We start from the raw sequence: 241,676 nt of genomic DNA on the forward strand, positions 1-241,676 counted from the left end.
TATACTATGTGAAAACTATGAAATAAAAACATTTTTAATGCAGATAATCTGATGTTTTCTCATATGTGATCATACTCTAATACTTGTTATTACTCACTTTATGGAGATAATATACCAAAAAAAAAGAACCTTTTTGATTAGGAAAACTGTTAATTACAGTCTAATAACAATTAGCAGTTAATTTGCACTCAAACGTGTTTCTGCAGATCAGGTTTATCAAGAACATAAAGTTACAGTAACAGTATGAATGTCAGTGTATTATGGGATGGTACATAAGCGTGCACTATGTTGGGTGATATGGAACTAAAAAAAAAAACCCATGAATATACAAGAGAACAGCTGGATAATAACTGTCCACTGGAGTGACCAGTATGAATGAAAGGGTTAAACACATTTTTCAATCTCAGGTATGTAGATTATTTTACTGATGCACATACTGAGAAGCTATTCCAGCCAACAATCCAAATAAAACAAAAACGATCCAAAAATCAGTCTGATGTCATGAAATTTTTAACAGCATGGTAGAAATAGGGCTTTGAAACTGATCCATGAGCGTTACCTGGGTACATATGTAACCCATATAACATATGTACAGTCACAAAGAGTGTGCATAGTCTACAAGAGGTTAACGTTTTGTCATTATTTACATCTGACACAAAGGCTAATCATAAATTTCCTGTTACATTTCCCCATGGTGGGATCAATAAAGTCTTATCTGATCTTATCTTATAAGCATTCTGAATTTAATGAGATTGAGAAATATTTGTAAAACTGAGATTTTGCATCAAAATTATTTTTTTTCTAAATGTAGTCATATTTTTTTTCCTTCATGCCCACTGCCATCAGAGTCTACAACACCTCAGTACAATGAGTCATTCCATCATTTTATTTTATTGAGTTGATCATGAAACTGGTTTTCCCCTGGGCCCCGGGGATCAATAAAGTTAATCTATATCTGTATCTGCACATACAGTTTAATATTTCAATAGATATTTACCTGTGCCAAATCTCTATGAAATCTTTACTGATAAATCACAAAATATATGCTAAACTTAGACCATGGGCCACTTGTCATTAGAAAAAAAGTGATGCCAAAAAAAAGGAAATTGTTGACATTTCATGATTAAAAAATAAAAGTAAAGGACTTTATATTTCTGTACAATATGTGGGTCCAACCTTTAAAAAAAAAAAAGTTGAAATTAAATAATTGTGGTGGAAACGATCTTGGCTTTGCTGACTGAAAATCCCAAACACAGTTCCCTCTAATATGGATTAAAATGTAATTAAAGCCAAGCTCTTGGGTTATTTTGGAGTGAAAATAACACTTACACATAATAGACAATATAGGAAGAAATACAGTTTGTCCTTTGTCGACCACTGTAAGATGGTAGAAATAACATGAATCTTTATTTTACTGACTGAAAATCCCATCTTAATTTCAGTTTAATGTGGATGGCACTTTCAGTCAAGCCAACTTTACTTTTGGGTTATTTGATGAGTTGAATGAAAGGAATACTGACACACTGTGGAAAATATAGGAACTAAAAAAGTCAAACTAAACACCCAAACACACATGTGACATGACTTATGGACATGTAGCTGTTACTGTGTAGTTTTCAGCATCATTCATGAACACCAGTGATGATACTGGAAACCTTAAACAGAGTTCTGGAGATATTTATTTGATGTCATATTTTTTTCTTCTGACAGTAGTTCCCATAACTGACCAGCAGATGGAAGCAAATGCCCTTACAAAGCTGTGAACTGAACACTGTTATTAACAGAACAGTAACTGATCACACATAAGCCTCTATGTAAATAAGATCACTATTAAACATCCAAATAATGATCCCTGGTTTGTGTTTAGTTGTTAACATGAGCTGTATACTCTCAAAATATGCTCTTTGATTGGAAGTTCAATCAAACAACAGCTGCTAAATATAAATGCCTGCAAGTTTGTTTTTTACAAGTTATGATCTACTGTAAACACTGCTATTATTACATAATGCAAACAATCACACGGACAACCACGTGAAGAACGTTTCACAGTGCAATGATGCATGCCTGTAGCAATAAAAGGCTTTTTATAGGCACAAAATCAATTCTACCAACTATGAAACATCGCTAATAGATAGTGCACTATATGTGATCAAAATTAAAACTGCGATTAAAAAAATGAGATGAGAAATCAACCCATAAAGACCCAAACATCCACCATCAATCAAAATCATCTACTGATGTAAAATGTTTAATACCTGTTGATCCGTGAATTCTATCAATTCATATAAATAATTGGTGTGAAATGCAGTTTGTCATTTTTTCATGGTCATCAGATATGACCCATTTGGACATTCAGAGGCTCCATAGCAAACATGGAAACACCATCATCTTCTACAGCATTGATTCACCAGTAAAACCCATGGAGTTTGATAATGACAGTGGATGGAGACACTTAGTTCATGTTCAGTTTTTCATATCTTTGCAGAAAAAGTCACTGTTTCTTCAGTTTTCTTTGTTTCTGTAATAATAACCTTCAACTTTAATCTGAGCTTTTATGAAGATCTACATGATCATTAAATTAAATATCGGACAATACATTATTTTTACTGAAAAAACACAAAGTAAAGAGGATAATATTACAATAGTGGTGATAAATCACTCAAGAAAAGTTAAATATAGAGAAAAATTCATTTGGGAGCAACCACAAAAGTAGTACTGGGTCTTTATGGATTAAAGAGGTTGAGCACGCTGCTTTTTTAATGTGGATAATTACTTTTAAAAGGAGATGTGTTTCAAGCTTCTTCTGAATACTGTGGAAAGTTTAAGAAACACTTAATACTATCTGTGTAGTATACAGAAAGTTAGAGGTTAAGGGAAAGTTAAGAGAACTTTGGAGAAAACTGTCCATACAAGTGTTAAAACATTTTAATTCCAGCTTTAGGTTGTATGAGGATAATGCTGAGTACATGAATAATCACTGAGCATTCAATAAGTTCATAACCTGCTTTGTTTAACTTATAGGGCAGAAGTATATAGTTACCAGAAATTTGTACCTGTAGTACTTAATGGTAACACCTGTAGTAGCAGTGATTAGAGAAGCTCTGAACTGTTCATCTGCCTTTTCCTGCTCAAGTTTGAAGTGTGAATCTTATGTCAGCTGATGGCAGTTCCAATCACCATTCAGGATGTGGAGAGAATTCAAATAAAATGTGCTGTCAGACCATGAGTAGGCAAAATTCTGTCTGGTTGGTTTACATACTTCTCATACTTCTTTCAACTGTCCTCTCTGTGTTAAAGCTCAAACCTTGGAAAAAATAACAAGTGACAGGGCTCGAAAGTGTGAGACGATCCGACATTCAAAATGAGCCTATGAGCAAGTAACACATTCTGCAATTATCTGCTTTTATGCTGTTTTTTTTTTTTTTTTTTTTTTTTGTCTCTTAGTCATTGTTGGGCTCTTAAATAGGCTGAGGCTAGCCTATTTTGGTGGCTACTGACTTGTCACATCCGATTAAAAAAACAAAAACAAAAGAAATGTAAATGTAAAGGACTTCCAGTGGAGTTGAAGTGGTCATTTAAAGGTACAGTTTCTGGGTGTGTAACACTGTAAGCCTGCATAAATTGAATTTGCTTAAAAAAAATTGAGAAGAGTGGCTGCCTTAAAAAATTAAGTAATGATTAATGAATTTTTAAGTACACTGAACTTACATTTAACTAGGATTTTAAGTTAAATGTACTTAAAAAGTTGGGTGGTTGACAATTTACGTGGTCAAAAGAAAAAGAGGTGTGGTCATAACTAAAACTTGATTTAAATGCATTTAACTTAAATTTACTCACACATTCAACTGTCTACAAATGAATTGACTATACTTAATATTTTCTAGTAATGTCATCAAACTTATATTTTTAAGTGCATTGTAATTCATTTTTATTTACCCTTTCATGCAAAGTGGTCACTACAGTAGACAGCTATCCTACAACAGTTCTCTTATCGTATTTTCAAGGATTTTATTATTTAGTTCCATATCAACCAACACAGTGGACTCTTAAGCATCATCCCATACAATGCAATTCATGCCATTACTGTAACTTTGCTGTTCTTGATAAACCTGATCTGCACTACCATGTTTGAGTGTAAATCAGGTGCTTGTTATTGTTGTTAGACTGTCATTAACATTATTATTATTATTATTATCATTATTATTTTTTTTTTTTTTTGGCATTTAATCCCCATAAAGTGAGTATGTTAAAATATGGCAAAACATCAGATTAACAACAGTTTTAAAAATTATTTCATAGTTTTCACACAGTGTATTGGTAAAAACATGTTTCTTTGCTTCAAAAATTAAACACATGGTGTCCAGCTGAGTAGACATTTTTGCAACTCCATGAAAAATAGGTTCATAAAAAACTATTTTAATCGCATAATTTTTTTCATATCTAAAGAGGAATAAAAACAGTCAGGGAAAAAAAAATCCCAATTAAGGTTCTCACAATTCATGCATGAAAGGGTTAAGTATATTTGACATCCAGGCTTACAGTGTTTCTGTAAAAACTCAGAATCTCCTAAAGCATCATTTTCACCAAGCCTATGTGAGACTATGGTTCTTGTGCTTCATTCATAGTCATCAACTCTCAAGTAAACTTTTTCTAAAGAACTGAACGAGCTGAAACCTGCTGCAAAAACCCTCAGGAGATACCTCAGTGATCTCTGGACAAAAATAAACTATTTACTTGAGGAGATATAAACTGCACGAGAAATACATACAGATGGAAGAGGAGAAGTAAGACAGACATGTGTTGACAGTGAATTATTGCAGAACCACATTCTTGACTAAGGTAGTTCACACTCTGCCACCGTGGCATTTTTCAAACCAAAGTCATCTCTGGGAGAATCTGAGTATGTGCTGCAAGAAAATTAATAAGCTGTTAGTGAAATTTACAATGAATTTGACAGAGGTCTTGTATCATCCACAAACCCTAGTTCTTGTTGGATATTTTTGTATTATTTACTGAGTTTCATTCTAACATGGATTGAGCTGAACCCACCATCATATTAACCATCATATTCATCTGGTGCATGGCATGTTTTGTTTTTGTTGCTGTTCTGCAAAAAGTCACTAAACCTGATGTTAATGATGCTTTGTTGATTTTCAGGTATCACTTCTCCCCCAACAATTTATATCCTCCTGAGATCCAGTAAATAGATTTTATTTTTGCTTTTTACTTTAAATAATTGGAACTGATTGGAAACAGCACGGTGAAACATATTCAGATATATTTTCATGGAATGCTCTTTGCACTGATTTTTTTTTTTTTTTTTTTTTTTTTTTTTAAGTAAAGCTGTGAAACTCTGGTCCACTGAACAAACATTACTAGGTTTCAGAGGGAAACAGCCATCCTTTTTGTTTCAGACATTCAAAGTCTCAGAACAGTTCAGAAAACAAAAGCACAGGTTGTTGCACATCACTTTTGATCTCCTACTTTTATTCCAATAAGGGCAAAGAATAAGCCCACTTGCTTTTGAACACCCGAGCTCTTTCGCAAAGAAATAAACTCTTGGCCCTTGTCACAAACACATTTGCATGATAAAATCCTCGTCGAAACTACCCTCTCCCCGTCCGTGCCGCTCCAGCTCCGTGCGCGGCACACCTGTCCTATTTGGACACTGACGCGTAAAGGTGAGGCCACGCCCCCTTAAAGTTTCAGTCAGACTCGTTTTTTTTGCACCATGTCAAAACTCAGTCGCTGCTGTCTTCACTTCATTCCACGGAGACTGGAAGTAAGAACACACACATCATCATCATCATCAACAACAACAACAACAGGAAACATGCCCAGACGCACGGCGCAGGAGTGGATCAGGTTATCCTTACGCACTCCGGGGATCCTGATCTTCGGGTTGGTCATGGCTCCCTGCGGGTGGGTCCTGGATCTGACCGCCACTGTGGCCCCCAACTGGAGAACTATTTCCAGCGTCCAAGGCCGCCCAGAAAATGAGATCGTGCAGCAGGGTATCTTCGATATCTGCATCGCCTCCTCCACCGACACCAGGAGCACATGCAGCCAGGAGGACGCCACCTACTTCGGCAACGACATCATCCCCATCGCCCAGGGTCTGATGGTGGCCTCCCTGGTCATCACTTTAATCGGGCTGGCTGTGGCCATTCCGGGTGTCCGCTGCTGGAGAGACAGGCCCAACTGGGTGGTGGCAGGTCTGGGGGGACTGCTGATCTTCTGCTCAGGGGTCCTGACCATCATCCCCATCGCCTGGTACACGCACATCCTCTCCAACGTCACCACGGTCACCCCGCTGACGTCCCCCTCCGTCCTGCAGGTCGGGTACTGCATCGTCCTGGGCTACATCGGCGGCATATTTGAGGTCCTGGGGGGCTTCGTCATGTTCATCGGTATCTGTCGCTGCTGCGGTGGCAAAAACCGAGGAGAGGTTCGTGTGGATGAAGTCACCGCCGGCAGACAGTTCAGGCACCAGAAACCTCCGCCAAGACGCGTGGACGTGCCGACCCTGAGCCGACCCCGGAGCGCAGCCAGCAGCGTCCCCTACTCCAAAGATTCTATGGATGAGGATGTGTCCTTTCCACGGGCCAAGAGTCCCGCACGGTCCGTGAACACCTCATACAGCGCACAACCCTATGATGCAGACCTGTGAACCAGAACCAGAACCAGAACCAGAACCACATCTGGAGCATCAAAGAAAGAAGGACACAAAGTGCAGAGGAGAAGTGAGTGATGTGAATATGTAAAGAAGAGACTGAGAGCAATGACCTCAGAATTAACCACACATCTAGTTTAGTTCCGTTGGAAACTACCTGGAACACAACATCCAAATCCTCTATTCTATTCTATTCTATTCTATTCTATTCTATTCTATTCTATTCTATTCTATTCTATTCTATTCTACTCTATTCTATTCTATTCTATTCTATTCTGAAGTCATCATACAGTCCCTGTAGACTGATGTACCCTACTGTATGAAGCCTACTATTGTGCCACCATTCTGATATATTTTAGTGATGCCAATGTATTAAATGTAATCAGAAATGCCTTTTGAAGTATTGTAATGCTTCCTCTTCATGCAGTAAACCCATAAAGACCCAGGGCTACTTTTGGGGCAGTTCCCATATGATTTTTTCCTTTATATCTACCCCTTCTAAAGTGATTTATCACATTTATTGTAATACTATCCTATGTGTTTTGCATCATGTATTTTCCTATATTTAATTTGCTGAACATGTAGATGTTCATAAAAGCTCAGATTGAAGTTGAGGATTATTGTATCAAAAACAAGGAAATGTAAGAAAAAAGTAACTTTTTCAACAAAATCTATCATTAACTGAAAAAAAAGAAGCATCTCTGTCCACTGTCATTGATCAAATTCCATGGGTTTTACTGGTGAATCAATGTTGTAGAAGATGACGGTGTTTCCGTGTACACTATGGAGCCTCTGAACGTCCAAATGGGTCATATCTGATAACCATGGAAAAATGACAAAGTGCATTTTACACCAGTTATTTACATGTATTGATAGGATTAGTGGATCAACAGATATTAAACAGTTCAGATCAGTAGAAGAGTTTGGACGCTGGTGGATGTTTGGGTCTTTATGGGTTAAGCTCCTCATCCTTAAAAGGTTCATGGGTTAAATGTTTGGATGACAGAGCAGTGGCTGCAGTTTAGAGGTTACAGATCAAACTCAACTCAACCTGAGGTAAATGTGTTCACTTCAATCAATGCAAATATTGATAGTAAGCAATATATTCATGTTATAATGCAGAAAAAGAAGGAAAGTGTTATGAAGGAGGTCTGGAAAATGAAGAATTCTGTAATTTATTGATGCTGAAACACAGTTTGGATAGAAATGCTGTAGGTTAAATTTAGCTCTGAGTACATTCTATATGATTCAAATGATGTAAATAATTATGTTGAAGGAAACTTTAAGCTTTTCTTTGTACACTGGCTTAAACAAAAACTGCTTGTATGTAAATACTGTATTATGCACTTTACATTCTCGTTGTACAACACCTGTTGAGAAGCGTCCTGAGGTGATCCTCTTTATTGCTCTGTGACACAAGTGCTGTTTATTAAATGTGCAATGACTTCATTTTGTTGTGTTTGTGGTGGCCATTTTCAGGGTGGTGCTTTTTGCTGCACAATTTCTTTCAGATAAGTGTGATATGAAAGAGAAGAGTTTATGGATATGTCTTTTCGTTTAGTCTAGGCTATAATCTAAAGCAGAGAGGTTTGGGAAGTTTAAGAAAATATCTTCAGGTGAACAGGGAAGCAAAAGGTGTGACTCCTCTGGAGGGGACATCAGTCACATATATCATATCCCAACACTTGCGCAATAACTGAGTCGCTGGTTTAAATGCTTGTTTTTTTTTTTTTAAATGTGTTTTTATTAGTGAGAGTTAACAGGACATTGTGGACAGAAAAACAACAACACATAAACAAAGGGAAAAGCAAACAAATAAATAAACCAAAAACAACAACGACAGAATATTGACAAACCACAACAACGTCATATTACAATGAAAAAGATCATAAATGTAAAGAGCAACTAAACAATATGGCTTGGTTAGGAGTGATAGGGAAAAGGGGAAGAGGGGAGTGTGAATGAAAGTGAGAAAGAGAGGGGGCAGTGAGGGGGAAAATAAGAATTGTTGTAATAATACAAAAATATAATAACAATAATAATAATAATAATAATAATACCAATAGCCTAATTTACTAGTATTATTGTAGGGGCGGAGGAGGCCACAATATAACTGTGAATTTAATATTTGTAATAATGTATTTGTATCAGTTACTTTCTGTTTTGAGTTTATATGGATTCATTTAAATAAATATGGCTATAGAGGGGCAGCACACAGAGCCTGAGGAGGGGTGGACACCATCAACCCCCTACACAACCTCCAACAGCACAGCCACAGCCCAAGGACCAGACCAGCCATGACCAGCCAAAGGGTGTTCCTCCTACCCCCTTTTCTTTTCTTTTCTTTTTTTTTTTTTTTTTTTTTAAATATAGACCAAGTCCACTCCACAGTTTAAATGCTTGTTCTCATAAGGTAAAGTATTAAAATGTGGTTAGTGTCGCTGGTCGGATTAGGGTTGCAGTGCTGCATATCACTGCTGCATTGGGACATTTTAACTTTGGGAGCTGTTGTTTCAGATAATACAATTAATCCGCTATGGAGTTTCAATAACACCGAATAAACTATTTTAAGACATAACTCAACCTATAAAAAAAAAAAAAAAAAAGGAGAATTGAAAAGCCCACATCAGGCAAAAGCATCAAAAACATTGCATTTTTTGAGAGGAAACATGACAGTGTATGATCTGTCATGAATGCTGACAGACTGTTAGAGGAAACACAGACCAGCTGCATTTTACAGACACGTGCCTTGAACTCACACAATGTAGTTTGACCGGTCTGAGGGGTTGGTTTCTTTACACACCTTGTAACTCGTCTGACAAGATTACCTGCTGTTTTTTTCTGTTCTTACAAATGATCTATTTAATGGACTTAAAACAAAACTGAAATGGAGAACAGTGGTATATTCAGAGGCTGTTCTATTTATGTAAAAGTACATAGAAAAAAAAAACAAAAAAACAAAAAAACAAATGAGCAGAATTATTGGATTGATCATACATAGACTTGACAAAACTAACTGTAAATATTTGTTTTCCATCATGTGTAGTAGGAGAAATACAGGATAGAAGTGTGTGGTAGCGAATAAATTATAGATGAATGAAATTATAAATGCAGCTGATAAGGGACAGATCTTCACAGTAATATACAATTTCAGGAAACATTTGATTTCAGACAGTTCATGGCTGATGGGGATCTGTTTTGCTTTTCATTGACCCGTGTAGTATTTCACCTTTTCTACACTTTACTGACAGTAAATCAAACAACATAAAAAGACCCATTTATGTGACTAGTATGTTCACATCATACCATTAGAATATATAGAAGAAGTAGTTGTAAAAGTTGTATTTGTCACTTATCTTTTCTGTAGTAAAATGTGTCTACACAGAAAATGTGCTCAGAGGTTTCTGTGGTTAAATTTCCACATTTTTAGGGACAAGAGGTTTTTTTTTTTAATTTTGCATTTTTTGATATACATTTTGTAATTATAGAAAACCTCGCATGCTCTTGAGCTGTGAGGTCCTGTATGTCCATTTCTTTTCATTCATTCAATACAATGACTGTAAAAGACATGTCCATTTATCCTTTTATTCAGGTGCAGAGTAAGGGTTGTTAGTTTTCATAGTCTGAAAATGTGGTATATTTCACTTGAGATAAAAAGGACTAATATTGCATGAATTAAAAGGAACATGGACTCAACCTTACCTGGGAGGTGTTAACCAAATGGATAATAAGCATAACAGATTGTCCCCATTCCTGTAACAGATACATATTTTCTCATGTAACAGCCAGTGAGTCTAGTAAACAATGAAGCTGATACTATTGAGTCACTGTATCCGGAAGAAAGAAAAACAAAAAAGATACTCATGTTTTGGTGTAAACAGCACACACCAACACTACACATTTAACAACTAACACTGGTGAAGCTAAAATTAAAATGATAAGTTACATACTGTGATGGAACTTGGATGTGTAACTTTCATTCAATAACCTGCAAAAACTTTCCTGAGGAAAAAGAAAGCAAGCAAAAAAACGACTCATGTCATTAAATGGATTTATTTAAATATTAATAGTGGTGTTCATACAGGTATTATACATGAAGCATTGCATTTTAGTAGCTTCATTTTATATAGAAACCAATAAACATATAAGAATGTGTAGGTATTGTCGTGGTATTTTACATTAACTACTTGTTTTAGAAATGATGATTCTCAGAAATTGTTTATATGTTCTTCGTAGAAAATTATAGACAGAAAAATCAGCCTTTTGCCCCAGATTTAGCTTCCACATTTGCAAACTATGCATCAGGTAACCACAGCAACAAAAAGGCAGAAGTATAAGAAACTTGCCTTAATATTATTTTAAGGTAAACAGAGCCATCACTAACAACAAAACCAATACAAATAAACTGTACAAGGTATTTATAACTTTTAACAACCATGTCAAGCGAGTCAGCTGTGCTGTGCCAAATACTTACGACAGGATGTAAAATGTAAAAATGAAGCAGAACAGGATGGGCAAAGGTGTGCATGTACATGTTAGCTTTGAGTCACACATTCTTCGAGAGACAAATGTATAATTTCAACAAAAATGACAATAACTTTTTGTTTCAGTGACAATTTTGGTCATCACTCGGTGCTGTTACGGTCCCATGTAATCAGAAATCCATTCGTACAAAAAAAACCCCAAAAAACCAAAACAAAACCAAAACATATATTTCATAAAGGCAGTTCTATTTTTAATGTGTCTGCACATGACTGTATGTAAAAACACAAGCAGCCAAAATTCAGTCCACAGCCATTCAGAGTTTAGGCGTTACATGGATGCTTCATACGTCAACACATTAAATGACCCCCACCTTAAGGCCCGCCTCAAAGCTGAATCTGTCCAATCCTATGTTAGCAACCGTAACTAAGAACAGGTCTGTCTAGCTTTGAGACCAAGTGAAGGAATGGTGCTCAGTTACACATTTATAGATCTAGCCATATAATGTACTGCAAATAATTGATATTAACATTAACTACTGATAAATACAGTAATGTAAAATCATAATTTAGTAGCATGTTAGCTGCCAAAAGTGCCCATAAAGATACACTGACAGTCATTTACTGGTTTACATTTTTATAAAGTATGCATGTTTATATTTTCTGTTTCCTTAAAAAAAAAACAAAAAAAAAAAACTCACAACTGAATGTTACCATTCACGTTGGTTATTGCAAACAAACTGAGAATTTAGGAAGTTCATTACAGACAATGGACACGACAACTAAAAATAATATGATGTATACATTTTACTTGAGAATGCTTGAGAATGTGATTTTTCCCCCTACCATTTTAGGATATAATAGTAAATAAATGATCCATTATATATAGATAACATGTTGTCAAGGAACAACTGTAATTTAGCTGATTCTACATTATTTTAAAGGCGATATCAAGCCAACATGTAAATATTTTCATACAAGACTGAAAAGAAACAGGTTTATAATTGCAATATATGAAATTAGCATCATTAGCAAGACAGCATTAGCTTAGAAATACAAGGTAATAAGTGTTTAACTATCATTAAAGTACTCATGTTAGTGTTTGTTGACATTAAAGCCCACCAAGGCCCATCCATGCTATTTTTTTTAAATTTTTTTTTTATTCCTGAACAGTCCCTATTCATAGCTCATAAAATCTCGCAGATAATGTAACCAACTCAACTAAACTAACTTTGGGGTTTTATTTTGGATTTCAGATCTACTTTCAGAATCTAATTTTAATGAGGATTAATAAAACTCAGGTTGCTGTAAGTCAAGACCAGGCCCGGACTGGCTAATCGGGAGGACCGGGACAATTCCCGGTGGGCCGGTATAATATTTGGGCCGCGAGGGCCGGAGTTCACTTTAAATATGTATTTAATATTTTATTTATTTATTTTTTGGGGCCGGTGTTCAGTCATAGCACTGAGTTGACCACGTAATCTGCAGCTGCTGTTCCTGGGCCCCACCCCCTCTACTAGTAAACTGTTTGTTTTCTTCCTGTTTTTTTTTTTTGCAGACACACCGTGACCTGGCGTAACTCTGTACTCTGTAGCTCTGTACTGTAGCTGTGGAGCTTTTACGATCTGTGCTCTGTAGGCTATGTCGATGGTCAGCTGTGTTTGCCGTTTGAAACATGGAGAATAGAAAGAGCAAGGGTGGTGTGGAGAAGGCAAGAATTAAAAAGAGGAAAGCTCTGGAAGCAAACGCAGCCAAATGTGACAAAATCTGCAACTTTTTTACAAAAACGACCTCCCGGTTGGAAACAACTAATAAGGACGATGAACCGGGTAAACCACCTTTCAAGTTAGTTAATTATCGAGTCAGTGAATTGTGTGGCATTGTGACGTGGAACATAACGTTATGTCATTTAAATAATAGTATGATGCGACGCCACGAAAGTGAGAAACTTTGTCTTGTAGCTTCTCAGATTCAGAAACCAGATCCAGCACCAGCCATGAGCCCACAAGTCCAGAGTGGGCAGGTAGGACTGCTCAGAGAGGGAAGAGGATTAGAAGAAATAGGCTCCAACGAAGAGTATGGTGTAGGCCTGTTCAATATGAAAGAGGCTCTGAGATGATTCAGCACTACATGAATGAAACTGACACCAAGGCTTTGAAAGTAGAAGATTTGTGCTGAGAATTATGAGCATTTTTAAACTGTGCTTTAGTGTCAGAAGCAGAGCCAGGAGCCAGTAGTGATGAAGGGATTGTTCCTGTCAGGATGGAAGGAAAAGGTGAGCTGTTGGAACAGACTGTGTGAACAAGCATTAGTTCCCGTAAAACCACTTTCTATACCCAAACCATAGTCCTGACCTATTTTAATTTTTATTATTAAAAGTGAGACAGTAAATACACAAAGCCCACAACTGAAAGGCAATAGTATAAAGTCATATTAAATAAGCCTGCATATTTAGCCAGTGTAAAGATCTGAACTGGTTCAGTAAGACAAAATGTCTGTAGATATTTTTTATTGTGACCCAGGTGCAGGCGAGTCTAGAGAAACTGGAGGAAGAGTGAAAGGGAGAGCAGAGTCTGCTGATGACAGAGGAGCAGCTCAGCAGCACAGCCCTGAACCACTAGGCACAAATGACACAGATGAAGAGGAGTCTGTTGTTAGCTTTGATTGCTTTGCTCACCCTCAGTCACAGGATACACATATTTTTTTCTTATCATCCTCATCAAACCCCTAATATCACTGTACCAAAAGTTTTCAAAAGCATCGATGGAACAAACCGCAAGTAAGTTGTGATGGAAATCTTTTGTTGCAGAGGATACCAAAATAATAGTTATTAGAAAGTGCAGCAAGCTTAATTTATTTATTTTTTAAATTTTTTAATATTTTTATACTTTAATTTCATTTCAAACATTTTAAAGGTTTGAAAAATGTTAACACTTATAAGAAAAAAAATATAGATTTTGTTATTGTTGTGTTGTGAGGAATAATAATGTTGGAGATGTCAATGTGCACTCACTGTTGAAATAAATCCACATTGTGAAGCAACCTTTACTTCCGCTGAATTGGAAATATTTTAAAAAATATACTGAATTAGAAGGCTTTGCAGAACAGTGTGTAGACCTAACATGTAAGGTTAGAATTGCATGATTTTAATAATAATCGGTCGTGATCTAAAGTGGGCCGGTCTGAGGTATGAAACTCCAGGGCTGAAAATGAGTCTCAGTCCGGCCCTGGTCAAGACATTAGCTAACATTAGCTAGTTCAGCACAGTTATTCACAAACAGTTCAAAATGCATCTGAAACAGCCCATTGTTTTGTTTTGTTGTTTTTTTTGTAATTGTATTCAGCCCCAAATGATGAACTATCACAAAGTTATGAAAGACTTATAGTGCTTGAGTGTCTGTTTGCTGCCAATTATGAGCCAAATTAGCTAAATTAGCATCTTCCCTTTGACTTTTTCGTGATAAAGTTATTATATCGTGAAGTTAGTTCCTCTGGTCCTTAGTGTGAACCTCTCTGCTGCTTCATACCTGCCATCACTGAAATTTCCATTTATGTCCTTGGACCGTCGTGGCCCCTGCCCTGGAATATTTCTGACAACACTGAAAACTAGGGCTGAGGTATCAATCTAATATCAATAGTATTGATACCAAGGTGAGTATTAGTATTGGATCGATACTAGCGAGATGAGATCGATACTTTTGTTGCAGTTTCTCTTCTAATCATCCAGCAAATTACTCAAATTACCTCGGAGTTCTGTGCAAACAGCACACCTGTCTCTCTGGCAACCTTGCCCCCCCACCCCCCCGCTCTGCCAGTGAGCAGAGAGCAGCTCATGATGGAGACAGAAGCGCAGTGTGGAGCTTACCCACTGCAGCTGACAGGGAAACTGCCACATGGGATGTGTGCAATAAAGTCATTAGCCACTGTGGTAACACCCCACATTTAAAAAGGGAATTATTTTATTATTTTTATACTGTTAAATTGTTTTATAATGTAATTACATAATAAAAAACATGTTTACCTAAAATCTTTGTCCTGTGTTTCATCATAATTATAATAAAGTAACTAAGGGTAAAATCACAAAATTATTCACTGATCATGACATTTCAAGTAAAAAGTATCGTAGATACTAGCTCTGCATTTACTTGGTATCGTCCACCCTTGCTGAAAACGCCACAGAGAGACATGTGAGTGCCAAAGCTTGACAGGTGTAGCAACAGTAACTAAGGGGGGTGTGGCCTAGAGGAGGGTTAATTGGATAAGAAAAGAGAAAGACAACATCAAAAAATATGGTGCTCATTTATAGTTGTGGCTGAATATTACAAAAAGACACATATCAGTCAAACGTGTACAAAAGAACATTAGACAACAATACAATAGTCTGCAAAAGATCTAAGACCTGTTTAACCAGTATTTTTCAGTTGTGGCATATTCAAAATCAGATTATTTTTAACTGAGAGAACCAGATAGTTCATAAAATACAAAATCTAGAACTGTCGTTAAGCAGATATCAGCTCGGTGAATGCCATGATATATCAGTGATTACAAAGTGCAGTAAACAGGTCAACATCGAACATCTGACAATCACTGGATAAAACAGATTTTTGGTTAAAGTGCGTCTGTGTGATTGAAGCATCATAAAATCATTTCAACAAATGAAACCTGTTCATTAAATCCTGACAAATATTCACTATTAGTACTACTGCAGCTAACACCACTGTTTTTGGTGTAGGAGAAGTTACTCTGTGACTGGACTGAGAGCATTTGAATCATTTTACTAAATGCAGACAGTACTAAAGGACACATTCAGCTTTTCTGTTTTTGAGGAAGTACACGTATGTATGCATGTGTATTTACAAAAAAGGTGGTGAGTGTTACAAATACAGTCATTGTTCATTTGTAATAATTGTTCATTTGTAACTAATATCTACTGTCTAACTTATTGAAATGCATTAAAAAATTCTAGCATCAGACCATAACAAAAACTCAAAAATTTGTATCGTATGGAAATAAAATGAAATATCTGAATAATGCACTGAAGCAAGAATCCTACAGCTGTTCAACCATATTCCCAAAACAGATCTTACTTCCATATCACTTGTATGTAAAACAGATTACATTAATGTTTTCTCCCCAAATATACAGGATTTTAGAGTTTGATGAAGAGGCTTATGCTCATTCTGATGGAAGCTCAACTGTGTTACTGGGTCTAATGTCATGGTCGACCTGGAAGAAAATGAAAGAGGATTTATTGTCAATAAAAATGAAACTCTGGAGAGGTTAAAAACAGTTTCACTGGGAACACTGAGCTATATAGCAGTCTAAGTAAACTGACATACTGCAGAGGGGCAGATATTTTCCTCTAAAAATCCCGTTTAAACTAACCCTGCATGACATTTTCAACACTTTCTAGAGTGGAAACCATTTTGGAAAACATTTCCAGTATCTTACCTGTAACATAACAGATGTGCCCGTGTTACACTGATATGTTGTAGCCATGCCTTGCTGCCAGTTGTCTCCTGTCAAACAAAAACATAGAATTAATCTCCAAAGATTGCATTATTTTAATGAAATAGAGACAGCACTAAATTCAAGGTGCATTTCAAATCGCCTGAATGCCTAAACAGCTGCTCTTATGCCAATTTAAAAAACTATTTGAATAAATGCATTTGTTGCTGTTTATTACCATTATAAGTAAGGATGGGAACTGATAAGAATTTAACGATTCCATTATTGATTTTGCTTACTGATTCTCTCATTGGGTGAGGGAATAAAAGAGTACAAACGGGTTTGTTTGCATTAACTGTCTTTTCGATTTCCATCTCTGTACAGAAAATATTACATATAGAGTATGCACAAATAATAACATCAGATGACGCCGGGCCCAGTTCAGGGTGTGTGTGTGTTTGTATCACAACATGCGACCGTACAACATGAAAATGAAACTTAAGACACTTTACTAATTCCTCTATGTCTCCTGCTGTTGTGCACCTCATTTTCCTTTTCTCTACCTTTGGAAAATTTTATTTGAGGGGGCAGAACCTTTGTTACTCCCCCTAGAACTGGGCCTGGATGACACCCTGGTGTTTGCTCTGCTGCTAAGTAGCATATCAAACATGTGACATTCCTGCAAATGAATTGCATGCTGTGTGGACAAATGTTTGAGCATACTGGAGGGATTTCCCTCCTTTGAAGAAATGGAAGCTTTGCAAGTGTTACAAGTGGCCCTGGTGTCATCTTATCGCATGAAACACAGCCATACTTAGGAGCGTTTCTGCCTTGAGGCCATGTTGGCTACGTTCTAAACCAAAACAATGCAGTGTACATGTGACGCCATCACGCATGTGCAACGAAGGTGGAATCAATAAGCAGAATCGTTAAGTAGGCAGGCAACTGGTTCCCAAAAAGAACCAGTTCTCGTAAGTGTGAAAAGTTCTCAAAAGGCTATTAGACAACTTTCCTGTGTCTTTATTTTAGTGTCTATTACAGAAAAACAGACATACAAAGCCATCTCCTTCTTTGCCAAGTATCTGGTGGAGTATAGTTGTTTTTTATTGTTTGTTTTTTTTCAGAGTGTGAGATGAGTAGATTAAAATTATTCGTGTGTCTGTAATGAGTTCAAAACTGGAGTCATATTACTCAAATGTAGTCAGGACTTTCCCACTGCTAAGTCAAGAGCCAACGCAACCTGTAGAGCTTACAATGTGAGTATATATACAGCACATACAGCCATTTGGATGTTTTTGTTGAGGTAGAAGATGAAATCATTCTTGGTTATAGTACACAGGTCACTTAAATGGGTCCAGGCTCACTGATAATGAACCTGACTAGAGCTGCCGCTATCCATTATTTTTGTAAACGATTAATTTACAAACAACCAAGTGACAAATGACATCCACAAACATGTAAGGCACTGCAGCCTTCAACATTTGTATACAACTTACTAACTTAAGATGCGTCTAACACAACTTTGTGGTGGTCATGTGCGTCACAATAAGCGTCAGTGTGAAAAGCAAAGGAAACAAAGCTTCAATTCAGGAAAATTGTCATCGAATACTTTTTTTTTTTTTTTAAATTGACTCGAGTTGATTAATCAATTAATCATTTCAGCTCTAAACCTGACATCTCATTTTGAGGATGAAATGGCAAAAAACTACACACATTTATTGTGCTGACCTGCAAAAAAAGAGTTGAGCAAATCTACAAAAACACTTAAGACTCAAAGGTCTGTGAAGAAGAAGTGCAAGTGACTGCTATAAAGTCAGCCAATAATTCTCCAGTGTTTGAACGATGGAAATTTTGCAACACAAAAAAATGCACCTACAATCACATTTTAAGCTGTTATAACATAACTCAGACATAATTTCAATGCTCTTGTGTGTAAAAAAGAAGAAGATTCCATTATTAAAATAAAATGATGATGAGCCATTTTCCCAGACATGGATTAATCTTATTCCGACAAATATTCAGTGAGGATTTCCATTGAAAATACTTTTTAGTCTTGGATAACACTTAATCCATGTCTGTGAAACTGAGCCAAAATGTTAATGTCATATATTCTGCTGACAGGAAGCTAAAGGATAGACTGTTGTGTGGAGAAGGGGTGGGATTAAATAAGTTCTACTTCCTCCCACTCCTTTTTGAATGAGCAAATGAAGTCATGTATATGTATAAGTTTTGGTTTTTTGTTTTATTCCATGACTTCTTACTACCAGTTTTATCTCTAAGGACTAAGTAAGATTACTTTCTCTTGTTGCATATTCGAAATAAACTTTAAAAAAAAAAACAGGCCAAAAGATGAGATAAGGGTGACTGAACAGTGGCCTCATGGGACAGCTCTGTACCTGCGATTCTTTTTCTGCCTTTGCCGCAATTTGGCCGCGATGAACGCCAAGATCAACAGGCCGATGATTACAGCCAACACGCTGACGGTCAGAGGGACGCTCAGCGCTCCGTTCACCGTGTCCTCGCAGGACTCGCCCCTGTAGCCCAACGTGCACTCACAAACAAAACCGGCGCCACCACCAGGAGGAATCACACATTTGCCATGGCTGTTGCACTGAGTGTCTCCACAGGTGGGCAGGTCGAAGTTGATGCCTCTGGCTTTGGGATCGGGGGAAAGGGTGGACATTATGGCGGAGGGAGGAAATGAAGGATGGAGAAACTGGAATAGGACTGTGTAAGCAGATGAGGAACTGAAAAGAAAGACAAGAGAAATGTTACTAATGACCCTGCTTTTCCAGTGGACTAGTTGAAATATTCAGTCAAACGTGCCTTCAAAGTGTTGGGTTAGCTGTTCCACTTGAAGCCAGTTTACACAAGAATGGGACTGACAGAGCAAACAGAAGTCCCATCTATCATATACCAGATATGATCTTAACCAGGTGAAACATTAGAAGAGCTCATTACTGGTGCAACTTGCTTCCACTTTATCACTTTTGTTTGTATAGGTATCAAAAGTGAACATAATGGCATCACCTGTGAACATTAGTAACATATAAATGACCTCTGCAAAGACACTGATACTTGATTAATGCAAAAACCTTTCACATATAAGCAAACTAATAATTTATGACATGTTAATCAGCAAGATATTATTCTTTAAGGTGCTATGGTGGTGCCAGAACAGTACAGTTTATGAACAAATGTTTTAATATTAAGGCATTGGTGTTTCAGGGCAATGAAAGGTTATGTGAAATACTTTGATTCCTAAGGTAATCTCAGACCAGATCCGAAAGACTGAAATTAACTCATGCAATGTTTTACAAATTAACTCATATAGGCCCTTAAAATTCAGATTCCAAATGAATTTTCCTCTTTTAACCTTTAAGTGATTTAATATAATTTATTATACCATTATCCTCTGTATATTGCATTTTTCACTATAAATCATGTATTTTCCAATATTTAATTTCCTATACTTAATTTAGATACCTATAAAAAGTCAGTAAATTCAAAGGTTATTATATCACAACAGAGAAAACTGAAGAAAAACTGACTTTTTCAGCAAATTTATCAATAACTGATCATAAAACAAGTGTCTCCATGCACTATCATTTGTCAAATTCCATGGGTTTTACTGGTGAATCAATGCTGTAGAAGATGACGGTGTTTCCACATTCACTATGGAGCCTCTGAACCTCCAAATGGGTCATATCTGATGACCATGAAAAGATGACACTGTATTTTACACCAGTTATTTACATGTATCAATAGGATTAATGGAAGAACAGGTATTAAACAGTTTAGATCAGTAGATGGTTTTGATTGCCAGCAGATATTTGGGCCTTAATGGGTTAAACTGCATCTAATGGATCCAGACAGATCATCAAATATCACAGTGTAGTGGTAAAACAGCACATTTTAGACACAAAAACAACACACAGCTTTGGTGTTGGGAACTTTCACATTCATGTTGCATTGCCTTAATGCGGAACTATGAGCTGCTTTTCTGATCCAGCTCTTCACGGAAACATTTTACTTTTAAATGCTCAAATACAAATGATATACAGGGCTCATATGTCCAAGTGGAGGTATCAGGAAGAGACGAAACAGACGAGAAAAATGTAGCCACTGGCTGATCCTGATGTGAAGCTTCTAAGGCTGCACCTTTAGGTGAACTGAGATTGTATCTGTGGATTTCAGTGAGGGGCTCTTGTCGTAAATGGGATCTACATAAACAACTTGTCTAAATTACCCAAAATATATTTATAATCATAAATATATCAAATATGAAAGATGATTTCAGCTGAATCTACTGCCAAACATTCACTTAAACACTGCATATCACTAACTTTTCACTGTAAATTATTTTAATCTATATGATTTTTGTGTTTCTGTGTCTCGAGTTAAAATGCCACTGAGACAGCTGAGGACTACCGACCAAACAAACTGTAAAGACGATCAAAAGATAGACACATACATACATACATCTGGGCTCAGATTTAAAGTATGGTATGCCAACTGATAAAAAAAGGGCTGAAGTGCTTCTCAAACATCTTGCCATTCAGGTTTTAGCAACAATGGTTTCAGGGCGGGTATATACTACATACCACAGAAAGGGGGTTCAAAAGCGTAACAAAAACACAATTCTACTCACAGAAGTCAGCTTTGGCGTCCTAAATGCTGCTAGAATTGGTCCAAGTGTTCAGTTGTAGGTTCCACCTGTATCTTTGTATGTTCTCCGGGTCCTGGGACTTTGAAACAGTATTTCAAGTTCCTCTTTCAGTGAGGGAATCTGCGACAAAAGGAAGGAGAGAAGAGGAAGAAAGCCGAGACCTGTGAATACCTGCCTGTTTTTTTTTCCATAAACACACACCTACTCGCCTCCTCCCTTCAGTTTAATCTTTACATGAGCTCAGTGACAAACATGCTCTACTGTGACCAAATATTCCTGACAGTGATGAGGCAACTTCACATTTCTAGAGAAGAGAGTAAAGTAATCTGACTCACAAAACTGTAAACTCAAGGATCCGTGGGAAAAATAAGCTCCATTTGGACAACACATTTTAGAAGTGTATTTTCTACCAAAAGTGTAACAACCAAAAAGAATTAAAAAAGCAAGCCCAAAGTTACTACATTTCACAAACAGCACTGCCAACAGACACACACCCTTACTTAAGTGGTATTATATAGTGGGAATAAATAGGTGTGTTTGCCAGACAAGTGGGGGATGGAAAGAAGAAAAGGCAAGTTGGAACAACACTCAGCTCAAACACTGGACAAGGCTGTGTCTGTCCCACTAAGTGTATTTAGCATGGACTGGTTATCCTTAAAAAGGGACAAACCTTATTCTTTACAAATACACTGTATTGAGGTGGTTTATGTATTGTGTGTGATGCTTGTGGGTATATTCTTACCTTTGTCCACAGGAAAGGATTTCTTTTCCCCAGACATGTGTCCAAAAATACATGAATGACTTATCTTCTGTCACTCTTTCACTTTTGTTTAGTAGAATCTGATGTTATCACAAGGTAAACATACTTGTACATTTCCTTGGTATTTTGATTGACAGTGGCTGATAAACTGTTGAAAGTATGTCAGCATATGTATGGGAATAAAACGAACCGAAGGAACCAGGAAGACAACTCAAACCTGATATCGGATTACTAAAAGGGATCTGCGACATGTTTTTGTATGACATGACCCAAAAAAAACATGTCAGTTAGAATTTTTCCTCATCAAAAACTCCAACCCGAAGAGTTATGGGGTAAAAATAAATAAAAGAGCAGTTACTGTTATGAAAGACACTACGATTAGCAGACAACATTATGACAACAGTGACACAGTTGGCTCAAGAGCATTAGTGAAATATGCGATAAATACACAAATATAGATGTTGAAAACACAAAGTAGTATCAGAGGATCCAAACAATGACAGGCATGTTTAGAGGTTAAGACTGTGCACTTCGGCCTCCTTTGTAATAACTATTTCTGTAATAAGGTGTTGCTTTGCATTGCAAATTTTGCAAAATAAGTGCCAAGAATTGCATAAGATGTCTAAAGTAAATAAAAAGCCACTAAAAGCAGACCATTAGCCTCAGTCAGTGTAAAGTCTGACAACCAGGAAACTGTAGGCCTGGTTTAGTCTAAATTGGATAAACTCCAGATACTAGTAACTTCATCCTTCATTTCATCTCACATATGAACTGAATTTGTACAAAAATTATTGAGCCGCAAGAAGCTTGTGTGTTTTCTTCCCGCAGGTTGTAACTGCAGTTTTGATCTTACTGTGAAATGTCAAAAATATTTGCAAAGCTACTAATTTATTGTGTTTAAATGCTTAAAGCGACAATTAGCCATTGAAAAAACTGACAATTAGTGACCAGTTTCTTTGCTGAGCAACTTCAAGAGTTATCTGCTCTGTTATAAAGACAAAAAAAAAAAAAAACATTCATTTTTAGCCCATTTAGTCCCATTTATTCAAAGAAACATGATTTATATCCAAAGGCTGGCAAGTAGAGAAATGTATTGTGAGATGTTACTTGAGTATTTTGAAATTTTTGGAGTTACAGGGACACCAACTGGACGGTCCATATCTGTTATTAAATCCAGACCGCTCAGTCTACTTGAGGCTCGGTGACTCTGAACCCAGTTGAGGATTCTTCACATCGATGGGGGACTCCACCTCCTGGGGAAAGAACAGAAGTAAAGGTTGTTACAGTACATTCATGTCATTAGAATAGATGCAAATATTTAAAACATTCAAAATTCAGCTACATTTATTTCACCCAAAGATCAGCCACAAACCACTCAAACCCTCTATAGTTGAACCAGCAAGTAAACCATTTACTATAAATAAAAAAAAATAAAACTTTCCACCCTAAACCAAAGCAGAATAAAGTTTTACCTCAGACTCTGAATCAAACAGTTCAGGCGGCAGGATGATGTTTCCCACCAGAGATTCTTTATCCTTTGATTTATTAAACATTAACATCACAGATCTCCTGAAACAAGACATAAGTTAATACAGTAAGTCACTGTTGAATTTTGCTCTTCAGGGCTCATTTGACCTTTTATTCTCATGATAAATCATATTCCACTCAGTCAGTATTTGTGAGGTTACTTCTACATGATCATCATCTACATCTACATGATCTGTAAATTAAATGTAGGAAAACACCTGATCGCTTAGGAAAGGTGAAATGTGGAGAAAAATTAATGCGGATGTCACCACAAAAATATTCTTAGTCTTTGAGGGTTAAGGTATGTAACTACAATAGATTACATTTTGATTACTTTTCTAACAAATACATTCTACTGAGCAGTAAAGACAAAATGGAACCGTGGCTTTGTTGTTCTAATGTTCTTCTGAAATATGACAAAAGCTCAGCAAAAAGAAGCAAATCAGAATGAATACACAAGCTTTACATTGAAAGTATATTCAGATGTAACTCCTGTGTGATCATTTTGATCCACAACCAGTGTCTGTAGCCGATTACATTTCTATATTAATTCAATTACGCAGCACCAATATATATTCACCCAGTTACTTCAGGTCTGATCAAGCGGTAACACATGGACACATTTTATGTTCAACAGTCTCTGTCATGTAAGTAGGGTAACTTATATGCATGTATTATACATATTTGAGTAGGTATTTATGTATAACAAAATTTAGGGAGATAAAATTTTAATGTGAAAAATGTCAAATTACTGCTGGAAACACATGGACTTACATTTATTAAGCTTTATGCAAACATTCAAAACATGCGTCTTGACAGAAATTGATATCAAGTAGGACAAAACCTTTTAGATATTATGTCCAAGTATACTGAAAATAAATTTTGGAGTAAAATATTGAAAAGTCTGTTTTATTAACATGAGAATAAATTAACATGTGAACAGGTTGCCACAGTAACACGTGACCAACTCTTTACCATTGAATGCATCACCCAAAATCTATTAAAAGATCATTACTTTCTGAAAGTTTCATTCAAGTATCTGAATTATAAGTGACTTGAAAATTTAAAAATTGCTCTTTTGTGGTAACACGTTGACGGGGCCTTTTAAAGCAACTCAAATGTTCAAACTCATAAATATCGATAACATTTACAAAATAATGACCATCTTATACTTGAATCTTAATCCTCTATATAATCAACAGATTGAATATATTTTCAAATTTTTTAGATATGATTTTTAGCATCAAATTCGAGCTATGGCTATGGTGTAAAAAGTACAGTCAAAATCAGTTGAAACTTTTTTTTTTAAAAAAGGATAACAGTTCCATAAAATAGAGATCTTTAGCTAAAAATGCACCCACTGGATAAATGATGTGTGTAAATGTACTTTTTCATGTTGATGTTCACTTTGGCTTGATCAAACCCTTCAGTGTCAAAGCTCCTCACTGTGTTTGTACCTTTTTCCATAAAAGACAGCAGCAGCCAACAAAATGAAGATGAGGCAGAAGAGACCCAGGCCGACACCTGCATGGCCTTTTCCTTTTTCAGCCTCTTGACAGAACTCCCCGGTGTAACCAACCTCACACCGGCACCGAGAGGCTGTCCCTTCTGTGATGCAGGTGCCGTGACCGTTGCAGTGGAGGTCACATGACTTTGAGGCTTTATTGGCTAAACCTGCAAAAACGTTTTTGGCATCAATGCCACTACTGGAAGGAGAAGACTGGGGAGGAGGAGTTTCGATCCCAGATGAGGCGGGGATTTTGTTTGGACCTGAAAAGCAAAGTAATGTGAATGTAGCCTGCATGACTCTACAGACAAGCCATTTACAGTGAGTCTAACATGATCTTATTGTCCTTCTTAGCAGCAAATTCATCAACTTTCTCTTCTTATGGACTGAAAATTTACAAATCCTAAGTGACTGTAGCTCATTTATTTCCCTTATTACACCTATACTGAAGTATGATAATCTCCTCCTATTAAAGCCCACAGACAAAAAGCCATGAATGAATCTCCTGATTCCAGATTTTAATTTCATATCCTGCGGCAGGCCACATGTGACTGGTATAACGAGATACTAGAGCAGTGTTTTTCAACCATGGGGTCGCCTGGAATTCAAATGAGGTCACCTGAAACTTCTAGTATTTGATTAAAAGAAAAATATATATACAGTAATAAAAAATATTTTTAATGATTCTATATTTCATTCTGATTAAAACACCACACACTTTTCTTAATAAAAATCAAGTTCAAATAAAATGCAGGATATAATATCTGAGAGGGCATATCTTGATTGACCCGATCATGTGACCATGTACATTACTACACTTCAACCTGCTCAGACAGTCGCAGTCAGAAAACTAGACCGAACAGAGTATATGTATGAACAATATATATTATATAGCTTAAATGTTGTCTAAAATCAACACTTATTTGCAATATAGTATTGCAAACTATTACATGATCAAAAATAAATTAATTTTAGCAAAAAAAATGTCTCCGTTTTGAATGTCTGGGGTCACCAGAAATTTGTGATGTTAAAATGGGGTCACAAGCCAAAAAAGGCTGGGAACCACTGTACAAGGGACTAAAAACACAAAATGTCATAACAAGATACATTTGTTATTTGTATTTTATCTAGGAGTAAGACTAAAAAAAAACAAAAAAAACAATCATGACACCTTCATTTTGTAGTCAGTTAAATGTTTTGTCTCATATTCCAGTGGCTTGAAAACAAAAAAAAAAACAGCCTAATTTGCTTTTAATGGATTTGTCAGAGCCTATTCATGTAAAAATAAATCTAGTCTTTACACTAAAATGGCAAAACTTCCATGTTTTCTCCAAGTCATTTACTTTCATGAACAAATAAAAATTATTTCCTTTCACTTAGAATTCTTTGTTTAGCATCTATTCTGCTGGATAATAGTTACAAATAATGTTTAATAATATAATAATGTAATGTATTAATGTGATGCATTTTATTTTAATTGATCCAGTTCAGTTTGATCAAGTCAAAATTGATCATTTTAATGTTTCAGAATATATTTAAAACCACGAGTATGTTTTTTCTATGCATGTCTGTGATTGAGGAAGGTGCGAGCTCCTTTCATACCACCTACATCAGAGATCATTCATGTTTCTTTTCTGCTTTGAACTGGATGTAAACTCACAGTCCTGCTCATCAGACTCGTCCTCACAGTCCAAGCGTCCGTCACAGAACTTCCTGCTGCTGATGCATTTGCTGCCATCGGAGCAGGATATCTCCTGGGCGGGGCAGATGGGGAGGGGCGAACAGGAAGTCACATTAACTGTGTAGAAGCCCCGCCCACAGGTACATGTCCGGCCTCCAGGATACGGCAGACACAGCTGGACACATCCACCGTTGTTGTTGGAGCACATGTTTGTTCCTGAAGGAAATGGATGAAAAAACAAAACATTTTAGAGTCACAGAACCTAAAGCGTGTGTATTTACTTTGAATGTGGGACTTTACCACTACAAGGAAACTAGTGGAGACTGAAAACCAGCAAAATACAAAAAACAGCAGGTCAGTCTTCCTTCTGTTAAAGATCCTCAGATCTGGAATACAATGCCAACTGAATTAAAAACATCAACTAATGTAAAAGTTTCCAACCAAAAGGCAAAACAGTGACAAACAACAACAAATCTGTGAACACTGAATCTCATCCAGTATTGATCTGATCTGTTATTAAGCTCTTGTTGTTTTACTTAATTCTGTTTTAACTTGTGGTGTTTGACTGTTTCTAGACCTGTGTTAACATGCATCTTATCAAATGTTTAGTCATTGATTTTACTGTTTTGTTTGCTAGTGTTTCTTAAAAGCAAATCAACAAGTGCAAGTCCTACATACATTGCATTGTTGCATATTTTAACCCTGTCATGCATAAATTATGAGAATGTTAAAGATTTTTTTATTGAGAGTTTTATTCCTCCTTAGGCATGAAAAAAAAAATTACGATCCAGTTTTTTTTTCCCCTCAGTGGAGTTACAAAAATATCCACACATCTAATTTTTGAAGTATAGAAACGTGTTTAAAACCCAATATCAGAAACTGAGATGAAAACAATGAAATAAAAACATTTTAATGCTGCTAATCTGACGTTTTCTCATATTTTAACATATTCTAATGCTAGTTATTACTCACATCATGGAGACAATATGCAAAAAAAAAAAAAATTGTCTAACAAATAACTGATTTACACTAAAACATATTACTCCAGATCAGGTTTATCAAGAACAGCAAAATTACAGTATTGGTATGAACTGCAGTGTATGGGATGATGCATAAGTGTCCACTGTGTTGGCTGATATGGAACTAAAACTACGAAACCCATGAATATACAAGAGAACAGCTGTAGAATAACAGCCCACTGTAGTGGCCAGTATGCATGAAGGGGTTAAAATGTAACAATGGTTAAACATACTGTTCCTGTCAAATAATTAAACAGGAATCTGTGTTTCCTCTATTGTGAGACAAGTAAAATCAATAACTTGTGACAAAGGAAATGAAGAAGCAGGCAGAACTAACTGACAGACTTCAGACATGTTCTTAGATGCTGTACAGAAGAATAAATAAAACCAAAATAAAAGAATAAAATACAAGGAACATGAATTGACCAGTAAAGTGAGAGCTTTCAGGTCAACTCCATCTTCACTGGAACAGAATCCACATCACTGCTGCAAAAATGTTCACAAATAACCCAAATAAAATTCTGACATTAATATCAGATTTTGTGAACGTTTTTGCAGCAGTGATGTGGATTCTGTTCCAGTGAAGATGGAGTTGACCTGAAAGCTCTCACTTTACTGGTCAATTCATGTTCCTTGTATTTTATTCTTTTATTTTGGTTTTATTTATTCTTCTGTACAGCACTATAGTTGTTTAAAAGTGCTTTACAAATAAAGGAAAGAGAGAGCTTAATTATTACTTTGCCCCTTTGGATAAAAGCCTCTGCCAAATGCATAAAAGTAAATGCTCCTATCCTCACTTATGGTCACAACCAGTGGGCAGTGACTGAAAGACAATATCATGTATACAAGTGGCACAAATCAGTTTCCTGTTCAGGGGGTTCATTCATCAGCTCAGACTGTCTCCTGGTGAGGTGGTTTTGGGCCTGTTTAACTGAAGGGGGACTTGAGGGCAGACCCAGGACATGCTGGAGGGAGCTTTATCTGTCAGTTGGACTGTAAATGGCTCATTGTTACCCCTAGAGGAGCTTGGTGAGGTGGATGAGGGCAGGGAAGTCTGGGCTTCTTTGTTTAGGGTGCTGCCTATATAACCCAGACAGGCAGCATAAAAAGAGAAATGTTTTCCTCTTAAAAAAATTAAATTCAATTTGCCCATTTATTAAGGTGTGATAAATGTGAAATCAGAAGCATCTTCCAACTAAAAAGAAAATTCATTGGGGCTCTTCTTAAACATACTATACACAGAAGATAATCATAGCCCTTAATAGGTTAATATTTCTGTTTAGTGTTTATAATCCATATAAAATTTACATTAAGCCAACAAAACTAAATGTTGTAAATGCCTCCAAACCATTACATACCAAAGAAACTATATGATTTAAATCCAAATGAATAATAAAATTTAGTGATTGATCCATTTATCCAACAACTAGGTTTAAACAGGCATTAGTTGGAGATTCTGCTAATGTGTAAAAACAACTGTTCTAGTACGACTACAGACAGGTGGAGTCAAAGGCTTTGCTGGTTTGTGTGCAGACGGTAGGAAAAAGGGCCATCAGCATTTAACAACACAGTGGTGAAAGAACATAATTAGATACTGAAAATGCACAGAATATGCTGTGGATTATAGTCACTTTGACAGTCATATACCAGACCTCTGCTGGCTTTACTAGTGGCATTATTTGACTCAATAAAATAATTTAGAATATTTACAATGAAAAATGTGACAAAAAGATGTATTTACTAATAAAACAGCACTTCCTTGTGAATATCTCAGTCAGCTTAGATCTGTCTTAACCTCATGTTTTTTGCCCATTTCCACAATTATGAAAAGTGCACAATTTAATAATGTCCTTATTTACAGGATGATGCATTTGTTCAGGCTAGTGTTTAGTGAATTGGTTATGGAGCATGTCATGCATTAAAAGGGACATTACACTTCTCAGTTTTTCACATGTTGTAGTTGATGATCCTGTAGACTTTATGCAAAATAAATCTGATATTAAACCTCTGTACACAACATTATTCTGCATGTCGTGACTGTCCATTGTCTTGTCTTCAAACTCCACCCACTGTGGATCTTAGCAGTTATAAAAAAGAAAGAAAGAAAGAGGGAGTGGTGTGTGAATGTGTGTGTGTGTGTGTTAGATCTTCATTCATCACCACTCCTTCCCACTGCAGCGCAGTAACAGATTGGACTCTGTCTGCCTGCTGAGCCCCATCCCTGTGCAGGTATCACATCACTGCCCTCTATTCAACTCCATCTGAGAGCGAGTCTTTTCACTCTGCCCACAGTGTCCGATAACAGTGTCTACTACCAACACTCAGACACACAATTAGAAATAATGGAAAAATTTAAAAGTGTGGAGATGGTACCATTCCTGATTTATGACTAATTAACTGGTTTGGCATGATTGTGTTTTCTAAATTAAGCTGAAAGCATGTGACAAGCCTGTTGGGTTGCATTACAACCTTGGGCTGGAATTAGGACATTATGTACCATGGATTTCTCCATTTACAAACCACTTTCATATTTTGCAAATAATACATGATCTAAGTGGCTACGAAGTTATGACCTATATCTTTTACAATATTACTGACAATTGGATGTGTCCTTGTGATTATGTTGTTCATCCTTCCTGTGAAAAAAAATTGGGTCAGAGTGTCAAACATTCTGAATGAGACTTTTTCGAACGAGATTTTATCAGAACTACAATTCTATCTGATCCAGTGTAAGAATTGCTCTATTTACCTGTGACTGCGTAGTGTACTGCACATATACTTATTTTTACCTTTACGCAACTTTTAATACCAGACTCTAGGCTAAATGGCCTAAATGCAGAAATGATGCTGCTGTAGTAGAATAGCAGTGACAGTTGTATTTGTTATACATGCATTTACATCATTTATGTTATTGCAACTCTGTATTAAGCAAATCTACATTATGTAGCCACATGTTGGTAAAACACATTTCATTTCAGTCAGTTAATTGAGCATCTTTACCAATTAACCCTCAGTTTTAAGATTAAGTGTTAACCACATTATGGCATCTTGTTTTATGCTGATGTCACTGAAATGAGGTGAACTGCAAATGAACCTGAACTGAAAACATAAGCAAAGGCTTCTGTTAATTCAACAGTCAGCTGTACTGTTACATGATAATTAAAGACAGGCATGGACATAGTTATCCCTGGTCATGTATTTGTTCTCATTGCCCTTCTTCGTGCTGCCTCATATGCATTTTACAGTTTCTTTACTGGTGTCATTGCTTCATCTGTGCCTGACTGATACTTGGTCACATTCCCTTTGTGTTGTGTCAAAGATGTTTCTGTTCCCCAGACCCATCATGTCTCATCGACCCCCCCTAATGGCTGTCACTTAACTTCCCCTCAGTGGTTTTCTCTCATTTGTCTCCAAGGCTGCTCCAGATAACACTTTAAACATATACTGCAGATATGTGGCAGCTTTTAGTACAATTTGTCCCATAGTGTGCTCTCCATCGCCTTTGTTTTCCAGTCTTCCTGACTTTGGCTTGATGGAATACCTGCTCAAAACCTGTAATTTCCTCAGCAACATGCATTTGATTATAGTTGTTTGCTGGACTGTTGCTGACAATTTGCCAGTCCTTTGTGTCACGCTGGAATTTTGGAAGAGTAGAATACTAAAATGTATAATGTTTTGGTGAGGTCAGGTTGCTTTTTCCTCTTTCCATTGAAGGTATGAATGTAAAGAGGCTTTTATATTGGTTGTTTATATTATTTTCTTTACATTTTTTTGTATTATTGTTGCTTATGCTGTAAATGTTGAAAAGCCCATCCAGGGACAGGAGTTTCACACTAGCTCAATACTATAAACTCCTTATGCAGAACATCAGATGTTCTGTATGCCCTCTATGTCTCACTGGATTGTCCCTGACAAATAAATGAATCAATTAAACTGAAAAAACAAATATAGAGACAATTACTCAATTTATATACCTTAACCTGAAATATACAAGTATATACCTTAACCTGAAATATACAAGTAGGTCATACTGTCTTACTGCATGCACATCATACCATTAGCCCTGAAATAGTTATGAATCCACGCTTCCCCCCCCCGTTTTCTACACACACCCCCACATCCAGACACCTACCAGACTGGCTGTTGTTGCTGTAGGCTTTGACTTCTATCAAGCTGGTCTTTGTTTCAAACCACAGCTGTTTGGGCTGAAGGCCATCACTGTACCACAGTTTGGTCACATCTACACAGATTAGAGAGAAAAAAAGATCAAACAAAACTCCACTTCAGCTCTCGACATATACATGCAGGATTAACAAACCATTCAACAGGATATTTAATTGTGTGTCACTACTTAGAGTGAATAACATTACATAAAATAGGCCTATGTGAGTGAGTAATAAAGAACGCGACAAATGCCTTTTAAAAGGTAAAATAAGTCTGTGATGCCACCTGCTGCATGTAATAGAAAATAACAGGAGAAACATGGTGAGGCCATAAACTGTGTAAGATACAACTAAATCAACACCGTCAGCCTGTGTACAGGGTGGGGAAGCAAAATTTACAATATTTTGACGCAGGGATTGAAAGACAGTGTTTGACCAATTAGTTTATCGAAAGTCATGAGAATTTATTTGCCACAAGAAAATTGACATAATAGAAAATGTTTTTATTCTATGTGTCCTCCTTTCTCAATAACTGCCTTCACACGCTTCCTGAAACTTGCGCAAGTGTTCCTCAAATATTCGGGTGACAACTTCTCCCATTCTTCTTTAATAGTATCTTCCAGACTTTCTCGTAATAGTTTTGCTCATAGTCATTCTCTTCTTTACATTATAAACAGTCTTTATGGACACTCCAACTATTTTTGAAATCTCCTTTGGTGTGACGAGTGCATTCAGCAAATCACACACTCTTTGACGTTTGCTTTCCTAATTACTCATATGGGCAAAAGTTTCTGAAAAGGTATGGATAATAGTGTTAGGTATGATTATGACATCAATATATGTTTGGTTTCAAAACAATTGACGTAGTGCCTGCTGAGAAAAAACAACTAAATGTTCATTGTAAATTTTGCTTTCCCACCCTGTATAGTCATGATTTACACAAATATACTCTATTATATCCATTTTCAATATGGCTTAAATCTAGTTTAATAACATGACAGTAAGTGTAAAGACTTCCTCATTTCTTGAACCAAACTACCAATACCAAACCTTGAAAATGGATCACTTCAAATAAAAGCACTTAAAACCTTCCCTTACCTGATGCATGTATATATTTTAAAATGACAAGTGACTTTAATAATTATTCTTCCTAAAATATAAAGAGGAAAATCTTGCCTTAAAAAAAAAAAAGTTACATTATTTTCCAATAAGGTGGTAAGAAGTATTCGAGTCAGAAGACAAAAAACCACAGTCTATATTATACAGTAATCTATCCATACATGCTACACTCAAGAACAGTATAAATTGATTTTCTCACCGCAAGAACATTTAACCTTTTCATGCACGAATTATGAGAACCTTAATCAAAATTTTTTCCTGAGTGTTCTTATTCTTCTTCAGGCCTGAAAAAAACAATGTGATTGAAAATTTTCTTCTGAAAAATTAAAAAATAAATAAATAAAAAAAAATTTAAAAAATACATAAAAAGATAATGATGAAAAAAAAAATTCCTATGAACCTATTTTTCATGAAGTTGCAAAAATATCCACTCAACTGGACACCACACGTTTAATTTTTGACACACAGAAACATGTATTTACTGATAAATTGTGTGAAAACTATGGGGAGGGCTTTGTGATTCTAGGGGTTTATGCTCAGGAGAGATCTACAAAATGTTACCAATTCATGTCAGAAAAGATATGTAGTGTCTTAAAACTTTAAGATGTGTAAAAAAAAACCAAAACAACAAAAACAAAATCCATGAATACAGAACAGAAAAGCTGTAGAATAGCTGTCCACTGTAGTGACTAGTATGCATGAAAGGGTTAATCAAAATGATATTTTCCAGCTCATTCAGTTCTTTTTGTCTGTTAAGAATTATCCCTCAACCAATGCATTGATCTAAACCATTTTCCAATTAGTTTTTGTGTGCGTGTTCTTGTTTTTTAGTTTATTCACTCCCCCCCCCCCCCCCAGTCTGTTTCGGTTTAATGCACAAATCAGTTACTATAGTACAAGAACACCAAATTAATACTTCATCCCACCTTCTTCAGATAAACCTTTTCTTAGTTTTCCATCAGACTCTGGGGACTTCTATGTAGGCACAGTTTACCCAGTCATATTAGAAACTGGCTAAAAACCGTCTGAAACTCATTCAAGAAGCTAACCACAGATTTATCTCCAGCCAGTTAAGTAATACAACATAACTGCTCGCTCCAATGATTATAGACAATTCTATTTGTTTGTCTGTAAATGTAATGTTTTACATTAGGAGGTTCACTTACAAATCTCTTATGGGATGTCTTTGGCTCTTTCCACACATTTCTTTCTTGACTTATTTGTTTTACTTAATTTTTATGTACTGCCTTTATCGCATTTCCTGCAGATTTGGGTGTATTTTATGTTTTTTTTTTCTTTCACTGTCAAGTAAAAACTTAAATGGAAGAGTAAATATTTGATTAAAATGTAACACAGGTAAGAAAAGTAAAAGGTAGTCATTGTGTGGGCTGTGTCACCATTATGTGAAGTCTCCGGATTAATATAACAGCTGCATTTATATGTATATTACAATATCCTTAAGTACATGTGCTTGAGCAACACGTTTTCCAGCTGATCCAGTGGTTTTTAAACTATTTAGATTAAGGTGGAGGAGAATCGTCATTATTTTATCACAACTCTGGACATGTTGCTTTTTTTTTTTTTAAATACCATCTTACCCTTATCCAATGTGACCCAGATCAGGATGTTCTCAACATATGTGAGGGAGGTGAGAAGACCTGGGCCTGTTTTGTATTGTCTAAACCCAGATCCATCCAGTCCGATGCAACTGATGATCCCTTCAGCTGGAGAAAAGTAATCGGACATTTAACACCTCGACAGGCCGGAGTAAGTCAGCAAAAATGTCAAAAGTGTCCTAAATTAAATCCAACAAATGTTTCTACTCTCACCTGCGTCAGCCCAGTAGATTACAGTCCCGTCATTGGAAAAGACCAGAGAGGTGGGAATGGTGGATTTTTTCCACAGCAATGCCTTTTTACGGCCATCCATCCAGGCACAGTTCACCTCTGACTGGCTCTTTGTACCTGCTGTCCCTACTGCTGAGTAGCACAGTTTACTGGACGGGGGGTGAAGTGCAATTGATGTAGTTTCCTGAAATGGAAAAAAAAAAGAGCTGTAGACCAGGAGAGGAAAATAATAGTTTAGACTAAAATTAAACATAACCATAGTTTTGTTAGTGTGCATTTCTCCTCACGGTTGTGTAAGGCTGCACAAACCAAAGTAAGCAAGGAAGGTATCACTGTCTTCACAATTAGCAGGTAAGGACAGAGGACATTCTATACCACAGGTGTCAAACATGCAGCCCGCAAAACCGGCCCGCCAAAGTTTCTAATCCGGCCCACGGGATGAATTTACCAAGTACAAGTTAAGGCATCAAACTCAAAAATAATATAAAAACCTACAAATAATGACAACACCAATTTTTTCTCTTTGATTCAGTGCAAAAAACACCAATTATGAAAATATTTACATTAAGAAACTATTCTTTTAACAATAAAATGTGAATAGCCTGAACAAATATGAACAACCTGAAATGTCTATAGAAAATTAAGTGCAATTTTAACAATATTTTGCCTATTACTAAATGTTTTGTGCCTTTGTAAATCTGATCTGTAATGCACATGTATAAATGATAAGTTGAGGCATAATATTGATAAAATTGTACTTACATTTCTTAACAAATGTAATTTTTCAGGTTATTCACATCCTTTTTTTTTGGATAGTTTGTAAATGTAAATATTGGCATAATTGAATGTTATTTTTTGCACTAAAACAATTTGGAGTTTTTTATTGCCTATCATGCTATTATTTTACTGGTGTGGCCTACTTCAGATTAAATTGGGCTGAATGTGGCCCCCAGAAGAAAATTAGTTTGACACCCCTGTTCTATACAGATCAATCCATCTGTTTGCCAGATAATGCAGAGTGTTTGTCACATTTGATATAGTTACAGTCTGCATGTATATCATACAAATCAGCCAGAGTTACTTCGGACACCGTGGCCACCTTCTGTGGTTAACTTTCGATCATAAATCCTATCCATATGCTTTAAAAAGTAAGGCAAAGAGGAGTTTTTCTGTTTCCAGTGCTTCCATATGCGTCTTATTCAGTCCTGCAGAGGTTCAGTAGTGAATGTGTTTAAGCATAAACTCTTCAAGGCCCAGAGCAGAGTTCCAGACATCTGATTGTCTCCAATTTATTCTCATTTTCTATCTGCCAGTATCAGGTGTCTCTGCGTTTGAAGAACCCAAAGTTTTATACAGTTCTTGTAGAGTCCCGATATGACATTTTGTTTATCTGAGAATGTATGATTTTATTGAAATTATTACTAAGAATGTACAACTGTGACCACTGAAGAAAGTCACTGTTTTCAGCTTCTGGATTTTTTTTTCTCTTTCCTCTCTACATCTAATCTTTACTAAGGCCCTTCATTTTAATATTGTTGTGGGCGTTTGAGGATATTCATTTATATGATTAAGTGATCATGTACATGTATCTGAAAAGAATCCTATTATCAGCCAATCTAATTCAGACAGTCAAACATATCTGTGTGCATAAATGGAGCCTCTGAATGTCCAAAGGGAAAAAAAACAGAGAAACTCCACATTGATATTATGAGAGGTTCAGTAGTTATTCAACGGTGATAGATGTGATCGATTTATTATAATTTCATCATTTAAGTTAATAAATGTAAGATTATAAAGGTTAGATGTAAATTGAAAATATGTGGAAGTCAAAAAACATCTACAGTCAACAAAAAAGCTTTTTCAAAGCATTTTTTCCTTAATTTCACATAGATTCATTGATTCTCAGACAATGCAAATGAAAAACTGTGACCTGAAATGAACCAGATGATGATTTACTCCTGACGCTAAATGTTAGAAAAACTAAATGAACTCTTACATGTCATTTGCCACAAAAGGTGTTCTAGAAGTGAGAATAAAGAAAACTACTGCAGCAGCCTAATAACTGCCAAAAATAAAATATCATCTGGGATTACACCAGTGTTATTTCACTCACTTAAACCAGACATACTAGAAGATATCATGGATTTTCTTTAAAATCCATAAGTCCTATGAGCTTAACAGAGGTTCTTATGTGATTTTTTATTTTTTAAAAAGAAAACCCATGACATGAACATGATGTGGTTTATGAAGCGAAAAGCTAAAAATGTCCAAGGTAAAGAAAAGCACAAGCTGAGCCCTGGACCACCTGCTTCACCTTCATTGATGCTGTCAACACTAATGTGGTGTAGTTGTTATTACGAGCAGTCACATGGAGATCACGCCTCTGGGTGCTGCTCCAGTAGAGGTTGGAGGTCACCCAATCAACTGCCAGTGCTGTGACGACATCATCCTAGTGTACACACAAAATTGAGGTGCAGTTCTCATGAATATTTTAAAACTACGGGAGGAAAAATATTCCAGCTCTCGACAGAATTATTATACTTAGGTTCTTACCGTCAGCTTTAGAATGTGTCCAGCGGGTGTCAGTCCCTGCCTAGACCTGGAGCTGCTCATTTTCATCACATCCACAAAGCCTTGACTCGCATCAGCCACATACAGGGACAGCCCAGGTATGGAGGTGTCCAGAGCAGAGGCCTCAGTCAGTCCAGGAAGGGATAAAACACGACTATTTGGCATTTTCTTGAGGTTGACACCATCACGATGCATAGACTGTAAAGGAATCTACAAGGCAAGAAACAAGTTTTATCTGTATAACACATTTTTACTCCAACTGCTTTAGAAAGTAAAACATTAGATAACTGTAGTAAGTTAGAGCTGGTGGAACAGAGGACTTATGCTGTTGGCCAGAGTCACTGAGCCTGTTTATATACACACTAACACACTGATCATTATCTGATTTCTGAAGTTATCTGATTATTCAAGTGATCATGTAAAAAGGATACTCTGATATGATTTATCAAATAAAAGCACTTATACGATTATGAGAAATCAGATTAATACACTGCTTCCTCCCCAATATTCCAATGTGTTTATGGATGTATACAGGTTAAAGCTGTGGGAGACTTTTGTCACCCAGTTTTCATCAAATCTGTAAAACCCAAGTCAAAGCTTAAGTATCACGAATCTGTAAGTCTTTCCATGATTACACACCTGAATCTCTTCCCTCATGGTGAACAATTTCGAAATGTACTCCACCATTAACAGTCCATGTGTTTACAAACGGAGCTGGTAGGTCACTCAGGCATTTTCAGAAATTTGTCGCGACATGCACTGTGGGAAGTGGAGCTCCACGCAGTGAAGTAGCAACAACAAACATGTTGATCAAGCGAAAGTGGGTACGTGGAACTCTGCTTCCCACAAAGCATGTCACAAACTAATTTCTGAAAATGCCTGAGTGACCTACCAGCTCTGTTTGTAAAAACAGTGTTTATGGTGGAGTACATTTTAAAATTGTTCCCTCTGAGGGAAGAGATTCAGGTGCGTAGTCACAAAGACTTGTGGATTCGTGATTCTTAGGCTATGACTGGAGTTTTACAGATTTGATGAAAAATTAGCGATGAAAGTCATACGCAGCTTTAATCTGATTTATTTTGTTCATTTACATCTGCATGTGTAAAAAATGAAATTATATAAAACGTAAGTGATATAGTCAAACATGAGTGGAAGACAAGAAGAAGAATTCTGAGTCTACTGTGATTAAATATGTACATACTCTGAAAGAAATCCTATAATGGGCTAAAACATCCAAACCAGGGCATTTTGATTATTGTATATTTTGAGTGCATGTAAATGCATCAAATCTGATTGGGAGTAATCAGATCATTGTGACAGTCATCACATTTTCATCTGGGTTTGTTTTTTCTGTTAGCAAGATAACTGAAAAAGTTAAGGATGGATTTTCATGAAATTTTCAGGAAATGTTGATTGGGGGGGCTGATCTGCCTTGGCAGAAGTCTGTGCTCTCCAAGTGCTTTTCTAGTTGTGGTCATGTAAACGGGCTCAGTGTGGTATCTAGATGTTACTATAAATGAGATGGAAGGATCGAGCAACAGATAAAGACCAATTCACCTGACCAGTCACAAACCTTATGTCAATAGATTAAATCACAAGTCTAAGTGTTCGGACTAAAAGCCTGTCGAACTCGTCCTTGAAACAATAAGGAGACAGTTTTCTACTTTACTTGATAAACTTTTCTCCGGGACAGGAGCAGGATGAATGACAACTCTGCAGGTAGAGAGCAGGTGATCCTGTCTTTAGACAACAGCAGCCCCTTTGGACATCTGCAGACAGCCGTGGGTCGTCCTATTCGCCCCCTCCCTGCTGGAGTCAACAGGCACAGATGGGAACACTGCATCTGGTCACAGGGGCTGGAGATGGACGGCTGGGAAAAGGCGTGCATCAGCTGGATAGAAAAGACGCACAATAAGTATGAAAGGCTCGAAACTACACGGACTTTCATATAAAGCAAGGCATTTCAGTCAGAACATACTTTTAGTCCAAAAGGCTGCCCTGGTCTCTTAAGGAGAATCTTCTGATCTTTTCCAGTGTTCTTGTCAGCTGAGCGAATAGTTCTTCTCTTTGTGTCCGACCAGAAGATTCGATCGTTGAAAACGGCAACTGAGAAAGGACTTGGGGTTTCAGCTAACTGGAGAATCTAGTTCAACAACAGGACAATCACCGCCAGTTAGTAAACAATAAGAACAATACTACACTGGTAGTAAGAGCACATCACAGAAAAGTACTAAAAGTACTACACATACCGTTTTATTGCATTGTACATACTGTGTTTTTTTCATACTTCTTTCTGTATATGATGTACATAATCTTGATATAAAAACACTCAAGAATATGTACATTTTTAATCTAGCTGAGAACCACCTGTAGGCAAAATTTTGTTATGTGCACATAATGACAATTACCACTCTTAAATCTTGAAAAATAACTTTACAAAATATGACATTTTGACTTCATCATGTCTGTGAAATGGCTTATAAAGAGTCTGGTCTAGACCAGCTCTAATTGTAAAGTGTCATGAAATAACTTTTCTTATCATTTGCCACAATATAAGTCAAATCTGACTGACTGACTGACATACTTTATTCAGTGAGTGATAGTCTGTGGATACATAGTGTAGATTCACTGGTGGTTTTGGTATTTCTAAGTTTGTTCTGTATGGTTTTCCCTCTGCTGTCTACATAGAACTCCCTTACATAGGTAATATTCAAGTGTCTCCAGGCTGCCTAACGTTGACATCTTAAGTATCTCAGATGCCTGTACACTTGTGAACCTAGTGTTTTCAGATGCATCATCATAAGATCATGTTCACCTTGACATTATCTCCATCCAGAGAGGCTGAGCCAATGCAGTGCAGCTTCTCATCTACCCAGTATATCCTGCTGTCCAAGAGGTCAAAGGTCAAACTGACGGGCCATATCAAGCCTCGGCTCACCACCACTTTCCTCCTTGAACCGTCCATCCCAGATCGCTCAATCTGAGGAGTGCTGCCAATCTCAGACCACAACATCAACCTAATAAAAAAAACAAAACAAAAAAAAAAAACATTGCACAACACAAGATTATCCATCCATCCCTGGTTGGATCAGAAGTCCGTATTACTTACAGGTAAAACTGCATCTTACCCTCTGTGTGACAACAGGACCAATGAGCTTGGCTGCTCCAGATCTTCACCCAAGACCACAGTGTAGTTCTGAGACCTCAAAGTGACATCACTGAGCTTCACCGCCAGAATCTGACCCACCAGGCCATCAACCCAGTATAGGTTCTTACCCACCCAGTCCACGGCGATGAAATCTGACTTCACTCCTGCAACAACATTACAATGATGGCACAGTTTTGTGAAAGGCCTTATTCAGTTGTTAGTGGGTTTTTTTTTCTATATCATGACCGCCATCTACCAAGTATTAATGACATTTAATGAAAAAACAGCAAGTGTCTTTAGATTTCATCTTTGTTGAGTAATTTCACACATAATCCTAGAATCACAGGTAGGTTGGGTAATGAGAAAGATCTAAGTTTCAGCTTGTAACCAAAAACATTCAATTATGTATTTTTTGCTCTCTGTTAATATCTTTTGTTGTTGGTTTTTATTAGTCTCCTGGGTATTTTTTTTTTTAATGCGGAGAATATTTGCTTGGATTGAAAGTTAATTCTTCTCCTCATCCTTGTTTCATTTATTCCTTAACACTTTCAGTGCCATGGGCCGATTAAATCGGCTTTACGAAAACAACCTGTAAAGTGCCACGGGCCGATCAGATCGGCTTTGGAGAACACGCCACATTTGTGTACAAACAAACCATCCACCCCATTTCTTTCTCACATTTCGATGACGTTCTTTCTGTATCCCCCTTTTGAGACCAAGCAGACGGGAATTTGAGGTCACGCGACCGAATAATATTTTTATATCTTTTTAATGTTTCTTATTCTCCGGTGTTTCATCAGAGGGAGCCCTCCATGCCGGGGGGCGGCTGTGGACTCCGGGGGCTGTGGCGCCTTCTCTCACTGGGGTCCGCTCCTTTCTGGTGGGTGGGGGTCCCAGTTGGCCCTCTCCCACTAGTTGGGATGCGGGGCTGTGTTGCTGGTGCCTGGTCGCCAGGGTCGGCGGCTGCATCCTGGTGCAGATGGCTCTCTGAGACAGCGCCTCCTAAATGGATGTTTTACTTTTACTTGAATATTTTTGTTCTGGTCTACCCGTGCTCAGTCAGTCTTCCTAAGTATGTGTGAGCTTGTGGGTTTGCATGTATATATGTGTGTGTGTGTGTGTGTGTGTGTGTGTGCGTGTGCGTGTGCGTGTGCGTGCGTGGGTGTACTGATTTTTAAACTGATATGTAAAGCACTTTGTGCTACAGTTTTTAATGTATGAAAAGTGCTATATAAATAAAGATTATTATTATTATTATTATTATTATTATTATTATTATTATAAATTATGCAAATTACGATCAATAATGAATCGGCTGCGTCCGGTGCGTTTTGAATCTAATTAGCAATCGGTCGGATGTTACCGAGCGGTTTCCTGCAGGATTCTTCAAATATTATAAAAAGGACGCGAAATACTGAAAAACGGCCAAATTCTGTGGCACTTTTAAGGCTTATTAGCCCCTTAACTGTCTGGCACTTAAAGAGTTAACGCTGATTTTGATTATTTAGATTTGCTCCGAACAAGTAGTTTTTCCATAAATTACATATTAAAAATAAAAAACTAAAACTTTTTTAAAAAAAGTGAATCGAAACCCACACTACAAGCTCAAATCTTAACATGATTACTGTAACCTTGATCTGCACAGGCCCCCGATAAGGGAGGTGGAGGTCCTGGGATGGTCCTACCTTTAATCAGGGTGCCTTTGCTGTTGGGGTTGTTCATGTCTGTCCATCGGATGCTCTCGTAGTTCGAGCTGAGCCAATAAACTCTCTGTTGAGCCCAGTCGTAATCCAATGAGAAAACTGGACGATTCCGAGCAGAAAGCAGACGCAAGGTGGCGCTATGAACCCCCAGAAGTAACATCTCAGACTGCACAGACGCCAGGAGCACAGGCTCATCTACAGATGGAAACCACACAGCAGTCACAGTATGGATCGCGATCTTTGTTCCTGTAGGAAAAAAAACAAACTGTGTGGTTCAGTAGTACCTTCAGTTTTGCAGCTTTTGTTGTCTGGCTCCAGGTAGAAACCAGGGTGGCAGTGACAGACGTAGGACCCACGGGTGTTCAGACAGATGTGTTTGCAAACGGTGTGCGGCGCTGCGTTGCACTCGTCAATATCAACACAAGACAAACCAGAGGAATGGAGTTTGAAACCTGCAGCGCAGTAACACCTCTGCAAAGAGGATGAGATAGAAATGTGTTTTACATGAATACATTCATGAGTTGGCTCTGAGATCAGTGTCTTCTTCTGCAACACACTTTTATAGCAAAACAGAATTTCCCTCCTGTGGCTTCTAGTCTCCAACTTTCAACATGTTAAATATAGAACATTTCAAGAAGCTTTTAAGACAAAATGCTAAAGACCCATTTCTGGTCTTGAAGGAGAACCTGCAATTACCCATACAGCATTACATTAAATGAGCATTAACAAGAAGCATGTTAATTGATTCTTGATTCTTTTGGATGGTTTTTGTTCTTGAAAATGTTTCATCGTCCATCCAAGAGACTTCATCAGTTCTGCATGTTCTAAAACTTATTCAAGACCAAACGTAACATGCCTGTACTTGAAAACCCTCAGCTTTCAGTCCACGTCAAAGTTTTTGCACATACGGACAGCAAACTGATGATAATGGCCTGCGGCAAGGGCCGAGGGTAAAAACCTGTCAAGTTGAACTTCAAAAACTAAAGATGAACGAGGATCTGGACAAATGAGAACATCCAGAGAAATCTTAGCTGATTACTTATTGAAGTATAGCCTTTTGTTTTCATCATCTTAGGCCATGTTAGTTCACACGTCACAACACACTTGAGGTTTAATAAACTGTACAATTGTGTAAAAAAGTGTTTATGTAGTCTATGTATTTAATCCAAATGTTCTCCCAAAACACACTAAGGCCATGACTTTAATGTTAATGACAGAAGTGGACCCCCGTGAAAATGAAATGGTAGATCTCAATGCTTTATCCAAATAGATACATTTTCTAACAATATATAAGTTAGTCTAATCAGTTTTACAGTCAAAAGCTATGCTGTTGGAACTCTGGGCCCCTTCAGCTTTTTATTCAGCAGAGGAACACTCATTTTTTTAAGGCTGTGACAGAGCGGTACCGACAGCCTCAGGTCATGTCGAACTGACAGCCTCATCTTGGACTAACCGGTCCGTTTGGTGTGCTGACACAGTGGTGGTCACACCGGGGAGCAGATGGACTGGAGCAGTTACGCTGAACACATCCCACTCCTTCCTCTGATCTGTCAGCACAATTTCTGATGCCATTACACACCAGCCTGGGCTCCACACACTCACCGCTGCTGCACTGATACAGGTGAGTGGGACATTTTCTCTGGCTACCTGTGAAAGCAAATGCATCATTTAAGTTCATTTTTCCACACAGACTTGAACTGATACCTGATTATCCATGAAAATGCATTATTACACTCAGACTATAATAATGCCATTGGAGAAGGTTAATGTGATAATTATCATAAGCCATTTAAATACAAAAATTCATACATTTGTCCTCGTCCTTGCCATTTCGACAGTCTGTCGTCCCGTCACACCTCCAGGACAGAGGGATGCACTGACTGCTGTCCCCACAATGCCACTGGTATTCCCTGCATTCTACTGGTGGAGTCTCACAGTTCTGGAAACAATTTAGAAGTAGCAAAGTTTCAGTCACATCAGTCAAACATTTGATCCCACATGGGGGAACTCAAGGTAAGTCAGTACATCAGAAACATCTTCAATGATCACTACATAACAGTAAATAGGTGCCAATTAATAGACTAAAATCAAAAAAATTCAGATTTATATATACACACCAATACACTGAGAGGTCAGACAGCTTTCCATACATCTTTAGCATATTTTATTAATTTGATTACCTCTGGATGAAGCAAGGTCTTATACAATTTGTTTTACAAACTACAGGTTTATGTTACACCCCTGATGGCATAGTCAAACTCAAGTATGAGGTTATAAATCCGAGCATGTTCCATTGATCTGCTTGTTTTTTGTTAATGTTTCTGAAACAGGGATGGAGGCAAATACGAGTCAATTTAATAAAAACGGGTCAAATAAATCCTCATTTTCATCCAACAGCTGCAGAGTTTGCCCAGTCGTACAACCTCTGATGTAACACTAACAGAATCTGTGCTTTCAGTAAAGCCTCATGTTCCGATTGAACACAGATCACAAATATTATATAAAGTTTTTACAAGGTCAGTGAGTTTACTATGAATGGTCTGTCATAGAAGGGGCTTTGTAGAAATCTTCTTTGGTCTTCAATATGTTGAGGTTTAGAAGTTTCCTGTTGCAGTCAACATATTCCTGAAATGTCAGATTCAGAGAGACCATCAATTCCACCTAAAAAAACCTCCTTCCTTACCTTCTCATCTGACCCGTCGTTGCAGTCTTCCTCCCCATCACAGATCCACTCTTTCTGCAGACACTCATGGCTGTGTGGACACTGGAGTTCTGTTGGGCAGCGTGGTGGTCTGGAGCAGCCCTTCTCGTCTGAATGATCTCTGCAGTCGGCGTAACCGTCACATCTCAGGGCCTCGTCAACGCACTGACCGCTAGTGCACCGGTACTCATGTGGGGCACAGGGCACCAAACCTAAAAGGAAAACCACAGATATGTCATGATCTCTAGTCATTCAGGTTTGGATCATTTCATTCAAATATGACTGCTTTGATCAAAATTAAATCACATACCACACTTTTGCTCATCTGACCCGTCGGTGCAGTCTCTCTCGCCGTCACACAGGAAGGTCTCTGGGATGCAGCGAGTTTTGTTATCGCAGAACAAATGGCAGCCCTCACTTAGACGTGTACAGTTCAGTTCATCAGATCGATCCTGACAGCCGCTGTGACCGTCACACACCTGCTGCTGTGGGATGCACTTCTTGCCATGAGAACACTGGAACTGCCCTAGGGTAGAGACAAACACCGCCATTCACTAATAATACAAGCAACATCAACATAAAACATGTCTAAAAACTTTTAGATTAGATTACATAGAAGTTACCTTCCCTTTGAGGGCTCTGCCAAAGGGATCAATACAGTTCCAGTAGCAACTAGGGCTGGGTATCATGGACAATTTCCTTAATCGATTCAATTTATAAGGTTCTGAATCAACTGATCATGACTCAATTTGATCTGATCTTGATTTGATTCAGTATTAATTGATTGATTCAGATTCATTTAGTGATACCAAAGTACAATTTTGAGCTGTAACCTGATTATTTGACTACCGCAGCAATAAGGTATCAATATTAAATTGGGGGGGGTGTCCATGATTGTCAGAACGGTGCAAAGTGAAAGTGAAACTGAAGACTCTTTACTATTCCTCCAACTCTCCGGGCCCACTCCACTGCTGTATGGGACCCCTGGGAATGCTGGGCCCCATAAATTTGTCACGTTATCCCTCTATGTGACCCAAACATGACTTTTTAACCAGTTGGACACTCAAACCTTCTTTGCATTTGGTAGCACAGTCCTCTTCATCTGATCCATCCTTGCAGTCAGGTTCTCCATCACACACGTGGCTGTAGAGAACACACTCCAGACCGTCTTTACATGACCTGAAGCCAATGCGACACCTCAGAGGGGTCGGCCTGGTGCTGACAGACGCTGAACGAAAAACATCAAGAGACAGGCCATTTAAGTAGAGAATGATATTATAAAGACAGGCTGACATGGGCATTACTGAATGATTAGTGAAGTGTTACTGAAGGGCACGGTGCAAGTGTTGCTCTGTGTCAAACATTAAAAATGTTTCAAATAATAAAGAAATTTCAACAGTGAGCGGAGTTGAGAGATAACATGCACTGTGTAAATGTAAACAAGTAAAGTAAGCAGAGGTTACTAATACCCCCGCCTGGTCACACAATACTTTGCCCCTCTTGCTCACTAACACCCTCCCTACCCAGGGATTGAGTCTCAACTTTCAATCTTTTTAAAAACTTTTCAAAAATTGACAGAATAACACATGTAAAGAACATGTGTGTGAAACTTGAAAAGAACTGGGTGAATAATGTCTGAGAAATTGGTTGAAAAATGTATTTAAAAAAATCCCAAAACTGAAATTCAGCCATCACACTGTGCACTGCACCTCTCCTACTGGTAAAGAATGTATGTGAAATTTGAAAAGAATAGTGTCCGAGAAATAGGATGGACAAAAATCTCAGATGAACAGACAGAAGGACATCCTGTGGGGCAGGCAAGGACATAAAAACAATGTAAACAAAATTAATCCTGATGAAGTTAACATTTCAACTGCAAAATAAAGTAACAGGTTCTTGCCTTGTATAGTCGGACTTGGAGTTGTGGGCGTAGATTTACACTCCTTCTCATCCGATCCATCAGAGCAGTGGTTGCGATTGTCGCAAACATATCTTTTAGGGATGCACTTGCTCCGGTCACTGCACAAGAAATCAGCTGATATGCAGAGAGAAAAAGTCAGTGTGTGGGATCAAAGCTGAGGAAATTCAACTCCAGTAGTGTTGGATATTGAACTAAACAGAGCAAAGATTTCCCTCAATATTATCATTTCACAACAGTTTCCTTGATAAGCAGCAACATTTGCATGAACTTACCTGGATTTTTACATTCGTACATACAGTTCTCCTCATCGAAGCCATCAGGACAGTCTTTTTGTCCATTACAGATCTGATTCTGAGAGATACACACTGATGAACCTGGACAAAGAGCTGAAGGACTGATACAACGAGACGTAGTCCTGAGGGTAGGAGGTACCGTCACTCTACCATGAAGGGCATCTGAAAAGGAGGATAGAAAAGAGTGTAGCCTCTTAAGCCTGGTTACCCCGGTACTGAAGGGAGTCCCAGTAATGTCTGGGTTGACATGGTGATGCTTGTAGCAATATAAACATTCTATACAACCAGAAGAATGTCAGTTAAAACCAATTGTTGGACAACAGAACATAAGCCAAGCAACAAGCACCAAAGGGGGAAATCTAGAAAACAAGGTAACCATCCAAGACCAGCATATGTCATGAATATTTATGAGTAATTTCATAAAACAACAGAATAATGTAAAACTTTGCACCACTAAACAGACCCAACAGTACATGTATTATTTCTGTACCGCTAAACTCAAAAATAAAAGTGATGATTATGAATGTTGTCTTGCCTTTTTCCTAATCATAACTTGATTTTATATGAACGAAACTTGGGCTGTCAGCCATTCCATGTTGGACTAGAATGATTCTGAATGGAAACAAATGGCCCAGGGCTTAAGAGTTTAACCCTTCAGAGACACTTGACAGCTAAGTTTAATCACATATAAGAATGCGTTTTTGCTGAATAAATAGTTTCACTTCTGGTTCTGAGTGAATGATGGCTATAGAAACTACACTGCAAAAAAGGGCTGTCTAAAAACAAGATAAAAAAAACTAAATCTGAGGAAAAAGGTACTCAAAACAAGTAAAATAACTGTCCATGCAGCAAGATAATTTCACTTGACAAGAGTTCTTGAATTAAGATGTATGAACACATAAAATAATAAATTTACTCTTAAGACAAGACAAATTATCTAACATTTCTAAATTTAAGTTTTTTTAAAATCCTGGTTAGAACCAAATTATTTGCAGTGTACATCTGCTGACTCACCACAGCCGACCTCATCTGTGCCATCTGGACAGTCTTTGTCTCCGTCACACAGGAACTTCCGTGGGATGCAGCGTTTGCTGTCAGCACAGTGGAACTCACAGCTCTTAGTTTGTTTCCAACAGTTGACTTCGTCAGAATGGTCCAGACACTGGGCCCTCCCATCACACACCTGAGCAGCAGGGATGCACTTCTTCCCATGGGCGCACTGGAACTCACCTGAAGTCGACACCAGCAAAAGACAATTTATTACATTATGGACATTTCTGATGCTTCAACATGTGTTTTCCATTGTCTTTATTACCTCTGAGGCCATGCTTCCACCAGCCTCTATTCAAGATTGTGGACACCAGAGTGGTGACAGACAACCAAACAGTTCTGATTTTTTTTTTCCATGTCAAAGTCAAGGTCAGGAAAATTCCAGAAAAACTTACATTTGTTAATATAATGTTAAATTTAAATCCCATCCATGTCAAAACTCATCTGATTTGATTCTAGTTTATCACATACCTGTATAGTGTTAAGATCTAGTGGCACAACAAGTTTGATCATGAGAGATTATAGAAGATTCATTTCTATAAGTTATTATTTTGGGAATTCTTTGACCACTTTACATTGGGAATGCCCAACAAGATCAGGATGCTCTGACCCAGTGATTTGGCCCCACTCTTGCCCATTTTGTTATTTGCAACACATCAGCTTCAAGGGTTAAATGTTCACTGGTTGCCTAATACACCCCCCCACTGACAGGTCCCACTGGAATGACAGTCAACATCAACACCACTTTGCCCGTCAACAAGCCCATTTACATTCACATTAAAACGGCAATCATTATGTGATTTCTAGAGTTAACAGATAATTCCAGTGACCATGCAAACAGGATAATCTGATATGTTATGGGGTGTCCAACTCCAGTCCCAGAGGCCCGGTATCCTGCATGTTTTAGATATTTCCCTCTTCCAGCACACCTGGTTCAATTAATGATCAGCTCATCAAGCTCTGCAGAAGTCTGATAACAATGTAATGCCTGGATCCCCCCCCCCCCCCCCCCGTACTCCGTCTTCCTGTATAAAGGTTAATCTGATGGATTTTGTTCTTCTACATCTGTGCATGTGTAAACACAATTAAGATAGTAGAGAATGGAAGTTATGTACGTAGTGATGGTAAAATTAAACTTGTCAAAACCTGTTGTGTTCTGCTCACATTTGACAATGCATGTACTCTGAAAGAAAACTCATAATGGACTGGAGTGTCTAAACCAAGGTTTTTCAGTTATCACAGTTATTAAAGCTGCGTATAACTTTCATCACCAATTTTTCATCAAATCCTACCTAACAAACAGTTTGTTTATGGTGGAGTACACTTCGAAATGGTTCACTGTGAGGGAAGAGATTCAGGTGCGTAATCACAAAAAGACTTGTGGATTCGTGACACTTGGGCTATGACTCGGGTTTTACAGATTTGATGAAAAATTGGTGATGAAAGTCATACGCAGCTTTAAGTGCATGTAAATGCTTTAGATCTGATGATTACAATTACCTGATTAGTCCCGGTTATCTGACTTTTATTATCATGTAAATGGACTCAATGGAGTTTAGGTTGGCTGTTACTTGTGCAAAGGGGTTAATATTTAACCACAGGTTCCTTTGGACCACTGTCTTCCCAAAGTCCGAGTAAAATCTTGAGCCTGTTAGGAACGGTATGTGGTTTGATTTCTAGCTAAGACGAGATTTAAAAATGTGTAAACTCCTCAGTCAACACTATATTGTTATTGCACTTTGTATTTTGTCAAATAAAAAAATGTATGCATTTGATAATTCAAAGTCTAATAGAAGATATCTGAAACATATCTTTAAAGATATTTACATACTGAACATTACTTTACTATTTCATATCTTTAAAAATGTAAACATAAGTGACTCAACCAGGTTTGCAGGTTTGTGGGCATCCCTGTTCATCTGATCCGTCCAAACAGTCGTTCTCTCCGTCACACATGTGGCTGTATAAAACACACGCTGACCCATCTTTACAGGGTTTTGCACCTCTGCGACACTTTAACACATCTGGTGGAGCTGCAGATGAAACGGCGCTCACACAGTTAAGCTCATCCGATCCGTCGTTGCAATGTGAGCGACCGTCACAAACCAGACTCATTGAAACGCAGCTCAGGTTATCGCTGCAGAGGAAATCATCTGTGGAGAAAGAACTGTCATTTTTTTGCACTAAAAATGAATGAATATATAAAACTGACTCATTCACAGTACCCTTTGACCATCCCCACTGGTGATCAGAAAGGCTGAGCTGCCCATTGCACTTGTTTTTTATTTGAGTACTCACTTGGGTTTGGACATCTTGTTAGACACTTTTCATCTGACCCATCAGGACAGTCTTTCTTCCCATCGCAAAACTGTGTTTGAAGGATGCATACGGTTAAATCTGGACACAGAACTGATGGACTGGTGCAAGATGGCTTCACTGAAACATCTGCAGAGGAGGTGCTAGCAGTCTCTGTTATATCTACAGAAATGCACAGGGATGTATGGTCAGTGGGATTGTCTTTTCTTACAGTCTAGTATTTGTTGAAATAATAATGCACTGCAAAGAGTCGACCTTGAATGTTCTGTGAGTTCACACAGAACAAAATCTGTATTCAGACATCACATTGTCATATTTTAGCGCTCTGATCAATTTAGGCTTCAATACGTCTGATGAAACTTGAACAGGTTGCACTTCTTTTTCCTCCATCAAAAAACAGAATTCACAAAGAACCTCACCACATTCGTCTTCGTCCGATCCGTCCCGACAGTCTGTCTCTCCATCACAAACGTGACTGTAGAGGACACACTGAGTCTGATCTCGACACAATCTGGAGTTCCTTCGACACTTCAGGATGTTTGATCGAGTTGTCTGAGGAGCTGAAGTGGGACAGTTGACCTCATCTGACCCGTCAAAACAATGAGCGCGGCCATCACAAACCAGATTCATTGAGACGCAGCTGCGACGGTCTTTACAGCGGAAGTCAGCTACAAAGTAAAAAAGAGGAGACATAAGGACATTGAAACCCTTCATTATATACAGCATATGACACTGCTTTCTCAATAATCTCTCTGAATACTTACTCTTATAGGGACATGTGTTGACACAGTTCTCATCAGAGCCATCCTGACAGTCGTCCTTTCCATCACAGTACTGGGTTTGGAGGATGCATGCAGAAGAATCTGGACACAAGGCTGAAGGACTTATACAAGACAGTTTGGGTGGAGACATTTCAACCAGGGGGGATTCCTTTAAGGGAGGGTTTCCTGCAAGAACTGTGGTGGTAGGGTCCACAGCTTCTGGAAATGGAAAATTAAAACCTAAGTAAACTCACAGCAGTTTTAACAGCAGACAAAACCTATAATCCATTTTACTGAATTAATGTGTTACTATTGATTGTGTTAGAAGTGATTATTTTTGGTAATTTCTACATATATTCAAGACCGTGACAGCAACAGTTCCAGTGAGGACAGTGAGTCAACAATCTCAGGTCCAATGTGGTCTACAGGGTCTGTAAGGTCCACCTCTGCATGAACAGTGAGTGTACCTGCTTTGTTAGGTACCATGAAGTAATGGTACTAATGTAAGGAATGATGTTCAAAGGGATAATGTGGATGTGGACAGGTGTCTGAATCAGCACTTATGTTGGTCTAATGTTCTAAAATGCATGTTCCTTTCACATTACATGTGTTTTTCTTGTACTTTTTTATATATATTTCTTGGATTTATTTATTTGCCACATATGGGTAAGGAACCAAATACGCTAACTTCATTAATTTTTATTTTTTACACAATAAAAAATTCTGAAAAATCTCACAAAAGTAAAGTCTTGTTATGGCCTCTAATAACAGACTAAGGTTGAAATTTTGAATTTCAGAGTATTTCCATGAGTGCCCTATAAAGAATTTAGGGCTTTAGTAGAAAAATTTAACCAGGAGTAGATTGGAGCTGTATGCAAGAAAATCATGGGTAAGTCAAAAATATGAAAACTGACTAACATGTTCCTTTTACACATTAACCCACCACATTCGTCTTCGTCCGATCCGTCCCGACAGTCTATCTCTCCATCACAGACATGACTGTAGAGGACACACTGAGTCTGATCTCGACACATTCTGGAGTTCCTGCGACATGTCAGGACTTTAGCTGGAGTCGTTTGAGGAGTGAAACTCGGACAGTTGACCTCATCTGAACCGTCAAAGCAGTGGGAGCGGCCGTCACACACCAGTTTCATTGGGATGCAGCTCAGACGGTCTTTGCAGCGGAATTCATCTGTAGTGACAGTGTTGACATAAATTAAGCTCAATCAGACACTTTTCACTGTTTTACTGGAGGTCCAGATTTGTTGCGCCTGATCATGATAACTGGAAGCAGAGGAACACACACTCTGGACTTGAGTCTTACTTTTCGAGCGACATTTTCTGATGCAGTTCTTTTCATCAAAACCATCAGGACAGTCTTTGATTCCATTGCAAATGTGGCTCGGAGAAATGCAGAGGTAAGTCTGAGGACAGAGCATAGACGGGCTGTAGCACAGCGGCAAAGTCGAGACAGGAGGAGGTGTAGTAGTGGTAGTTTTGGTGGTTGGTTTGGTTGTTTGGGTGGACGTCTGCGTCAGTGGAGTCCCAGTCTCTCCTGTGGCATCTAACAAACATTCAAACAGCACAGCTTTAACTGACCATTTGTTAGGACTTGACCAGATTTAATGTTTTATAAAATTCTACTGCACTACATCTATCAGGCAACTGTACTTTTCCCTCCACTAAATGTGTTTGACAACTTCATGTTACTTTTAAGAATACCATTTTTCCTCCTCCTACCACTTGAATTAGCTGGAAAGTTCATCAGCATAAAACTAAAAACCTTGCACTGCTGTCCTGTGAGAATCTCTTTAGTCAAATTATGTGACAAACATAAAATCAGAATCTGATTCATTGCAGTAGAGTAAGGTTGGGCAATATGGTCAAGGCTGGGTTTTGGGTCTAAGTGAAGAGGAAGTTGTTTTTTTTAATTATCCTCTGTGGTCAGAACAGCACGAACACTCAGTACAGGTAGAACATTAAAAACAATAGTAAAATTATTTTTCCACATGTTTCAGTAAAACATCAAAACATGAACACTGAAGTGGAAGTTGCTGGTCGTTTGTATTTTTTACCCCCTCTGCCTGCCAAAGGGGGTATTGTTGTCAGCATGTCTCTGACACATCTGGTAAACACTTACTCTGGGGAAATAAAAAACAAAACAGCTAAAACCTAAACATTTTTTCCATATACATCATGTAAAGAGCTTGGACAAGTTCTAAAATGGGTGACCTAGACCTATTTTGTGATCCACTTTTCCAAGGTCAAATGTCTGAAAACCCCATAACTTCTGTTATGCCCCCGCCTGTACAGAAAAACTGGCTCTCCAAAAAGAGATGGAATTCCCATCACTAATGCTTTTATGTCAACGAGAAGTACTGTACAACTGTGACACTCAGAGAAAGAATGTGCACTGCCATTTTAACATATTTCAGGCCGAGGGGGTCTGGCTATGCTCTGGTTAACTATTCTCTATGGTCAGAACAGCACTAACACTCTGAACAGATAGAATGTTGAAAACAATTATAATAAAATCTTTTTTCTGCATCATGTTTGACTAAAACATCAAAATATGAAAACATTTGAGTTTGTTAAAGTAAACCATAAGAAAGAAAATGCATGTATTTATTGCTCTATAAAATTAGTGTGGTATTCTTTTATTGTCAGGCCTAAATGTGATATTAAACTTCCAACAGTATATAAAATAGTTCAAAAATAATATCTGCAGCATTAAAATTCAACATACAGATTAATGTTGCAAGAAAATGAACACAAACAGGTCATATATAATAAAACATGATTTGAATTTCTGAACAATTACTTAAGAGTTTTTTTTACACTTTAACTATATTTTGCTTTTACGTAAGTTAGACTTTGAATGCGTCACTTGTGGTAAAGTTTTTTTTCGGTGACCAGACAAGTGAATATTTGTTCTAAGTCAGAAACACTCAAGTCTTATAAGCTGTTCATTTGTACAACAGTAAACCTGACACTCACCATATCCCTCTTCATCTGATCCATCCCTACAGTCCACCTCTCCATCACACACACGTGTGTATGAAAACTGACTAACATGTTCCTTTTACACATTAACTCACCGCATTCGTCTTCGTCCGATCCATCCCGACAGTCCATCTCCCCATCACAGACATGACTGTAGAGGACACACTGAGTCTGATCTCGACACATTCTGGAGTTCCTGCGACATGTCAGGACTTTAGCTGGAGTCGTTTGAGGAGTGAAACTCGGACAGTTGACCTCATCTGAACCGTCAAAGCAGTGGGAGCGGCCGTCACACACCAGTTTCATTGGGATGCAGCTCAGACGGTCTTTGCAGCGGAATTCATCTGTAGTGACAGTGTTGACATAAATTAAGCTCAATCAGACACTTTTCACTGTTTTACTGGAGGTCCAGATTTGTTGCGCCTGATCATGATAACTGGAAGCAGAGGAACACACACTCTGGACTTGAGTCTTACTTTTCGAGCGACATTTTCTGATGCAGTTCTTTTCATCAAAACCATCAGGACAGTCTTTGACTCCATTGCAAATGTGGCTCGGAGAAATGCAGAGATAAGTCTGAGGACAGAGCATAGACGGGCTGTAGCACGGCGGCAAAGTCGAGACCGGAGGAGGTGTAGCAGTGGTAGTTTTGGTGGTTGTTTGGGTGGACGTCTGCGTCAGTGGAGTCCCAGTCTCTCCCGTGGCATCTAACAAACATTCAAACAGCACAGCTTTAACTGACCATTTGTTAGGACTTGACCAGATTTAATGTTTTATAATTCTACAGCACTACATCTGTGAGGCAACTGTACTTTTCCCTCCACCAAATGTGTTTGACTACTTCATGTTACTTTCAAGAATACCATTTTTCCTCCTCCTACCACTTGAATTAGCTGGAAAGTTCATCAGCATAAAACTAAAACCTTGCACTACTGTCCTGTGAGAATCTCTTTAGTCAAATTATGTGACAAACATAAAATCAGAATCTGATTCATTGCAGTAGAGTAAGGTTGGGCAATATGGTCAAGGCTGGGTTTTGGGTCTAAGTGAAGAGGAAGTTGCTAATTGTTTATGGTATTTTAATTATTCTATGGTCAGAACAGCACAATCCCTCAGAACAGTTAGAACATTGAAAACAACAGTAAAATTATTTTTCCAGTTTCAGCAAAACATGAAAACATTTGAGTTTAGTTGACAATGTTAATAAAATATCTCAAAACAAAGGAAACTACATTTATTTATTGCTCTATAAAACTATAGCATGGTATTATCATGCCTGACTTATTTTACACTACCAACAGTATATAAAGCAATTCAAACATCTACTGCAGTAAAATGCAACATACAAATGAACACAAACGGATCATATATTAGGGCATTTACTGAAAAGTCGGTTTGTCGACACGTTGACGTCTGTGGCACAAGTTGACGTGACTTTGGAGGAGTCGACTAGTAGTGCGTTATTCTCTCTCTCCCATCACCCGACAGCGTGCGAGCCTTCATTCAGCACATGTCAATATGCTCATCTTTATACATGAAAACATGGAGCACAGTGAGCGGTAGTGATGCATAGATCAGCAGACCCGGGTTGGGCTGGTGCGGGTCCAAAAAATGTCACTTTATTTGTGGGGCGGGTTAAAAAAAAAAAAGAAAAGAAAAAAAAAACAAAAAAACACCTACACATCACTAGCACAAGGCCAAGACTGAAGGAAGAAGATGACTCAGAGTAGGATTACTAAATTGATTAAACTCTGGTCTCCGTAATGTTCTGTGAACCATGCAAGCACCACCAATATTGAATAATCATTTGAACAGCCAGTGTGTTTGGATTATTCTGTTCATTTATTTCATGAAGACAATGCTCTTTTCTCCAACATGCTGCGCGTCTTTTCTGCCGCTGTCTAAACCTTCTCACAGTTCATATTCACTTAAAACTAAAACAAAATTCCAGGTTTTAACCTCTGTTCAGTGTGGTTAATGTCTGAGAAGGACTGTTGATGCTAGTGTCTTAGTTTTTATTCTGCTCTTTACTGTACATTGTTAATGTTCCAGTGAACATTAGTACAAGTTGCTCATTGTTGAACAGCTGTGTGTCTGTTGTTCCTCTGCTGTCAATGTGATGACGCCATCATAAGACAAGTCAACTGAACTTCAACTTTATTGACAAATAAGTCGATCTGAAAAAATCTGGAGTCACTAATGTCCTACTATATAATAAAATACTAATGAACAGTTTCTCATGAATGACTTTTGATATCTATTAAGTGGTGTCTCAAGACACCATTATTCTGTTGCTTTTATGGGTATTCTGTGATTTTATTGGGTATTTTACAATTTCTTATTTTTGCACTTTGTATTTTTTGTGTTACTGTCTTATGTCTTAAATCTGTAAAGCCCTTTGTGAGGTTATCTCTGTGATAAGTGCTATATAAATAAATTTTACTTTACTATCAGTATTATTTGATACTTTGTACTTTGCTGATAGTACTTTTACTTAAGCTAGACTTTGAATGCTTGACTTAGAGTAAAGTACCTTTTTTGGTAACCAGACAAGTGAATATCTGTTCTAAATGAGAAACACTCAAGTCTTATAAGCTGTTCATTTGTACAACAGTAAACCTGACACTCACCACATCCCTCTTCATCTGATCCATCCTTACAGTCCACCTCTCCATCACACACATGTGTGTATGACACACAGGAAGTCCCGTCTCTACAGGCCATTGAACCCTTACGACACCTCAGAACTTTAGCCTGAGTTGTATGAGGAGCTAATGTTGGACAGTTAACTTCATCTGAACCGTCGTGGCAATGGGAATGGCCGTCGCAGACATATTTGTTGGGTACACAGCCGCTGCGGTCATTGCACCTGAAATCCCCTGGAATTAGCAAATAAATGAGAATAGATTAAACATCTGCAGCTGCTAAAAACACTCTGTTCACTTGGCAACAAAACAAATCTGTTCATCAAAATACATTTTGCATGTAATTTTATATCTAAACAAAAAATGCACTCGGAGAGCACAGACTTCCGCAAAGACAGATCTGCCCCCCCCCCTCCAATCACCACCAAAATTTCATCATTTCTTCCTTGTGCAAATATAAACATTTCCTGAAAATTTCATGAAAATCTGTCCATAACTTTTTGAGTTATCTTCCTAACAAACACGCACACAAACACACAAAGCAAAGTGATAACAATACTTCCTGGCGGAGGCAACTTTGCATTTACTTTGATGTTCTACCCTCCTGAGACCCAAGAAAGTAAAAGTTATGGCTTCTTTTACAATCTTGATTGGAAACAGCATGTTTTTCCAACAGTTTTTGCAGATGCACTTGAAATTTTATAAAGGAATGTCCTTTGCAGTGGACAGCGATTAGATTTTTGTTTTGTTTTTTCTTTAAGTAAAGGTGTGAAACTTATCTCCTACAGAGGGCAAAAATACTTTGCTGGGTCTCAGGAGGATACTGAGATCTCACCTCTAGATGGACAGGTAGTAACACAAAACCTCTCATCATCTCCAGTGGGACAGTGAATTTTCCCATCACACAGCTGGTCTTGTGAAAGGCAGACTGATGTGTTTGGGCACAAGAATGATGGTTTCTTGCAGGGTTGAATTGTGGGAACTATAAAAAGTGATAATGGGAATTACTTAAGTTAAAGTAGTCCATCATATGTATCAGTGTAAAGTAAATGCTTTCTGTCCGACTCTTACTAGTGTTTCCAAATGAGATATTCACTCTGAAAACCCAATAAATAAAAAAGTCTACTGATCCTTACAAATTTTGTAAAAGAAAAGTTCAGTGTTTGTTTTCCAGTGACTAATACACTTGTCTGACCTGGACTGACTTCTTCAAGTGCAGGAATCACACCGAATGCGTTCCTTTTCACGGGTGCAGCATTAATTTGGCTCCCGTCGCGTCGGTTCCAAAGGGTGAGGACGTTTTCAGACAGAGTCAACAGTAACGGCTCCAACGCCACAGCCACCGACCCTGAAATATTCCATCTTTTACCTGCTATGTGGCTCCTCTCCTGTAACAAACTCATTGTTATTAAACCTGTAAAAAGAGAGAAGCAAAATGTTCAGATGCATTAGTAAGTCTTTATACCTGAATGGATATAATTTTCAGTGTTCTGGTTCATAGACATTTATTTTCAGTGTCATTCTACACCATCTCATCTCCATGTTCATGTCATTGATTTTCACTGGAAGAAATTCCAGTGAAAACATTATGTAAACATTCGTGAGAACCTACAAAATACTAAACCTCCGAGTCCAAGGGAGTTCACTCATTTTAGTTCAGGGGTCACATACAGCCCAGTATGATCCAAATGGGCCAAACAAGTAAAATTACATGACAATGTTTACATCTACAAAGTATCCTTAAGAAATTTCAAGTTGTTTATGGTTGTTAATCTTATTCACATTTTTAGAGAGCAAGTGTGATTTTGACAGTATTATGACTCAATTTAGACATAAAATATTCAGTAATAGGCATAATATTGTTGAATTCTACATATGTCTCTTAGGACATTTCATGTTGTTCATATTTGTTCAGGTTATTCGCATCTTTTGTGAAAGGATTCTTTGTAAGTGTAAATATTTTCATGTAATTTTAGTGATGTCATTATTTATAAGCTATTATGATAGTACTTTTCCAACCCACTTAAGGTTGAATTGGGTTGTATGTGGCCCCTGAACTAAAATGATTTCAACACCCTTGACTGTTAATATCTTCAGCGTCATTTTTGCATTTCACAAATTCATCCCACAGGCCAGATGGGCTCCTTTGGTGGACCCGTTCTGGCCCAAGGGCCTTTTGTTTGACACTCCTGCTCTAGTCCATACACCATTTTAATTATGGATTTTTACTTTTGTCCCTCAGAGCTGAACTGTATCAATAGTATGTATATACTAAATATTTTTAAAATAAAAGGAGCAATTGAAGTTTAAAGTAAATGCAAAAAATCCAATGAAAAATAGTGAAATTGGGTTTTCCAGGTCAAAATCTGTTACTATTGTAACATCAACAGCTTATGTATAGATTTCTTATAAATTTTTTCAGATTTCTGTCTGACCCTTTACAAGTCACATTAGGGACAAATGCTGACTTTTCATGTCTTTGTCACAGCGGTCCAATTATCATCACCGCAACACCATTAAAACTACACAAACAAAATTTTGTTGCATAAGTGAAATGTCATGGATTCTAATAAATTCATGTAAAAAATTTGGTTGGGCTCACTGGGCCTTGCAAAAATCCCATTTCATTTACTCCTTTTTCTTTCTTTATACAGTTTGACCCTTTGTGCCATTTTCATCATTAGTATGTGTACTCACTACTTATTTTCACTGCATTTGTTTGAAATTGTAACTGAACATCCAGCGAATTAGTAAGGATAATTTAACATCTATATATTTAAAAAGCTGATGCTCAAAATATAGAAAAACAATAATTCATTGCTTCAATCTCTAAAAGAAATTCCAAACAAATAATTTTGTTTTAATAATATAAAATCTTTTCCAGAACAGTTAACCTTGTATGACTGACCTGCAGATTTGGAGATCCAGAGCAGACTGTTGGCCCTGAGGTCAAAGGCGATGCTGCCTGTGACGCGTTCCCTCAAACGCAGAAGCTGTCTGGTGGCACCTCCGGTCTTCCTCATGCTGAAGATTCGATCTCCTTCCAGCCAGAGGAGCTCATCAGCCAGCCAGTTGAGATAAAGGTCCTGAATCTGCGCTGTTGTTTCATACAATTTCTGTGGGAAACGACCGTCAGACCCGACGGTGCCAATGACCATCTGGTCACATGACACCCAGTAAAGGTTTCCACTCCTTTGATCGACTTTTATCAAACACACTAAAGAGGAAAAACAAGAGTCAGTACAAATGTGTCAACATCTGAAATGTGATGTCAGTTAATCTATGGTTTTATAAAAGCCTGGAAAATTTTAAAATGCCAAAAATAATTCCATAGAAGTGATAGGTTTACTGCTTTTGTCTGAACAGCAGTCGAGTAACTTGCACTGTCAGTTACTGATATCATGAAATTCAATCATTGAATTATTTCAGCAATTCAGCCAAATGGTATCATATGTCTATATTGCAGATTATACACAGACATAAAGCTCCAAAAGAGGGAACATTATGAGTGTTACTTTAAGCTCTGGGCCATTTGTTTCTAGTCTGAATCATTTTAAATGTAACACAAAACAATGGATTAGCCGATAGAAACTTCATTCATATAAAACCAAATTCTGATGAGAAAACAGCAATGATAAGGCAAAATTTATAATAATCATAGTGTCATAATGCGACCTTTATTTTTGCTCTTCTTTGTCTTCAGTGATTTTTAGAGGTAGAGAAATAATACTTGTACTGTTGGATCTGTTTAGCGTTAGCTTAGCGCTGTAAAGTGTGTCTCATTGGTCTGTTTAATTAAATTACTCATGACATAGACTGGTGTCAGACTGTTTGTTAGTTTAGATATTTGCCCATTCAAGTGCTTCTTGTTTGAGTCATGTTCTGTTTTCTGACAATTGGTATTGCTGAGTTTTTAGCTGATGTTCTTCTGGATATGTGGATGTATAGAAGTGTTACATAACACTACCATGACAACACAGATGGAACTGTGGCTGCCAGGGTAACTGGGTTTGAGGGGTTATGTATTAGTATGCCTGTACAAACTGACAGAATTAACCTGGTATAGGTGTTGGGACATCTTCAGTCTTGACCTGGATCAGACTGGTGCGTCGGACCCGCCCCCTCTTGTTGGCCCAGTACAGCCAGTGTCTGTACCAGGCAATATCAAATGACAGGATGCTGTCGTCTGTGCTGAACAGTTGGACTTCAGAGGACTCTCTGCTCCTGAACTCCAGCAGGTTGATGGTCTGGGATGTCGCATAGACAAACCTTGGGTCTGGGGGGACATGAAATATTCATACATTTAAGAGAAATGCACATTCTGGGTGACCACAGGAGACTCTTTGGACCAGAAACACCACAAAGTCATTAAGAAAAAGCTATTTGGTATGATGTCAGAATCCAAAACCCACATAGGTAGTCTTTCAATAGTTTTTTCATGACCTAGATAGTATTTACTGGCAATATTAGTGGGTACAAAAATAAAATATGTCACTTTAAAAAACTAAATTAAACCGTTAAACCCAGGGCCACTTACTTCTAGTGGGAATCCTTTCAGTGTAACACAAAACAATGGATTAGCTGATAGCAGAAGCTTCATTCATATAAAACCATGTTATGACCAGAAAACAACAAAGGTAAGACTGGTTCATCGACATTTTCGGCATCATTCTACTTAATCTCATCTCCGTGTTCATGTCATCAACTTCATTAAAAGAAATTTCTGTGAAAACATCTACAAAGTTCAGGAGAATCTGGAAAATACTGAACTGCTAGTCATTTTGTAATTGATTTTTAATTTTGGACCTCAGAGCTGAATTTCATTATTAATATATGTATTCTAAGCCTTATCATTTTCCCATTAAAATATTTAAAGCAAATGAAAATAATCCTTTAGAAAATAGTCTAAGCTGGTGTTAGACTGTTAGTTTAATTTACATATTTGTCCATTTAAATAATCGAGTTGTGTTCCGTTTTCCGACAATTGTTTTTGTTGAGTTTTTAGCTGGTATTTGTTTATTTTTGGTCATGAAACAACAGTCAGTACAGTACAGGGTTCATTGATGCAACACCAATGCAATAGCAAAACAGAAGTAAACATAATATAAAATACCCCTGAAAAAAAAAAAAACATTGATCTTGGTGTTGCGACCAAAAAAGTAATAGGCTGAAGCTAAAACCTTATTTGGCATACCCTTTGAATATTCTTCCAGTTACACGGACATGTAGCATGTGTATATTTCTACCAGCATTGCGTAGCATTACCATGGCAACACAGATGGAATTGTGGCTACCAGGGGCAACTGGGTTTAAGAGATCATGTAGAATTTCTGATTCTCTACTGTACAAAAAGAATGAAATGAATCAAATTTCTTCACATTTCTTAAAAAGAAATGTGATAAAAACCTTGTGACTCTAGTAAACTGAAATGATGCAAACCTACATTCACATTTCCCATCAGGCAGGAGTATTTTGGAGTTTGGACAAGTGCAGGTGACTCCCATGGGGCTGCTTTTGTGAGCAGACAGAGGTCACAGGAAGCCGCTGCACAAGCTGATGGACCTGATGGAGGAAACGCAACAAAGTATTACTGGATTCTTTTAGAAATTCAAATTCAGAAAAATGAATCAGGCTGCACATTAGTATAAAGTCAAACACCTTGAGGTTGCTGTAACTCGTGGTAAACGTTTATCAGAGGCAGTATGCCTTTCCAGAGGAATTTCTTCTGGTTTGGTTGGTTCTGTGGAACCTGCCAGAGACCTTTCTCATCCACCCAGTAGAATGAACTCTCAAACACAGCGAGGCTCAGAGCAGCTCCTCGACTAAACAGACCTATGAAGGAGTAACGGCCAGTCCCGTCCACCTTCACCGTCTCTATGGACTGAATGAAAGAATCTTCAGTTGATGGAGAACAATGAAACAGCTTCAGACGACTCAAAGAGTGGTTCAGGGACTTAGAGACATGATTTTCACACATGGATAAGGACATGCACCTCCAGACCTGAACCCCACTGAGAATATCTGGGATGTGATGGAGAAGACATTACACAGTGGTCTGACACTACCATCATCCATATAAGATCTGGGTGAAAAATAAATGCAAGTATGGACAGAAATAAATGTTGTATGCCTGTGATATTATGGAAAATGTGTCCTGTAATCATAGCTTAAGGCAGTCCAATTAAATATTGTGTGGCCAGGCAGTGAACAAACAAACTAAAATACCAGGAACAAATATGAGATTTAGATAAATAGTAAAACTAATAAAATGTCTATGTTCTACTAGATTAATTAAAGCAACAATAATACATTTAAGTCAAGTACAGACTAAAGTTAGACTGAATTTAGTTTCACTGATAGGTTAAAGAACACATTCTTGTTAATGGTTGGGGCTGTTCAATGAAATTGTATTTCATGTAATTCATTCTACATCCAAAAAGAAGAATTATGCATTTAACCCACAAAGACCCGAACATCTACAGCTGTAAAATGTTTAATACCTTCTGAACCACTAATCCTATCAATGCATGTAAATAATTCAGGTAAAATGCAGTTTGTCATCTTTTCATGGTCATTAGATACGACCCATCTGGATGTTCAGAGGCTCCATAGTGAACATGGAAACACTCATCTTCTACAGCATTGATTCACCAGTAAAACACATGTCGTCTGATAAATGACAGTGGATGTGGAGACTTATTATGATCAGTTAATGATATAATTTGGAGAAAACAACTTTTTGAGTTTACTCTATATCATGAGTAAATAGAGAAAAATACCTGATTTTCACTGAAAAATCTTAAATGTAGAGGATAATATTACACCAGATGGTGATGAATCACTTGGAAAAGACACAAAATTATTATTTGGAAGTTGTGACAAAAAACAGTTGCAAGTATTTATGAGTTAAAAGGTGCTATATTATGATGTGTTTAATTTCAGTCCTTCCATATCCTTGTGTTACTTTTATAAGTTTTATGTCGGTACATACAACACCTACTGGACTGTGTCTGTCCTGTGGCTCCACCTGAGGTTTCTACGTCACAATTTGTGGTACTGGTATGTATAAATACATTTCATTCATTTGGAAACTCCTGATGTTCTCTTTGCAAAACCTTCTGCTTCTCCTTTTTCTCTGACCTTTTTGAAGTCGCTGATCCAGTACAACCTCCTGGCGGCAACGTCAGTGGTCAGGCCATGTGCAGCCTGAGCAGTGAGCACCAGCAGAGAGCGTCTTTCTGATCCGTCCATCCATGACTTCTCTATTGTTTCCGTGTCACCCGGACCCACATTGATCCAGAACATAGAGCTGTGAGGCAGACACCAGAGAATATAAATGAGTAAAACCCTGCTTTAAGTAATGGCTTTAATTTCATCTGCAGAGGGCGAGTGAAATACATCCAGTGTGTTAACTGAATCTGTTCATATCTGATGGAACAGACAGAGCGTACCTCTCCACAGGCAGAAGCACCAACTCTGATGGCCTGATGTGTTTGCTCAACACAGTGATGTGATTTTTCCAATCAGCTGTCAGCATATAGATCGACTCCGTCTCCTGATTGGTCCAGTAGAGTTGTCCATTCAGCCAATCACAAGCCAAACTTTTGATTCCACGTTCTCCTGTTTGGAATTTCAAGGAAGTCATTTAGAAAGAGCAAAAGTTTAAAAGAAAGACAAATGAAAATGAAACAAAAGAAAATATAAAACAAGCTGAGAATCTTTAAAGCAAATAAAGTCTAAAAGTTGTGGCTGAACTAACCAGTGTAGATCGACAGGCTCTGCTGTCCATCACTTGTGTGAATGCTGCCGTGGCCGTCTGCCCAGTAGTACAAGCCTCTGGAAAGGTCAAAGGTCAAAGCCACCGCCTCAAACACTGCAGTCTGGACAACTTCAAACTGCCGAGTCTTCACAGTCAGGAGTCCTATAGATGTCATCTGCACAGTCACTATTCTAGTGGCATTACCTGGACACATGTAGAGACCATAAGACTGCAGTTAATGTGAATGGAAGTAAATAAAATACAAACATGCTTCAGGAACCATGTCTCATAAGATAAACTAAGCTAAGCTTTATTTGTCCCACAATGAGGAAATTGCAGCGTTACAACAGCAGAGTACAAGACCAGCAGTGGAAAAGAATTCCAGGATAAAAAAATATTTAAGATGAGTAAAAAAAATGAAATATACAAACATACACAGAGTGAACATCTACCTATCTCAAACATGACAACAAAAACTAGAACTAGAAAAGCACTCAGAGCGCAGACCTTCACCAAGGCAGATTAGTCCCCCCACACACACACACACACACAACACCACGAAAAATTTAATCATTTGTTCCTTGTGCCAGTATCAACATTTTCTGAAAATCTCATCAAAATCCTTCCATGACTGACTTATCTTGCTAACAGAAAGACAAACAAACCCCGATGAAACATAACCTCCCCCATTCCTTGGTGGAGGTAATAATAATCTCATGAGTCATCAGACTGTACAGAAGAACTGAATGTAGTTGATATTATCGCACTGTCGGTATGGAGAGTCCACAGTTTAGAAGACACTGTCATCTGTGTTTGTGAGCCACAGATAACCAGTAAAACATTCATCCAATGTATAACTACACTAATTATACTGAACTAAATTGTACAATCTTAAATTATCTACAGTAGCCAAGTTACACTAACAGGCTGGTACTGAATTAACAGCAAAATGAGTTAGAATTAAAATTAATTATTATTGGAGAACCTATTTGTAAATGAAAGAGCAGCTCAACTACTGGAGGGTTTAGATAAGTCAATGTCTGGCTGCAGTTGCTAACAAATGATTGGACAGTGGACATTGGTGGGAGGGGCTTAGTGAAGGGTCAGCTGACTCTCATGGCGTCCCCATTATCCCATACACAGTCTATCTGTATCCTGAGTGTACTTCATAAGTGTTTTTCTTTTTACCTGTTGCTTCACACATGGAGTTTTGACTCAGTGTGAATCCTTCTTTGCAGTGACAATAGTAGGATCCATCTGTGTTAGTACAGTCCTGCATACAGGGGGCGAACGGAGGGGAACACTCATCCACATCTGACGAGGGGAAATTTTACAAAATGAGAGTTGTATCAAGAAGGCATCCCTCAAACAGAATGAAAGTTCAGGCTTTGTACCTTTGCAGTCTACTCCGTTGTAGGAGAGCTCGTATCCATCAGGACAGTCGCACTGAGCTCCCCACGGTTCATCCACACACATGTGGCTGCAGCCGCCGTTGTTTCTGGAACAAACACGACCTGCAGGAGAGCAAGCATTTCACAACAGTCCAGCCTGATCAGACGTGATGGTGAGAGACACGATCCGTTTTGAAGCTCAGTGAGAGTTTGAGTCACGCTTCTGCTCTGAAATGTCAGAATGATCCAGTGTTTCACAGTCTGGAAGGGTTTGTCGTTCTCACCACAGGTTATGGGCTCATCGCTTCCATCCGAGCAGTTGATTTGTCCATCACACCTCTTCTCAGCGGGCAGACACGACCCCTCAGGACACTGGATGTTACCATCACCACACAGATCTGGAAGATGACAGACCAGCAGCACTTACATCTGTTTTTACTTAGGTTCACTTGTTTTTTTATTTTCATACAGTTTTGTGCATGACATATTTTAGGAATATATGCAAACAACAACTTTTGCTTTTTGGAAAAATAATACATTTGACTCATTTCTCTAAGATTCTGGGATTTTAGTGTTAATTATGGGAGATGAGTATTTTGAGCTTTGCTAAAAAAAAAAAACAACACAGCAGTAATGCAAAGACAATTCACCTAAATATTCACCCAGTCTTCATGCAGCTCTGCAGACAGTTGGCTAGATTTGTGATATTTAGTATTCTGTTTTCTGTCCTGAATGTGCACTTATCAAGAACATTTATTCTTTATATTGTCACCTTCCTGAAATAATTTGACTTTTTTCCCCTCCTAAATCCTTAATTTCTGATTAAGTTCTTTGTGTTTCCTGAAAAAATCTGGAAAAATGACTTTGGCAGGTATTTTAGGAAAGTGACAATATGACAATATTGTGAAACTGAAGAGTTTAATGTAAAGGATGAGCCATGTGGACATTCAGAATTATCCGTTTTTCCAAATAAAAAATCTCCTGATGAAGATGTGGGATTTTCTGATATTACTCATGTACTTATGGGTTCTTTGGATATGCATCCAGTAGATTAAGAAACAATAATCTAATTTGTGGGTTTACTGCATGTTGTGACCATCTGCCTCAATTTAAAGTCAGCTGGAAGAGAAACAAAGATCCTCTCTGGTTGAGATGGATGAAGCCAAAGTAAAGCCCACAGTTCTGGTCAAAATGGGAAACACTGTTAAACATTGTGACATAAAATGCCAAAAAAAAAAAGATGTTTTCCGAAGGTGTTTGAAGGAACAAAAGATGGAGGCTGAATTCACAAAGTGGAATATCAGCCGGAGGAGAAAAACAATTTTAATAGGCTATGCACAGCTAACAGAATTATTGGAGGAATATTCATTTTCATTAGTCATGTAATCAGCTTATTAGGACCTTTGGTCTTTTTCAGAAATAAAAAAACCCACAATATCATGTGGATGTCAATGTATGCATTGACAGTCTTATGTGGTATATAGCATTTAATCTTGTCTTGTCATGTCTGTGGATTTTTATGTTCTGTTAGTGGCAGAGTGGTGGCTGAGGTGGATCCAAATGAACAATAAACACATTCAAGGCCACTCATTTGGTTCCTTATAAGACTTATTTGGTAAAGCAATTTACTTCAAACCCTATTTTGTTGAGGACAAGTTTGTCTGAACCACATAACGGCTAAAAAACAGCAACACTAATTCATGGCATTCATGCTTGTTTCTTGTTTTTTAAGACTTTACACTGTTTTGATCCTAAATTAACAGGGATAGGTAATTTTACACTTATTTATCCATATATATTTGTAAATATTCCTATAGGTGAGGTTTTCTTTTAGTGTATGGCCTTTTGACCTGCAGTGGCACCATCTGCTGGCCATTTACATGTGGACACCCTCTGCAGGACATTATCTTTATGTCCATTTGGCAAGTTCCTGTTGGTCAGGTCCTACTATATAGGAACCTACAGTTTTCCAGGCTCCTGTTTGACTTCTTGATGAAGGCTTGAAGCCGAAACGCGTAAAAGCGTTTTTTAAGGTCTAGATATGACCATGCCATGGCAATAAAGGCATTTTAATATTTAAAGAGAGTGCTTTGGAGTTTTCTTCCAGTTTGTTATCTACTAATTCATGGCATGTTTTTGTTTCTTCCCTTTGAGAACACATTTTACCCTTTAGCTCCATAGCTCAGTGACATTTCCTCCCCTGTGATGACGTGTTCAATCTGTTCATGTCCTCACCACAGTCCTCTTCATCCGAGTTATCCAGGCAGTCGTTCTGTCCATTGCAGCGCAGCTCTTTGGGGATACAGATGTTGTTTCTGCAGGTCCAGTCTGACTCCAAACAGCCTGATGTGAATGCACAGTTCTCCTCGTCGAAGCCGGTGGGACACTGTTTTTTCCCATCACAGCGAGCCGATGAATCTACACAGTCCACAGAGTCCACACAGGAGAACTGGCCCGGTGGACAGTCAGAGGAGCCTGGAAGAGAAGACAATCAAACAACTTTAGTTTCCTTCCCATTCCTGTTATGGATTATACAGGGTGGGTAAAAAGTAACTAGGCATTAAAAATTGGTAATAAAATCCATACTATTCCAAATTTATTGAAATTAATGATACATGTTCTTTATTACAAAATCTTCATATTTCAACATAAGCCCCTGTGGCATCAACCAGTTTCCTCAAACGGCCAGGGATGGAATGAACAACCTTCTGAAGGAGGTCGTCTGTGATATCATCAACATAAAAATTAAATAAATAAGAAAATAAGAAATCCCCATTAGTACATACCTTAAGTATGCATGTGTGTATATTATAATTAGACACTTCTGTGTGGATATTTATGGTGTATGTATATATTATATACATGGATACTCAAAGTTGACGTGTGCGGGATATAAAGCCATTATATAGATATGAAGACCCCTTCTGGTTATGGATGGGTAATTTACCAATGCTCTAATGTTAGTGTTTGATGTGTGATGAGATATGCCTGGAAAATGGAAATAAAAAACACAAGTCACAAAAATAAGAAATCCCCATCAGTGTTGTCTGTTTAAAAATGTTTTCATCATGACTTCAGTGATAAAAAAAATTCTATAGGTATAATTTCTAATGCTTAGTTACTTTTCACCCACCCTGTATATGCACAATTTTTTCTTGTTGGACACCGAAAAAATACAGGATATTCAGTATTTATACTATTAGTAACAAACACTGATGTTATCAGATGTAAGACGTTGGGAACATTAAGTAAATATCCAAACAGGGATTTGGAGTCTGACTGAGGTGACCTGAGGCTCCACAGGACACCGTATGTTACATAGAAAATACAATTTTAAAAAAAAGAAAAATATCAAACAGAACACAGTTTTTGTCTCCACATCTGATCCAACTTTGCACCATCTGGTTGGCAATTGTTGTGACTGCGATGTTTTCAAGTCTTTCTTTCTTTATTAGTTTTACTGGTAGGTATAATGCACATTAATGAATATCTGTTTTGAACAACATTAGATGTAAATACACTACAAACAAAAAGTTAAGGATATTTCTTTTTTGTCATTTTTGCCATTTGTAAATAAAACTACATCTGGTTATTGAAAAAATGTGTTTCAATTCAATTCATACACAAAAAAAGTAAAAAAAACACTGTGCGAGAATCCCAACTGAAAAACTAGCTCAAAAATTAAAAACATCCTTAACTTTTTATTTGCAGTGCATGTCAGATCATAGCTAAAACGCTCATTTGCATCTGTAGTCCCTAGGCAGGTTACAGAAAACATCTCAATTAAAACTTACAAATAGAACAAAAAAAGACCACAATAAAAGTTAAACTGACCACAGGACTGGTTTGCTTTTAGCCACTGTTCGAGCTGAATTTTGAAGGCGGGATATGTGGTGCATTCTCTTATTGAAAGTTCACTTAGTTGAAAGAAACAAAATTGAATAAAACCTCAGTTTCCAAATGGACCCACCGTTACAGTCCATTTCATCGGACCGATCCAGACAGTCTCCATCACCGTCACATCTCCAGATATCAGGGATGCAGCTGCTGTCGTCACACTGCCACTGGCCTGGAGGACAGACCACAGACTGGCCTACAGAGGACGAAGACAGCAGGTTAAAGGCACAAACCACTAAACAAGGCTTTAAAGAACAAGGGTGGACACAAAACAGTTGTGGACCTGCAGAAGGTCACAGTTTGATAGGATTAGCTCATAGTGTTGGATCATTCAGACTTAGGTGTAATAGAAGTAATATTTAGGAACAATCTAACAAGGTCAGCGCATAGAAACTACACCTTCAGATGTTTTAGTGACATCCAGTAGTTCCCAGACTTTTCAGCTTAAAACTAAGAAATGTGGTGTTTCCTTAGGACACAAACTTACAAAATATGCCATGAAATGAATTTTTACAATCTCTGAAAGTCTGTTTTATGCCATATTTTTTTTCCTTTTATAACTTTAAATCATTTAAATCATGTTAAGCCTTTCACTGTATGATAATACTGTACTTTTAATACATATTGTTCTGCTAAAATTTGCTTAGAGGTCTTATTGATGTCTTTGTGCATAACAAATCAATAGAAGTGAATCCCCAAAGGAACTTTGTGTTGGTAAATGCAAGTTATGCAAATTTACAGGATTTCAGTTCTGTTGCAACATGTTGATGGTCATATGAACTATGTTTTCAGGTCAAAAATGTCCAATTTCATCACAATTAATGCTATATTTTCATGTCACAAATGGCCAAGTTATATTTTAACTGAATTTACCTGAAAAACAAATATTCTATTCTTTTAGATTCCCCAATTTTTCTTACAAGATTATATACTACATATCACAAGTTTTATTTTTACAGGTTGCAATATGGAGTATGGTGCTGATCCATCCTGCTTATGTTACGCCAATACATACATTAACAATGTCACACGTCACTTTTTAAATCAACAGTTTTCTAATAATGAGGATTTTTATAACAAAATAATTCCATATTGTTATTTACTCTTTAGTATGATGATAAACTATACAATAAATAATTCTGATCCTAGTTTTTGCACAGGGATCATTTGTGGAAACAGTGACATGGCTGCCGAGCATCAGTATGATGGGATCCATAACAACCATGTCACATCCGTCCACTGCCACATTTTGTGTTTTTGTGTAAGGTGTTATTGTTTTAGATCCACAATACTAACATTTATGAATAAGAGGATAATTAACAATAGTAAGTCTATAAGTTTATTACTAATAAAGTACTGGTACTGACCAGATCATCATGGGTAATGTCACGTCCATCCACCAGCAAGTTTTCACATACATGTGCTATTCAAAATCCAATATTTCTGAAAATACAGCTTCCACTGTCAAATAATATCAGTAGTCTGTGCACAAATGTATTAGCATTATTTCAACACAGTCCTATGCATTTCTTACAACTTTTTTTTTGACAAAAATGGCCACTCATTTGACCCCCTAAGTAAATTTTAGCCGTATTAAAATTCAAATGAGGGCTCTCCTCTGCAAAGTAAAATGGAGAAGAGAAAGTAAACTCTTTGAATCCATTTAACTGGAAACATTATTTCATATATCATACTAATGCTACAGAATTTCCCCTGACAGTTGTTGACGCCATAAAAGCAGCTCCATGACACTTGGGCACTGACAGTCTGGACCACAAAAACACACGTTTGAGTGAGCCAAGTGCAGTGTAGCCTCAGTGTGGACACATTTCCGTACACTAGGCCTCAACACGCACACTGTGACCGTGGACATGTGTGGGCTCATCCATCCGCCCTGCAGGACCACGAGCCTTCATCAACTTACAAACTCCTCACCACACACTAGCACCAGAAATACTCCAAACCAAAGTGTAGTTACCTTCGACAGGTCTCAGACTAGTCACAAACACAAACCAACCAAACAGCGGAGGTCCATGTCGACCTGCGCCTCATCGGGAAAAACAGCTGCACCTGAGTGGACACCTTTAAATCAGCCGCGGCGGCTGCAGGTGCGCTGCGCCTGCGCACAAGCATACCTCACGTGATTTAATTTTATTTAATTTAATTTAATTTTAATTTTTATTTTATTCTATTTTGTTTCTGTCTTCTATTTGCTTACTCGTTTTGTTTGTGTGGTACGCATTGTTTTGTCAAAAAGGAAGATGTTTTTATCGTCTCCATAAACGTTAGTGTTTGGACCGGATTGTCTTTGTGTTTCTCTAAATGTTTGTACTTTTATTTTGATTAAATTATTGTTTGGTTTCAGTGGAGAGTCAAGCATACTTATACACTTTTTTTTCTTTGTCAATATTTTTAATATTTATGCTTTACGCAGCCTTTTACATGTGGACTGGTCTGCAAAGGTAGTTGTCCTTTAAAATGTTATGCAATACCACTTTATTAAATTACCATTACTTTAATTGCTTTAACTCATAGAGACCCAAATCGCCACCAGTGACACAAACCATCTACAGATCTAAACTGTTTAATACCTGTTGATCCACTAATCCCACACTGTAACAAATTACTGTAAAAAAAAAAAAACAGTAAATTTTGTACAGCATCATGCTGTTATTTGAAAATACAGTATAATGCTGTAAATAATGAGGTCTTTAAGGTGCAAATTTAAAGCAGTAAGCTACTGCAAAATGTAACAGTAGTCTCCAGTATTGTCTTCAGTTCCTCCACTGCTGTCCGCCCAGAATTGGAATGAACAAAATCATCTGGCATCAAATCCCACCTGCTCATTTAGAAAAGATTCAATCCAACGAATGTTAACTATAGACTTGCTGCATCAAAGGTAAGTGGTTCTTTTTCGAAGCAGAAGAAAAAAATAAAATGAGAAAATAACTGAGGATGGCTATTTTCAGCTGGACTTAACCCCATACAGCACTGGGTCAGAGGTCACCTGATGCTTCTGCCAACAGTGACACAACTCCATCCTGCTCCAGTTGTTCATTTATAAAGGTAATTGTGATTTTATCAACGTAACTGTGGCATTTTGGGTTCATTAAACATTAAATTGCCTCCATAAACTGCATTCACACTGGATGTAACTTGCACGGTATAACATGTGTGATAATACTGCTTCATATTTCAGGGTGTTAGCCTTATGTAGCTAACATGCAGCTAATTTAAGTTGAAGCATACTAGCTAGCTGCGAGGTGGACACAGTTAAACCAAACAGTGTGTGGCAATTTGTGCGGTTATATGTTATAATGTCATCTCTTGTTTGAGCTTTTTCTAGCAATGTTCATGATTTTGTATTTTAAAATGTAATTTGAAATATTAAAATCCTAGCTTTTCGCTGTGTTATACTGTAAATATTACATTAAATACATTTGACAGTAATATATTGTTTCTTGGAATACGGTAGTTCCTGTAAAATGCAGCTACTGTGGCTAAGAGTATTTTACTGTAAAAGGAACATTATATACAGCCCAGTACCGTACTTTTTACAGTAAGAAACTGTAGTTGTAGATTACAGCAGAGATACTGTAGAATAACAGTAACATGCTGGCAACTCTAGCTGCCAGTATTTTACTGTTATTTAACGGTCAAATTTGTTACAGTGTATGAATCCATGTAAATAATTGGTGTAAAATACAGTTTGTCATCTTTTCATGGTCATCAGATATGACCCATTTGGATGTTCAGAGGCTCCATAATGAACATGGAAACACCGTCATCTTCTACAGCATTGATTCACCAGTAAAACCCATGGAGTTGGATCAATGACAGTAGATGGACACACTTATTTTTACATTCACTTAGCAATATCTTTGCTGAAAAAGTAACTTTTACTTCATTTTTCTCTATTTTGATATAATTAACTTTGATTTCAAATCAAATAAACTCAGAGTTTTCATGAACATCTACATGATTTGCGAATTAAATATAGGATTTGCACCAAAAAATACAAAATACAGAGGATAATATTATAATTAAAAAAATAAAAAAAAAACTGGTGAAAAATCAGTTAAGAAAGGGAGAAATAGAGCAAAAATCATTTGGGAACTGCCACAAAAGTAGCACTGGGTCTTTATGGGTTAATAGAGAATGTTATTGTATTATGAACATGAAATACAGCAGAAGGAATATGATGAGCAACACATTAAAACATCTCGGAGTACTGCAAAGTGCACCCCTTAATTGCACTTAAACCTCTGACAATAAAAACCTAAAAACAGATATAGCATATGAATGAAATGTCCCATTGTGTCTTTGTGTGTGTTGATCATCAGTCCCCAAACCAAATGAGATAAAAGAGTGTTTGATGTCACATTAAAAAGTAATGGGTCCATTCTATAAGGCTTTGTGAGTTCAATCTGTCATTTCACCCACATCAGAAACAGTACAGTCTTTATAGTTCACTGTCAGAGCTTAGTTTAGTCTTCTAAGGTCAAGTGTGCAGTTTGTCTTATTAATGGCCAACAATCAGGAGGAGGCCATCCCATCACTGATGTGTGTTTAATGTTTATGGCAGACTGTTGTCTTCACAGGCTTCAGAGTTAACTGGAGCAAATGCTTTTATTCCACATGGTTGTACTCTTCATTATTCTAATATACATCATCTTAAAGTTCTTTCCATTTATTTCATTTATTGCACCTTTTATTCAACCAGAAGACACTGGTACACACAAAATAAAGAACTCAAAGATTACAGAAATGAATAGAATATAACACAGATGAAACAACAGGTAAAAGCAAAGATGAGAAAACAGAGGGAAAGGTACATGAGGTGAAATCCAGCTGGGAATAACAATTACACAGACTAAAAGATTTTGGTGTAGAAAATTCTGACAGTTATTCCAAGAAAAGAGAGTAAAATAAGATACTACTGTTTTACCAGGTTTTACATAAATCCTAAAACCTTTATATAGGTTCCTTTTAGAGGAGCAAAAGTTTTGAAATATCTAAATAAACACTATTCTTAATGATTAAAAACTATATTTTTGCAAGAAAGGAGAAACAAAGGAATACAATTTCAATATTGATGTAACAGTGTATAAAATGTCATCTGTTTATCACTTAATCTTTAGTTACTTATTAATATTATGAGATGATTAGATCAACATTTGCTTACATGCATGAGCCAAATATACAAATTAATTCCGCTGAAATATGTACATGTTTATTATTATGTTCATTATTTATGATTAATATTTAATTCATATGTTTTTATTTGGAAGCATCATAGACAAGTATAATAACTTTTTACTTTCTCTTCCAATATGAAAACAATTCCTGAAACTGGGTTTTATGCCATTTTCTCCCTTTTTTAACTTCCACATTGTTTTAATCTTGGTGAGCCTTCTACATTATTTTAATACTGTTGCGCATTATTCATTAGATGCCTCTTCTCTCCAATATTTCCCCTGACACCTTATAAACAACTCCATGACCCATTTTTGGCACTGAATCCAAGTTTGGGCCACATTAATAAATATGTTTGAGTGTGACAAGGAGAGATGTGTAACCTCAGTAAAGATGAAGAAGCTTTCCATAAGAGCAAAAGCTATTTTGAAAAGTAACAGAAATATCTCTGTAAATATGTTTCTCAGCAATTTTGCAAGAAAGAAGTATCAATGTATGTATTTTATTATCAAATGGGTTTTGTTGTTTTGGTTGTTGTTTTGGACGTTTATGCACATCTCATACACTGCAATTCATACCATTACTGTAACTTTACTGTTCTTGATAAATCTGATCTGCAGTAACATGTTTTAAATCAACTGTTAATTGTCATTAGACTGTAATTAACAGTTTTCTTAAACAAAAAGTTTAATTTTTTATTATCTCCATGAAGTGAGTGATAAAATGTGAGGAAACATCAGATTAGGTGCATTAAAAGGTTTTTATATCATAGTTTTCACACAGTATATCACTTTGTGATATTGCTTTTTGACCCTTTGGTGCATGAATTATGAAAACCTTAGTCAAGATTTTTTCCTCAGTGTTTTTATTCCTCTTTAGGCATGAAAAAACAATGTGACTGACATTTTTTTTAATGATAATTTTTTACAGAGTTATAAAAAAATGTCCACTCAGCTGGACACCATACATTTAATATTTGAAACAAAGAAACATGTATTTAAAATGCAATATCATAAAGTGATATACTGTGTGAAAACTATATTTTAAAAAAATTATGCCGATAATCTGATGTTTTCTCAAATTTTATTGAACTCTAATACTGGTTATTATTCACTTCATGGAGGTAATAGGCAAAAAAAAAATTAAGAAAACTGTTAATTACAGTCTGATAACTAGCCACTGATTTACACTCAAACATGTTACTGCAGATCAGGTTTATCAAGAACAGCAAAGTTACAGTAATGGTATGAATGTCAGTGTATGGGATGATGCATAAGTGTCCACTGTGTTGGCTGATATGGAACTGAAATAACAAAACCCATGAATGTACAAGAGAACAGCTGTAGAATAACCAGTATGCATGAAAGGGTTAAATACATGTTTCTTTGCTTGAAAAATTAAACACATGGTGTCCAGCTGAGTGGACATTTTTGTAACTCCATGAAAAATAGGTTAATTAAAAAAAACAAAAAACAAATCACATTGTTCTTTTCATGCCTAAAAAGGAATGAAAACACTCAGGAAAAAATCTTGACTATAGTTCTCATAATTCATGCATGAAAGGGTTCATTTAGCTGCAGATCTAGTATTTATGTAGATTTCATGCAAATAACAAAGTAAAATTGGAAAAAGCAAGATGTAAGGTGGTAAAACCTGAAGATGTGATATGTGACATTCTACTCATAAATCAGAGGTGTGTGTTGTTGGATGTGGACCGTGGATTTGCGCTGATTTGTACCCGGTCATGGCCCTCAGAGTGGGTTCTGATTAACTCCTGTGTTGAGTTCCCATTAATCGCAGTGCATTTGTGCAGCTCATAATCTCCTTAACTTCCACTATTGTCACGGACTCTTGTCAGCCAATCTCCAAAGAACATCCAGAGTAACGGGGCCGTTTGAGGTTTTTCACACCTGTCCACTTCAAAGACTAACTGGTTTCAGTACATAAGGGCCCTGTCCCACTGGGGCCTTTGTGCGCCCCTGTGGATCACACACACCCTTTGCACTCATCTGAGGTTTGACAGGTCCCTTTAAAGGCCAGGTCCGGGTGGATGAGGACCACTGGGACTATAAACCCCACTTCCAGCATCCCGCCAAGCAGCATTAGGGATCTACCTGCGCATGCGCCAACACCACCTAGGGTTATGAATTATTATCTGTCCTTTGCGCTTTTTTCTCTCCTTGTGGATTTGGTTGTGGTTCTTGGGTCCAAACAGCAGCTGCAGAATCCGCCCTTTCTGCATCCTAACATAGTGTTCCGTGGGAGGACCCGGACCCGGACCCGGAGGCTGCCCCTGTACATGATGCAGCTCTACAGGACCATGTTGACCCAGTACCGGATCAGGGCCAGGGATACCAGACCTGGATATAACCCGGGTTTGCACAACTCTGACTCTGTGACCAGCCTTGTCGCCAAAAGTAAGTATCCACATCTAATCTGGACCTCTTACTGCATAAAAGTATTGACACTTATAGAAAAAGTGGAGATTGTTCATTTGAATATAGCACCAACAAGAACTACACTGTAAAAAAAAATCTGTAATTTAACAGAATTTTCACTGTTCATTTTACAGATTTTTCCTGTATTTTTAAGATACAGGAAAATATCAATGAAATTACAAAAATAGAGGGTAATTTTACATGTCAAATGTAAAATAACACGAAAAAACTGTAACTGTGAATAACCATAAAATTTCCATTTTTTAAAAGAAGTTTTTTCTTTTTTCACAGAAAAATACAGTTAAAATACATTTGCAGATGTATCGTAATTTCACAAATATTTCTTTTCTATTCGTGAGATTAAACTGTTAATTTAAAGTTTACTACTCAAAAAAAAATTAAACAAGATAAAATTACTGACAATTAACCATAAAAGAAGTATTTGTTCTGTAAGCTTAACAAGACTTGTTTGTTAATTGATGAATATCTTGTGTAATTACAACAAAAATGTTGAATAAATGTGTTTTTGTGAATGTATAACATGTATAAGCACTGATAAACTGTCAAAATACAGTTTTTATCAGTGGATTGTACAACTTAGTCTGATTGAAAATTTTATATATATATATATATATATATATATATATATATATATATATATATATATATATATATATATATGTAATTTGACTGTTTTAATACATGTAAATATTCTTTATTAAACATTAAAAACTCAAAAATTATGCAAAATCTCATGTAAAGTTAGGGCAAAAAGCTGTATTTTAATTATGGAAAATTACCATATATTTATGAGATGGTTATTTTCCATTATTTTCCAATATTTTTTCGGCACCCCTGCTGCTGGAATATTACTTTTTTTATGTTTTTTTTTTTTTTTTTTTTTTTTTTTTTTTTACAGTGTATGGTGCAAATTAGAGACATTAGGCATAATAGTCATAAGAGGAATTAAACATATTTACCAATCTCAGGTTTTTTCAAATTTTATTGAGGCTACTATTGATCAGTTCCTCCAGTCAACAATACAAAATAAATAGATCATTCAGTCAATCAATCAATCAATCAATCCAGGAAACAGTAGAATGTCATGAAAATTAATAACACTCTTACAAAACAGGGTGTTGAAACTGATTCATGATGATTACCGCGTAACCTATAAGTTTTTAGTTAACTTGGTTAAGAAAAAAACAAAATTAAATAGTAGTGATAGATATAATAATAATAAATATAGTAACAATTATAGTTTCCAAAAGGTTGGAAACTTTAATGTTAAACTGTTAATGTTGGGATAAACTGTGAATTTCACAGAATAATAAATAATAATAAAAAAAAAAAAAGGATTTAGTGAGAATTTAGTGTGTGTGTTTTACTTCATGGTTTTACAGTTGAATGGGTGTGGCTTGATTTGCTTCATGCACCTTTAATTTAATCATCTGAAACTTTGCAAATATCATTAAAGGTGTAAAAAAAAAAGTAATTTTTAGAGCAATATCTGTTGCCTTTAATAACTATCTTGCGTTTCCTGAATTCAGTTCATGTGTGTATATCCTCCTGAGACCCAATAAAGTACAAATTTCTGCTTTTTTACAGTAAATAACTGCCTTAATGTGTGAAATAAGGACAGCTAAAATGCGGTACAAAGATAAAATAGAGGAACAGTATGACAGATTTACTGGTCAATCTACATTTGTACTCTCACCTATAATCATGAGCTCTGGGTCACGACCAAAAGGACAAGATCCAAGCGGTCAAAATGAGTTCCCTCTGTTGGGTGGCAGCACACTTAGATACCAACCATATGGAAAACATCTACAGTCATGCCTGTTCCAAAATGTAAAAAACCCAAGAGATCTAACTGACTTCAGATCAGTAGCTCTTATATCACTTATGATGAAAAGTCTTGAGAAAATCTTTACAAATCACATTCTATCCCTAATTCAGGGCAAACTAGATCCCTTGCAGTTTGCATATCAGTCCTGTAAGGGTGTTGATGATGCAAGCTTTTTATTTTAGATAAAGCATACCAGCACCTTGAAAAACCCAAATCGTATGTCAGACTTTTATTTGCTGATTTTTCCTCTGCTTTTAATAAGATGCATCCTCATATTTTATGTGAGATATTAGCTTCTTATTTTATTTTACTGGATCAGTATTTATTGTTGCTTTTAAATGTTTTAACCAGTAGAGTTCAGCGGGTTTTTATAAATGGTTTTATGTCTGATCTTATCGCTTCAAACACTGGTGTTCCTCAGGGCTGTGTACTTTCACCCCTCCTTTTTATAATGTACACAGATAGCTGTAGGTCGGTCCAACAGTTACCTGGTGAATACTCCCCTGCTATCACTTCCTCAGGGTTCACAGAGAAGTCACGGCCCTGCTCTGACATCATGCAGTGGAGTGACGAGAACCTCCTTGACCTGAACGTGACGAAGACCAAGGAGCTAAATATTGATTTTATGAAGGAGAAGTCTGAGTCTGAACCTAGTAGAATTCATTGAAGAACATCCAAATTACAGACTTGTACAAATAACTTGGTACTTTGTTGGATTCTCAGCTCAGATTCAACTAAAACATAGAGTCACTGGTTAAGAGAGGTCAACAAAGAATCCGCCTGCTATCTATCTATCTATCTATCTATCTATCTATCTATCTATCTATCTATCTATCTATCTATCTATCTATCTATCTATCTATCTATCTATCTATCTATCTATCTATCTATCTATCTATCATGCAGCAATTTTTTCAGATATTGTACATTTTTTTATGGAATGTCCTTTGCAGTGGAGAGTGTTTTTGTAATTTTTTTAAAAGTAAAGCTGTGAAACTCTTGCCCCTCATGAATGACAAAAATTAATTGCTGGGTCTCAGGAGGATATTACAGTTTTTCTTGGAAGACATTGTTCTTTGTGAATATTTCTGGTCAGTTTTCGTCTTTTTTCTCTTTCAGGTTGTCAGCAGATTAACAATAGATGGTCAGTCACCTTTGACCTGTCCTCCATGTCCTCAAATGACAATATCCAACTAGCTGAACTCCGCATCCATCTGCCTGCCTTCACAGAGTGCACTCAAGCTTCTGTGAATGTTTTCCACTCCCACTGCCCCGGTATCAAGCCCTGTCCACAGAACCGGCAGTTCCTGGGCTGTCTGAGGGCCCGACCCAGCTCTATGGTGTCCCCATCCTCCTGGAAGGTCTTCAACGTGACAGAGATGCTCCGTCGCTGGCTGCAGGAGGATCAGTCCACACTGAGGATGGAGGAGGAGGAGCAGCATCGGCACCAGGAGGGAGTCCAGCATCCTACAGTAGACCGGGTCATGATGTTGGTCTTCTCCTGGCAGAACCCCGACAGCCAGAGAACACCAACGCTCATCCGCACAGCAGAACACTCCAAGTACGTCCACCTAGACAGAGAGCGAGGGGGTTCTAGGAGCCGCAGAACCAAAAGGCACCAGCACAGGAACCACAAGCAGAACCACCAGAGACAGGCCCCTCCCAGCAGCAGGTCCACAGAGGAGGAGAGGGCCCTGCTCTGCAGGAAGGTGGACATGTGGGTGGACTTCAAGAAGCTGGACTGGAGCAAGTGGATCGTCTATCCTAAACGGTACAACGCCTTCCGCTGTGAAGGGTCCTGCCCTACACCTGTAGACGAGACCTTCACCCCCACCAACCATGCATTTTTGCAGGTAAGAGGAAACTCAGCCTCTCAGCTGGAGTTAACCCTTTCAGGTACCAATTGTTTATAAACTACTGGTATTTTTCACATAAAACATATCCAAGTGGATTTCTTAGCATAATACACACACAGCTATTCAATGTAAATTCAATGCATCAGCAGAGTTTAATAGAAATGGTGTTAATTGGTAGCAGCATAAACGCATCTATAAACTCTTTCCACAGAGAGAGCACATCACTGATTCAATAAAACAGATCACTTCAAATGATCATTAAAATGTAACTGTCCACTGTAGTGAATGTCATGAATCAGTGATTATATTCTGGGAAACTAGGACAAAACCATGAAGGGATTAAACTGTGAATAACCTGTTCCCTAAACTTAAACTTAAAGCTTTTTAGAGAATTTGTTTGTATTCACATTTCTGGGATTCTTCAAACAATACATCAGGAGAAGATAAGACTTTATTTATCCCACAGTGGGAAATTCAAGTGTCACAGCAGCATTTACAGTCAAGCATTGGAGTAATTACTGTAAATAATGCAGCTTTAATTAAAGTCTGAAGAACTGTCACTGCAGTTATGTTATGCATGAAAGGGTTAAATATCCACATCTTCAGCTGCATTATGATGTTGCCCTTTTGTAGAGTTGTTTGAACCTGTCATTTCTTCTCTTCTTCTCTCCAGAGCCTGTTCAAACTTCACCATCCAGATAAGGTGCCGTCTGTGAGCTGTGTGCCGACACGCCTCGCACCGCTGTCCATGCTCTACTACGAGTACGGGAAGATGGTGATGAAGCACCATGAGAACATGGCCGTGGAGGAGTGTGGCTGCCACTGACACACTTAGAAGAGGAGTCCACAGTCACTGAACAGATGGAGACAAAGTGTGGATGGGACGTCCACAGGCACTTGACAGAAATGTCCACACTAAGGAAAAGATTCTGTTGTGCAACCATACAGACCTGTTTCCTATATGGTTGTCTTGGTATTTTTCAGGCCATGATGGTCACTCCTGTGAGTGGTACTTGGATGCTAGCTTTTGTGTGTGTATGTGTATGTGTGTGTGTGTATGTGGGGGGGGGGGGGGGGGGGGGTTGACTGCATGCGTTATTTCTAAATAGCGTTTTTTATGGTAAAGGCAGTTAAATCTGAACTAAAGTCTAATAATCATGAAGAGACAACAGCTGTCTCCTCATGATTATTAGACTTCATAATAGATATATATAATTTATATAATATATGTAGAATATAATTTAAATAGACAGTTGCTGTCTATTCAAGCAGCATTTGGGTCTGCACGCCAGGAAAACAAACGGAGAGCCACAGAAGGTATTTAATGTATTATTATACACTAGGAACTACAGAACTGCATGGCATTTGCTACAAAACACAGCCAGTGATTGAGTGAATCACACAAAGTTGTCAAAGAGGCCTATATTTAACTGGTGTGTATAGATAAATTTAACTGCATTTACTGGCTGTGGGACGTGTGTCAGCATCTTGTGAATTGTTAGTGTTTTGCAAGAAAGATCGTCAAGTATTGGACGTACACACACACACACACACACACACACACACACACACACACATTTTCCTGTATGAACTACAAGTAGGCCAACTACCAAGTAGAAAAAGCCACAGGGTTAGTTAAGATTCAAGTGTATATTGTGTTGTGAAATATGACCGTAATGCATAGTATGTTCTGTAAACAAAACAAGCAGTCCTGATGAACAGGAATATGACAATTTGGAGGATATCACATATAGATGTACACTATCTTGCCAAAGGTATTTGCTCACCTGCCTTGACTCCCATACCCTTTGCAGCTATAACTGAATGCAAAGGGTGGACCGGTGTCATATTAAACCTTATGGATTAAGAATGGGATGTCACTGAAGTTCATATGCGAGTTAAGGCAGGTTAGCGAATACTTTTGGCAATATAGTGTATATATAGCACCCCCCTTCATTTTTTCTGGATCAGATACATTTTCCTGGATTTGATAAATTTTCTCTCCAAAAATACAATAGCCAAAAAAAGGGAGGTTTATTCATTTTAGTCTATTATAATAATAATTATTATTATATTATCATTATAACTATTGACTTCATCTCACATTTGACTGCATCACTTTGATTTTCTATTTCTTTTTTCCACATGTGCAGATGTAAGAGAATAAAATAAACAAAGTTATATTAACAGGTATAAAGACACCAGAGTACTGAAAAATCCTGATGTGTTAATCTGATTTGTCATAATCAGATTACTGCTGGTATCTCATAAATCATACCATATTATGCTATTTATATGATCACTTGAATAATCTGATAACTCCACAAATCAGATAATGATCAGAGTATTAATGTGGATGTAAACAGGGTCAGTGTTGATCCTGCAGAAGGGGTGATGCTGTCCTCAGGTTCAGACTTTGACGCATGCATATTTTTATTTTATAGCCCTCGTAAGTATTGGCGAAATAGAAAACAGTCGGTTACTCTGGTGGCAACGGCAACTCACAGCCACAATATGCGTCTGTTTTTTCTCTTTACAGAAAGACTGTGGAAGTGAACTTAAAGGTAGCCAACAGTTAATACAAAAAAATGCCATATACTGTTTATGCAGGACACTGTGGGACACCACTCTGTAAATTTTCCATTGTTACTTTTTATGGAATAGTTGGCTTGACCTTATACCTAAATTTAAGAGGATTGGCCATAATCTAATGATGGAGCGTAAAGTAAAAAAAAAATAGACTATGTTACAGGTTTCATCTGGTCTAGATGGTCACGGACTGAAACACTAGAAGAGTAACATGACTTTTTATTATAAATCCATGTGAAATTGTAAACAGTTATGGTACAAGCCCATTAACTTTGCTGAGATATTTGGGTCACATTGATCCACTTTTACGTTTGCTATAAATTAATACAATAAATTATTTCTAATCTTGGACCAAGGACTGTGTTTTTGTCCTGTCACGGTGTGTGAACGGTGTTGAAGTGGTAAAAAACACACTTACAAGATAGTGTTTTTATTCAAGTTGCAAACAGTAAAGTCCAGTAAGTCAGAAAGGAAACATATCCACTAAAAGTAGAAGTTAATTGTGGTTATAATTAGTCCTTACAAAACTGTTGCACAAGTTAAAACAGATTATTGCTAAATTATTGCTTTACATCATCAAACAAACCAACACAAAACCATCCCACCAAAGATAGGCAAGTAAAGACGGACAAAAAAAACACCCTCTAATGACACAAAACAGTCCAAAATACTGTTATTTCTTTGTGTTTAAAACTATAAATATCACAGTATTTATATTTTATTTGAGTAAAAATAAGAAATTATTTAAAAAATAATAATGGCTTGGTTTGATGAAGACTTGCTGAACATGTCCACATGTCCATCCAAGGGAAGACAAATTATGCATCAATTAGTGCTGCATTTTAACTAAGATTTGACAGTATTAAAAAATACTGTTTTTCACATCTCTGAACAGTTACAGTTTAGTACGACTACGTAAACAACCAGCAGTGAAAATGTGAGGAGTTCTTTTCATCCCTAGCGGCAGTTCTTCAGATGTCCATCTCAAACTGGGCATCGTCTCCTAAGAAGAAGGAACATTTATTGTCATTAGTTTAACCCTTTCATGCATAGTGGTCACTACAGTGGACAGCTATTCAAAGATGTTCTCTTATATCCTCCTGAGACCCAGCAATGCATCTTTGTCTTCTGTAGTGGACAAGAGTTGCACATCTTTCCTTAAAAATAAATAAATGTTCACTGAAAAGGACATTATATATATATATAAAAAAAATGTATCTGAAAAAACTGTTGCATCATGCTGTTTCCAATTAAGGCAATTATTTAATGTAAAATGGTGAAAATGTTTACTTACTGGGTCTCAGGGGGATATATTTTGTTGTTTTAGTTCCATATCCGCCAACACAGTGGACGCTTATGCATCATCTCATACACTGTAATTCATACCATTACTGTAACTTTGCTGTTCTTAATAAATCTGATCTGCACTAACATGTTTGAGTGTAAATCAATTGTTTGTTATTGTTATTAGACTGTCATTAACAAAAGTTTTTTTTTTTTTTTTTTGCATATTATCTCCATGAAATGAGTAATAACTAGTATTATAGTATGTTAAAATGTGAGAAAACAACAGATTAGCAGCATTAGAAATGTTTTAATTCATAGTTTTCACACAATATATCAGTAAATACATTTTTCTTTGCTTCAAATATAAAACACGTGGGGTCCAGCTGAGTGGACATTTTTGCAACTCCATGAAAAATAGGTTCATAAGAAAATTTTCAGTCACATTGTTATTTTCATAACTAAAGAGGAATAAAAACTGGGCAACAAAATCCTAATTAAGGTTCTCATAATTCATGCATGAGAGGGTAAATCAAAGCCAGATGAACTGAAGCCTGTCTCCAACAGTTGTTACCTGTGCTCTCCTCTTCATGAGGGCTGTGGTTGGTGGTGGCGGTGGCAGTGTTGTTGTTGCCGGGCATCTCTTCACGCTGGTTTGCATCCGGTTTGAGCGGCCTGGTGACTCCTGGGATGTCGGGCAGGTTCGGGGGAGTCCGGGTCAGAGGAGACGTCCGGCACTGGAGCAGGAACTTCCTGTCATAGATGATCCTGGTTCCTGCAGAGCACACCAACAAACAAAGAATACGTGATTGTCAGAGTGGAGGGGGGGGGGGGGGTGGAGAAAAGAGCACCTGTAAGAGTTAAAGGAAAGGTGTAGAGGACGGTGGGGAGACGAGCGATGTTGGATGGTTGAGAGACAACAGGAGGAAGAGAGGAAGATGTTGAGGTTGTCTTTGGGAGATGAGGACAGCTGAGGTTGGACGTTTGGATATGAGATGACTGAGACCAGACTAAGATGATCCAGACATGTGATAGTAGTAGGAGTAATAGTAGTAACAGTAGTGGTGGTAGTAGTAATAATAGTAGTCGTAGCAGTAGTAGTAGTAGTGATGGTAGTAGTGGTAATAGTGGTAGTAACAGTAATAGTAGTGGTAGTAGTAGTAGTAATAGTAGAAACAGTAGCAACAGTAGTGGTGGTAGTAATAATAATAGTAGTAGTAGTAGTAGTAGTAGTAGTAGTAGTAGTGATGGTAGTAGTGGTAATAGTGGTAGTAACAGTAATAGCAGTAGTAGTAGTAGTAGTAGTAATAGTAGAAACAGTAGTAGTAGTAGTAATAGTAGTGGTGGTAGTAGTAGTAGTAGTAGTAGTAATAGTGTTAGTAATAGTAGTAGTAGTAATAATAGTAGTAGTAATAGTAGTAACAGTAGTAGTAATAGTAGTAGTAGTAATAGTAATAGTAGTGGTGGTAGTAGTAATAATAGTAGTAGTAGTAGTGGTGGTAGTAGTAGTAGTAGTAGTAGTAATTAATAGTAGTAACAGTAGTGGTGGTAACAGTAATAATAGTAGTAGTAGTAGTAGTGGTGGTGGTAGCAGTAGTAGTAGCAATAGTAGTTACAGTAGTAGTAGTATAGTAATAGTAGTAATAGTAGTGGTGGTAGTAGTAATAATAATAGTAGTAGTAGTAGTAATAATAGTAGTAGTGGTAGTGGTGGTAGTACTAATAGTAGTAGTAGTAGTAGTAGTAATAGTAGTGGTGGTAGTAGTAATAATAGTAGTAGTAGTAGTAGTAGTAGTAGTAATAGTAGTGGTGTTAGTAGTAATGATAGTAGTAGTAGAAGTAGTAGTAGTAGTAATAGTAGTAATAGTAGTAGTAGTAGTGGTGGTAATAGTAATAATAGTAGTAGTAGTAGTGGTGGTGGTAGCAGTAGTAGTAGCAATAGTAGTAACAGTAGTAGTAGTAGTAATAGTAGTAGTAGTAGTACTAGTAGTAAACTGCAGTTAAATGAGTGCTATATTTTCATATTTCCGTCCCTAGTTTTTAATGTGTTCATTTACTTCTGTTCATTTATTTCTCCTCAAACAGAATTTGTTCAGTTATTTTTAAGTGACTGGAAAATAATCTTCATTTTGATCTGCTCTGTATGTATGTATGTATGTATGTATGTATGTATGTATGTATGTATGTATGTATTGGCACTATATCAAATGTATTTGATCGATCAAGGTTTCACTTCCTGAAAATGATGAAAACTGGCACAAACTTGTTCCAGTTTGTGAAGTGTCTGTTGGTAAATGTGCACCGTCTGTCAAATGCAGGAATAAATACTAATACAAATGGACTGATTTATACGAAGGACTCTCACCATGCAGTAATGTGTAAACTTCTACTATTTGACATATTATTCTACAGTTCGCTCTTAAACATGCTAACTTCTCATCCAGGCTCCTTTAGTAGAAAACAGTTCAGCCAAAACACCAACAGAAATCCAACCCAAACACTAAAGTCCATGTGTATGCCATGGAGCTCCCACAGCAGACTGTGTCCTGTTCTTCCTCAGATTAAATCTAAAGAGGCTAAAGGTCACGTTCCTGAATAAACTCCACACATTATGTTTTGGTTCTGTACCGAGGCTAAACTACACAGAACACTGATTGTGAAATCTTTATTTCATGTATAAACAGGCAATTCTGCTCCTGAGGATCCCAGAGAAAAACCAGGATTTCAGCTCCTCAGATGTAAACATGTCTGTGCACGTCTGCATGTTCGTCTTCCTCGGCCCCTTTGGGTTTAGGGTTATTCTGCTGATTTACAGGGCGTTGTCTGTCTTTTCCAGATTTCTTTTTTTGTTTTTGTTTTTTATTACAGTTATATTTTGTTTCCTTGTTCTGTATAATCTGTGACGCATTCTTACCGTATGAGGACCTCAGTTAAATGTTTGTCTGTATAATGGATAAAAACACCTGAAAATCTTACCAATTTCAATGATTGAGGCAAAAACCTTGGAAATTTTTACAAAACTTTAAAAACTATTTAATTTGGAAACTAGGGATTTCCACAGGGATTAAACTACAACTAAAACATTTTCAAAATAGTGAAGTAGATAATAATAGTAATAGTAACAGAAGGCACTCACTGTAATTTGAAATAAAATGTAAATAATGCAGATTAACGATGATAGAAATGGACGTCATTTAAGGACATTTGAGGGAAGAAAACATTTAACAAGTGTAACTCTTACAGAACCCCCATTTTTACTGCTTTTGTTTGAATGTACAGTTCTGTGCAGAAGTCAAGGGTCAACACTAGGTTAGAGCAGTGTTTTTTAACCTTGGGGTCGTAATCCCACATGGGGTCTCCTGGAATTCATAATTCATGGAATTCAAATAAAAAAAATTACTAATATAAAATATTTTTAATGACTCAATATACAGTATGTTTCATTATAATTCAAACACCACACACTTTCCCTAATAAAATTCAAGTTCAAATATAATGCAGGGTATAATATCTGAGAGGGCATATCTTCATTGACCCGATCATGTGACCGCATATGTTACTACGCTTCAACCTGTCTGGACACAGTCGCAGTCAGAAAACTGGACCAAACAGAAAATAGGAAGATTTCTTCACCCACCTGGTCCCACTAAAACATCACAAAGAGAAAGTGCAGGTACGAGATACCAAAAAGGTGCATTCTATACATTATATAGCTTAAATGTCATCTAAAATTAATGTTTATTTGCAACATAGTAGAGCATACTATTACATGATCAAAACCAAATTAATTTTAGCAAAAAATGTCTCCGGTTTGAATGTCTGGGGTCACCAGATATTTGTGGTGTTAAAATGGGGTCACAAGCCAAAAAAGGTTGGGAACCACTGGGTTAGATGGTTCAGTAAAGGAAAAACAAATGTTGTGTGTCTTTAACCCTTTAGTTCAAACACTATGAGGTTTACTGTATTCATTTCCGGAATGTTTTATACCAGGTTTCATTCAACACATGTCAGATGATTCTGTTTTTGTGCTGCTTCTTGTCATGGGGTCAGGGGTCACATCAAATAATGATTTCAACCTTCAGAACCCTTTTAGTTCTGTTTCTGTGAGTCTTTTAAAGCTGTGCACATATTTTCTGTATTTTCTTGTATCGAAAGAAAATAGAATGAGAAATAAATATATATGTTCATTTCAACTCTGCAAAAACAACATTCAATTTGTAAAAAGTATATTTAGCTGATAATTACCCTGCCCCCTGAAGGAGAGGTAAGGGGTATTGTTTTTGGTTCAGTTTATTTGTTAACACTCTAGCACAGTGGTTCCCAACCTTTTTTTAATTTGTGACCCCATTTTAACTTCACAAATTTCTGGCGACCCTAGAATGGAGACTTTTTTTTTTGCTCAAATTAATTTGTTTTTGATCATGTAATAGTTTGCTATACTATGTTGCATATAAACATTAATTTTAGACAACATTTAGTCTATATAATGTATATTATTATGGACGGAGGCAGTAAAGCCAGGTGTAGATTACTGCACAAAGGGAGGATTTTATTTTCCTTGGTCAGGATATGTACAGTCAGTCCAGCTTGTGTTTACAAGGCTGACAATTAATACTGAACAAACAAGAACTCAAACTATGAATTATGAAAGAACTGCAGCATCTGAAACCGACCACAATGAACATTTGAAAGATAAACAGTACCACAGTGCTTCAGTTTCAGCTTCACAGTTTGTCATGTCTGTTATGGATTGTGATTTTCTCCGTCAACTCACCATATATTTTTTTATTAGTGAGTTTTTCTTCATTTTTTATCAATTAGTAGAAATTTCAGGCGACCCCACATGGGGTCCCGACCCCAAGGTTGAAAAACACTGGACCAGCAGCAAAACTGTTGGTTGAATTCATACTAAATTGGGTTTATGAGTGACCTAGAATAGATGTGATTACATTTTGGGAAAAGTAGGTCAAAGTTCAAATTTTTTTGCACTTTTAAAAATGTTTTTTTTTCTAATTTACTTATAATGGACAAAATTTCAAATGTCAATAAAACATCAATTTTGTTTTAATTTACCTCATACCTGGCACATATACAGTATAGAGGCCATTGATATGCTGACATCAGCACATGCATAGACATGATGACATCAGCTGGATCCATGCCACAATAAGCTACAATACATGTGAAGGGTGGGGTTTGTTGTGCCTGGAACCACTTGTTCTTGATGCTTTTTGATTCATTTAGCACCACTGTATAAATGAGATAACAGAAAAATGTGTCATTTTATTTCATTATTCATAAGATCAAAAATATTCACCACAGAAAGCGAAAATACTTGGAGAACATAAGCACATAACTCCAGTAAATGTTAATGGTTAACTTAGTCTGAGAAAAACTAATGGAAAATATTGAATTTTTCACATAAATGTAGAATGTAGTTAATATTTCTACTTTTATAAAGGATCTGAATTCTTCTTCTCACATGCTATTTCTATCATTTTATTCCTGCAAACTCATCATAAAGTAAATAGTGGCACAAAAATATTTGTCCAGTTAGAAAAAAAGCAGAAATACTTGAAAAAAAGAGCACATAACTTGAGTAAATGTTCATGGATAATTTACTCTATTAATTCTGAGAAACTAAAGGAAAATACTAGAATCTGTAGTTATTTCAACCCTGCAAAAACAATCAAGACTTTTGCACAATACTGTTCTGTTTCGACGTGTAATATTTACTTTAAAAACCGTTTAAATAAAAAGTTTCCAACTAAATAAAAGCTTACCCATTACTACTGACCTATTTTTGCCCCCACATGTGACCCAGTGTTATTGACGCACCTTTAACGTCCCAGATCAGCGTTATCTGTGTCAGTGCATACAGAACAGAGTATCAGCTCGGACCAGCACATGCCATCAGCGTCAGCTTTCCCACCACATTCTTAACTTCTGCCAGAAACCTTCAACGGTCTCATTAAACACCCAGCAAATCCATGGCTGGTCAGGCTAACATTCAGAATCTGGATGTGTGTATTCCCAAATCTAAACTGTGTACCTTTTATATTCTGAATACTTACACAGAAGCACAAAAACATATCTCCTGCTTAAGCTGGAATATTTAAAGCTCCTCTTTTCCTCCTGGGTACATCCAGTTTTTCTTGTGTCTTGTAAACATGTTAGTGCAGCTCAACAACAGCCTGCAGTAATAACAGAAAAGCGCCTATAAATAGGACATGACTGAGCCCAGGCCTATGTTTGACCACACACACAATAACTGACACAAACATCCACATCAGGGGGCTCGCTCTTTATCCGAATAAAAATTCCAGATGTCTTCAAAACTGCTACTTTTTCCCCCTAGACCTTGGCTTTATGTACTTTTACACTTGTGTGCCTACTTTTTTAGTTGAGATTGTACCTGTTGTGTGTAGTAGAAAATCTATAAAGACCCAGTGGCAGCTCTCAAATGAATCTTTTTCACTATATTTTTTTGATTGATCACCATTTCTTATGATATTTTCCTTTGTATTTTGCATTTTTCAGTGAAAATCAGCTACTTTCTTGTATTCAGTTCACTGTAGATGTAGATGTCCATTAAAGCTCACATTAAAATTGATTGTTATTGTATCAAAACCAGAGAAAACTGAAAAAAGGTGACTTTTGGTTGAGATTGTACCTGTTGCATGTAGTAGAAAAAAGTTCACTTTAATAAATATATAAATGAATAAAGGCATATATTTTTTTATGTTTTGTTGCAATCTGGACTAAAGCAGGATTACTTAGTTTTGTTACATATTTGAAATAGACTGAAACTAATATGCTTTCCTCATGCATTTTTATTTATCTTACAAGATTGTGTCTCTGAGCATATTCTAAAATTCAACTATGAGAGAAACTTTTTTCCATACTTTATAAAGACTTTCACACAAAATTCCAGAATTTTCAAGGCCTGGAAAACAGTGTTTCTAACATTCTATACTTTTTAAGACTTTCAAGACCTGCACAAGCCCCCTGTAATCTGACACTAGGGGTGTGTATTGGCAAGAATCTGACGATACGATACATATCACAATACTAGAATCACGATACGATATATCACAATATATCATGATACTGTAAAAAAGCCAATTTTTTTTTTGTTTCTTTTTTTTATGATTCTTTCCTTGAATAATTGAATTACACTAGAAATCTGCACAAATACTAATCACATTTTTATTTGATCGGAACAGGATCTAATGCTATATCACAAAATGTTCCTGTGTTCAAACTGAAATTATGTTTTACAGACATTACAGTTTAAGATCCTGTTCAAATGTTCATATTCTATTAGTTCAGAACTAACATCATAACATTATTTTTGTGCAGTCCCAACAAAGGAACTAACATTATTTAATAAGAGTGTTAAATATTAATAAATAAAATATAAAACAAAACAAAACGAACCTCCACAATATCTGCATTTGAATAAATACCTAAAAATATACAGTACTTTTTAATATTGATACAGCATTATGAAATGAAATATCGCGATATATTGCAGAACCAATATTTTCTTACACCCCTATCTGACACTAATTCATTTACCACACATTTATCATTACTTACGTAAAGAAATCACCAGCAAGTATATTTATATTCAGACAGCTTTATAATTACTGTCCAGAGGGTTTAAATTGCCTTATTTTGCTCAGAAAAATAAAGTAAAGTACTGTGAGGTGGTTTGTGTATATGTTTGTGTACTACAGGGTCTAGTCCAGAGGCTAGATCTCTGGACCTCTTTTAACCTCATTATTTATAGGTGGTCGACAGACGTCAAACCTGCACCAGCTCTGTCAAACATCAACTGGAGAAAACAACACAACAACAGGACGAGCAGCTGACGGAAGCAGACCCGTTTACTCATGTCAGAACGTACAGGAACTAAAAACACTAATTTATATGAAGAATAGATTAAGACTGAGAAAGAGCATTAGACTGAGTTAACCCTTAAAGACCTGAACAGCCTTCAAAAAGCATCTACTGATCTAAAATTTTTAATACCTGCTGAACCTGTACAACTAATCCTATCAATACATGGAAATAAATAAAACACAGTTTGTCACCATTTCATTGTCATCAGATTTAACCTGTTTGGACGTTCAGAGGTTCTGTGGTGAACATGAAAACACCGTCATCTTCTACAACACAGATTCACCAGTAAAACCCATGTAGTTTGATAAATGACAGTGAATGTAGATGTTTGGCTTTATGTTCAGTTACTGATATTTGCAGAAAAAGTCACTTTTTCTACTGTTTTCTCTGTTTTGATAAAGTAACCTTTGAATTTACTCTGAGCTTTTATGAACATCTACATGATCAGTGACTTAAATGCCACAAAATAGATGATTTTCAATTTAAAATGCAAAATGCAGAGGATAAAACTATAGTAAATGGTGATAAATCACTTTAGAATGTGTAAATGTGATGAGAAATATGCACAACAATAGTTCTGACCCCATGGAAATCTGACCCCGGGTCACTTTTCTACATAGAATTGTGACTCGCAGGTCTATTTTTCCCCATTAGATTTTAAACCTCTTATATGAATTTGTACTGGATGTTAAAAAAAAAGGTCTAATACATTTCTATATCATAAAAAGCTTAAATATATGTGTAGAATTTGACATTTTTAGCAGAAACTACTAAATCAATTCATTCATAAAGCCACTGAAGTAAATAATCTGCGTTCAGTGTAGAGTTGCTGGACATCATGAAATCCACCCTAAATTATGAAAAAATTTTGAAAAAAATAGGCTTTATGTATTTATTTTCAAATATATATATATATATATATATATATATATATATATATATACACACATATATATATATATATGTATATATATATATATATATATATATATATACATACACACACATATATATATATACATACATACATACATACATATATATATATATATATATATATATATATATATATATATATATATATATATATATACATAAATTTAGTAATATTTGTAACAAAAACGGTAACACTGAATGGGTGAAAACAGACTGCAGTAAAGGTTATGGGATTTGAATCAATAACAGTTATTTTTTTAAGTAAATAACATCATGTGCTCGTACGTTTGTGCATGATTGTTAATACATATTTGTGCTTTTCATAACATGTTATGTCATTATATACACCTGAAATAAAGTTAAAGTTTCTTTCCTTCTTTCTTTTTATAAATTTGGTGATTTATTAGGGGTGGGTCATTTTTTCATGGGGGGGTGGGGGGTGGGGTAGAAAACTTTTCACTTTTCCATAGGGGTCACTTTTCTATCTGACACCAGGTGAATCTTTAAACCTTGAGCTACTTAGAAAATAAATGTATTAATTTAGAAGCAGCATTTATTATTTTGTGACATGTTCTTGCAAGTAAAAAACTAATGTAGGAAATAATAATCCATAGATAAATTAAAAATAACCCAAATCTTTAAGTACAAATGCATTCGTTTACCATAAGCCCCTGGTGTCATGTCCGTCACCTAGGACATTATAATCACATATATTCATCCTCTGGTGTTTTTAATATGAGATAAACAAATACCAACATGTGCTTCAGTTCCCCATATACACTGGTTTGTTTTGTTTTCATATATAGTGTGTAAATGGGGTTTTCTCTACATTATATTACATATGTGGAGATCATTAAAAATAACTATGCCTTACTCAGACCTCATGGTTACTGCTGGTCCACTGTTGATTTTCAGTTTTTTTGTTTGTTCTTTGCTATTTTTTTAATATTTCCTCAAACTTTAACATTTTTCCACACAGACACCTTAATAACATTGGTCTAAAATGAAGTGAATTTTTTTTTTTTTTAACTGAAACCTTTGTTTTTAGGTGGTAGAAGATGACAACAGCACGTTTCCTACAGCTGATGGAATAATAAATGAACACTAAAGGCTATGACACTCACTTCACAAACCTGTGCAATATTCTTTCTTTTCCTTCTGTAGTTATTAATACTCTACAGTTCTGCGTACAATTATGCAATCAATACATTCAATCATTTTTCAACTGAGCAATATGTCATGTAAATTTACTGCTGCTAAAAGTACATTTTTATACACTATATATATTTCTTTATATTGTTCATTTATGAGCAATCTTTTTTAAATGTTTGTAAATAGTTTTTTTCCTGGTTTCTTTGCACTGTGTGGGATTGCTCTGAATTTGACTGTATCTTGTATATAATGAAAATAAAGATTCTGATTTGGATATTATTGCTCCATCCATGCGCATACGTACAACCATGTAGCAGAAATGCACCTAAAACCATATTTCACACATTAAAATTCAGAACGTGATTCTTATTCCACTGTGACAAAGTGAACAATTAACATTTGTCATAATTGTGATTTGTGTAATAACTGGGGATTACTTTTGAGAGTTTAACACACACAATATGTTTACTTTAGAAAACAAAAACACTATTTCTCAGTAAGATTAGAAGGAGTATGGAGGAAGTATACACATTTACACCTGTCCCTACTACCTTTTGGATGTGCAGTATTGTGGTTATGGATATTTGTTTAATCATATCTGGAGAATGTGTTGTTTAACCCATAAAGACCCAAACAGCCAAAAGCATCTACTGATCTAAACTGTTTAATACCTGTTGATCCACTAATCCTATCAATACATGTTAATAACTGGTGTAAAATACAGTTTGTCATCTTTTCATGGTCATCAGATATGTGACCCATCTGGACGTTCAGAGGCTCTGTAGTGAATGTGCAAACACCGTCATCTTCTACAGCATTGATTCACCAGTAAAACTCATGGAGTTGGATCAATGACAGTGAATGGAGACACTGGGTTTATGTTCAGTTAGTTTTTCTTCAGTTTTCCATGTTTCTGATATAGTAAAACATAACTTTACTCTGAGCTTTTATGAACATCTAAATCAGGGGTGTCAAACTCATTTTAGTTCAGGGGCCACATTCAGCTAAATTTGATTTGCAGTGAGCCGAACCAGTAAAATAATAACATAATAATATAGAAATAATATCAACTCCAAAATTTTCTCTATGTTTTAGAGCAGGGGTGTCAAACTCATTTTAGTTCAGGGGTCACATTAAGCCCAAATTGGTCTCCAGTGGGTCAACAAATAAATACATAATAACCTGTAAATAATGACGACTCCAAATTTTTCTCTTTGTTTGGTGCAATCAAAATTAAATTATGAAAATATGTCCATTTACAAACTATCAAAACAAAAATGATGTGAATAACCTAAAAAAACTGAAATTTCTTGAAAAAAATAAGTGCAATTTTAACAATATTACACCTTAACTTACCACTTATACATACATATTACAGATTGGATCTACAAAGGCAAAAAATATTTAAAAACAGGAAGAATAACGCTAAAATTTAACTTTTCAGGTTTCAGTTTTTCACATTCAGGACAAGTTTGTAAATGTTAATATTTTCATAATTTAATGTAAGTTTTTACACTAAAACAAAGAGAAAAAAATTGGCGTCATTATTTAGAGGTGTAATGTAATATTATATTTTTCACATTAAACTAAGAAAATTTGGAGTCATTATTTATAGGTTATTATGCTATTATTTTAGTTGAGATCACATTGTTCTGTATGCGGAACCTGAACTACAACGAGTTCGACATCCTTGATTGTGAATATCTTAAGTTTAATTTTTGCGCTTTGCAAATTCATCCCGGGGGCCGGACTGGAACCTTTGGCGGGCCGGTTTTGGCCCCTGGGCCGCATGTTTGACACCCCTGTTTTAGAGTGAAAAAAGTCAAATTAAACAATGAAAATGTTTACATCTACAAACTATCCTCTCAAACAATGTGAATAACATGAACAAACTGAAAAAATAAGTGTAATTTTAACAATATTCTGCCTCAGTTTATCATTTACACATGTACATTAGAACTTACAGATCACAGTAGATCTACAAACACAGAACATTTAGTAACAGGCAGAATACTGTTAAAATTGTACTTACTTCTCTTAAGACATTTCAGGTTGTTCATATTTGTTCAGGTTATTCACATTTTTGGTGAAATTATACTTTGTTTTAGTGTAAATACATGAAAATATTTACATTTACAAAGAGAAAAAAATTGGAGTTGTCATTATTTCTATGTTATTATGATAGAATTTTACTGGTCTGACCAACTGGAGATTGAATTGGTCTGAATGTGGAACCTGAACTAAAAAGATTGTTAATATCTTCAGTGTAATTTTTACATTTCACAAATTCATCCCAGGGGCCGGACTGGACCCTTTGGGAAGGCCGGATTTGGCCCCTGGGCCGCATGTTTGACACCTGTGATCTACATGATCAGAAAAATAAAAAATGATGTTACTGTAGTAATATTTTACACTGAAAAAACACATAATACAGAGAATAATATCATAATAAATGGTGATAAATCAGTTAAGAATGATTAAATACATAGAAAAAAATTCATTAGGGAACAACCAGAGAAGAAGCATTGGGTCCTTATGGGTTCACTATTGATTATATGTCTGAAATATATGCACAGAAATTCAACAAATCAAAGGTAATGTGTTTGAGCTGTGATATTGAAAGTCAGTGGTGATCTAATAAATAAATACCGGCTAAAATTTACTTAGGGGGTCAAATGAGTGGCCATTTTGGTCAAAAAAAAAAAGTTGTAAGAAATGCATAGAACTGTGTTGGAATAATGCTAATACATTTGTGCACAGACTACTGATATTATTTGACAGTGGAAGCTCTATTTTCAGAAATATTGGATTTTGAATAGCACGTGTATGTCAAAACTTTTGCTGGTGGACGGACGTGACATTACCCATGATGCTCTGGTCAGTACCAGTACTTTATTAGTAATAAACTTATAGACTTACTATTGCTAATTCTTCTCTTATTCATAAATGTTAGTATTGTGGATCTAAAACAATAACAGCTGACACAAAAACACAAAATGTGGCAGTGGACGGATGTGACATGGTTGTTACAGATCCCATCATACTGATGCTCGGCAGCCATGTCACCATTTACACTAATGATCCCTGTGAAAAAACTAGGATCATAATTATTTATTGTATAGTTTATCATCATACTAAAGAGTAAAGAACAATATAGAACTGTTATTTCTTTATAAAAATGCTTATTATTAGAAAACTGTTGATTTAAAAAGTGACGTGTGACATTGTTAATGTATGTATTGGCGTAACATAAGCAGGATGGATCAGCACCATACTCCATACTGCAACCTGTACAAATAAAACATGTGATATGTAGTATATAATCTTGTAAGAAAAATTGGGGAATCTAAAAGAATAGAATATTTGTTTTTGAGGTAAATTCAGTTAAAATATAACTTGGCCATTTGTGACATGAAAATATAGCATTAATTGTGATGAAATTGGACATTTTTGACCTGAAAACATAGTTCATATGACCATCAACATGTTGCAACAGAACTGAAATCCTGTAAATTTGCATAATTTGCATTTACCAACACAAAATTCTGTTGGGGAATCACTTCTATTGATTTGTTATGCACAAAGACATCAATAAGACCTCTAAGCAAATTTTAGCCGTCATAATAAATGGTGCACATAGGAAAATACATAATTTACACTGAAAAAACTCATAACACAGAGAGTAATATTATAATAAATGGTAATAAATCAGTTACGAATGATTAGACACATAGAAAAAAAATCATTCGGGAACAACCACAGAAGAAGCACTGGGTCCTCATGGGTTCATTATTGATTATATGTCTGAAATATATGCACAGAAATTCAACAAATCAAAGGTGACGTGTTTCAGCTGTTATATTGAAAGTCAGTGGTGATCTCCTAAATAACCACAGGTAAATATGCTCCATAAATAACCACAGGTAAATATGCTCCATAAATAACCACAGGTAAATATGCTCCATAAATAACCACAGGTAAATATGCTACATAAATAACCACAGGTAAATATGCTCCATAAATAACCACAGGTAAATATGCTCCATAAATAACCACAGGTAAATATGCTCCATAAATAACCACAGGTAAATATGCTACATAAATAACCACAGGTAAATATGCTCCATAAATAACCACAGGTAAATATGCTACATAAGTAAACCCAGGTAAATATGCTACATAAATAACCACAGGTAAATATGCTCCATAAATAACCACAGGTAAATATGCTCCATAAATAACCACAGGTAAATATGCTCCATAAATAACCACAGGTAAATATGCTCCATAAATAACCACAGGTAAATATGCTACATAAATAACCACAGGTAAATATGCTCCATAAATAACCACAGGTAAATATGCTACATAAGTAAACCCAGGTAAATATGCTACATAAATAACCACAGGTAAATATGCTCCATAAATAACCACAGGTAAATATGCTCCATAAATAACCACAGGTAAATATGCTCCATAAATAACCACAGGTAAATATGCTCCATAAATAACCACAGGTAAATATGCTCCATAAATAACCACAGGTAAATATGCTCCATAAATAACCACAGGTAAATATGCTCCATAAATAACCACAGGTAAATATGCTCCATAAATAACCACAGGTAAATATGCTCCATAAATAACCACAGGTAAATATGCTACATAAGTAAACAGGTGTGTCTCCAGCTGTGGAACATGCTCCAGGTCAGTCCTCTGGGCTCACTTCCACTCTGCAGCCCCTCCTGCTGACCTCAGATCACATTTATGGGACTATTTCCTCTATTCCTGTGAGTGGGACGTGTTACCTCCTGGCGTGGTGCTGAACAGGGTCCCCCCGGGGGTCGTGGAGTAGTCCTGGGGCATGTGAGCTGCATCGTGGATGGCCACGCGCCTGACAGCCGGGATGTCGCGGCTCCTCGTGGTCTGACTTCCGGCTGACATGTCGAACGGATCCACGGACGAACACGAGAGGACTGTTCACTGAGTGTCACCGAAACTGGACTCAAACTGTGGACATATGTGGACCCACTATCTCCACGTGGTGTGAGCAAAATCCAAAACAACTCACGGATGACTTCCTCCACGGCAGCACGTGGAGCGGAGCGCCGTGATTGGCTGGAGCCGGGGGCGTCAGAGTGTGACGTCACAGAGGGGCTTGTAGTTTTTCCGGATCAGAGTGTCAGACAAATAAACTAAAACCCCCACATTTGAAAATCTGCCTATTGGAATTTGAAAATTATATTAAATCTTTACAATGTATCCATAATAATAATAAAAAAAAAAAGCTGTAACACCCTGGCTATTTATAAACAATTATTTAATATTGACTGAACTGTGTTGTATTTATTTATTTATATTTGTTAGATCTGTTATTTTTATTTATTTATTTACTTTTTTTTATACTATTATTTGTATATTATGCTTTGTATCTTTCATTATTTTCTTAAACTTATATGTTCAAATGCTTTTTCCCTTTTGACATCTTGTTTGTTCAAATTTTTGTACTGTATACTTAAATGTTTTCAATAAAGTCGAAAAAAAAAAAAGATCAGAATGTCAGACTCAAAGCTAAAAAATCTACTAATATCCTCCTGAGACGTAGGAAAGTACAAGTTTTGGCTTTTTTTTTTTTTTTTACTTTAAATAATTGCTTTTATTAGAAACAACACAATGCAACAGTTTTTTTTAGATGCATTTTTAATTATTTTTTTTTGTCCTTTGTAGTGGACGTTTATTTGTTTTCTTTACTGAATAAAGCTGTAAAACTCTTGTCCCCTGCAGAGGACAAAAATGCATTGCTGGGTTTCAGGAGGATATTAACAATAAAGAGGTTTTACATGAATATTTAATACAGTTTGAATGTGTACAATGACCAGACACAGTATATTTATGTAAGTAAACTATGAATGTGTTCAAACAGAAATAATGATAGTAGTAATAATAATCATAATCACAGTAATGAATTACAAGATGTAATAGTTTCCTTTAGTTTCTCTGTACAAATAGAGTAAACATTAACATTTACTCTTACTTACTTGAAAGTATTTGTGCTTTTTGTGACTTGGCACAAATATTTTGGTGCCACTATTTACTTAATAATGATGATGCAGAAATAAAATGACACATTCTGCTATCATCTGATTCATACAGTGATACTTAATATTTCATCCAAGTATTATCACCTAAATATTTTTTATTAAATATACAGTACTGTGAAAACGTCTTAGCTCACCTTTTGTTTTGTTGTGTTTGCAGGGTTTAATTGAACATGCGTATTTATTTCTTATTGTCTTTTCTTCAGATATAATACATAATACAAGGTATATGTGCACAACCTTAAAAGACCCCCCCCACACACACACACACACACACACACACACACACAGTAAAAAGTAAAGGTTACTATTTGTTGTGGCCCCTGACCCCATGATAAGAAGCAGCACAAACAGATACATCTGACATGTGTTGAATGAAACCTGGCATAAAGCATCAGAAAATTAACACAATAAATCTCCTATTCTCTAAACTAAAGGGTTAAAGACATGTTAAGCACAAAGGGAGGTCGCACTATATACACTTTGGTTCATAGACACCATTTTCTCCTGAAATTTTACATACATACATATTTCCCACATATTCAGATTGTATCTTAATACAGAAAATTACAAATGCATATATGTGGTCATTATATAACTTTGCTAAACTAACAAACCTAATGTTGGCCTGGACCTTTGCACAGAACTGTATCTATTTTTTAAATTTATGTTATTGTAACATTAATGTGTTTTTTTTTTTTGGGATGTAGATATTCCAGATTTCACTCATTTCATACAATTCTTATACTGTTGGTAAATTAATTTAATCTACAATCAATGCATAATTTTGTATAAGATCATCATATGTTTGGTGTCACTGTCCTGTGCCAACCATGTGTCTCTTAAAAGCCACCTGTCACGATCTTAGACAAAACATTCATCTTCTCAGATTAGTGGCAATGCATTTTCCAGAAAATTCATGATTTTTAAAATCCTCGAAAGAAGAGAATCATCTATTATCATTTTATCATGAACTTTTGTAACACTTTCCCACTGGGCAGGAAGACGAGGAAACACCATCATCTTAATAGTAACTAAAGCTGTCAAGTGTAATGAAAAGTCAAATATTTACCACTGAGATGTAGTGTGACAGAAGCGCAGAGTTCCAGAAAATTGTAATACTGAAGTACAAGAATGTAAGATTTTGGATTTTTAGTATTAGTACAGTAAAATACTTCAAGCTACATTCTGCTACTTGTCATGTATATATGATTTTTTCACTTTTTGTTAGTCTATAAAATGAACATGTGACTCCATTTGTGTTAAAGCAGTCTGTAAAATAAACAAAACATATATACACTAAATCAAACATTGCCATCATAACCACACACAATGAATAAGACAAAGAAAAGCCTAAGTTAAAGGACAAAAGCACCAGAGCATGTATGTCACATCTTTGTTTATTAACTTCTGTAAATGGTTTGAGCTGGTGTACAGGGTAAGATGATCTATACATATCTTCATGTCAGAATGACTCTGATTGAAAGGCTTGTATACATATTCACCGTTGTTTATCCTCTCTCCAGGACAATACAAAAGAAAAGAAAACAAGTGGTCATAGCTACAAAGCCTCTACATTCCCCATGATGTGGGCGTTTGCCTAGTCTAGATAATGCTTAAAGAACATCCATAACAACTATATGAGGGTGCATAGCATTCTAATTAAATATATTTTGTCATATATTTATACATATATTTTCATAAAAACATCTTTTTTTTGTGCATGTGCGCAGTTGCATTCCTTAGGATAGAGTAATATGATATTGCGTTTACATTGTCATGTATCCATTCTAAAGGAGTATAGGTGATCTCTATTCTTTGCACAATTAAAATTACAATACTCTTTTTCAAATACATCATTAAGTTACACGTCCTCTCAAGTCACATGCCAGGGAATGACTTCGCTCATTTTCCCCCCAAGTCCAATGAAACAAGCACATACACACACACACACACACACACGCACACACACGCGCACACACACACACACACACACACACGCACACACACGCACAATGCAAATGTGGTGGAGACGAATTAGTCATAGTGCAGACGCTCACCATGATTTTTTTAAGAGACTGATTGTAAATTAATTTCTATATACCCACCACAGGTTTCTATAAAGTAAAACTATGCTACACATGTGACATTAAATGCTTTTAACCGCATCTGGTGATTGAAAACTCCAAAGAGGCTCACAAACAGACTTTGAGTTGAGGTCATTTTGTCATTTGACATTTCCAGCGTCGAGAATACATTTCAATGCTTCAACATCCACATTTAGCAAATACATCCTGATTTTATTTTTACTATGACTGAACACTACACAACAAAATAGTCTCTTAATTTAAGCTCAAATCAGTCTGGTTGATGTGGCAGTGAATAGTGCAAATGGGAAGTACATTTTCCAAACATAGTCCGATGGACTAGTTTTTGTTGATAAATGACAAATTTCACCTTTAGCCTAAATCAGGATTGTAGAAATACTGAGCGCATGAGTCTAAACCTTGTCTAAGACTCGTGAAGATGAACTTTCCTGTGGTGTGCACAACCGACAGACGTCAGCTGTTATTATTCCCCCTCCTGTAATGAGAAAAGAGGGGAGTTCTTCACAAGCACTTGCATATGCAGGGCAGAGAACTGCATGGCTACTGACCAAAATGCTCCAAACCCTATCATTTTTGGTTTTATCTAAATGAAAGAGCTTTCAAACCACACACACACACACACACACACACACACATACACACTTTGGCGTCATGCATCCCCTAAAACATCTGTACATCCCCGTCCCACCCTTACAGCCCCCAAAACACAGAAAAGTTGTTTTTTTTTCCCCAGAAACACTCTGTTTAGGTCCCGTGCTTGTCTTTGAGAGGAGGACATACAACTAGAAAAAAAAAAATAAAAAATTCTGACTGAGCAGAACTGAAAACCTGAGTGGAAACAGTGGAAAACGTGTGATATGTAACATACGTGCTATATCCCATGAGGGTTTCGTGTGCACGTTCCGGGCATGGAGAGTATGTGCATGTGAAGCAAATGTATTCACCCATTCAGAGTCTCAGTCATTCAGGCTACAGTAGCATTTACAGTACGTATGGGATACATATTGTGATATCAAGGAAGTGTGTGTGCTACTATGATATGACCCCCTTTATGGTGCTGCCGTTTAGGAGAAATCAGATTTCTGCATAAAGTGTTGAAGAGAAACATAGTCGAGATGATTACATGGATGTGAGTGGATTGTTGAAATGTTACGTGATGAAAAAAATAAAATAAAAAATTGAAAATATCATCAGTGGTTTCCACCTCACGGCAGCAGCGACTCCTTTACAGTTATGAGTGTATTCAGTTAACATATCCTGGTTTATAATTTGCTACGTTAAGTGCTGAAAAACAAAAATCCCTCAGTCCAGACTCCTACAGATGAGTCATATGTTCTAGTAAATGCCGTCTGTTCACATGGACTTTCTGTCTTCACTTTTTTCTTTTTACACATTCCAGATTCAGTTCTGTAAGTATTACCCAGAATGCACCCCTGCTCTGTTCTTGTAAGTTTTTATTGCTGTGACAAATTCTCTAACACTCTGACCAGGCAATATTTTGTTTATTATTCCGTCGTGTTTGCGTCTCTGGATATGTGTGGGTTTGCTTTACGTGTATTTGTTTGCGTATGTGCTTTGTGTTCGTGTGTTTTCACAGTTCACGAGTCTGGGGTCAGTGTTAATAAGACAATCACAGTGCTACCTGTCTGTCCTCGTTGCACGGTTCCTATGTCACAATCACGGTGCAATGCTAAATCACGCCATCTCCGTCCTCACGATCACTGTATCCTCGCGTGAATAAGATCCTCCGTCCACTTTTGCTTCAAACGAATGAACCAAAATGTGCCAGTGAGGCGCTACAGCCATTGCAAACAGATAAGAAGGGAGCACGAAAAAGTTTGAAACACTGGATGAAGGAGCTAAAAGTCCTGTGGTTTTACTGCATATTGACTGAGGCTACCGTTTAAGACTGTGGAGCAGGATGGCATGCGCTACATGAGGGATGATAGAAGAAGGTAGAAAAGGTTAACGACCCCTGCCACCAAAGGACAAAAAGTCTGTCTTTGTGTTACAGAGCTGCTGCACAATGCAATCCAGCAAACCAACAACTTTGCAAAAATAAAACATTCCGGTTGTCTGAAAAACTCTTTTCTCTTTGCAAACACCAGATGAGAACAGATCCAGTCCACTGTTGAAAAGTCAAACAAAGCTCAGAATCAAGGTGGACAGGCTCCAAAGAAAGAAACGCAAGAAGCGAGCGTCGTCCACAAAGGAAAAGACGTCAGCGCACGCAGAAGACAGGATATACTCACGACGAGCGGGGAAGCGCAGCGGCTTTCTCATTCCAGCACTGAGCACGCCGTGACATCACAGGGGCCACAAGCCAATCATGAGGCGGAGCTCAGCGCCAAGCCGGAAGCAAGAAACACATGCGGTAAGTTGGAAGGTAGAGAAGAATACACACACGCACACACACACATACGCACACTGACACATGTCCACGTAGCATAGGGTGCATGTATCACATTGAGAATAAGGGGAAGGTTGTGAGAAGCGTAGGGAGGCTCAGCTGTTCCACAACCATCCACAGGGACAAAGGACTTTTTTTGGCTGTAGTGTTATTGGACTCGAACTTGCTGACACAAACCATTCCAGTTGAGGGGGGGGGGGTAAGGTCCCTAAAAAGGTCCGTAGCCCAAGTGTGGGTCTGCCCCGTACCTTGTACCCCTTCAGTTAGATAATGACAGTTCAAAAGGTCAAAGGGCATGCACCAGCAGTCATCATGCGATTACAGTTCACAGGAAGCACTTTTTGTTGCTTTTTCTCTCAGTTGTTTTACTGACGTTTGCATTTTTTTTTTTTTTTTTTGTAAAAAAGAATCATGCCTTAGATTAGTTGATATTTTTCTTTACAAATGTTATAAAACTACAAGTTGAACTCCTCTTTTTTCATGTCTTCTTTTGTGGTGCTCCATGGTCACACGTTGAGGATGTTTGTATGTTTGTCATTTTTTGTAGTTTGCTTGTCTTAGTCTTTGTCTTTGCTCCTCTCTGCTCATTTTCCTCTGCGCTCTGGATGTGTTTTTGTGGAGGATGATTTGGCAGTGGCTTTCCGGTCCTACAAAACACACAAGTAAACAACATAATTAATCTGACCGTTGAAAAATCAAGCAAAATCTTTTATTCTGTTATTAGAGGGTTTCTGCAAGTCAAATGTCAGACTTTTAAAGACTTTATCTTATGTCATAAACCAGAAAAAACAGGTCCTTAATTTTTAACATAGAGTTTTAATGAAATAAGTCAAACCTACAGTTGAAGGTTATAGAAATGACAGAATCTGGGAGCATAGCTTGTTGCTGAGTGATGTTATTGATGTTTTTATATGACTGATGTTTAGCTACTGTGTAGTCCAGAACTGCTCCACTTTTAAATAGTACCTCCACCCTCCACTGAGCAGGGTGAGGATGTGTTAAGTGGGAGTTATTCAGGGAATCTTACCACCCACAAAAGTCCACCTGCAGAAAATCAAAATCAATGCAAAACTTTGTTAGCTCAGAATGAGATGCTCCCTTTCATGGAGTCAGCCATGTTACAATCTTATCTTTTTTACAGTAGATTTCTGTTTTTTTTATTTTATTTTATAGTGGGTGGCATCCAATGTTATGGGTTGTTATGTCTGAGTCCACACCACAGTTTATATCACTTTAAGTTAAAAGCTGAACGGACAAAACAAGTCATGGACTTCCCCAAGGGATGCCCATGTTTTTTTGTCTTCAGTTGGATTATTCAGTTGGTTGTAATGTGTAACTTCAACACTAGATGTCACTAAATACAATACACTAAACCTACAAGTTTATGCCATGTGTAGAATGTTTTCCCTTATTGCTCTTGGGGTCACACTGTCCTTTTCCATAGGCATCTCAAGCCTTGAAAGTGCCACACAGTTCTGGTTTGAGGGTATTCACACTGATATTTCACACAAATGTGATAATGTAGAGTGATCCTTAATGGTGGACTCTATCAGCTTCAGTGTTGGAGGGCTCCTAAGGATTTAAAAACAGGAAGTGGCCTGTTGAGCCATTTTCAACAATAAAATGCAAATTTGAATACATTTTCCAATTGTTTTAAATATTAACACCAACATTGGATGCCTTTCACCACAGAGGAGTCATTCAACAACATATTTTAGTGTTCAAGACATCTTTAATGATGAACAAGACCTGTCAATATTGGATTTAAGATATTTCAGGGTCTAAAATTCAGATTATTTGGAATTTTTAAGACAATTTAAACCAAGCAGAAACCCTGTATTAATAGGTTCTAGTATCAAAAGTTTGTGTTTAGAGCATAAAGCAAAAGAAAATGTATGTGAGAGTGGGGAAGCTACACAGTATTATACACCGAGAGTTCAACATGTTGTTTGCAGTAACATGTTTCTGATGAAGTGCAGATTTCAGATGCAGGGCAGGAGGTGAAAAGCAGAATGTAAAAGATGGAGGGAGGTCTGTACTGAGTTTAGATAATATTGGCATATACAGAAAACTCTAGCATATGTTGGACATAATTATTTTGTTGTGAAGACCAGTGATTTTTTTCACTGATTGGGAAGACTTGTGGAAAAATGAGGTGAGGTGGTAGATACTGACCAACTAAAAACTCCACTACAACTTTTTGGTTGTATGGTCTGTGGCCTTGGTATCATGATTCTCCTGTTGTTTAGTTTTTGTTGGGCTGAAGTCTTTCATTGTTCTGAGAAAATCCACGCTGTCCTCTAGCAGCTCTATCTTAAGACTGGATGTACAGATAGGTGACACAGTGGCATCATCTGGAATGTTTAAATCCACATATCAGGGTAGGTGAGTGGCCATGTTGGTTCTGTGTCGAGCCACAGAGGTTTGACAGCAACTGCTCATTACAGCTGTCAATCACACTGATTTAAGTGTTAGTGGTGTGGCTTGTAGATACTGTTTTAGATATAAAATCAGAGCACACCTATAAATGAAATGGACACAAAACACTGGATTTGAAGGTTTTAACCCATAAAGACCCAGTGCTACTGTTGTGTCAGTTCCCAAATGAATTTTTCTCTCTATTTAACCTTTCTCAAGTGATTTATCACCATTTACTATAATATTATCCTCTGTATTGTGAAAGTTTCACTGTAAATCATGTATTTTCGATATTAAATTTTCTATATTTGATTTAGATATTAATGAAAACTCAGAGTTAATTCAAAGGTTATTATATCAAAAAGAGAGAAAAACTGAAGAAAACAGACCTTTTCAGCAAACTCTATCATTAACTGAACATGAACCCAGTGTGTCCATCCACTGTCATTTATCAAACTCTGTGGGTTTTACTGGTGAATCAGTGTTGTAGAAGATGACAGTGTTTCCATGTTCTGAATGCCCAAATGGGTCCAAACGTATTGATAGGATTAGTGGATCAAAAAGTATTAAACAGTTTAGATCAATAGACGGTTGGGGTCGACGGTGGATGGTCTGTCTTTATGGGTTAAAATAATTTTTCCCAGCTTTTTGTGGTCAATTTCTTAAATTCTCCGTTTATGAACAACTTTTCCCAGTAAAGGATCCCTGTGGTATCCCTCTTAAACCAGAAGCATTTTTGAGAAATCACTTCCTGCCCTCCATCTTCAGTTTGTGCCACAGCCACAGTACTGATGTGACGTCATATGCAAACAGTGACAAGTCACCATAGGTTCCTCTTTCCTTGCAAGCACTGGGATGCACTAGTGCTTGTGGTGGGTCCCATACCTTGAGGACTGGGCAGTATGTGCATTTCAGTGTTTAACTCTTCGTAGACTGGTGCGCTGCACTGACTGAGCACCCTTTCTCACATCCACCCCCACCTGGAGCAAGGAGGGAGGGAGGAGAGAAGGAGACAACACTCGGACCAGTTAACTGCAGTAACCTCTGCACGTAACCAGAGCGGGAAACTAACATATGCATCCACTGGTCAACCACTACAGCCTCGAAAAGTACCTGTTTACAGAGTGAGTGTGTGTGTGTGTGTGTGTAATTTATGTAAAATGCTGTTGGTGTCATTTTTGTTCTACAAGTCATTATGTGCAGACGTGAAACAGTGACTGTCATTTGTTCTAAAATAAAAAAAAAACCATCAGTCATAATTTTGTTGTCACCTTCACTGACAGACACGAGAAATATTTAACCAATATTTATCTGGTGGCTGCTGTTAATTTCCCACCCTTTGTGCCAGGCTATGAGTCATAGTAAAATGCTATCTGTTTGTATTTTCAGTGTTTGTGTAGGAATATATGATTCAGTGCACTTAGTGAAAACAAAAATATGACAGGTCACCTTTCTAGCGAGCACATTTCCACGATCCTCAACAAACTGCGCTTCAGAGGCAAATTCTTCTTTCTCTTCCCTCTGTAAAACATCACACAATTAATATTATTAATAGATATTTGTAATATTTATATTTGTAGAGTAATAAACTGCTTATAATCTTAAATGTAAAACAGAACTAAAAAATTGTATGAATCTCTAACTCCATGTGTTGTAACATACAACACATTTTTCTCGTCTTCATCAAAGCCATCAGTTTTGATGATTGTTGTGCTGCTGAGTGAGAAAAAACTTTGTTGATGGTTGTGGGCATAAACTCAAATTGTCATCTGATAATACAAAAAAGAGATGTCAGGATGGACAGGATGTTCCCCCTCGGGCACACGGAGCCGCGGGTGGTCGGCGTGGAAACCTGACCTGGCCCCGCCTCTGCTCCTGTTCCCATACTCGCTGCCCAGCCTCCTGGTGAGAGAAGCCCAGCCCCTTCTCAAATGGCTGTGTGCCTTGTAGGAGGCGGCCACGTAGCACATGAGAATAACCCGTGTCACACACCGGAGTCAGCAGAGCCTCCTGGGCCACACGCAAGCCTGGCATGCTGCTGTCGCGTCCCGATGATACCGAGCCCACCCAGCCCTGAAGGGAGTCCTTCTCTGGTAGGTAGGGTTGGAACGCTCCACCTCCCACAACCCTGAGAACCACATACAAACCAAAGGGACAAAGAAAGACGAGATGTAAAGAAACACGCAATACAGAATATGTCAATATCAATGAAAGGTCAATGCTATGAACCAGTGTTGAGGAGTCACAAAAATCCAAATGGTGGTGGTTTGAATATACAGCCTTTTGGGGTAAAAGTCTTATTTGTGGAATACTGGAACATTCATTTTGTTGTTATACATCTTTTTAGTGTGTGAGAATGACTTGTTTTTGTCTGTGAAAGCCTTTATATTTGGCAGAATATGCAAAGTTTGAGTGTCGTTATGCTGTTTAATCCCAATCAAATCAATGGACATTACTCTCAGTAACCCGGTGTGCCATGCCTGATGCCAATAACCGACCACGCCAAGGTGAGAAGTTAAGCCAATGCGTCTTTCAGTCCTGAAAATACCTTCCCAACACTGGTGGGAACATTTCTGCATTAAAGCCCAGTTTAAAAACAGTTACAGCTGACGTACCGGTTGTCTTCACTGTACTCAGGTGCCCGACTCAGTCCTGTCATCTCACATCGCTGGGCGTACACCTGCTGGCCTGCAACAACAGAAATCCCTTCTACTGAACCCAGCCCTACACCTCCTCCTCTCGTGCCTCCAACGGCCCCGAAGGCCTCCCCTCTCCTCCCATCCGACCTCTGACCTCCAAGCTGGCCGTTCTGGCTGACCTTGGGAACGGCGCCACTGGCTCTCACCCTGTCTCTTTCAGCCAGAGCAGTTGCTGGCTCATGTGGCGCCTCCTCCTCCTCAACCTCTCCTTCCTCCTCATCCTCCTCCTCCTCCTCCAGCTCCATGATGGAGCCACTGGCTCCACTGGCACCGCTGCTTGGGCGACCCAAGCTGCAGGGAAGGGACAGCGTCGCCCCCTCTGAGTCATCAGCACGACTACTGCCTTCCAGTGACGAGTCCTCTACGGTGACCAGAGAGGGGCTCACCCCCGCCGGCCACACCTGAACGTCCGACATCTCCATTAACGTATCTTCCTCTGTGGTGGCGATGGGGGCACACTCGAGGCTGGACACTTCCTGCCAGTAGGGCTCCACGCCGAGCGGAGAGGGCAGGCTGTACTGCATAGAGGCCGGGGACAGCAGCTCCTCCTGCACCAGCCCATAACCTGCAGGGACGACAAGGGCGAGACAAAAGAAAGACTAACACCACGCAGGCACAGCGAGGGGTGGAAGAGGCAGGTGGAGGCTTGACTGTTTCTCCAACCTAACAGGGAAACAGTGGGGCTCAGCCCTGTCCCAACATGAGAGGAATCAGTCCTGATTGAGGTTTGACCATTCATTTAGGATTTGAATATTCCTAAATCAGATACTCAGTGGGATACGGCTGGAATCCAGTTGCCAGAATAAATGTTGTACTGTATGATTCTATAAATCATAGATACATATGACCAAGTAACTGATGCCTCTGCTACTGTTTCTGTACATCCCTACTTTTTCAATTATCCTGAATAGACAGGAAGTGGTTGAGACAGATGTAAGATTCAGAACTTTGAGATTCTGACCCTTAAGTTTTTAAATGTAGACAACAATGGCGCTTTGCTTAGATTTAGAAATAGACTGTAGTTTAATTTAAAACATAAAACATGTAATATCTGTTCTATTTCCACTCAAGTGCGTCATAGTCTACACTTCCGTTGCCTATACCCACGATAACAGCCTGCAGACTCATTTCCAAGCAGAGGAATTGGGTCGGACTTTCCATGAAAATCCAAAGACGTTTCCCACTCCTGAGTGCCTCAGACCTTTTCTTCTCCACCTCTACAGTCTCTGGAGTACAACACAAGCTATAGTTAGCTCAGAAACTGTGCCTGTCTACATCCTCAAATGAGCGTCTCCCGACACCAGTGCATATTGAACCTTTAAATACAGTAAATTGTGGGTCATTTGTTATTTCCTGCATTAAAACAAAGACCTGGTATTGTTTCCTAATCACATGAAACACTGACAGTATATGTATCCATTTGTTTTCATTCATGTACAATTCCAACATTTCACTCTGGCAAATGGGCTAATGACTGACATGTTGAACAAATAAATAAATAAAATAAATGCCAGCTACTGTGTTTTAATTTCAGTCAAAGGGGAGAACAAAAACTTTAGGTTTACTGTCATTGGGACACGGCGAGGTGAGGTGAGGGATAGAACAGAAATCGTGCCTCATCCATTGTGAAGTGACAGGTGCAAGGCTCCTGTTTGTCAACATGTAAAAGTGTGACACTGCAGATCATTTTCAGTGTTGCTTGACAAGAGAGAAGAGGTGAATCTACAGTTAAATGTTGTTGGTCGGGTTGGCACGATATTCTTTCTTTCTTTCATATTCTCTCAGCCAAAAGTGTTGTACACTGATCAGAAGTTCAATGAAAACACCTTGACTATAAATATTTATGCCCATGCCATTCCCAGACATAGAAAGGTTCATTATTGTCTATTTGATGGTTAATTATAATACTGGTATTTAAAGAGTAATTGTTTATCTCTGACCAGTGAACTGAAGCAGAGGCTGTTCGCTGTCGCTGTCATTCAGATAAGTGGCAGTTCATTTTACACAATTCACAGCAGCTGTGATAGAAAGTACAAAGCTGGATAAAAATGTCTTTACTATCGTTCCAACCCTTGTGTAACAGGTTCCTGGGTGGGAGTCAACAGCATCTTGCACCTTCTGCAGGAAATGCAAATTACTGTTGCTCTATATTGTCATTGAATTTGTACAAAACCATGCACTGTTCTTTGTTCATCCATGTCTCAAACACTCGAACACAGCTCACTCCACACACATAAATACAAACATTAGACCAGACTATTATATTTTAATATCTGTTATAGTTGACTTAAGCTTATAATACTAAGTTATCTTCTGCGCCATGTAAAGATTCAGTTTTGTCAAGTCATGTAAACTTTTTAGTCATTAATTCAGAATGACTCTTGACTATAGTAAGTAGAAATCTTTAAATGAGAAACCTGTTATTAGATACCTATTAAACACTTATGGATGCATTTTTATGTCTCTGTCGCTGAGAAATACTTTGCTGGAGGTACAAAATACACAAGGACACACTTACTGTATGCACACAATCACATACACAGATACACATATTGCTCAGTGTTAATCTTTTGAAGCTACTTTTAGAAATAATAATTTCAAACTAGGAGAAATGTTAGATACATTTATAGTGTGGTTCATGCTTATATCAAAAGACGAATTTGCACCAGTTTTAAACATTATGGGAAAAAACATCCTTGTTTTTCTTTACACTCACTTTTTTGTGTTTCTTTAACATGTAAATATTTATTCTACAGCATAACCCCAATGACTGGAGTAATAACACTTAAATACTGACTTACATTTTTGATTGTCTTTTCTTTCTCTGTAAATTTGAACATCTCAGACGTAGCACTTCTAGTTTTGCTGCACTGCTCCTACAATGACAATGAAGGTACCGTATTGTATTGTGTTCTAAGAATACTGAATGAAATGTTTCATTATTTACAATGCACTAACAAATTTTAATTGGAAATGTTATGTGAAATAAGCCCCAGGTTATGTTTGGTAGTCTGAGGACAGAGGTGCTATTTGAGACAGGTTTGGACACAATATTGTTAATCAATAAACAGGAAAGAGAACTTCAGCTAACCTATTATCATTCTAATAGATAATACTACTGTAACAACAACATTCTACTAAAAGACTAAAAGTCTTGTTAGTAAGGATGAATATTTCCCTATTAATAATAAATGTTAAAGTATTCCTGATAACACTACTAGTAATAGAAATAACAGTAAAGCACTTTTCAAAAACAAGTGCATAAACTGTTTCACATGCATAAAAACAGAGGGAAAAAAAAGCAAATTACACTCAAGTTAGTCCGCAGCCGAGCTCTATACTAGCTTTCCTGACAAGAAAAATAACCGTGAACAAACATCTTTAGGAATCAGCTCCTGCCCTGTTTTACTGTAATCTGATATGGTAAACTTAAAGCTACTTTTCACAATCACATTCAGCTGATAAGTAAGAAGTCTAGTTGAAAAAATGGACTACATTTGAGAGCTAAAACAGAAAACAGTTTCTTTGGGGGCTAAATAACTGGCATTTGTGTTCACTTTAAGCAGATCTGTGGATGTTTTAAAGAATAAAAATAGTCTGAGTGTGAGTGAATAAACGTGCCAACAAGGTCGCTTTTTAATACTAACTGGAGATGCTTCAGATGAGTTGGGCCAATGTAACAATGAACATAAAATATAAGATGTGGATGTGACTGAAAGATAAACATTCATCGCTATAAATATAGAATTGCATTAACATCTAAAATCTAAGGAGCTGGTCTGATTAGGTTCATTTATTTGTATTGATGATTTTGATGAAAACCTGCTCGTTATATTTGGTCTTTCATGTGTCTTTAACTTATTTAATAATAATGCCATTTATGTGATACTTGTATAAGCACTAAACTCAAATGACATATATTAATGGATAAAATACTTCCTTATTGCATTAATATACTGTTGCATATGTTATATAACTGATCCCCAGGTTTTTTATGTGTGAGTAAGCACGTGTGTGTGTTTCTGGGATGGTATAGGGCCAGGATGATGAGAGGTGGCTTCAGAATGAGGTGAACAGGGAGGAATGAGAGTTAGAATGAGTTAGATGAATCTGGGTTAGCCTTTCCCTTCACTCCTGCTATTTTAACACAAACACACACATACAGGTGTCAAAGGCACAGGATGTGGTGAAGCACAAATACCACACAGATTGTCATGGAACAAGGAATAAAAGACAACACAACACACAAAACGCACAACACAGCACACGACTCATCACTGCACATACACACGCTCACGTACAAAAACACACAATATTCACTTAAGTTGAAATACAGATGATGGCACACTTTTGGCCAACAGGTGAGGCTTGAATAATATCTGCACACGCGCAAAAACATACACAAACACACCTCACATTGTTATCTCTGCTGGCAGATAACGTTTAGACAATGTTAACAGTGACAGTGTCATCAGACTTGGGCAAAACATCTTTAATTCATTCATCAGTTTGGGAAATTGATTGGATTTTAATCTTTATTTTTACATATAATAAAAATTATTCCAGAACGTAATATCAAAACAGCATATTTTTGCTTAAAATATGTAGGAGGTCTTTTGTTTCGTAAAACCAAAGTGCCGCTGATGTTATCACTGAGTAGAAATCATTTATTCTTGTTGCCCATGAATGAAAGACATCTCGTCACAACAACATTGCACCTTAAACATTATGTGCTATGCAGCTGACCATGTGTTACAGTGTAGCTTTAAAACACACCATTTATTTTACATGAAAAGAAAAGAAACATTTGCTTGTTAATATAGCATTAAAAACAAGACTGAAATACGTCCATTGAACAGAGAAAACATTTTACACTGTGAAGAAAAAATTCATACATTGAAAGCATGCCATGCACATAAAGATGTCATAAACAGCAAACAGCAAACTTTATTTCATTCACAACTAATCAACACAGACTCACACACATCCCTGTATCTATACAGACAAAATTCATCATAGGAAGACCCATGTTGGAGTGTTTTTAAAGAATTAACTTGAGGTTTAACTGGGAAGCTTTGGCATATCTTACTTTCATAAAAAGATTTTAAAAAAAATGTATAGTGATACATATATTCATTAAAAATTAGACTTCCTTCCAGTCATTTTAGAATACATTGTAAAAGATGCATCTACTCTTTACTGTAGCCCAGGTGTGAAACACATTCACACACATTCACACACAGAAAAAGATACAGTAACAGCACAACATGCAGCATGCACATGCACAAACTGTAGTACACACACAGAGCTGGACTGAGAGGAGGAGAGGGTCCCCGCTCGACTGAACGAGGGAGGAGCGCAGGAAAATAAGATGACAAGAGAAGAGGAGGCCCAGAGGTCAACATGAGGTCATATGAGGTCAGAGGTCGGACAGGAAGAGCTGTGAGGAAGAAGAGCAGGAGAGGGGAGGAGGAAGAGGAGCAGGGCGGCTGGGCAGCAGATATGACATGTCATAGGTTTAGAGGTAAAGACTGAAAGTAGGACAGACAGAGACACTCGCCTGAGGAAAAGACAAGATATTACACAAACTATAAATTAGGAAGCTACATTTTTGAAGCCAATTGCCCAATATCTAACCAATGTTGTTGATCACAAATCTTATTTATTCAACAGTTGTTGACAATACTGTATGTAAGTATTAATATTAAGGTATGGTAGAGAATCAGGACTTGACAAGTGTTTATTTATTGGCTACAAGTGCAACACAAAGACATAATATATATCTATGCACATTTATTGGAAACTGCCATTTCACCTGATTCATTTCCAATTATGTTTTCTACAGGTCATCCACTAAACTATTAATTACAACTACCTACGATAAGTCTAAGTATTTCACAACTCAGCAAAATAAGCCTGATAAAACTTTGTCTTTTTCTGAGGCAGAAAGAAAGAGAGGACAGAAAGAAAGGAAGAAAGAAAGAAAGGCAGAGGAATAGATACAAGGTATGAAGGCCCAGAGCACACTATCGTCTGTGTACTAGCACCACTTTTGATTAGTGTATCCATCCCAGACACACACACGTATGCACACTCAGTCTGTGCACACACCAGCGCTCTGCTATGCATTCAAACACATGTATTCTTAACAAGCATCCACTGGCAAAAATCCAGAATTACCGTTGGATTAGGTGTCAGTTGGGCATTAAAATGTCTTAAAATGCTGTCAGTAAGCATGAGAGCATGTTATCCTCATTTCTCATATTAAGTAAGAGAAGTAAAAACCATCATGTTCAGGGCTTAAGTATGAGGCGTGAAAAACTATAACAGAAAAAATGACTTGTGCCCCAGTGAGGAATGTACAAAGGCGGTGTTAGTGCATGCTGCAAAAGGCCAGTTTCAATGTGGGAGAATGACACCATTCTTCAGACCTCAAAAACATCACTTGAGACTTCACTACCAGCACCATCATCATCATCATCATCATCATCATCCTCATCCTCATTATGTACATGAGCAGCAAACCACCATGCAGCCCGAGTTCCCTTCAACTTACCCCTTCTGAAAAACGGGGGTCTAATAACTCGTGGCTTGTGCACAAGGCGTGATGGCCTTGTGTCCGTGATCTCTTGTGGAGCAACAGAGACAAGGTAAAATATCTGTTACCCATACTCATGGGAGGCAGGGAGGTTTATCAGAGGTGGAAAGTAAATAAGAAACAAAACTAACCTTAGTGAGTTGATGAATTTTCTTCAAATTGTGCACACTATAGTTACACTCTACATTCTATGTGTCTGAGCTATATGTACTGATCTGCTGAAATTCTTCTGAACTTTTCCTCCAAATTATGCTTAACCATAGAAATCCTGTAAACTTTCAATTTCTGATGTTTACATTTAACCAAAAGCAATGAATAAAATATAATTTCCATCAATTTGTTTTCACTTTAAAATTGCTGAAAACCAACCTTGATGAGAGATTAATTAACATCTTTAAGGTGGAATCATCATTTCCTATTATGCAGTACTTATATGAACATGTATTGCATTAGTTTGACTCCTGTCTTACCATTAATAACACTCGGGGACAATAAAGTAGAGTCACGGTCTCCAAGCCGACACGCTCCCTCCTCTGAAGACCCAGGTGCTGCTGGCTGTGCAGCTGGACCCTCCAGGGAGCTCACAATGTCTGCACGGTCAATGTTCTTCAGAGCCACATACAAACTCTCCACTGAGAGAGCCGTAAGGGGGGGGGGGGCAGAAGAGCATCAAAGACAGAAAAGAAGGACAAAAAGTAGACAAGGACCATCCATACAAAGACACAAAAAAGAAATAAAGGAAAGAAGAACTGTCAGAGAGGTCAGGAAAAACTATGACAGTGTACTAGGGTCAGGGTCAGTGTATGTAAAAGAAAAACATCACAGAGCCAGAAAACAGAAGGTGACACTCAAAGAAAAATTATTTGTAAAGAAAATACTCAAGACTGATCAGCAAAAACTTCACCATTTTGAGAGATTCATATATTTGCAAGAAGAAATACTAATAACTTTGCTGGAGAAAGCCTAAATATATCTTGTGTTGTATAATTTAACTCATACTTATTCATCTACTTTAGTATCCAGCACTAACAGTGAAGAGATGGATTTGCATTTTCCGTTGTGAATCTAAGCACAGGACTTATCATTCTCAGCAGATGACATGAAAACATAACAACATCAATATCTGTACATTTGATAGACTGCATGTGTCATGGCTACACATGATCTCTGGAGTACTCGCTCTGTTTATTTATATGATGCATTATAATAACATAAATAATGCCATAATCAATAATGTTGTATATTATTATGGAATTACTTGGTGTTTAACAGCTTTGTGTTAAAGAAAATTTCCCTCTGTCTAATATCTGTGATTTATCTTAAAAATGTTTGCAGTAAATGTATGACTTTTGTCTTGAAAAGCTTTTTCTTAGAATATTACTCCCTTCCCCTGGCTCTTTTTTTGCAGAAAAAATGTCCGTAAATCATGCCACATTTCTTCAAATAAAAACTGTCAATTATAAGCCAGGTTTCTGATAACAGCTGGGAGAGAGATAAAAGCTGATTTACAATTACAGGTAACGTGCTGCCAGTTAAACACAATGTTCTCTTCAACAAGATTAATATAACACCCTCGACAACATTATCAGGATATTTTTAACAGTTTGTTGTTTACTCACATGAAGTGCTATCCCCCGGTGTCAGTCACTGCAGGTGTGTGTCTTACTTTTATTTGTCGGAACCTATAATCTCCGCTCAATCCTATGGCTACCCATTAAAAGCACTGTTGAATAATGATGATAAACTACCCACTGATATGCTAGAGGGCTTTTATTTTGAAATGGTTAAAGAAGGGTTGCATTGTTTGTATAAAATAGTATTGCACGTTACACTTTACACTGCGCTAACTACCACTATTCCGATGTATTAAATTGAAAAATTTGAAGTAAAGGCCTGCCTCTAATACAAGGTTCCTTATAATAAACACCTGGTACCTCCTACAACTGAGATAAATAAAGGCCCAAACCAGTACTTTTGGAAATACGGCACATTTGTAACCGGGAACTGGTTAAAAATGGGATTTTTACACCTGCATATGTAAGATGTATTGAAAAATTTAAATGTAATAAAAAATGAGTATTCACATTGCTAATGTGCAATTTCTAAGGTATATACAGTAGTGTTGGACTCACTTTTAGCCCTTTTGCCTTCTCTGCTGGCCCACAGGTTGAGCAGGGCAGAGCTCTGGTCAAGCAGCGAGTTGGGATTTTCCACACGAATCCTGTTGATATCATCAACACCAAACTGCAGCTCTCGAGCCAACTCTGCCAGGTGGACAATGAGTAACATAAATAGACTCATCTGGAAGCAGACAGAGAGGTAAAGGATCTCAAGCTGCAGCAAATAACCAACCTGCCCAGCTCAAACCCAGCTGTTCAGATATGATGTTGATTTTGATCTCAGTCCTCTCCATGGCATTCACTGTGGCTAAATGTGAGAAGAAAAACCAAGAGGTTAGAAGAAATGCAAGATGCATGAAACCAAATCTATTACAAATATCAATTATATGTATTATAAAATGAACGATGAAATTTTTGTTGTTAAACCTTTTAATTGTGATACTGTTTATCACAGCTTGGACAGTCCAAAGCTGATATGAATTCTGGGTCAGCTGTGAAAATTCTGGTCATTTTAACATTACATCACAGCTGTCAGCTGCCAAACATATGACAACTGTATGTTAGTTTTTGATTTTTATAAAATAAAAAGTATGGCTTAAATGAATAAATGATTCTCTAAAATGATAATATTCATTTATGCTGCACTGCTTATAGCAGTGATATCTCTAAGATGAACTGCAAACATGTTATGTTTTCAGTGTGACAGGCCCATGGTCATATGAGTCTGCCTTACTTTAGACTTTGTCTTAAGAAAACAAATTAGAAAATTTGATGTAATGGAACTTCCTGCTTTAACATATTTGATCAAGTGTATGATCCAGTATATTATAAAAGGTCTGATCAGAGGTGATTTTAAATATTGATGGATCTCCTTTACAATGACACACCCTCTGTTGATAGTTAGATTGTTAAACTCATTTAAATTATCTAGAATAATGTGATTGTGCTGCTTTTATATCCCAGAGCTTAAATTTGATTTAAGGGGAAAATATCAGTCCTGGACTGCCCAAATGTTTTGAGTTATTACTTAAATTATTCTATGTTATTATGGAAATATTAGAGTTTTTCTATATGATTTCAGTAAAACATACCAGAATTAACTGACTGACGGTTCTAGTATATGCAGGTTGTACTGATACTTACCTTAGAATATAGCATTGCTCGGTTGAAGAGAATACCCATAACACTGTTTTTGTCAAAATATTCCTCAGTTAGAACACCATATGGGCAAGGGGGTTAGAATTTAGGGTTCATTCAAGTGCTAGTCCCACCAACCAAAGTAGCATTCAGTAATCATTACAGAGGGACTGAAGTGCAATGTAGCAGCGCTGGGTATTTGTAGACAGAAAAAGCCTTGCTGTTATTAATCTAACCCACCATCAGTACTGTCGTGACTCCGTATACATATGTCAGGCCAGCTCCTCTGTCTAGCTCCACTGCGAGCTCCTGCCCATTCCCAGTGCTAAGCAACAGTGATGATGCTAACGGTAACTGCTGCCATGCCGTTGGAAGTCGCAGTGGAGACACCCGCACCATGCAAAACCAATCACAGAAGTCATTCATCTGTTTTCATAGCTACCAGGACACTCAGGAGAGAAAAAGCTAATTTGCCGTGTGCCATGGAGCCATTTAGGGGTGTGTTGAGGACTGCTGCTGAAGTTTTGGTGCACATTCAATCATTTTCTCTAACTGCACTGCAAAGGATTCTGGGGCATACTGTAGAGCAGTGTATTGCATCCAAGGCTCAGTCTTTGTGCCATGCGTGCACGCAAGACAGATAGGGGAAAATATAGAGGGCAGAGTTGGAAGCAAAGGGTTGTGGGTAAAGGGGCAGTGCAACATTCAGTGCCCATCTCCGCTGTGTATATATGAGGAGAGGGCTGAAGGTCAGGCAGAGAAGGACTCACCCACACCGGGCTCGTTCAGTGCGCTGTAGCGTTCCCTCAGGGCGAGAGGGGTCAAAGTTCGCCTTCGCTCTTCACTGCCCACAACCTAAACAAGACAGAAACAGCAAAGACCATGATATCTTACAAGTACATTTTATTGTATGTACAATATAATTTGAGTATAGACTGATTAGACTTTATTTCCTGGTATGACCATTTTCAAACAGAATATCATGTTGTAGCAAAAGGCAAAAAAGTATGCAGAAACCAAAGTTTCAAACATTTGCAAAAAGGCAAATTTTACATTTCAAGAATTCAAACATTCCTTCAATTCCTAATGATCCATTTGATTAGTTAAAAACTGTGATTTAAAGATTAAAACAAGATAAGCTTGTTAACATATTTATTTTTTAGAGGTACTAGAATGATGTGCTTGTCTCTTAAAAAGGAAATTGAATGTAACTGTAATTGTAATTTATTGTATAGATGTTTGTTTAAAAAAATCATGTTATTTTTGTCTTAAAGTATTATTCATTTCTTAAAATAAATAGTATTTTAAGAATGTTCAGCCCATAATATAACTTCAAACACTGAACAAACCACACTTTACCAAAAAAACTGAGACTGAACTGACTTTAAACGCAGAATGCCACATGGTCAAACATCTGTCTCATGAAGCGCTTGGACATCTGGGAAAATTCAAGAACAAACATTTCTAAATGCCTCTTTGGAAGAGTGAGTTTACAAACTATTTCTTACCTTGACACAAGGTGGCATGGTTATGTTAAGGTTACACAGTACATGCTGTGCGTCTTCATATTTGGTGCACTTCCGCAGAAACGACAAGAACCCAGTAGCATCTTTGTTACTATCTCTGACCTAAAAGAGGATGAATGAAGAAAGAAAGAAAGAAAGAAACAAACAAACAAAAAAACAGAAAGAAAGTAAGAAAGAAAGAAAGAAAAACAGAAAGAATGCAAGAAAGAAAGCAAGAAAGAAAGAAAGAAAGAAAGAATATGTAGAGGGACAGTAAATTAAAGAGATGAAAGAAACAGAAAAAGAGTGTAGGAATAGGAATAGAAAAAGTGATGAACAAAATAAATATGTCAAGAAAAAAATGTCCAGAAGGGGAATGGTAAAAAGAAGTATAGACAAGAGAAAGGACATTTGAGAAAAGACAGAAATGTAAGAGAGCAGGGAGGAGGGAAAAAAGAGAGATGAAAACAGATATTAGACACCTCCACAAAGTCACGAGCATGTGGCGCAGTAACATGGGACGAGGAGCAAGGGGGAAACAGGGATGGAAGCAGTCCACAGGCAGGCGAGAGGGAGAGATTTACCTGCACATTTTACCTGGACGTCTGTCAGACCAGACAGTTACAGAGTGACCGTGAGAGAGAGAAAGAGAGACAGTGAGACAGACACATACAGACAGGCAAGGCCGCAAGATAGGAAGGCAGGCAAAGAAAGTGAGGGAGTCACAGGACATGCAAACAGTTACCCAACAGATGTCACATGTACATAGATAAGTTGTTTGTGCTGCTACATAATAGTGAAATGCTTTTAATAGAGTATTGAGCTGGCTGAGGTTGAGTTGTGTACATCACATTGACAGAGACATAGACAGGAGACTACCAAATAAAACAAAAATGACACAAGTATGTTTACAAGACAGACATGAAAGGGAACATGAAGTAAAACATATTAACTAGTTCTCTGGAAAAAAAAAGTGCATAGGGAGACCGACACATGTAGAATTTGTTTAAACAAAGGATATTAAATGGATACAAACAGTTTACATTTTATTTCATGTATGAATAAACAACATCTAACCTTTGTATAGAAGTAATGAAGACCAATCAATTAGGGATAAAATGTGCATTTAAAGGGGAGATATGTAGTATTTCTACTTTCAAATATTAAAAAAAATATCTTTAAGATATCATTAAAGAATTGAGAATACAGCTGTAAAATAATGCAAAAGATTCCAATGTACTGGTTTGTAGAGATGTGAACTGAATATATCCACTGCACATATATGGCTTGTTGGTCTAGGGGTATGATTCTTGCTTTGGGTGTGAGAGGTCCTGGGTTCAAATCCCAGACAAGCTCTGGCCTTTCAGGGCAGGCATGTGTGGGCAATTCTTAGGCAGAGGTTCAAGGGTTCAATTCTTAACACCTGTCATGGCAGCCCACCGCCCTTAAGGCTCGCTTTAAGTACATAAAGAGATTTGTCCGTTTCTAACATTGTCATGCATCACTGACTTCATACTTAAATGCGCCCTGTACATTGGAATGAGTGTTTCTCAATCAATCCACCAGAGGGCGCTGCTCTTACTGGCCAAATACCATGAAGAAGAGTAGTTTTTTGCGAAGAAGAAGAAAATCAATAATAACAAGCATGGCAACGACAGAGGAGGTTTTACTAATCTGGATACTAATGTTAATATTCAGAAGGGTAGTTGTCATAAATATGTCAGTAGTTTTTCACTAACTCACACAGTCACTCTTTGAAAGCCATTATTTATGGGAATTATTCTGTTCAAATCTCAGCACTGCCTCCACTGTTCCCGGCGGTACTGCTCTGTTTCGTCTGTCCGGGTATGCATCCACAAGCTCCCGGAAAACGGACCGAATTACGCACAAGGGATGTACACAAGGGATGGACAGAACGCTCCGTCCGTATCCGTCTTTAACATAGAGCATGAATGAGCCCTTAGTCTGAAGTGTGTCTTGTGTCTTCATGTTCAGCTAGTGATGGGTAAAATGTAGACCGGTTCAGTGAGTGTGATTGTTGATCCACAGTTCAGACTAAACTGTTGACAGTTCTGACCTTGGTTGGATGATTCCAAACAGATCTTTAGCGCAGATATTGACAACACAAACCATACAGAAAACAGAGGTGATTTGTGGTTTTACTGTGTCTGTTTTCTGTCTAAAAACACAACCAGCTGATGCAGAACTTGAAGATTATAAGAAACAGTGTTATTTTTACAGACTGTGAAGTGACCAATGATGGGTTTTTCTCTGAAGAAAACTTGATACCATAATACACACATGTGTAACAATGAGCTTTATACTTTACCCATAACTGATAAAGTCTGCGGATACATAGTGTTGATTTGTTGGTGTTTTTGGTAGTTAAGTGTGTTCTGTTACACGACTTCCCTCTACTCTTGAGAGGTTAGAGCATCAATACTACATATAACCCCTTCAACTTCTCTTATTTAAAGATTGATTTTTTTTTTTTTTTTTGCCAAGGAATATACCACAAGGAGGAACAGACAAACAGATAGACAACATCTAATGAAATGCCAATAACAGATGAGCATATTCAATATGTATCTACTGCATTTAAATGAGGTTGTGTAACATGTAATTGGTGCCTAATTACTCTGTATATCTTATCTTGTATTTAAAGTGTCTATATGTGGACAATATGATCACAGAGCTGCAATGTTGTCTAAAGTTTTCATGCTGACATATACTGTATGCAAGTGAAAAGCCACAAAAGACACAAAATATATCATCAGCAGGTGAACAGAAGGGACTATCTGGTGAGAGGATCCTTGACACACCAACCCCAATAATGGCACAAAGAAAACCACTATATGAATATGTAGCGTCTGATAAAACCACAGGCATGTAGACAGTAAGAGTGAGACAGACCTTGACAGAGACAGGCAGTCTGTTATCTCTGAAGGCCTGGAAGCTGAAGCTACGAGGCTGCTGGGTTGCCTTCCTGATGGGCACCAGGTTCCCAGAACACTCTAGATGCAGTGGCATGCCCTCCATTAGCTGTGGAAAGCATTGTAAAATATGAAGGGTGACAGGGTGAATCATGACCGAGCAGAGTACATGTGAAGGATTGGACCCTTATAACACAGCCAGAGTGTGGATCGATTTCACATCATCCCCGAGAAACTCATTAACTCCTACTCCTCTGCACATTTTCAGTTTCAGGGTCACGGCCATTTCAACAGGGACTGAATTTAGCTGCATTTTTAAAGAAGTAAGCAATCACTGAGTACTATTAAGTATAGTTTTTAAACTGTATGTAATGTTATGTACAGTTAGTGTCACATAAACTATGTTGCAGGTACAAGCTGTTTCTACAGATAGTCAGCATGCACCTGCAACCTGGAACAGCATGACAAAAATGTTAAGCTTGCTTCATTTTTCCCCTTCATTTCACTATGTTTTAATTATAGCTGTTCTTGTTTTCGACGCTTCTACTGTGGTACATTTTAATGGCCTAAATTATCCTTGATGTTTCTAGGTATTCTATTCTATTGTATTATTCTACTGAATTATCCTGATTCCATGAATTATTCTTTGGTCTTATTTTTAATGAACTGATGGTTCTTATCACCTTTATTTTCTTGGCTATATTACAATCTGTTCCACTAAATAGAGGTTAAATCAATTACTTCTAAGTGATCCTGAGCACTTTTATAACATACCGACTGTAAAAATTTCATCATCGATTGCAATATATATCTATATTTGAGGCATAAACTGGCTAAAGGAGGTTGATTTGGCCACAGAGTCATTGTCCACTGTGGTGTCTGATTACATCTGTTTGACTCTAAGACTCAAGTTTGGCATTTTGACCACTAGAATACTGGTTTTGGGGTCATGTGATGATATTAGTGGAACCTTTGTGAAATAATAATACCAAAAAATTATTCAATTCCCAAGCAGCGATATCATTTAGGAAATATTCAGAGCAATATCAGCTACTTGCTAAATGTTAACACATACAGCTGATAACATGCTTATTAGCAAGCTAGTTTTGGGACAACACAACACCAAATTAATGCTAACATTAGCTGCTAAGTAAAAATAAACTTTCTAAAATATTAGTGTTACAAAATCCAGTGACCATCTTGTTAGTGAAACTTCTTAAACACAACTACAGATGAACTCTCTTATTTAGTAAGCACATGCTCTGAAACACTAATTCAGCTATCCCTGCAGACTCTACAGTCATTTCCCAGATGGCAGACATCAAGGCTTTCTAATTAGCCTTAAATCATAATAACAGAGGAATCATTTACACAAGGACAACCAATACATGGTCCAAATAAAGGGACTGTTGTCATAATATCACCTGGCTGATTTCTAGACAGGTGTTAATACTTTTTAAATAGGAATCAAAAGGATTCCTCTAGTGCAGTGGTTCTCAACCAGGGGGAGACACGACAGGGGGTGGGTGGGGGGTCGGGTGAGACATCGCCGTGCGCACCTGTGGGTGCGTTAGTGACTATTGTTGCACATTGCAACATTATAAATCACTCGGCACACACTCTACCCTACTCACGGATTGAGGTCCATGAGTGAGGGTGGGGGGGTGAGGTTCATATCATCTGGAACGTCCACATCCCACTCAGCCTCCCGGTCCCAAATTCGTTTTCGGGGGGCAACAGGTAGTCAGTGATAATGTGATTGGAGCTATATAGTGTTTCCTCCTGGAAGATTCCGTTGGGTTTCTGTAAATTGGCTTAGAGTCTGGTTTTGACCAACTCTATATGTAAAGTGTCATGAGATAACTTTTGTTATGATTTGGCACTATATAAATTAAATTTGATTTGATATACAACCCACCACGTGCTCATATAAGTCCGTCGAGTTACTTTTAGAATTATGTACCACCCCCCAACCCCACATACTTTTTCGGGGATGGGGGGGAGCTCATGATGTTGTTAGTGGAGCGTGGTTCAAAAAAGGTTGAGAAACCCTGCTCTACTGGCTGTCAGAAGTTGTTGCACCTGAGTCTGACGATAGCATAACCTTGACTCCATAAAACTGTCTCTTTAGGTTACTTTTTATAACTTCTGTCTATGTGCTGACCTCAATGTCTCGACTGCGGGCTACTTCGGTGAAGTTCTCATGCAGTTCCAACGTTTTGTCCATCTTATCATCTGTCATGCAGTAACAACGTAAGCGCCCCTCTCGTGCTTCGTTCATCTTGGCAAATATAACAAACTTGGCCATGTAGGGAACAGCCATCAGCTCCCGGTACAGCAGGTTAGCAAAGGTCACTGCCTCTGCTGTGCGTGGACAATCTGCCAGCCAGAATCTGAGGAAAGAAAGTGAAAAGACAAGCCCTGGTTCATATGAAGAAGCAGAACAAAAATGTGGCTGGTTTTACAGTAATTCATCTTGATTCATGAAAAGACAGTCACCTTGCAGAAACATTGGTGGTAAAGTTGGCACAGTTATTAGCATACATCAGCTTGGTGGTTCCGGTGATGTCCTCCCACTGAGCTGGTGCTGTCCCACCTGAGACACAACAACACCCACACTGAGTCCTTGTCCTGATAGCATAGGTAACAGCTGTTTTATCCTTAAAGAGTCACACATAGCCACACCTATCTCCACACTTTGTAGCAGTGTGCCAGCACTGGAGATGGGTCTGGCTCAATTCATTATCCTTCTGGAATAGTGAAATAAATCTCTGGGTTGTTTTTATTTGCTTATATTTCTTTAAATGAATCACACTCATCTTCGGTGGTGCAGAGCATAGGACGCAACAACCACACCTTTCCATAGTGTCTGGGGAGAAGGTGTTTTGGTGGAACATTTAAGTAGAAGTGTGGAACAGTGAGCCTTGGTGTTAACCCTTTAGGTACCGGAGTTTTTTTTTTTTTTTTTAATATTCAATTTTGACACCAAGATTTCAAAAAGCTGTGTGTTTCATTCAGTAATATTGCTTGTTGTGACTTTGGCACTTAAAGGGTTAAGATAACAAAATTTGATGTAAAAACACATATGTCTCTTTCAAAACTTGCCATTTTGAGTGTGCAGTTGCAGCTAAGAGACAGTAGTATTTCACTTTAGAAAACAGTTACATGCAGGAAGAAGAATGGAGGAGAAAGCTGACTGAAACAGTTGTCCTGTGACATGATTATTCCAACAAAGCATATCCCGTGACCAAAAACACTAATAGAATACATTCACAGTGACTGACATGTCTTAAAACTTCACACCTATCCAACGATCTAAGCACAAAAAAAAACAACTATGAAATGAAAAAAAAATGATCAACTGTATCTGAATCCTACCAATGACACTGCACAAGAGACGCAAGCTGGTAGTGTCACCCTCCCCAGCATCCCGAGGACTCTCCCTCCAGGATGGGGGCAATGGGATTCGCAATCCGATTGGACGGTGAAATTTGCGTCGTCGTGGTTCGATGGTAACCACTGGGCTGAAGGTTGCCTGGTTACCAAGCTGCCGAGTCAGCAGCTCATCAGGGATCGGCTGTGCCTAAAATGGAAGAGGTGAGGGAAAAGGTCAGTGAAATGCAAAACAGCAGGGGAGACAGAAAAAAAGGATAGAGAGTTAAACAGAGAGATACGTGTGAAAAATAAACTCAAGCACAAACACGAGTCCTACCTATAAGTACAGGAGGTAAAAATTGGAATAAAGGAAGGATACAAAAGAGAAAACAGAGCAACATGTGAACATCAAACCCACAGCCAAAACCCACACATGCAATCAATGTGGATTTCACACCTCACCCAACTCAGATCAGTGCATCAGCTTGGTCAGTGTGGCTCACAACTTAAATCAGGCAACTGAGGAGTGATGAATGGCTAGATAAAGGAAAACATAAACAGAGTCGCATAAGGCAAAGCAAAACAAAATTCAGATACATGCATTTGTTTTTTTTTGTTTTTTTTTCAGAATAGCAACAGTGCAGTGACAGACAGTGGAAATAATATATGTGACATAGTGATAAAAAAAGAAGCAAAAGAAAACAAAAAACATTGATCTCATAATCTGTTATACTCTTTAATGGAAAACAAGCCAAGCGGAGGTGCAAAAACAAATTGTCAGCATTCATGTTTGCCAACTTCCCATATGTGTGTCTGTAGAGGTCTGGGTGAGTGACAGCCAACCACACTCTTGCCAAAACTGCCTGTTTTGCAGGACAGGCACCATAACAAACACTAATTTAGAAATACAGACTGAGATCATCCTCTCAGGTAAAGTCCCAACTTTTTAGTGTATGTAGAATGGCACACTATGCTGTAAAACTGTAAAATACTAAAATGTGTAAAATAAGTTGGATAGAGGTTATTATTTTATAAGATGAATGGAACATAAAATTAAAGTCTAAGATTAAAGTATACTGTAGCGATTTAATATGAGGAAGTTAATTAAACGGAGAGCAAAATATATCGAAGAATAAAAATGTAGACGTGCTGTAAAAATGCTATCATGCTTTAAAATATGGAGTTATTTCATAGTGGCCTTGGTCTCTTTCATACATGCAACAACTCATTCAATAATTCATGAGTTTCCTTCAATCATCAGAGGTTACAGTGATAAGAGAGTAAATGAACTGTCTGCAGTCAGCAATGCAGCACACACATCAAGCCTTCATGATTGATAGCAAAAGTCTAACATTCTTCAAGCTCATTTGTCAGACAGACAAGCCATCGCTTTCAGGATGAGACTTGTGTCAAATCTCAACTCAATGAATGCAGCACAAACAGAAGCACAGGTAAACACGCTGGTGTCCACCACTGAGTCACAAACTGAGCATCAGCTGTTTTAAGATGAAAACATCTGCTGCCACTCATTTCTGAAAAGCAGCAGATTGTTTGTGTTGATCAAGCAAAAATAACAAACATCCATGCAGTACTCAAAGAATCTGTTCTTGTTCAGAATTACTTTCCTCTTTATTCTCATCATTCCCTCATGCTTTGCTGTGGTTTTACTCTGTCTCACCTGCAGCCCCAGTCTAACTCTCTTGGTGACGGCTGTCTCTGGGAAGATGGCCTCGACGTGGGGAACCAGTTTACTGGTCAGTCGGCCGCCCTCTGGACCAATAAGATCACTCTCCTGCTGAATGCGGGAGACAACGGCAAAGTAAAGTGGGAAGTCGGTGGAGATTATCCGTCGGATTCTTTTCTTCTCCAACTCATCTTGACTCTCTAAATCTAAAGTGAGGAAGAAATAGAGAGAAAAAAAATGAAAGAGAGAAAGGGGGAAGGAAAAAGATTATAACAAAAGCATAAAAATCCAAATTTAATAATAAATAACATGCATCTACAGTTGCAGAAAAAATTACTGGACCATCAAAAGTCATCAAAAACAACAGTTATGCAATCAAGTACTAACTCCTTTGTGTATCGTGACTAAAACAGACAGAAAAGAAAACATGGAACTGTTTTTGGCAGTTCAATGCCATAGATATTGATGTAAGAACTGAAGTGATTTTGGTTATTATCACGAAAACATGGAAAATGGATAGATGTCAGCTCTGAAATTTAACTCTTATGAGCTATTTGTATTGTTATCATTAAATTTGTCCAAACAAATGTACCTTTAGTTGTACCAGGCATTAAAATGAACAAGAAATTGAAAAAAACAAGGGTGGTCTGATAATTTTTTTCCGCGACTGTAGGTGGGCATGCAGTTTTATGTTTAGCTAAAACCACTTGCATCCTTTGTGTCCTTGTTCTGTATGGTCCAGGGTCATGTATCAAGATTAAATCAGACTTATCTACAACTGTACAAGGTCTCACAGACAGAAACATCCATTTGAGACACACTGACCTTCATCCATGCCGTTCAGAATGGTTTCCAGTACTTCGTCCCCATAGCGATTGCGATGCTCCTTCCACACAGAGCCATTTTCACTGCGGAGGACCACAAGCTCCCGGTCTCCTCGGCCCAGGGAGGCAAAATGAGGGATTTCCACTATTACTGGTCTGTGAAAGACACAAACATATATTGGAGGACACTCACATTTATGGAAAGGAAACAATGGAAGGTCTTATTCAAAACACAATTTAATGTTCACAATACAATGTTCTGCAGTTTCATTTACACTCTATCATTAATTCATATCCCCTTTTGTATTCCTATTTTCATAACCTATATTTAGATTTATTTGCAAACAAGGTCTTAGTTCTTAGATATATACAGACTTATTATTTCACTTTAATTATAAAAGGGATGACAATAACCAGAATATGATAAATGTAAACCACTGCTAAGAGAATCCATGCATTAAAGCTATACCGTATGATGTGGCATTTTTACATTTTTCTTTTGTCATCTGAAAATGCTCCTAATAAGTGTGTGTCAAACTAAAATGGAAAAGAAATCCACCAGGTATTGAAACTCAAAAATGTTTAATTCTCATATATTTCTAATAAAAGTCTGACCAATCATTTTAGTCGGTCCGAATAAAATAATTGGCCGAACCTGGCTGAGCCTCCTGTCAATCATCTATTACGGCCGTCCAGCATCCGATCCATTATCGCCGTCTCACATCTGATAAGTGTCCCTCTGAATCTGACGCTTCACTGGCGCTGCTTCTCCTGTCACTGACCACAGTCTACTGTCTAGGATGTGTTTGGATAGAACTGACATGCACATGTGGAAGTGAAAAAACGGATTTATGAACAGAAACGACAACTGAGGGGCACAAACGGGAGTCTGATGAATGAAGGATGGGGATAAAAGTCCAGAAGTCAGCTGTACTGGACTGAACAGGTCTGCATAAAGCTCAGCTTTTATGACGGTGGGACTCATACAGGTACATGTACATGGTGTCACACAATGTAAGATGATGTAGGATGATAATTGTATGGACTATGAAACTTCAAATGTCCACGGAAAATTCGCGGAGGCCGCGCGTTCACAGTGCGCGCGCCCATCCCCTGGGCACTGCAGTGAAGACACTGGCCCAGTGCTGCACAGACCAGGTCTACTGATGGAACAGGAGCCGCGAGCCCGCGGCAGGTGGATGATGCATCTGATTACTGAGGGAGGGGTCCACGGACACGCCAAAACGGACCAGACCTCCACCTCTGCTTCCTCCTCTGTTTTCATCGCGCATCAGATTAGAGGAGGAGGAGCCTCAGAGCTCAGGCAGAGGGAAGAGGGCGGGGCTTTGGAGGGAGGCGGGTTGTTCATGTTCAAACTTTTACTAAGTACTGTGAGAAATGCCACATCGGTAGGTATAGCTTTAATACATCTTGAAGTTCTATTTTGGACCTACTGCACTGCAGTTTTTGTTGACTAAGAATGCTAAGTACAAGTAATAGTTCATTACTGATAAAACTGAGTTTTTGGAATTTCAATGAGATAAAATAATAAGCCTTGAAAATGACCTTTACTACCTAAAGGGACCAGATAGAACTAATTTAAGCATCTCTCAATGTGTTTGGTCTGAAAAAGAAATTGATCACCTTAGAGAAAGAAGAATGACTGCACGTGAGGAAAAGTGAAATACTATATGGTTTTCTTGCAAGTCGAGACGAATATCAAGTTTCAAGTGCTGTATCTTGCCTAAGGTAAACATATCTCCGCCTTAAATAATAAATAAGCATCATAGGAATTTAACTTACCCAAGGAACTGCATACTGGATGGACCTAGAGAGATAATGCGGCTCGCAAGCCCTTCGCCCTCCACAAGTGGAGGAGGCGTTGTCAGTTTCTGGGGTTTGACCAGACGGCAGGTGATGCGTGTTGGTGCAGCGCAGGTACGAGGAGGGATGATCACTCGCAGCCCGTGGTGTCTGCTGCCTCGCATGGAGCCTCCTCGAGCATCAACCATGAAACTCACAAGGAAGCTTTAGATGGAAGAATGAATCAGATTAATAGAAGTTGACATGAAAAATGTGTTACTACTAGAGCTGCAAAGAAGATTCTATTATAGAACAAAAGACAAGATTAAACTGTCTGTTGGTTATTTTAATGATCAATGTATTGACCTGGGTATTTTTTAAATTTATGGATAAAGTCAAAATGTTTTGATTTCAGCTGAGTATTTTCTGCTTTCTTTACTGCTCCAAGACAGTAAACTATATATCTCTGGGACATTTGAGGACATCATCTTAGATTTAATCAATGTCGTAATTGTCGCCATCATCATCATCATCATCACCATTTTTCAACATTCTCTATCACTTCATAGACGAACTAATCAACTTATTATAAAGCTAAACAGAATAAGAAAATAATTCTGAATTGCAGCCAAAGTCATTATGATCAAAATGTTTTTAGTAGCACAGTAACATAGCACACAAACATAAAATTTGACAACACTGAGAAGATTCTCCCTATTCAGTAAAATGATGTGGTTTATTTTGCAAGGTCTTAAATGACTGCTTTCTGTTCTGCTTCATGTGGAGTAATTCATAAAGTTGACATCATAGTGGGTGTCCTTTTTGTCTGACTGTCTAAATATGGCAGATGATTGAACATCTGAAGTAGCCAGTGAGTGCAGCAATAATGACTGAGAGACTGAAGGAGAGGCCCCAGTGCTGTTTGATCCTCATTTCCACTGGCAGCATCCTAGTTGTGTGTAGGTGTGTGTTTGTTTCACAGCTCATCTCTTCTCATTTCTCCTGACTACCCTTTCCTCACCTTCTGCTTTTCGAATGCTGACTCACTGTGCTACGCATTAATTATGTCTCAGCAAATCTGCTCTCTATGAACATTTAAAGAGAATGTTGAAGCAAAATACAGGTGCACATCATATGTTACTGTATAAGCAAAAGTCCAAGTACTTTATCATCTAAAATGTTACATGTAGCTTTACTACTCTAAGAACCACTGGCAAGCTATCTGTGAGCCATTACTTATCATCACTGATGTTTTGATGTCAGTGATGTCAAAACATCAGGCATCATAAAAGATGATGGATGACGGTAGCATTTACTGTCAAGATGCACTTTCTATTGTACGTCTTATGGACATGACTTTCTTCTCCAGATAGCTGCAGTGTTACTTTGTACAAGCAATATTAACATGGGATGTACTCCATAAGATCAAAACATGCCTTTATGGTACTGCTTATAGCTCCAATGACAACCAGTAATTAAATATCCCTGCAATGTTCAGAATTGGATGTCATGGAGTGAAAAAAAAATGACTAGGCTGCATTAAAATGTTTTATTAGCTCACCCAGTGTGAATAGGACTGGCCACAGGGCTGACATTGTCTGAAGTCTCTGTTGCTGGGCTGCTCGGGATGAGAGAGTCTTCGTCATACTCCTTTGGCAGAGGGACAGGGGTATGCTGAGGTCAAAGAGGGAGAAAAAGGAAAGTCAGTGAAAAACTGAGCAACAGTAAATGAAAAAGGGAGAGACACTTTGTCAGTGTAGAAAAGACTGGGAAAAAAATATGGGAGGGTGATAAAAAATATACAATATGATGAAAACAATTCAGAGGAAGAAAATCTGTAGAAAGTCGTGCAAAGTGAAAAAATGAGACAAACAAAAGACAACGAAAAAACGGATAGTGCATGCTTAAAAAGTAATGTATCCTTGAAACACTGTAATGTCAGTATACCTGATCCAGTAGAACAGTCTCTGGAGACACACAAGGGATTCTGGGAATAGCAGGAGAGTACGGCCTATGAAACAAGATATGAGAATAATATTATACAAGAGACAAAACTTTGTTGTATAATCAATAATGATCACTAAAATAGCATAAAGACTAAGACTAAGGGACTAACACACCTATCTTATTTGGTCTGGACCAGGTGTGCCCAATCCTGGTCCTCGAGAGCTACTATCCTGCATGTTTTAGATGTTTCCCTCTTCCAACACACCTGACAATCATTATCAGGCTTCTACAGAGCTTGATGATAGGCTTATCATTTCAATCAGGTGTGTTGGAAGAGGGATACATCTAAAACATGCAGGATAGTAGATCTCGAGGACCAGGATTGGGCACCCCTGGTCTGGACTATTGGACAGAGTTGGATCTAAACCAAAATTGCAGGTGAACAAAAAAAGATGGGCTTTGGTCAGAAAAAAAGGTGCTCATGGCCCGAATCAACCTGGTTCATTTTTAGTGTGAAAACACTTTGTATATGTCAGACATTTGCCCAAATTACAGGAAGGTATTGCAGGCTATCATCAGCCCTTAAACCACAGAAGAATAACTGAAAGTAGGGAAAATGAGCTGCAGGGTAGAGGAGGAAACAGTTTTTAATAGTGGTTAGATGAGATCATAAATAAAAGTAGTAAAAGTCAACTTGAAAGAACACATAAAAAACCTTTTATGTATTTTCTGATATTACGAGCAAGAGGTTATGTCAGGACAGGAGAGCAATGGTAGCCCTAGTAATAATGCCATAATGGCAATTATATAATAGAGGCCAAACAAATTTACCTCCTCGTTCATTTAAATGGAGAAGGCAAACCACTGAAATGACAATTGACAAACCAATCAATAACTATTTCCATAAAAATGTCAAGTGATTTTTTTACACCTTTAAAAAGTCTCAAATATGACACTGAAATATCTTCGTTGCCAGAAACTGTCGTGGACAAATAATTCAGGCTGCATTGTGTCGCCAGCAGGTGGGGAAGGCTATGTTAAAAAACTCTCCAATAAAAAGAGCAGAAGACATCGGCATTGTGTAAGTTGTTCACATGCCATCAGAATTATCTGGGAAACTGCAGCAAATGAACAATATTTGCACTTAAATGATCGCTACACCAGAATTTATTTGAAGATTTTCCTTTTCCTCCATACTCATCCACTCTGTTGTGAAAAAAGGCAAAATCAAACTCAAGAAAGTGTCAAAACTTTCTCCCTGATTATTTTTTTTTTAACTTTGCCTTCTTTCCATGAACATTTTTCATAGTGAAATTTCAAATACATACATGTAACAAAAAACCTTGTGTGAAAAGACCCTTATTGACTTTTACAACTTCATTATAATAATATACCAGGGTAAATGAAGGTTTGAGGAACCAAATTTATTACTTTTAAAGACATTTTCCAAGGCATCTTTGGTCAAATTCAAGACCTCACATTCACAAATATAACAGTACATTGGGCCCCATATTTATTTTCTTGAACCAGTCTTAACCATGTTCAATCAAGCTAACATAACATTTCCATTCAACCGTGACTGATGTTTCTATAACTGACGGTCAAGCTGCTGAAGCTCATACTTGAACTCTTTCACCCATGAATGATTACTGGTGGCTCCACTCTTTCAAATCTCCATTATGCTAAATGCCAAACCCAAATTAGATATTTGGTGAATTTCATTTATTTAATTTTTTTTTTTTACAAACATTACAAAAGCAAATAGACTGTTACCATTTATTGTATCTGTGGAATTTTTAAGACCTTTGACTTTCAGATTTAAAACTGTGGGAGACTTTCGTTACCAGTTTTTCATCAAATCTGTAAAACCCCAGTCATAGCATAACTATCATGAATCCATTAGTCTTTCCGTGATCACTCACCTGAATCTCTTCCCTCACAGTAAACAATTTCGAAGTGCCATCCACCTTAAACAAACCATGTGTTTACAAACAGACCTGGGAGGTAACTTGGACATCTTCGGAATTTTGTTGCGACGTGCATTGTGGGAAGTGGAGATTTGTGCAGCCGCCTGGCAGCGGCAGTGGCACCATATGATATTACATGGACGAAACAAACATGGCGCGGAAACAGCTGAAACGCGGAAACGGCTGGAGGGAAGCAGAGCTCCAGCTGTTTCCATGTTGTGTTTGTTGCAGCTGCCGCTGCCAGGTGGAGTTCTGCTTGCTCCGCTTCCACGTTTCAGCCATTTCCGTGTCGGGTTTGTTTCATCCATATAATATCATATAGTTACACTGCCACTGCTATTGCCAGGTGGCTGCGCAAACCTCCGCTTCTCACAATGCATGTCACGAAAAAATTCCGAAGATGCCCGAGTTACCTCCTGGCTCTGTTTGTAAACAAATGGTTTGTTTATAGTGGATGGCACTTCGAAACTGTTCACTATGAGGGAAGAGATTCAGGTGAGTAATCACAGAAAGACTTACGGATTCATGATACTTAGGCTATGACTGGGGTCTTACAGATTTGATGAAAAATTGGTGATGAAAGTCTACTGCACCTTTAAGGATTAATGATCAATTTCAAGGATAATTAAGGTCTTAATTTTGGCCAATCAAATATAAGACTTTTTAAGGATCTGTGGACACCCTGTATTCTCTGACTCCTCAACTTACGTGGTTCCCATGCCACCTTCAAAGTCTCTGAGAGTCTTCTTAGGAGACAGGAAGTCGTCATCCTGATCCTTGAAGTCATCAAGTTTCAAGTAGCGTGCTCCGTCCATTCCAAGCAATTCATCTCCTTTCGGAAGAAGAGAAATGTCAGGCAAATTGTAAAACAAAAAGGAAAGAAAGACTGGAAAAAACAGACTGGAAGGAGCACATAAAGAATTAAGAGAGAAAAGGACGAGACCAGGGAAAAGCAGGGCACAAATATGCTGATTGAATGGTCGAGTTCTTCCACTCAGTCTTTAAGTAGTTTCTTTTAGCATTCAAATGATCAATGACATTGGAATTTTTTTTGCACATTTTGCTTGTTTTGATATTTGTGAGTTACAGTATCTTGAATCAAAATTAAGTCAATTGACAGAATTATTCCTTGGTGGAAGTAGTGTAGTAGCTATCCCTTCCATCCCTTCACCTTCATGAAACCACAGAAAAAATGGTCACAAAGCAATTTCAGATAGTTTAGTCCAAGCAATGGTGTCAAACCAACAACATCCAGAGCCAATGAAAACCGAGGAGTGAAAGAAGAGGATTGGTAAGACAGTGAGTATTAACACAGTTGAGACACTGCATGGACGGCAAACTGCAAGGCACCTGGTGACAGCTTTTTTAGTGAGCATGCCCATTAAAGATGAAATCACATGTGGTGATGGTTGTTTCTGTGTAGGAGAAAATATCTCAATTATTAAGAAGGAATGATACTGAAATAATGGTCACAACAACAACACTTGACAAAAACAGAGCTGTTCACAGATAATTAAACACAATACAAGCTGTATACACATAAATAGGAGTTGTTCAGGTAAACAAAAAATGTTATAAAGGAGGAAAGAATCAGTGGAAACAACAAAATAAATGAACAAATTAGGTTAAATAGTATGTAAATTGTTATATGTCTAGCTACTTTGTTTAATTCTGGGGTTATTTAAATCACAAAAACAACAGTGTTGTTTGCAGGGTGGCTTCACAGCTGGGGCACAGCATGTGTGAAATAAACATATTAATCAATTAGGCTGTTAAGGGCTGCATTAAGAGGGAGATGTTTGCACTTTAAAGTTCAAAAATACTGTCGATTTGTCAGTAATGAGTCCACGAACAGATGTGCATTGAATGCTGAGAAAAGGAAAATGTTGTGGCTACATGCTGATGAAAAACAGAACATTTTTAAATTAATCTTTGAGCAAGTGAGAGAGGAAGACAGAGGCAAGATAGAGGAGATAAAGTCAGAGTAATGAGGAGAAGAGCAAATTGGACTGGAGTTGAAAGCGGTCACAGGAACTGATTAGAAAGACAATTAGTGACGCACAGAGAAAATGAGAAAAGTGCAATCGCAATGAAGGCACAAGTTCATGAGCCACCGGACCGGACAAAGCAGAGATATACACACAATCCTACCTAACGTTAGCTGGGCAACCCCTACAAAACAAACGGAAAAGTGTGTTATAAACAGTCATGTACATACTTGAATTCATGGTGGTATTTTGATGTGTCAGACTACCTCCTATAATGTCATCTTTTAACACAGCAGAAGGTCAGAGCTGAAAATAAATTGTTACAACTTAACACTGAATATATTATACAAAATAAAATAAAATTTTACCTTCATCCTCAGACACATCCAAAATCTCATCTACTGTCTCTGGAAAACTCATCCGATGCTTCTCTGTGGTGATCTATGTTTGAGGAAATGAAAAACAAGAAAGAGAATACAAACAAATCAAATGAAGATATGAGCAGGTGAGTAAGCTGATCTTCCCGAAGAAACTGCTTTCACTGAAAATCTCAGTCATGGTGTGTGTCATCTCTACATCTTTGTGTATGGGTGTAACCTTGTGGAGAGCACATCATGTGTTACTCACCATGGAGACAGACTCCTCGGTAACCAGTTTCAGCACATCAATGACTGAGATGTAACCCAGCCGCTTCGCAATGCCAAGTGGAGAAGTCCCATTCTGCTCAGTAAAGATCAGAAATGCTGCTCAGAACAGCTCTAAAGACATTCTGTCACTCATACCCACACTTTGCACTGTCAGATGTTATTGCTGCCACTTTACTATATCATTAACAACGCACCGTATGCTTGATCATAGACATATAAGATAAATACATTAAATACATCTGCATTCAAATGCAGAGATAGTAACAACGACAAAGAATAGAATAGAATAGAATAGAACAGAACAGAACAGAACAGAATAGAATAGAATAGAATAGGGTTTATTGTCACTGTAAAACACATGTAGTACAGTGCAACAAAAAAAACAAAACTGTTTATAGCTCTGTAAAGTTCCTGATATAAAAACAACTAAACAACATACAAATCTAAACAGAAGGGAAATAAGAGTAATAAGTATGGCTAGACAGTATGGATAGAAATATGAATTACAAATATGACTATAAATATGAATAAGTACAAACATATGGCTGTGCATTGCAGTGCAAATAGATTCCAGTATAAATAGGTTATATAAATAGCAACGAGGGTGACAATATGTTATATACATAACAGCGTGGTGACAAATGATGTACATCACAAAAACATTACCCTGGTGGTAATTCGTTTTGAGGAGGTAAAACTGATGTTCTATGAATAATTACAATCAGATATACATATACATTTGAGCACTTTTTCTTTCAGTTTCTAAACTTGTCTGAAATATCACCAGCACAAAGGGATATTTTACAATTGGTACTACATAGGCATGGGACATTTGGACTTCAGGCACAATCCTTTCCAAAATAACCATATCAGTTAAGTGACATATCAGGTAAGCTATTACATCACCACATTGTTATCGCATTATTGTCTCAGATGCAAAGACAAATCTTTAAGGTGGTGACACATATTTTTCCAAGACAACATAGTTTGACAAATCAATCTCACCGAAGTAATTTCATTGGGCTGGGCTCCGTGTTTCAACAGCAGTGTGACGATATCAGTATGGCCTTGTTGAGCCGCTTGATGCAGAGGGGTGTAGCCCATCTGAAAAACACATGAAGAATACAGGACAGAGAATTTGTTTTAACCCATAAAGAACCAGAGTGACATTTGTGGTAGATTCCACATTAAATTTTCTCTCTATTTAACCTTTCTTAAGTAATTTATCACCAGTTATTGTCATAAATGGTATTTTGTATTTTGTGAATTTTCAGTGAATGTCAAGTATTTTCTTAAATTTAATTTACAGATCATTTAGATGTTCATAAAAGCTCAGATTAAAGTTCAGGGTTATTATATCCAAAACAGGGAAAACTGAAAGAAAAACTGACTTTTTCAGCAAATCTCTCATTAACTGAACATAAACCCAGTGCGTCCATCCACTGTCATTGATCCAACTCCATGGGTTTTACTGGTGAATCAATGTTGTAGAAGATGACAGTGTTTCCACGGTAACTACGAGCCTCTGAACGTCCAAATGGGTCATATCTGATGACCATGAAAAGATGACAAACTGCATTTTACACCAATTATTTACATGGATTGATAGGATTAGTGGCTCAACAGGGATTAAACAGTTACATCAGTAGATATTTTTGGTCGATAGTGGATGTTTGGGTCTTTATGGGTTAAAAAGAATTTTGCAGTTGTTGAACTATAGTAGATAATCTATGGTGGTAAACAGCCATCACACAATAGCAGTTTGCTAATGTTTTATAATTATAACAATAAGGCAAGAAAAAGTAAAGTAAAGAATATCTACAATGAATGAAGACAGAACAGTTTACCCTTGTCTTGCTGTTCACGTGAGCCTGTTGCTGAAGAAGGAACTTCACCATTTTTATGTTGCCATAGTGACAGGCAACATGAAGAGGTGTGTAGCCCATCTGAGAAAAGGGACAAATCAGTTGTTCATTAATGCATGTTTATATAGAGCAGCCTTGTGGACACGATGTGTGAAACAAGAAATAAAAATAGAAAAGTTTCGCCCAGTTACTGCAAATCTACTGGATCAGTTACATACTCATAGAGCATCCTCACAATGAGAAACTTGGAACATTTTAATATCGAATAAAAATGGATTACATAGAGCCTCAAAGCATAAAAGTATAAATTACATATCCACAGACTCAACAATGCATTAAGTTTAGAAATCAGATTTTATCAACTGAACTCTATTTCATTCCCAGCCGGACACCAAACTCCTTTGAGGCTGCTCTTTTTTAAAATACAAACCTTTATGGAGCTCAAGAACCAAATATCTATTTCGACACATCTAACTAATTTAATATAATTTAATCTAAATATAATATGTCTAGATGAGGCAGTGCATCTTACCCGGGAAGCAGCGTAAACAGATGCCCCCTGTTTGACTAAAGTGTCAGCAATTCCCACGTGACCCTCCTGAGCTACGAGATGCAGAGGAGTCAGTCCATTCTGAAAACACAGGAAACAGAACACGGAAGATGAACAATCTGTCTATTGTCTGTACCAAATATATATGAAGTTGACAAAATGTATGTTTTTATAAAAAAAATATCAAATGATAGATCTGATGAGGCTTGATCTATTTTACTGTAAATACCTTGTTTCCCAGATTTACATTGGCCTGTTTGGAGATAAGCAGAGCCACCATGTCTGGCCGTCCCTCCTGTGAAGCCAGGTGTAGGGGCGTGATGCCTTGGAGGGACTCGGCGTTCGGCGATGCCCCATTCTGCAGCAGACAACTGGCCACCTCCATCTGGTTCTGCTTGGCTGCTATGTGCAGAGGAGTGTAGCCGTTCTGTAGCGAGAAACGAAGGCACAGAAACAGATAAGACTCAGCACGGTTTTCTTCATGAGGCGTCACATGTGTTGTCAAAGACATCATCACACTTTATGTATGGATGCTGCACAGAGATTGATATGTTACTGTACCATATATTTAGGCATCACATACTCTTTTGAAGTTGTTTTGGTTATATGTGTCAGCAGCATTTGACATGCTGTGTTGGTCTGCGTGTGAGTATGTGCACACCCAAATGTGACCATCTTACTCGGGCAGTGCTGTGTGCAGATCCTCCCTTGCTGACCAGGAGTTTAACAACATCCAGGTTGTTGTGATGGACGGCCACATGAAGGGGTGTCAAACCATTCTGTTAAACACACACACAGACACATGTACACATATATAAAACCAAATCCACAGACACACACGTACATAAAAAAACATAGAAAAACACATACATATGAAACATTTACTACCAGGGCTAAATATCAATCAGCTGATAGCTCAAAATCCTCCCCATGGGGATGCTTTTCTGGTTGAATCTCCCCTCACAACTGTGGAAAAAGTGCTTCAGCACAATTGCATTCCTCAGGGACCTGATTACTGGGCCTACAGGGGGAACTGATCATCTCACCTTTCCAGATGCATTAGGGTTGGCTCCTCTTTCTAGAAGGAGCTCAGCCACATCCACCTTCCCATATTTTGAGGCTACATGGAGGGGAGTGAAGCCTTTCTGTTGAGAAAAAAAGTGATACAATATATATTTAAGCTCATTATTGTATATCATATTGACACTGTAAAAATATCAACTCTCACACAGAAACTGTTCTTTTTGTAAAACCCTATGGTACTCTATAGTTGTTTTCAGGCCGACACAAAACTGTGCCGGTGCCAGTTCCCGCACCTAATCTCAAACTAGCCGATGTGTTCACACCGAAAATCGGAGCATTTGGGAACCGAAAATTTGGTTGCATCTCTAGATTCGGTATCCCTGCCTTCTTCTCCACAACAGATGTAGCAGCATGGCTTGGTGCAGGTAAAAAATGATCTGTATTAAGAGTACAAATGCTCGCAGGTAGTCAATGATGCGATCCATAGCACTGTCATTATTTTCTCTGCCGTGAGCACATCCGCTTTCGTATGGCCCTTTTTTTTGGTGGAAAAGCAATGCCCTGTCAGTGATGCGCCATGGGCTCACATAATGGTATGAACACAGGCTGTTCATTGGCAAGCACTTTGGTTCCCAGTGTAACTGGTGCAGGAACCAGCTCCAACACTGGGCTGGCCGGTCTGAAAACAGCTTATGAGTAGCTGTTCTGGGGCAGGTAATTAGAGAGCAAAATATTGTTGCATAAAGTAAGTGTTCTCAAAATGTTAAATTCCCAAAACATAGTTTCTTTTTACCTTTGTCATCTTTGTCTGCTGTGCCCCAGCATCCAACAAAATTCGAATAGTGTGGACATGTCCTTCACGAGCAGCGATATGTAAAGGCGTGTGGCCTGCAGTTGTTGCTGAGTCAGGACTGGCCTTGTGCTCAAGGAGCAGTTTGACAAGCTCCTTATGGCCCATACGGGCAGCACAGTGTAAAGGTGTCTGGTCATCCTGGACACAAACAACAAACAGAACAAGTTCATTCATTGCACCAGACCATTAATAGGATATTCTTGAACAAGAAATAAAACCATACCACTGGCCAGCCTAACCAACCATTAACCATGTTAGATTTATACTTAAGGTGGTGAACATCTGAGTCATTTTTCTTATTGTTTAAAAACTAATGGGGACTTTCTCAGCACCAAATCAATAGTAACTACTGAGAGAGATATGCAAGCATAACATCATGGTGACTAAAAGGAAGGAAAAACAACTCATACCTTCGCCTTTGCATCCACTTGTGCTGCATTCTGCAACAGAAACTGAGCAACTTCACAGTGTCCTGCTCTGGAGGCCATGTGGAGAGGTGTCTCCACTTTCTACAATGAATGAAGACAGGAAAACCAATTGTATAATAGCGCATCACTTTCAATTATGTAAGAAAGACTTCATTATCCACTGATGACTGTTTTGACTAACACTGAAAAGCTCTCTTTATAATTTTGCAAGTAGTTTTCAGATACTTGATCCATTAAGAAACTTAAACCAAGTGCGTAACTTAAAAAAGAGACCAAAAATCAAACGTCCTTTTGTCACAGTGTAATGTACAATAAATGGAGTGAGAGTCTGAATTTCTTACCACATTGGAAGCATTAGGTGAAGCCCCTCTCTGGAGCAGGTTTTTCACTATGTTCAAATGGCCCATGAAAGCTGCTACATGAAGAGGAGTGAGACCAGACTGCAGGCAGACAAACAAAAATAGAAGGAAAGGGTGTTAATAAAAATGTAGCGCACTCCTTGCAATTTTAAAGTCCTGTACAACTTGGTAAATGTTCAACCCCCGCTTAAAACATAGTGTACTGCCTGTAAAAACACAAAACACAGGTTAGTGCTTTACTTTCGGTCTCTTTCCCTTGTGTTCTAATCATCTCACCTCTGTGACAGCTTCTAAGGAAGCAGAATGCTTAAGCAGCAAGTCCATGGACCGCATGTGGTTCTTCTTGCACGCAATATGTAGAGGTGTGAAACCGTTCTGAAAATAGAGAAAAAACAGTTCATGACTCCAGAAAATGTGTATAGTTCTGAAGATTAACTATATAAACATTGTTCTAGTAAAGGTTAGACACCAAACACCAAAGCAAACATAAAAAAAAATACAAACTCACCAGAGCACGTGCGTTGGCTTTGGCTCCCTTGTCGAGCAGGACTTTGGCCATGCGATGGTGGCCACAATGGGCTGCTACATGAAGAGGAGTTAAATGGTCCAATGTGATATCATCAATCTCAGCATTGTATTGGAGTAGCTGCCTGACACACTCCATGTGGTCCCCCTGAGCTGCCATGTGGATGGGGGATAGACCATTCTGTACAGGAGAGGTTTGGACACCGGAGAAAAAACAGGATTAGTGAATGAGATAGAGACAGAAAGAGGGCAAGTGAGGAGAGCCAAACAGAAAGGAAAATTCCCTGGAACTAAATGTTTACAACACAGAACTTCAACCCTTGTGTAATGTTGATCCTTTGGATTTGATCCCACAGAGGATGAAGAACTGTAGCAAAATTCAGATTTCTGCCATATATGCACACAGACTAAGATTTAAGATGCAGATTTGTGTGACATTGTAATACAATTCTGAAGTGGATCAATGTTGGTTTAAATGTGATGGCCTTGGGAACATCATCTGTTAAACAAGTAAAATAAACTCAACATTCTGAAGTCCAAATGAATCTGTCAGTGCTGATCACAAGATGGGACTGATTACAACAGAGCCTGAGCAGTTGTTGTATTTGATTAAATTCATCTACCTTGGTTTTAGCTTGGATAGGAGCACCATGTTCCAGCAGGATCTCAATGATGCGAAAATGACCATTTCTGGCTGCACAGTGGAGAGGAGTCAGCTCATCCTATAATGAACAGAAATCAGAATCAGAAAAGCATTTGATAAGCTGTTAAACTACATGACAGACTGTGATGAGAAAATCAGCATGGGAGGACAGCAGAACTGTGACATTGACTTTAGACTGAACACCCAGAAGTAAATTAAAAAACAAAACAAAACACACAAGACAGCAGTGGAAAGGATAACGTGCACAGTACCCTACCTTAGTTTTGGCATCAATCTGTGCCCCTCTGTCCAGCAGGAGTCTGACCATCATCATATTGCCCCTCCTGGAGGCTATATGAAGAGGTGTGATGCCATTCTTTTGATGAAAATGGAAAAAAAACAAGTTAGTTTACCATTCATGATCATTGTTGAATTTAGTCTCCAGAGCTACAATTACTTCAAATTCCAACACTGGTCTAGCAAAACAGACATTCCTTATAAATGCAGCAATCGTTACTTAATATTTTTTATACTCTTTAAGTTAATCTTTCTTTGTCATTATAAATTTTAACTGTGGTAAACAGCGCCATAAATAAACTGACCTTGGGGGTGAAGTTTACATTGGCTCCTCTGTTAAGCAGCAGCTGGGCAACACTCATATTCTCATAGTGAGCTGCAATATGGAGAGGTGTGAAACCAGTCTACAAAGAAAGATATACAGTAGGATGGTGTTATGATAAGAATGTAAATGAGAATAACTGCAACCTATTTATAAAACAATTAAAGAACACAGTTACGGAACAGGCATCAGCATGCAGTATTTTATAATAGAGCATTATGTTTTCTGCGGATTTTGATTGAATATCTTTAAATGTTTTTCTTCTGTTACTTGGAAATTAAAAGGTATCTTTTAATTCATATACAGATTACTATTGTTACTGTGAAATTTTATTACTTCTGCAACTTTTTTGTCTATCTGACTGACTGCAGTGTCAGAATAAAACAAATAAACCAATAACTGTATCTGCTGGTGTCACCGGTGCTTCAGAGTTTACAGTACCTTGCTGAGAACATCAGGGTTGGGGTCATTTTGGAGAAGAACTGCAGCAGTGCGTGTGTCGTCATTTCGTGCAGCGATATGCAGAGCAGGGAGTCGGACCTTGCCTTTGGTGCCATAGTTGATAAGCAGCGCCACAACGTTTTCATGACCCTGCTGAAGGGCCACAGCCAAGGGTGTGAAGCCATCCTGTAGGACACAGCAGAAGACAATATGATTAAAACAAACGTAAAGGCAGAATAAGGTTAAGGAGAAGGGTGTGTAAAAAAAAAACAGGGAAGTAAATAAGGCTGAAATTTTAATTGATGCTTAACTGTCAAACAAATAGTTGGCATGAACATTATCACTGTGTTAATATTATTCTGTTAATGTTACACCATCACAGTTCATATGTTTAATAATAGTTTAATTATGCACATACACCCTGAAGAAGGAGAACAGCTATTTACTGACATACCATTTTGAAATACACATAATGAATTCTCTTTCTATTTGCAGCGCTTGTTCTCCATTGACTGAGCTACAGGAGAAATGTGGGGCATAATGAGATGATGGGGAGGAAATGATTGTTTCACCAAGCTGATTTTAAAGAGGTGAATGGACAAGATTATCAAAATTATGTAAAATAACCCCGATTACTTACAATATGACATTTATGCTATAATCATGCCAGGTATATAAATGAGAGACACAAAGTCCATGTATTTTTGAATACATACAATGACAACTATCCAGTTTGGTGAATTTATAACACTGAGTGAAATGTCTCATAATTTATTACATACATAACATGGAAAATCCTATCAAATGGCATAGTTTAGTTAGTTTATTTCAGAAAATCACTTATAGTTTATCACGGCAGCATACATGTCATGGATAAATTTCATACAAATATCCTTGTTGTGTGAGGTGATAATTACTAAGCAGCAGGCCTGTAATGACAACTTCACACAAACTCTAATTAAACAACATGTGAGCAGACACATACCTCTGTCGGGAGACTTTGATTGGCACCATTCTCAAGCAGGAATTTGACCACCTCTAAGTGGTTCTCCTGTGCTGCCATGTAGAGCGGACTGAAGCCTTTCTGTTGGGGTACAGTCACACAATTTATAATTATACACACATGAAAACACAAGCATGGGCACTTGATAATTAAATAATATCAGAAAGCGATTTCAGGTAAGAAAACATCTTCATACGTGAGTAGAAATGAAAATCAGAAAACCAGTTAAAACAATTAGGAGATGTATGTCTTTACAAGGACATAGAGAGTTACTGTATACAATGTATGTAAATATAGAGAGAAGCCAGAACTCCTTAGTAGCTGTGTCACATATAAATACAAGCACAGAAAGACCCAAGTGAATGCACAGAGACTTGGCACACTTGATCACACACTCCTCTGTTGCTCACAGCTTGTGGTGACTCACATGTGACTGGGCATTAACGTTGGCACCGTAGTTGACAAGCTCAGCCACCACTTTCTCCTGCCCTGCCAGCGCTGCGATATGGAGAGCTGTGTTTCCTTTCTGGAGGTCACACACATGGCCGCACAAAAGAAGAGAAAGGCAAATGAGAGGGAATTAATGAAAAATGAGTCCCACCTATTGGCCAAGATCTTAATACTAAAAACGTAACTGAAGACTTTCAGTATACTTGGGCTGTATTTAATGTAGTGTTTCTCAAACTGTTGGGCAAGCCCCCCAGGGAGGGCACAAAGGCTTGCTGGGGGGGCATGGGATCTCTCCTGGGTGTTTTTTTTTTTTTTTCTTCAGGTTAGAACATGCAGCAAGTGGAACTAATGTTTTAGTGTTGGAGCACCCTGGACTCATTTTAGGGACATACAACAAACCAATCTACTACCGTGGTGATCTGTCACTAGGCTAGACACAGAGTTTAGGTTTGAAGAATGGACAGCGATTGGACTGGAAAAGAAAAATGTGCAATGTTTCTGTTTTTACACAGCTTCTACAGTTTGCACTATAATGTTCTGAGATGGGCAATGTAAACGGGCTCATTGGAGCCACTGATATTGTTAAAATGTTCATCTTTGTTATGAACATTTGTTTGTTGTTCTACAAAAAGTAACTTTATTGTCATATTTGTAAGATAATTGTGCATTTCATATTTTTATTTATAAAAATACTGTCTCAGGGAGCAGTCTTGCTGAGTTTATTCGTATTGTTCAATCAAAAATCTAAGTTATTTTTAATTTGCACAACAAATTATTCAAGGAAAAGCAAAAAGTATTATTATGATATTGATGTTTCGTTCAATGAAAGTTACAATTGCACCACTGTTACAATGTTGTTGGGGTTGAGGGGGGGCTGGAGATTTTTCGTCCTCCAAAGGGGGGCTCGACAGAAAAAGATTGAGAACCACTGGTTAAAGGTAAGAAACTATGACGTAAAAACAGTACCCATTTTGTAATTTTTATATTGATGGAATTTAGCTATAGTTTTCAACAACAAAACTGACCACCTAAAATTAAAACAAGAACAATTATTACAGCAAAATGCCCTGAATCTGAGTGAATGGGGAAGTTGTGATGAGTAACTACATTAATTTCCATTTTAAATAGTGATTTCGAAGTTTAAGAAGAGCAGACAGACCTTGGTGGTGGCTTCAAGCTCAATGCCAGCATGTAAAAGCTCCAGGACCATCTTGACGTGACCTTCTTTAGAGGCCAGATGTAATCCGTTGAGACCATTCTAAGAGAGAAATCAGACACACTTAGTCAAGTAGGAACAGCCATAAAGGATAAAATATACCCTAAAACAGTGTTAAACAAGCACATTCTTTCACGTTTCAAGACCAAAATTGATAAAATACTCTTTAGGGCAATAATGGGGTTAAAAACTCTACTTAGTTAACATAATAACACACACACTGCAAGCAACACATTCCACATTATATAACAAAAACAAAAATCCATCTGGGCATATTTGGCCTTGTCCTTAACTTTGCCTTGTCATTGTGTCAAAAACTATTAGTATGAATGTATCCCATGACCTCCAAGAATTGCCAAAATTTGCTGTTAGTACAATGACCTTAGAAGCTAAAGTGTTATGTTTGACCTCTGCTGCTAAACATCATTGAACTGCCAAGTTAATGTTCCATCATTTTAACTGGAACCTCTTACTGATACAAGCTGAACAAGAAGGACATGTCAGGAGTGGAGACCTCAGCCAAGGCCAACAATCCACTCTTCCTCTTGTTCCACAGTATTGGCGAACCACAGAAAAACTATAAATGATGATTATATTTTCCCCCTTTTGTCAGTTGGTGCCACAGGTCAGTTCATTAATTGAGATAAGCAGTTATGTTCTACATTTGCCTGAAACTCTCTTGTTTAAGAAAGTGAAAAACAATTCCAAGCGCTGTTACTTTTTATGGATCTGTTTCAGTATGTAAGGGGTTTGTCCTTAACCTGTGCCCTACCCTTTCTCTAACTTTTATAATAACTGGTGGTGTAGTTTTCATCTACTCCAGAAAAACAAACAAATGGACGGACAGACAAACAAGGGAGGAGATAAAACTGAGGAAATGAAAAACAAGCTTGCAACATGTGACATATTTTCTCTAGCTGTGCAGAACATCAGTTGTCTCATTACTGTTATCTCTAAAAATAACTGAGAAAATTAACTGATACACCCACAGAAACAACAAGAGGACACTAGTGTGATGAAATGGACATCAGAGTCGTGTAGGGAGAAGTGATAGTCTCAAGTTTACAGTAAGAAGGTTGTGACTGGAATCACAGACTGAACTGACATCGCCTGGTGATGACTGAGTGCAAGAAGCTGCAAGAGCTCAAAATAGTATTAATAGGAACTGGAGGGCACTTTGCAGCATATCACGTGATGTTACCTTGACAATGCAAAAACACCAGTTTCAGACTCTTTATTGCACATTTTTTGCTTCCTTCACAGCCACGGCACTGAAGGATGAGAGGTAATCAGTTTATTTCTTTTTGTCAAAACAGCATAATAAAGCAAAAATAACCTGGTGGTAAATCAAATGATATGTATAATATAGCATATGTGTGCAGTCCTGTGACTTCATATGTTTTAATGTATCTTATTAAAACCTTATAATGTAATGATTCTTTGTTAATTTATCAGTGGACTCAAAGGTTGTTTGGTCACTATGATTCCCTTAAAAGGGTCATATTTTGCTAAACCCACTTTTATTAGTCTTTGGTACATTTATTTGTGTATTTGGACACAAACAGTTCATAAAGTTTGAATTTAAACCCTCCAGGTGCCGCAAAGCTATCTTTATATTAGTTTTGGCAAAAATCAAGTGGATTTCTACAACCCCTTTTAATTCCTGTTTAATATGTTACGACTATAACTAGTTACGTCATGACATTTGCCTATATAAGGTCAAGACTTCCGATGAAAACTTCTCCGAGAACACCATAATTGTTTGTCCGCAGCAGTGGTTGTAGTCCATACTGAAAATACGCCCAAACTTCGAGCTGATTACCCAAAATGTTCAGTTGTTGGCTGAACGGGACAGAGCAGCACAGCCAACAACCTGGAGGGGGTGTGTGTGAAGTGGCTCATTTGCATTTAAAGGGCCAGCACTTAACACGACCTTCCTGGTGTCATTACTCAGAAATAGGGTTGAAGATGGACCTGTGAAGTTTAATTAATGAAGAATTCAGACCCAAGCGTAGCATTTACAGTTTATGTAGACCACAGGGAAACGTTTTAAAATGTATAATTCCTTAAAAAAAAGCAAAATATCACTCCTTTAACAGTTCAGGATTTCCCATGGTAAACCTGCAATGAACTGTGGGTAACTCTCTCAGGAAAAGTCTTGAAAAAGGCAAACTTAGTCAAAGTGTGCATATGTCTTACACATTTGATAGTGGGACAGCCCTCAGCCCCCACAGACTTAACAGGAACAAGCCCCACAGTCTGTGAGTGTGGACACTGGGCCTCAGGCCAGTCCTTGACAGCCAGGTTTAACAATGCCTCTACCACTAAGGTACTCTTCAAACCCGATCCCCTGACATTTCCGTGACAATATGTGGTTATGCCTCTCAGAAAAAGAAAACATATAGTGAAGCTTACCTGCTTGATAAAAATGAGTAAAAAGCTGAACTGAAAAGAAATGCACAACTGTTTTTCTTAGCATTGTGGTTTTGTCTGATGGTCTGTTGAGGGTTGACTCTGTGGAACCTGCCTGCTATACACAATGTGGCCACCAGGAGGCTCAGTTACCCATGGCGCTCTCAGGCCTGCCATCATACCGCAGTGTCACTCAATTCAAATGGATAACACGTTCCCTCAGCGAGCATGCGCAGAATGATGGGAAACACATTGTACATCACCAGGGAAGACAAGCACTAAAAAATGTTTTATGGTGTGTCAACATCTATAGCACACACTGGACAAACTTAACAAGGCTTTTAACACAAAAGAACAAAGAAACCCCACCAATTAACACTTCATCAATATATCTGCATATGCACAATATCTTTCTACATGTATATATCGCTACATGAATATTTCACAGCATATAAGTAATTACACTGTATCTTTAAAAATGTAAGTACAACAAGGGAGGAAAGGGAAGGTGTAGAGGGACTGTGCCAAAAAGGAGTATGCAGGGTTGTACATATAGCAAGGACAGGTTACTGCTGCAGAATCCCATAAATCATATAAAAATACCAAGTGTGCCCTTGCCTCAGTCCAAAGTAAAACGACATCGATACAATGGCAAACAGAAAAATAGAAGAAACAAAAAGAAACAACTATTTAGGAAAAAAGAATTAGAAATAAATTAAAATGAAAGGAAATTAATTACTAATACACAGGGTTCCATATTAATATTTTAATATTGATGAATATTTTTACTTTCCTCTATGCAAATAATTTATTTGCAACTTACAACAAGAAGTAAACTTAATTGTCATGTTTAACAGAGGTAAAAGCAAGATAGCCAGATGTGCGCGTTACTTGCAACAGGTAGTCAGGTGACCCTTATGATTTAACAATCCTTTCATTCACAAAGCATCATTCTTACTTCAAATCCACACATTTTTGATATTACTGTATAAGTCCAAAACAGTTACATGTGCATTCAGGTCAAATATTGAATTGTGGGTATTTGTTGCGCTTCAATCATGATGCAATGAGGTGCAAGAAAGTAGACAGTAAGAGTAAGATTGAGGGAATTATAATCTAATATACTTAATTATTTATGTGCACCACTTTACACAGACAGGGAACGATGAGGGCTAGACCTCCTGAATTTTTTATTTTCTTTTTGGTCTCTTATTTTACATCCTTTGCTGATGCTGCAGAATGGTGTTCCCCTGAGAGTACAGTGGCATGGTTCGCTGTCTTTGAATATTCTACCTAAGATGGTGAAGCCCAAATTTTGTACAGTTTGTACTTTCCACAGAATACATGTAATTCCATAGTACCATTCTGTATTTCACCTGTTTCATAATCATGACCTTCTTATGGAGGAAAGAGCCTTTTCTTCTCCACAGTGGGATGAGAAAGGGGTCTGAGCTGTTTACAGATATGTTCTGAAAGAGGTGACCTCCACACATCAGAAGGTCTCAAAATTCTTTAGAGACTTTATATGCTTATTTAGAATCCCAAAATAGGGTGTCATACATCAACACTTAGGACTTCGTAAGAAATTAATTAGATAATGAATATCTTATAAGTAAACCCAAATATACAAAGCACTATTTAAAAAGACAGTTTAAGAATATTACTGCTAGACTTAGCTTAGAAACATTCAGCACCACTCCATAGGATGCAATAATTCTGTCTAAATACTGTATATTCACAGAATATACAGAGTACATTAGGGACCTTTTTATCATAAAGAATGTGGAATCCTTTCTGTTTTCCCATAGTTAGAGAACAATGAAGGTTTTTAGATACTAGAAATACTTCATGCTTTTGCATATTTATGCTTTTCATGTTCTGAGTAAAAGATGTTACTTACTTCTGCTTACTATCAGTAGGCAGTATGGCTATTTGTTATCCCAAATGCATACAAGGTGTACAATTTTATGCTTAGAACAAAGTAAGTCCCAAAGGCACCAAATAAAGGGACCAGACAAAGGCCTTTAGATTGTTTTTCTGTCCCTGGACATGAATAAAAAAACAAACAAACAAAAAAAACTATAATGGTGGTTTCAAGGAAAATAACTTGAAGTGTAATGAACTTTCATGCTCCTGCAGTATATAAAAAATATCACCCAGACATGCACCATTGGAAATTTCTCACGAGAAACATTAACATTTTCCGCAATAAAGGTCTGCATCTACACTGTGCATGGAGTCAGCGGTACTCCTTTCTTATTAACTCTATAGTGACAACTTGATAACTCATATGATGATCGTAGATTAAGGCAAATGTGGAACCATTACGTTTCAAATAGTATGAGTTGATGTACTTTTATTGTAATAGTATTCAAGCTTAGTTTCCACGAACATTTAAGGTTATATTATGATCATATTGAAGCTGTGGTTTTATTACCATTTCTAACCTCACTGACGGGCATGTGGACTTGTTGAATCCTTTTCATTATTTTCACATTGTCATATTGTAACTGATAGAACTAATACAAACATGGATAATGACTTAAAGGAAAAATGAACATCTAGTATCTTAGGAAAGTGGTCCTTTATGTGCTACCCAGAACAGCTTCACTTTTCTTTGCCATCGATTCTACAAATCTGTGAGCTCTACTGGAGGGATACATACTTGTTTTTGGAGAGTCCTAAATCTCTCAGTAGGTGCACTGATATCAGGTGACGACAAATGATTACCTCCGCCAAGGAGGTTATGTTTTTGCCAGGGTTTGTTTGTTTGTTTGTCTGTCCGTTAGTGTGCAACATAACTCAAAAAGTTATGGACAGATTTGGATGAAATTTTCAGGGTTTGTTGGAAATGGGATAAGGAAGAAATGATTAAATTTTGGTGGTGATCGGGGGTGGGGGGGCCCACGGGGGGGGGCCACTGATCAGCCTTGGCGGAGGTCTGCGCTCTCCGAGTGCTTCTAGTTCACAATGTTTTTACTTGTGTCCTACAGATGAGGCATTCCCATCCTAGAGGAGACCACTCCCTTCTAGCTTTTCATTGAATTTGTTATGCATCGATACATGTAACAGTAGAAAACTGCCAATAGTATCAGTTAAAACCAATGAAAGCAAGCTAGTCAGAGCCCAGAATTAGTGATTTTCTTACTTAATCCGTGCAAAAAGAAGAGTAATTGTTAGAATACTGAATTATCTTACAGCCTGTTGTATTACACATGGTGAATTCTACCTTGATGCTTTCATTGATTTTAATAGGAACCTAGATTTAAAATAGCATTAGGTTTATGAGATACACACACACACACACACACACACACACCAACAAACACGCACAAATACAATTTTAAACCATCTTACTTGATTAGCCGTGTTGATGTCGATCCCATTCTTGATGTGATCCAGAGCTTTGTCCAAGTTCCCTGATCGAGCTGCCCGCAGAAAGCTGGTGGCTGCATCGGCCTGTAACAAATAACAAGAAGCCTATAAATCAACACGGATTAGGATTATTATTTATAGAAGTCTGAAAATATACAGAGATGCTGTTGAGGGCCAAAACAAAGTAATTCCTTGACCCCCACCAAATGTTTCAAGCTAGGGAAAAAACAAGACACACAATGCCAATATAAATAGGTCTTAATTATGCACAAATGGTAAAAATATACACAGATCATCTGTTCCACCAAGCTCTCCAAATAGCACCAGTTCACTAGAACTAAAAGCCCCAGTTAGGTTACATAATTTGTCATGATATAACAATCACAGTCAGGAGAGACACAAGGTACAATACTACAGTACTACGGTGTTACATACTACATTCACCTTCTCTCCTGTTGTCTGAAAAAGGCTAAAAATGTCAGACTTCTTAGTGTCGTGCTTCGCCCACACTGTTAGTTTGGCAGGCATTCATAGCTGAATGCACTCCAGCCACGAGCTCCGCTGTCTGCCTGTCTGATCTCAGAGGAAAGCTCCTGTGGTTTGTGTCTTTGTGTGTGTCAGTGTTTGTACGCCCACCTCTGAATTCATTCATCAGCCAATAGTGTAATATGACTGACCCGCAGGATAAAATGCCTTCACTGCCCTGAAGGAAAACACTGCGTAACGTACTGTACTCCTGACCCTTCCTCTCCACTCCTGTCTCCAGCAAAATTATGTATCTGTTATAAATGTTATCCTCAAGTGGTTGAATTAAACTGAATTGCTGAAAAATGCCAGCTCAGTTTGAATGACTGACAGGATTTTTTTTTTTTTTTTTTTACCTTTCCTTGCATCACTTATCTGTGCAGATACATGAAAAGATAACATTCTCGATTCGATTTAATCCCATAAACAACTGATTTTTTTTACCTCTCATTCCTAGCCACTTACTCTTTTTACTTCAATGTTTTTCTTCTTTCCATTATTTTTTTCTCTTTGTTTTCGCATCTCTTCTATGGCTGCTGGGCTTCTTTGACATACTGCTAAATAAAATTTTTGCATAAAAAACACAATATATTCTAATTCTTCTACATTTCTCTGACATATAAAATCCTCTAAGTCATTTTTTTCCTTTTTTCCTTCTCTCTTCTACATTTCTTTTTTTTTTTTTTTTTTTACAGCCCATTAGTTTTTGAGCAGCAATCTGATCGACAAGTCATCTTCTCATCTATGTTTTGAACATCAGAGGCTGGACATTTTTCTGCTCTGGTCCGTGTGAGAGTGCTAAGAGGCATCAAACAGCCTTACTGACAGCAGCCTTTTACAACCCAATTCGTGGTCAGTATGGAGGTTTCTTTAACCCTTTAAACCCTAAGCCTAAAATGGTCAATCTGGCCTTTTTTTCTTATTTTGACGATAAAATGGTTAGAAAATATGCTGTGAGTGAGTCCATTTGCCCATTTTTCCAGAGCACTTAGAACTTTCAGAATCTAGCAGTCATTTAAAATTTACTGCATGTTATAATACTGCTAAAATGGCTTCTTCTCCAGGTCCTAGTACAGGCCTGAGTGAAATTACCCTAATGACCCAACAAAGCCCATAAAGTGGAATGTCTCAGGTTTCAGAAACTGTTGGAATTGTTCCAATTGTACAAACAGTGAAAGAGTTACAGCCATCCAAACTGCATATGTGCAGGGTGTGTCAGCAATGACACATCAGGTTTTAAAGAGTTAAAGGCTGCTTTATTAATGGCCTAAAATTAAACAGAAATCATGTAACGGGTATTGTCTCGGACTTGTATATGTGACTACATTCCTTTTTTATTTATTGTTCCAGCCATGTAGTACTGGCTGGTCTAAACAGCGTCATATTGCAGATTCTGAAACTTGTGTAAGCGCACACCACCATATACTGTGTTTATGACTTTTTGTAGCCTGAAGCCATCTAAAATTTCAACCTCAGTTCTTTCATCTTTTACTTCTTCTGTTCCTGTGCTTTCTTACTCTATGGCTAATTACAGAGACACTCCACCTGCATCCCTCCTCCTCTTTCCTACCACTCCTTCATGAACCAGTTGGCTATGAGCATTTATCATCAGCAGCACAGTCTGTGTTTGTGCATGGGTGCTGGTCAGGATTTTACTGGTGTGTATGTGTTAACAAAATAATCGTGTGAGAGAGGAGCAGACTACCCTTTGCAGAAAATGAAAAATCCTAATAGCAGTACCTTCTGAAAACTCATTGTGGACCAGACAACATTTCACACTGCTGTGAGACTGGAATCCATTTTCCTCTTTACTCGACTACCATCATTCTGGTATCCTCTTGTTCATTTCTGCTCCAACCATTTTTTTTTACTTAACAATATGACCTTTCTTTGTGGATCTTTCATGTCTCTACAGTATTAGTGGTTAGTTAGTGGTGTGCTTTAAAATAAAATTGTGTAATAGGCACTAGATCAAATTAACTTTCATAATACCAATAAAATAATCAGTTTTACTGTCCTAATAACACAGTGCAATTTACTCTATATATTTCTCTACTTTACTGCTCTGTCTGTTTTGGTCCATAAGCCTTGGGCAAGTAGGGTTGGACCTAAAGTGTAACTGACTCAGCCGCTGTTTCAGTTTTATTCACTGTACTACTGAAAACATCTCCAAGGTACATCTTAGTCTTATTCCGACTTTTCATAGTGGTATGGTAACACTGCAGGGCTATATATTAATTGCTATCACGATACTTGAATTTTATTCATTTACATAATTTGTAAAGCTCCTCCAATTGAAGAAGCTGTTACAGTTCACACTTTGCCACAATGTTGAATTCTAACATAATACAACCTTACAAATTATAACCATTCTCATTTTAAAAAAAGACTAAAAAGTCATACATACCTTAACATGAATATACATAAACAATGAAATGAATGTGGTTTTAGAAAAGAGAAAAGCATCTCACCCATCTAGACTACAACACACAGGATAGGTAAAGCTGAAGTCACGACAGCACAGGAAAAGCACACAAGCGTTGACACCAAACTTGTCAGCAAGGCACAACACAACAATTACCCTGACACAATGACCAAAAGGACATAGGCTAAGGCAACACCGACACATAACCAGCAGCACAGTGCAAAAAAGTCCTTCTAAAAAGTTAGTTAATCTTGTATTAAATGTGCCATATGTAATATTTGTGCATTTGTGTTTAAGGCCCGGTTCAGACTTTGCATTAACAACTCAGACTGCATTTCACAGGTGATCTGGGATACATTTGTCTGCATTCTCCAGTAGTCTAAACATGTATGTGTTCTGCAATGCTTTGAGGGATGGAATATTCAGCTGATGTAGTTTGAGTAGTGACCCAACAGCATAATATTTAAGTGTTGTAAAGATGTCTTAAGCATAGATGGAGTCCATAAAGATGTGCCACAAATTCTTAATACATGTTATGAAGCTCCACCTTTGACACCTTCTGTTTCCATGTGGAATTACAGTATCCTGCTTTCGCATAATTCAGTAGTAATTCAAGAAAATGCTTTCAGAGTTTGATGATTCAATCATCAATAAAGCGTAAGCCATGTAAGATATCCAATAAAAAGTGAATGGTCAATAAAATCAAAGGTATACTGACAGATTCACAACATTATGTCATGTAATGAGTGACAGGCAGACCAGACTCCACCATAAAAGCTGCTGCCAGTCACCTTCAATTAAATCTGCATGGAAACATTACATACAAACATGGTCTGTTTAGCTTGAAATGACTGTATGTGCTACATTATACAGGGTGTCTGTAAAGTCTCTTTACAAATTAACAAATCTATTACAAAAACAAATGAAGAGATAAATCTGTGGAAATTATTACAAAATGAAACGTAGATATTGAAGTTTGTTTTGCCTGATTTAACCCATAAAGACCCAGTGCTACTTTGTGGTAGTTCCCAAATAAATTTCTCTCCAGATTTCACCTTTTTAAAGTGATTTATCATCATTTATTATATATTTATTTCCGTATTTTGCGTTTTTTCAGTGAAAATCAGATATTTATTGGGTTAATACACCCCTATATGGGCACTATTAGTTGTACAAAGCACATCAAAACGGAACTCGATTACTTGCCATGTTTGCTATAGTTTGGTGATGTCCCTTATCTATGCTCGGTACACAATGTATCTATATTATAAAAGCCAAGTGGCCTCTGTGTGCGTGCGTGTACATGTGTTTTGGGATTCACACTAAATCCAAAAAGAGCTGACTGCTGCAGTTTGGCATACTTTTGTATTTTTGGTCAAGGAACAGACTAGTGAAAACAGAATGTTGATAGGACCAATATTTTGGGTGATATTAGTAATTTTGGTGTAAACACAAATCCAAGGTCTGAACAGGGCCTAACATGGTGTTTGTGTTGGATTATATGTTGTGCTCAGATGTTGATATTACTGGGCTCTATTAATGAGCTAATGCTAATGTATTGCACACTGTTACCGTTGTAGAGGAGCAGAGGAGAGGTACTGATGTGCTCCAAGGTAAGCATCTGTTTTTGGTGGAAAAATCAACCTGAGTCCTCTATGTGTCAAGTTATCAAGCAGAAACTAGAGTGAAATAGGAATTCAAACAAGCCTCTTATGCTGTCTTGAAATAATAAGGAGCTGGCTATTAGACAGAGCACCAGAGGACTTGTAAAAATCAGCGGAGACATTTCAGCCATGTACAAAATGAAAAGAGATGACATTTTTTGCAGTGCTGAGAGAAATCCCAGTGCAGCTGATGTGAAAACACAAACAAAGAGTTGAGAAAATAGGCACAGTTTACACAAGGATATATATACAAGCATTATATTGTTTAGTCTTTCATCACAGAACCATAATCCTCAGGCTTCAGCCAAACTTTACTGACCTTATGGACTAGTCAGCGCTGAACCACATGAGCCTAGAAGACAACACACACCAGCCAACACAACACCAAGACAGGACCAGGCAGTTAATGAGACACATACAAACAGAGAAAGCTAGACAGACATGTATTTAATGAGTCACTGTGACACATTGTAATAATCATGGCTAAAAATCAATTCATTCAGAATTTAGTTAACGTTGCCCAAAAGTTGACTTGCATTTCAGAAGTAAATGATTATTTTTTAGTGAAATTAGACATGTGTTACATAATCAAGGTTAGCACACAGAACAGCACACAGAAATATAACTTTATACTTACAACATACAGATAATATGTAAAATGATACATCTATTCAGTGATCACGAAGAAAACTACAATATCAGCAATTTCTTTCAACAAATTCCAGCCAAAGAAAAAGTTATTTCATTCACATCGCGCAAACATGCAGACACATACATTTACATTTTACGATAATAAAAATTAAAACATTAATTGATATTGACTTCAGCATGGAAAAGATTCACACTAATAAACCCACATCCTGTCCCATAGACCTTTCACTGTTATTACATAATTGTCTGATTAGGATAATTTGCAAAGTGATGTGACAATCAGACAAATTTCCGACCACTCGGAAGACTGATTGGACATGGTACGCTCTGATTCAGAGAGGGGTGTCATCCCTCTAAATGAGGTAATGAGGTAACCTGTGCAGCGAGCCCACACCAACTGAAACGTTAATTAATACTCTCACTGTGGGGCATACTCGCATACTCTGCTGAACTAAATATAGATCACTTTAAAAGGTGCAAACACGACAAAAGATGGAAGATACAGAGCCTTCAGATCAACTCAATCAAAGACTAGGTGGTGGTTTTGCTTTTGGTTTGCTAATGAATTAGTTTAATTCAATTTAGGGGGACAAAGGTTTTTCCATTGCTGCTCCAACCCTCTGGAACTCCCTCCCACCTTCTATCCGACACTGCTCCAACCTCAACACCTTTAAATCCCTTTTAAAAACTCATTTATTTAAGAATGCTTTTAATGTTTAATTTTAATGTTTAGCTGTTTTATATTTATATACCTGCTTTTTGCACCTGCATTTAATCTGTTTTTAATATGTTTAGTTTCTGTTTTTATCTGCTGTATGTAAAGTGTCTTTGAGTTCTACGAAAAGTGCTATACAAATAATGTATTATTATTTTCTATTATTATTATTATTATTATCATTATTATTATTATTATAAAAAATTTATCACCATATGCATGGATTTTCAATCTAAAGAGAAAGACCGATATACATACTGTGTTTCTGGCTCCCTCTATAAAAATATTTTTGAAAAAAGATGGCTGAAATTTTGGGAGGGCAGCCTATAGACCTCCAGTCTCTGAATATCACAAAATCTCTATTCCTGGTAGTGTTTGATATGTTTCTGCACTGCGGGTCTTCTCTGACAGAAGCCATTGGCAGAACATTGGTTAAATGTACTTATTGTAGTGACAGCTCCTGTCGCTTCTGATTCTGAAATGAATCCTTGTGTCACTTCAAGTTGAGACTTCTTCTCACAGTTCAACATGCATCTCATCGCCTTTGCTTTTTTTTTGTAAGTTGGTGCTTATAGTCGCACTAGAGCTACTACCTACCTACTGTGATAACTGAGTATAGCTGAAATACTATTTGCTATGTTAATTTGGCCAGATATTCAATTATTTTAACACTTTAAAGGAAAAATAACTCATAATAGCATTGTATGCATAATAATACATTTTTAATCTATTTGCCTAAATACTGGTTGACATTATGTATAGTATGTATAATAAAGGAGTAAGATAAACCTGAACATGCAACTAAAACATGTATCTGCTATTGTAAACAGGAGGAACAAAATGAACACTGTCTGATGCCATTAAATTGACATTAAAGGCAGTGCTAGAAGGGGGGAGAGAGAGAAAAAAAAGAAATTAAACTGGAAAAAGGAGCGTCTTTTTGACATGAATCCAACATTTCAGTAAAGGGAGTGATAGCTGGTGGACAGTTAATGAAAATATCGTGTGATGTGCACATGTTGCTGCAGTGCATATTGCATAATGGACACTGGTGGACTATAATTGATTACATATGTATATGGACAAATAGAGGTTATTTGTCATTGTAAACACAAACAAGAAACTCATTCACATTATAAGAAAAAACACATATGAAGATGAATTACCTACAAACACACAGCCATGCAAAACAGCTCTAAAAATAGCCGCATAGATGCCACAGAATGTTGGTGTTGGCATCAACAGGGACAGAGACGGATCACAATAATGAACCCTCATGGGTTTAGACAAAGACCCACTTCCACCACAAAAGACAGACAGATTCCCCAGCACACTGACAAACACATAAAATATGGGCAGATACAAAATGTAGGAAAACAGAGTTCCACAGTAGAGGGTACATGTACACGCAAAGCTACATGCACTCAGTAGCCTCTGATAGCATGAAACAGTGATAGAAACACTGCCGGTGTCTGTCTGCAAGTCTTTGAAAACGTTTAATATCTTTGCTTGAATTCATTTTGATGTGTCATAATTTGGCATTTGTCCAAAACTCTGAGAACCAGGAGTGCTCATGTTTTTATCATGAGTTGTTCTAATGGGACGTCAACTTCAAACCCTCTGAAGGACATCATAATAGCTTCCCCCTCCCTCTCACACACACACACACACACACACACACACACACACACACACACACACACACACATTTTTAAGTTTGATGCAGAGTAGCTGTTATATTAAACATCCTCTGTTCTTCTTGATTTCACAACTCTTTAAGCCGCTCTCCATGCCGCCCTATTTCAGGCTTTAAAATACAGCTAGATGCACAAATATAGGAGCAGAACGTCAAAATCAGCCAATAGCAATCTTGCTGACTGACAGTAATTGACAAATAATGTGACATTTTACTGATGGCAGTGTTTTAATTTCCTCGTATGACTGGATTTGTGAAGATAGTGTGAGGAGGGCCTGAAATATTTTATATATAAAAATAAAAAAACACAAAATAACCCTGGTTCCTTCCCTAGTTTGTATCACTGTCTATTATTTTATTGTGTCTTGCAAAGTACTTTGTAGTTTTGTTTAAAGATAATTCTGTTAGATACAATGAAAAAGTTTATAATTACCATGACTAAAATCCACCGGTACAAACGCATAAAAGTGTTTATTAAATTATTAATGGCAGATTTATGATGTTGTGGGAACTGGGGTATCCAGAGTAGAATCATTCATCATATTCACACACACAAACACAAACAGACTGTTTCAGAAGTCACAGCATCTGTTGGCCTCCTCCTCTTCCTCCTCCCTCCTCTTTCTCTTTTCTCTCCTGTTCATAGCTTTGGGGCTATGGAAACCTGGAGTCCAACAGCTGCAGATTTGTTTCCACAGAGGTTTCCTGGGAGTCTCGGCAGACTCCTGGACCACCATCTCTTCAGAGCTCCAGATTAAGGTCGTTTTTCAACTCCTCATTCAGCTTTGTTGGACTCTACACCATAACTGTAACATTACCAGCTCTGACTTCCAGACCTTCCTGAACGATCGTAAAGCTCAATAGGCCCTCCTTTCATTATCATATTGTTGTTTCCATAAGTTAACATGAACACCATAACTGAGATTATAAAATGTAAGTGCAATACATAGTTCTTTCCAAAATTTAGAATAGGATGCTTACTAAATCCAAATATTGCAAGAAAATCTTACTCACCTTATATGAAAGTTTTATCTGGAAAAATCTTAAATTTACGTCCTATGTGTATTGTTTACAGCAATGACAATACCTACTTCCTTTAAGTCATATTGTATTTCAGTTGTATTACAGATATATGCAGTTATGTTTTGTTAAACTTGAGCTAAAAGCCCAGGTTTATTTCTAGCTACAAGTAATTTAACATTGAAACTTAGACATCATCTGTTAATCATAATCACTATGAACATATACAGAAAATGCTGAGAAATTTCATGAAAACAAAACACTATATTATTCAGTGTATAGTAGATACTTGGGATAACAACAGCAAGGAACTGTAATTATGAGATACTGTAGGTGAAAAATTAATTATTAAATTACTAATAATGTCTAAAGAAATGTAATACTGAAAGGAGATTAGTGACCTAGAGTAATACATAAAGTGCTGAAATGTTACATTTCTGCTCAGGAAAGTTGAGATCAAATCACAAGCACGTCTACGCCTGGTGAGATGAAGTCATAGCTCAGAGAATGAAAAATCAATAGAGTCCTGGAGGCTCTACAGAGTGGGAGTTGATCCAACATTGATGGATGGATGTCATGAGTGTGAGTGAGAATGTGTGCGATTGCATTTTTGAGGGTGGAGGCAATGCATACAGTACATACCTATATATTTGCCAATTCACTGTCAGAAATGTAAGAACAGAACTCAATAAATATCATAACACAAGCCTATGCATTTACATATAAATAATATTCTGCTTCTAAACAAATATACATTTACACATCTAGTACATGGAAATTCAATCAGAAATTTCAAAAAACTCATCAGTTGATTGAAAACCTTAAAACTATAATGCTCCATTGTATCTCTATTGCATAATAAATAGATGTATTGTGTCAAAGCAATGCAGTTACACTGACTGGTTGCCCCTCGGCCAACTTCAGGCAGAAGGGGTATTGTAATAATTTTGTCATCTGTCCGTCTGTCTGTCCACTCAACAACATAATCACATTATCTGAAGAATGCATTGACATACATATCTGCACCAAATTTAAACTGTGGATGCAACTTGGCATGGAGCAGAAGCCTATAGAAGATAGGTCACCTTGGCCTACTTTTTCAAGGTTAAATGGCGACATGTCTTTTGAAATGATGTAATCGTTATATTTGGCCAAGGGGTATTGAAAGTGCGCAGCACATAATGTTTTTATACTTACTATAATAAAATGACCTATGTAAAAATCTTATCTGTTAACGTGCACTTTTTGCAAAAATTCCTGTCTTTGGTATTTACTTTGAATGCACATATGTGGTGCATAATGATACAAGTCCTTCGCTAAATATGAATGTGGATTTACCACTACTAGTACAAGCTAGTAATAGCTATTGCTAATTCAGCAGCTGATATTTAAGTGAGTTTTTATTCATCCTCATACTTTATTCATTTTCATTCACTTCACCTCTGAAAAGAGTCTGTAGTCTAAGAGAAAAGGTAGTACTGTCCCGAGGCAGTGGAACAGCTGAACATATCATATTACGGCCGGCATTATGTCTGTAAAAGAGGACTTCTCTGCACTTCAGTTGCAGTCTATCTTAAAAATAAAAAAGAACTGAACATAGAAAACAATTTAATTACAAACAAATCATTTAAAGGCTTTATTAGCTTGAATTTATTTTGCAGTGCACCCAATTCCTGCTTTGTGAAATAATGATGAGACACATCAAAATGAGGATCCTCCTGTTGTCTTCTCTATCCTTGTGCTAAAACAGAACACATGAAATATTTATAGCCTCTGTCAGGCCACTGCTTCTCCAACCCATTACAATCAAAGCATGCTTTTCCTTATTTAAAAAAAAACATATATATATATTTAGTTATATTTTGATGTCAAACTACATGTATAACTACCCCCACATAAATTACTCAGACGTTTAATTGATTAAAATGCAATGTAGAGTTTAGGTTTTTCTATGCACAGCCCCACTACTTCCTGAACTTAATGTAGCTCCTTTATTTCCTGTTTTTCATTATTGGACACAGTGATTAATTCAGATGTGTCTGCTACTTCTTGTTGTGACTACTGTGGTCAGGCACACCTGGATTAATCAGTATGTCCAATATTGAAAAACAGGAAATAAAGGAGCTGCTTTAAGTTCAGGAAGTAGTGGGGCTGTGCATAAAGCCCATATAAGGATAATAGTACTGACATGCACTCAAATACGTAATACACAAGAACCACACAATGAAATAGTGAGTGTGTGAAGTGTGCACGTGTAGAGTATATAATTAATATTGTATGGCTTTTTGCCTTGATGAAGGCATTCAAGGCAAAACATAAAATGTAATGCCTACGAATGCCATTCTTTTTGATATCAGTACTGATTTCAAATGCTAAAACAACATGACAGAAAGGGAACTGTCTGCTTGTTTGTGCTACAGAGAAACACACTAGGTTATTTATGATGAAATGTGTTTGTGTCCTGTAAAAACACCTGGTACATGCATGATCATTCTACGTGCGACCATAGTAAAATACAGAACAATACAATAGTTGTGACTCAGCTAGATTTGTTCTTCACTTCTAAAACAGTCTAAAGCAGTGGTTCCCGACCTTTTTTGGTTCATGACCCCATTTTAACATCACAAATTTCTGGTGACCCCAGACATTCAAAACAGAGATATCGTGGATATTTTGCTTGTTATTTACTACATTTTGCCTTGTATTTGCTTATGTCTGGACAATTTCTGTTTCTTTCTTTCTTTACAACTGGGTTTCTGTTTGCTGTTTAAGCTTTAGCAAAGAAAAATGCAGATACAAGAGAGAGAAACAGCGAAGAATAATAAAGACACGTGACACGGGGTGAGCCATCCCTGAACTCTGAATTCAATAGCGATTCTTCATTTGCTCAGCTACACATCATATCTGCTTATTTCTTGTCATTACTCTGTCAAGCACTCTCTGTCTCCTTTACCCTCTTTTGCAGCTTCATGCCGTTCCTCTCTCACTTTCCTTCAATCTGCCTCCTCCCTCTCTTTTCATAACTCTTTAATATTTATGAGCACTGCAGAAACGCTACAAGCAAAGCATGCTGGGTAGAGCTGTCTCTCAGAGTCAGGTTCTGACGTCATCACTCTGTTGGCATTCTAGGCTCCCTGGCTCATCTCAGAACAAAAAAAAAGTTAAGTTCACCACCAGGATAACTGATATAGGAAAATGCAGCTTAATAAAATACAGCAAAATAAGCACGTAAACAAATTACTGTTACCACCAACCAGCTAAATTGGATCTGTGATTCTTAAACTATGTACTGAGGACTCTGAATGAATTTAACAAAAAGGTACTGATTTTTTTTGTCAGAATGGAAGTTATGAGCAGTCAAAATTGTGTTCACATGCTTGGCCAATAAAACAATGCCAGAAAGAAACAACAATGAATGCTGTTAAGGCTTCAAATATGGGTGTTGTCAAACAAGCTACAAATCCTAAAACATGGTTACTTCAAGCACAACCCTGCAGCACAGGATATCTATACAATCAGTACAATTTCAAGATCGCCATCGAGATTAGACATACCAATTCAGTATCTGACTAAATGTGACATATGGCCACAATCTCCCCTTCTGTTCCTGAGTTATGGAAGAGCTCCAAGGAGCACATGCAATGAAAAATCTGTCAAGTGCAACTAAACATTTTCATTGGTCACCCGAGTGTACCTGACATTTAACAGTTCTTTTTTTGTGTGTGTAGTGTTTTTCCGCCCCACCTGCATTCTGCACAGACCCACCCAGATTCTAACTTTGACTGCCTCCAATTCATTTTCATTGTATGCAGGTAGGGAAAATACATAAAAAGGTCATGTGTAATTGTGTGAAACCATGCCCTGTAGTCCTCCTTAAGTGGTATCACAATCATGAAACTAGTGCGGCAACAACAAAACGACTGAATCGATCCAAAACAATTCATAAAAGAGTTGGCAATGAATTTGGCAGTCAATTCATTGGGTCTTGAGCACGTTAGTATTGAGACATGCCCGCATGCTGTGTAGTGTAATCGAGGAAAACACAGGCTTTGGATGCTGGGCCAGATTTTTAAAGCTTTACATTATGTTCCCAGTGGCCACAAAAGCCCTGTTTGCCCGAAACGTAGTGCGCCGTTAATGGAACAAAACTTGAATACAGAGAAAAAAATGGCCAAAATCTCACTGCGCACTACGTTTCAGGCAAATGGGGTTGTCGTGGCCATCAGGAACATAAACCTAGCTTAAGATAGCCTACGTGTCGTGATTGCTTGCTAGTTTAACTAGCTAGTTAGACACTATCATAATTATAATGTTTTCATCCATCTCTGTTTATCAGGCCACCAGACTAACGTTACCTACTGGAGCTGGATGAAGACTATAGCTTGCTAGTCTCTAGCCATAACAAGTCTAGGTAGCGGGCTAGTGCTCGCTAACTGTACTCAAAGCCATTGTGGGGATGTAATCATTAGTGACTTATCTGCAGCCTATATTGCTTTGTGTTAAATACTGACCTTTGAGAATTGAGTCTTTTGTGTGTATCTGATGAATCGATTAGTTATGAAGATAATCTACAGATTAATCGATTATTAAAATTGTTGTTAGTTGCAGCCCTACATGAAACGTGCAGATAATCTAAAATGAAGAGAACTATCGATTATTTTCTTGTCAAGAAGAATGCTGCAGTGTCTGCTACACTGTCATTGGCATTGAAACATCTTCATCATCACCAGTTTCCTTTTTTCTGGTAAGATGCAGGAACAGTGGCCTGGCCTCATCTGACACTGAGCCAGAGTCAGAGTGTGACACATACATAAAAGAATAAAAGAATATTTGCCTTTTTCAAAAAAATAACCTAATTTCTATGACTCAGATATGACACACCAGCTGACATTATGCACTGCAAAAATGTGGCCAAAGCATGGCTGGGAACAGTGTAGCTGCTGCCAAAGAGTTGACGTTAGGGACTGAAACATTAAAACCAGTTCAATGTCTCCAAGAAACACATCCTGTACTGTGTCAGGTGCATGGCTGGAAGAGCAACTCCACAGCGTTTCAGCACCAGACACTGTGACGATTAATCTGATACATAGAAAACAGTAGTATGTACATGTAGTGTCTCTTCATAAACATGTTCACTGAATTCTGATCATTCTAGAGGGAGTTTAGAACAGACGGCAGCAGATTAATGTTGTTAACACATTATTAAAAAGTTAGTCTGTATCTCTGTATGGCAATAAATAATGGACATAAAAATGCATTTACATAACACCATGTCACACTGAAGCTGACCTTCGACATTTTGCACAAAAAGTCCTCATTTCATGACTTTATCCAATTATCTGTTTACATGAAATTTTGTCACAATTAACATATTAATTCTTCTCTAAGTGTGTTATGTGATGTTGCACTGACTTTGACCTTCACTGAGTTGAATTGAGTGTTTGCGCAAAATTTGAGAAAAAAAAAAAAAAAAAAAGATGTGTAAAACCAGAGAACAAAACCAGAGGGAAATATAAGTAAAATACAGCTACTTCATTACTTAATTATTATTTAAAAAAGGTGGACGTGGAATGGATTGAAAGCCCATGCAATCACATTTGACAGACTTCTATGATGCTTTTTAAAAAAATAATTCTCTTTATTAAAGTTTTCTTTCATGAAACACAAACAAACAGCACAGCGAATGCCAACAAGTGGATATCACATCACTCTATGATGCTATTTTTTTTTAAACCCCTTAAAAAATATCGCTTTATTAATCCAACGAAATGCACAGTAAATAACAGCTGACTCATTCATGTGTTTGGTGGACACGCATTTAAATGAGCTGTAGTGACATACAGAATGTAATCTGAAGCTATTTTAGAAGTGAATTATTTTTTTTCCAGGTGCTTGTGGACTTATTTTTTATTCACAAACAGTGTGGTAATAGACTTGGGTATGATTGGCCAAAGAAAAATGGGAGCGCAAAAAACACTGCCTGTGATTGTCCAATGAACTTGTAGAGATACATGATATAAAACAAATGTCTCATAAATAAGTAAATTGGTTTCAGCTTAATTAAAGTCACCATTTTATATGACGACCACTAACAAATGGTATCTCAGATTTTTAACTTTTGTTAACGTTTTAATTTAAAACCTTTCGGAAAGAGTTTAGAGTTGTCTTACAACAGCAAGCTGGATGATGAAGATAGTTTATATCTCTACAAAATAAACCCACAGCAATCTTAAAACTATGTAATTTAGGTCTTATTCATAATATTAAGCATTCTACAACATCCACTTCAGTCTTCCCTCTGCAAACATTATGCATCCATAATGTCCCTGATGTCTTAAACATGGAGAGACACTGTAATGTGGTAAACCAGATAAAGTTAAGCCATATGTTATATAACTTATTAGCATATTATTAGTCTATACTCAAGGTCAATCAAAACATGGTCTACCGCCTCTATATTGTACAGACTAAACTCTGATATCATGTATGCACTTCATTCACAGGTCTTAACCAAAGATATTGAAAATAAGCATTATACTTGCAAAAAGACTGGGTGCAGACAGGGGAAAATCCTGCAATTCATAAATGGTGCATGAAAGTGCATCAAATTTTTAAAGACGGAAAAAGGCAAAAGCAAAGAACCAATACTGAAGCAGGAAGGTAAGCTGGGAGCCACTGTGTCTGAAAGTCATGTGTGCATAACTAATACAAAGCACTCAGCTGCACATGGTCATTCACATCAGTACCTCCCATACGGCCAATATACAATCACCATGATGGGAGGGAGCAGTCAGCACAGCAGTGGGAGGAGCAAGAGTGATGGATAGGAAGAAAGAACAAGACAGGAAGGACAGAGAAGAGCGAATAGGGTGGGGGATCTAATAGTGCAACACCAAATAAAGGAAGTCATAAAGGGCACGAAACGGTAATGAGAAAATAAATGAGTGAGGGCAAAGAGGAGCATATACTGAAAGAACAGAGAGGGTGTGAAGATGGTGTGGAGATACTGTAATACAGGAGGGAGGAAGGAAAGCAGATGTGTTAGGAGGTGCATATACACTTAACGTACTAGATTTAGGAAAGTTACACATATGTGTCTAAATTTTGGTTACTTCATATACAGCAAACAGGCAATATTAGACAGCAGATTGACACAGCACCCTCCTCGAGACTGTTCTACAGTGTAGTCCTGAACATCAGAGGCCTGAGATCACATGAGAACCCAGTGTTTTCCTAAAGGCCTATTTTCTTTGCCAAGAAAACAAGGTGAACCTGCAGAGACATGTGCTTCTTGTGGTTGAAAACGCTGAATGAGTGAGACTGGGAGGCCAAAGCACAAACGAATCCATTAGTGTGGACATGACTTTAACAGTGATACAGAGAAGTAGAGGTCAGGTGCAAGAGAAAGATGGAAAGGGAGGGAGGTAAAAGTGAGCTACGAAGTCACATGTTAAAGCAGCCTACAGTATCCATGTGTGATGGGAGAGATGGATGTCTGGAAGCAATGACTGCATACTGAGATGTTCTTTTTACTTGTGCTTTCTCTATGGGGAGGGGTCAGAGGTGACAGTGAGGGACAGCACAGAGCCCCTGGGGCTCATGGGGATGTAGTTTCATGCACACAGATACTGACGCAAGGTCAGTGATTCCTTATATAATAGGAGTTGAAGGAGAGTAGGGAACAATCACTATACTTTGCTGCACACATTACATTTACACACTATTACTTACCATAGGGATGGGAAACATGGTCTCTTTTTTTCAGTGTTATAGATGATTCATAATGTGAAGCATTTTTTCTGTCTATATGAAAAATAAGATAGAAAATAATTAAACAATACTACATGGAGCTACATGTAGTATTTGTACTTAAAAATATCCCAAATGCATCATTAGAGTCTTTAGAATAGAGAGTTCTGACATGATGCCAAAGATGTAAATGTATTGTAGTGCAGAGATATGCACTGAATTTATTCCCAGCCATAGGCTGGTGTGTCATTGTATACATATGAGACTACTAGAGGGAGAAGTGAGTCACCCTGCAGGTCTCCCACTGGGTGACCAATGCTGAGCTAAGCATGAGAATCTGTAAGAAACAACTTTCAGAAACAAAGAAAGTGGCAAAGTGATAAAAAAAAAAAAAAATAGAAGTAGTACTGTTGTTTCTTCCACTGGAATAGACTTTTTTTTTTTTTTTTTTTTTTTTTTTTAAACTTTACACAGCATGGTGGTCTGCTCCATATCTGCTGTTGCAAAACCAAACCAATGTAATATCACTGAGGTAACATGACTACTCTTCTTTCAGCTGCAGCTGACATTATTCAAGCTTAGTGACAACTGGCAATGGTCACCAGGGCAAGAATCCTGAAAGAAATGATGACAGTAACAGCTTATGCTACTGTCATAACTACAGCGTAAGGCACTGGTGTTTGACTGATGGCAGAAGATCATGATTTTTCACATTTATTCAAATTGGGGAGATACATTGAGTGAACACTGGTATAAGCTAATATTGGTCATGTTAAGATGGCAAATGTTATTTCACTGATGGCGGTGACTAATGTTCATCTGTTGTGTGGAATTTATGATTGTTTTATAAATTGGTATGATTGAATTTTAGCTTAGTCAAAGATATAAACATCTATATCAGTATCAGTGTCGTGTCTCGTCAGATTTGTTAATCCTGTTAATGTTTAGTGTTTCATGTCTCGTCTTTGGTTTTCAGTGTTTTGTCCTTGTTTGATTAGTCACTTTATGTTAAGTTAAGGTGTATTCACACCAGGAAAGTCCGATAGTTCACTTGCTTTGGTCCGGACCAAATTTTTTTTTTTTTTTTTTTAATTTGGTGCGGTTCGTATTCACACTGTACATTTTTGTAAGTGGACCAAAATCTGTAAACAAAACCACGTGTGCTGAGGTCGTTCAACCATTGGACAGAAATGAGCAGTGTCCATTAAAGCGCTCAGTCCAAAGTGAAAGGACAGAATCATGGACATTTTGCGTGCTGTTTTTGTTATCGTCATAACGGTTTTTACAGATGCAGACGTTTGCACAAGTGTTTGAGCAGCAAGAGCGTCTGATGCAACGTCAGGTTTACAATATTGTAGAATTCATTTCTCAATGACGAAGACACAGGGCAAGACGGCTATGGAGGACAGCGCTCATGTGCACATCATGTTGTGACTGCTGGTCTGATTCACACCAGACAGAACAGGTCTGAAGTGTGAATTCTGCTAGTATATGAAAAGACTGTTCTCCAAGAGCATTAGTGCTCCGTACTGCTTACCTATGTGTATCTATCCTATATCACCGTTCAGTTTAGCCAGGTACAGAATTCCTTAACGCAGGTAAAGTTTGCTGGGGGTGATGAAGTCATTTATTATTTCAAGCACAACAGACAAATCTAACCGTCATCCTAATCATTCTCTCGCTGAACAAGCTGAAAACGTCGGAGTTTTTATATGTCCTTTCTAGCAGCTGTGTTATATGCACATCTGCCCAGAGGCAGCGTGTCACTTCGAGCTCCAAATTTGACCAGGGCTCATTTTCAGCTCCGTAGCCTATCCTCAGTCTGAGCGCTTCTCTGGTAAAACTCTGTTGTCCATAATGCTCGACGCACGACGGGAGCTCGTTAGGTACAAAAAACCCAACTGTGTCGGATCGGGTCCGGTCTGCTTTCACACCTCAGACGAACCGCACCAGGGTTCGTATGGAACCGCACCGAGACCACCTCTTCAACTGGGTCTCGGTTCGCTTGTTTGGTCCGGAACAGAGTTCGGTGGTTTTTATTCACACCAGCCCAAAAGGTCCGAACCAAGGGAGCAAACGAACTCTGGTCCGTTTTAAACGGACCAAACAAGGCAGGTGTGAATACACCCTTAGAGTTTCACATTTGGTCCTGTCTTACACTTCCTGTTTCATTTTGTACACATCTCTTCCCTCTCGTTTTCAGACCCTGACTTCCTCCCTTTGTATGTTTTCCCGCCAGTGGGATTGTTAGCCCCACTCCTGATTGTTGTCACCTGTGTTCCCCTCCCTCCTGTATAAATAGTCCTGTCTCCCTTTGTCTTGTGCCAGTTCGTCTGATTCCATCATTGTGTTCACGTCAAGTGGCCAGCCAGGTGTTTTCCATGTTTGTTAGGTTTTTGTTTAAAGTTTTTCTGAAAGTTTTTTGTTCATCACAGAGATTGTTTTTAGTTTGATATATCCTCCTCGAGAGCGCTTTTTATTAATCACTTTTTCATTATTAAAATACTTTTGTTAAAATCTCAGTTTTTGTGAGTCGTGCATTTGAGTCCACTATTTCGTATGTCAAGGAGTTCTAACAATCAGCCCAGGATTTCACAATTGGTGTATAATTATTTCAAAAACAGAAACTGCTGTTAAATTATTATGTCACTCACCAAAATGTACATATAGCACATCGTGCATGTACGGTATTTCAAACTGATAAACTCTAATGGAAATATTACTGTTGAACCATCTGTCTGTCTATCACTTAGTGTTTAGCATTTGATGAACCAGGCTATCAGTAAAAATAGGACCAATGGCCCTGTAGCTTACCGGCCAAATTAAAAGCTTTGGGAAATGTATTCTGATGCCATTTATTATCACCCAGTTATGTGTATTTATTATATTACAGAAATAACCCATGTTTTGGTCACATTCCAATCAGATCTGTAAAAAATTCAAATTCCAACTTGATATCATTGATACTTACTGATTTATTGTATCAATCCACTTCCTATTTGTTATAATGAGAAAATTTTTCAAAGTCGCACCAAATCCAGAATCAGATCCGGATCCAAATAATTTCAATACCATGTGTTGACATCATCATATGGAAGCTGTATACCAAGTTTGAAGTCAATCAGAACTGTAGTTTGGGAGAAAAAGACGATTGAAATGTTTTCCTCATAAGAGCCCATGTTAAATTTTCCTAAGTTCCCGGATCCAGAAGAAGATCCTGATCCGCATGTGGCCATTATGTTTTGGTCATCTCCCCATCAGGGCTGGACTGTAGAAATTTACACTTCATATCATTTATATTTACTGAGTTATTGCATCGATCCACTTCCTATCTCTTACAATGGGGAAATTTTTCAAACTTGCACCAAATCCAGAATCAGATCCGGATCCAAATAATTTCACTAACTTTTGTTGACATCATCATAAAGAAGCTGTATACCAAGTTTGAAGTCAATTGGAATTGTAGTTTCAGAGAAGAAGACGATTGAAATTTTTGTAACAGACGACAGACGACGACAGATGACGATAGACGATGACGACAGATGACGCTGACGCCGACGGACGCCGCATGACGACAATAGCTTACGGCCTGTTGGCCGGTCAGTTAATAAAAACCACACAGTAACATTTGCTTCTCCCAACATTCCCGCATAGATGACAAGCTCACATACATTTGTGTTCAGTCATACATTCACATCCACACATGTACGTGAAATCGCACAACACTGGGCAATAAAAGCTTCCCTGTGCTTCTGTCCCAGTAACTGACACACTGTTGTAATACTTCTCATCCCAGCACTGTCAGTTTATCACTCCTTCCTCCCCCATCCATCTGTCATCTGTTCATTTTGAGGTGATCTCAGGCCAAGACTAGGGTCTTTGCCATTTCCTCTGGGCTGAAGTACATCACGTCCACGTCTTTTTGAAGGCGTATTTTAATGCAATATAATATTTTATTTCACTCTACCTCTTAATTTTCCATTTGTTAAACAATTTAGTGTCAATGTTTTTGTATTTAATTTTGAGTTAAGGGAGTTTACGATCTTTCATGCAGTATTTAAATGTCCTTTTTTGTACAACACATAATACAACCAAAATTATGCTATAACACTAAACTGCTTGTAGTTGCAGTACTGAGGTCGCTGCTCTTTAACATTGGAGGGACTTTTTAAAATGGTAAAACACAAATAGAGGGAGGTAGGAAAATGCCAATCCTGTTACTGCACATCTGAAATGTCATGCTTATTTTGCACATAATCCTGCAATCCAGACTACAGTAAAAGCTTTCTCCCTGATTTTGTCTTCTGTGTTTATAGCCATTATAAGTTCAGGTGAAGTGTACGACCTTTGGCTACAGCAGAAGAAGTAATAAAATGTACAAAAAAACTTGGCTGGACAAGAGAAAACCACCATCACAAAAAAAAAAAAAGATTGGTAACCAGAGAAGAAAATTAACCTCAAAACTCAAGGGGAAGTCAGTGTAAGGTCACTGCAGTATGACTCAGTTGTTGGAGTTGCATGTTACATGTCACAATGTCTGCGATCATGGCCTCGGAGGAACAGATAAATGGGCTGAGGGGTGTGGGGTGGTCGGTGTGGTGGGCAGGCACTTTTGCCCTATCGTGACATTGACTGACTGACTACCAAATCCCCAGTGTCATGAATCAGGACTGCAGAAGGCTCTTGAGCTGACGTGTACTAACTCACACCAGCATGCTGACAGGAACAAGACAAATCCACACAGTCTTAACCCACATGTGAACGCCCAAGAAATAACAAAACCAGATGAGTGAAAAACAGAATCAACACAATTACTGTAAAATGTGTGTCAGTAAACAGGCATGTCACACAGTCTGGACATACACCACAACATGCTCCAGCATCTTTGACAGTGCTGCCAACAGTCACACAACATGACATATGCTCCTCGCGGCAGGATGTAAAGACTCAAAGAAATGCAAGAATGCTCATGTCAGCTTTCTGCTCTCAGTATGATGTACATACAACCCACAAAAACACAGGTCACGTCACAGGGTCTCCATGCAAACACTAGTCAAAAGGCTCCTGCTCTGTTGACCACAACTTCTGTCCTGCCCACACAGCTGAAACTGAGAAATCCCAAGACAGAAAAAATAAGCTGATACAAGGTCTTCTTTATCTATATATTAGTCTCTCATGATTTGTGTCCATGACTATTTATCTGTCTCATCCTTGAAGTTATTTTGCCATACAATAAAAGCTGTAGGGTTTTTTATTACAGCTAGATATTGCATTCGTCACTTGGTGCATGTAGATACTGAGACACTGAAGCACTAAGCTACCCTTTTTTTTTTTCATGGCTCTCCATACATCCTTAGAATTCAAATTATAATTAGCACAAATCCCATCAAATGGAAGACAGAATTCAACCTTGTGAAGAGCTTCCTCTTTTACTTATTTTTTGCCATAAGTGTAAGTCATAGATTGGAGTGGTCAAAATAGGAAAATATGATCAATGTCCTTTTGTTATTAATGACCTCATTTGGTGATCAGAGTACATCTTGTACATCTGTCACTGTAAAATTAGCCTAACTACTGTTTAATACTAAAAGAGAGGGAGAGAGAGAGAAAGAGAGAGAGAAGAGAACTACAAATAAACCCAAAATGTAAATATATTGTATATTAGAAGAGCAAACAATCAGTCAAAAAATGTAAATGTGGTCATGCAAATGTTTAAAGTCACTTATCACAAATAACGGATACATTGCTATAAGGTAGAGCTGCAATGAGTACTCAAGTAATTCGAGTACCAAAATATGCAAAGAATTTTTTTGCCTTGAGTATTTGTTTAATTATTATTTCATTTAAGTAGTCACTTGCATTCTGCCCTGGGAATCATGTTCTACATGGACTGTAAACAGTGATGCACGCAACTCAATCAAAAATTTGGTGCTACGGAAGACAGTGACAAGACCATCGGCAAAAAGCAAAAGATGTTGAAAGTTTGGGATCACTTCAAACTTAAAAAACAGAGAATCTTGTACATGGTGTGTAAGCACACATCCAAAACCAGCACAAGATAAATGTCTACCTTCCACTCAACAGTAGCCTAACATTAGCCGATTTAATGTGATTGCTAACTGAGAAACACAGCAGCGCTGGTTAGAACGTAGGCTATGTATTTGTTGTAGTCTATAATAATGAGTCTTGGTGACAACTTGATGATGAAATCTGATTATTCGATTAATCTCTGAAATATTCGGTAGAATATTAATCTTCAAAAAGAATCGATAGCTCCAGCCCTACTACCAACAAGTACAAGTTTGTGCAATGTTGTAGCATGGGGTTAATCTCACATCTAAACTGTTATTTATCTGAATTTGTCATATTGTTAACCTTACAGGTGAGTGATACACCGAATATACTCAATGCATTGCGGCTTGGCTCACATCTGATACATAAAATAACTATATCATGAAGGCTACATCAAGTATTAACTGTCACACCTAGGGATGCATCGATACTCCTTTTTTCCAGACCGAGTACAAGTACAAGTACTTACATTTGAGTACTTGCCAATACCGAGTACTGATATGAGTACTTAATAATCCCATTCCAGTCCTTAGTTCCTTTTGAAAATGTGTTTTATTGTTGTTGTCATTAGTCTGACTATAATGAAGTACTGCTACTGACATTTAATGTGTTGGAATGAGCGTTTCTCAATTAATCCACGAGGGGGCGCCGCTCTGAATTAACCATACTAGACAAATACCACTAAGAAGAGTAAAGTTTTTTGAGAAGAAGAAAGTCAGTAATAACAAACATGGAGACGACAGAGGTAACACTAATGTGATACTAATGTTGCAGTGTTTTCACTGATAAGGTTTTCAGGAGGTAGGGAAAAGATAAATGAGCAATAAGTTTCGTTTTCGCCTCCACTGGCAGCGGTCCGCACCGCTCTGTACCCCCATAGTATTATAAGTAGTATGGAAACTGGCCAAGCCCTGGGTAGTTGTCATAAATCTGTCAGTAGTTTTTCTCTAACTCACACAGTCGCTCTTTGAACAGATCCTCTACCTCCACGGTTCCCGGTGGTATTCTCCGTCTGGGTATGCATCCACCAACACCTGGAAAATGGATGGAATGTACGCAGAGGATGGACAGAAGGCTCCATCCATATCCGTCTGTGTCTTTAATGTTACTTGCAGTCAGTGTTACTTTTATCACCATCATTTATTTTGAAAAATCTCCACTCTTCACACTCCCCACACATCACTCCTCCTCGTACCTGCTGCACTTAACTGTGAATGTCACATGGCCGTAAGTGGTATCAGTGCAGTTGTATCGGATTACTTTTATGGGTACAGGTACAAGTACACACAAGTACACACACTGAGTATCGGAGCCGATGCCCGATACTCATATCGGAATCAGTGCATTCCTAGTCACACTAATGTCAGCAGTAGGAGTTCCACTTCTGTCGTTCCCTCATCATGCCCCCTCACAGTACTTTTTCCCCCGCCCACCCAGAAAACTGTCTGCTGCACATGCACATTTGTATATCAGGAAAGGAGAGAGAGTAGCATGGAAAGTGCAAAGAAAGTGGAGACAAATGATACTGTTCTGAAGAAAAACAGCACCTGCTCTATTATCTGGCAGTGGTTTGGGTTTCTCAAGGATGACGAACAAAAACCCACGAAAGGCAGCAGCACCACAAATTTGTTTCATCTCCTGAAAAGTCATCCACTACAACATGAAGAATGTCTGAAAATCCGCTACATCAGCTAAACTTTATTGGAACCAGCCCCTAAGCCAATGACTCTGGCTTCATCATTTGCCAAGAGATTACAGCCGCAGTAATAAAATACATCACCAAAAACATTGCCCCTTTTAGCGTTGTGGAGAAGCCAGGATTCAAGAATCTCATAAAGACACTTGACCCAAAGTAATTTTAAATAATTTAAAATTAATTTCATTGTGATTTTCTGTTTTTAGTATGCATATATTGAAAAAAATTCTAATGGGTGATAATGTCATGCATTAAAGAGTTGAATTTAACACTTAGGCTACACAGTGATGTACAGGAAATATAGTCAAAATATTAAGACATATATTGTGTATCACGATATAGCCTAAAATATCCCAATAATAGTTGGAGGCTATATCGCCCAGCCCTAGTTAGCCTCATAGCAAAATTGCCTGAGTCAGTGTTAGAAAGGTAAAGTTGCACAGATATCATAAGTTGGCCAAAAGTATGACTTAGGCAATAATGCTTTGAGGCTAACGATATGATTTATGACCATACCAATCATGTAATTAAAAAAAAAATGATAGCGGTGCCTTTATCAGTGTAATTTTAGAGAGACTGTTGCGCTGACCTGTAGCACCCTTGTGGGTTTCGTGGCCTTACTATCAGCTAGCACAGGCTCCTAAATTACTTATACTGATAATTAACTAGGTACTAGCTACTGGCTAGATGTCTGTCCACACTAAAGTGTTTAGTTTCAGTCCACATTAACTTGAAGAGTTTGTGTACTGTGTGGTTCTGCTGCTGTTGAAGAGCTATTGATGATATTGTTGTGGGTCCGTCATCTGAACTCTGACATGCAGTCGACTGGATTTACACAGATGCTGAGTTATGCTGGTGTGGAGACATTCAATTCACCACACTCTAGATAATCAATGAAAACACTTAACACACTGTATGTACACGAAAATGTCAAAGTTTGTTTACTTCATCTAAATGAAGATCCATCCATCCATCGTCTTAAGCTTATCCGGGGCCGGGTCGCAGGGACAACAGTATGAGAAGGGATGCCCATACTTCCCTCTCCCCAGACACCTCCTTCAGCTCTTCCGGGGGGACCCCGAGGCATTTCCAGGCCAGCCGAGAGACATCGTTTCTCCAGCATGTCTTAGGTCTTCCCTGAGGCCTCCTCCCAGCGGGACATGCCCGGAATACCTCCCCAGGGAGGCGTCCAGGAGGCATGCCCAAGCCACCTCAGCCAGCCCCTCTCGATGTGGAGGAGCAGCGGCTCTACTCCAAGCTCTTCCCTGGTGACTGAGCTCCTCACCCTATCCCTAAGGGTGCGCCCAGTCACCCTGCGGAGGAAACTCATTTGACTGCTTGTATCAGGATCTTGTCCTTTCGGTCATGACCCAAAGCTCATGACCATAGGTGGTAAATGAAGATCCAAAATTTGGTAAAAATGTAGAGTTTGTAGTCAGACAACAACAAAAGCATTCTCACATACAATCTAACCCTCCATAATTGGGAGAAACCTAGGGAAAAACTTTGCTGTTTTACTCAGTTGTAACTTGCTTGTATTTTAAAAATGTGATTGACATCAGGAATCATGATTTTACCACAAAAGATAAGAATATGATCTTGAGGTCAGATTGCCCAGTTGAAGTAGCAGCTACAGTATATGTTCTGATGTGCATTGTGAGCTGGCCCCACTGAGCATGTCTTTGTTACTGACAGCAGGTCACCACTAATCACCCGGTGGGTGTGGAGTCATACTAGAAAATGTCATGCTGAGAGAGGGATGGGGGCACAGGGGGACGGATGGAGGAGGAAAAGTCATAGAGGACGAACACAAGATGCAGTAAAAGACAAGATCACAGGGGGCTTGGTTATATCCCGCTGTGTGTGTCAGCTTATTACTCTGACTGCAGGGACCACTACTGCCCCTAAAAATAGCATTAATATCACATTCCAACATAAGAGAATAATGGAATTATTATAAGACACAAATTGTTAATCCTGGGCTGCTGAATTTCTCAGGATGACCACTCCCTGAGGCTGGTCAATAAATCCAGCTCCTTGATTCAGCATTCTGTGCAGGATCACAAGGGGCTTTCTGCGTGCTATTCATCAGGAGGACACAATCCTGATACCAGGGTGAGGGCTGAACCACAAGTTTCAGCAGGGTTAACACACAGCCTCTCAAATTCAAGCTACAACAAGTGCCTTGTCTGCAGAAGCCAGCCAAAACCATTTAAGTAAATTAAGTAAATCAGAGTGAGACAGACTGAAAGAGAAAAAACAAGAGATACTAGAATACTTATGAATCTGAAGTTTAATAACATATGCATAAATCTGCCTATGGGACAGAGCTAATGCAACATTAACCACAGCAAGGGATGAGACTTTCTTTGTAGTGCAACCAAACCCAAAATTGAGGCAATGCATGTCATAACTCATGTCCAAATTGAACAAATACTGTGACCAATCTTTGACTCAACTTTCAACTACATATATTTAGGCCACAAAATTAAAAATTTAAATATCCACACAAACAGGAAACTATAGCATCTTTGTGAAAATTCATTGAATAAATTACAGTAACCTTTATCCCAACTCCACAGGCACCAAAGGTGCCCAATGTGTGGCTACATGACTATGATAGATGTCATATGATGTACAATGAAAAGTCACTAAGCCCTTTCTAAGGCTCATGCTATAATAAACTTTATGCACCAGGGAGAGCTAAAAATATAGACCAGACAAGCTGACATGCTGCATTTGCAGAAAGCTGCACCTCGTTCAGAGGACCATCAATAATCTTCATCATTCATCTCATGCTGGATGTTGGTGGTCTGTATCAAAGACTTAATACTTTGTGGAATTTTTTCACACATAAAGCTTAATTATCTGTTTTGCAAAGGACATATGACAATTAAAATCAAACTGTATTTAGAGGGTAAAAATGTCTACTTGTTATTATACTATGATCATTCAACACTTATTTCTTCTATTTTCAGACCAAAATCACATTGTAAAAACATGAGGTTTCAATTAGAACAACGAATGTATCATATATGTACTGTGTACTTTTTATTTTCAGTTAATATTTGATGTCAAATTAATTAGGCCACTAAAATAGGTAATAGATATATTAGAGATCACTGCTCACTTTTGTGTTATGAGCTGTGTCTGATGTTTCTTTCATCACATCTTCTTTGGTAACTGTCTTGATGTTTATGTTTATTTGGGTGAGATAATTTTATAAATCTCACCGACACAAATGATCATGTTTTGATATTTGTTTTGTTTTCCTAGTTAGGAAGTAATTAAATAAATAAAGGATAAATAAATGAATGCAGTGCAACAAATACATAGAAACATGACTGACAAAAAAACAAGGAAAACAAAAACAAAAAACTATGACCAACATTTAGCATGAGCATGGAAAGATAACTTCAGACACTGTCCTTTCTCAACCTAAACTCAAAAGCTGAACCAGAATGGTAGGGGATTTTTATTTGTGTTTTAAGACAGTAGGAAGATTTCTCGATTCCCAGGTGGTGATGCAGATGCAAAGTGTGATCAATCATTCTTGATTTTTTGCTTGGTTCAGTGGTCTTCCTCTGGAATTCTAATGAAGGAGAAGCCTAAGCAGGCTTGGCTATCTGACTAAAGAAGCATTTAGATTATGTATGCTATGTATATATTTGACAGGGAGTGTGTCTGGATGTTTTTCCTCTCACCTTGGCCTTCCCCACGGGACCACTAGTGCAGATCCAGCAGCACAAACCCTGTCACCCTGTCGGTCATACTGCCTCAAAACAGCTGAGTCAGACTCTCTGCTTCATTAGAATCAGGCCACAATCTACAAATATTTCTACTAGTGTGAATTACAAACATGAGATGCTGAACAACAGTGTAAAAATATGCACGTGGGTTGTGTGTGCTAGACGAAAAGCATTTGAGGAACACGCAATAAATCGATCAAGCCAGGCACAGAATTGATATATGTATGTCCTTGGGGAGAAAAACACAAAGTTTGATGTAGTGCACTGACCCTTTGGCTGCCAACATCTTCTGTACATCATCATAGTGCTGTCAGGACTTCTGATTTGATCTATGTATTTGTTATCCAGCTCTGCTACAGTGAATAAAGCATATGGTAAGAGCAGTGAATGACTATGCTGATGAGAGATTTTCTCCCTGGCTGAAATTTAGTCACTGGCTTTGTTCCATGTTCTTGTGACTTTGGTAATAGAGACTAACAGGAAGTAAACAAAACAGATAAAGACATGAAGCCAAATATGCTCCTCGAGGGAAGTCATTAAACTCTGTGTTAACTCTTTTACTGTTCTGTTATTATTCTTCTTCTATGCAAGTATTTTGGATGACAGGAACACTAAAGGGTTAAGACAGTGGTCCTCACTCTGCTCTTAAACCAGCAATACACGTCCATCTGCTCATGTGGCCCTCCTACCTCAGTACCAAACAAATGCTAAAAAATCATATTTTATGACTCATACACTGAATAAACACAGTGCTTTTTTGATTGAATTCTGACTTTAACTTTGAATAGATTTCTATTAGATGTTTATTGTGTTGTGTGTGATTTGATTAACCAATGAAGCTACAAAACACAGGACTTATACTTGATTTAAGCTTTTGGCTGTTTTGTTACGTCAACACTGACAATAACAATAAAATCTCAATTAAGAGAAATACAATTACTTACTATAATCTCTTTTCGTAGCCTTGTGGTTTGCTGGAATGTGCTAAACCCACTCCCTCTACTATCCCACGCTTTCACTTTGTCAAGTAACCAGCATCAATACTGGATCAATAGGCTGTGTTCGATATTATCATGCATTAGTGGTGTGCTTGTAGGGTAAAAGAAAGTGTGGTTGTAGGCAGATGTGAAGATGGAAAGGAGCAAACAGTGTGCAATCAGGGTTTCTGGTGGGAAAAATTACCATGTCAGTTAATGAGGCTAAATCAGCACACCAAGCAGTAAATTAACATTTGGTATGGTGTGGTGCATGAGCAACACATCCTCACTGGTAACAGAGCAGCCGTACAGCACAGACACACAAAATGTTAAAATGAGACACATTATTTATCATCATTGATGCCACTAATGTTTGGAAACAAATCCAACATTACATACACATTTCCAAATCTCTGAGGTGTCTGTCTTACATTATTGCTTAATGACACGTAACATTAATTTCAAACTTTTTGTATGACTTTTGAAGGTGATACAGAAGTATATTAATGTTGCAGCATTGGATTTTACCACAGCCTGCCTGTGGTACCGCAGTATAGTGCATGAATGATAAGCTAAGGCAGACAGGCAAACGGAGTCAGTTTGGCTGACAGCAGCATGTAGGGAATTCCAGAAAGCAAGTCTTTTAATCGTTTCTGAGTACTGAGTATACAGACATTTGACAAGCTTTTGGGAGGAGGACAACAGAAAGTCGATAGATACTTTCTGCATGGTCGTACAGAAGTGACTCCTGTTTATTTGTTTCAGTTACATAAAGGATTGGCACCCTGCACAAATGTTTTAATGTACATAAATTATTCTTCTGCAGAGCTATTCTGGTAATAAAGTTAGGTTGAAAATACACCAATCTACATATTATAATAAATCATGTTTTGTACATTCACATATAGTTTCATAGCTTTAATTGTCAATATACTGTATGTTTCACATTGGTCTAAATGACTAAACGCTGTTGGGTTTATATAAACAGGGTTCCTACAGGTTTCCATGAGTTAAATTTAAGACTTTTTAAGACTACTTAGAACAGAATTTAAGGTCTGTTTCATATACTGGCAAAAATTTGTGACTCCTAGAATTTTTTTACTTACTTAATCCTCTTCACTCCTAAGGAGTACAGGGCCTCCGCAAGGTCTTTCCAGGACTCCTACAATTTAGGACAATGTATTTATTTACTTCAATACCTTGATTTCCACCGTTCTGAGTCATTTCTTACCCAGGGCTGGAAAGTTAGCGATAATTGGTTCCTAATTTCAATATAAATTATTGGGTTGGAACAGGTGGAACTGAGTCAACAAACGCTACTTTCTTTGCAGCTTGGACATTTCCCAGACACATTTAAACACAATCCAGTGAACAAGTTTATGGCAACATAACTTGTCAAATCAAATTTAATACCTTTTAAAGACTTTTTTAAGGTATTACATGCAGATTTGTAAATTCTAGACTTTTAATAGTTTTCAAGACCCTGCAGGAACCCTGATAACGGATGCACAGAAATTACTGTCAAATATTTGTCCCTGCCATCTCATAGATGGTAAAGCTGTTTCTCAAACTTGTATGACTGAATTTGTGTGTTCAAAGATAAGGCCATGGGTGCCTCAAAAATCTTTTCACACTAATTTTGTTTAATAATTAAGATTTCTTCATTTCCCTGAACAAAATAAACTCACATCAGCTATTCACTATCAGAACACAATTTCATAATAATGCAGCTCTAGTTTGTGTAGTTTACTGCAATATTTAGTGTATGTGGTTAAAATATTTGTTTCATATGTTAAAACTGTGTTCAAAGCCGGTGTTTTATCTTTCTATAGTAGGGAAAGGATAAATAACCAAAAGTCAGACATATGCAACAAGTTTAATATTATGATGAGTAGGTCTGTTCTGAAAAGTTTCCTGCCTTTACAATGAGTCAGAGAAACATCACGCCTAGTACCAGAAACTGAAAATGGACGAGCAGAAAGCAATTTACCCAGTGTTAATTTTATTATTTACGCCTGGGTTTTTCTACTGTAACAAAAATGATATCCATGAATGTGAAATTATTAAGTCAGCGCAACAACACAATCAAAATTTGCCGCCAAGGAATTTAAAAATAAATAAATAAATAAATCACCAACTCTGTCCTCTACCTCTGTTTCTGCTATTAAAAAAATAGAGGGAGCAAGTGGAAAGAAGAGAGGAGTCAGAAGAATGAAGACTAATGAAATGAGAAGAGGAAAGATGGGAAATGCAGTGAAGGAAGTAGAACAGAAGCAGAGACAGCTGATTGAGAAAAGCACCCAGGGAATGGCTGAAGAACAAACAGTTGCTACACTTTCCCCCTTTCCAACTACATTTTAAAATTGAATAAGCAATGAAGTATTTATACAAGTGCAGTGTGGATTTTCCAACTCAATGCCTTCGTACAGTAGGTGGCAGATAGTGATAGAGCATGGAAACATGCAGTATTGTTGATTTGTGTCTCCGCTTTTTTTGCTACATTCATACATGTCATGAGCATAATGACCTGTTCAGACACACAGGGCAGAACCTAGCCACAGGGGAGCAGAAAGATTTATAGAGAATGGAGAAGGGAAAAAAAAAAAAGCAGAAGGATGACGCAGAGAAAACGCTGTTGGATTTTGCTTCTAGCTGTCTCCCCTTGCTGTCGCAGCCTGGCAGGCATCAATGAGTGCTGATGCAAGCTCTCTCAGACCAGGGTATGAAGGGATATCAGTGAATGAATGGCAGCTGGTCCTGGTGGGGCTGTTCTTAAACCGCTGATGTTGGATATCACCCATATTGATACAGTATTTTTTACAATTTTGTAACAATGCTTTTCACAAGTGTTTATTTTAAAACAAATTACATCACATTTTCAAAATATGTGTGTGTCATTCTGATAAAATGTAGGGTCACTGAAATTGCTGCCTCTTGGTACAAGTAGCTGCTCTTCTCTCTTTAAGCTCATCACTCAATAACCAATCTATGATACTGGACTGCACACATGCTTGTAGACACACACACATCCACATAAAACCAATAAAACCACATACACACGTGCACACCTCAATAGATTAAATCAGGGTTACATTATTTGCAAGATGATACTCATTTCCAGATCACTAAAACACTAAATCATATTTGTTTGCTTCAAAAATTGTTGAACAGTTACCACCTAAAATCTGTATTACAGGTGATTCCTTCCATACACCTTCTTCAAACGGCTTTTTCCCTAAGCCCCAACTGTCTTTGTAGGAAAAGAAATGATCTAATGTGTCAGCACAGGAAAAATGTAGTTGTACAAGGAAGCTGTGAGTTTAATTTATAGCCAGGGGTTACATCTGGGCTGAAGACTATATTAATAATATGCATTATTAAAATATTAACCTCTTTATTCACTGTAGTTCTGCTAGAATGTGTGAAGAGAAATATTTGTACTGTCAAATGATACAGATTTGTCTAGCATTCTAAATTTTGCAATACTCTTACAACAGCCTAAGATGCCCCGGTCAATTACAAAGGATTTATATCAGTGACTGCCCTTCTTAATTATTATGCACTTCACGCTGTAACAACTCAAATGGGGCAGAAAATCTTACATAAAATCCTTGGTTTTCGATCACAGATTGTATCCATTAGCCAGAACATGTACAGTAAAATCTGTTTAGCTCAGCAGATGAAAGCAATGGAGTCAGGGTGTGCCTGAGAGTGGCTGCTTCAGTGCATTAGTGGGCTCCTACAGGCCACATGATCCATGTAGACCTTGAGAAGCACTAATTCCATTACATAATGCCCAGCTCCAGGTCTAAGTGTGTGTGTACTTTGTGGGCATATCCGTGTGTGTGGCTTATTGCCAGTAAGCATCCGTTTCACTCTTCCTCTAGTGATTCTTTGGACTGAGTAGCCACACTCATAATGACTTTTGATTAATTAAATACATCACTTGTGCAACTTAGAGACAAATTAAAGGAAAAGCTGATGGAAGTGGTCTATTGTAGAAAGACAATACCTCCATCCACAGCAAGCAAAGCGTGACTTAATGGTTTGATGAAAATAATGTGAATGACTTCAGATTTCACAGAAACTAGATTTCAATCCAAGTTAAAACCTATGGGAGATTCCAGACTGATGTGTTACACAGCCCTTTGTAACACCATCTAAACATCCAATGAGGGAACTGACTGGGACGAGGTACCAGGGTAGGGCTGGGAGATTAAGTCAAAAGATTATAGCATCATATTTTTAGGTAGAATAGTGATCTATGATCTGATCCAAAATTTTTCTCAGTTCTTAAAAATTTATGTGAATTATAAGCAGGGAGGTGGATGTAGCCTATCACTTGCAGGGTTCTCGCTAGCGTCATTGAAATCTCAGCGTCAGGGCCCCCCAGGGACGACGCTGAGATTTCACCTGCGACGCTGTCTTTCAACCAGCGTAGTGGTGTTCTTTTGTGTGTATTCTGCCCCTGCTTGTGTGTATAGCGGCTAGCTCGGCAGATAGATTACAGGTTTCTCAAGAAAAGCCGGATGCCGAAAACCTCTCTCCAAAGCTTTTACTTGAGACTTCACTGTAAAACTGCAACATATGTACAAAACATGTCTCAGTTATGTTCTTTGTTACAGCACATTAACATAGCATATAATACATAGCATAATATACATTCAAATGAATGAGAAACGACCGCTAGCTCGATGCTAACATAAATGGGAAAATCCATAGACATGCTAACGATTAGCATCTTCAGATCGACTTAAGATTTACGTCTTTTAATCTAACAACAAAAGTTTACATCAGAGACAGGTTTTACTATTCATTACCACAACAACTGAACATAAAATACTCACAGGCAAACGTTCTTTCTGGCCATACAAACAGCATGAGAGAAACATGTCTGCTACTTCCTTCCCATGTCTGAACTGGCTATGGTAACACCGAAAGGACAAAACACACGCCAGTGCAACTTATTCCGACCACTACAGGGCCCCCTTTGCTTGCTTCGAACAACAGAACATCACAGTGTGTGTGTGTGTGTGTGTGTGTGTGTGTGTGTGTGAGATCATCCAGCGTAATGATAACGAGATTTGAATTTGAAAAAATACATTCCTTTGTCTTGGCACAAAGCGCTGCAGACAGGAAATGAGAACAATATAATCAACACCCCTTTGTGTGCCTTGGTATTGTCTGACGCCCGCCCGGCAACATCACTTGCCTTACGCTCATTGGCTGACAATGAGACTTCAATCAATTTATCTTATTTAAATGGCCCGATCACCCGTGGAAAATTATATCTAAAATTGAGCCGGTGCATGCATGTAGTGTGAGTGCCGCTCCAATTATCGCTAATTTCGTGCAAGTGAATATTTTTCTATGATCATGTCTGCGTCAAAACGCAGGAGCAACGCCAAACGCAAGGGTAATATCCCATCGTTTTTTGGCTTCACTCCTTAAAATTTGCCCTTCAAAATGCAGGAAATAGTGTTTCAGAGAGTTATGAATTTCAAAATTTTCCGGGGGAGGATGCCTCTGGACCCACCTACAAAACTCGAGCCATGTATGCAGTGCGCGCCTGTGTACATGGTGACCCTACGCTACGGATGTACTGATACCGATACGAGTATCGGCATCGGCTCCGATACTCAGTGTGTGTACTTGTACTCGTAAAAGATATCCGATACAAATGCACCGATACCACTTACGGCCGTGTGACATTCCCAGTTAAGTGCAGCAGGTACGAGGAGGAGGAATAATGTGTGGGGAGTGTGAAGAGTGTGGAGATTTAACCAAATAAATGACGGTGATAAAAGTTACGCTGACTGCAAGTAATGTTATAGACACAGACAGATACAGATGCAGCGTTCTGTCCGTCCCCTGCGTACATTCCATCTGTTTTCCAGGTGTTCATGGATGCGTACACAGAATGAGAATACCAGTGGGTGTACGGAGCGGTGCGGACCGCCGCCAGCAGAAGTGAAAATGAAACTTCTCGCTCATTTGTCTTTTCTCTACCTGCTGAAGCTAAGCTTTTAAACCTTACCAGTGAAAACGCTGCAATATTAGTATCACATTAGTGTTACCTCTGTCGTCTCCATGTTTGTTATTACTGACTTTCCTCTTCTTCTCAAAAAACTTTACTCTTCTTCGTGGTATTTGTCCAGTATGGTTAATTAAGAGTGGCGCCCCCTGGTGGATTAATTGAGAAACGCTCATTCCAACACATTAAATCGGTATCGGTATCGGCAAGTAGTCAAATGTAAGTATGGAAAATGTAAGTCTGGAAAAAAGTGGTATTGGTGCATCCCTACCCTACGCTGTGAAAAAATCCTAGTGAGAACCCTGGCTTGTTTTCTCTAATTTCTGAATGAGTCAGGCAGAGGTGTAAAGCTTTTGTTATGTTAAAAGCACTTCTTTTGGGGCTGATATTATTGAAAAGTGTTGATGAATATAGAAGAAACCCAAAACAGATCTGCTCATTGGTATCTGGACAGCTGCAGTGTTTCTATTACATTAACAGGGTAACTTAATTTGTCCCATGATCAGTTGAGTTTTTAATTTGAGTTTTGTACCGCAGTTCCATCAAAGTATTTGCATTGGACATGTCTACCAACATTAATGTTGCAAACGCATAATACAACTGTCTCTGCAGCTGCACCACCTGCCCCTTCTATAATCAGCATTATCTGAGTAGGAAAGTGATGATTGTGCTGTTACTTATGGATTTAATGACTTGATCTGTATGATCTCTCTGAAAAGCAGATCATACGACAAATTAAAATTGTTCACAATCTAAGATTGTGTGATGCCTATATCAGGGATTAATGTAAACAGAAATATCTTTAAATATATAATGTAAAAAAAAGTGACAATTTATTGATAGGGGTGCAACAGTACAAGTTGTACCATTCGGTATACCCCTCACAGATCGGTACAATAACGTACTGTGGTACGGCTCTTTTGTCATTTTCAAACGACATTTCCGGACCGCTTGCATTTATATTAGAGCTTTGCAAGATGACTGGCATAAGGAAATATACGTAGATTTCCTTATGCTGTCATTGGTTGGAGCCGTACACAGAGCCCAGCTACAGCATTACATGCACAAGCCAGGAGTGGCGCGAGCCGGAAGCAGCATGATGCGCGGCAAGCCCGGCCTGAGCCGGAAGTGACACTTGTCTAGTGTCAAGTCTGTGCAACATGTTATACGTCTCATCACCATCCAAGGCATGCTCACATCCATCTCATCATCCCTTCATCATCCCACCACGTGCGCTGACACATTGTAATCACCATGGTAACATCAGTCACTTCAGACTGCCTGCCAGTTGACCTCAGGGTCACAATAAACTTTGTGTCAAAAGATTTACAGCCATTACCTTTCCGTCTACATGCTCCGAGCTGGCCTTGCTAACAATAGTGATAGATATTCTGATTAACAGGTACAGGGTGGAGATGAGCTGTGACTCATAAGGGTCTCTCAATGACAGCTCACTGATATAATAGGCACAGTGGCTACTGGATCACAATGACATTTAACAACTGATGTGGCATAACAATACATTAACAAAACAAAATGCATATATGCAAGGGTAATGTACAGAGAGTCACTCATTATTGTGAAACAAACCCTACTAGGCTGACGCGCAGCTTATTACATCATACAGCTACTAAGTAAAGAAAATAAACTGACAAAAACCATTGATATAAACCTGATCTGACTGATTTGAGAATTATTTGTGCTTCTACTAAATAGTCAAAGACTCAATGGATGAAACTGTGCACAGTACGAAAGTAGTGGTTCAGAACAATGGCATGTTATACAAAAATAATACACTATAGACTGACATCATTGACAGATAAGAGTAGAGAATTCAACAAAGCTGTGCAATACATTTATTAAATGTTAATATAATGTAGTTTCATACATTGATTATGTTTAGTTGAAAACTGGCAGCCTTTCAGAATAATTTAGAAGATTAATCTGGCATTAAAGTAAAGCAACAGTAAACATACGTTTGACAAGCTGGATGAATGAAACAGTAAAAGAAATACACTGGTTAATGTAATGAATTATGTCTTACCACTGTAACACACTGAATTATAACTTACATACCATATTAGATTATTTATTTGCTTTTACTGGACCCACTTAAAGCATTAATCATGCAAGAGCTGCTGCCACATTGCTACAGAACCATTTCTATACAAAATGTCCTTTTAATGGAGTAAAATTATTTTCTCCATCTTTATCAAAGGTGTCTGACAAGGCACACTTATCTAAAATGCCTCAGATCTTCAGATCAAAATATACGACAGACTTGAGGCCTAGATAAGCACTCAGAAAAGGCCTGATAAATATCGGCCATCATGCTTCTATTCTCGAATCTTCCTGCGTTTGTTCGAGCAGGTACAGATCCGGGGCAACATCAGATACTGTATCAGAGCAGGTGCTCAGCCAGCACACAGTAGTGGTGTGTAGATAGATGGGTAGCTCTGGTCTCAGATGCACTGTAATCCTAGGCTGGCAGGTAAATATAGCCCGTGGCTGCTACGGGCTGGGCTGAGAACTGCTTTGCTCTGCTCGACCTTGGCTCATCCTGCCCTGTCTTTCCTCAGAGGGGATGAAAGGCACCAGCCCACAGTTTCATGTACATTTTCGATTTTCGAAAACTGATCTGATCTTAAAGTTTACATATACACACTAGGTTTGTACTAAACTTCTACTGCATGCAAAGAAAGCTTAAATAAAATAAATGTTTCTCATATTAATACTGAATCCTGATGAATACTGAGTTTCTACACCATTTAATTAGCTGTAATTTTACACATGGTGAGAACCAATGCTCAACTTTCAGAAGTTTTTGGCTCTTTAAACTTATTTATCTCCTGGTATGGGGAACTGTAACTGTTCTGGATAGTCTCATAAATCCTGTATTCAGCTGTTTTCACCAGGCAAACTGATAAAAGTGCCTGTGCAAGCAGTCCAGCACTACAGAGCAGAAATAGTTTGCAACTTGCTTGAGGAATGGCAAATATGTAGAAAGCTAAAGAGCTAGACATATTTCCACAGACTTATAAAGACCAAAACAAGAACAGCATTTAAATTGGACTTACATTTGTCAGATGGCATCATCACATTTGTGTATGACAGCTGCTGTAATGGCTTATGTTTACTGCATATGAAAGTACAGACAACATTTAATCTATAGCCTTAAGCTTTATTTTGACATGCATTGTTCCCTTGTTACCTCAAACAACTTTAAACAATTAACACACGTCCATTACAGCAAATAATTTTACTACAATTATATAACTATCATGTTCCCTAAAACAATCCATTAAAAGGACAAAGTATTAGTCTTTTGGGTTCTAGGCCATGCAATTTCAAGCTACACTCTAGGGTACAGATAAACATAATCAATTTCCTCGCTCTCCCTACAAAAATACACTGAATCAACGTCTTCTTTTAAAACTACCTCTTTTCTTAAATCTGGGACAATGCACAATACTGTATGTAAACACAGAGAATCACATACAAGATGTAAAATGGTTTTTAAAAAAGTTTACAGAGAAAAGAAATTAGAGCTAATATCAAATGCAATAGCCACATTGAAGATATAACCAGAGCAGTCAGATATACATATTTATAATGTCCACTGGGCTACTTCAGATGCAATTGCATAAGTTGTTGAGAATGAAATTAGCCAAACTGAATAAATTTGATTATGTCTGATGACATATATGGGCCTATTCATTAATACAGATACAAATTTTCATTACCAAAGAGAGGCTTTTTAAAAGTTTTCAGATTTTTTTTTTTTTTTGTATGTTGTTCTTTGGCTGAGCACAAATTTGGACAGACAGGCAAAGAAAGAGGCAGAGTGGGGTTTGGCTAATTAGGGTTGGATATCCATACGGTTACATAAAAGTGGCATGAGATACCCTGGAGGAGCCTTGCTGTTTCACTCACATGCACACTGACTGTATGCACATGCATGCACACAAACAGCTCCTTTGAAGACACACGCAAACCACACACACACCCTCATGCACACAGATACAAAGGCCACACACTATCCATTAGCAGATCCGTAAATCCATTGTATTTTAAGTGCAGGCCTGAAGCAAACAAGAAAATGTAACATCTCAAGAGGCCCGAGATTGCTGAGTTTCTGCAATGAAATATTTCATTTCCAAAGTTGTCTAAAAAAACAATACAATCTGTATGTTATCACAACCAAATACAATAATACTACAAAACTACACGGTCATGGGTGTGCACCTCACTTCAACTGACAGCAGCAGGAACAACTGGTGGAATTTATAATAATAAGCATGGTGTTGGAAGACATGAATCCAATTATGATTAACACTAATTTTGAGCTTTGAGTGACAGAATGATTATTATGTATTATTATTTATTTTACTAGTCAGTCCAGCAACTAGAGGCTCTATAGGAACAAATATCCTGGCTGCAGCAGATGGTAACATAGGACAGTGATTGTCCTGGTACAAATGTAAGTATGCCAGCAAACTGCTCCACGTCGATTACAAATAACAAAATGCAAGAGCAGTGAGCGCTTCTCTAGGCCACAAGATTAATCAATTACTGAAAGCTGGCTTTACAACAAACCTCACAACATTGGCAATACATTTAGAAACAAGGTTGTTTTCTGTTATCTTATTATTTCCAATCTGATTTAGATCGGTTTTCCTCTCACAACAATCACCTGCATTCAGAGCATCAGTCCTTCATATACTGCATCCTTAAGAAAATAACAGAGGAGAAAAAAAACATGTAATGAGCAAGAGAAGATGATGATAAAGGTCATATAGAGAATTCAGACCTCTAAAATTGCAGCTATATGACAGGCATCTTAGCCAGCAAAACTAGTTCCATGTTACTGCACGTTCACTGCTGATTCTTTAACTATATTACTGTCAAGTCTATCTAAAGTTATGATACGATCTCTGTTGGCACTGTAGTAGATGACCTTTGTGCGAGCTGGAGAGGAGTAGGGAAAGAGAGATGCCATGCTGCCGAGTTTGATTTACATCCAATAGAACTAATTAACATCCCCAGAACATTAAGACCTGCCTCTGCCTGCTCTTCCCTCTCTGTCTCTTTGACTCACTCCCTCATTCCTTTTGGGAGCAATAATCTACTGGAGGAAGAGAGACAGATTCTAAGACAGATACACAGTGAACAGAGAGAAGTTCCACGGTTGCTGATTGAGGTTAGAGAGAGGGGGAAAGGCCACTAAAGCCAATGCAGTGGAGCACAGTTATGGTTGTCTGCCACAACAAAATCTTTTCCAGTCCTGTATGAAATGTGCACTAACTGAAATCCTGCAGAAAAATAACTAATGTTTTGTCAAATTAAAAATTAATGTACGGGTGGGAAACAAATAGTTACAGACTATAAAGTATTGAATGATGAATCATATTTTCATCATCATCATAATATGAGTATAGCTGGGTTCCTCAAACACAATGAAAAGGACAAATATTGTAAACAAAAGTAAATATAAATAAAAAATATAGTATTTGCATGCATCCTGCATTGACATTTGAAATTTAAACATTTGATCGACTGAGTCCTAAGTCCTACATAGGTAATTATTCATACCATTTGGCCAATCAGACAAAGCCCTAGCTACTGAGCTAACTGTGCTCACAATCAGAACTGTCGCCTGTGAACACTCACTGTCCCAATTAGTATCATCCACATAGACCTCAATGTTAAAAGATACATCTGTAAAACAGCTGACAGGAAACCTACAAAGGGACACAGAAATGACTCTGATCATTTGCAGTTTTTATGACATGGACACCCACAAAATAGAATCACATATGTGTTGTCAGCGAAATGTACAGTCTGAGGGTTAGGGTTAGGGTAATCCTAGGGTTAGGGAATAGACTGAGTAAGATGCCACATGCGGCGATGGTGGGTGAAAGGTTAGCCCTCATGCACAACGAATTTAGACCACACGTGTAATGAGCCACATGACGCACAAATAACATTGATGCGAAAAAACTTTGCTGGCCTATGAGCTCTTGAGCAACTTCAAAAGACACAATTTTTGGGGTCCAGAATCCACGTCTAATAATATAGTCATGGGATGAAGAGCAAAGAAACAGTGGTTAACAAATACCTTAAGATGAGTGACATTTCTGCTGTTATTTGGATTCAGGAGAGACAACATGTTCCAAACACTGGTAAAGACAGAAAATGCCTGAAGACATACAGTAGATAATTCAGCAGATATAGCCTACATAGTGAATGTGCACTCTTCAATATCTGTACATGTGTCCTAAGTCATTGCAAAATTTCAGATTCTCCTTAAATGCAGACCTACTACTGTAAAGCAGTAGTGTTACACTACGACTATAGCAATAGTTTAGAAGTAACACTAAGTAGTAGTCTTATGTGGTTGTATTTCAGTTAATGCCATATACAACTATACTATGTTACCCAAAGCATTTAGTTGCTACTATTGTGTCAGTCTGTAATGCCAACACTCACAATATTCACCACAAAGTTAATAAACCAATCATTTTCTTATCATTGCCAATGAATGTCAGATTTCTCACCAGTGCAACAATCTGTTCATTTACCTTCTGGCACACACTCGTATAATATTCTCACCTTTTTTTTTTTTATCTCTGTCATTTCACAGGTCTGTGTGGTAAGTGATCATACCTGTAGCTCAGGCCTGCCCTCAGGTTAAATGACAAGAGCCATTCATTTTATGTCAAAAAGGATACAGTTCATTGAAAAATTATGTCATCCTCACATAACCGGTGTCCATGCCATTCAGACTGTACATAATCTACTGTGTGTTTAGTGTTAAGTACCAAGGGTTAAGTTCTTAAATCAAATAGAATTCTAATTCTATTTCTAATTCTGTATGTAATGTAAACCTAAACTATGGCATTTATTAAATGGAAGAACCTTATCTTTACAAAGGATGGTATGATACTTCTGGGAAAATAAACTGTTTACATATTCCCATGTTCATTTACTGTACTAACGCACCAGATATATAAAAGGCCTCTTCATCCCAACATTATATTACATGTGTGCAATTAGATGAACATAAAGAACAAGAGCAAGATTCCAAATCTTTAAATGTCATATGTCATGATTTGGACTTCAATACATTTCTGCGTATTTCTGCCTTTGTATTGCACATATACTGATCTAACATCATGAACACACATGCAAACAGTGCATACATATTTCACCTTTCAAAAGACCCTTTGTAAGCACCAACTCCATATCAATATGCACACAAAAAACATTAAGAAAAAGACAAAAAACAAGAGCCGGTACTCCAGTGATCACTGGGGCTTTGGTATGATGGCATGCTGTACTAAGGGGTATAATTAATGACTTTTTTTCCGTTTAGCAAGCATAGTTTACAATTATCATAAATCATGTCAATGGTTGCAAGAAGCAGTGCACAGCCACACAAACCCAATAAAACCTACAACTTAAGGCACAGCTAGACTGGAGAGTGAGCAAGAGAAGTGAGATGGAGAACTCATACACCTACAGGATGATAATGCGCCTAATTTATGACAACACATTTGAATAAAAAAACATCTTTCACGTAAAAATATGACGAGTTGCAAATACTATCTAGTGAACTTAATACCATCAACTATTTTTTATATATATTGATAATAATGTAATAATGTAATGCACACTGCAAACATGCACCAAAAAGGATTTACAGATGAGTTAAAACTGCATCTATTATTAGAGTGTACCTCCATCTTCTCCCTCCATTTTACATCTCCCCCAATGAAAAAAAACTGTAATATGGGGGAACACACCAGATCTAAGACCATGCAGAGCATGTTAATGCCGATGTATAACAAGCATACATTGTTTGCAGCACACAAAACTTGCATTAATACGAATGAGCTATGCCCACAAAATGCTGTAATCTCCCGAAATGCCTTAGAAAAATCACCTGCCTGGTATTTAATAGTCTATCTTGGTCAAAACTCCACAGGCATAACAAACATGATCTTTTCCTCCACCATGGCTAAATTCTGGCCGAGCAAACACCACCTGTACAAGAAAATACGTGCTTGGCTGGTTAGCCCTGCACACACCATCTGAGGCCACAAGACCATCTGTGCAATCACACATGTGAAATATGCATCTCACCAATCTTGCACAATAGATGCAGAAAGAAGCAGAGATGAATTAGAGAAAGGCAGGTAGAAAGGGAGTGATGGATGAAAGAAAAACCGTCACCTCCCCTGTCTCTGGAGACTGCCAGCCATACCTTGCGTCTACGGTCCCTGGATCGATTCCTCTTTTTTATCTTTTCCTCCTCCTTCTCCCTCTGCTCCTGGGCGGCGGCCTCAGCGAGGTCCTTGGTCTTGCGGAGCTGCTTGGCGGCTTGCGCCATGGTGCCGCTGCTACTGCTGCTGCTGTTCCTGTCACCGTCGCTCCAGCCCTCCTCTGATTTGCACTACCACCAGTCGTCCCTGTTTCCTCTTCCTGTGCCCCTCTCTCCCCGGAGCCCCGTCACTTACTACCTCTCCTCTTGTGGCCAGCACGGCATGTGTGTTTGTAAGGCGGGCAGTGGGAACGTCCGTGCCTAGATATGCTTGTGGGGATGAGGGCGATGCTACAACAGCCACAAGACAGCCTCCAGCAGCCACAAAGAAAGATGCTACAGCTAGTGGCAGTGGTGGTGGTGCTGCTGCTGCTGCCTGTGCCGCGGCTGCTACTCATCCAGTCAGCTTGTACTGCACTGAATTGCCTCCCCTCCCCCTTCTTTCTATCCTACCTTCCTCCGCTCTTTCCTTTCTCCTCCCTCTTTCCTTCTGCCTGCACAGACCAGTCACGCAGTCCTGTACTCATCATGGTGGGGATCCTGCTGCAGAGGTCCCTCTTTTTTTTTTAAATCTTTTTAACGTCCTTTTCTTGTCACTGCTCTGTCTTCTTTTCTGCAAAATGATTTTCTTTCACAGTAACTGTTGCTGGTGCTTGCATAAGTGATTTTTAAAAAATGAGGGCGCCAAAGCTGTGAAATGCCTTCAAATGATTTTTTTTCCTCTCACGTCTTCCCTCCTTCTGACCATGGCTTTTCCATGGCACCTCCCTCCTGCAAAAGAAATATAAAGAAAGAACAGCAGTGAGAGAGACTTATGCTTGTAAAGCCAAAATGTACAAGATTTTTTAAACGCTAATATACAGCTCTTGCTCTTCTGCTCCCTGATCATTTTCCACAATCAAAAGGTGGTGATAAGGTGGAATGATAAGGAACATTAACATCTACACCCACCTACTTCAGTGTGAGAAGCATACAGAGAGGAAAACATCAACAACATGAATGCTTCATAAAAACTGAATGCCCACTCCCTCCCGTTCCATTTCACCCCTTTTACTCTTCCATTACATCAGGAGGACACGCATGAATGTTTGATGTAGCAATTCAGTAGCAGATGAGTAAAGACAGGAATGAAAAGACAATAGGATGCGAGGCAGGAAGCAAAACACTATGAAGATTCAAGCTCAGTAAAATTCACTGTAGCAGCAATTGGTCCATAAAGTTCATATTACTGTACAATGCACACCTTTTGTTGTTGCCTCTTGATGTTAGGTTTAATCAAACATTGCCAGGTAACAAAGTCATAGCATTATACATATTATCCTACAGCTCGTACATTATCAATATAAAATACAAGCAAATATTTTAACCACAAAGGCAGAGGAATTTCATCCAAAGTATCATGGTTTCCACAGAGGTCATTATTTTGATTATTTTGGCCTTCTCCACTGACATCCATTTCATTGGTCCACACACTAGAAAGTAATGTAACCCTACACTGCACAAGCTTCACCGCCCAGAGACTGATTGGTCATGTATTTTTTTTTATAGGTGGAGATAATAAGCAGATTGCCCTTCTTCTCACTCCTTTTTGAATATGTATTATATGTCTAATGTCTTAGGTTTAAATGTTTTGTTTATTCATTTTCTTCTGTTTTGACATTCATATTCGAAATAAGTACATCAATCAATCAATCAATCAATCAATCAATAGAGAAGAGGTTATCACACTCATACAGGCATATTTTTAAATTAATTTGATTGAAGCGTCTAATGTTTATTCAGTTGCATAGATTGATATTGTGATTTGACTTATTTAATGCCATACCAGGCTCTTAAATGGTTATTACAGACCTCTTTCCACTACTACCCCACATTTATCCTGTTTTCACTATGCTATAATGTATAGTACAACCAAATATGTTTTACACCTTTTCATCAATTTGTCATTACTGTAGTGTTTAATTACATGATAGTTAGGTTGGAGGTATTTCTAAGACTGCTACACACTGTTATTTGTTGAAATATTAAATGATTTCACAACATTAAATAAAATGATAAAAACTGTAGGGTAGTGAATGTGTAAAAAATGATCAAATTACACTATTAGATTGACTGTCTTGTTTTCCCTCTCAACAGTTACCATACTGTATTCATATTCAGTTTTATTTCAGCGATATGATATATTCTCTTTGTAGCTTGTACTTCAATATCACGGACATCAAAGTCTCCTTTTCTCTTTATTTCAGTCTCATTTATTTACATCTCCCTCCCCTGCCAACATAAAACGAAAGATGCACTATAGCATTTGATACATGTGATGTGACTGGAATACGAATACATTTTTATGCAGTTACAGATGGCATCTGCTACTACATTAATGGGTACAATGGTTTTATGTGAGTTAAACTGCATGAAATATAACCTGCTTCACTGGAGCAAACCCTGTGACTATTTCTGTATATTTACAATGAAAAATACCCTTCACACTCATGGCATTAGTTAGGGCATCTACTTTCCACAACCCCATTTTCAAGGTTGTGTTTGAGTTTTCATGTTTATCTATTTGAGCTGTAGCTTTGCATTTTCTTGTGCCTGTTAACGGATCTATTTAGCTGCAGGCAATAATGCCAAACACTTCATTGCACTGTGCATTTGCCTAAGGAGATGCATACACTTATTAAATAAATGTCAGGTTAACCAGATGGATTACTGCCAATAGAAATTATCATATGTTAGTTACAGGCCTTCCATATAGTAAACATTCAGGGCTAACCTAAGGTTATCAAGACTAAATATTCAAATGGTTTCCTCAGTGTTAAATGGCAGGCACAATTGCTTTTGGATAATCAGTCAATATAATATAATAGTCACTTACTAAATAAACCACAACAGAGAGACCGTGGATGTATTGTGGTATCACATCATAGATGACTCAACCATCTTTAGTATTCATTACGCTGTCAAATTGTTTCTATATGATAAATTACATGATAAAATAGTAACTGTCATTAGTATGTGTCCCTTATCCTTAATGTGTTAATGTGGAGAAACAACTTTAGCATTAAGACAATTTCAGCTCAATTAAGTTTTTCATTAAGATTTTTACTATATATAACTAGTCAACCAATAATATTTGCCCATTACTTTTACTAAATGAAGCAATGAATGAATTTCATCTAGAAAAAAAAAAGTTAAGCGTTTCCCTTTATTGAAAACTCTACTGAAGAAACTGCATTGTTATAGAATTAGCGTTTACACTAGCTCAAATTTAGCCACTGGAGAATTATTATTACTATTTTATTTATTATTTATTTCTGTTCCTTGGCCGTAAATTACAGCTAAAATATTTCAAGTTATAAGCTGCTAACTTACCACTAAACTGATAAATTAACAAGGTTTTCAGCCGGGTGGCAGCTCAGGTAAAGGGTTACCGTTAGCTTGCTAACCTACTATGCGGGTTTTAGCTAGTGTTAGCTAACAGGGTAATGCTAGGAAACATTAGCAAGGTAACACAAAGTACCTTGAACACAAGAAAACGTTTCAGTACATAGAGTTTCAAGCTAATGTCAAAGAACTTGTATATTAATATTAACTACTGCTTATAAACTCTTTGCTATTGTCATATGAGGTTCATTAAAATACTGGACACATTTAGCTGATCTAGTTAGCTTACCATCTGCGGCACAGCTGAGCTGCTTTGGGTTTAGTGTGGTGTTGCGCACCAGTGTTCACTGTCACACTGTTATATCCTACTATTAACAGTCTTTTGTTGTTAGATTCACATGTGCTTTTCCTAATTATCAAATAAAGCATGTCCTCTGTGAAAAGGCCTGGCTTCAGCCTTACATAACTGTACAGACAATAGGCTTTATTCTATTTTTGGTAACTACATAAATCCTATAAGCGCTCAACTTGCCAAATCTTTGCCATTAAAAAAAAAAAAAAAAGAAAGAAAAGAAAGAAAGAAAATTAGATAAATTTTATCTATCTATCTATCTATCTATCTATCTATCTATCTATCTATCTATCTATCTATCTATCTATCTATCTATCTATCTTTTTTTTTTTTTTTTTTCTGAATAGATTCATATCAACTCCCAATGAATTTTGAAATATTCCTACTTCAGTATTCTTTTATACAACAAAGAATAGTAAACTACAAATACACTGGCTCCTACATTTAAAAAAACTGTTTGCTGTTTCAGGCTCTCTTTTGTCTTTGGGCAGGGTGTTACATATTTTATAAGCAAAACATTTAACAGTGACTTTTGGGACAAGCTTGCAGTAAGATTCCCAAGGATACTGCACAAATATGATTAAATACATTAAGACTTTATCAGTATGATGACTATATTCAATTAAAAGAAACAAGGGCAACAGTGCAGGGCTAACACAGAAGTGTGAAATCTGTGTTCGGTGTCATCTGCAATAGTTTATTAAGCTACTTGAATGCTGTATGGAAGTACAGCCCAGTATTTATTGAGAGCATGTCACGGTCTTCATTCCTGAGTGGATTAAACTGTTTCCTGTAGCCTGTGATTTATGACTCTGCAGTGTTGAGATTTACTAGTACATCACTGCTACTTAACGCCTTTAACTCCACTGTATCAGCTTCTCATTCTGACTGTGTAAGAGCACCATCTGGTGGCAGCTATTTGTTATTGCTACTACTGGATATTTCATTGTATTCCCTAGGCTGTTGTATTGACAACTAACGGAGGTTACACTGAATTTCTCAAGGAAAAGCACTTAGTTTGCACTTCTCATGCACACTTTATTTACAGTAGGTCTATGTGAACATTTCACATATTTTATATAATACTTAGCTGCTCATTAATGGCAAACTTTTCTATTGATCAGATTTTTTTCAAACAAGATGCAAGCTCACTATTTATTTTTTACACTACCAGTGAAAAATTTGGACTCACCTTCTCATTTAAATGACATGAGATGGACCACAGATGGCTAACAAGTGCTCAACATCATTGGGAACTCCTTCAAGACTTTTGGAAAACATTTCAGGTGTCTACCTCATGAGGCTCACTGAAAGAATGGCAAGAAGGTGCAAAGCAGTAAGAAAAGCAAAATGTGGATATTTTGAAGAATCTAAAATATAAGACATGCTTTGAGTTATGTCACACTTTTTTTTAACTACATAATTCCATGTGTGTTAATTCATAGTTTTGATGCCTTCAGTGAAAATCTACACTGTAAATAGTCACGAAAATAAAGAAAAAAACAAGTGAGTCCAAACTTTTGACTGGTAGTGTATATACTGAGAAGAAAAAAATCTGTAATATTGTTAGCAGAAAACAGGTGTTGTTTGCTGCCTTTTCCCATCTTTCCTAAATGTCTTTTGTGTTTGTTTCTTTTTTTCCACAAAATGATCAATTTCCAAACAGTACACCATTTTTAATATTGTGATACTTTATACCTTATTTTGTTGCCCATTTGTCCTTTTTGTAGTTTACTTTTAGGCATATATTCATGCTTAATTTTGGAACTAGATAAAGTAATCAAACAACAATATGAAACAGTGAACTTGTGCTGTTGTCTGTGAGGCATGGTAAAAGTAATTTAGTTATACTATTGTTCTCTTATAACTCTTATTATACTGTTCTTGTCATTTGACTACAATATTAAATGCTATGTCTTAGCTTAATGTCTAATTACCTTATGCTTTTTGAATGTCTTTCCAGTTGTGTCACATGCCATCTGGCCTGACTCCAAAACAGACTCTGTACCCACTGGTCTTTGCCCTTGACCATGACTTGCACTTCTGTCAGCAAAAAAAAAAAAAAGCATTCTGGGTTTCAGCCAATGCTTGTGTCCATTTACGAAATAAGAAGAGAGTCCCTGAAGTAGAAGGACATGTCTTTCTCATCACCTTAACATAAGGTTATACATTTCGATAAAAATCTAAATCTGGACAGTAAGAATATAAAATGAGGCTTCACAAGCACATCACTTTTTAGGGCGATTCACAGAACATTGCAGCCTCTGGTAGACTTAACATCAATTTGACATTTTTCAGTTGCACAAGATGCAGTTTTATAATGTTCTACTCCTTGTATTTCAGTTTTCTTGCATATAGTACGAGAAAAAACTTCTTTATGCCAACATCTTTACATCTATCACCAATCCCTTCAACACACAATTCAACACACTTGCACTCTTTAAACTGTAGGTGTCAGTGAAGCTTCAACAAATGAATCCACTCAAAGGAAAATGTTTTCATGTGCTTGAGTTTATACTATTTAATAGAATTTATACTATCACCAAAAGCAATATAATAAGACAAGTTTTATTGTGACAAAAAAAACCAGCCAAAAACACTGCTTTTGTTTTGTTTTGTTTTGTTTTGTTCTTGCTCTCAGTTGCTGAGAAGGGTTTCTATATGTTTCTATATATAAATATTGAGTGAAAGTGTTGTAAGTTATGCACAGTCATTACATTTTAGGCCAAATCATTTCAGCTACAATGACTTTTATTATGAATAATGCAAAGAGGAAACAGAGAAGATCACAACAAAATAACCAATAACTAAGGATGAAAAAAAAAACATGCAATTTAAGCATAACAATTAGCTATGCTGCTGGCAGTAATAAGCATTGCTCAGCAGGGTACGAGTTAAATACAGCTATATATAAGGGCACCAATGCAGATATAGTCAAACAAAAAGAAGCCTTTAGTTTGCTCAGCAGTTTAGCTGCTGCAGTACCCTAGGACAATAGGGGGGTAGACTTCTCTTCTGGAGTATTTTATGATTAATCACAGCAAAAGGACAGAACTGTGTAAAAATGAGTTTCTAACAGCTCATAAAGACAGCAAGTCAGAAAAAGTGCAGCTCACATAAGTTTGTCATTATAAAATACATCTGTTGTATGTGAATGCCTCAGAATTTTTTTTTTTTTTTTTTAACATGAATGAAAAGTACTTCTGAAGTTGAAGCAGACTTAAAAACTATGCTTGAGTACTGGATAGGTTTAAAAACATTTACAACTTATTCTTGGGATGACTTCTGCACATTTTACCACATCACAAAAATTATATTACTGCTATTGATTTATACTGACGCAAAGAAAATGGCTTCAGAAAAAGGCCCAGTGTTCTTTCTTATCAAATCTCATGCTGTGCATGACCGCTCCTCCATTAAGGACATTCATCATTAGAGCTGGGAATGCAAGGCCCACTTTTGGAGCATTAAAGCCCTCAGGGGCGACAATCACTTGGCTGACACCCAAAAATTATCTCAGAGTCACCCTTGTGGAAGCCAAGATGCCACAATACTGCAGACCAGCTTCCTGTCAAGGAGAAGAATAATGCAAACTTTCTCTCTTACCGTCTGAAATGCTGATGAGGAGACTAGCACACACGGCAATTCTGCATCGCTTATAATACAGTCTCCTTTTTCATTGTCAAAGCCCTTTCAGTAAACAGCTGATGATGGTGCAACTTGGATATGTTTATCATCCTTTAAACACAATTATTGGATTCCTGTTTATTCCTTAAACTTACACCACCTAACAGCATTCAGCTTTCTGTCTTGTTTTTGTGACATCTTAAGAGCGCTTATTAACACTTTACCTTCACCACTATGCCTGGGTAACCCCAAAATACCTGCTCTGTTCTTCCTGTGGGGCTGCAGCCTCCATCATTCTGCCGGGAATCTTGCTGACCTCTGAGGCTTGGATTACCTGGCAGAGCCTGGGAGAGCAGCTGAAGAGCACTTGAGGACAAGACTCGTGCTGCTCCCGATCAATTCTTATTGACTGTGCTTTTTTTTTTTACAGAGTTACATTACAGTGAATGTGTTTGCTTTGCAGTGGTCCTGCAAAATGCAACAGCAAAACATTGTACCATAGATTAGGAGGTACAGCTGAAATATAGATGTTTGATCAGCCTTAAGTACTATTTTTTTTTACTGTGGCTATAATTATCAGATTATGTCATGATGTGAAGAAATAACAATAATGCACCAAAAAGGGATAAAAGAGTAAATACAAGAATGTAAAAAGACTGTTTAAAAACTTAGCTCTTCATGATCATGTAGTGCTCAGCCTCAATGATACACATATTGATCTTGGTGAATGAATGAATGAATGAATATTTTTCTTTAAGGGGTTACAATGCATGCTGAAAGGGATCGCTATTCTTATAATTCAGTACAAAAATATTCCTTGACGTCTATCCTTTGGAGGAATAACTCTTCTTCTTTATCATTATACCCCAGTCTTATCTGCTTTAACACCCCCGCCCCCTCTTTTTTGAAGGTCTAATCCTTCAGAGAAGATGCTCCCCAAATGCTCATAATTGACTTCCGTAATGATGTGGTATCACATTTACACTTATTCCAGAGATAACAGTTCCTAATAAGTGCCACATGCTTTAATAACCAGCCATTAAAGGCATTAAGGCCATTCCAGTCTGAAGAAAACCTAAAACCACTGAACAGACTGAAGGATCATCTAATTAAATACATTTAGATGATCGCACTAGTCTGTTTGATGTCATTAGCTCTACTACTAATAGAATGAGCCAAAAAACTGAAGTGTTCTTTCTGAAGATAACTTGAAGTGTTGTAATATTTATCTGTTGTGAAGACATAACAATAAACTGATAAGTATCGAACCTGTAGCACTGTTTTTTTTAGGACAGTCCAACATCTTACTAGAGTGCCCCATCGCCCACGCTGCCTCACTGCAGAGAGACAGAGGTAAAGAGGCAGAGAGAGAACTGAGGGTGCTTAGATCAGGAGAGGGAGGGGGCAGCGTTTTTGGAAATGGGGAAGTGAACTGCACTGCAGCAACTGGGCGTTGTCTCTTTATAAAGGAGGCAGAATGAGACGGAGAAGTAGAGGAAACAGCTTGATGTGTTCAGGGTAAGTTCACTAGATAAAGATGTGTCCAGAGGTCGAGTTAACATGTGAATCGCTAACAGAAGTTTAAAGTTACAGTGTTATGAGGGCTTCGATCCAAGTTAAGGTGGCTTCAACTTTAGGACCTGTTATTATGGAATTGATTTCTGAATGCTAAGAGTTTAAGGATTGAATTAGTTTAGTCCTATCAAACACTCACATCATTTCTGTCTTTCTTTCTTTATTTATTTTTTAATTCTACATAGGAAAAGAAATTGTCCCATCTCAAATATGTCTGGATGAACTGTCTTGAAAACTATACATATGATATTGAATATTATTCATTTTGCTTATCAAACACAATTGTGGAGTAATTTTGACCTTAAAATGTTAGTCTCGTTTAAAACAAAGAGAAAATAAAGGTGTAGAAACCAAAGACCTAGATTTGTGGTTCATTATCGTCCTGTCAGAGTTGCTGATGTTTTTCTCATTTCCAGGGGTCAGTCAGTTCTCTCTCTCTCTCTCTTGTTTCTGCATAAATATTGAGTTTCTTGTGCAGATTTAGTTCCTGTGTCCACACTTTTAATTCTTAGCTGATGCTGCAAACTTTTACAATATATCTTTTAGGTGGCTTTTTTTCCAAAGTTTGGAGTTCTTGTGTGTTATCATTTTTAACCTGTTCTGTTTTGCTTTTCACAGATCCGTAATTGCACTGTTTCAGTTGCTCAAGTGTGTCATTTTCAGTCCAATCAAATGATTAGAAATCAGTCCCTGGGCACCATAACCATTAGTCGCTCTGTCTAACCTGATGTTCTGGTCGTACATTCAGCTGCTCAGTGGGGAAGTGACTGGGTCAAATGAGGATACATCCCATGCACATATTACAGAAAACCTCAGTGCAACTGTCATATTGTAGTATATGAAGCCATAAAGTGCAAACAGCTCCCTTATCGCCCAACCCACCTTAAAAAGGGCCATATAAAGTTTAACGCTGTAAGCATTTTCCCCCCCGATTATCTTACCCGTTACTGTCTTTCTTCCCTTTCCTCTGTTCTGTCTCCGTTAACCCCCACCTCCCACTCACTCTTTCTTTCTCTTTCAGTCTCTACCTCTATTTCACTCACTTCATCCGTTTCTCCTTTCTTTTGCCTTCCCTTTTTTCTCCTCTCTCTTGGCCAGGGAAATGTGCTGTGTCTGCAGGGAGGTTATTTGCTGCAGGAGACGGGGAGTAATTGATAATGCTGCTTTTGCTATCAGGAGAGCTGTGTTTGCTTTTAGAGAAAACAAGACAAAGAGAAAGCGACAGAGGGAACTGCAAGTGAGTGGGAGAAAAAAAAAGATAGTCAGAAAGGGGGACGACTGACAAAAGAGTAGTAAAACAATAAGTAGTAAATCGTAGGTGAAAAAAAAAATTGTTTTTAAAGTTTTAAAAAAACTTGAGTTGAGGAGTTCTCCCCCTACGCATGGATATCCCTAAATTTAAGAAATAGGACTTAAAGGTGCAGTTTTTGTACGATGATGAATGATTCCACAAACACTTTGGACATATGAAACATCTCCTCAAAGTTGGAACTGGAAAAAGTCTTTAAAATATGTTTAGATAGATAGAAATAGATAGAAACAATGATCCATTCTGAGAAGCAGAAGAAGAAAAAGAAGAAAAGCATAAGAATAAGAATAAAAGAATGAGAATAAAAGAATAAGAATAAAAGAATTAAAAGAATAAGAATAAAGAATAAGAATAAAAGTATAAGAATAAGAATAAAAGAATAAGAATAAGAGAATAAGAATAAGAATAAAAGAATAAGAATAAAAGAATAAAAATAAGAATAAGAATAAAAGAATAAAAATAAGAATAAAAGAATAAGAATAAGAATAAGAATAAGAATAAGAATAAGAATAAGAATAAGAATAAGAATAAGACTCTTTGTGGGCTTCTTTACCTATAGTTTCCTGTTGTAATCCTATTATTATATCTAAACATTGAGACTGAAGGCAGCATTTCTACTAAATCTTTATTAAAATGCATTTTGGGAAGACAGTGATTAGTAACACTGACAGTACTTCTGTATTTGTGTTTTCACTGTAACATCAGGTTGAAAATAGTGTTTCCATCCAAAGGTGATGATGTCAAACACTGGAAATTTAATACAGCCTGTGACATTTGATAGCGTAGTAAAACCAAATACGTAAACTGTTTGAGCTGCATATCTTATTTGTTACAAAAATAACTTTCACAATTCTCAGTTCAATTCTTTCATTGTTAAAGAGTTTGCTCCATAGTTTTGAAAAACTTGAAAAAATACACTGTATTCCTGTGTGAATTGTTGTTGATGCAGTCGATTATAATACAGAGTTTCCCGCACCAGTGCCTGGCTGCATCAGACCTGCCTTACCGCTGAATCTGGTTCTTAAATATTGATGAGATCTCTCAGGCTAGACTTGAGGTTTGTGTGGCCTTGGGTTAGAATTATGAAAATATCAGATCCCTTAAAGTATATATGAGGAAGAGCTACATGCTGACCGAAAGCATAAAGATGCACGCATGCAGGTATACATGCCACCACACGTATGGACATTCAGAACTCATGACAGAGTCCAGGTGTGTATATTTTATTTAAACGCACATATATATTGTACAAACACTGACTCAGACCTTCAAATTTTGTTCAACTAGGAAGAATTCTACAAAAACAACATCATCTGTGAGAGGAAAATCACAAAAGTGCGTCACAATAAAACAGTTCTGAGGCTCAGTACAAGAAACGTTATGCTTGTCGTGCACTAGGGAGCACCTGCCACACCCCAAATGCAAAACATCCCCCAAACAGACCAACCACCCCCTCATTTCTGTTTCCCACCTCAGAGGAAATAAGATATGCTGATGAAGCCCGGCTCATCTCTCATGGCTGAAGATGAAACATTTTCATCTTGCTATTTTTGAGGCATCAGAACGAATCGAGCAACCTAAGGGATCTGATTCCAAAATATGTAATCTTTGACATTTTATCTTATACGTGCCACTGTCATAAATTCTCAAAACGGTGTGAATAAATTTGTTGTTATCGAAGGATCTCCGATACTTCAGACTTAACCTCCTTTATCTGCAGAAGCAAGAGTTCTTCTTGTGTGTTTGTGAGAATTTGTACTTAGCCTGGATACTTTTTGAGCAGATATTTGATTAAAGTAACACAACTCTAATGATCTAATCTTCAAAACTCTGCTGCCTGCTTGCACTGCAGATAGGAATATCATCCAGCTGCTCTTAAATCACTCACCAAAAATCAATAAATGGATGGTAGTAAATTAATAAACGTATTGGTAGTGGACTCATCCAAATGTAAGAGATTGAATAAATAATTTAAAAAAGGCAGGTGCATGAATATTATTCCTGAAGGTTGAATCCCATCTGCAGAGTTTGTTAATAAACCAGACACTTTCCAACTTTCCTGTCCCAGTTTCACATATCATATAAGCAAGATAGATTTTTATATGTCCTGAATCTACTGTACCCTCTTTTCTAGACACTCTTAGCTGGTGTGCAGCGGTTTTCTGCAGCTTGTGTCAGTCTCATAAAATATGTAGAGTTAAGCTTAGTCATTGCCATTCACCAGTCAGGACTGCATGACTTTGTGTTTCATGACCCAAACTGAAGAGACAGCTTACTCGACCGTGATACTACTCAGTTTCAGCCTCACTGCGTTACAGCACAGTTTGTAGTAGGGAAGAGAAGGTTAGTGGATTATAGGGGAAAAAAGGGAAACACTTTTTCTTTTTTGCATGGGTAATGTTAAGAGTCGTTCTCTGTATTGGCAAAAAAAAAAAAAAAATTAAAACAATTAAGAAGATATTAAAGTGCAGAATGTAAAACTTATTGTGTGAAACCACAGACAACAATCTGCCTTTAAGGTGAGATTAGTGCAAAAGCTTGTTTCTGTTCTCACCGATAGTGATCAGCCCTGTGTGGGATTTTCAGTTATTATGAGTTGCTGCTGGTTCGTTAAAAAACCCAGGAGTACAGAGATTATAATGAAGTGTACACACTTTATCCACCCTGAAGGAAGGCTGACTCACAATGAAGTGTGGAAAAAAAATCTCCTAAGAACCACAGGTAATAGAAGAAGTAAAGATACTGTACAGCTCCCAAGGTGGAAACAGAAGCAGCTGTGTGATGGTGGAAGGTGGGGCGACTGCAGGTTTTATTCGCTTTAAATAAAGAATGGGAAGCACTGACTTTAGGGATTTTAATGCAAGAGCAAAGCTGGGGTGCAAAGCTGATGTAAGACTCCAACAACCATGAGTCATTCCCATTAGGAAAGCTCCCTCCCTCCATCTCCACCTTCGACTACCCGTCCTTCATATCCCCCTTCTTTTAATGTACTTCTTCTTCTCATCGTAAGATTGATTTTTGAGACTGTATGCAAGCCTAAAAGAATATTAAGAAGCAAAAATATGTCGAAATAAAGTTTAGTGTTACATTTAATTCCAAGAGCAGATGTCAGAACATTGTTTTGCCTCATGTGCAAATATAAAGTATAAACACACACATACATAATGAATAAATGTGTTTACCACTCTAGTATACACTTCAATAAATGGGCTCAGATTCATTTAACATGGAAAGGAAACTGCACCACAAAATTTAAGTAAGTGAGGTGGGAAGAGAAAGAAATAAAGAGCATACGGAATGAAAGCAGGATGGAGACAAAGGGGGAAAGAGCGAGATGCTTTTATGATTCAGCCTTCATCTCTGGCTTTTGGCACAGTCACCATGGGAAAATCTGTCAGTCATTGTGCCGTAAAAGAACAAAACTAAACACTTGTGAGGATCCTTACTCACCCCCGTGTTATTGGACAAGCTCAGCAATTATGCTGTTAAAAGTATGCATGCTGTACAAAGTTGTTCATAAAATTGAAATTAAATACTTTTACCTCTTGTCATGAAATGATTGTGACAATGTGATTTATTCTTGACAGATACAGTGCAACTGGGACTCAGTATGGAATCACTGAACTAAAGGTGTTTACTGATGTGTGTAGGAATAAAAAAGAGGAATGTGTCTCAAAATAAAATATAAAAGTAAACAAATAAAGAAAAAGAGAAAAGAAAACAAGAACCACAAGTTTACTCTGATGCCTCTACTACCCTTGGATGACAATCTGTTCATGCAGTTCTCTCATTTATTAGTAGTCAAAAGTTCTCTGTATATGAAGATGATGCAACGTGCACTTCAACAATGGTATAAACAGTTCCCCTCCTGTTTTCTGACTCTATGTGGTCAGAGCTGTTCAAAGCCCAGTGTATATGAATGAAAATAGACTATAACTAGAAAAGCACTCAGAGAGCGCAGACCTCCGCCAAGTCACAACAGCCCCCCCCCCCATCAACACCAAAATGTAATCATTTGTTCCTTGTGCCAGGCCAGTATCAACATTTCCTGAAAATTTCATCAAAATCCGTCAATAACTTTTTGAGTTATCTTGCTAACAGTCAAACAGACAGACAAACAAGGTAACTAAGACAAGGTAACTGGGGCCTAAATACAACAATAATATACAAATATCATGTTTTTACTGGTAACTAACACTATGCTGTCATAATTAGAACTTAAATTTTCCTGCTTGTTTTTACCTCCTACAAAAGATCGCAGAAGTGTTGGCCTGAAACCAGTTTCCTCCTGATCTAAATGTCTTAAAAATGTCGTCTTAAAATCAAAATATTCATAGGATATGATTACTTGTGTGACTATGAGAGAAAGAATTAGTCAAAATCTGTAGATCACGCCTCCTAAATGGGGTGGGACTGTGGGAGAATCATGTGACACTGAAAGAGGAAATCACTCTCCAGTCAACCATCTTGTTTGTAAGGGTCTTAGGGGTTATGTCCAAAATTGGGTTGTGTAAGGTTACAATGATCTTGACCTTTGACCTTTGGCCAACAAAATATATCAGTTTATTCTTGAGTCCAAGAACAATATCCTATTTTATAAAAAGGAAGTGGACTGTATCTGTGTGTCTCAGGCATCACACATAATCCAGAAAGAGCTGACTGCTGCAGTTCGGCATACTTACGTATTTTTGGTCAAGGAAGAGACTAACAAAAACGGCAAATTGATAAGACCAATATTTTAGGAGATTTTAGTAATTTTGGAATACAATGGCCTCCCAATGACCAATCATATTGCTATGCCCAGAATCATAGAATCATCATTGAAGTGGGTTAAACCATAGGGCCACACTGCCATGGTGTCAAATTTCATGTGTAGAAACAGACATGCCTGCTGAGAGGTTATTCAACTGAAAATGCCAGAGGAACTTACCAAGAAAGTAAAGGAATGAACTGTATCAGAGGATGTAGAACCCATGGTTCCCTATGGGTCAACACACTAGTTTGTCTTACGTCTGAAGTGATTTCAGAGACTTGAGGTGTTATAGTGTTCATAAGAGCAGACAGACATGAGGCCTTGACCTTTGACCTTGGGCCACCAATAATCAATTCCTTTCATTCATGCATCAAACTGAATGGTTGAGCCTCATTTTGAAATATTCTGTCAAGCTATTCCTAGTTCAAGATGTAAAGATATTGCATTTTACATGTAATGGGGACAGACAGACCAATGGATGGACCAAGTGATATAAAGTGGACAGTTCTGAATAAAACACAGCATGTGGGCTATGTTACAGAAGTATCTGTTACTGTTTTCCAAATAGGGGGCTGTTTAAGCTTGTTCTGTTTTCAGACTATAAAATGCTAAATGGAATGCACTTATATAGTGCATTTTCCACACCTTCATGATGCCCAAAGTGCTTTACAAAGCCCCACATTCCCATTCCCACACATACACACACACACACACACACACACACACACACACACACACACACACACACACTCATACACCAGTAGGCGGCTGTCACCATGCAAGGTGCTACCAGAACCTACTGAGGACAATTAAGGGTTCAGTTTCTTGCCCAAGGACACTTCGACATGTGGACAGTGTGCCAGGACTCAAACTGCCAACCCTTCAGTCATTGGATGATCCGTTCTACCAACAGAACCACAGCCGCTGGACCAGTTTCTCCTACCAGTTATGTGTTTGTGCTTTATTCAGGAAGATGTCCTGCTCAGTCAGCTCATCAGGCTTTAAGTTTGTTTTAAATGTTTGCTGCATCAGAATAATTTTAGAAAAATGTGTTTACATCTTTCCTCTTGAAGGTAAAGACCACACTGAATGAGCATAAAATTTTTTTTCCAAATATTTATCATGCAAAACTTCAATTTGTGTATTAAACGCATTTGTGGAAACACATTCATTGTATCAATCCTGCCCTGTAACAGATTAACGGGTGAGATTGGTCTGCCATGGGTTTGATTTGTTGGAAATCTGTTTGAACAGGAGTGAGGCCAAACACATCTGCCAGAGCAAATGAAACATTAGCCCTCGGATTCATTTGTTTCACAGGCCAGATCGAAACTTTAAAACGAATATTTTCAACTTGTGTGCTGCTTTGGTCCTTTTTGGATTCACAGTGAGCAAGGAATGCTTGTCTAAATGTTTGGTCCTCACAGAGGCAGCAATGCAAGGACACACACTTGATTAATGTACAGCTGTGTGTCTCACACAGAGTGGTACATGTACACACACATACATCTCCTGGGTGAAGTCACACTTGAAGGATTACATACTTTCTAAGAATACTAAGTGGTACTTAGCAGGATTGGCTTCAGCAGCCTCACACTGGTGCTGCGCTACTGAACCTGTTACTGTGTGTAAATAAATTCAACCTCGCTCAACTCAAGCCTTTCTCAGCACCACAGTCGCTTTAAATAAGGCTGAAGAAAACTGTTGTTGTGGTTCTCAGGAGAGACTCACAGAAATACACTGGCACATCTGAAAAAATAAATATCAGGGGGCTAAAAAATAGTACAGTACGACTTGCTATAGGACTGTAAATCTGTTACAACAGATGTCAGCAGAAAAATATCTACTTTCAATGCCTGTCAGTTCCTCTGTCCCACAGTGGGGATGTATTTTAACTATTACCATTGTTCTGTAACCCTTAAACAAAATCCCCAACCTCCAGTCATTGTATTATTATTTGTTTTAGTTTAGGTTGGTGCTCTTTTTTTAATACATTCAGTACAGGCATTGCTTGAGGCATTGCTTAGATATGAGGACTTGTTGATGAAAGTCAGACTGCATAGACAGAGACACAGACGGAGACGGTCACTGCAACAATAATCTAGTCATACTGCAGCAACAGATACAGTTACGTAATGAATACTAAATGAATGGCTGGTGCCCCCAGAACACACATATTCACACATACGCCCCAACAAACCACCGCTCCACACCTCAATGATTCACTTTTTACCTTTTTTCTCCTTCTGGCCCCCTTTCTCTCAACCTCTCGCTCATTTTTTTGGCCCTCCCCCTCCCCATCCTCCCTCCTTCATTCAGCTGTATCATGATTCTGCAGCTCAGCCTCTGCAGCATGACTCCACTTTCCTCTCTGCACCTCAGTCTGCCTCTCCAGCGTCTCACTGATGAGTCCAACAAAAATACTGTACGCTGGTCAATACACACACGTGTCCATACTGTAACAAGCAAACAAACCAAACAAAAACAACTGTATTCTATAGATTTATGAACATAAGTAACACAGTCATAAAAAATACATGCAGCTTACAGCTCTGAAAATCATTAAGAGACCTCTCCATATGGACCTCCACAGAAACCCCTGGAATGTGAGCAAGAGGAAGACGGATGGTCATCAAATCAAGTGCCAGGAGTGCCATAAAACACCCAGGAGCAATATGAAGGACTGGTGGAGAGTATGTCAGGATGCTGTGATTGAAAATGAGGCTTATTGCACCTACTGATTTCTAATAAATCTTACAAGAAATGAAAACATTAGTATCATGTTTAAAAACACTTTTCGTTGTAATATACGTGGTGTAAAAATACTGCAATTTATAATTTGATTAGTTTTCTGCTAATAAAGTCTACTTGAACATTTTTCTTTTCAATTTGGGTGAAACATTATCAGTAGTTTGTAGAATCATAAAAATGTTAATTTTATTCAGACCCCCCTTCTTCTAAAGTGTAGTGGCTTCAAGTTGACTTACAATAATATATTACTGCACATTTGGCCATGATTATAAAGGCATGCTAGCAGATACAAGCCTTTTTTATGGTCACTACAATAAACTTTTAATAGAGATTCTTTGGTCTTTTTTGTTAACTGTAATACAAGACAATTGATCTGTTTTGGAAAACATATAATACAATTTAATCTGTAATAATGCAGTGTTAATTGCTAATTTCTAAAAAAATTTAAATTCCACTGTATTTGTTTTTCCTCAGCTAAGGCCATGTCCACATGAAACCACATCTTTTCCCATCCGGTCTTTTTCTTTGTCAAAAAAGTTCTCCGTAAATACAGAGTCGTTTCAGGAAATATCTGCGTCCATACGAAACCACTGAAAACGCCTGAAAACGATGTAGTACAAATGCCAGGCCTGTATGTGACGTTGTCATGCTCTCACAAAAAATTAAGAAGAAGACATGGAGTAAAGCTTACTTGGTTTTACCGGGTCTGATCCGCTATTTCCTCCTGGTTGCCCCTCTGGTTGCCCCTTTCCATGGTAGACCCAAGAACATGTAATGAATATTGCTGGCTATAATTGTTTGTTGCTCATTGTAATGAAAGAGTAGCCGAAGATTTTGAGTCAAAAATTCCAATTAGCTCAGGTGCTGTTGTAGCATGAGCATTACTCTGCAGTCCATGATTATTGTTTTTGCTGTGAAGTGGCATCTTGCTTCAGGGGTGAAAGGTTAAAGAGGCGGAGCTATGACATTATTGTGTTAGAAAAGTTCCAGTTTGGTCGTACGGAAGAAGACGTGAAACCGATGTTTTCAAAAGCATCCACTCTGGAACCTGGTTTCAAAAAGATGCAACTTCAGTGACTGAAAACGCCGGTTTTGAGTGGATGAAAGGCCTATCTGATATAAAACTTCAGTGGATACAACCAAAACTGTTTTGGGCGTAAGTCTACGAACCACAGGGTTCTGTCTGAGTTCCTCTATTATTTCTATTACTGCCAATGTCACTGCTTTATCTTATGCAGATAATTTACAGTTTCAACCACTTAAATCCATTGATGATTGATATTCATATTCCTCCATCAAAACCTTAGGGCATTTGGAAGTGATACCAAAAGTGATGAATTTATGCTTGAGTTGTGAATTTTCCAAATAAATGTGTTGAATATAAAGCAGTGAGAAATATCAATCTTTTACCATAATCTTGACATAAAAAATGATTCACACGAGTGATCAATGTTTCAGGATTCACAAAGATAACTCTTTGCAAATCCTGGATGTAACTTTCTATTAATGTTTATAACGTTATATTTTAATGCATCATTGCTTTTTAAACGACACAGTGTAAAATATTTGATAAAAAATATTCTGTTCTCAAACCTCCAACCACAGGCATCAGTCTAGTATCAGTATTGTACCTTGAATGTCAATACTGGAATATTTTTTATCATCAAATTACATTTCAATTTTGATTTATCTTGAAAAATGTGACAACAATTAATGGTTCAATGTCTAAAAAAGAGTTCTTAGGTCAGTTACATGTATGAAGTTTTACATCATGCATATTGTCACCTTCCTAAAATAATCCTAAATTATCCTTCTTTGTCTAAATTATCAAATACTCGATTATTGGTTAAGCTTTTGTGTTTCCTGAAAGTTGTGAAAAAATGACTGATGACATACAAATATACACAACTCATTATGGGGAAAAAACATAGTGTTTAACTTGATGTTGGTAAATAACACAATAACTAATACATATTCTAAAGCATATTCCAGGACTTTGATTTTGGTTATTTCATTCTGGGTGTTGTGTCTTAAAAGTTTATCTGGTGTAATAAAAAGTATACATTGAGGTAATGTCCTGAAACAAACTGCTGGGCACCAGACAGTCCACAGAGGGCAAAACATTAAAATGCCAGACAAAGTGATAGAAGAGGGTATAGACATAAAAAAGCGACGGTGAATTTGCTTCAGTGTTGGTGGAAATAGCAGAGGAGGGAGGAGGGTTGCAGAAAAGGAGGGTGATGAGTGACTCTGCAGATTAAAACATGATGTCAGAGCTGGAGATTTACCCGGATATTAGAGGTAGAAAGATAAGGTGGAAATCGAATACAAATTCTAACTAGGGATTAAAATACACATTATTAAATAAATGACACAATTTCTTTGCTGAGTTCCATGAAAAAAGTAAAAAACAGATTTACTCAACTGATGGCTTCAGGCACAATGAACAAGCTTACAACAGCAGTAGAACCCGTTACTCACTATGTGGACATGTGTTTTAATGTGATAATAGGATCACAGGCATGGCTCAGGTAGTCAGCGCTTGGAGGTTTAAAGGACTTGAAGCTAAATGTCTTCTCATATTGTGACAGGGCTGTTCTCTCTGATAAAAGTCCAGTGGGTGAAAATGCTACGAACTGTCACATGGAGTTTGCGTTTTCTTGTCTTGTTAGAAAGGGAGCCTATTTAAATTATAAATACATTCTGATTTTGCAAGAGGATACGCTGATGAAATAATTTAATAGAGGTCTCACACCGGTCACTCTCAGTGGTGTGATTCCCTTTAATCTGCGTCTCCGCTGCTGACTGTTCACTTCGTCCTCCAGATGAAAAAAGCTGCTGAGTTTAGCGTGAAATACTTTGAGATTCATCAGTTTACACATCAAGACAAACCTCATAGGCATGTCCCTCTGTCTCATAAGAGAGACAGAAGGACAGCAAAAGACTTTACCCATGCGTGCTTATGTGAATACGACAGTGTTTGCATGATGTTCAACACAAATTTGATCGTATTTTTTTGCTCTAAGTGATGCTAAAGAACAGAAAACACGAGAACTTCCTGTAGCAGCATCTTACCCCGTGATGTAAGGTCACTTTATTTGCCAAGCACAACACGTGTAAATGAATTTGTCTGTGTGACATTGGTTCAGGGACGTATTGACAACTTACACAGCTACACAATACATGCTGACATGCATGGTTCAGGTGGAAGAGGGGCTCAAATAACATGGAAGACAGCGCCGCAAACTAACCGTGAAAACCAGAAGGCAGCTTTATATAAATAGAAAAGAAACTGCAACTATTTATATGATAAACACTGTCCAATCAAACATTATAACAGAAGAGGAAAACATAAGGATAATCAATGGATCACAAAGGGGTTAAAAAATACATGTAAAAACAAAAATACACTATATAGAGAGTTTATAAAATATAGAACTAAGGATGCGGAAAATAAATACAAGAAATACAAAAATAAGTTAACTAATATTATGAGAATATGTAAGAAGGAATACTATAATAAAAAACTAGAAAATAATAAAAATAATATTGAAGGCATATGGAATTTATTGAACAGTATTATTAGAAATGCTCCTAGTAAAGTACCCAAATTATTTCATTGAAAAGGATATCAGTATCATTAATAGGGACCTGGTGGTGAACATATTTAATGAGTTCTTTGTTAATGTTGGACCAAACTTGGCAGATAAAATTCCTGCTCCAGCAACAGATCAGAGTAATGTAGTATCAATAGATCAAAATCCAAATTCAATGTTTCTTAAAGCTACTGATGAAAAAGAAATAACAGAAACTGTTAATAAATGTAAAAATAAAGCATCTACTGCAGTGGTTCCCAACTTCTTTGGCACGTGACCCCATTTAACATCACAAATTTCTGGTGACTCCAGACATTCAAAACATAATTTTTTTTTTTTGTTAAAATTAATCTGTTTTTGATCATGTAATAGTTTGCTATATTATGCTGATTTTAGACAACATTTAGTCTATATAATGTATATTATTATGGAGGGAGGCAGAAAAGCCAGGTGTAGATAACTGCACAAAGTGAGAATTTTTTTTTTTCATTGATCAGGATATGTATAGTCAGTCGAACTTGTATTTACAAGGCTAACAATTAATACCCAAAAAACAATAACTCAAACTATGAATTATGAAAGAGCTGCAGCATCTGAAACCGACCACAATGAACATTTGAAAGATAAACAGTACCACAGTGCTTCAGTTTAAGCTTCACAGTTTGTCATGTCTTTTATGTATTGTGATTGTCTCTGTCAACTCACCACATATTTTTTATTAGTAAGTTTTTATTTTTATTTTTATCAATTACTAGAAATTTCAGGCAACCCCATTTGAATTCCAGGCGACCCCACGTGGGGTCCCGACCCCAAGGTTGAAAAACACTGATCTACTGACTGTGAAGAAATTGACATGATAGTTGTGAAAAGGGTCATTCTAGACATTTCCAAACCGTTAACTTACATCTTCAATTTATCATTCCAAACCGGGACATTTCCAAGTCGAATGAAAATGGCTAAAGTCATACCATCATACAAGAATGGCGACAGACACCACTTCACAAATTACAGGCCTATTTCTCTTCTCCCACAATTCTCCAAAATTGTAGAAAAACTCTTCAGTGATAGATTTGACACATTCATAGAAAAATACAAATTACTTTCAGACAGTCAATACAGATTCAGAACCAACCGATCAACGTCACTAGCATTAACTGAACTCATTGAAGAAATCACAAATTCCATCGACAATAAAAAATTAACAGTTGGAGTTTTCATTGATTAAAAAAAAAGCATTTGATACTGTAAACCATTACATTTTAACCAATAAACTGGAATAGAAAGGAATCAGGGGGAGTAGTGCTGAATTGGGTGAGAAGCTATTTGGAGAACAGGAAACAGTTTGTGATGATGGGAGAATGTCATTCAGAGTGTTTGGATATTGTGTGTGGTGTCCCCCAGGGGTCAGTGTTGGGACCTAAACTGTTTCTAATGTATATTAATGATATATGTAAAGTGTCTGAACAAATGAAATTTATATTATTCGCTGATGATACAAATATTCTAGGAACCGGTGAGGATTTACAGCAACTTCTGGACTTGACCTCTTCAGTGCTAAATAAAACTAAGCTATGGTTTGACAAAAATAAGTTGCCAATAAATCTGTGTAAAACAAAATTCATGATTTTTGGTAAATGTAAAACACGTAGTAAGATAAAGGTACAAATAGAGGGTGTCGATATAGAAAGGGTGAATCAAAACAAGTTTCTTGGAGTGATAATTGATGATAAAATTTGCTGGAAACCTCACATGAAACATGTACAAAACAAACTATCCAGAAGCATCTCAATTCTGGCCAGAGCAAAGGGGATATTTGATCAAAAATCACTTCAGATTCTGTATAATTAATTGATCTTACCTTATTTAAGTTACTGTTTGGAGGGATGGGGAAATACATACATAAGTTCATTACAAAGACTTTTTATACTGCAAAAAAGAGCAATAGGAATTGTTCACAATGTTGGTTTTCGTGAACACACAAATCCACTATTTTTACAATCTAAAATTTTAAAACTTATTGACTTTGTGGAGTTCAAAACTATTCAAATAATGTATAAAGCAAAGAATAACTTACTGCCTGGCAATATTCAAGAAATGTTTTGTGAAAGAGAGGGAGGCTATGATTAACGGAGAAAATTTAATTTAAAGATTCATAAAGTATGCACTACGTTAAAAAGTTTCTGTATCACCATCTGTGGAGTAAGATTGTGGAACAAATTGTGTGCGGAGATAAAACAAATATCAAACATAATTCAGTTAAAAAAGATATAAAGAATTGATTCTTGAGAGGTATAGTATTTAATAATGACAATAAGGACTGTTTGTTTATGGATGATGTTGTACTGATAAATCTGCTGTAATTATTGAAGAAAATGGTTGAATTGTTGAGTCTGTATGACTGTACTGCCATGAACATTTTGTTGTGTATAATTCAGTTACTGTATTATGTATTTGTTGTGGTTCGATGCTAAAATTAGGAAAATAGTATTGTTTGATTCTTTAATTAAGTTAGTGATAAAGGTGTAAAAGCACTGAGGGGTATGATTAAAAAAGTTCATAGGTCTTCCTACTCCTTTTCGACCATGCAATATTCAGACTTGTATGTGCTTGAAGATAAATTCTGTCCATGTAAATGTTATTTTGTTTTTGTCTTAATTTGCTTTTTTTTTTTTATTTTGTTTTCTTCGCATGTTCGAAATAAATAAATAAATCAAACTATTTGCTTAAAAATCCGTCAAACATTCAAGTCAAAATGAAATTGGATAATATGACAAGTTAATATAGGGAGCATTCAATGAGTTCTATGCAGGTTTTTAACATGGAGTGTATGTTAAATATCTACAGTTTATCAGTGATTACTTTGACAGATTTTTTTTTTTTTTCAGTTTTTCATTAACAAGTGTACAACTTACACACAGACACAAAAAGAAATGTATCTCCCACACCCCACCCCAAGGCTCTTAAACAAGAAAAAAAAAAAATTAAATAAACAAAAAATACAAGAACAAATAAGATTTTTTAAATTCATTATACATATGACACAGGATAGTTGTGAGTTCTTTTTACACAAGCAACACCATAGTTCAGCTGATTGCAACTAAATCGGTGACAAACCCATTTTAGTTCAGGAGCCACATGCAGCCCAATATGACCCCAAGTGGATCAGAGCAATAAAATAATAGCATAATAACTTTTGTTAGTAAAATTACAGTATGAAAACCATCAACCATGAACAACCAGAAATAATAATAATAATAATAATAATAATAATAATAATAATAATAATAATAATAATAATTATTATTATTATTATTATTATTATTATTATTATCATTATTATTATTACTTACTTTCTTTTATTACTTATTTTTTGTCATTGTTATTACTATTACTGTAATCATCGTTACTATTGATATTATTTATATCATTGTTACGACTACTAATATTTTTATTAATTTTTATCATTATTTCTATTACTACTACTATTATTATTATTATTCATTACTACTAGTACTTCTAATGTACAATTGCCTGTTTTTACTGCTGTTTCAAATGTTGTTGTTGTTGTTGTTATTACCTCTGCCAAGGAACAGCAGAGGTTATGTTTTCATAAGGGTTGTCTGTCTGTTTGTCTGTTAGCAAGATAACTCAAAAAGTTATGGATGGATTTTGATAACATTTTCAGGAAATGTTAATACTGGCGCAAGGAACAAATGATTACATTTTGGTGGTGATGGGGGGAGGGGGGGTGATCTGCCTTGGGGGAGGTCTGCATTCTCTGAGTGCTTTTCTAGTTTTATTATTATTATTATTATTATTATTATTATTATTATTATTATTATTATTATTATTATTATTATTATTATCTTTTATATCTGTATATATGGTGCTGTTCTGCTACTGGAACCTTAATTTATCATTTACACATATACATTACAACTTACAGATCACAGTGGGTCTACAAAGCCACAATAAAAATAATATAAATAGCTTTTAACTTTATGACCACACTCAGTGACACCCTTCAGTGTTAATGTCTTTTGTATAATTTTTCCACTTTGTAACATCATTCTATGGGCTGGATTGGACCCCTTGGAGGGCTGGTTTTGGGCCACAGGCCGTATGTTTGACACCCCTGAACTAAATATTATACTCAGTTCACAGTGAGAACTTGCATAACTTACAATGATTATTGCTATTTATTGCTATCATTATTACTTTTAACTTCTGACGCTTTTATGTATCTCTACAAGGAGATTGGACAGAATTAACTGAAAGCTTTTGATGGCGAAAGGTTAAAAACCAAGGTTGATGTGACCTCACAAAGTATATTTTAGGTCATACTTAAAGAGTTCAGATTATAATGTAAGAATAGTGGTCACATCAGGTTGAATGTGTTGGGATCTTGTTGTTATTTCAATTATTGCATCATCAAAATGTGACTGAAACATCAACCTGCTAAGAGACTCATCCCAGTCAATGATACTGCAGCATTTGAGAAATCTGACATAGTTTTTTATGCCTTTTTTTGACAGAGGAAAGTGGACAGAGACAGGAAATGTGGGAAAGAGTGTGAGAATTACATGTAGCAAATGATCTGTCCAACCAATGACTAACACAGGAAGTCGCTGCTGTTAAATCCATGTGGTTTTCACCCTGACCACTCAGCTATCAGCTTTCAGTGTTCACATCCCAGTCCTTCTCAGTTCAATGAATTTTATTTTATAGCTCTGTTCAAGTAGATGCTTGCAACTTTACTATAATTTAGTGAACCCAATCCAACAAAACAAAGCCTGGGAAAATGCAAAACACAGGGGAAAAATGTCAGCGGCTATAATAGATCAAGCAAAACCACCCACAGAGTAAAGCAAAAAGTCATTATCGTTATAATGACTTTTTATGACCTTATAATGACGTTTATAGAATGAGTTAGTTAATGTGGTTCAAGGTTATGGGAACCACTGTATGCAAAAAATATGAGCATTACTTGAAAAATAGTATAACTTAGTGATTTATTTTTGAAAAAATGTAAATACTGTCTTTGCAGGGTATGGAAAAGGACAATATTAATGCATACTTTATTTCAGAAAGGGAACTAAAATAAAAAAATAAATATAAAAACAAGTGGTGCTAGGTACAACAAACCCTGCCCCTTACACGTATTGTAGTTTATTTTGGCATCAATCCAGCTTCATATCAGTTGCCTCTATATATGAGCCAAGTTTGAAGTTAATTGAAACAAAATTGATGTTTTTACAGACATTTGAAATTTCTCCCATTATAAGTAAATTGAAGAAGAAAAACAACTTTAAAAATTCCAAAAAAATTTGAACTTTGACCAACTGTTCCCAAAGTGTAATGAGATCTATTCTGGGTCACTGCCAATCTGTAAACCGGCTAAAATTTGCTTAGAGGTCTTATTTATGTCTTTGTGCATAAGAAATCAATAGAAGTGAATCCCCAAAGGAACTTTGTGTTGGTAAATGCAAGTTATGCAAATTTACAGGATTTCAGTTCTGTTGCAACCTGTTGATGGTCATATGAACTATGTTTTCAGGTCAAAAATGTCCAATTTCATCACAATTAATGCTATATTTTCATGTCACAAATGGCCAAGTTATATTTGGACTGAATTTACCTGAAAAACAAATATTCTATTCTTTTAAATTCCCCAATTTTTCTTACAAGATCATATACTACATATCACATGTTTTACTTTTACAGGTTGCAGTATGGAGTATGGTGCTGATCCATCCTGCTTATGTTACGCCAATACATACATTAAGAATGTCACACGTCACTTTTTAAATCAACAGTTTTCAAATATTGAGCATTTTTATAAAAAAATAACAATTCTATATTGTTACTTCCTCTTTAGTATGATGATAAACTGTACAATAAATAATGATGATACTAGTTTTTGCACAGGGATCATTTGTGGAAACGGTGACATGGCTGCCGAGCATCAGTATGATGGGATCCGTAACAACCATGTCACATCCGTCCACTGCCACATTTTGTGTTTTTGTGTCAGCTGTTATTGTTTTAGATCCACAATACTAACATTTATGAGTAAGATGATAATTAGCAATAGTAAGTATGTAAGTTTATTACTAATAAAGTACTGGTACTGACCAGAGCATCATGGGTAATGTCACGTCCGTCCACCAGTTATTTATGCTCTTTCTAATGCTATTTAAAGAATTCTATTCTAATTTATTTTCTTGTATTCTGTGTTATTATTTTATATTCTATGCTATATTCTGTTCTAAACTGAATTTATTAATTTCAATGCCCCCCCGCCAGGTGTTAGGGTTATTATACCATATAAACCCTAACCCTATTATACCATATTCAAAATCCAATATTTCTGAAAATATAGCTTCCACTTTCAAATAATATCAGTAGTCTGTGCACAAATGGATTATCATTATTTCAACACAGTTCTATGCAATTTCTTACAACTTTTTTTTTTTTTTTGACAAAAATGGCCACTCATTTGACCCCCTAAGTAAATTTTAGCTGAAACCTAATTTGGTATGAATTCAACCGGTAGTTTTGCTGCTAGACTGTTAACAATCAAACAAACTGAACCAAAAACTAAATAAATTTTAAAAAAAAAGAAAAAAAAAAAAGAATACACAATTCTGGACGCCTAAATGTTCCCAAGCTCCATTTTTTTCTAGCTCAGATATTGATCAGCTCACTTATGTCAGTAGTCATTTGGAAGTGTTAGCTGAAAGTTGCTGATACCCATAATTCAGGGGAAAGCTACGAGAAGACAGTGAAGTGTTGTCACCGTTCAGGTTCCATGTTGTGGAATATAATTAAGAGATGACAGGAGAGGAGAACATGTAGGTCAAGATGAAGTCTGGAAGGCCAAGGAAACTCTGAGAAAAAGAGCTGCTGGTCAGAATGGCAGATCAAACTCAAAATTACAGAGGTATGGAACCTGTTAGAATGTTAAAAAATGTTTGATGTTACTAGCTACAGCTAGCTGAACTGAAATGAAGCAAAGTTGGCTAATAATGGAACTGGAGATGATTAAGAGATGAGATATCTGCTAAGGTGTGGTTTACTGATGAGGAACTGGGTTAGATATGTTTATATATGTTTCTATCTGGTTTAACTGCTGGTTAGCTGGTTTATATGTTTCCATCTGGTTTAACTGCTGGTTAGCTGGTTTATATATGTTTCTATCTGGTTTAACTGCTGGTTAGCTGGTTTATATATGTTTCTATCTGGTTTAACTGCTGGTTAGCTGGTTTATATATGTTTCTATCTGGTTTAACTGCTGGCTGCTTTGTCCCTCTCCTCTCACACTTTGCACATCTTCGCATTGTTTTCACGTAAGTGACGTTGTGTATGGATCGCACGCCCACCCCCCCAACCTGCTATAGGGAATTTATACATCATAATGTACATGTGTTTGTGTCTCTGCTCAGTCAATGAGCCACCCTAAACCGACCCCCAAATAAAGTGTCCAGGGTAACCCACTGATCCGTGCCTCACTAATTTCTTTGAACAGGATGGTGAGGAAGATAAAATATATGAAAGAACTAAACTAATACTAAAACTAAACTAAACTAAACTAAACTAAAACTAAGCATTCAGAAAAAAACGATTAATAAAAACTCGCAAACATGCTCTCAAAACTAATTAAAATTAACTGAATTAGAGAAAAAAAAGTCAAAACTAAATAAAACTAAACTATAATTAAAAATCCAAAACTATTATAACCTTGGTAGGAAACACATTTTTTATTTCTATTTTCTTTTTAACCTAACTTATTCTTAGGTATTTACACTCTGCATTTATTTATTTATCATTGATGTGGTATGACTGTTTCTGTGGAGCAATGACCATATTTGGAATTTCCTCTTGGGGATTAATAAAGTCAATCAATCAGTCAGTCAGTCAGTCAGTCTGTCTATCTGTCTGTCTGTCTGTCTGTCTGCCTGCCTGCCTGCCTATCTATCTATCTATCTATCTATCTATCTATCTATCTATCTATCTGTCTATCTGTCTATCTGTCTATCTATCTATCTATCTATCTATCTATCTATCTATCTATCTATCTATCTATCTATCTATCTATCTATCTATCTATCTACTGTATATAAAAAAAGTTGAAGCTTAAAAGGAGAGGAATTCTACCATATGATAATGAGTTAAAACATACTCCCATCCACCATGGACGACCTCAAGACACTCAAGCTGAAGATTGTGGAATGGCCCTTATTGTCCCCAAACTTAAACATTGAAAATCTATCGGTAGATCTTAAAAGAGCCGCGAATACAAAATGGCTTAGGAATATTGCAAAAGTAGAGGTCTCTTGTGAGGAAGAATGGGAGAAAATCCCAAATCCAAGAGCTGACAGACTTGAGGCTGACTACAAAAAGTGTTTACATGCTGTAAAATCTGTTAAGGGAGGTTTTACTAAGTCTTGACTGTGTAGGGTGCCCAAATTTATGCACATAACTATGTAGTGATTTTTTAAATTTTTGTTCAATTTATGAAACGACATAAACAATGCATTCATGTTGTAGGTAATGTTGTCCTTTTTCCATACACAGAGACTGTTTTTACATCTTTTCAATGGGAAAAAAATCACTCAATTATGGTATTTTTCAATGGGTGCCAATTTTTTTGTTTACAGCTCTAGTGAGTTGTCATGTGATTCTTAAATATCAAGGATACAAAGTGCTCACAATACATAGACGCTCATAGTATTTGACGCAAATACTATCATAGCATGAACAAGTGATCTGATTACAAAGCCAGACTCTAAATCATTAAACTTCAGCGTCAAAAGATAGCAGTAACTGCAAACAACAACATACATCACTTGATAATCAGCATAAAGTGAACACCACTATTACAGGGAACACATTTAGCAGGATATAAACTGTCTGTGTGGCACAGTGAGCGAGAGTGATTGAAATCGTGTTTGCATTTACTCAGGGGGACACCAGATTTATATCAAGCTTCTCACAGTGTTTGTCATAGATTTTGTTGCGTAACTTCATTAAAGTTGACAGATGGGAGCTAAAAGTAGACCCTTTTACTAGGAGGTTCAATACTTTCCTGCGGAAGTGAAAGAAACTGCAGAATCTGGAAGATATAAAGTACAAAAATGTCAGGAGCAAAGCAACGGACATGTTTTTTGTCTTCATTAATCTTGTGTAAAGGTGAATAGAAAGCACTGTAAGTATATAATCTGGAAGTAAACAGTCACAAATTGTTGTTCTGAAGTTGTTTTCAGTTCATTCAATTAAAAACAAACTTAATACAGCAATTCAAAAATTCTGCGCTACAAAAATGGAATTGCATTTGCAGAAAAATGTAGTTATACATTGAAGTAAAAGCATTGGTTCCATCCTTCTAACTTGCATATTTATATGTATAATGTCATTATATTATTAATAGTCAGGCATCAGTGGAACAGCATGCAACTGTACCTCCCGAAAATGAAGCTAGTCTAAACTGCTTTATGTCCAGTTTCATTTACAGAGAAACCAGATAAATCTGAGGGATCATCAGATGATTAATGAAAGAGGAAAGAAAAAAATAATGATGACGGATTATTTTAACATTTGTTGAAATGAAAGACAAACATTTACAAAACAAGCAAAAAGGATGGATATGTCAATAACTCATAGACATCTGAAATGTGAACCTCAATACACTTTACTTTTTTGAGTTGCCAGAGGCCAAAAAGGTTGGAAACCAGTGGTTTAAAGTTTAATAAAGTGTAATGCTTGTTACATTATTCATTGTGTAAAATCCTCAAATCTTTAAATACCTAAACCTGTCAGAAAAATGTAGTGGAGTGGACTCAAAGTACAGTATTTACCTCTGAGATGTGATGGAGTGGAAGCTGTATAAAACGGAAATAATACTTGTTTGAGTGAAGTAACATATGTATTTCCTTTGTGAGGATGTGGAGCAGTTGTATTTCTGTAGCTACTTAGCTGCTGTTTACAGAAGATCATCACCTACTAGAATAGAAACTGCATCTGATCTAACAGAAAGAGAGAGAGAGAGAGAGAGAGAGAGAGAGAGAGAGAGAGAGAGAGAGAGAGAGAGAGAGAGAGAGAGAGAGAGAGAGAGAGCTACTGATGCATTGCAGATAAACTGCAGATCCCCTCCCTCTCTCCTATCCTGTGTAATCCCTCCCTTTCACTGTTGTTGCTCTTTTTTTGCCCTATCACTATGGATGACATCATCACTGCCTCCAGACCTCCCACTGAAATCACCCCATACAGATATCTACGACCTGCCACCCTGCTCACCCCCTCCTCTGATCCTGTTAACCTTACACCTCTCACCCATTCATCCCAAGAACCAACAGAGCTTTGACCTTTGCAGACCAGGACAATGACTTTGAAACTGCAATAATACTGCAGTTTTACAAACAAAAGAATGTCAAATACATGAGTAATGACACTGTCTGCTCTGTTACTTCACAGCCTAAACCAGCTTTAGTTTATGTTTACCACCTACTTGAAATATACACTGTCAAAGAAAATCTATAGACAAATGTGCCCCAAGTAGAAATGTATAGAGTACAGAAGGAAAATTAGTTTGCCTGGTACAAATAGTGTAGATTTTATTTAAAATACAGAAGACATGTTCCCCATTAATTAGTTGTTTGTGCTGATTAAAAGTTTGCACAGTTGATGTTTCCAAATATCTACTTCAGTAAATAATAAGTTAATAAGTGCAAGACCTGACTTGAGAATGGGCAACATATTCTGAGCTAGAAATATTTAATGTACAATTATTAATATATTATCATTAACACTTGCATATTTCTTTTGTGTTAAATCAGAACAGACTGTATTAGTGCTTTTAAGGGAGAATGCATTGTGGTGCTACTTCCCCATAAGGCCAATGAGTTAACCATAATAAGATCATAATTCCTACAGAGTACCGGCCTTAATCACTATTAGATAAATACGGGGTTATTGTGTTATAGTTAATGGCCAAGTAGCTGTACAATATAGTCATACAGAACCAACTGATTAAGAGCCAATTAGCTCCTAATATGTATTAGTTTCATACACAATTGCCTGTAAAGTTGGAATAAAATACTTGTATCTCTTCTCATGAAATAACTATGACATTGTTGATATGATTTATTATTGATAGATAAAATGTAACTGGTATGTAATCACTGCATCAGGTCAAAGGTGATAACTGATATGTATGAACAGGAAGAAAAAAGAGGAATGAATCTGAAAACATTATAATTCCACCTTTATGGGCCACAGTGTTTGTATGTCAATCAGCAGGATCTTTATTTGTCCTGCATTTCAGCCAGGAATTCTATCACTAATCATGTGGCATATGCTCAAATGATGACATTTACATAATCATAGGTTAATTACAGAGGCTTTACTCTGCAGATTCAGAGTCATAAGCTATTTTTCCCCAACTCAAAATACAGACTACATATAGATTTTCTTAGTCAACATATGGATCAGCAAAGCTGTGAAAACCTTTGGGGAAAAATTTTAATCAATATACAACCAACCCCCAAACAGCAGCTGAACCAGCAATAATCTAAATGTTAACACTGTGGGTTTGCACACACGCACGAACACACACACACACACACACACACACACACACACACACACACACACACACACACACACACACACACACACACACAGATGCACAATGAGTGAAAAGATATGATGAAGCAAAATCTGTTTTATTTATTGTAATATATGAAAATTTAAATGCCACTAAACCTTGTTAAGAAAACAGTGAGGGGTTAAAACCTTAACAGACTTATTTATGTCATAATTTGAAGGAGAAAAAAAGTCTTACTGAAGAACTAATTACACTCTATACCTCTGAAGGTTGAGAATTGAATGCCGGCTCGATCTTGATGTCAGCCTTTACTGCACCACCGGTTTAATGGACGGACTGGAAATTTATACTGTCTTGGGTCGTGTGAGGACATTGGGTGTTTTTCCACAGTGTGTTTATACTCTAATCTATGAAAGAAGCCTCATAACGTCCCTTCTGTTTAACTAAAGGTACATGATGGCAGCTGTAGCAGGTGGATGCTAACATTGTCGAGGGTGGAAAACCAATAATGTTATCGCAGTGAACAAGCGTAGACAACCTTTGTAAGAAACAGGAAAGTGCAAGCCAGACAGTCTGATGGAGGGAGAGACGGGGAGGAAGAAGGAAGCAGACGGAGGAAAGGAGGATGTAATATCCCAGTCAGAGGAGAGCTGGGAACAGATGGAAACGTGCCTGGAAACAAGATGCAGAAATCATACAAAGACAGAGAGAGAAGAAGACCGTAAAGGACAAAGAAATTAAAGTGTGACAACCGGAGATTAAGAGGTCTAAGTATAGCCTTCGCTGTCCTGAGTGGCTCAGTATTTATGGCTGTGGGTGTGTCAAGTCATTTTGTCTCAACACCTGCATCAACCCAAAACTGTCCTCATCAACTTTTTTTTATAGACTGCCTTTTATCACACACAGCGGAATAAAGGATGAAAACAATGACTATAATATGAGCAACAGATTTTGCATATCTGAAAACTTAATACCTACAACTGAAGTGCCCTGTTTAGTCTTTAATGTGCAGATTGGGTTGATTTTGTGTATATTTTTTTTGTCTGTGTCTATTTATCAAGAAGATCCTGCAAATACTATTGTACTGACTGAGCGTCTTCTATAGTAAACTCACCAAAACATGCAGTGAGGACACATTTAGGAACAAAAATCACTTGCTGAACTCAATGTGTGTTTACAGCTAAAATACCTGCATTCAGATTCTAATCTTGGCCTCACACACCCACATGCACACAGAGTAGCCTATATACAAACTGTATGTGAGGTTGTTTTGTGCAGTGGTGGACTGAGCATCATCAGAGTAAATCTTAATCAAGGTCCCCTCGTTTGCTTCCCTCTCTATCACAGTGTCCTTCTTCGTCCCCACTGACTCATGACATTCTTTGTTTCCCCTCATGAATAAATTCAAGGTTTAAGTGGCTGCTATGTTAAGCATACCAGCTGTGGTACAATAGAACTAAGTACTTTTACTGGCATATTATACTTGATATAATGCTAGAATAACACAGTATGATGCAGTAAGTACAACAACCAAATACTAACCCTTTTGCACTTCAGTTAATGATTTGAAATGAAATAAACCTTATAACAAAATAAAAATGTACATGGTCAATAATGATATTTATTGCGGAGTAAAATTATATTATATTGTTCATCATTAATGTTTTATTGCCAAGCTCTACTATGACATCAAACTATCCACCAGTATATAAAACAATTCAAATGAACAAAATGCAACATATACATTAATATAGCCATAATATTAATCTAAAAACTCTTAGAAGAAGTGTTTTACTGCACAAATGACCTCTTTTATTGTTCATACTTTAATAACAATTTGCCGATTAATTCTTTTACGGAAAAAACATGTCTGTGTCTGTCATAGAATGCATTATGATATACACTGCAACACTTTTACATATGTGTATCAGCTGAATAAGCAGTTATGTTGACCTTGTATTCTGTGTATCAGCACATACAGTGGAACCACACGTATCTGCACTACATTATGTATAAAGATGCCTGTGCCTTGACCTCATTCACTGCCTTTTTTCTGTATTCTAACTCTGTGAACTGGTCCCTGCAGGTAGTCTGGGACAGACTGGGGCGGACTGGGATGGGCTCATCTGCTTGCTAAAGCCTCTTTCTACTGCAGTGCCATTTGAAAACACTCCAACCCTTCTGCAGTGCGCTGGAGTCCAAAACTGATGTGGAGTGACTCCCCTGTACTTGGTCTGCCCACACACCTTCGCACCAGTGTGTGTATCACACCACCGCTGCCACCCTCGAAGGACATCCAAAAGCACCTCGAGGTTCTGAGCAAACAGGCCGACAGTGAAATATATGCATCTGCAGCCAGCAGGAGGGCTGGCACAGAGTGCATCACGAACAATGATCAAAGGCACTGAAACATCAGTGGGAAGGAAGAATGTGGGTGTGGCTTGGAGACATGGGTGTAACCACTTACACTATATATTAGCACTTAAAATAGCTACGTACGCACATATGCAAGGAAAAGCCATTGTGACCATCTTTGTCTGAGTCTAGGTCAGGGGTGTCAAACTCATTTTCTTCTGGGGGCCACATTCAGACTAACTTAATCTGAAGTAAGTGACCAGTAAACTAATAGCATGATAGCCAGTAAATAATGACAACTCCAAACTGTTTTAGTGCAAAAAAATAACTTTCAATTATGCCAATATTTACCTTTACAAACTATCCAAACAAAAAGGATGTGAATAAGATGAAAAAATATGAAATTTGTTAAGAAATATAAGGACAGTTTTATCCATATTATGCCTCGACTTATCAATTTTTATACATATGCGTTACAGATCAGATCTACAAAGACACAAAACATTTAATAATAGGCAGAATATTGTTAAAATTGCACTTAATTTTCTTTAGACATTTCAGGTTGTTCATATTTGTTCAGATTATTCACATTTTATTGTTACAGGATTGTTTGTTAATGTAAACATTTTCATAATTTAACATTTTTTGCACTAAATCAAAGAGAAAAAAAAATAGTGTTGTCATTATTTATAGGTTATTATGATATTATTTTTGAGTTTGATGCCCGAACTTGCATTTTGCAAATTCATCCTGCGGGCCGGATTGGAACCTTTGGCGGGCCCCCAGGCCGCATTTTTGACACTTATGGTCTAGGTCTTTCTCTGACTGTATTTCTGTCTGGAGAATCGAAAAGTGGTCATGCCTCATGCATTAGCTCTCCTTGACTGGGAAACCAAAGGGGAAGACAAAGAAAGTAGACGGATACTAAATGGTGGATGTAAAATTCTAAATGGAATAAATTTTCAACCAGCATCAATTCTGTTTTCACAAACTGAGTTGAGTACATTTATTTCTTTACTTTTCATGAGGAGAATGGACAGTCACAGCAGAATTACAACATGTCCCTCCCTCCATCAATCACTGCATTCAATCAGATGGACCTGCAGGAGCACTTAAGCTGCAAAGGAGTGGAGGTGGTGATTTTGACAGAATTAAATACATTAAATAGAGCCCACTCAGAAAGTGCTGATGCAGCTTTTTTTGGTGCATCATCTCCAAATTGGTAATCGTTTCCTATTGACCTGAATGACCTCAGATTAGAGTGAAGCATTTAGATTGATAGGAGATCAATATGAGGCCTAGTGACCAGATAGACAGCCCACACTGACACTTCAGTCTCTGTGGGGAAACATCTCAACAGAGAAAAATCCCATGTGGTTTGGACTTATAGAACTGTTAAAAAAAACCTTTAAAAAAAAAAAAAAAAAAAAAAAAAGCATTCTTCCCTCAGGTCTCCTCATGTCAGCCTTAACCCTTAAGATTTGACAGATTCTCTGTTAGCTGAATGAAATGAAATGATATCAATATCTAGACACAACAGTTTTCCAAATTTAGATAGTTGGATGACAGACTCATTAGACTTGATGACTGAATTAAATGGAGTAAATAAGCCTGAAATAGATGTCAAACCCTTATTTTATTATCTCCCTTTGCACAGTCTGGTAGAACTACAAGTGTATGATCACAAAGACAAACACATTTTCTCTGGCACAATTTGGTGGAATTCGGTATATATATATATATATATATATATATATATATATATATATATATATATATATATATATATATATATATATATGTATGTATACAAGCTTCATCTTTCCTTTCACTATATAAATGGATTTTTTGCTTTGGAACTCAAACCCAGTTCTTTGCACACTGCCTGAACTGTCTGACAATACTCACACACTGACATCAGTTAAACCACACCCATCACACAGTTTTCTCCCCATAATCCCTGAAGAGAAAACTACCCACAGACACTGTCAGCTGCTGTAAACTGAAGTTAACGGGACAAACGTGACAAACTCCTCACGTCACATCATTTTGCGTCCAAATTCAGCAGATACACACAGCTGTGTAGTTGTTCCGTCTCATACTAATAACCTCAGTGTCCTGTGGATATCACAGATGGAGGGACCACGGACCTGTGTCATCCGTGGGACCAAACACGGAGCTGCTGGTCGCTGTCCGTGGTCCTGAAACTACAACACCGATTCACAGGCGGCTGTTTCATGTTTTACCGAGTTAGTGAAGTATTCGGATTACATTATAATAAGGAAGGTCTGTCCTAGTCTAAGGGAAGGTTTCATTGCGTAATTTCATATCTTTAAAGCGAATTTAAATCGGACACCCACGGAGCTGCCTCTGCCCACGTGGTGGAGACGGAACGGGACCCCGGACCATTCGCAGACAGCCTGGGGGGGATGCGCCCTCCCCTCCCTCCTCCCTCCATCAATGGACGAAACAAAACTGCCGGACTTGCCTTGTTAGCGACAGAGCCTCACATATATAAGGAGCAGACGAAGGAGGTCTCAGTCGCTGTGAGAGCCATACACCCCTCACCTGCACACACACACATAACACACACACACCCACACACACCTACACAGTCGCCTCCACCTCCTGCTCCGTTCCCTTCATTCCTGCGCACACATCCCCGCCGGTAGTCTGACCGGATGAGTTACCCGGTGGACACGATAGGAAGCCCCTTCAGGAGAGTTATGGATACTAGGACCAGCTACGGCTACAGCCGCTCCAGCGGCACCCCATCCAGCGGATTTCGCTCCCAGTCCTGGTCCCGGGCCAGTCCCGGTTCCACCATGACCGCATCTTACAAGAGGAGCGTGAACATGCCGGTGTCCCGGGCATACAGCTCCACGGTGCTCAGCTCCGCCGACAGCGTTGATTATAACCCCCCCCTCCTGAACGGAGACTACAAGAGATCTAATGAGAAGGAGCAACTTCAAGGGCTCAATGACCGGTTTGCTGTTTACATTGACAAGGTGCACTACCTGGAGCAGCAGAACAAGCAGATCGAGGCGGAGATCCAGGCACTGCGGCAGAAACAGGTGTCCCGCTCCCAGCTGGGAGACCTGTACGACCAGGAGCTGCAGGAGCTGCGCTCTATGCTGGAGCAGATCCACCATGACAAGGCGCAAATTCAGCTCGACACCGACCACATCGAGGAGGACATCCAGCGGCTCAGGGACCGTTTCGACGAAGAAGCCCGCATCCGGGAGGAAACCGAGGCAATAATCCGTGTCCTGAAGAAGGACATGAGCGACTCAGAGTTGGTAAAGTCTGAGTTGGATAAGAAAGTTCAGTCTCTGCAGGATGAGATCGCCTTTATCCGCAACAACCACGAAGAAGAGGTTAGCGACCTGATCGCTCAGATCCAGGCATCTCAGGTCACCGTGGAGAGGAAAGACCTGCAGAAGGCGGACATCACCGAGGCTCTGCGGGAGATCCGCTGTGAGCTGGAAGGCCACTCCAACCAGAACCTCCAGCAAGTGGAGAACTGGTTCATGTGCCGCTACGCCAAGCTCACGGAGGCTGCGGAGCAGAATAAGGATGCCATTAAGTCCGCCCGTGATGAGATAGCCGACTACCGCCGGCAGCTGCAGTCCAAGACGGTGGAGCTGGAGTCCGTCCGCGGGACCAGAGACTCACTGGAGAGGCAGCTCAACGACATTGAGGACCGCCACAACAGCGACCTGGCCAGTCTGCAGGTAAGTCTGCTCAAACAGCCGCATCTGGACACAAAAACTACACTAACTGGACACGAGTTTATTACTTGGTTTGTTTTTTATCCCATGTTTGTGTGTGTGTGAAATGTATGTGTTTACACACAGCAGTTAAAATCAGAATAATAACTTCATTAGTTAAACGACGCAGGGTTTTTAAAAAAAAAATCATTTTATTGTATTTCATTTTAATGACGGAATAGAAAGTGTCTTACTGCTTGTAACATACATTTGCCTTTTGGTGAAGAACTTCTGTGGAAACATTTTTTGCTGCGTAATGGTTGGTGTGTGCGCGTCATTGCGCTCACCAGTAATCAGCACCGAGTTTTACACGGTAGAATGACACAAGTGTCAGGAAATAGTTAATGGAAGACACTGCAGTAGTCTCTCTCTCTCTCTCTCTCTCTCTGCTGAGTCAGAGGCATGGGTCGATGCCTTCATTGGCTCTGTCCTTGCATCACACCACTCAGAGTTTGGGGAGTGGGTGGGGGTATACTGAACAACTGTGGAGGCTGCCCTTGAAAGGCATTCAACATTTTCAGAATACTGTATTGTGTCAGAATCTATTAGAAAAAAACCTCTTTCATAGAGAGTTTTTCACAAGTTTAAATTTGTAAGGAGACTAAACATTTGCTGAAAAGTGTTGCATTTTATGACACTGATGTCAATCATTAAAATCCGTTTCTATAACTGATTGCATACCACAACAAATTCAGCAGAAATGTGGAACACAAACACAATTACTTCACAGCCCGAGGCTGTTCAGTGATTCTGAAAAACATGTAACTGTGAAACTGGACTTGAAAACATTTCTTGAATACTTACCAAACCATGGACTGTGCCTGCTTTGTGTACCCACAGGAGACAATTCACCAGCTGGACAATGAACTCAAAAGCACCAAGTGGGAGATGGCCCGTCACCTGCGCGAGTACCAGGACCTGCTCAATGTCAAGATGGCCTTGGATATTGAAATTGCTGCATATAGGTGAACTATGAACTATGCAGCTGCAATAGTCAAGTATTTATGTATTTATTTATGTTTAGAAAATGTTTAGAGAAGACAGTTCATATTGCATTGTTAACCAAAAGTACATACAACATTTTCAAGCATCTTTATTACTACCTTTTTGACTCCCATTAGGTCTTTTTCTGAAACAGTCTGAGATAAATAATTTCTAAATTTCTCATCTCCAGGAAACTCCTAGAGGGAGAAGAGACACACTTCAGCACTTTCCCTTATCGCCATGCTGTCTCCTCCAAAATTTCCAAGCCTAAAGATGCTCCAAAGCTTAAAGTGCAGCACAAGTTTGTGGAGGAAATCATTGAGGAGACAAGGGTAGAAGATGACAAGGCTGACATTGATGAGGATCTAGCAGAGATAGCACAAGAGCTGTCTTCCACTCAAGAAGAGGGAGGGGAAGAGGGAGAGGAGGGTGAGGAGGGAGGAGAAGGAGAGGAAGCAGAGGAAGCAGAGGGTGAAGGTCAGGATGAAGGTGAGGAGGAGGAAGAAGCTGTAAGCGCCACTGAAGCCAAAGTTAGCTCTAGTGCTCCCAGTAAAGAGGAAGAAGAGGAGGATGGAAAAGAAGGTGATGAGGAAGAAGAGGGAGAAGGAGAGGGTGGAGAGGAGGAAGAGAAGGAAGAGGAGGGTGAGGGAGAAGGAGAAGAGGAGGGAGAAAAGGGGGATGATGAAGAGGGAGGCGAAGAGGGAGAAGGTGAGGAGGGAGGTGATGAGGAGGAAGTTGAGGAAACAGTCTTGTGCTCCAAAGCTCCAGAGTCTAAAACCTCTCCTGCCAAAGAAAAAGCAGGAGACAAAGAGGGCAGTGGAGGAGAGGAGGAGGCAGAGGAGGGTGGTGCTGAAGAGGAGGGTGATGAAAAGGATGAAGATGCAGGTAGTGACAAGGGATCCAAAAGTGGAGATGAGAAAGAGGAGAAAGAGGATGTAGACAAAGGCAAAAAGGAAGATAATGAAAAAGATGAGAAGAAGGGAAAAGATGAAAAAGCAGAGGAAAAATCTGAAAAAGCTGCAGCTAAGACAGAGGCTGTGAAATCAGAAGCTGCTAAACCTGAGGCTAAGAAGGAAGAGGCTGCCAAGAAGTCAGAATCCCCAAAGGCTGGCTCTCCTAAGTCTGAATCACCTAAGCCTGAGTCTCCCAAATCTGAATCCCCAAAGCCTGCATCTCCTAAATCTGAATCTCCCAAGGAAGGCTCCCCCAAATCTGGGTCTCCAAAGCCGAGTTCCCCCAAAGCTGAGTCCCCTAAGAAGGAGAGCGCTAAACCTCCAAAGGAAGAGAAATCAGAGAAAACAGAAGACAAGAAGGTAGAAAAGAAAGATGTCGCAATGAACGGCGACATAGACAAGAGCAGCCCGGATGAGAAAGACAAAAAAGACGAGGGTGACGTGATCGCCAACGGTGTCGACGAGAGCCCGGTGAAGGAAGACGGCAGCCAGAAAGTGGTGATCACCAAAACTGTGGAGACAATCACTACTGGAGAAGATGGATCCAAGCATGTCACCAAATCAGTTACCACTGTGACGGAGACGGTGAAGGAAGTGGAGGAGGTGCAGCAGGAGAAGCTGGTCTCCACCAAGAAGACGGAGAAGCACTCCACCCAGGCCGTCAAGCAGGTGACCGAGGCCGAGTGAGTGGACGAAGACAAGGAGGAGGAGGAAGAGGAGGAAGGATGGAGGGACCAGAGAAGAGGACACGAAGACAAGCAATCAACCCCAGAACTAACATAACAAAGAAAATCATACAGCTAGAGCGATGTATTAAAGATAACCACTCTCAAACATATGAAACCAATCATAGAGAGAAGCCAAAACCTAAATGCTAAAAACTTCAAAAATGCATGTTGAGTGAAAGCTTTAAATGGGCTTCGCTGCAGATGCGGCCAGGAGCAAGCGACTGAGACATTTTCTTCTATTTTTTCTTTCTTTCTGCAGTTCATGGGTGAGCTCAATGGGGGGAGGGAGGGGGGTTTCTGCATGCTAGCTCAGGGGAGGGGATTCATGTCCTCTCTTATGTGTATGTACGGTAGAACTACACTGTAAAAAGAGTAAATATGTAAAAGGAATAAATGCACTGTGGGTGGGAGAGTGAGCGATATATTATTAGAGGTTTTTTGACTTTCAGTAAAGGGGAGTGGGGGACGCCAGGTGGGAGGGTCACATGTTCTGCTGAAGAAGCCTTAAATGACATGTGAAGATATCAACTGAGCCAAAAAGAAACAAACAACAAGTACACAAAACACAGTGAAGAAAGACCAGGGTAGTGATACGATGAACACATGATCATATACATCCAGTACCTGAAGCAGTTAAAGCTTAATGAACCTGAAAACTACTAGCCTTAAACATGCTTTCTATCAGTGTCTGTTATGTTTACCTGAGTGCAACTGAAAAAAACTTAACTGTAAATGCGCAGATACATGCATTCTTGTATGCATAGGATGGACTTGAATTTAAATACAGAAATAAATGAGGTGCTACTGTTTGCAATCCCATGACTTTACTCATCATGAACGATTTCCCAGCAGCATTTGCTCAATAAATGTCATAATGAAGTAAAATATTCTTCTGTTGTCTTCTGTTGTTTTAGACTGTGTCATTCTATCATGTTGTGTTTTACAGATATTACGACCCCATCACAACCATCTTTAGAGGCTGTAAATAAATATATAAAAAGAGTATAAGTCAGAAGTAGAGGCTTGTAGTGAAAAATGTACAATTATGAATCTTTTACATAAAAATCTTACATCCCTACGTGCACAGGTTTTAACACTTTAATGCTCATTTGTAATAGTATACTCACTTAAGGTAATGCTAACTAAATATTAAAGGGTCAAAACACAGTAATGTCCTGTCAGAGAGCGATCTTTAATTGATTGCCATTCCAACATTTATTTCAATATAAAGCAGCTCCTTGTTTTGGATAATCCCTTATGTTCCAACTGAAGCAAAAATGAATTTAAAAGTAAAAACGTGGCACATTTAGCAACACTAATCTGTCACATTGTGTTTAAAATGTACTTTCAGAGAG

General features: G+C 37.6%; 7 protein-coding genes and 1 non-coding gene across 14 annotated transcripts; 4 read left to right on the forward strand and 4 right to left on the reverse strand.

Moving 5' to 3' along the window:
- Positions 1 to 5,746: 5,746 nt before the first annotated feature.
- On the forward strand, positions 5,747 to 6,962 carry LOC115429239 (claudin-23-like). The gene has a single exon (XM_030148516.1). The coding sequence runs from the start codon at positions 5,834 to 5,836 to the stop codon at positions 6,668 to 6,670; it is 837 nt and encodes a 278-aa protein (XP_030004376.1). The 5' UTR covers positions 5,747 to 5,833; the 3' UTR covers positions 6,671 to 6,962.
- Positions 6,963 to 15,437: 8,475 nt separating this feature from the next.
- LOC115429218 (fibropellin-1-like) lies at positions 15,438 to 21,630 on the reverse strand. Of its 2 annotated transcripts, XR_003936744.1 has the most exons (5): positions 21,607 to 21,630; positions 21,254 to 21,391; positions 18,999 to 19,349; positions 16,606 to 16,673; positions 15,438 to 16,380 (listed from the first exon to the last, which is right to left on the reverse strand). XR_003936744.1 is itself a non-coding variant. In XM_030148494.1 (4 exons), the coding sequence occupies exons 2-3, from the start codon at positions 19,283 to 19,285 to the stop codon at positions 16,631 to 16,633; spliced, it is 330 nt and encodes a 109-aa protein (XP_030004354.1). In that variant the 5' UTR covers positions 19,286 to 19,349; positions 21,254 to 21,391; the 3' UTR covers positions 15,438 to 16,380; positions 16,606 to 16,630. The 2 variants fall into 2 exon arrangements, 1 of the variants encoding a protein (XP_030004354.1); XM_030148494.1 differs by lacking the exon at positions 21,607 to 21,630.
- A 1,445-nt stretch (positions 21,631 to 23,075) lies between these two features.
- On the reverse strand, positions 23,076 to 48,919 carry LOC115429095 (low-density lipoprotein receptor-related protein 8-like). Its single transcript, XM_030148343.1, has 26 exons — positions 48,857 to 48,919; positions 48,753 to 48,769; positions 48,547 to 48,572; positions 48,246 to 48,461; positions 47,211 to 47,393; positions 46,918 to 47,052; positions 46,087 to 46,245; positions 45,328 to 45,543; positions 45,000 to 45,229; positions 44,126 to 44,255; positions 43,770 to 43,963; positions 42,601 to 42,787; positions 42,299 to 42,511; positions 40,594 to 40,777; positions 40,281 to 40,482; positions 39,444 to 39,608; positions 39,135 to 39,356; positions 37,448 to 37,675; positions 37,209 to 37,343; positions 34,877 to 35,078; positions 34,646 to 34,771; positions 31,898 to 32,005; positions 26,726 to 26,962; positions 25,016 to 25,328; positions 23,504 to 23,600; positions 23,076 to 23,284 (listed from the first exon to the last, which is right to left on the reverse strand). The coding sequence occupies exons 1-26, from the start codon at positions 48,917 to 48,919 to the stop codon at positions 23,219 to 23,221; spliced, it is 4,254 nt and encodes a 1,417-aa protein (XP_030004203.1). The 3' UTR covers positions 23,076 to 23,218.
- A 28,632-nt stretch (positions 48,920 to 77,551) lies between these two features.
- Positions 77,552 to 82,218, forward strand: ndr1 (nodal-related 1). Its single transcript, XM_030148344.1, has 3 exons — positions 77,552 to 77,666; positions 80,656 to 81,389; positions 82,066 to 82,218. The coding sequence occupies exons 1-3, from the start codon at positions 77,552 to 77,554 to the stop codon at positions 82,216 to 82,218; spliced, it is 1,002 nt and encodes a 333-aa protein (XP_030004204.1).
- A 2,177-nt stretch (positions 82,219 to 84,395) lies between these two features.
- LOC115429219 (eukaryotic translation initiation factor 4E-binding protein 1-like) lies at positions 84,396 to 100,362 on the reverse strand. The gene is made up of 3 exons (XM_030148495.1): positions 100,069 to 100,362; positions 85,840 to 86,040; positions 84,396 to 84,984 (listed from the first exon to the last, which is right to left on the reverse strand). Exons 1-3 carry the CDS (start codon positions 100,202 to 100,204, stop codon positions 84,953 to 84,955), a joined length of 369 nt encoding a protein of 122 aa, XP_030004355.1. The 5' UTR covers positions 100,205 to 100,362; the 3' UTR covers positions 84,396 to 84,952.
- A 2,378-nt stretch (positions 100,363 to 102,740) lies between these two features.
- ank1b (ankyrin 1, erythrocytic b) lies at positions 102,741 to 199,308 on the reverse strand. Of its 5 annotated transcripts, XM_030148901.1 has the most exons (44): positions 198,523 to 199,308; positions 155,266 to 155,367; positions 149,440 to 149,538; positions 148,258 to 148,356; positions 147,813 to 147,911; positions 146,828 to 147,013; positions 146,370 to 146,468; positions 146,045 to 146,143; positions 145,748 to 145,846; positions 145,108 to 145,305; positions 144,876 to 144,974; positions 144,582 to 144,680; positions 144,223 to 144,321; positions 143,753 to 143,950; positions 142,983 to 143,081; positions 142,617 to 142,715; positions 142,166 to 142,363; positions 141,919 to 142,017; positions 141,369 to 141,467; positions 140,527 to 140,625; positions 139,502 to 139,594; positions 139,243 to 139,315; positions 139,038 to 139,058; positions 137,595 to 137,718; positions 134,920 to 134,983; positions 134,534 to 134,646; positions 132,973 to 133,197; positions 131,171 to 131,325; positions 130,340 to 130,551; positions 128,665 to 128,869; positions 127,786 to 127,882; positions 127,451 to 127,679; positions 125,267 to 125,395; positions 122,357 to 122,476; positions 121,619 to 121,703; positions 119,944 to 120,018; positions 119,724 to 119,855; positions 118,062 to 118,223; positions 117,550 to 117,621; positions 110,910 to 111,558; positions 110,287 to 110,422; positions 109,744 to 109,815; positions 109,180 to 109,274; positions 102,741 to 106,523 (listed from the first exon to the last, which is right to left on the reverse strand). In XM_030148901.1, the coding sequence occupies exons 1-43, from the start codon at positions 198,646 to 198,648 to the stop codon at positions 109,206 to 109,208; spliced, it is 5,706 nt and encodes a 1,901-aa protein (XP_030004761.1). In that variant the 5' UTR covers positions 198,649 to 199,308; the 3' UTR covers positions 102,741 to 106,523; positions 109,180 to 109,205. The 5 variants fall into 5 exon arrangements, with proteins under 5 accessions (XP_030004761.1, XP_030004762.1, XP_030004763.1 ...); XM_030148902.1 differs by lacking the exon at positions 109,180 to 109,274; XM_030148903.1 differs by lacking the exon at positions 139,038 to 139,058 and having other exon boundaries at positions 198,523 to 199,306.
- On the forward strand, positions 123,638 to 123,709 carry trnap-ugg (transfer RNA proline (anticodon UGG)). The gene has a single exon. It is a non-coding gene; the product is annotated as a tRNA-Pro (tRNA).
- A 37,091-nt stretch (positions 199,309 to 236,399) lies between the features above and the next one.
- nefma (neurofilament medium chain a) lies at positions 236,400 to 241,042 on the forward strand. 2 transcript variants are annotated; one of them, XM_030149703.1, is made up of 4 exons: positions 236,400 to 237,620; positions 238,497 to 238,621; positions 238,831 to 239,790; positions 239,821 to 241,042. In XM_030149703.1, exons 1-4 carry the CDS (start codon positions 236,568 to 236,570, stop codon positions 240,278 to 240,280), a joined length of 2,598 nt encoding a protein of 865 aa, XP_030005563.1. In that variant the 5' UTR covers positions 236,400 to 236,567; the 3' UTR covers positions 240,281 to 241,042. The 2 variants fall into 2 exon arrangements, with proteins under 2 accessions (XP_030005563.1, XP_030005562.1); XM_030149702.1 differs by having other exon boundaries at positions 238,831 to 241,042.
- Positions 241,043 to 241,676: the final 634 nt, after the last annotated feature.

Source organism: Sphaeramia orbicularis, chromosome 12 (genome assembly GCF_902148855.1).
Source record: "Sphaeramia orbicularis chromosome 12, fSphaOr1.1, whole genome shotgun sequence".
Taxonomy (NCBI): domain Eukaryota; kingdom Metazoa; phylum Chordata; class Actinopteri; order Kurtiformes; family Apogonidae; genus Sphaeramia; species Sphaeramia orbicularis.

Coding starts and splice junctions, on each gene's coding strand:
- LOC115429239 (XM_030148516.1), top strand. CDS start 5,834: ATGCCCAGACGCACGGCGCAGGAGTGGATCAGGTTATCCTTACGCACT.
- LOC115429218 (XM_030148494.1), bottom strand. CDS start 19,285: ATGTCCACCCTTTCCCCCGATCCCAAAGCCAGAGGCATCAACTTCGAC. Junction 16,674..18,998: donor AGGCAGAAAAAGAATCGCAG/GTACAGAGCTGT, acceptor TTTGTTTGACAG/GAGACAACTGGCAGCAAGGC.
- LOC115429095 (XM_030148343.1), bottom strand. CDS start 48,919: ATGGGCAAGAGTGGGGCCAAATCACTGGGTCAGAGCATCCTGATCTTG. Junction 39,609..40,280: donor TGGATGGAGATAATGTCAAG/GTGAACATGATC, acceptor TTGTTGAACTAG/ATTCTCCAGTTAGCTGAAAC. Junction 26,963..31,897: donor CAGCAACAACAGCCAGTCTG/GTAGGTGTCTGG, acceptor CATTTCCTTCAG/GAACAAACATGTGCTCCAAC.
- ndr1 (XM_030148344.1), top strand. CDS start 77,552: ATGCAGCTCTACAGGACCATGTTGACCCAGTACCGGATCAGGGCCAGG. Junction 77,667..80,655: donor GACCAGCCTTGTCGCCAAAA/GTAAGTATCCAC, acceptor TTTCTCTTTCAG/GTTGTCAGCAGATTAACAAT. Junction 81,390..82,065: donor CCAACCATGCATTTTTGCAG/GTAAGAGGAAAC, acceptor TCTTCTCTCCAG/AGCCTGTTCAAACTTCACCA.
- LOC115429219 (XM_030148495.1), bottom strand. CDS start 100,204: ATGTCAGCCGGAAGTCAGACCACGAGGAGCCGCGACATCCCGGCTGTC. Junction 86,041..100,068: donor GTTCAGCACCACGCCAGGAG/GTAACACGTCCC, acceptor TGTGCTCTGCAG/GAACCAGGATCATCTATGAC. Junction 84,985..85,839: donor TCATGAAGAGGAGAGCACAG/GTAACAACTGTT, acceptor CCTTCTTCTTAG/GAGACGATGCCCAGTTTGAG.
- ank1b (XM_030148901.1), bottom strand. CDS start 198,648: ATGGCGCAAGCCGCCAAGCAGCTCCGCAAGACCAAGGACCTCGCTGAG. Junction 145,306..145,747: donor CTATCCAAGCTAAAACCAAG/GTAGATGAATTT, acceptor TCTCCTGTACAG/AATGGTCTATCCCCCATCCA. Junction 139,316..139,501: donor CCGAGGAGTCTGTCTCCATG/GTGAGTAACACA, acceptor CCTCAAACATAG/ATCACCACAGAGAAGCATCG.
- nefma (XM_030149702.1), top strand. CDS start 236,568: ATGAGTTACCCGGTGGACACGATAGGAAGCCCCTTCAGGAGAGTTATG. Junction 237,621..238,496: donor GCGACCTGGCCAGTCTGCAG/GTAAGTCTGCTC, acceptor GTGTACCCACAG/GAGACAATTCACCAGCTGGA. Junction 238,622..238,830: donor ATTGAAATTGCTGCATATAG/GTGAACTATGAA, acceptor TCTCATCTCCAG/GAAACTCCTAGAGGGAGAAG.